The sequence below is a fragment of the Globicephala melas genome, chromosome 13 (assembly GCF_963455315.2).
Source record: "Globicephala melas chromosome 13, mGloMel1.2, whole genome shotgun sequence".
NCBI lineage: Eukaryota > Metazoa > Chordata > Mammalia > Artiodactyla > Delphinidae > Globicephala > Globicephala melas.
This window is the reverse complement of record NC_083326.1, coordinates 17,817,195-18,105,552: the sequence shown is the minus strand read 5'-3', so window position 1 is coordinate 18,105,552 and position 288,358 is coordinate 17,817,195. Positions and strand designations below refer to the sequence as shown.

The 288,358-nt window shown below is 41.0% G+C and overlaps 4 protein-coding genes across 4 annotated transcripts; 1 reads left to right on the top strand and 3 right to left on the bottom strand.

The window, feature by feature from the left end:
• Positions 1–93,542: 93,542 nt before the first annotated feature.
• On the bottom strand, positions 93,543–143,681 carry LOC132598345 (uncharacterized). Its single transcript, XM_070047075.1, has 16 exons — positions 143,657–143,681; positions 140,140–140,221; positions 137,834–137,902; positions 136,999–137,136; positions 135,017–135,134; positions 130,793–130,935; positions 127,870–128,025; positions 125,497–125,781; positions 113,393–113,577; positions 112,768–113,145; positions 107,918–108,095; positions 106,504–106,641; positions 104,201–104,318; positions 102,088–102,230; positions 99,973–100,125; positions 93,543–98,362 (listed from the first exon to the last, which is right to left on the bottom strand). Exons 3-16 carry the CDS (start codon positions 137,834–137,836, stop codon positions 97,958–97,960), a joined length of 2,541 nt encoding a protein of 846 aa, XP_069903176.1. The 5' UTR covers positions 137,837–137,902; positions 140,140–140,221; positions 143,657–143,681; the 3' UTR covers positions 93,543–97,957.
• Positions 114,501–220,750, top strand: SERPINB3 (serpin family B member 3). The gene is made up of 13 exons (XM_030868128.2): positions 114,501–114,607; positions 149,717–149,882; positions 153,448–153,539; positions 175,810–175,900; positions 176,002–176,094; positions 213,155–213,338; positions 214,083–214,272; positions 214,886–214,945; positions 216,325–216,453; positions 216,768–216,885; positions 217,998–218,140; positions 218,443–218,598; positions 220,169–220,750. The coding sequence occupies exons 6-13, from the start codon at positions 213,238–213,240 to the stop codon at positions 220,577–220,579; spliced, it is 1,308 nt and encodes a 435-aa protein (XP_030723988.2). The 5' UTR covers positions 114,501–114,607; positions 149,717–149,882; positions 153,448–153,539; positions 175,810–175,900; positions 176,002–176,094; positions 213,155–213,237; the 3' UTR covers positions 220,580–220,750.
• Positions 148,206–158,284, bottom strand: LOC115859211 (plasminogen activator inhibitor 2-like). The gene is made up of 7 exons (XM_030867825.3): positions 158,114–158,284; positions 154,573–154,692; positions 153,124–153,252; positions 152,497–152,614; positions 149,761–149,903; positions 149,112–149,276; positions 148,206–148,795 (listed from the first exon to the last, which is right to left on the bottom strand). Exons 1-7 carry the CDS (start codon positions 158,282–158,284, stop codon positions 148,391–148,393), a joined length of 1,251 nt encoding a protein of 416 aa, XP_030723685.2. The 3' UTR covers positions 148,206–148,390.
• Positions 220,751–239,468: 18,718 nt separating the features above from the next.
• On the bottom strand, positions 239,469–263,759 carry SERPINB5 (serpin family B member 5). The gene is made up of 7 exons (XM_030868126.3): positions 263,670–263,759; positions 257,450–257,624; positions 254,526–254,663; positions 251,659–251,776; positions 249,237–249,379; positions 244,461–244,628; positions 239,469–241,161 (listed from the first exon to the last, which is right to left on the bottom strand). The coding sequence occupies exons 2-7, from the start codon at positions 257,615–257,617 to the stop codon at positions 240,769–240,771; spliced, it is 1,128 nt and encodes a 375-aa protein (XP_030723986.2). The 5' UTR covers positions 257,618–257,624; positions 263,670–263,759; the 3' UTR covers positions 239,469–240,768.
• Positions 263,760–288,358: the final 24,599 nt, after the last annotated feature.

Genomic DNA, 288,358 nt, shown 5'->3' with positions numbered 1-288,358 from the left:
TTTTTAGCTAGGTCAACTTTAGGGATATACAAATCTCAGAGGAGGACTCTTGAGTAAAGTACATGGACAATTAAATGTGTTTTCAGTATTTATTCCCACCCATTTCATCTTTAACAGTAAGAAACTTTAGTCCTGAATTTAGAAGCATAAAGATCTAAGTCTGGAGGCATCCAGGAGAACACGGTAAACCACAGCAGTGACCCCGCAGCTCATGGTACCCAAAGCACTAAGCCCAGTAGAACACAGAGCATACTTCATTTATGTATAATTTTTTACCACCTACCCCCCCAAAAAAAAATTTTTTTGATGCAGCTACTAATGTGAAATCGTATTAAAATAAATAAAAATGTTAAATTAATAAATCATTTAGGAGGAAAGAGAGATGTACCAAATAGCTTGTAAAATTTTATTGTTCAATTGAGTATTATTTTTAATTCTGGAATTCCTAAAAGACAAAGCAAAAAGAAAACTATACTATAATGTAGTCCTTCTGTTAGATTAAAAGAAACAAGAGATTTCCTGAGAAGCAAATTACATTCCCAGAAAAAAGGTGCTCCCAAAGAAATTAAGAAATTTATCACATGAATCCTATAATGAGAGACAATAGACTCATCATAGATCCTACCTTCCACTGCAGTTTCGTAAAAGCTCCAAAGAATCCTATAAAAGGAGTATTTCTTGAATTGATCTTGTATGAGAGCCAGCCCACTCAAGTTCTCCACTTCTCATTTCAGGGGCAATATTTAAAATATTTAACAACAGAATGGTACAGGCCTTGGTATTGGTACAGAGCCTGAGAAGAGTCCTGCTGTGTCAGGGAATATTATTTCCTTTATTTGTTGGATTGTGGGCAAGTCCAGGGGTCCTGAGGGAAGGTCTTTGATTGGAGGGACTTTGCTCAGGGGGCTGAGTACAGTGATTATTTATCAATTGGTAGAGAAGTATTTTAATACTGAAAACAGTTATGCTCTTGCTCACCTGTCTCTTAACCAAAAAGATGTAAACCAAGCTCTCAAGGATGATGTTCAAAGCCAAACTAGCAATTCCTTAAGCAAAAATGAGAAATGAAACCACCACGTGGCTGATTGGATCAGGAAACTTGAAGAGATCACTGGCTGATTCACTGGCTGATTGGATCAGCCAATCATGTTTATTAATATAATTAAGGGATCAATATTTCAGAGTATGATTTAAGATGGCGGTGATACTCTTTAGGTGCTTGTTTTTAATTGTGAAAGAAAAACCAACATCTATTTAGTAGACTTGAGACTGAAATGTGGGTGAATAATTAGGATGAGAGGAAAAGATATTGAGGTATTTGTGGCAGGAGATGCCTAAGGAGTAAAGAGGCCACCGAGAAGCTGAGCGGCCCAGGCAGAGTGAAGGAGGAACAAGCTTTCACGAGGTGTCCTCAGCTGGGAAGCCATGAAGGGGTGGACACAGATATGGAGACAGAAGAGTAATTTCATGGAAGGCGGGAAAGAAATAGTTTAGCGTGCGGACAACGGTTGCAGGTCTTAGAGGATTTCTCTAAGAAAGTTATTTACAAGCTTTTGATTGAAAATATTCTACAGAGAAATAGGGTCAAAGCCTGAGTATCAGTGGTTAATAGAAAGGACAGGCGGTTGGGAAAGGAAAACAATGCATATATATCATAGGTTCATTAGATCAAAACATGTTTTCATCAAAAATGAATTCAGAGCAAGAGAGCATTGGATTTGGGGTCAGACTGCCCAGGATAGAAGTGTGGCCACGCCACAGACGAGGTGCCTGAACTCAGACAATCTACTTAATCTCTCAGTTCTCACCTACAAGTCAGGAAAAATAATAGAACCACTACACAGGGGTAGATATGAGGATTAAATAAGTACATTTGAAGCATTGAATACAGGCCAGGCATACAGTGAATGCTGTACAATTGTTTGGTAGTATCATTGTCATCATTATTACCATCATCATCGTTACTGCTATTATTAAATGATTAATAGTAAGATTTCATTAGAGAACAACTGCTCCAGTTTCATTCAACAAATGTTTTTCTAGCACTTTATGGATGCAATTAGTATAAACAGTTATGGGAAGATGGATAAAATTGGTCTTTGGCCTCAATTCATTTTTTTTGTAATTCAGTCAGTTCACCAGCGAACTTTTATTGAATGTCTGTGTGTGCCAGCCGTTCTACGTGGCAGAGCATGGAAATCATAGCAAAGTGTGATTCAAGCACAGTGTGGTTAGAGCCATGATAGAGATACACACAGGTGCTATGGGACCACAGAGGAGGGTTGTGTTAGTCAGAAAGATGTTTGAACTCTTCCTAAAAGACTCAGGGAAACCAATCAAGAGATCCTAAGGGCTGTAGGCTAACCATTCAACCAGAACATATTGGATGTTTATAACCAGTTAGGTTCTGATCAGTGGGTAGAAGCTGTGCAGAAGGTAAATATTGTGAATGCCATTCCTGGAGAAGTATAATCTCAAGGCTAATAGTGTGTGTGTGTGTGTGTGTGTGTGTCTGTGTGTGTCTGTGTGTGTCTGTGTGTATGTGTCTGTGTGTGTGAGATGGGTAGCATTTATATGGACCTTTGATGATAAGACATTAACATACAGGAATGTGAAAACAAATGAGCCAAAGGATAGGGTTAAGGCTGGGGGAGACCAGAATACATGTCAAGGTGCAGCTAGTGTGCAGATTTACTAGCAGAGAAAGGGGTAGAGTGTGATACAAAGACTGGGCGTTTTGAGAGGAGCTAGGGTACAGGACGTACATGTGTGGTCTGAGTAGTCTGACTTGTGTTGCAATTTGTGAACCTTGAAGATCATTTTAGGAAGACAATTCTAAGTTCATTTGGAAGGAGCTAGTAGAAGGAGAGGGTCCTATCAGGCTATAGCTACAGTCCAGGAGAAAAATGATGATGGGATAACCTAGGGCAGGTGCTTAGGGAGACGTTGAAAGGGTGATCAGCAGTTTCATGGTGAATGTTTAGTGATTTGTAGTGTTTACGATGATGGCACATGGCTATCAAAGTTATCTTGTGAGCAACATGAATGTTATATGTACCATACTTAAACTGTAGGGGAATGTATGAATCATTGCCTTAAAGTCTATTACTCTCTTTACATAATATGCTTTTTAAAATTTTAATAGACTATCTTTTAGAGCAGTTTTAGGTTGACAGCAAAATTGAGCAGAAGATACAGAGATTTCCCATGTACCGCTGTCCCCAACATGCACGGCCTCCCTATCAATATTCCGCATCAGAGTGGTACACTTGTTAAAATCAGTGAACCTGCATTGATACGTGGTAATTGCCCAGAGTCTATAGTTTACAATAAGATTCACTCTTGGTGTTGTACGTTCTATGGGTTTTGGCAAATGTATAGTGACACATATCCACTATTATAATATCATAAAGAGCAGTTTCACTGCCCTAAATATAATATACAGACAGTCCCCAACTTACAATTGTTCGACTTACAACTTTTCAACTTTATAATGGCATGAAGGCGATACACATTCGGTAGAAACCATACGTTGAATTATGAATTGTGATCTTTTCTTGGGCTAGTGATATGTGGTATGATCCTCTCTTGTGACAGTGGGCAGCCAGCCACAGCTCTCAGTCATGAGGGTAAACAACTAGTACACTTGGGACCATTCTGTACCCAGACAACTATTCTGTTTTTCTCTTTCAGTGCAGTATTCAGTAAGTTACATGAGCTGTTGAACATTATATTATAAAATAGTCTGTGTATTAGATGATTTTGCCCAACTATAGGCTAATGGAAGTGTTCTGAACACGTTTAAGGTAGGCTGGGTTAAGCCTATGATGTTTGGTAGGGTAGATGTATTAAATGTATTTTTGACATAACATGGTTTATCAGGATGTAACCCAATACACTTGAGGAAGACCTGTACTTTTTTTTTTTTTAACATCTTTATTGGAGTATAATTGCTTTACAATGGTGTGTTAGTTTCTGCTTTACAGCAAAATGAATCAGTTATATATATATATACATATGTTCCCATATCTCTTCCCTCTTATGTCTCCCTCCCTCCCACCCTCCCTATCCCACCCCTCCAGGTGGTCACAAAGCACCAAGGTGATCTCCCTGCGCTAGGCGGCTGCTTCCCACTAGCTATCTACCTTACGTTTGGTACTGTATATATGTCCATGCCACTCTCTCGCTTTGTCACAGCTTACCCTTCCCCCTCCCCATATCCTCAAGTCCATTCTCTAGTAGGTCTGTGTCTTTATTCCTGTCTTACCCCTAGGTTCTTCATGACATTTTTTTTTCTTAAATTCCATATATATGTGTTAGTATACGGTATTTGTCTCTCTCTTTCTGACTTACTTCACTCTGTATGACAGACTCTGGGTCTATCTACCTCATTACAAATAGCTCAATTTTGTTTCTTTTTATGGCTGAATAATATTCTATTGTATATATGTGCCACATCTTCTTTATCCATTCATCTGTTGATGGACACTTAGGTTGTTTCCATCTCCGGGCTATTGTAAATAGAGCTGCAATGAACAATTTGGTACATGACTCTTTTTGAATTATGGTTTTCTCAGGGTATATGCCCAGTAGTGGGATTGCTGGGTCGTATGGTAGTTCTATTTTTAGTTTTTTAAGGAACCTCCATACTGTTCTCCACAGTGGCTGTATCAATTTACATTCCCACCAACAGTGCAAGAGGGTTCCCTTTTCTCCACACCCTCTCCAGCATTTATTGTTTCTAGGTTTTTTGATGATGGCCATTCTGACTGGTGTGAGATGATATCTCATTGTAGTTTTGATTTGCGTTTCTCTAATGATTAGTGATGTTGAGCATTCTTTCACGTGTTTGTTGGCAGTCTGTATATCTTCTTTGGAGAAATGTCTATTTAGGTCTTCTGCCCATTTTTGGATTGGGTTGTTTGTTTTTTTTTTATTAAGCTGCATGAGCTGCTTATAAATTTTGGAGATTAATCCTTTGTCAGTTGCTTCATTTGCAAATATTTTCTCCCATTCTGAGGGTTGTCTTTTGGCCTTGTTTATGGTTTCCTTTGCTGTGCAAAAGCTTTGAAGTTTCATTAGGTCCCATTTGTTTATTTTTGTTTTTATTTCCATTTCTCTAGGAGGTGGAAGACCTGTACTTTTAAAGCAGAATATATTTTTCTAATTTACTAAAATTTCGGGCATACATCTATGAGTGATTTTAAAGTCTAACACACTCCTAGCAATTTCCAAGAAAGTTTCTGTGGAAACACGTTTTCCAGTAGTCTATAATTGTCTACAGTCTGCTTTGTATCATGCACAGAAATATTTAAGTGTGTTGATGATATTCATTTTCACTTGCAATCTGGTTTAACTGGCAACTGGCAAAACCAGTTAAAATTAAGAAGATAGATATTTTGAGCTAAACTACAAACAGTTCTGCTGGAAATAGAACATGATAACTAAATTGCTGTCATTCATGCCTTGGTCTCTAGAAGCTGAATAATGGAGGATTAAAGAGGCTACAACTTCCCTACGTAGAACAAAACAAAACTATATATTGGTTCTCCTTGAGCATCTGAAATGTACCCCAGACATCTCACAGATGCACAAAGAAAGTCAGTGCTAAAACAAATATTCTCAATCATCTCAGCCCTTAATATGTTATGCAGGAATTTTTCTAAACTGTACCAGAGCCTAAGAGAGTATCTTAAAGTGCACATTTAACTTATCGCTGTGTGCATTTCACACAGGAGTACTAGATCATTCATCTGAACCAGCTGTAGCAGTTAATAGAAAGATTTGGTGTGTGTGTCTCTAAATTTAACTTTCACTCAGATTTTAGAATCTCTTTAAACTAACAAAAAATATCAAAGCCATCTTAGAAGATAGAGGAGGAGTATCTGTTCTACACAACGTCCCATCACAATTGGCTTGGTTTCTCTGCTAATTACGCTCCACATCGGGTCTGAGCCTTTAACAGCTGTGCTCTCATTGCTCACGCTCCTGGTCTCTTCATAGAAAGGCGGCACCCCCCGCCACCTGGGCTTCCCTGGTGGCGCAGTGGTTGAGAGTCCGCCTGCCGATGCAGGGGACACGGGTTCGTGCCCCGGTCCGGGAAGATCCCACATGCCGTGGAGCGGCTGGGCCCGTGAGCCATGGCCGCTGAGCCTGCGCGTCCGGAGCCTGTGCTCTGCAACGGGAGAGACCACAACAGTGAGAGGCCCGCGTACCGCAAAAAAAAAGGTGCCCCCCTCCAGTGGTCATAAATCTATGTTTAAAGAAAACTAATTAGGTATAACTGCTTCTCAAAAAATGAGGGGAGGAGGGTACAAAAAAAAATCAAGACGCAAAGCTTATTTTTCATGCAGCTTTTTGTTATGATGGCTGTTCTTTCTTTCCATACTTTTAGCTATTTTTATTCACATAGAAGAGAATCATTACTGTCAATTTTAGTATCTACCTGACAGACTTCATTTTTAGCATCTATCAGACAGACTACGTAAGTACACCCAAAAGCAAAAGCAAAATTGTGTCCCAAGACAGTAATAAGATGTAAAAAACAGCCATGGAGAAAAGATGATGTGAGTAATAGATCAGTCTTTGAGGTAGAATAATCCAGAAGATTTTCAGTTTCTTGCTTACTATCAGTGAGGTTCAAGAAAACCCATCTCACCACTGCAGGAGGAGACACAGAAAAAGTATGTTGGCAAAAGCTCATGGGAGAGGTACTTATCCCATTCATTCACTATGAGGAATCATGTCATAGTAATTTTCAATCAAAACAGAAATGTGAAAAAGTATTGTTGATGAATTTTTGTCAATAGGCAGAATGTCTATAACAACTGGACTCCTAGAAGTTCTTACCGTATCTTGTGCAGTAAAAGCACCTGTATCCATTTCATCTCCTATTTTTAATCCCTTTAATATTTAGCCCAGTAAAAGTCAACACATAATTAATTGTATATAATTATTAATTGCAGTGAATCAGTAAATTGGTTTAAAAGTATGCTAAATGAAAAATCAAGCCCTTTTCTAATCTGAAGTTCATGAAACTCTTGGAATTTCTATCTAACCACTTCCTAAATGATGTCCTACTGTCCAGACCAGCTCCAGTCCTTACTCAGTCGGTTCACCTGCCTAGAATGATCTCTCTCTTCTCCCTCTTAGTTTCACTCAAGGATTACTGAAAATCCCTTCTCCTCTCGGAATTCTTTAACCTCAGGAAGCTACATCTCTCTCTTCATTCCATCGGAATATATATACCTTTGCTTTTGTCACTTAGCTATTAATTGCCTGACAAAAAGTCTTATCTCCTTAGCTAAATCATGCATTCTTGAAGATCAAGACCTATGATTCATATTTTTCTACACTTGCACAAAAGTGATATTCATTAAATATATGCTGTACATAGCGATATTAATTATATGAAGAAAATCAAATAAACCAATTTCAAACAACACATAGTCATTAAGCCCCTACCTGATACAGAGTATAGTCCTGTGTATGAAGGAAGATATAAAAAATACGTACATAAAGCAGGGACCCTATCAAGTAGTTTTATTTTATAGTTGGGGAAATAAGAGCTAGACTGGTGAAAGATAACCAATAATGCAAATAAGTATAAAGTGAGCAGTGCAAAAACTATGAGTTAACAAGTGTCTGGTATAATGGTTGAGTAGAAATATCAAATAAAACCAAACCTGGACTTAGGTAAGGAGAGATTTTATTTGAGAAAACTATTGCAATAGGAGGGGGAAGGCCATCGTTGTAGGGGAGGGGGTCTATCCCAATACGGTGAGGGGACCAATTCAAGCAGGGGGAGGGAGACTGTGACAGTAGGAAGAAGAGCCCCTATTGTGAGATTCTGCAAGTGTCTCGAAGGTCAGGCAGAAACCTTCCCTTTACAGACACAGGTAAACAAAGTTATCAAGAAGTGGAGTTGGTGGAGGGAGGAAAGATGTGTTGATGTTGAGTTGAGATCTGATCGATTGGGGGAATTGTTTTCGTCAAAGTCAGCTGATTCTCAGGAGAGGTTGTTAATGAAGGGCTCTTCCTCCTTACAATGCTCAAGGGTGGGCAACGTTCCAGGTCTGGGGAGGAGATCAAGCATGGGAATTTCTACACTTAGCCTAACTGACTTCAGTTTCATAATATCACAGAATCATGCATTTTCTTTATCTGTAAAATAAGAGCATTAGAGGAGGTGATGGCTGAGGTTCCTTTAAGCTCATTCTATTTATGCAAAATAAATACCAGAGGCACCCCGGACTAGAATAAAATACGTCCTAGCTGTTCACACTGAGTAATTACTTTTATATAATGCATTCAGTCCGGAGGCTCAAGGCTTTCTGAGTTTTCCTCCACCTAATCATTAGAAAAGATAGGTATTATTCTCACCACTCTTTAAGAGACAAAACAAAGCCTTAGAGAAATGACGCTGCTTATTTACCAAAGGGCAAAGAAGAGAGAAACAGGCAGAGCCGGGAATGAGCCTGACACCGTAGATGGTTTCATTTGCTCTACCCTACAAGCTTCTCAAGAAGGGCTTGACTTTAAATATCACTTTTCTGGGTTTAGAGGGAAAAAAAAGTCATGGAAACATGGAGAGAAGGGCTGTATCTGCCTGTTGGAGAAACCAAGAGCTGCCCTCTAGCTGAACTTGTGATTTGTACCACTTAGATACCGATGATGCGCTTTTAAAAACTATCCTAAGTGGTGACCCAGTGGAATAAAGAGTTGCTAAATCACCTGGAAAAAAAAGACCTGTTTCTACTATTTTGTTTTGCTTTGTTTCAATAAAGGTATCGAGTTTGTGGGTTTTCGCACCGTACCACAGAAGAGGCCCTCTCCACGCCTCAGGAATCATTTCTGTTGAAGCCTGTGGAAAATCTAAAGCAGTTGGTGAGTTTAGCCCTTTCTGTTTGTAAGAAAGAAAACCAAGCATTTTCACCCAACTATCAAAGCAGAAACTGCACCAAACGCAGTTAAGCAGGTGGAGAGCCTTTAAGCCTTTATTGGAGGCTATTGTAGGACGGGAGAGAGGGCAGCACTTAACTCCCGAACTTGACTGAAACAAAGCGCCAAAGGGTTGACACGGTGGGATTTTAGGGCATCTGTGTTCACTAGCTGGCCTTTATAACTTGGAGCAAGTGAGGCTCCTGCCCTCCCACAGAAACTGGGAAATAAGTGTGCTGTCTTCCTTGGCCATGACATTTCAAAGGGATGACTCCCAGGTCCTTGAGAAAGACAGTCCTGAGTTGTAAGCCAGCCAGAGGCTTTTAGCAAGATTTGCATCTCAAAAAGGTAGAGAAAAGAATTTCTACTTGCAAGTTTTCTGGAGTAAAGCCTCCAAGTGAAGGAAGGTCAGGGGTCTAGAAGCAGGAAGACCCTATTGAAAGTTTAGTCCAGCTGAAGAGAACATTAGGGCCATCTAGACCCTACTCGTAAGGCAATTTCATAAAGAAACCTGGGATCCACTTCCCTTTAATATCCTACAATGTTTTAATACAGAGAGTGTGTCTTTAGGCTCTCCTTCCACTGTCTCATCTGACACCTCCACATTTCCCTCCTCACTTATCCCCACAGACAGGCCATATACACACCCCAAAAAAATCACCTACAGGTCACTCCTACCTCACCTTCCTCCTTCCTGGCAAAACCCTTGAGCTGGAAAGCCTCCTACTTTCTCAGTGGGATGCCTGATAGCTTGATCTCTGCTTATACCCTAATTGATGGTTGGTGGTAGATTAATGTCACTGAGGTTACCTGCATATGCACAGTGGACATCTGGGGACACAAAATCCTGCACACTAGACAGACCCTCTAGAACAAAACTGATACTTGTGAAATGTGGATAAGGCAGATGATTTGGGTTGAAGGTAAGGTGGGGAGAGTGTGGTTTTCACAGCTTCGCCTAAATTTCAGCACACGGCTTTCCCTGGCTGACAGAGCACCTTGTTCTCTCAAAACCACCTAAAGGGACTGACTGCAAATTGGTGCATCGCCCTAGTGCTGCTTGGGGGCAGTTGGTTGGAGATGGGAGAAGAAGGACATTTTGAAATGCTTGGAAGTTTTCCAGATGTTTTTCCTTATGTGCGTCACCACCACGCCCGCTAGCTTCTCACACAGACTCATTAAAAAACACAAAACAATAAACATTCTTAGGAATAAGCACCAAAGGAGATATCAGAAAGTTCCAGTATAGACTTAGGGTATAAACTGTCATGAACTGAAGCAGAATCACCCTGGTTCATAACACACGGTGAACTTACATTTTGTTCATTCAGCCATCCTCTGCAGAAGAGTTTGGGATAACAAAACGAGATGCCCCTTTGCTTTCCCAGAGTGGGATTCAGAAAACATCACTGAAGATACTGGCAGGGAGAACCCTTTTGGAAATGCTCATTTTAGGACCCTGAAATTTATATTTTCTCCCATTTTTATGTGCTTCTCATAAATATCATAAATATCTACTCCAGACTTGATTAATAGTTATTTGTGAATATATCAATAGAAATTCACATTTGAGAGGATTTCAAATGTTTGTATGTTCTAGAAAGTCTAAAGAGTCTCCAAAGACACCTCGTGGAAAACAGCAGCATCTTCTTATGGCTGCGTGGGCTTCCAGAAGCAGTGGTCAAGGTCGAGATTACCTATCTCTTCTTCACACATCTGCCATACATATATCGGGCTCACATACACTGAGGTTGAGTGTCACCGGCCATCTTGTTTCTGCTGGCAGAACAGGGGCTCCAGAATGATGCGACCCAAATGCTTACCAGCACTTACACTTCTCTCTGGGGCTGAGGGGAAAGCAGAAAGTGTGAGTCTTATCACTCTCACATGCAGTGTAACCAGCACAGGGGTCTAAACGTGCAGGTCCTCTAAGCAACCTATAAGTATTTGTTTTCCATTGGCCTGGGGGTGATGGAGGGAGTGGGGAGTAGAAATTTTGAGCTTTAAAGAAATAGTCAGATCAAAGAACATAATTCATGACTCTCTTCCGGGATGAATGTGCACACTACACTTGGGGTCGTAGTTATAGTAATCTCATTCTCTGGCTGTCACTAATAACTAGGCATCGTGCTACATTACCTACAAGGTTTTCATTCTAAATTGGTAAGCTGACTCTCATTTTAACTGGAAACTAAGTAAATTGCTAAGGCAGTAAGTGGTAGAGTGAATAAGTGGTTCTAGGGTACGTCTGGCTACACAGCCCATGCTTATGCTGTCTCTAACTGTGCTGTTAGAGGATCAGCCAGATAAGGGCGGAATTGACCATGTTACCCTGGGCAAGTGGAAGGACCAGGAGCTTGAGTGTCAGAATGAAATGGTTTTGAATGTTGACTCTGCAATATGCTCGATCGGTAGAATTTAGACAAGGGCTTCCCTGGTGGCGCAGCGGTTGAGAGTCCGCCTGCCGATGCAGGGGACACGGGTTCGTGCCCCGGTCCGGGAAGATCCCACGTGCCGCGGAGCGGCTGGGCCCGTGAGCCGTGGCCGCTGAGCCTGCGCGTCTGGAGCCTGTGCTCTGCAACGGGAGAGGCCGCAACAGCGAGAGGCCCGCGTACCGCCAAAAAAAAAAAAAAAAACAACAAAAAAACTTAGACAAGTTTTTCAGTACCTCTTAATGTCAGTTTTCCATTGTCATAAGAGCTCAGTAGAATGCCCCAAGTGTAATAATAGGCTCACAGTGACTGTTAAGTATTAGATGCCTTCTTTTCCTTCCTGGAGTATAGGGAGAAAAAAGAAACAGAAAACAGAAAACAAAAACCTGTTGTTTTCTTAATCAGGAGTTGAGAAAAACAAGTAAAATTGCTGACATCTCAGAGGACAATAGTGTATCCAAATATGAAGCTAACACCATTGATTGGTAAATAAAGAGAAATCAATGATCGGAGAAAAGACACCAGTGTTAGAGAAGGCTGGAGAGAAGCAGGATTTGTGAATGAACATTTATAAAACAGTGGAGAAAGAGAAAAAAATGAAAGAACGAATATCCTCTCTGATGAAGTACTGGCCAGTCGTTAAGTACAGAATCTTGCTCATCAAAGATAAATGAAATTATACCATTAAATTCTACTACATTAATATCCTCGCTTCTCAATAAAAATAACACCAGAAATGCTGTTTCTCTCTGAGAAAAATGCACACACTAACCTTAAGTCAAGCCGCATCATTTATTCCAGTGGACGTATTAGTATGTGGCAAACTGACTTAACATTCTGTGATAAATGTTCCCATTGTTCTTCAGGAACAAACAAGTTTGGATCTTTTTTTTTTTTAAGTAATGTGCAAAAAGGAACCGTTTGAAAAATAATTCCTTAAATAGCTTGTGTAGCTGCTAATGGGCTATGACAAGCTATTTTTCCAGCCTTCCATTTTCAATCCATATTTCTGAATAGCTTTGTGAGATTTTGCATTAGTTTCACAGATCCCCCCAAATGATTATGCCGCAGTAATAGAATAAGGAGCATCTGCGGCAGACTGATTGTATCACAGTGTTTACTGACAATGAAGGACTGTCACAGGCGGGCTGATTGGAGAAATAAGCTTGAAGATTACTATTATTAAACAACCAACTGTTGAAAGACTCACACAACATATTAAGGGGAAATAACAGAATAAGTTGGTTTTGTTGCTTACGCCAGATATTTTGGAATTCATCCACATTGCGCTCTCACTTTTTCTCACCATGGTGCTTGATTTTGTGATAAGTTTGCATACATTATTCTTCCCTGAGGTACATTTAGTTTAATTAAATTTTACTATTAAAAAGTATCAAAACCTGCTTCTCATAATCCTTAGGAAGCCTGGCATGGAAACACATTGCCTCCGTAGCACTTCCCTGAAGGAGCTTAGACTGCTTTCTTTTTTTTTTTTATTATTTGTGGTATGCGGGCCTCTCACTGTTGTGGCCTCTCCCGTTGCGGAGCACAGGCTCCGGACGCGCAGGCCCAGCGGCCATGGCTCACGGGCCCAGCCGCTCCGCGGCATGCGGGATCCTCCCGGACCGGGGCACGAACCCGTGTCCCCTGCATCGGCAGGTGGACTCCCAACCACTGCGCCACCAGGGAAGCCCTAGACTGCTTTATGCAGGCAGTTTTGGAGACCAGACAGACATGCAGACAGGACAGAGAAAGGGGCAACACTGCAGTCTTCTCCCCAGACTCACTTCTCCAGGCAGGATCACATGGTAAAAGGGTTCAAGTTTAGGGCACTGGTCTTCTACTTTTTAGTCAACCAGCTGACCTCAGTCCTTTCATATTCTGTTTTACAATATTACAATTATTTATTTTCTTTACTATTCTAGAGACAAGAATTCACATTTCAAACATAGAAATGAAGTAGTGGTGTCAAGGAGCTTCTTTGGCATCTGAGCCTGAGTGAGCTCAGAGGCTGGTCATCTCCTTGCTCTCTCATCCAGCGCTGAGAGCCTGCTGTGTGCCAGGTACCAGGCTGGGATCTGGGCGGAGGAGTGAGTAAGGCCAAATCCTGTCTGCCAAGGAATTTGCAGTCTTGTAAGGAACACTCCCTGCCTTCTTTCCTATCCCACATTGACGGCTGGTCTTGAAGGAAGGGGAGCTAGAAGCTCTGTTAATCATTCTTTAAAGAATTGAAATGGAAAAACATGAGTTGTCATAACAAGGAAATCATCCTGACGAACGAAATGTCAAAGGACTGAAACTATATATCTGAAGGGAGTTTGTAGTACTTTTTCCCCACATGGTCTTTCCTCTGACAGGTTCATTTGATCTGCAGTTGCCAATCATCCGTACCCACAGTATTTAACAAAACGGAGCCCCACTCTGTTCTCAGAAAGCACCACACAGAGGTGCTCAGGCACTACTCAGGATGTAGAAAAACACCCCAGTCACCCTGCATTGGAAACCAAGAAATGATTTTGGAGCCATATTTCATGCTGGGAGGTCATTAGCAGTGCATCCATCCACAGCAAGGTGTTTTGCCACAGGTAGCGATGGCCACAGTTATTCCTAATATTTTCAAGTATAGCATGAATGAATGAGCTGTGCTTGTGTCAGACCACAGCAAAGGGTCCTTTGTGGTGGTTGTGTATTTTATTCTGTATTCCATACTTGGCAGCGGGGACCTCTGTAAACTTGTGAACAACTCATGAGAGGAAGAACCTAAAATATAGACACAGATACAAGGTCCTAGACAAGAAAACTAAGTCATTTCCAAGCAGGTTCCCAAGTGTTTTGTGTTGGTAACTTTATATGTCACCACAAAAAAAACACAAGCATTTCTTCTTCAAAATCTGTTTCATTTATACCCCCAAAGACTTTCCCCTTTGCTTTTCTAAGCTACCATTCCTCTACAGTGCTGTTGGTCTAGTAGATCCCAGTTAGCTGGTTAACTTACCCAAACTATTTTACTACCATCAGGTTTTGAAGGCAAAAACAGACACATTCATACTCCAGCTCAATGACCTAACGTGCAATATCAAGAAAGCCTTCTTATTTCTTGAGGCCTTAGTTTTCTCATCTGTAAAATGTAACTCATAGTAGGTATAGTTTGTAGAAAAAGGAGAGTCTAGGTGATGCTGTGATAACAAACAGTCCCACACAGTGGTTTTAAATATAGTAATAGTATAAATAAATATAGTAATGTTATAGTAATACATACAGTAATGTTATTTCCTATTCATGCAAAGTCCCCTGTGAGACCAGAAGATATCTCAGGGATCCAAGCCACCTAATTATTTGACCCTGCCATCTTAACACAAAGTGTCCCCCTGGATTTCCGTAACAAGGTAGAGCAGAGTCTCCCACTGGCAGTTGAGTGTTGGGCCTGACAGTGGCACACACCAGTTCCCCTCTTTGTCCATTGGCTAGTAATAAGCACATAGCCACGCCCAGCCAGGGGGAGGACAGGAAGGGCAGCCCTCTCTGTGCTCAGGAAGAAAGCATAAAAACAGGTATGATGAACGTCAGTAATATTTTTATCTACCAGAATTGTTGTTAGGATTAGTGAGGTCACAGATGGAAACGTTCCCAACATACTTCCAAAAACAGTAGAAGCTAAATAAAAATGGAAGCCATGGTGGTACTGATGGGGATGCTGACAGTGTCAGTAAGAAGACAGCTCAATATAGAAGTCAGTTATGAGTCCTTCATCTGATTACTCAAATATACCCATGGCTATCACACGAAACATGACTTTGTTGTCAATTCCTATTTTAATCCCTATTTCTACCACCGAAGAGACACAGCCTCTGACCAAAGCTGTTTTGATCAATAAAAAATCAGGTCCTTCCCATTGAATTTCTCTAACCTTTCACCCTGTCTTGCATTATAGGCAATTCCTAACATGCCAAGCTATAATACTCTTTCCCTCTCTTGAACTGGTCTATTTCCCATGCACCAACCCCAAGTAAACAACATTGTGTTGGTCTGGGTTGCAGGACTCGCTGTCAGCCTACTGGCTGTTCTTCTCTTAGTTTACTCATCAGAGCACCTACCCTGAGATTGAATCTATTTTTCTCAAATCCTTAGTAAAACTAACACTCTTCTAGAAACCCATTTCACACCACTACACATGTAAAATAGTAATTTTTCTAATGGAGTGATGGTATAACATGTCCTAGCTAATTTTTCAGCAGGGCTTTCTCCCTCAATGCACATATGGGGAAAGAACAAAATTTGTTTTTAATCCCCTGAATGGGAAGAAACGCTAGATTTTGTTATATCTTTTCCTTCTTCTCCCTGTTCCATCCTCCACTGCATAAAGACTTCGTAGTCCTTGCCAAGGCTCTACCCTATATGTTTATTCACTGACAGATGGGTAGGAAATATATAAACAAATTATTTATTTGGACACTTATTTGGGTCTGGTCCCAGAGTGAAAGCACCTACCACACACCAAACACTACTGTTTGTGGGTGTGACTCTGGACTTCCTTTCTAAGAGCTGTGTATGTGAGCCCGGTGAAGTCGTTATTCCTCGCTCTTATTTGTCTCAGCCTTTGTTTTCTCACAAACACACACACGTCAATCCTGGCTCTAATTCTTCAGTCTTGAGGGGGGGAGGGCAACTCTAATCAGCCTCTGTGAGCAAGGAGTGGGACTCTAGTGTCCTTAGCCCCCAAAGAGCAGCAGCAGTTTGTGAGGGTTAGATTTAACTAGCAGAGTCCCTGAATTCTCTGACGAGTTTTCAGCTTCCCTGATTTCTCTCCATCCACCTGAGAGAAGAGAAAGGACCAGAATCAACTTGTCATACGAACTCATAACATTCATGGGGTTCACTTCTTCTTCCATGAGTCCCCTGTCCCTCATTCCCCAGGCACTCCAAACCATCCTTTGCTTCCCCCATAGAATCAAGCAGGTTCTTACCATGCTGGGGATTTTAACAGAAAAATCCCGCCCTCCCTACAACCATAACAGAAGTGAATATGTCTGCTTCCTCAAGTCCTAGAGTTTCACCATCATCCAGAAATCAGAAATCCCCATTTTTTTAAGGATAGTAGTTTTCCAACCTGGGTGTAAGACACTGCTCCAAAGAACAGAAAGCTGGGTGTATTATTCTGTGTCTTTACCTTAATCATACCATACAGACTGTAGACTTTTAGACGTCGTTTGTCTGCCTGGTCCCAGCAATCCTGCTTGTGTTGGTCCCTGAGGCATCTGGAGAGCCCTGTGCCTCGAGGTGTGGGGCAAGCCTGTCATCACTCCAGGGCCTCATTATCATGACAGGTCTCAGTCATGGGGCCTCACTGACCTTCACTCTGCCCCCCAGGTCTGACTCTGCAGTATAGTTCTCTACCCTCAGAGATGCATCAGCCACATCCCTCTCTCCTCCCTACAAATTAATACTAATAACATAAGGAACCAAGGTCCCTTTGTATCTCCAATGACACTGAGTCTGCAATGTATTTCTGTACCTGGGGAAACCTGTTTTCCATTCTCTGGACATTCACCATAGTCCGCCTTTGAACACAAGTGCAGAGGACTTTTCTCAATTCCTTTTCATTAGTCACAAACGTGGGATGCATGAGCCACTGCTTCCTGCATTCCGTCTCTCTCGGTGCCTGCAGAAGGTCAGCCACCACCACTCCGGCACCTGAATCTTTAAGGACTTCAGAGATCTTCTGTCAGTCTTTCTCTTTCCTCTACACTCTACAGATCCACCAGTATTTACCGTCTCTATGAGGAGTACCTGCCGCAGGTCAAATCCTCCCCGTTAGTCCTTGGCACTCTCACCTCAGACATCCCCAGTGCTTGCTCGGGCATGACACCTACTAAAGCATTCGACCACTCGTCTCTTTGTCCCAGAGCATGTGCCCAGAAATTGGAGGAGATTAGGCACCTCCAATCAACCCAAACCCTTCTGCCATGAACCTCCCTTCTCCTGCACCAAGGACTCTGTTATTTTTAGTGTGACTCAGGGATCTGGGTTCTTTTCACCACGTGGCTCCACCATCTTGGATTCCTTCTCTTTGAATCACGCAAGAGAGTAAGAGCAAAAAAAGGATTACGAAAAATATTTTAGAGGCCTGGCCTGAGGTGCAAATTAATTCCACTCCACTTCTTAGCCACGATGTCACTCTCTGTATACAGTAGCTTGCTCACTAGTTTCCAGGAGTTTTCCTCATGTGGCACTCTCTGAGATAATTTATGAAGCTTAGTTTCTTCTGTAAGCGAATAAAACTGCAGGTGGCCAGTTTGCTGCTTAAACCACCAATCCAAACGGGAAGAATGAAACAAGGCCGTGTTTCTGTTTTGTCTTTTCTTATCTACTTGCTAGCCTAATCCCAGTTCTTCCTGAGCCCTTTGTCTCCACCTTGACTCCATGGAAGCCCCACAGCTGTACCTGAGTCCGTGCGTTCTTCACTCCACAAGCAAACACACTTGACATGCTAGCCCATGGGCTCATCATCAGAACACTGGCAGAGAAGCATTGGTTTAAATGACAAATCGGTGTTATTTCTTCACATTTCAGGGGCAGTAAAGCATTATGCAGGTACCATGATAGGACCCAGAAACTCTATAGGACAGTATAGCAACTGGAGATAAATGGCAGAAACAGGATGGCACAGGGAATGGGTGCCTCAGAGCATTTGTAATTGGAGCCTCAAGCCTCTAAGTGGTGAAAAGATCTAAGTTTGCAGAGGTAGAAAAAAGTAAAGCAGTCAGATGGAGTGTGAAGTAAAGACGCCATTGCCTGAAAAGCCAGAAGATAGGTGCTGTCTCAGCCAGCCTGTCATGCCTCTGGGCCAAACACGTGCCCAAACTTACGGAAACTCGCCGAGAGAAGCCAACCTCAAGAGCAAGGGGATTAGAGGGCTAAGCAGAGGTAAGTCATGGATCACTGGATAAAACATGTAGAAAATCCTGAACTGAAGGGTTAACCTGAAAACGCTGAAGTTCTTTAGCATTAAATAAACCTTCTAAAGTTCAGGTACCAGTCAGAGCTTCGGTTTGTAAAAGCAGAAATCTCAAAGGCTAACTCTGTTGACAAATTGCTCGCATTTCCTTCCCTGGGTTAGGCCAGAATGTCACTGGAAACAATGTCATGTGCATGACTACAAACCGTAACGTCCGGCCATGGCCAATTGCAGGGTATGAACAAGCACAGGGAGCAAAGTCTCTTTAATTATATTTCTCCAGTGTCACTCAGAATTGCTATTTTCCCCTAATCTGGTTCGCGTGAAAATAACCGCAAGCTATTGAAAATTGTGCTGCGTCTCTCATCTGCCAACCCGGATCCTCCCATGGAATACGTAATACTTACTGTACTATTGACACCATCGGAAGTGTCTGTGGCCTCTTTGAAAAAATGAACTGAACAATGGCATGCCTTGAAATTCCATTTTACTGCAGATTTGGGGGAATGAGAACGTCTCTGTCATCATATACCAGTAAGCAAGGAGCACCTTGTAGGAAATGTATATGTATACTTCATGTTTATACAATTTTAGTGGGCTTTTTTCCTTAATTTTTTGATCATAGATTTCACCAGGTAACATTTTTTAAATACCAAATTGTAACAGCTTCTCAATCTCTTCTTCTGAGTTGAAGCAACCATAAAAAGGGGGGTACTGAATACAAACTCACAATGAGCCTCAAATTAGATTGCAGATAAATAGTACTTTGCAACAGCAGAGATCGAGTTACTCAGAGCATCTGCGAAGATGTCCAGCTTCGTGCTCCTGATGATGAAACGATCATTCCAAACATTTGGAATTTTCACAGAGGACATTTGCAGAGGACTTTGGGAAGGATCTCTGGAAAGCAAGCACCTTGCTCCTCTCCATAAAATAGATGGGGATACAAGCACACTCTGTCTCCAACAAAATAATCACGACACTCTCATCAGCAACCCGCCATGGGACATTTATTCATCGCTCTCCTACTCAGAAGCAGGCAACTGCCTGATATAATAAAACAGGAAGCCATATATGGGCACATATGTGCACAGATCTCTCAAGTGCTCATTTTAAAATGCAGTAAATCCCTGGAGAAATGCGTAAGTTATAAATGCATAGGAGGTAATTTGTCAGGTAAAAAGAGAACATTTATTTTTGATTTCAGATAAAAAGAGAAAATCAATTTATCCTAAGACTTTATGAGTTGTTTCAGTTATTGGCACTACTTTGCTTTAGGATACCGGTAAAGGTAGGTTCGATTGAGTTTCCACTAATGACCAGTGACCTAGAGGGACCGATTTCACAATCCTTGACCTAATTCCAGGCTGTTGTAGGAAAGCCCCTGAAAAGGAGCACAGTCTGGCCCAGGGACGGTACTGAACTCATGTTGAAGAAACACGGGCCCTCGTGTGATGCTTCTTCACACTTCCAAGAAGCGTCATATAGTGAAGAGCCCAAATTTACCTTCTGTGCATTTAATGAATTGAAATACGAGGGCTGGGTAGCTTTGTGGGGTATTGAAGAGTCACACAGAGCAAACTCTAGTTTGGTACACAGCTTATTACTTTATATATTACACAGGGCTTTCCACAAGGCCAGAGAATCCTGTCATAACCGTCCTCCATCAAAAAAAAAAATCTAAAACTTGGAGTTAGCAAGCCAACTCTCTTATAAGAAGAATTAGATATTAAGTCTATTAAGTCTTCCTTTAAAAACATTAGAATTGTCAAAGTAGGGTTGCATTATAAACAGAGACTGCCACTAATTCAGAGTCCAAATGTGCAGCTGGTTTTCTCTTTATATGAATGCCCAGAGCAGCATAGAGCATCCTACAGCTGAGTACAACTTGAACTTATTTGTTAGTTCCTAAATAATTTCCTAAAATGCTGCAGGTATGTTAACAAGGAACCACACAATGCTATTTGACTTGTGGACTTAGTCATGTAGAACATATCAGGAAAGCATTCAGAAAAGTGCAACTAACAGCATGGAAGGATGTAGACATCACAAAATCAATCAATTGCAATTAGAAATAAGGATCCCGGTACCTAATGAAACCAAGAGACTGCTGCTGACCGAAAACCCAGTTTCAAACTGAGAGAAGAATTCCTCCCGTTACATGTTAAATCCTCTCTGAAATCCTGTGACAGCAAAGAGAAAAGTAAGTCAAGTGAATTCAGGTGATATGGTAGCAAGAGTTTTGCTTTCCCGAGAGGGATCATTTTAAAGCTTAGGGTCAACTCTGTAACCACAGATCACTCTTCCCCATCCATACCTGATCCTGTCTCCATGGCTTCCTGTATCTAATCACTGAACTTTGGACCTAGTTCTTGGCAGATTTTAAATGTATGTTGACATGCCTGACTCCTCTGTGAGGCTGTGAGCTTCTGGGACTGTGTGTCATTCATCTTTACATCCATCACACATCACCCAAAATTTGGCATGAGGTCAGGGCTTGATAAATGGTGCTTTTAAATAACTGTTTTAAGTCACAGACTTAAAGAGCATGCATACTTGAAATGTGGTCATATTTAGGGATCAGAGATACCCATGAAAATATGCAAACAATAAAATAAATGTCTCCCGGTAGACTGTATATAAAATACAATTATAAGAATGCTTTGCAACTCATTCTATGAGGCCACCATCACTCTGATACCAAAACCAGACAAAGATGTCACAAAAAAAGAAAACTACAGGCCAATATATCTGATGAACATAGATGCAAAAATCCTCAACAAAATACTAGCAAACAGAATCCCACAGCACATTAAAAGGGTCATGCACCATGATCAAGTGGGGTTTATCCCAGGAATGCAAGGATTCTTCAACATATGAAAATCAATCAATGCAATACACCACATTAACAAATTGAAGGATAAAAACCATGTGATAATCTCAATAGATGCAGAAAAAGCTTTTGACAAAATTCAACACCCATTTATGATAAAAACTCTCCAGAAAGTAGGCACAGAGGGAAACTACCTCAACATAACAAAGGTCATATTTGACAAACACACAGCAAACATCATTCTCATTGATGAAAAACTGAAACCATTTCCTCTAAGATCAGGAACAAGACAAGGTTGCCCACTCTCACCACTGTTATTCAACATAGTTTTGGAAGTTTTAGCCACAGCAATCAGAGAAGAAAAACAAATAAAAGGAATCCAAATCAGAAAAGAAGTAAAGCTGTCACTGTTTGCAGATGACATGATACTACACATAGAGAACCCTAAAGATGCTACCAGAAAACTACTAGAACTAATCAATGAATTTGGTAGAGTAGAAGGATACAAAATTAATGCACAGAAAATCTCTTGCATTCCTATACACTAAAGATGAAAACTCTGAAAGAGAAATTAAGGAAACACTCCCACTTACCACTGCAACAAAAAGAATAAAATACCTAAGAATAAATGTACCTAAGGAGACAAAAGACCTGTATGCAGAAAACTATAAAACACTGATGAAGGAAATTAAAGATGATACAAATAGATGGATAGATATACTATGTTCTTGGACTGGAAGAATCAACATTGTGAAAATGACTACTATCCAAAGCAATCTACAAATTCAATGCAATCCCTATCAAAATACCAATGGCATTTGTCACAGAACTAAAACAAATAATTGCACAATTTGTATGGAAACACAAAAGACCCCGAGTAGCCAAAGCAATCTTGAGAAAGAAAAATGGAGCTAGAGGAATCAGGCTTATGGACATCAAACTATACTACGAAGCTACAGTAATCAAGACAGTATGGTACTGGCACTAAAACAGAAATATAGATCAATGGAACAGGATAGAAAGCCCAGAGATAAACCCACGCACCTATGGTCACCTTATCTTTGATAAAGGAGGCAAGAGTATACAATCGAGAAAAGACAGCCCCTTGAATAAGTGGTGCTGGGAAAACTGGACAGCTATGTGTAAAAGAATGAAATTAGAACACTCCCTAACACCATACACAAAAATAAACTCAAAATGGAGTAAAGACCTAAATGTAAGGCCAGACACTATCAAACTCTTAGAGGAAAACATAGGCAGAACACTCTATGACATAAATCACAGCAAGATCCTTTTTGACCCACCTCCTAGAGAAATGGAAATAAAAACAAAAGTAAACAAATAGGACCTAATGAAACTTAAACCTTTTGCACAGCAAAGGAGACCATAAACAAGAAGAAAAGACAACCCTCAGAATGGGAGAAAATATTTGCAAACAAAGCAACTGACAAAGGATTAATCTCCAAAATATACAAGCAGCTCATGCAGCTCAATATCAAAAAAACAAACAACCCAATCCAAAAATGGGCAGAAGATCTAAATAGACATTTCTCCAAAGAAGATGTACAGATTGCCAACAAACACATGAAAAGATGTTCAACATCACTAATCATTAGAGAAATGCAAATCAAAACTACAATGAGGTATCACCTCATACTGTTCAGAATGGCCATCATCAAAAAATCTACAAACAGTAAATGCTGGAGAGAGTGTGAAGAAAAGGGAATCCTCTTGCACTGTTGGTGGGAGTGTAAATTGATACAGCTACTATGGAGAAGAGTATGGAGGTTGCTAAAAAAACTAAAACTAGAACTACCGTACCACCCAGCAATCCCACTACTGGGCATATACCCTGAGAAAACCATAATTCAAAAGGAGTCATGTACCACAATGTTCATTGCAGCTCTATTTACAATAGCCAGGACATGGAAGCAACCTAAGTGTCCATCGACAGATGAGTGGATAAAGAAAATGTGGCACCTGTATACAATGGAATATTACTCAGCCATAAAAAGAAACGAAATTGAGTTATTTGTAGTAAGGTGGATGGACCTAGAGTCTGTCATGCAGAGTGAAGTAAGTCAGAAAGAGAAAAACAAATACCGTATGCTAACACATATATATGAAAAAAAATTTTTTAATGGTTCTGAAGAACATAGTGGCAGGACAGAAATAAAGATGCAGACGTAGAGAATGGACTTGAGGACATGGGGAGGGGGAAGGGTAAGCTGGGACGAAGTGAGAGAGTGGCATGGACATATATACACTACCAAATGTGAAATAGATAGCTAGTGGGAAGCAGCTGCATAGCACAGGGACATCAGTTCGGTGCTTTGCGACCGCCTAGAGAGGTGGGATAAGGAGGGTGGGAGGGAGACGCAAGAGGGAGGGGATGTGGGGATATACGTATGCATATAGCTGATGCACTTTGTTATACAGCAGAAACTAACACAACACTGTAAAGCAATTATACTCCAATAAAGATGTTAAAAAAAAAAAGAATGCTTTGCTCCTCTTCTTAGGACAGTTTCATCTCTTAAAACAGTGAAAGTAAATGGTTGATTACTGATAAGAAGGAGAAGGTAAAGAATGAAATAAAGAAAGAGAATATCTTTTCCTCCTATCGATGTGAATAACAGCCCTCCATTTTCTCTCTGCTTAAAAACCCCAGCTTCCTTTCTTTCTCCCTTACTTGATAAGAACCTTCAATTCTTCTTGCCACCTTAGCGCCTAGACCCTACCAGACGTTTTTTGTCAAATTAAATCAGCAACACACATAAATTCAAAAAAGACTTAGAACAATCTAAGCCAGGCTGCATACAAATAATAGGACACATCTAAGTTTGTTCGGGTCCAGGCTTCATGCCAGTTTAGCACTGATCCACACCAAAGAAGAGGAGAAGCGTAAACTCCCCAATTATTCACTTTTTTTGGTTTTACAGTAGTCACTGAAATGAACAATTCATTGTCTTTTTTCACTCATAGGATGGAAGACATCTGGTCCCACCCCCTGGGTATGATCAACCATCCTATATTTGAAAAACGTTGAGTAACAATTTCAAATTCTCTCTTCAAGGTAACTAACTTAAGAATTCACCTTATTTGCGGAATTTTGTCATGATTTCTTTTCCAAATTTGTTACTTATGGCTCTGGTGTAAACCCACTTCAAATTTTTTACTTCTCCCTCCAGATATAGAGCCAAGAGTTGAATGCAGAACTTGGCGTTCATCAGCACTAATTTTAAAAGGATTATCTTTAATATTACATCCTGAGCTCTGGGTTATACTTCTCACTATCATATGTTTATCATAATAACAAAACTCTCTTCTGGTTCTTGGTTTGCTATAGTTTACTATCACACCTCCAACATGGTTAGGTTTATGAAGACTTCACACATTACTGGGAACTAGAACGCTAGTTTTACATTTTGAGTGTTGATATAGAAAAAAAATCTTTAATTAGATTGATGTATTTCACCTTTTATATTTATAGCATTATCCTTAATAAACTATTTTGAACAGAGAACTTTGCCCCTGTATTTTTCTTAAATAACATATAGTAAATCTTTCATTATTCAGTGGTCAGTTTTTCATGACTTCTTGCTGTGCACCGTCTCATCCCTTGGCTCATTTACCAACTACACGCAAGAGAAAAAGATAAAGCAATACAGATACGCACCTCCATCAGCCAGACTTCTTATCTATCAGCAACACTTACATAGTCAGATGTGCAAATAATATGAAGACAGTTGTTAGAATGAGACATGAAATTCTCTTAACAGTGAAGGTAAGTTCAATATTTCATCAAATTATAAGACAAAACAGATTTTTAAGCTATCATCGAGATATTTCTTTGGCTACGTATTTTTTCATTAGCAGTGGATATGTGGATTTGAAATAATACTATACTTCTGATAAGAGTGCATAGATTTTTGCTTTTTTTTTTTCTTTTTGTTATCTATAAGCTCCCTCTTCTGACCAAGTTGAGTAATTCTTCACACATCTTCTACATTTTAAAAGTTCTTGTAAATCATCATAAGAACAAGCAAATCTGATATTAAATATGAAATACAGCTCATGTTCAAACCTTGACCTGAAAACAGAGAAACTGTAAGTTTTAAGTTAAGGTTTTTTTCTCCAAAGTTATAGTAAGTAGTGTTTCTGAGAAAATCAGAATTCCTTGTCTTAAGTAGAAATTATAAGCAGCTTTTGCTACAAATATTGTGCTACGGAATTAACAGTTGTGAGGCAAACTCGTTGGTTTTCAGAAAAATAGCATAAATTTTGAAAATATACAATATTATTTAATAAATAATCTGTATTTCTCCTATTGGTTTTACTATAAATTGAATTATATCCTACAAACTTCTGCATTTTGGGGTTTAATTCACAGCACATTAATTTAGCTGTTAGGGCCTTTGAAAATACATCTTTCATGGTTACTAATACCATCTTTCATGGTATTCTATGATAAGCATGTACCATAGTTTTCTTAAATAATAGTGTAACGGTGCCTAATTAGATTTTTCTAGTTTCCACCATTAAAATTAATGGTGAAATTATTTATTTTAAACAAATATTTCAGATTATTTTCTTAAGGAACCAACGGAAAATGGAATTTCTGGGCCAAAACTTATAAATATTTCTAAAACCATTGTCACTAGCACATCTTTCTAAATTCCCTTCCAGAAGTATACAAATTTACAATTTCATCAGCAGTGTTTAAGAGTTCTCTACATGTCCTCAACAATTCTCAGTATTTTAAATATGCACTAAGTCCATGAATGAAAAATAATGATATTTAAAAATTACATTTTATTAGAATCATATAAAAGTAGTTCCCCTCTAATTTTTGACCACTATTATTATTACTTCTTTGTAAATCAACTTTAGATGTCCTTTAAAATTTTTTCTAATAAGGTATTAAAACTTTTCTTATGGATTTCAGTAGTTCTTCATATGTTGATTAAATATTTTCTTTCTGTGTTCTTGGCTCTACTAATTGTTTTATAATATAAAAAAAATTTTAATGTGTCATGTAATCAAATTGACATTCATGTGTGGATATGCTTATCCCCATGTTATGTTCATTATTTTATGGTATTAATGTTTATAGTTAGGTTTCTAATTAATCTAGAATTAATTTTGTGGCATAGTATAAAGAAAGAAATAACATTTTACTTTCCTAATAGTAAACATTCTCAATATTATTTAATAAATAATCTATTTTTCCTATTGATTTTACTATAAATTGAATTATATCCTACAAACTTCTGCATTTTTCCCTATTTCTTGTTTTTCTGTTTTTATTTATTGACTTCACTATCTAGTCAGCTATGTTATTCATTATAACACTGTAATAGAAAAATCACTCTCTGTTATTCCTCTTTTTCAAAATATTTTTGTTCTTTTATGGACACCGATAATTCCACATCACAGAATAATCTTGCCAAGTTCCAAAAAATTCTTGTTGAGATACTAATTGGAATTGCATTAAATTGGGGGCAAATTGATATCTGTGCATTACTGAATCTTTTCATCTAAGAGTAGGAACTAATTCTCAACTTTTTCTAGCTTGCATTCACATCACTCATTCAAATTTTATAGTATTATGCATAAAACTTCTTCTGTATATAGACACTTCCTTCTTAGGCTTATTTCTAGCTATTTATTATTATTGTTATTATTATCATTATTATTATTAATTATATCTTTAACCCTTATCTTTAATAAATTGTTTTGGTTAGTATATAGAAAAGTTACTAATTTTTAATATTTTTTTGATCAGCACCCTTAAAAGCTCTTATTCTTCTAGTATTCTTTACATTTTACTGTAGAAATACCAAGTGTTCATGGCGAGAAAATTTAAATTTTTCTCTCTTTTCATAACATTTTCCATGTTTCATAACTTTTTCCAGGTACTCCTTGAGTTCTTTTTATATGAAGGTTTAAGTTTTTATTCAGCTCAGAAAATTACTAATTTTATATGTTTAAATGATTCTATTTGTTTTAGTCTTTGGTTCAGAAACATCAAATAAGCATATATAGGAACTCCAAGTCTGTTCAATCCACTACCTCTCTCATCAATACTGTTTTTCTGTTCATTTCATTGTATTCCGTTAGCCGCTTCAAGCGTGTTTTCTATCTACGAATTAAAATTTCTGCAGTATTGGTTCTGTTACTTTATGACTTCTAATTACAGTTTTAAATTCCACTATTGCATTTTTAATTTTCTCGAATTATTTTACTTCCTTTCATTTTCTTTTTGACTTTCAGATAGCTCGTGTTTCACCTCGGTCTTTTACAGTTCCGTGTCATCTTTCACTTCTTATATAAAAGCCCCTCTTGTCTTTTATTTTACTGAGATCATAAAGAAGGTATTGCCCAAATATAATTTATTTCCTGTAGTAAATCTTCAAAACCAGCTCTCTTCCTGGAGATTGAGTACTGCGTCCCTCTCCTTATTTTGAGCTGTAAAATCTTTTTGCCAGCCTCCTATTGGCTGTTTTCTGTTTACACATCCTAGAGAGAGGAGAGGTCTCTTCTAGCATGTTTGCACATAAATAGAGTAGGAGGATGCTCCTGGTCTCACTGTCCATCTGCTTGCTGTTAGAAGTCTCCTCTAAAACTTTAAGCTCAAGCAGTTTTTGTTTGTTTTTAAGTCAGCTTTGCCAGTTCAGTGAAACCAGCAGCCTAAAAGAAACAAGAAGAAAATCAGAACTGTGGGCAATCAAGGCCAGCTCTGTTAGGTTTCTCTCTGTGTGGTCAGGGGTCAGCTCTCCATATCTGACTCTGCACTTATCTTGGTCTCTATGACAGGCACACAGATACAGGCTTCTCCTGAGAAGGCTGCTGGTTCAGGAAGAAGTTCTACTTTATCAGGGGAAGGGCCACTGCCTAGAGGAAAGCTTTACCCTACTACACACTCTGCTCAGTGTAGCAGCTTCACTGGAAACTCTGGACGTTCACAAGTGTCTGCTTTGGATTGCTCCTTAATTCCCAGGAGAGCAGTGGAAGTGATCCTAATGACAGTGCATCCCGTGTCTGCCTACAGCCTGCCCTCACCACCCCAAATTAAGGAATATCCATGGAGCTCTCCCAAGATTTGCTTTCTTTTATTTCCAAGCTTGCACCAACTTCTCAGAAGGGGACGTTGTGAAACAACCTCCAGTGTTCCTTCAATTTGGCGCCTGTAGCTCTCTATCCAGCAGAAACTATTTGCAATTTTCTCTCAAGGGATTTGTTCTTTTCCCCAGTTTTTGGTAATAACAACATTGTCTCCCTTTGCTTTATATCATTTTGGTCATTTCAAAGGAGATCTAGGAGAACGAAATCCCTTGACAGAATCAAATCCCTTCCTACCAAAATACCATTCATTTAATTTTTCTCCTCCAGCTCCCCAGCTGTATTAAGGGATTTACACTCACCTTGCCCCAGATCCTTTCAGCTGGAAATTATTTCTCCCTCCTCACCATTGAGAGTACTTTATTTTTATTTCTCATCTTTTACAGGCACTTCTCTTTCCAATTAGATTGTAAGTTCTTTGGGGGAAAATAAGGGAATCAACTCCTGGTTCGCCCAGATTTAAGACCCAGGAAACCCCGCAAGCCTAGCTCAGGTGGTTCCCCTCATCAAGGTCAATGCTGGCTTTCTCTTTAAACCCCTCCCCTGCACCCATCATCTAAAACTGTCTTGCCCAAAACAGACGAAACAATGTACATGTTGAATGAGTCATTTTTCCCTGGCCCTAGGACCACGTCAGCACATATTTGTAGGATTAGGATCACAGTCTAGGCCCGAGAAATGAAGTAAATTAACTAGCTCATCACGTGGTGGAATTGTGGACTTTTCGTAATAAATAACATAACCTGGTACATGACCTCTAGATACTTGCAAATTAAAAGAAATCCTCATCACAGGAGAAGTTTCAGGCATAAATACAAAGAGTACAGTAAGGATAGAATGATGCCTCTAAGACTAATATTTTCAGAAACTAGCTATTATGCTGTTCAGTTTAGTAGATACGCAAAATCTGTTTCCAAAAGCACTGGTGCCTCAGGCTCCCTTCACAACCATTGAAAATATTATAATTAATTACTTACTGGATGTGTAATAATATACCAAATGTGCTTCAAGATATGTTCTCTGTCCTGAGGATTTTGTCCAGAACGAGTGGTGGAGAGCGGTGACTGTTTACGTTTCCCTGTGACCAACTCGAAATCACCCCAAGTACACCCCTAATAAAATCTGTTCTGAGCAGTTTCTCATGTCTTAAAATTATTGTAAATAACTTTCTCTCTTTATATAGAAAGAACATGTTTTGCTTGCCGCATTATCACTGCATGCAAGCCTCAGAGAATTTCACAAAGAGGAGAAAATCTCCTTGGGTCCTTGATGGAGATCCAGCCAAGCATTGCCCACGTCTCACGTCTGTTAGGACTTTGGAAACTTCAAAGTGCAAGGAAAAGTGAAAAAAAATCTCCCATGCTTAATTTGAAGAATCAGGTAAGTCAACAAAATCTTTCCAAACCACAACAATGTGGTAGAGGGAAAATCATAAAAGCTATAGCAGCCATGCAATTGATGTTGAAAAAAAACTAGAAACCAGAAAATACTTCTGATAAAAACAAACAAGCAATTAGGGAAGACAAAATTGGTGAAGAAACGGCAAAGGAGGTGGAATTGGTGAAACTTTCCTAAGGGGATTTTAACTCTTCAAAGTATTCAAGTTTCCCAAGGGCAAAGATGGTTCCTAATGAACGAATCCATTTTTACTCTCATACCTCAATGCATAGGAAGTAGTTTTGTGTGGAAAGGAAAGAGATTGAATTTAGATAAGTACAACTCCCAGAGCAGATGTTCTCTACTTGGATAAAGGAATGAAGCATAGGGAGAAAAAGTCATTTGGAAATTAAAATTAAAAATCATGTATTGATTGTGGAGTGACTAATCATTGGACCAAGCTACCGACAACTGTGCCATCTGTCTTCAGAGATCTCCAAATATAGCAGCTGGAGAGCTGAGTGTGCCTAAACCAAGGCAGGAGATCCTATGGGGAGCACGTGGCTCTGGAGTCTAATGGCCTCATTCAAGTTCCAGCTCCGTCACTTCCCAGGTGAGTGACCTTGAAAGTTACTTGACTTCTCTAAACCTCAACTTCCTGACTTTTAAAATAGGGGCAAGAGTAATACCTCTCTCATATGGTTGTTATGTAGAATAATAAAAGCCTCTCTAGAATGAGGTTGTGAGAGATGACATCACGACTTTCTATTATTTGATTCTGAGGATCGGAGTCTGTGCTTGGCAACTGCCCTAATTTACCTCTAACGTATGATGGGTCCATGGTATCTTTATATGCTACTGAAGAGTGCACTTAATGCTTTCCGTTTCCAAATATTTAGTGATGTTATATAAAAACTCTTCCACCTACACGTAAAGATATCCCCAGATTGGCCTCACTCTATTAACTGAACGTGTGTCCCTGTTATTCCCAAGTACGTGTTTATATGTCGTTCCCAACCTGAATAGCATCTTTAGTTTACCTACTCCCCACATGCAATACGGTTCCACTGTGTCTTAGACCCCGCTCTTTGTCCCCTGAAGCATCTTTCCCTGTGCCAGTTTTGTGCATGTTTCCCTGAAAAAAATCCATTCCCTGCCCTTCCCCTACTCCTCACTTCTGCAAATGATATCACTCAGGCTACGTTGACAGCTGGCTTCCCCTTGGGTCCGGCCGGTGGGGCGACCAGAGAGCAGCGTATGAAGAGAAGCCAGCACCTGCCTGTGCACTGTTCCCCAGCTCTGGTACTAGCTCTGTCTCCTCCGTGTCTCTGCTCTGACCAGAGAGCCCCTCCTTCTGGGGCCCTAGCTCACCACAGGCAGCCCAGTCTCCCTAGCTCTGGCCACACAATCTTCCCTTTGTCCTCCTAGCCCCAAAGCTGGTTCCCTTTCTCTTGATATCAACTTCTGGGTTGAGTTCCTGTCCCCTTTTTGCCTCAGAATTTTTTTTATTGTGGTAAAATACACATAACATAAAATTTACTACCTTAAACATTTTTAAGTGACAATTCAGTGACAGTAAGTACATTTGTATTATGCAGCTACCACCACGATCTGTCTCCAGAACTCTCTTCATCTTGGAAAACTGAAATGTTGTACCCAACAATCACTCCCCTTTTTGTCTGTTTAGCCTTTCTAAGACTTTTTCCGCTAGTTCTCCCCTAAATATCCTCTCTTGATGTGGCTGGCATAGGCTCTGTTTTCCTGATTGGGTCCCCCCACCTTCAACATACAAGATTTCTGAAATTCTTTAACAGGTAGTTAGTATTGAGTATCTGATGGGCGTGGTACTGATGATGCAGAAATGAATAAGACACAGTGCAGCTGCTGTTCTCAAAGAATAGTTTCCCAGGAGACAGGCAAATCCCTGGTGATTACAATACGGTATTTTGGATTAAGTACGTAGGCTTTGAAGCAAAGCACATGGATGTGTGTCCTGGCTCCACCACTTACTGGCTCTGTGAACAAGGGCAAGTTAGGCGCCCGTCGAGAATAACCTTATACATTTGGCTAAGGAGCTAGATTGAGTGGTGCTCTTTGTACAGTGGAGTTATTTAGGAAGACCACCCAAGCAGGGGCTTTTAGGATGCATTAGGAATGTCTGACTGAGTGCACGGCTACCATTTAGAAATATGCTGCCATATTCGGGCTGGTGGCCTTATGGATGGGGTGAAGGCAGAAAAATTACTTGGCCAGTAGAATCATGTGGAATTATTGGTAAACTAGGGGGGAAAGGGAAGAGTTGAGAACTAAATAACAAACTTTCCAGCCATTTATAAAGCCTTCCATGAGTGTTCCAGGCGAGGCTGACCTTTTCTCTCTGAATTCCTGTTGAGCAATAGTTAGTACCAAACAATATTCCATTTCATCATCTCTAATTCTCTAAGGTGTTACTGCTTGCCCTCCTCCCATCCAGATTGAGTGATGGATCCTTAAAGAAAAAAAGTAATAATGTAATATTTTTCTGTCCCCCAGAGTGTTCCTTATAATATTTCATATAAGGGTATTTAATAGATTTCTTTGAAGAATCTAATTTTTTTTAATGTTCTTTTAAAAAGGGTATATTACCACAAGCCAAATTAAGTAATAATTCAAGAATTTAATAAGATAATTCTAAATTTTTAGCTTTCCAAAATATCAACTTACTAAATATTAATTATCAAATAAAAGTGTGATCTTACTTTCAAAAGTTTGATCTTCTACAGTTTCAGTTTAATCTTACTAACCATCTTTAGTAATAAAGAGCTAGTAAGGGCTTGGTGATTTGAATTCAGAGACCCAATGTGCTTGGGTTTTCTGATTAAGTGGACTAATGTTAACTTTGCAATATGATGCATAATAATATATCAAACCCCATTTTGGGGTTCTCTGTTAATGGAGGGCTTACTGCATGATTAGAAAATGAAAAATGCAGTTTTTTCAGGATTCATTTACTGTAAATTGACTGAAATTGAGTGGAAAAAAACCTAAGCCTACTTGCCTTATTGATGCTATTTCCATGTATATAATAATTATTTCATAACATTGATCTGAGAAACTGTAATTTGTTTTCACATTTAATCAATGGAGAGCAATATATGGATCAGAATCCTTCCCGAGTAATGTCGTAACTACCACATTATTGAGACTGCTCTTTCCTTTCTCTTGCCGGCGATTTTAGGTTTTCTTCTAAACTGTTTAGCCTGTTTGGAATTCATGCGACATTTTACATGGAAAGAAGCGTGAAATGCCACTTTCCATACTGCTACCTTATAAATTATTCATCCCTGCTGTTTATCAGGCAGCTTCTGCTTAGAGTAAGAAGTCACTTCTTGTTTGCCGCACACATCATAGGAGCCTAAACAATCAAAAGTGGCATGTTGCCTGCGAGGAGAGCAAGGAGAAAATCCAAGCGAGTTCCGTCTGGGATGAGCCTCTCCCATACAGAAACCAGCCACACCAGTCATACTTGACGTGAAATGATAGTATTTAGCTTTATGAAGTGTACAGTTGGGAGCAAGATGCACACTCTCAATAGGGAACAGGGAATAGAGTGTAAATGTCCTCCGTCTTGATTGAGTAGCTTTATTGAATCAGAAACCAAATGAGAAACCATCTTCACCCTTAAAAGCAGCCTTACACAATTGCCAAAGCTATAACTCTCAAGAGACTCTCTAATTTTTTTTCAATTTTTGAAACTCTGACCTCATCCCTATCTACATTACCTCATCATCCACACTCCTTTCCCTTTAACCTTCTAGTGCCCCACCCACACCATGGTCAGGTTTTGACCTCTCCTATATTTTGATCTGGAAAATGCACTTTTCATCAATTTAGGATAACGAATTCCTTGATTAAAAACATAATGCATCTTTAAATGCTTGAGAATTTGGTGGATTACAATTTGGCTATAAGAGAAATGACTAAGTTGATTATCACTTTAAGTGATTAGTGCTGATAAGAAACTGTTGAACTAACTACACCATTTCTGGGTCAGCTGAGTTTTACCCGCTGAGTAGCTTTCTTCACTGCACTGGATTCAATTCTACCTTCGCATACAGTACAAGATTAGAATTTTCTTGGCCTCACATACCTCATCGTGCATGTAAAATAGATGTTTTATCAATTAATGAAAAGCATATGTTAAAAACCCGCCCTGTACCTAACAGTGTGCTAAACGAGACTATGGTGAACTGAAGAGAAACCTAAGATCTACAACGAAATGCCATCTGCTAGTAGGTACCATCTGTTCTAGCCCCGCAGTTTAGTGATGGCAAAGCACAAACACAAACTAAGGCAGCTTCCTTAACTAGGTAGTGGCACAATCAGCCTCAAAGTTCAACTTCCAGTCTCCAAAGCTATACTTTTTCCCACTTCTTTAAGGAGCCTGCATTCTGTCTGGACAATTAAGAATTACACATACATAAACTCACGCATATATGGTCAGTTAATCTATGACAAAGGAGGCAAGAATATAAAATGAGAAAAAGACCAAAAAAAAAAAAAAAAACAAGGAGTACACAAACACATAGAGATCAGAACAAAACTGATATAGATTATAATTACATTTTTTAATATATTTTTATTATTTTTTTAATTTTTAATTTTTTTTTCATGGAAAGGCATTTTATTTTAAAAATAGCAGGGCTACCTAAATAGACATTTCTCCAAAGAAGATATACAGATCGCCAACAAACACATGAAAGAATGTTCAACATCATTAATCATTAGAGAAATGCAAATCAAAACTACAATGAGATGTCATCTCACCCCGGTCAGAATGGCCATCATCAAAAAACCTACAAACAATAAATGCTGGAGAGGGTGTGGAGAAAAGGGAACCCTCTTGCACTGTTGGTGGGAATGTAAGTTGATACAGCCACTATGGAGAACAGTATGGAGGTTCCTTAAAAAACTAAAACTAGAACTACCATACCACCCAGCAATCCCAGTACTGGGCATATACCCTGAGAAAACCATAATTCAAAAAGAGTCATGTACCACAATGTTCATTGCAGCTCTGTTTACAGTAGCCAGGACATGAAAGCAACCTAAGTGTCCATCAACAGATGAATGGATAAAGAAGATGTGGCACCTATATACAATGGAATATTACTCAGCCATAAAAAGAAACGAAATTGAGTTATTTGTAGTGAGGTGGATAGACCTAGAGTCTGTCATACAGAGTGAAGTAAGTCAGAAAGAGAAAAACAAGTACCATGTGCTAACACATATATATGGAATTAAAAAAAAAAAAAGAAATGGTCATGAAGAACCTAAGGGCAAGATGGGAATAAAGACGCAGACCTACTAGAGAATGGACTTAAGTATATGGGAAGGGGGAAGTGTAAGCTGGGACAAAGTGAGAGAGTGGCATGGACATACATACACTACCAAATGTAAAATAGATAGCTAGTGGGAAGCAGCCGCATAGCACAGGGCGATCAGCTCGGTGCTTTCTGACCACCTAGAGGGGTGGGATAGGGAAGGTGAGAGGGAGGGAGACACAAGAGGGAAGAGATATGGGGATATATGTATACGTAAAACTGATTCACTTTGTTATAAAGCAGAAACTAACACACCATTGTAAAGCAATTATACTCCAATAAAGATGTTAAAAAAAAAATAGCAGGGCTTCTCTGGTGGCGCAGTGGTTAAGAATCCGTCTACCAATGCAGGGGACACGGGTTCAAGCACTGGTCCGGGAAGATCCCACATGCTGCGGAGCAACTAAGCCCGTGCGCCGCAACTACTGAGCCTGTGCTCTAGAGCCCGCGAGCCACAACTACTGAAGCCTGCATGCCTAGACCCCATGCTCCACAACAAGAGAAGCCCACGCACTACAAGGAAGAGTAGCCCCCGCTTGCCCCAACTAGAGAAAGCCCGCGCACCAACGAGACCCAACGCAGCCAAAAATTAATTAATTTTTTTTTTTTAAAAAAAGCTACTCTAAACAGATTCCTCCAGACATTACAATGAGAGCCAGGAATTTAGAACCAGCATCTGGAAGATGCTCTTATGCTCCACTGGAATAGAAGTGAAATCAGCTTGGAGAGAAGGTCATTAGAAGCAGACCCATATCCCTACTCCCCAAGTACCCATTTGCAGCTCAGCATCACTTCGTTCCTTATCAAGGACAAGCCTTGCCAGAAAGGACTCTTGCCTGAAGTGTCTCATCTCTGGTGTGACTGCCAGCACTGCCACATAGTAGTTTTCTCTTGGCCGTTTGTCTCGAATTTAGTAGCATGTACAACAGACAATAGATTTGAAATGCATATTGCTTAGGTAAAGTCCAGACACTATGAAAATTTAGGAAGAAACACTATTCCAGGAAATCAGAAGTGTCAGGCCCACAAATAGAATTTGTGGAAAACTGGGGGACTAACTGAGGTGTTTGAAGAGCCATCCTTAAGCGGACCAAGACCTCGGTTAGGAGGAGCTGAGGGGAAGCTGCAGACACAGTGGTGAGAAGGAGAAAGCCGGCCTATAATAGCTCCTGTCTGTGGTAAGGAACGTCTAGTTACCACCACTTCTCTGGCTAAATGTCCTCTAGGTCATTTTAGAATTATTTATAGAGAGAGAGAGAGAGAGGAGAAAGGGAAAAGAAAAGAAAATTAAAGTAGGATGTTAAAGGGAAGGTGGATGGCTAAATGGAGATTAAAGGTAAAATTTAAGCACAAGGTAAGAGAAAATTAAATGGAATAAAAAGGTTAATACAAACAATAATATTACAAAGTTAAATTTTAAGAATTGAATCCAACTTGACTGAGGAATTTGCAGATTTTTATATGGAGTTAAAATAGATTTTTTTCCAAATGTATTAAAAACAAGAATTTTAAAAGAAAAATTAAAAAGAGAATGAAGCAAGAAGCCTAAAAAATGAACAGATGAGGTTAAGTAAAGTAGAAGTGGAAAATAAATGTAAGATAATCAGCATATAGCAAGGCAATGGAAAGTTCTACAACTATCCTGAGAAACTAATGAAACAGATTAGAGCTGGAAAGAAACAAGAAAATACAGTCAATGTGGGGATGAAAGAGGAAACAAAACTGGAAAAGCAGGCAAGGACCAGGTACAGAATTCACACCATAAGCAGGTCAGTGATACGGATTCTTGGCTAGGCTTTGTGGAGTACATTTTCTGTCTATGCTATTCACAGACATACCCTTTCAAATCTCAGGACCAAGAAATAAAGGAGGCCCCCTTTTCTCTCAGGCTTCAGCATGGCCATACTGGCTTTTTTTCCAATTTGCCCAAAGAATAGGCTCACCAAGCCATGCATCCTAGGGGTCATATCTCTCCAGAGAGGGCACATTTCTGTGTACAAAGGTGCTATGTGGGTTAACTGTAGCCCCAGATGTTTCTCTTAAATTGACAGTCTCACATAATATTTTCACAGCATGAGCGTCTCAAAATTTAACTTCTCAAATACCTAACTCTTTGGACTCTTTTAACCTAACATATACATGATTCAGTTTTAAAATACACAGGGATGAAATTCAAACAAGTATGTTGAGCAAAATCCACTTAAGTTTAAAGAAGAATAACTGTTTTTATCGGCAGCAAATAAACCTAGGGAATTACTAGTGTTGTTACGTTTTGAGAAATATTTTTTCTTTGTGACTCTTGGTTTATGCAAATAGCTATCTCGTAAGAGCTCACACCCAGACATTGCAACTTCGTGCCTGAGGATTCAGTAGTCATCTTGTTGTCTTCCCTTTTAATTTTTTCCAGGCTGACCTGGTACTTGTATAGTTTAATCTTTGCATTAATATTTTTTGTTTGTTTTGTTTTTATAAATTTATTTAGCTTATTTATTTATTTTTGGCTGTATTGGGTCTTCATTGCTGCATGTGGGCTTTCTCTAGTTGCGGCGAGCGGGGGCTACTCTTCGTTGCAGTGCTTGGGCTTCTCATTGCGGTGGCTTCTCTTGTTGCGGAGTACGGGCTCTAGGCACGTGGGCTTCAGTAGTTGTGGCGTGCAGGCTCAGTAGTTGTGGCTCGCAGGCTCTAGAGCATAGGCTCAGTAGTGGTGGCGCACGGGCTTAGTTACTCTGTGGTATGTGGGATCTTCCTGGACCAGGGCTCAAACCCATGTCCCCTGCATTGGCAGGCAGATTCTTAACCACTGTGCCACCAGGGAAGTCCCATAATCTTTGCATTAATATTTTAACGTAGGTTTGATTTGGGTTGAAATCAGCAAGATTCACCAAGACCTATCTAAAAAGATTGCTTATGTGATTTCACTTTGCTGCATTAGTATCCTGTGATAGATACATTCTATTAGCAGGTTATATCTATCTCTGAATCAAGTGTCTTCTCACAAGACAATTTGACAGCTAAGTTTGAGGTTCATAAAAAATAGCTATTTGGTTCACAAAAAATAAAACAACTCTCAACTTTTCAGTTAAATCAAACCTGCTTTTCTTTCCAGATGGATTATATTGGATATACTTCTTTATCCCCACCTTCAATATGCATGCATGCACACACACACACACACACACACACACACACACACACACACAATTTGTATCTTGAGACCAATTTTTTCATCAGTATAATAAACTGGACTAAATTTTTTTAACTAAAATAATTTTTTCCTTTAAAAATAATTGTTATGTAAGGAGGGAATAGTTTTAAAAGAGGATCATCCTTCTCCCACCGATAATAAATAATTACTTTAATATCTTCATATTTCCTCTTATAGACATGTTATGTATATGTGTAAATACACATATAACCATATATTTTAAATGGTCTTATGCTGTATATTCTATTTCATACCATCTTCCACTTATCATTGTATTATCTCTGTCAAGGAGATTACCTTTAAATTTGATGAACTGTAAATTATATAACCTAGCTCTAATCTATGAATTTAAGACTATTTTATATTTTTAACTTCATGAATGATTCTGTGATGATCATCTTTGTATAGATATTTCTGAACATCTTTTCAATTATTTTCAGAGTAATTTCTTGCAAGTAGGATTTCTATTTCAAAAAGTATGCATATTCTAAATTCTAGTATGTATGAATTTTTAATCATTTAATCAAGAGTTTTTAAATCCTTTGGGTTTTTAATTGGGATCTCGTTGAATTTGTAGAGTAGATTAATGAGCATCCATTCATTCACTCTTTCACAAAATATGAACTAAACTCCCACTTCGGGCCAAATATTAATACAACAATGGAAAAATCAAAGAGCCTTCCTTACGGCACACATATACATAAGAGTCGAAACCAATAAGCAAACTGATACATAACATGGAGTCAGGGAGTGATAAATGCTCTGAAGAAAGGATAAAGCAAAGTAAGGAGACAAAGATTTATAGGAGGTGATCTTATATATAAGATGATTAGAAAGGTTTCTTAAACCTGTATTGATCAGAGACCTGAAGACACAGGGAGGAAGCTCCATGGTTATCAGAGGGGAGAATCAAGAAGACAGGGGAGCAGTGGAGCATCATCAAGGAATAGAGCCCAAGAGGAAGAGATTTAAAAAGGGGCAGACGGGCTTCCCTGGTGGCGCAGTGGTTGAGAGTCCGCCTGCCGATGCAGGGGACACGGGTTCGTGCCCCGGTCCCGGAAGATCCCACGTGCCGCGGAGCGGCTGCGCCCGTGAGCCATGGCCGCTGAGCCTGCGCGTCTGGAGCCTGTGCTCCGCAACGGGAGAGGCCACAACAGTGAGAGGCCCGCGTACCACAAAAAAAAGGGGCAGACGTCTCACCATGAAGAATCTTTGGATAAATGGCAGGGACTTTGGATGTTATTTTGAGTGTGATTAGAAATCCATTAAAAGATTTTGTGCAGGGGAGTTACAAAACACTTTTAAAATACTCCATCTTTGCTTCCTGAAGTAAGGAATGCCCGCCATTTATTTTTCTTCTTTAATATCTTCCAGCTGAAGGTTTTAGTTGTAGTACACTCTTTTTAAATGTTTTATTAAATATTTGTTTCCCTTCATTGCTCGTCTAAATAAGAATTTACTTCCATTATTTTCATAATTAGTATTTTAGCTAAACAAATCTTATAGGCCCCTTCAATATTTAACTCCAGAGTTCTATGGACTTGGTGCTAGGCCAATGATTCATGTCTCTGCAGAGCCATACAAGAACATATACTTCTTGGGAGCTGTAAAGAATGGCCCAGGGTTGCTTCCCCTCCACTCACCTCAGAGATACAGGGATAGAATCAAGTACATTAAAATCAAAGCAGTACTTTCTAGGACAACCACGCCTCCATCCATCAACCTCTTACAGCTCTCTGGCTCCCGTGAAATTTGGCTCCCAGGCCCTTAGATCTTTCCTGAATTAAATTTCCTAGAGCATTGTTTCCCCCAGAAGTGTATATCAGAATCACCTGGGAAGCTTGAAAAAATAACTTCCTAGACCCCATTCCTGGTGATTCTGATCCCAAAGGTCTGGTTTCTAATATGCAACAGAATTTGGGAAAGGTTATTCAAGACCAACAATAGACTTGTCACCCTCTTACAGATCCAGGATTTCCCATCACCAGTCTAACAATACTTGGGACAGGCCTTGGAAAGCAAGTAATATGAGTGGAGTTGCTCAACATTAAATTGTCATACAGTTAAGTCCTTGATTGTAAAAAAACAACTGGGGAGGAATTCAACATCTGAGTTTTATCTAGGTCCTCATCCATGTTAAAAACACACACACACACACACATATTTTTGACTAACAATTATCTTTGTATCTTTACAATGTTCTAGAAAATACTCTAGGTAAAATTTAGAATGTGTTGTAGATGGAACCACAGTAATAGCATACTGGAAAGGCTATGCCATGAAGTGATAATCCAAAGGATAAGACCTTCCCAAGAGGTGGGAAGTAGCCTGGTTTAGTGGAATGAGAGTGCCTTAGGATGTCAGAGGACCTGGGTGCAAATCTTGAGTCACTTAACTTGATAAAGTGTCAGTATGCTCACTGTAAAGCCCTCTGGCTTGCAGAGTTTCTGCTGAAAGATCAGCTGTTAACCTTACAGGGATTCCCTTGTGTGTTATTGGTTGTTTTTCCCTTGCTGCTTTTAATATTTTTTCTTTGTGTTTAATTTTTGATAGTTTGATTAATATGTGTCTTGGCATGTTTCTCCTTGGATTTATCCTGTATGGGACTCACTGACTACTGCTCCCATGTAAAAATAACTTGAAAAAAAATAAGAAAAGTTAAAATAAAAAGACATCAGGAATATCCAGTTGCCTTTTTCATAGTTGGATAGGACTCCAGGGATATTTGCAATCTGTGACATGAATCCACAAGTCTTGTAACACTTGCCAAGGACCACGGAGAAGGTACTGAGAACGGATGAAACACAAACCCAACGTTATTATTTATTCACCTGCTAGTTATCAAGCTGATCACATACTCTGTGTAACATACTATGTTTGACACTGCAGGAGATATGGAGAAGCATTAACCATCAAAGAGCTTGCAACTGGGGTGGAAAAAGCAAGACATACACCTGTGAACACTTAAGGGTTAAAATGACAGATTAAACAGCAACAACACCAGAGGATATCAAAACAGAAGCAACAATGAATATGATTTAATATCCAGCAAGGACAGAAAGATACCACTCTGGCTTCTTAAAGACATGACATTTGAGTGTCACATTTGAGAATGACATTTGAAAAGGATAGTTTTCAAAAATAGGGTAAAATCATGATTCATATAGATATAAAATGAGTATGAGTTAAAGATTTTATTTAACTCACTATTAATAAGGGAAAGGATAAAGTATTACAACCAATTTAAAAGAGAAGTAAAAGAAGCACAAACTTATATGCAGTGAAGAAATGTTGAAATAGATTTACAAATAGAGAGGAAACTGACTTTTTCCATGGAGGGAGGAAAGTCAGTTGATCCACCAGACAGAATTTTTTCACGTGTCTGTAGGCAAGAATCCTTTTGCATTGTTATCAGTAATCTATAACTTTCACAGTTGTAAAATATATTCAAGGCAGTGAAAGGCCCAGAGCCCCCATAAATCAAGATTAGGATAACCCAAAAGTCTGTGCTCAAAACATGCTTAGTTTCCCCAATGAAACACAAAGTTTTTTCTACAGGGCTCAATCTAAATCTATCATTTTCTACATTTGGTTCCCAAAAGTAACCTTTGTTATGAAGACATCACTAGCATGAGAAGACTTATTAAGGTTTATTACATATTAGTACCATACAAAATAATTTAAATGACTTTAATTCATAAATAAAAGCAATATATTTGTATCTCAGTATGATATAACCTATATTAATTGAAATTACATATCACCTATGCAATTAAACATAAAATATTAATTTACTACCTATAAAAAGTTGAAACATCTGTAAAATAAAGTTCTCACACCTGTGAGAGGCTCTCAAAAGAATCAGAATGGTGGCTTCAATAAAATGTCTCTCAAGATCAATCAAATCAGCCCATATCATATATATTATTTTCAAATTAATACAAGAGAAAATAGATCACTTCAGAAAATTCTCTTTTGGCTGCTTTAACGAGCTTCTCTTTAAATTATGTTTTCTGGCAAAATATATTATGCCATTGATCTTATGCTCATCCCTAAAATAAACATGTCTTTTTTTTTTTTTTTTTTTTTTTTTGCGGTACGCGGACTTCTCACTGTTGTGGCCTCTCCCGGTGCAGAGCACAGGCTCCAGACACACAGGCTTACGGGCCCAGCCGCTCCATGGCATGTGGGATCTTCCCAGACCGGGGCACGAACCCGTGTCCCCTATTATCGGCAGGCGAACTCTCAACCACTGCGCTACCAGGGAAACCCATAAACATGTCTTGATCCCTAAAGAAACCAATGGTGGGAACTTATATTAATTCAAATCAATTTTTTTCCTCCCAAAATAGCAAAGATATGACATTCCCAAAGTAGAGAGTGTGTGTCCTGCTGAATCATACTTCTAGCTAGTCACCTGTCTCCTGCTTCTCCTTTTGTCATTTAATTACAAGTCTAGAATCTACTAAATATAGCTTTTGGCTGCTTTTACCTCCTCTAGGGGCTATAGGTGGTTTATAGAATGACACTGACACTGGCTGGCTGAATCACAGGTTCCCAGCTTTCAGATTAATGCACAGACCCTTCTCTGGGCTCTGAGCTCTAAAACTTAGTAGGACTGAATGCTTTTATGTACCACTGTTATGAGTTCCAAAATAATTTTGCCTCTTAATTTCCCCTAGATTTATAACTGTATTCTAAGGAGGCATTAAATCACAAATTTAATCACAAATGTATGAAGGTTGTGGAAGTGCTGCCCCCTTCAAAGACTAAGTAATAGAACAGAGTCTAAAAATATATCATCACAGGAATTCCCTGGTGGTCCAGTGATCGGGACTCCACGCTCTCATTGCCAAGGGCCCGGGTTCAATCCCTGGTTGAGGAACGAAAATCTCACAAGACACACGGCGTGGCCAAAATAAAATAAAATAAGAACATATCATCGCTGCCTTCATGCTTCCCTCCCACACATCTCACCAACCCTATTCCTGTAGAAATGGGTAGCTCCTAATAGAACCTGAAACAAAACAGACACGAACTTCATTTTCTTCAAAACTTGACACCAGGGACAGGGCTTATTTCTACAAAATACTAGGAATATGCAACATTGGAAATGTATCGGTGCCTCTCCCTATAAATAATGAAAAAAGGTGGGAAAGATCACGTCTAGTGAACTGCATAACCTCTGTTTCATGAAGTGGCTGTGTGTGCATGGCAATGGAGTAACACACAGCCATGTGGCAGACGGGACATAGGTGGGCATGGGAGTCAAGCTGGATTTCTACCACTCACTATCCCTTGAGCCTCAATTTGCTCATTTGTGAAACTGGAAATAAGCATAACTACTTTACAGTGCATTGTTACAAAGGATAAAAATATAAGTGCATTTACTAAGTTTTAATAATTGTTTGTTTTTACTTTTCTCCAGTAAATGGAAATTTTAAGTACAAAACATAGGCAAAGCATTTTGCCAGTGGGCTCTCACAACACCAGTTCTTCATCTAAAGTAGGTTTGTGGGTCAGAGAGGAAAAAGGAGTTCATCATGTTTAGTTCAGGCACTTGCCCTACAGACCCACTGGTTTTTGTTGACCTATAGGCTACAGCCCCTTTTCCCTTCCCATCATTCTCAGGAGTGGCTACTACTTACATTGAAATATCCAGTCATGATGAGGAAGAGAAACAGCAGCCCAGGTTCATGTCTGATATAGTGGAAATAGCACACCCTTGGGAGTCAGCAAGACCCAGCTTCAAATTCCGGCTCCTTTACTGTCTTTGTGATCACTTTGAGGCTTTGTTTCTTTTATCCTACAAATAAAAATAATATCTTTCTTTAAGGACTGTTTTAAAGATTAAATAACATATATGTGCCAGAAGTATATTGGGCTCTGCTTATGTGTTAATCCCCTTTCTCTCCTGTCAGACCCTGCCTATTGTTTCCTAACTACTGCCAAACGTCACTTCAACAATAGGTCCATTTCTAGACATTGTCATACTGAGTGAAGTAAGTCAGACAGAGAAAGACAAATATGACATTGCTTACATGCAGAATCTAAAAGAATGGTAAAGGGCTTCCCTGATGGTGCAGTGATTGAGAGTCCGCCTGCCGATGCAGGGGACACGGGTTCGTGCCCCAGTCCGGGAAGATCCCACATGCAGTAGAGCGGCTGGGCCTGTGAGCCATGGCCGCTGGGCCTGCGCGTCCGGAGCCTGTGCTCCGCAACGGGAGAGGCCACAACAGTGAGAGGCCCGCGTACCGCAAAAAAATAAAATAAAAAATAAAATAAATAAAAATAAAATAATGGTACGAATGAACCTATTTACAAAACAGAAATAGAGTCACAGACATAGAAAACAAACTTATGGTTACCCGGGGGAAGGGGGAGGAGGGATAAATTGGGAGATTGGGATTGACATATACACACTACTATATTAGCACAGGGAACTCTACTCAATACTCTGTAATGACCTATATGGGAATAGAATCTAAAAGAAGAGTGGATATATGTATATGTATAACCAATTCACTTTGCTATACAGCAGAAACTAACACAACATTGTAGTCAACTATACTCCAATAAAAATAAACTTAAAAATTAAAAAAATATAAGTCAATTTCAAAAAACAAATCTAGTTCTATGAAGAAATGATGATGCAGCTTCTGTTTTATTATATTCATTTGTTTTATTTTTTAGATTCCACATATAAATGAAAAGTACAGTATTTGGCCTTGTCTGACTTAATTCACTAAGTATAATATCCTTCAAGTCCATCCATGTTGTTACAGACAGCAAAATTTCATAAAACAAATGAATGAATATAACAAAACAGACTCACAGATACAGAAAACAAACAAGTGGTTACCAGTGGGGAGAGGGGGAGGGGGGGATAGGGGATTAAGAGGTACAAACTACTAGGCATAAAATAAATAAGATACGAGGATGTAATATATAACTCACGGAATATAGCCAATATTTTATAATAACTTTCAATGGAGCATAATCTATAAAAATATTTAATCACTATGCTGTACACCTGAAACTAATATAATAATGTAAATCAACTATACTTCAATTTTTTCAAAAAGGAAAAAAACGAAATAATGAGGCAGAGGAGAAACAATAGGCCAGATGAAGAAAAGCAGCCTGATGTTTCTTGTGCAGGGAAGAATTAACCTTACCCAAAGGGAAGTCTGGCCTTTGTCCATGGTTCCTGGGAGGTGATCTCCCAGCCCTGGGAATATCCTGCCTGATAGGAGTGTCTTTGTTTTCCTGGGGACTTTGGCCACCAGTCAGTCTAACAATGTGATTTATGGTGGGGATGTGACCCATGCCATATCAATTCCAACCTTCAGAGGAACTGATGACTAAAGGTATTAGCTGGACATCCAGGTAAACTTCAGCCACACAGGATGTGATTGATCCCAAATAAAACTCTGGACACAGTAAGCTTGGATGAGCTTCCAAGTTGGCAGTACTCTGTGTGTGTTACCACACATCATGGCTGGGAGTAGGTAATGTCACCCAGGACTCCACGGAAGAGGATGAGCAGAGCCCCACGTCTGTACCCTTCCTGGACTCTGTCCTGTGCCTCTCCCCTTGGCTGACTCTATTCTGCATCCTTTTGCTGTAATAAACCATAACCATGAGTATAACAATTCTCAGTGAGTTCTGTGAATCCTTCTAGTGAATTAGCAAACCTGAAGGGGATTTTGGAACCCTTCAAAATTGCAGTTGGTATCAGAAGTGACAGTCTTGTGGGGACTTCTAACTTGAAGTTTGTCCCAAATTCCTCAACTTTTCTTTTTATTTACATATAGTTGATTTACAGTGCTGTGCCAATCTCTGCTGTACAGCAAAGTGATTCATTTTACATATATATATACATTCTTTTTTAAAATATTCTTTTCCATTATGGTTTATCCCAGGAGATTGGATATAGTTCCCTGTGCTCTAGAGAAGGACCTTGTTGTTTATCCATTCTAAATCCTCACACTTCTAAAGAGAGGGAAAAAGTCAACAGGGAAGATTTTGCCCCATCCAGGGAGCACACAGCTGGCATTCTGATTCGACCTTTTGTGAACGAGCAATCCCTGTAGGACCAGTCTGTGTAATTAAGTACTGTGTGTCTTTACTGATCAAAACCTCTTCCTACCATCACCAGCACAGATAGAAAACAAGCACCCAAAGTTTGTGGGTGTTCCAAACCCAGCAACATAAAGTATGTGTTTAGATATTTTTAATCTTATGTTTCTTTTTTGAGCATATCAGTTCTTTTCATAAGAATTTCTGCAACTAACACCACTTCTGTGATGCAGACCTTTTCAGGTCTACAGGCTCCGTACACCTCTGACGCTGAGTCTGAGGACCCACATTGCTGAGGCATATTTATAAGAAATGCTGTCAGCAGGGCACACGGTCCCAGGCTTGCGTAGATATTCAGGGGCAGCCCCTTAGTTAGCTGACTCGCCACCAGAGTCCATACTTCTCATTCGTTAAATAAAATCGAACACTTTACAAGTAGCTCTTCACAGAGAAAGTGACTTAACGAGTGGAAATTTATTAGTGAATATAGATATTTTTCCAATAAATTATCGACTTAAACAAAAAACTCAGAGAAAAGAGGCAAAGATTTTTGTCTTCTGATATTTTTGAGCCCTTTTCCTCCTTACTGTTCTTAGTAACAGAGTGGTCTTCTGGATGGCCACAGTCCTTTAACCAAGTATCATTCATTGAACAAACGTCTACTGAATATCTACCCTGCTTCAAGTCACCACTGGGAACTATGACAGATACAAAGTTGTTTAATTCATGGAACTCCCCTGCCTTCAAGGAGCAGAGAAAAAAGTTTGCATAACTGCATAATAGCAGCACAAATTGTCACTGGAACTCTGGGAAGGAAAAGGTCACCTGTCTGGACAATCATGGAAATTTGTGATACATTGGCTGGGCTTGAAAGGCTGGTGGTATTGGGGTAAATGAACATGGCTGAGGGGATTTTTAAGGGGATGCATGGTAATAGAAAAACAAAGCCTGTAAGGGAAGGAAAAATAAATTAATTTTCCTAAAGAAAAGGTATGTGAGCTGTAGTAATGGACAGCAAGACAGCAAGGTTGAAGTATTTTAGAACAGTGCTGGGCCAGACACAGATGAATCTACTGGCAAACTTTGTAAAAATAAAGACTCTATGATCACACCTCCAGAGATTCTGATTCACGAGGTTTAGAATCAAGGCTCAAGGAATCTGTCATTTTTAAAGCACCCTGGTGATCCTGCTGTGCAGCTACGTTTGGGAACGACTAATGTATGGGCAAACTATAGAGGACTTTAAATGCCAAGCTAAAGTGAATGAACGTTTTTTTCTAAGTGTCTGTCCCATAGGTCCTTTCTCTTAAGCTCTCTATTTTCTTTTAACAACTAACAGAGTTCTTTATTAAAAATTCATTTATGATTTCAAAGTATGCCACACTTAACAATGCAGGAAGAGGGTCCTTCAATATGAGATCACTTGAGGAGGCGTAGAAGGTATACTTCAAGCTCTTCCAAGCAGTGCCTCTCCTGATACCTGTCTCATCATGATGATCCTTCTTTCTAGACAGGTCATCTCCACAATACAAGTGTAGTTGCTCAGAATCAGAGAGCAGGGCAACTCTACACAGTGTGGCAAAGGGGATGGTTTGATCAATTATCCATTTCAGTGGGATCCCTCCTGTGGGTCCCCCCAATATCTAAGTACTCAGTGGTCTCATCTCACCAACAAACTACTCAGTCTCCCAGCACTGTAATGCCTTCCCTGTGCTTCAAAATTGCACTTTACAGCCTAGAGGGAGTCCCAGTTTTAAAGAAAAGATGCAATTAACCCTTTACAATTAACCCTTGTAAACCCGAATTTGTATGATTTCAGAAGTAGTATAAGAATTAATGGATTTTAGGCAAAGGTAATATTTGGGGTCTTTGGCCACTTTTTAACACTCCATAAAGTGTACAAACTCCTCCCACTGTGTAAAGTGCATGGATAAGGAACAAGAGGCTTAGAGCAGAGCTTAGCAAACTTTTTCTATAAAGGGCCAAATAATAAATATTTGGGGGGGGAGTGCTCTCTGGACCACTAACAGTCTCTATCACAACTGCTAAACTCTGCCATTACAGAATGAAAGCAGCTACAAATAAATGAGTGAGGCTGTGTTCCAATAAAACTTTATTTACAAAAACAGGTGGCCGGCTAGATTTGGCAATAAGGCCATAATTGACTGATGTCTGGTTGAGAGAAATGTGGAAGATAGAAAAGTTTGAGAAAATCAGTAGAAAAACTGTTAGGATTAATAAGAGATTTTGACAAGCCTGCCAGATACCAAATCAGTTACAAGAATAATAGCACTTCTGTACACTAGCTATAACTTTATAGAATGAGATTAAAAATAAGAAACCATTTACAATAGTAACAAAAATTATAGAGAATCTAGGAATTAACCAAGAAATACACACTCTTCTATGAAGAAAGATATTTATAGAGAACAAAGTGACTATCTCTATAAAAAGAGTTGTAGGACTCCTCAAATTCTCCCCAAATTTATCTGTAAATACAATGCAATTCTGTGGTAGGTAGAATAATGGCTTCCCAAAAATGTCTGTGTCCTAATCCCCAAGATCTGTGAATATGTTACCTTACAAGACAAAAAGAATTTGCAGATGAGTTTAAGGTTATCAGCCTTGAGATGGGAAGATTACCCTGGATTATCCAGGTGGGGTGATATAATCACAAGAGGCATCAAAAGTGGAGGATCTTTCCCAGTTGTGGTCAGAGAGAAGTGTGACAAATGTCCATAAAAAATTCAGCTTTGAAAAAAAAAATAAAAGAATGAAGAGGAAGAGTTGTACATTACCCAGTACTGACATACTGCAAAACCATAATAATAAAAACTGTATGGGATGTATGTAAGAAGAGACAAAGAGACCAATAGAACAGACTAGAGAGCTCAGAAATACACTCATGTGTGTGTGTATGTGTGTATGCAATATCTGATAAAGGATTTCACAAAAAACGGGGAAAGTATGAGTTATTTAAAAGAACATACTGAAAGACAAACCTATCTTGGGGGAAGAAACTAAATCCTTCCCTTACAACACATACAATATGGATCAAATCAAAGATCAATGTGAGAGACAGAAAGCTGTAAAGTTAATAGAAATCTAGGATGTATACACACACACACGTATATTTACATACCTTTGGAAGACTTCTTAAAATTTCAAAAATAAAAATTATAAGGCATATCTATACCTGATAAGTTTGGTTGTATCAGCATGAAAGATTTCTATTCAAAGTCGTATACCATGGACAGATTTAACAGATGAAAAAATGAAAGGGGATACTCGCATGTCCTAAACAAGCAAGGGAATAATATTTAGAAAATATCACACGACCCTTATAAATTGACAGGAAACTGACAGCAACCACAATAGGGAAATGGACAGAGTACGTGAATAGGAAACCCAGAAGTTATCAAGTGTATGAATGTATGAAGAGATGCTCAAACTTATTAGAAATGAGAGATGTGCAAATTAAAACAAACAGATATCACTTTACACCTATTACACTAGCAAAAATTAGAAAGCTGGGTAATTGATGGGACTGTGGAGATATAGGGGCCCCCAAGCACTGGTGGTGGAATTGTAAATTGCAGCAGCCCCTGTGGAGAGCATCTGGTACCTTCAGTTAAATTTTATATAGGCCTGCCCGTGTGATCCAGCAAACCACTCCTGGGTTTATATCCTGATGAATTTCTCACACAGACTCCTAAGGGGATGTGTATAAGGATATTTACTGCAGCATTATTTGAAGAAGTGTGGAGTTGGAGGCAAGACTGGGGGAGTTAGTTGCTGGAGGAGTGGATAAAGGTTGATGGATGCCCTTCATGGAGTACTATGGAGCAGAAAGGAGCAACAGAGTAGATGCACATTTAACAACATTGATGGATCTCATAAACATAATGCCTAGTAACAGTATTGTTTTTAAAAAAAAAACAGAATTTGATATATGACCCAATAGTTTTTATGTAAGTTGAAAATGCATGAACACAAAATTTCAAATCTTTTCAAAAGCATATACAAACAAAAAGACATTAGAATAATTGCTTATCTTGGGAAAGGGGAATAAAAATGGGTGATAATGATAAATGGAATGAAAAACTTATTGCATGTAAATAATTAAAAGAATGGAGGGAATTTCCTGGGCAAATGATGATACTGTGCCATGAACTCACCTTCTGCATTTGACTGGAAAAAAATAAAAACATAAAATTTGAATGGAAAAAGAAGGGATTGAGTAATCTCTGTCTCCCAAATTTAGGTCATGTGGTTTGAGGTGTAAATGAGGAGTGAGAGGGGAGTGTTTTTGCAGTGCTTTTATTCATAATTTTGAATTATGTTGTTCTTAAATGACTTCTTAAATATATGATCATATTTTAGCAAAAACAATAGTAATGTCTTCATACTCATAGCAATCCAGTCTACAAAGGCAAAGAAACAAAAAAGCAAGACCTTAAGCACTTGTATGCAAATCCATTTCTTTTTTAAAATTTAATTTAATTAATTTATTTGTTTGTTTGTTTTATTGGAGTATAGTTGGTTTACAATATTGTGTTAGTTTCAGGTGTACAGCAAAGTGATTCGGTTATACACATACATATATTCATTCTTTTTCAGATTTTTTACCCATATAGGTTATTACAGAATATTGAGTAGAGTTCCCTGTGCTATACAGTAGGTCGTTGTTGGTTACCTATTTTATATCTAGTAGTGCAAATTCATTTCTAATCTCAGTTTGTTTTCTAAACTAGTCTTGTCTTTTGAATGAATACTGCCCTTCTATGACATTAATTGCTATAGGAGAATACTGAATTTTCTCACAATACATAAATAAATAGGAAATTATCATTAGTCTTAGATATTTTCACAGAATTTTGACCAATTTGTTACATCATTTTTATATAAATTCACTTCCTACACAAGTTTGTGCATTGGAACACATCATTTTCAATAACAGAATAATTGTGGAAATTCTGCATATTTAAGGCCACTGATCCTATCTGGTTTACTTTTTTATTTCTTGAAGCAGATACCCTAGTGTCTTCCATATTGTAACTATTCAAGCAATATATAATGAGTTGATCTGAGTGAACTTTAGTCATGATAAATAATTTGTTTTAAATAAGTCTTCTGGAAACACACTGCTTTATTCAGAAATAATAAAAATATTTTACTTAAAGTATTGTTTCTCAAATAAGTCATACTTCTTGATTAATTTCTGAGGTATTTATCTAATTTTTTTTCTAAGGTTTAATGCTATTTTTTTCACTCGAGTTACTTTCGGTCAGAAAGATGAAATGCCACAGGGGTTCACCAAAAGGAAAAGGAATGAGATCTATCAAGGACAGAGAACAGTCCTGTCCATTGAAATGAGAGTTACTGGTTTTACAAGGGAAGATTACTTTATCCCTTAAACATGATTATTGTTATTACTGAGATTTAGGCCTTAGGCCATAGGGAAAAACATTTATCAATGAGTTTTCAAACCTTTATAGTTCTGTTTTCTTCTATGAATATCTTGGCAGAATCCTCTGGGACCAAAACATCTGAAAGTATAGATTCTATGAGAATGACAAATTCTCACAGTTACATACATGAAGTCTAACAAACTAATCAAAGAAAGAAGAAAGAAATACACTTTCTGCCAAGCTACTGTTCAGAATCTGTCCTCCATTATGATGGAGGAGAGCGATGTTTAATCAAGTTTGGTAATGAAACAGTTGTTTCTAGATGAAGTATAAAAATGTATAAAATGTTAGAATGCAAAATTTGAACGGTATATCAAATATGCATTGCCTGATTATATAATGAGATATTTCTTCAATACCCCCCCTCTCTTTTCCTTTCTAATACATGTAGAATGATATCTGTATCTGTTGGGCTGCTATAAAAATTACTAGAGACTGGGTGGCTTATAAACAACAGAAGTTTATTTTTCTGATTTCTGGAGGCTGGGAACCAGCGGATGAGGTAATTACTGGAGACCCACTTCCTGGTTCATAGATGGCAGTCTTCTTGCTATATCCTCAAAGGGCAGAAAGAGCAAAGGAGCTCCCTGAGGTTTCTTTCATAAAAGCACTAATCCCTCCCAAAGGCCCCGTCTCCTAATACCATTGCATGGGAGGTTAGGTTTCAACATATGAATGGGGGGTCAGGGGAGGGGGACCCAAACATTCAGCCTATGGCAAATGGTATATGGGAAAAGACCAAAATCGAACCCTTAGACGAGCCTTAATATATAGTGCATAATATACAACTCTGAGAGCATGATCATGAATGAGAACTTGGGAAACACCTCGTAGGAATCCTCATAGATGCTAGGGAAGAAACCTTAAAAATGGGCCAGACTTGGTACAGGTACATGAGATATAACAGGCTGTCCAACTTTCACTTACACAGTAAGGCAACCTCGTTTACTCTCTTACAATCAGAGAAGGACTGTAGGAATTCAGGTTAAAATGGAAAACATTAAACCCAAAGGCTGCGTATAGTAGTAGGTCCTTAATAATAAACGTTTGTTCTCTTTCCCTTGAAAGACAAGACCTTAAAAGTAAGACATCCTTGAAGCAGATCTCTCAACTCACTTTCATTAGCATCCTCTGGATACAGCACTCTGATTACCTTCAAAAAGAATTCTTCATGTGAAGAGTCTGTAATTAGGATACCAGGGAGAGCTGAGCACCTGAAAAGGACAGCGGTGCCTGCTTATTGTCTCGGCTGCTTCTAATATCTCTAGGCCTGAGATATGAATACAAAGTACAGATGCAAACACCGGACCAGTCTCAAACTTTGTTCATTTCCCATTAGAAATACTGGATGTGCATTTTTCTTGAAATCGGAACTTCAGAAGAGCATCTCCAATAATTAGTGCATGATTTTCTTTTCACTTGAATATTTTCTGTTTCTCTGTCACTATTTGAGCAACTGGGTATTGAAGAAAGAAAAAAATCATGTCTCAAAACGTGGTTCATTTTTCAAAGCAGGGGGCAGAATCCAGTTTCTTGATGAAAGCGTCAACCTTTTAATTCCAATGAAGTGAAGCTAAATTTATTTTGTTGGAGAATTTGAACTGGTCGGCAAGGCACATTGTTCAACAGTTCAGGCTTCCTGTAATTAACTGTCAAAGAAAGAATCCGAAACTAAGCAGTGAACTGCAAGTGGGTCAACCTCAGAAGGGTTTAAATTCTGAGGAAATTTTAAAAGAATGGCCTTTCATGGAAACATTCATCCCAGTCAGTAGTTCACTGTATAAACAACAGCAAGTGTAGGTGGTTCTCAAAAACGAAGCTTGAACTCCCGTTTGGTTCCCGCTGCCCTTTCTGATTATCACTGATGCTCCATCACTAGAAACACTGTTGCACTGGAGCTTCTATGCACAAACAGAGCAAGACTTTGAGAATGCGAAGGTTTGAGGGTCTTACAAAGAACTCTTCTGTTGCTATTATGCATTAAGTTGCAGAGGGCATCTCCCCTGCCTCACTACTTGACCGACAGAATGTTATTCCCACATATGCACCAATGGGTTTCTGAATTCCATCACAAACTCCCTAATTGACAAAGGGTTCACAGGCAGAGCGGGTGAATAGAAGGTTCAGTTTCACGTAGATTATCATCAGAATCTGAGCAAAACAGAAATGCTTGTCCTTTGACTCAGAAATTAAAATATTTTCCATGACAACAGAAAGCTTTTCAGCTCTACAATGACCAGGAGCAAAGTGTGTGATCTCTTTGACCAGGAGCAAAGTCTCTGATCTCTTGACTTTTATAATCACAGAGCATAGTATAGTAGGCAAGCAATTTGTCTGCCCAGAACCTGAATTTCAATGGAATTCTCCAAATTCTGCATAAAAAATGGAGAAAGTTTAGATTTTTTCACACGTCCTTTTTGCAGTCTAGTGATAAATAAAGTTAGAAATAAGTACGAATTACTGGAATGAACAAGAAAACCAATTGGTGAATAATAAATTTATTTCCAATTAAATTTTAAAGGCCTAGAGAAAAGAAGTCTTCTCCTCAGAAAGTCTTAGCTAAGGCACAATTTCACCCCTTGGTGGCTCCCATAAATGCCTCATTCCCTTGGTTAATGATCACATTTTATTATTTCATGGCTACCATCTTGTTACCTGCCAGCTTTTCTCTCACTAGATTTTCAAGTCCCTCCTACATACTAGGAATAAAATGCTGTAAGTGTTCTATATTATGGGAACTTACGCCTTAGTACAATAAATTGCTTTCTTTAAAAAAGTAATTTCCAGAAACTACAGTGATGACCACAGGTCACTGAAAACTATACAAATTAAACCAGCTACTTGTGGAAGAGGTAGTTCAGTAAAAGTGGGCAAAGGTTGAAATACATTAATGTAATGTTAAAGTAAATCTTCTTATAACACATATGTACTCAGTACATCTGTATAAGTTTGTGTTTTAAAAAATTTGAAAAGCAATGAATTCTTCCACCTCATCTCTTTGTGTATAGTTAAACTAAAGAAGGTACTGTTCATTTGGGATTTATTAGTTCAGTACAGATTTATTGTGACTTTCTTTTTTTAAAAAATGTTAGCAGCTTTACTGAAGAATCACTGACAGTTCACATATACAGAGAGAAGTCAGTCTGATAAATTTGGACATATGTGTGCATCATGAAATGGCCATTACCATCAAGATAATGCACGTAATAGCCCCCCCAAAATATCCTCATATCCCTTTTTAAGTCTCCGTTTTGTCCCTCCTCCCATCCTCACGCAGCTTCATTTCAGTCAAGATGTGTACCTGTTATCTTAGGCCTCAAATTATTTTTACAAACAAATTTGCAAATAAAATGTGGAGTTCATAATCAAAGATAAGCAGGCGGGCTTCCCTGGTGGCGCAGTGGTTGAGAGTCTGCCTGCCGATGCAGGGGACACGGGTTCGTGCCCCGGTCCGGGAAGATCCCACGTGCCGCGGAGCGGCTGGGCCCGTGAGCCGTGGCCGCTGAGCCTGCGCGTCCGGAGCCTGTGCTCCACAATGGGAGAGGCCACAACAGTGAGAGGCCCGCGTACCGCAAAAAGAAAAAAAAGATAAGCAGGCTAATCAGGAGACCTGATGATCTGAAGGGGAATCAGAAAGTACCAAACACGCTAGGGTCCCAGAGAGTTTAGCACTAGCTTTATATTATTGTGACTATTATATTCAAGGAGATCAGACAAGTCTAAGTATTTTGGCAGAGGACTGGAACATAGCTTTTGAAAGGACAAAGCTGATCTTGAGAAGAAGAACAAAAGAGAAATTCTAAAACTGAAAAATAAATAATACTAAGAGCTCAGTAGATATATTTGAAAGTGCACATCTTAGTAACAACTAAAGAAAAATAAGTTAGTGAATGGGATAAACACCAGGAAAAAAATCCAGAATAAAATCCAAAGAAACAACATTTTAAGGAAAAATGAGAGAGCCTGAATTTGAGACAATGGCAATACAAAAAAAAAGTTCTTAGATGAACTTAATTAGAATCACAAAAGGAAAAGACGAATTTCAGAAGGAGTATCTGAAAGGAAAATGGCCAGAATTTTTCAAAACTGGTGAATAACCACTATACAGAGTTAATAAGCCCAGTGGATCACCAGAATGACAAAGAAATTCACACCTAAATGATTACAATATAATTGAAAAAAATAAGAAAAGGAAAAAAAGAGAATGAGAGGGATGAGGGAGGAAGAGGGAGGGGAGAGAGGGAGGAAGAGAGGGAAAGATAGAGGAGAAAGAAAACAAAAAGGAAGGAAAGAAGGAAGGAAGAAAGTATATACTTCTTTTGTGTTAAAGATATAAAAACTTTGTGACCTTTCAATTCCAGTTCTAAGTAGGTTTCATAAAGAAAAGAGTACACACATGCTACAAGATTTATGTACAAGAGTGTTCACAGCAACATTATTTGTAATAGCACAAAGACGAAACAGCCCACGTGTCTATCAGTAGTGTGGACAAATAGATGATGACATATTCATTTAACGGAATACTTCACAGTAATTAAAAGTAACGCATTCCACTTATATGTAACAATGTGATTTGATCTCACAAACATGATAGTGGACAAAAGAAGCCAGGCTAAAATAATATTTGCTTTTTATTTCCATTTAAATAGATTATTTATTTCCATTTAAATAGATTTCTAGCATCTCAAAGCTAGATCAAATTTAAGTAGTGTTTAGGAATACACATTTAAGTAGTAAAAGTATAAAGAAAAGGTCTGGAGAAAAGCAAGGAAGTGATTAGCAAGTCAAGACAATGGTTAAGTTTGACATAAAGGGTTAACTTGGATAGGAAAGGGCATGCTGGGGCTCAAGGCACTGTCAACACTACAAATCCTCATACGAATTGTGCACGCATGGGTCTGTCAAAGAAAAATTGTACTGGATGGAGTTAAACAGTCAAAGAAGACTTTATTCAAGGCTATTTTGCAATATGGGAGAGAGGTTGAACTCAACTCCACTGAAACAAAAGGCAAGAGTATTTTTAAACACTAGGGTGAGTTCATGAAAAAGTACTCGAGGACATTAATGGGGACGCTGGTCGCTGTGATTAAGGCCATCTGTGTTTGCTGATTGACACTGAATAGAAGTTAGGCTCCTACCTGCCACGGAGCCTGGGAGATGGAGCCCTGTCTCTCCCGATGATCACATTTCAAAGGACAGCTCTCAGGTCCTTCCTGAATTGACTTTCCTGGGTTATAGATGATTTCCATCTCAAAGGAGCAGAGAAAGAATTTACAGTTGCAAGTTTTCTAAAGTAAATGCTCTAAGAAAAGAGAAGTCAGGGATCTAAAGTCAGGAAGAAACCTGTCTAAAGTTTAGTGAAGCTGAGGGGAATGTAAAGGCCAGCTCAGTCAGATATGAGCTTCACTATAATTCATTTATTTGTATATTTATTTTTATGCAGTTTCCTATACACCTTAAAAAAACAGTTTAGCACAAAATTCACATAACTTCCAATTTGTTTTAAAAGAGATAAATATATTGATAGTCGTGAAGAAGAAAAATTCTGTTAAAAACAGGTACTAAATATAAATGATTTTTCATGAATAATAGGATATTCAGCGATTTAAGTTAATTTTTTATTTTTGCTCATGCTTTTACTTTTTCTACCCTAGTCTTGTACAGCTCTGATTATATAAAATGATAACAAAGAGAAAAATGTTTTCCCACGTGAAATACACCTACCTACATTCTGCTTGTATGAAAGCTAGTTGGTTTTATAATTAACAGTGTTTAAATATAATTTCCCCCTAGGAATCTTAGGTTCTCTTTTGTTTGTTTAGAAACCAAAATATGAAATAATATGGTTAACTGTACTTATCCTACCCCTCTCTTCCTTCTCTCTCTTCCTTTTCTATGACAAGTATGAAGAAGCAATGTGGGATTGAACAAAAACAACTGGATTTTCCCAGAGTATGGCCTATTCTCTGCAAATATTTTAGGTCCTATGGGGGAAAAAATGCATTAACTCATTGAGGGACCATCCTCTGTTTTTTAAGTGGAAATTTTCAGACATTATGTGCCTTGAAGAGCAACCTATGTGCCTAATATCCTCCTGGAGAGTAATTTAAATAGAGGGAAAACCAGAGAGTCCCTTTATTAAGTCACTGAGTCCCCATGAATTTGGAATACACGAGGTTGAACTGACTTTGTGAAAAGTACCTGAGCCAACTCTTAGTGCCTGCAACAAAATTCAACCTAATAATGCCTGAGAATATTTACATCTTTATCGGGTTTATAATGTCTTTGTTTTCCCCAGCCTTTATTATTACTGATGTATACTTCTCTATTCAATACTTACCAAACCCTGAGGCAACCTAGTAGTAGTGTAATGTTCTTCACTTCAGTCAATGAACTTTAACAGAAACCAATGCATTTTAACTAAATTTTTGTTTATCTCAAGGAGCACATTTTAATGAAATCAATACATTCTTGCTGAAAGCCACATGAATCCTTTGGAAAGAATACATTGTTACCGAAACCAGTATACAGTTTTATAATGTTGGTATGTTTTAAGTATAAGCATAGCCATACGTTTTAGCTGTAACCAATATATTTCTCCAGGGCTGTTACTGAGAAGCCTTATTTCAGGGCAAAGTCAATTCATTCTTACAGAAACTAATACTGCATTCCATATTCCTCAGCCAGCAGTGTCAGGCTAAATAAAGACTATGATTTATATTGCTGAAAAATGTAAATATTTCCAGAAATGACATTAAAAAAAGATAGTTTTGAAAGTGTATATTTTAATATCTTCATTAAGTTTAAAAAAAGAAGTCAGAGAGAAGTTTTTGAATTGAAAAGTTAAGGGCCTTGCTTATAATTTGTGATTTGATTAAACACGCAAATGTATTTATTACTATAGTCATATCTTAGTCACTGAATTTTTTAAAATTTGTGTTTATTTCATTAGATGCCCACAAAAAGTGGATATCCTTTGGGAGAGATCAGAGGTTAAAAATTTAGAAATTTCCAGTCCTAGAAAAGCACATCTTCTCCCATCTAACCTAAGAATGACCAAACTCGTAAGATTCTCTCTCTAAATCCCTTGCCCTAAAAAAATATTAATATTAATGGAGTCATTATAGTCAAAAACTAATGGAGGAACATAGAAGGAAATAAATTCAAACAATGACTCAACAATAAAACAAATAAAAATATTTTAAAAGTTAAAGCAGAGACTTCCCTGGTGGCACAGTGGTTAAGAATCCGCCTGCCAATGCAGGGGACACTGGTTCAAGCCCTGGTCCAGGAAGATCCCACATGCTGTGGAGCAGCTAACTAAGCCCGTGCACCACAATTACTGAGCTTGCGCTCTAGAGCCCACAAGCCACAACTACTGAGCTCTCATGTGGCAACTACTGAAGCCCACGCGCCTAGAGCCTGTGCTCCACAACAAGAGAAGCCACCGCAATGGGAAGCCCGCGCACCACAAGGAAGAGTAGCCACCGCTCGCTGCAACTAGAGAAAGTCCACACGCAGCAGCAAAGACCCAATGCAGCCAAAAATAAATAAATAAATTTATTTTTTTAAAAAAGTTAAAGCGAATTTTTACATACGTAAGCATGCATGTATGTATCTTTGTAGTTACGATTGCAAAAGTCTCTTGACCTACGTTATAGTATTTTCCACACCCAGGTTAGCCAAGTACGCTTTATGTACTTAGCCCAGAGATTCAAAATGCATCACTTTTTATTAAGCTAACATTTTAAAATTCAGACGTGCTTGTGTTTAGAAAGTGACTGGTTATCTCCCAAGATATTATCTAATTGGGAGAGTAACCTTGTTGTATAATTTATCCAGAGGAAAAGCAAGGGCAGCTTACCTCCCTAGACATCTTCATTTGCCTTTTTAGTTTTCTCTGCTAATGACATTTCCAGAAGATGAATAAAATGAAGGGAAGAATTATCCTACAGTAAATGTAATAAACCCAAAGTCAATTTTTTTTAAAAAAAGCACCTTTCAGGAAAATATGCATCCTAGTTAAGATTAAAATGTTATATTTAATATTCATACAAACAATAAGAAATCAATAAGCAATCAGAAAATTCTCAAATCATTTAGTTGACTTCTCTAATTAGGAAAAGTAGACAAAACATCGACAGTTTAAAGGAAGGGCAATATTCTTGTTAAATGAATAAGTAAGTAAATAAATAAACAAGTAAAAAGAAAAAATGGGGCAGATGCTAAACCAAAAAGTAGCACCAGAAACTTTTTCTTTTATTAAAGCAACCCTTTAAGTCATTCAAATTTCTTTGTAAACTCCTCCTATGGATATATCTCTGTCCTACGAAGATCCCAACTCCTAAATAGCTACTTTTACCTGGGGTTTATTTTTCTCAGTGAGGCCCAACTCAGATGCAGCTCTCCATTTTATAGATTGGTCTTTACAGTAAATCTCTTTAACATTCTTGTTTAAGTGTTAGGATGCCATAAACGTAAGTAGCTAGTGGATCTCAAAATGCACATTTAATACAACCAAAAACTTCACAGGAGTGCCGTGTTCTCTCATTTCCCTTTAATAGGCTGCTAGCTTTTTCCCAACGGTTCACATGCTAAAGCTCAATTTAATGCTTTTAACCTACGATTAATGCACAGCGCCCATAACCTTGTCTGCTTCATGGATGGTGGCCCCAATGAGCCATTTCTAGCCTCACTTTACTGGGCTCATAACGGTTAAACCGGGCAGCTCACCTCCTCCCCACCCCCCGGGGCCCGTGCTGTTCCCCACCCAGCCTGGTCTCTTAAGCTCCAGCTTCTACTTCAGTTTCTACTCTCTCACTCGCCCTGAAAGTAGCTCCCACCATTTTAAATCATTGTGCATCTGCAAATCATTTAAATCCCTTAAGGCTGAGTCTAAGTATCACCTCCTCCACAAAACCTTCCCATGACGTACTGTCTGCTTTTAACAACTTCTAGGCACTTATTGTTTCCTCCCTTGCACTCACACATGCCCTTCTCACCCAGCAAGGCCCCCTTCCCATTTCCAAGCCCACCCCAGAACTGGCCTCCCCGCCTCCCCCTTCACTTTGTCAAGGCAAGCCATCAAACAATCCCTAAGCCGTAGCAACAGTGGCTGGCAGGTGGCCACCACACTTCATAAATGCAGCCAGGAAGGAGACGATGAGTACCAGATGAACTTAGACAGCTTGTAACCCCTGGCACAGCAGGCCTGGGTTTCATGTTTACATTGGTTTCCCTTGTCCCCCAAGTTCCACGGGGGCAATGCCGTGGAGGATGCTGCACACGTAATAGGCGTGCGTCACGGCTGAGGAACTCCTAGATAAGGACATCCTGATCTTATACAGGGCCCGCTGGCACACCTGCCACTCCACAGAGAGGTCACCTTTATTCCCTAGAACACCTCTAGTGAGGGGAAGGAGGCCCCCAGGGAGAGAAAGCACTCAGTGTCGCAGGGGGAAACCACTGTCTCTATCTTCCCCAAAGCTGTGTAATAGGCAAACGTCTTTTTTTTTTTTTTCTTTTGGCCATGCCAGCTGGCATGTGGGATCTTCATTCCCTGACCAGGAATCAAACCCGTGACCCCTGCGGTGGAAGCATGGAGTCCTAACCACTGGACCACCAGGGAAGACCCTAGGCAAACATCCTTGAGCAAAACTGTCAACCTCCTTTGCTCAGAAGATGTGCAGGAACGCTGGATCATGGAGAATTATCTCCCAATATGCTTCCGTATCCAGCCTAGACCCCAAGGTTTATCATATCAACACTTTTCCTGCTAGCAACTTCAGCTTCCTCTACACCGGGTCCTGCGAGACACACCTCACCAGTCATCCGCACCAATCGTCAAACAATTTGACTATTCACTCTTTAACTGGGTTTTTTAGGCAATGTTAGAAGGAAAGCCTCACGATAGTGTAGACTGATGTCATTTCAAGTTAGTTATCTCAGGTTCAACTGGGCCCTCAAAACTCCTCAGCAAGCCCCTTCCTGTCTTTAACCTTTCCCCACAATGGCTATGTCAAACCCTCAGAGCTCCTATAAGCCTCCACCACTCCCTGCAAGTCAACCTGCCTCTGTAGATAGAGAAAAACTATCTACACTATAGGCCTAATTGCTCAAGTCCTCTGTTTTAGACAAAGTTTCTTCTTGGTCTGGCTCAGGTTTATGATTTAAATCTCACTCCTTTCCAAGACTTGATCCATCAGTATTTCCTGTCTGTTCTGCTTCTTCAGCTTCTCCTTTATTCCTTACTTTCCCTGAAATCCAAGCTTGCTAAATTTCATCTTAAAAATAACTAATCACTCTCAGTTATGTCTCCCACATTCTTTATTCATCACCTCACCATTTGCCTTTCTTTCCTAGATAAATTCCATGATAAAGTGGTATAAACTATGTGAATCACTCCACATTTACTTCTCTGCCTGCTGCCCTCACCACCATACTCTCTCTAGAAGCTTCTCTCTCTAGAGCAGTGAATTATGTAATGGCCAAATTGAATATAACTTCCAGTACATCTTCTACTTCACCTTCCTGTAGGATTAGATGCTTTGGACCTCCGCTTTTTGAAATCACTTCTCCCCCATTGATATACCATACGCTCCTCGCGTACACAAACTACATCTCCATCTTCACGTATCCACTCGCCAAGACAATATAAGCATTTTAAGAAGAGCTAAATAGGGCTTCCCTGGTGGCGCAGTGGTTGAGAGTCCGCCTGCCGATGCCAGGGGACACGGGTTCGTGCCCCGGTCCGGGAAGATCCCACATGCCGCGGAGCGGCTGGGCCCGTGAGCCATGGCCGCTGAGCCTGCGCGTCCGGAGCCTGTGCTCTGCAACGGGAGAGGCCACAACAGTGAGAGGCCCATGCGCAAAAAAAAAAAAAAAAGAGCTAAATAAGTGGTCTTTTGTATTGAGCACCCCCCCCCAGGTCCTCCATCCTTCACCTCTCCTCTAAAAGTTGAGGACTACTGATTACATCTATTATTCTTAGTATTCATTCACTCTGAAGCCAGTGACTAAGTCACCTCTATATTGCCTATAATGCCACGAATATTTTTCTCCTTTGCAGGCATCCATGGATTTCTGATCATTACTGGACTTATTAATATATATGTACCATAATGTATCATAGCACCTGAAATTCAGCATGGTTAAAACTGAACTCATTATACCTACCTGCCTTTAAACTTTCCTCCATTTCCAGTGTTCCCAAACTTGTCACTCAAACCACAACCATGGGGCACATGCTCCCACAGGGGTATTTTCATTGGGTTTCTTTTGATTTAACCCACTGACCATTTCTCTGGCCTGTTCCATTTCTACTGCACGTGACTGTTTTAGTTGCGTCCCTAATTATTTCTTACCTAGAATACTTCAACTCCTCTCCCTGTTCTTTTTTTTTTCACATGTAATTCTTCTTTTTTTTTTGCCGTACATGGGCCTCTCACTGTTGTGGCCTCTCCCGTTGCAGAGCACAGGCTCCAGACTCGCAGGCTCAGCGGCCATGGCTCACGGGCCCAGCCGCTCCGCGGCATGTGGGATCTTCCCAGACCGGGGCACAAACCCGTGTACCCTTCATCGGCAGGCGGACTCTCAACCACTGCGCCACCAGGGGAACCCCTCTCCCTGCTCTTATCCATTCTCTACCCAGCTGCTAAGGTAGGTCATTTGACAAGACAAACTTAATTGGGTCAATACTCAGCTTTAATTTCCCCCCACTGCTCACAGAATAAAGTGCAAACTCTTCAGCCAGGCGCTTCTGATCCTTCCCGTGTTCTCAGCCGCTTTCCTCTAGCATAGTTCCCTGTCAATTCTACACATTCACTCTGTGCAAAGGCTCACCAAGCCATGTGCACTTTCCCTCTTGCCATGACACTCTGCTCTTCCTATTCTCTTGAACTGCACACCTTCCTGTCTTTGATTGTACAGCGAACTCTTATCCATCCTCCAACTCAAAATGGACACCATCAGCTGTTCTGCAAATGAGCCCCATGAGACAGGTAAGAGCTCCCTTCTCCCTAATGCGTATTATGTTTAGATTTGCCTGCATCATACCAATTATTCCATTGTTTTTTAACTCTTTATATATCTGCATCCCCTTGATGACCTGTGATCTCTGAAGGAAAGCAGAGTTGTCTTCTATGTCTTTGTGTGGGAAGTCGTATTATAAAGTGGAATACCTTTGGAGCTGAACAGATCGGAGTTTAGTTTCCTGCTCTGTAAATAGATCTCAACAAGTGTATTAGAGACTTAATTTGTCTAATTCTCTGTCCTGTAACTTAGAAATGGGGATAATGCAAGACAGAGAAAGCTTGATAAATGCTGGCACATAAAAGCTCCCACTAAATGGTAGTTGCTATTATTAACTAGTATTATCATTATTGTTATTTTTGATTCCTTGGCCTTCTTCTCAATGTCCAAAACCTTTTAGGTACCCAGCAAATGGTTTACAAATGAAAAATGTATAGTTATTATGTATAAATATATGTATGATTACTTCAAATGGCTGTCTTATTGACAATAACTCTATTATTTATTGTTGCTTTTTCCAACAACTTCTAAAGTGATCTTCTCAAGTAGGTATTCATTAAATGTTTACTCATTGAATTTCTTAGTAGTCTTTCAATCCTTTGGGAAAAGAAAGAATAATTACTTCTTATTTTTTAGTTTTATTTATTTAGTTAGTTTCTTAACCACTGGCATTCACAATTATAGAGAGTAATATATTTATTAAAAGTGTAAATTTGGATTCAGCTAAAATTTTCTTGCCGTTTAAGAGACTTTCAAGAGGAAATTAAAGCTTGGACTTTTGAAAATAAGCCTAGTTTAATATACTTAAACCTCAAGACCAGTTTTAAGAGCACGTGAGAAGCAACTTGAAAATATCACATACTATCACAGCCTAAGGTTAAAGCCCCAGTGTTTCATTCTTGAACTTTTCTGAATTATAAAATATTCAAGATTTATTGACCAAAAGTAATGGCATGTTTGTAGATTTAGTTAATTAAGAAAAAGATGACAGTAAACCTTCGTGTGATAACATTGCTTTGTGTTTTGTAGATATAATAAAGTCACTGTAATGCTATCAAGGTCATTAGAAGTGGCATATCCGCATCTCCTGTGGTCCTCGTGTCATTTTCTGCCATGGTGAGAGGCCAGTGGGGGGTTGGTACCTGCTGTAGCTGCTGTGGGTGATGATGATAATCTCATGAATGAGGGTCAATAGACTCAAACACCAAATTGTTAGACATTCTGCAAAGTTCCCTTTCTAAACAGGCTACAAATGCCCACTTTTGATCAGGAAGCATCAAGGTAAACTCAACCAAAGAATGTTAAGAGAGCTCCATTCACTTCAACAAAACCACCACACACTTCAATGCCTAAAAAACTTGAGACCGGCAGTTTCAAAACCCACCCTTTTTTCCTTTTGCTTGTATAAAACTCACTCTTTTAAAGGGCAACTTTGAAAGGTTGCGTATCCTTCTAACCCACAGGATGCCATCACAGTAATGAGCAAAGAGTTAAAAAACCCAAAGGGAACTGACTCTGCTTCACCAAAAAGGATGTTCAACAATTAGTGGAATGTGGCTGTTAGACATATTTATAAAGCATACAGCTATGACTCTAAAGATACAGATACTTTCTTTATTTTGCAATACATAAAGAAAATACCCTTTATCTTTATGGCTACTTTTTATCATATTTCCTCATTGAAATATAACCCAAAAGACTCTTAAAAAGGAAACTTGCCTGTGACAGTACTGCCAGTCCTGTGAAAGGGAAAAGTTTGGCTTCTATTCACTCTGCCACTCATTGAACTGTTTTGCATTTTTATATCCCATGACCTATATTTTCACCCCTTCATCTACACAATGGACAGTGCCCATAGTTTCCTAATTTCAAAGGTATATTGAGTGAGCCTTTACAGACTTTGAGTGCTTTAGAAAGAAGATAGAAGATTGCCATTGTCAGGGCATCTATCTCACTCTGCAGCTAGAGCTGAGATCCCGTGTGCGGTGGAGTCCTTGAGTTTAAACCATGGGGGAAAAAAGTTTGCAATGGTGACCTCTGGTGGTAATTTTTATTTTACTCTTTTTTGCTTACTTGGTTTTTTCTAAATTTTATACTGATTACCTTCATAATAACAAACACAGGAAATTTTTTTTTTTTTTTTTTTTTTTGCGGTACACGGGCCTCTCACTGTTGTGGCCTCTCCCGTTGCGGAGCACAGGCTCCGGACGCGCAGGCTCAGTGGCCATGGCTCACGGGCCCAGCCGCTCCGCGGCATGTGGGATCTACCCGGACCGGGGCACGAACCCGTGTCCCTTGCATCGGCAGGCGGACTCTCAACCACTGCGCCACCAGGGAAGCCCAGGAAATATTTTTAAAGTCTGTTTGAATACCAGCTAGGACTTTTCAACTGCACCCATGAAACTGGGACCGATAAGGTATCCAAATTACTGGAATTTGCTCCTACTTACCTTCTAGTCACCCATTAACTTAAAAGTACTTTTACTCTCTCTTATCTCTAATTGCTACAAAAAAAGACTGGAAGAGTGGATTCTGATTTCAGCCCAGAGTAGCCCTTCTAAAGCATGTCACATAACCATTTAAAAGCAATTCGTTCATATCTATTTACCAATCCGCAGCTAGAGTATCATCAGTGAAATGTGTCAGTTATTTTCCCTCCCATTCTTCTCTGCAAATTTCTAACACAAAATTGTGCTTGCTGGTAAAATCCGGTGAGCACAGAGTCAATGGTTGTATTTTGTTTCGGCATGCCTTTTGGAAAATGCAGCCCCAGTTGTCATATTCCTTTTATGCTTGCGTTAGTCATCTAGTCTATGTCCCATGCTTTTCGGAATATGAAAAATAGGATGACGTCTGAAGCTCCACCACCCATGTCTAAGAATGACTTGTTGACCCTGGTAGCAGGCAGCTACATTAGAACATTTTCACTCGGTACACCTAGAAGTGGGTCTCTCTTATATTAAAGAAATAGAATAGGGTCACTGTATCTGAATGTGATCTTAAAACAAAACAAAACAAAACACGGGACTTCTGGGTTCTAATTTCTGAATAATTTTGGGCAGGTCACTAAACCTTTGTAAGTCTTGGGGGTAAAGATATACAGAGTTCCTGAAGGTGAAGAGAGGTGTGCTGTAGGCAGGAGCAGGAACTGGAGCAGGAACTATCTCTCTGATATTTGAGCAGAGACCAGAATGATGAATGGAACACAACCATGGGAAGATCTAAGGGAGAGCAAGCAGGAAGGCACGAGACAGGATGAGCTAATCTATTAGGGGACCAGCAGGTCAGTGGACCTGGAGAACAGGCATGGGAGTGGTCAGGCAGCACATTGACGTAGGCAGAAATCAGGACATGTAAGTTTCTGTAGGCCATGCAAGGAGGTAGGATTTTATTCTGAATTTTAAATGGAAACCATTGGAGCGTTTGATTCAAGGGAATCATGTGATCAGATTTCTAAAATTTCTATTCTGGGAACAGGATGGATGGTCAGAAGACTATTGCTGCTGAGAGATGAAGATGGCTTCGTCTTAGCTGCCATGGTATAATTAATAATTAAATATGGGGTGGGTGCGCAATTAATAACCAAATTTGAAAAGTATTTTCAAATGAATTATTGCATGCTGATAACAGTCCCAAACTAAACTTACCATTTTATTCCCATTTTTCAAACGACTAATTCGAAACAGATATTAAGTGATTTATCCAATGTCACACGACCATTTGGTTGCCGATTCAGAATGCAAACTTAGGGCTTATATCTCCATATCTACTATACCCGTTATTATATAATAACATTGATTTAACATTGGGCCATTGACCACTTTTAATAATCACAGAATTTTTGAGTTGGTAGAAACTTGCAAGATTATCTCCTACAACACTCTGACTTTACAAAGAAACCAAGGTCTTTTTCAAGTTCACTGACTTTCTAAAGCTTGCTCAACAAGTAGCCAGCACAGACGGCAACAAGTTCAAGTATCTTGACTCAGGCCACTATTCCTTCTACAATTATATGGTGCTTTTTATGACAGGAAATAAATAGGTGTTTTGAGATCATAGGGACAATTTCACCTACTTCACAGGTTTATATCTAAATTTTTCTAATTCATTTATCAAGTATCTATTGAACATCTATTCTCAAGCACTGTAATAGATTATAGAAATTTAGAAATGAATGTTTCAGTCCTAGCCTCCCAGAAGATTACAATAAAAAGGGAAAGTCATAAATAATGCAAAAATATATTTCAGTGTAACATGGCAAAGGCCAAAACACAAAAAGAGGCAGAGTATTAATAACTGTGCATAGAAGAATGAGGAAAGATTAAAAAGTGAAATTTCTTTGAACGTTCGCCAACGAGCTAGGTGACAACGTTAGGAAAGGTATTCTAGGTGGAAGAGAAAGCATGTGCAAGTCTTAGATTAATGAAAGCAACTGTCATGCCCAAAGTACAGTGAGACCATCAGTGTGGACCTGACCCGGGGTACACGGGTGAGAATGAAAAGACATTTGTGCAGACTTTGCAGTTTTCTGTAACTAAGCTATTGGCTTTGATCACACCCTGTGGGCAATGGATGCTGGACAAACAAGAATAATTCCCTCTCTCTGCATGTTCTCAAAATATATTAAAAAAAAAAAAAGATATGTTTCCCCAAAATTGATGGAGTGAAGAAGTGGAGCTTCTCTGAAAGCCTCTTCTAAGCAATCATCAGGAGGTGGTCATGACAGCAACAGTCTCAGCTGTGTGATGGTAGCTCATTCTAGATATTTTTAAATGTGTTATGTCGGTTTAAGTAGTGATTTAAGAATTGTGCTTTACATCCCCAAAGCTGTGTCATTCCACAGTCAGTAGATGCTTTGATTCTATTGGTGGAAACTAAACAACCCAAAAGTATATATGGATCAGTGAACTCCTACTATTGTTTACTGTTGTTTGGTTCTGTTTTCTCCTTTTACTTCCTGTCCCAGGCTAAACTCACCCTTTCTCATCATTCCAACCACAACCTGCACTGCTAAATCTCAAGTTGTATCTCCAGGTAGACTTACCAGCAGGAAGTCAATTTCTATTTGAAGTGGTGTTGAAGAGTGTCTTTTCCCTTTGACTGCAATTTACAGAGCAAATATGGAGAACTGGTACAGAAAAAGCTAGAGACTGAATCAGAATGTTCAAAATCAAAGATCAGGCCAAACTAACAAAGAAAATAAGTTATTAAACCCAAAACAGAAAGCACTGATTACCTCCATTTTTATATTTCGCTATACCTTATACTGTCTTCTAATATAGCATCAGTGAAGCATTATTACATTTTCTATTTTACATGTGTCTCTTCCTTTTTATACTTTAGCTCACTGAAGGGAAGAAATCTTACTCATCTTATATCCCTGATGCTTAGACCAGGGCTTGGTTCACAGATGCACTAAAAAAAAAAAAACCTTAAATGAATGAGTAAGTGAATTAAAAATGCAGCCTGAGGTGTTTGGCTCTCCACAATAGCCATTAAATCTTAGCAGATTCATAGCGTCTCTGAGGCACAGAGTCTTAGCACTGAGTTTATAAAGGTCTTCAGGTGCAACCCCACCTAACAAAGGACCTTCTTCTCCCCGTGCCATCTAAAGACTTAGGATGACAGAAGACGCACTGTCTTCTGAAGCCCTTTGTTCATTCTTTGAGCAGCTTAAATTGTTAGAAAGTTGTTTCTTTTATGGCGCTGACATCTCTGGTTTCCTCCCGCACATTCTCGTTGTGCCCTTCGGGCTTTCAGTGAATAGATATAATCTCTTAGAAGATTCTGTGCCATTGATTTGAGAGCCACGTCTAGGCCATATTTGATTTCAGACTGAACTTATTCCTTGACTTCGGCTTTTCATTCACAAACCCTAATAAAAGATTATTAGAAACCCAATTGACATTGCTCAGCGCAGCAATATCAAAGTGATGGCTTCTTTCTTACGGTCTTAACCTCGTTTAATCAAGGGAGAAAAGAACTGTAAGTTGTTTCATACCAACATTGTGTCAGCTAGTGTCCACACATTTCTTACTTCAGCTAAGTTAACTTATCATATTACAGTACAAATAGTATCTTTATTCTCATCTTTAAGATAAGCTAATGAAGCCAAATCCGGACTCTGTACCCCAACACCGAATTAAATCTCAGAGACAGAGTCTTGGGTGAAGTAGAAAAGAATAGCTTTATTGCTTTGCCGGGCAAAGGGGGCCACAGCGGGCTAGTGCCCTCAAAACTGTGTGTCCCGACCTGGAGTGGGTAGTGAGGCATCTTAGAGTGTTCAAGGAGCAGGGCGTGGTCAGCTCATGGACATTGTTCTGATTGGTTGGTGGTGAGGTAATAGGGAGTCAGCATCATCAACCTTCTGGTTTCAGCCAGTCTGGGGTCTACGTGCTGGTGGGCAGCAGTCAGTTAACTTCTCCCACCTGGTTGGGGTTTCAGTATCTGCAAAAGATACTGCAAAACAGCTCAAAAATATTGTTGTGTGCATCCCATGAGGGGGAACCTGGACCCTGCCGCAAGGCTGTCCTGTTGTTTCTTTTGACTGTTCCTCCCTGGTCTCCACATCCCCTCCCCTCCCTAATTAGCGACTGTTTGAACCTGCTCCTTGGAACTCAGGGAGGGTCATGGAAGGTGAATGAAGCCTATTTCCCGTAATCAAGGAATGGGGGACACAGGAAGGTTTTTGAGCCCAGGAGCCCCACAGGGCCCTGCACGGTATCACTTTTAATAAGCATTGTAAAGGGAGCCACTCATCCCTGGTTCAAAAATATAACGATCTGTATTTGATTTTAGATAGATTTGGCTAAAGGATTGTCGTAAATTAATGCGTGAATTTTAAAATGTCATAAGTTAATGCATCATTGGCAGAGATATTGTCTTCCTCTAGGTAGTCACCATGGACTTTGGAATCAAAGCAATCTCGGCTCTGTTTCCTAGTTCTGCCTCTTCATGGTTAAGTCACCTAGACCAAGTCATGTCACTTTTCTGGGAGACAGTGTCCTCTTCTGTGAGGTGATGGCACCAACGTAGACTTGGTAAGCCTGAAGTGAGGATAAAATGGGATCATGGCTGTAAAGGTTGAGTACAGTGCCCAGGACATGACAGTGATGATAATGAGAAAGAGGACGTTGAGATTCAGCTGAAAGACTCATAAGATTTCAGAGCCAGTAGGCACTTCAGCAATCACTTAGCCAAATCTTAAATATATGTATTGTAATTTAATATAATAAATAAAACCTGAGAGGATACAGGTTTTATTCAAGGTCATAGAGCAAGTCAACATTGGCTGTCTATTCATTAGGTCTGTGCTCTTCCCTGCAGTCCACAGAGTACCCAGGCTGGCCGTGTCCTCCTGTCCTCACACAGCTTAGGACAAGTCAGCAGGCCAAGCAGCCCCAGGCACCCAGCTTCTCCTCCAGCCTGCATACGGGGTGCATGAGACAGAAAGTTCAGCCTTGTTCTTTTTTTGTTTTAACATCTTTATTGGAGTATAATTGCTTTACAATGGTGTGTTAGCTTCTGCTGTATAACAAAGTGAATCAGCTATACGTATACATATATCCCCATATCCCCTCCCTCTTGCGTCTCCCTCCCACCCTCCCTATCCCACCCCCTAGGTGGGCGCAAAGCACCGAGGTGATCTCCCTGTGCCATGCAGCTGTTCCCCAACATCTATCCTTTTTACATTTGGTAGTGTATATATATCCATGCCACTCTCTCACTTCATCCCAGGTTACCCTCCCCCCCCCACCCCGTGTCCTCAAGTCCATTCTCTACATCTGCGTCTTTATTCCTGTCCTGCCACTAGGTTCTTCAGAACCTTTTTTTTTTTTTAGATCCCATATATATGTGTTAGCATATGGTATTTATTTCTCTCTTTCTGACTTACTTCACTCTGTGTGACAGTCTCTAGGTCCATCCACCTCACTACAAATAACTCAATTTCATTTCTTTTTATGGCTGAGTAATATTCCATTGTACATATGTGCCACATCTTTATCCATTCATCTGTCGATGGACACTTAGGCTGCTTCCATGTCCTGGCTATTGTAAATAGAGCTGCAGTGAATATTGTGGTACATGACTCTTTGAATTATGGTTTTCTCAGGGTATATGCCCAGTAGTGGGATTGCTGGATCATATGGTAGTTCCATTGTTAGTTTTTTAAGGAACCTCCATACTGTTCTCCATAGTGGCTGTATCAATTTACGTTCCCACTGACAGTGCAAGAGGGTTCCCTTTTCTCCACACCCTCTCCAGCATCTCTTGTTTGTACATTCTTTGAGGTTGGCCATTCTGACCCGTGTGAGGTGATACCTCATTGTACTTTTGACTTGCATTTCTCTAATGATTAGTGATGTTGAGCATCCTTTCACGTGTTTGTCGGCCATCTGTATGTCTTCTTTGGAGAAATGTCTACTTAGGTCTTCTGCCCATTTTTGGATTGGGTTGCTTGTGGTTTTGATATTGAGCTGCATGAGCAGCTTGTGTATTTTAGAGATTAATCCTTTGTCAGTTGCTTCGTTGGCAAATAATTTCTCCCATTCTGAGGGCTGTCTTTTTGTCTTATTCATGGTTTCCTTTGCTGTGCAAAAGCTTTTAAGTTTCATTAGGTCCCATTTGTTTATTTTTGTTTTTATTTCCATTTCTCTAGGAGGTGGGTCAAAAAGGATCTTGCTGTGATTTATGTCATAGAGTGTTCTGCCTATGTTTTCCTCTAAGAGTTTGATAGTGTCTGGCCTTACATTTAGATCTTTAATCCATTTTGAGTCTATTTTTGTGTATGGTGTTAGGGAGTGTTCAAATTTCATTATTTTACATGTAGCTGTCTAGTTGTTCCAGCATCACTTATTGAAGAGGCTGTCTTTTCTCCATTGTATATTCTTGCCTCCTTTATCAAAGATAAGGTGACCACATGTGCGTGAGTTTATCTCTGGGCTTTCTATCCTGTCCCATGGATCTATATTTCTGTTTTTGTTCCAGTACCATACTGTCTTGATTACTGTAGCTTTGTAGTATAGTCTGAAGTCAGGGAGACTGATTCCTCCAGCTCCGTTTTGCTTTCTCAAGATTGCTTTGGTTATTCAGGGTCTTCTGTGTTTCCATAAAAATTGTGAAATTTTTTGTTCTAGTTCTGTGACAAATGCCATTGGTATTTTGATAGGGATTGCGTTGAATCTGTAGATTGCTTTGGGTAGTACAGTCATTTTCACAGTGTTTATTTTTCTAGTCCAAGAGCATGGTATATCCCTTCATCTGTTTGTATCATCTTTAATTTCTTTCATCAGTGTCTTATACTTTTCTGCATACAAGTCTTTTGTCTCCTTAGTTAGGTTTATTCCTCGGTATTTTATTCTTTTTGTTGCAATGGTAAATGGGAGTGTTTCCTTCATTTCACTTTCAGATTTTTCATCATTAGTGTATAGGAATGCAGGAGTTTCTGTGCATTAATTTTGTATCCTGCTACTTTACCAAATTCATTGATTAGCTCTAGTAGTTTTCTGGTAGCATCTTTAGCATTCTCTCTATATAGTATCATGTCATCTGCAAACAGTGACAGCTTTACTTCTACTTTTCCGATTTGGATTCCTTTTATTTCTTTTTCTTCTCTGAGTGCTGTGGCTAAAACATCCAAAACTATGTTGAATAAGAGTGGTGAGAGTGGGCCACCTTGTCTTGTTCCTGATCTTAGTGGAAATAGTTTCAGTTTTTCACCATTAAGGAGGATGTTGGCTGTGGGTTTGTCATATATGACATTTGTTATGTTGAGGTAAGTTCCCTCTATGCCTACTTTCTGGAAGGTTTTTATCATAAATGGGTGTTGAATTTTGTTAAAAGCTTTTTCTGCATCTATTGAGATGATCATATGGTTTTTCTCCTTCAGTATGTTAATATGGTTTATCACATTGATTGATTTGCATATATTGAAGAATCCTTGCGTTCCTGGGATAAACCCCACTTGATCATGGTGTATGACACTTTTAATGTGCTGTTGGATTCTGTTTGCTAATATTTTGTTGAGGATTTTTGCATCTATGTTCATCAGAGATATTGGCCTGTAGTTTTCTTTGTTTGTGACATCTTTGCCTGGTTTTGGTATCAGGGTGATGGTGGCTTTGTAAAATGAGTTTGGGAGTGCTATATTTTGGGAGTGCTCTGCTATATTTTGGAAGAGTCTGAGAAGGATAGGTGTTAGCTCTTCTCTAAATGTTTGATAGAATTCGCCTGTGAAGCCATCTGGTCCTGGGCTTTGGTTTGTTGGAAGATTTTTAATCACAGTTTCAATTTCAGTGCTTTTGATTAGTCTGTTTATTTTTTCTATTTCTTCTTGGTTCAGTCTCAGAAAGTTGTGCTTTTCTAAGAATTTGTCCATTTCTTCCAGGCTGTACATTTTATTGGCATAGAGTTTCTTGTAATAATCCCTCATGATCCTTTGTATTTCTGCAGTGTCAGTTGTTACTTCTCCTTTTTCATTTCTAATTCTATTGATATGAGTCTTCTCCTTTATTTTCTTGGTGAGTCTGCCTAATGGTTTATCAATTTTGTTCATCTTCTCAAAGAACCAGCTTTTAGTTTTATTGATCTTTGCTATTGTTTCCTTTATTTCTTTTTCATTTATTTCTGATCTGATCTTTATGATTTCTTTCCTTATGCTAACTTTGGAGGGGTTTGTTCTTATTTCTCTAATTGCTTTACATATAGGGTTAGGTTTTTTATTTGAGATTTTTCTTGTTTCTTGAGGTAGGGCTGTACTGCTATAAACTTCCCTCTTAGAACTGCATTTGATGCATCCCATAGGTTTTTTGTTACGGTGTTTTCATTGTCACTTGTTTCTAGGTATTTTTTAATTTCCTCTTTGATTTCTTCAATAATCTCTTGGTTATTTAGTAGTGTATTGTTTAGTCTCCATGTGTTTGTATTTATTACAGATTTCTTCCTGTAATTTCTGTCTAGTCTCATAGAGTTGTGGTCAGAAAAGATACTTGATACAATTTCAATTTTCTTAAATTTACCAAGGCTTGATTTGTGACCCTTGATATGATCTATCCTGGAGAATGCTCCATGAGCACTTAAGAAGAAAGTGTATTCTGTTGTTTTTGGATGGAATGTCCTATAAATATCAGTTAAGTTCATCTTGTTTAGTGTATCATTTAAAGCTTGTGTTTCCTTATTTATTTTCATTTTGGATGATCTGTCCATTGGTGAAAGTGGGGTGTTAAAATCCCCTTCTATTATTGTGTTACTGTTGCTTTCCCCTTTTATGGCTGTTAGCATTTGCCTTATGTATTGAGGTGCTCCTATACCGGATGCATAAATATTTACAATTGTTATATCTTCTTCTTGGATTGATCCCTTGATCATTATGTAGTGTCCTTCTTTGTCTCTTGTAATAGTCTTTATTTTAAAGTCTATTTTTTCTGATATGAGAGTTGCTACTCCAGCTTTCTTTTAATTTTCATTTGCATGGAATATCTTTTTCCATCCCCTCCCTTTCAGTCTGTATGTGTCCCTAGGTCTGAAGTGGGTCTCTTGTAGACAGCATATATATGGGTCTTGTTTTTGTATCCATTCAGCCAGTCTATGTCTTTTGGTTGGAGCATTTAATCCATTTACATTTAATCCATTTACATTTACTTTTCAATGTATATGTTCCTATTTCCATTTTCTTAATTGTTTTGGGTTTGTTATGTAGGTCTGTTCCTTCTCTTGTGTTTCCTGCCTAGAGAACTTCCTTTAGCATTTGTTGTAAAGATGGTTTGGTGATGCTGAATTCTCTTAGCTTTTGCTTGTCTGTAAAGGTTTTAATTTCTCCATCGAATCTGACTGAGATCCTTGCTGGGTGGAGTAATCTTGGTTGTAGATATTTCATCACTTTAAATATGTCCTGCCCCACCCTTCTGGCTTGCAGTGTTTCTGCTGAAAGTTCAGCTGTTAATCTTATGGGGATTCCTTTGTATGCTATTTGTTGCTTTTCCCTTAATATTTTTTCTTTGTATTTAATTTTTGATAGTTTGATTAATATGTGTCTTGGTGTGTTTCTCCTTGGATTTATCCTGTTTGAGACTCTGCACTTCCTGAACTTGATTGACTATTTTCTTTCCCATATTAGGGAAGTTTTCAAATATAATCTCTTCAAATATTTTCTCAGACCCTTTCTTTTTCTCTTCTGGGACCGCTATAATTCAAATATTGGTGTGTTTAATGTAGTCCCAGATGTCTCTGAGACTGTCCTCAATTCTTTTCATTCTTTTTTCTTTATTCTGCTCTGCTGTAATTATTTCCACTATTTTATCTTCCAGGTCACTTATCTGTTCTTCTGCCTCAGTTATTCTGCTATTGATTCCTTCTAGAAAATTTTTTATTTCATTTATTGTGTTGCTTATCATTGTTTGTCTGCTCTTTGGTTCTTCTAGGTTTTTGCTAAACCTTTCTTGTATTTTCTGCATTCTGTTTCCAAGATTTTGGATCATCTTTACTATCATTACTCTGAATTCTTTTTCAGGTTGACTGCCTATTTCCTCTTCATTTGTTTGGTCTGGTGGGTTTTCACCTTGCTCCTTCATCTGCTGTGTATTTCTGTCTTCTCATTTTGCTTAACTTACTGTGTTTAGGGTCTCCTTTCCACAGGCCGCAGGTTTGTAGTTCCCGTTGTTTTTGGTGTCTGCCCCCAGTGGGTAAGATTGGTTCAGTGGGTTTTGTCGGCTTCCTGGTGGAGGGGACTGGTACCCGTATTCTGGTGGTTGAGGCTGTATCTTGTCTTTCTGGTGTGCGGGACCGTGTCTGGTGGTGTGTTTTGGGGTGTCTGTGACCTTATTATGATTTTAGGCAGCCTCTCTGCTAATGGGTGGGGTTGTGTTCCTGTCTTTCTAGTTGTTTGGCATAAGGTGTCCAGCACTGGAACTTGCTCTTCATTGAGTGGAGCTGGGTCTCAGTGTTGAGATGGAGATCTCTGGGAGAGCTCTTGCAGATTGATACTACGTGGAGCTGGGAGGTCTCTGGTGGACCAATGTCCTGAACTCTGGTCTCTCACCTCAGAGGCTCAGGCCTGACATCGAGCTGGAGCATCAAGACCTTGTCAGCCACACAGCTCAGAAGAAAAGGGAGAAAAAAGAAAGAAAGAAAGATAAAAGAAAATAGAATAAAATAAAATAGTTATTAAAATTAAAAAAGTAGTAAAAGAAAGAAGAGAGCACCCAAACCAATAAACAAATCCACCAATGATAACAAGTGCTAAAAACTATAGTTAAAAAAAAAAGACAGACAGAACCCTAGGACAAATGGTAAAAGCAAACCTATACAGACAAAATCGCACACAGAAGTATACACATACACACTCACAAAAAGAGAAAAAGGAAATATATATATATATTTTTTTTTAAAAAAGGAAGAGAGCAACCAAGTCAATAAACAAATCTACCAATGATAATAAACTCTAAGTACTAAACTAAGATAAACATAAAACCAGAAACAAATTAGATGCAGAAAGGAAACCCCACGTCTACAGCTGCTCCCAAAGTCCGCTGCCTCAATTTGGGATGATTCCTTGTGTATTCAGGTGTTCCACAGATGCAGGTACATCATGTTGATTGTGGAGATTTAATCCGCTGCTTCTGAGGCTGCTGGGAGAGATTTCCCTTTCTCTTCTTTGTTCTCACAGCTCACAGGTGCTCAGCTTTGGATTTGGCCCCGCCTCTGCGTGTAGGTCGCCGGAGGGCGTCTGTTTTTCGCTCAGACAGGACGGGGTTAAAGGAGCCGCTGATTCGGGAGCTCCGGCTCACTCAGGCTAGGGGGAGGGAGGGGCACGGAGTGCGGGGCGGGCCTGCGGCGGCAGAGGCCGTCGTGACGTTGCACCAGCCTGAGGCGCGCCGTGCGTTCTTCCGGGGGAGTTGTCCCTGGATTCCGGGACCCCGGCAGTGGCGGGCTGCACAGGGTCCCCGGAAGCGGGGTGTGGATAGTGACCTGTGCTCGTGCACAAGCTTCTTGGCGGTGGCGGCAGCAGCCTTAGCGTCTCATGCCCGTCTCTGGGGTCCGCGCTTTTAGCCGCGGCTCGCGCCCCTCTCTGGAGCTCCTTTAAGCAGCGCTCTTAATCCCCTCTCCTCGCACACCAGGAAACAAAGAGGTAAGAAAAAGTCTCTTGCCTCTTCGGCAGCTCCAGACTTTTCCCCGGACTCCCTCCCGGCTAGCCGTGGTGCACTAACGCCCTGCAGGCTGTGTTCACGCCGCCAACCCCAGTCCTCTCCCTGCGCTCCGACCGAAGCCCGAGCCTCAGCTCGGCGGGTGGGCAGACAAGCCTCTCGGGCTGGTGAGTGCTGGTCGGCACCGACCCTCTGTGCGGGAATCTCTCCGCTTTGCCCTCCGCACCCCTGTTGCTCTGCTCTCCTCTGCGGCCCCGAAGCTTCCCCCTCCGCCACCCGCAGTCTCCGCCCGCGAAGGGGCTCCTAGTGTGTGGACACCTTTCCTCCTTCACAGCTCCCTCCCACTGGTGCAGGTCCCGTCCCTATCCTTTTGTCTCTGTTTATTCTTTTTACTTTTGCCCTACCCAGGTACGTGGGGGGTTTCTTGCCTTTTGGGAGGTCTGAGGTCTTCTGCCAGCCTTCAGTAGGTGTTCTGTAAGAGTTGTTCCACGTGTAGAGGTATTTCTGGTATATCTGTTGGGAGGAAGGTGATCTCCGCGTCTTACTCTTCCGCCATCTTGAAGGTCGCCCCCAGCCTCGTTCTACCCTCATGGTTTTCTCTGGTGTTTCCTTCCTGCTTAATCGCTAAAGACAATCACACGAAAAATGAATTTCTGTTTCTGAGGGTCCATCTGCTCCCCCCGGTCACCTACACGTGAGAGACGTCTGCTCATGACTGCATCTCAATTTCAAATGAACAGTCAAATAAAATGCTCCATCAAGGCTGCCTCACAGGGGATAAAAGCCACAACGACAGGGCTCCTCCAGAGGCAACAAGCTCATCTTGCTTCCCTGGCACTGCAGCCACGCTCCTGTGCGTGAGCAGGGTAAGAGGGGCCTGTAGAAGCTGCTTCCCCGGGATGCAGGGCCCTCAGGCAGACAGATGTGCTGTGTGAAGACAAGTTGTCCAAAGCCTCCCTCGCGCCCAGCCGGGGGCATAGCAAACAGCGCTGGGACCGTCACTGCCAGCCACGGGGCTCCAAGGCTGCTGCCCCAATTACTGATTTTCACTTCACCTTCTTACTCTCCCCCGCTACAGTTAGTTTTATGGTTTTTGGTTTTTCATTTGGGCACATTTGTAAGATGATTTTTCCTGGATCTTCCCTATCACACCGATGTGCTGCAGGAATAGAGAATAAAAAAGGTAAGCTTCTGTCTAATCATGCCTGAGTGATAAAGGCAGAGATTGACAGGGAAGGGCTGGAAAGGGATGAATCTGTTTCTTAGTGGCTCTCACTTTTCTTTACACCATTGTCCAATGTGCCCGGTCTAAACAGCAGAGTAATGGGTGGAAATCATCTCTACAGTACTCTGAACTTTCTATGGGAAACCGCACCTCCTCCATTTCCAATCCATCTTCAATGCTAGGGTGGGCAAGTGACTCATGTCTGACTCATCGGAGCAGAGGACTCACCCATCCATATTGATGAACGTAGGCATGGCTGTGTGATCCAGTCCTGGTCTATCAGCTTCATAAGGCTTTTTCTTACTAATGGAAAAGAATTATGCTCTTGCATCTGCTGACTTTAATTCTGAACATTCATGAGCCCAGAAATGTTGGGGGCCACCACGTGAAATCAGAGAGTAAAGGCTATGCAGTAGAAGGCAGAGCCCAGTAATGGAGAAAAACTGAACTCTCATGAAATCGGTCAAGAGCCTAAGTCTAGCAGTGGTTGATTCTGTAAGTTTTCCTTTTTGCCAGTTTCTGAATTCTGTTATTAGTGAGTAAAAGAAAAGCAACTGGTACAATTTCATTCGATCATCTGCATTAATAAAGATTTTGGTAAGGCAGATTCAGTGTGAAGTTACGTGAACTTGCTAGCACAAAACATTGAAATAGAAACCTCATGGGTTATTTCATAACATAATTTGGTTCATAACATAATGTGGTTTCTTTGGCTAGCACCACACAAGAAGAAAAATGTCAGGGATAAAGTTATTTTAGTGATTTGGTTACTGCTATGTCTTGAGCAATACCGGAAGGTACCCACCTGTTTACTACTCTGGTTAAATTTTTTCTGAACTCCAATTCCCACTTTGTGGCAGTGTCTTCCTTTCTTTCCTAGACAGCAAGCACTTACCTGGGTTCCTTCAAATCCAAAGGGTCAGTTGGACTGGTGTCCCTCCAAGGAAAAAGAATTAAAAGCATGCTCAATGCCAGAAGGTCATGTGCTCTTCAGTGATAGCCACTGCCAACCTGGTAGTTTGGGGGCTATAGTGACTGAAGAACTCACTACCATTTCCAGCCTAGAAACAGGTTCTCTAGATACCAGAGGGTGAGAATGGTCCTTCTTCCGCAGTGTGATGTTCAGCTATTGTCACAGCATGCCAACACAGGCATGACCTTCCAAAGCCAAAGCGTTCTAGAGGCTTGATTTACACACAGAGCCATTCCTTGAGGCATGCCCAAACTACCAGGGTGACTGGACTATATAGAGTCTGGCCATGAGCAACATACTGTGTCCAGAGATAACAATACGGGGGTGGGGGGAGGGAGAGAGCAAGCCTTTATTTAACCAGAGCAGGATATATTTTCTATGAAGAGTCAGCTCTCTACTACATTGAAAACTAGTTTCCATCAGAAACTAGAGTCCTCTGCATCTTATGCGACTTCATGCTTCGTCACAATAGTGCTTCCCTATTTTAGAACAACATTAACATCCAGCCTGTGCCTGAGAGTCCCTAACCCACTTCCCACCTGGTGGTATCTATGGAAATAACACATCTGACAACCACTCTAAGGTATAAATAGCAATCCAAAAAACATCCCTGTATGCCACCCTAGGCATGCTGTTTACCATCAAACAGGTATTCAAACTTCCACAGACCACACAGCCCTTCCCCACTGTCAAGGAAGGACTGGCCTCACCATGAATTGCTCTGATTCTGTATGAGAAGCACTTGGACTCAAAGGACCAAGTCCTACCAGCAGTCAACCTTGATGAGAATAAGGCCCTAGAAAGAGGGCAATGAGAGCCACCTCCTGTGCACCAAAGACTTCTGAGATCCCAGATGAAATGCTTCTGATATGACATAAATGACTGTAACATTTCACCCAGGATTTCTCATTCCACAGTTTGGAAACCATTTGAGAATGAGAACCTGAAAGCCAGGCAGTAACCAGCCATCAGTGTCAGACCATCATAGACCATGCAATCCTGAAGGACCGCAGTGCACTGAAAAGGGTGAGGAGAATGAAAAGAAAACACCGCAGAGCTGGACACAGACACAGGAAATTAAGGAAGGAGGCAGAGAGTTTGCAAGGAAATCTGTTAGAAGGTCTGGCCAGCCTCCACCCGGTGGCTTCAGCTCTCCACAGAAGTGGCAAAATGGCAAGAGTAGACCAACAGGTGACACCTGGGGGGACAGACACCCTCAATCTAGATGACCTCACGCTGAATGTCCCATGTGCCTCAGGACTCTGTGACTAAAAGTGTCCTTGGGACTGTGCCAACCTAAAGAACCGGGATTTGAAGGGGGTGGGGGTCAGAGGTGATGTAGTAGCTGGAAAAGGAGAAGGGGTGTGTTTACATAACATCCAAGCGTTGATCCTTGAGCAGTGCTGAGTGAATGACAGAGAAGGCATAAGGGCGTCACAGGCTCCCTCTGTGGCTAATTGAACACATTGATGTGCACCCCCTGGGAAGAAGAAAACACGATGGTCCAAAACGCAGGAAAGAAGCGTGAGACCCGGCCCATCTGTCTCGCCTTGTACTCTGTGAAGGAAAGTAGTAAGTGTTGTATTTGTTTGTTTTGTTTTGAGTGTGGGGCTTTTTGTTTGTTTGTTTTTAGTGAAACTGTCAATTCTGAGAGTAGCTGTGAGGGAAGCAGAATCTGCTGCTCTAGATGGAAAGGCTGGACCCCGCGCCTGGCAGCCGGGCTGGGGGGTGCATAACACGAGGGAAAAGGACTTGGGGATTGGTGGCAGGGGGAGTGGGGAAGAGGCAGGATGGGCAGAGAGGGCAGGCTGGTGCTGGAAAGCGCTAATGCACATAGAAATCCGGGCGGACCTGGGTGTTCTGGCAAAAGCACTGGGTGAGACCCACGTTTAACTTGCAGCCAAAAGGGGACTGAAGCTGGGACCCCCAAGAGGGAGGGAGTCTTGTCCAGTGATGCAGAGCAATCAGCCTAGACTTGAAATTGGAAGCTGGAAGGTTAGCAGGATGGAGAGTGGCCCCAGCCTCCTAAGTCTTAGCTGATGAGAGGTAGAAATTAACACGGGAAAAGGATTCTCTGCGTTTTGCAATTGTGTTAGTTTTCTGTTTTTGAACTTTGACGCCATTTTTTAGCACTATCATAAAACCTTATTAATTACACCTGCACTTATTGGGATTCTGCAAACTATTACTTCAGATATGAAAGGTAGACTTATGTATTCAGACCCTGACCCCTTCAGTGTGCAGCTATAAGAGAAGAGAAAATAAAAGCACAATTTTGCAGATATCTATTAAATTCAAAATATTTACAATTTTTCCATATTTAAATGCATTTTGGTTGCAAATATTGAAATGGAGATAAAAGTTATAGATGAAAAAAGTTAAAATATGAAAGACTAGAAACTTTCCATCCAGACAAAAACTTGCCTGAGTAACCTTTAAAGAATTAAAATGTAAGTATTTACGACCAAGTTTTCTAAGGTGAGTGGAGAGAAAGACTTCTAGTATAGATACTGGGGTAAACCACCTTGGTTTGCTTCGTAGTAAAATATGTCTAAAAAAAAGCTGAGTGGGTTATAAGCTTCAGTCGCTAAACCTGTTTAATGCTTTATTTAGCAGGATGTAGATGTAATGTTACTACATAACTTTTAATGAAGAAAAAAATCTTTATTCTCAAAATGCCCAAATTTTAGTTATTATGGATTATGCTAAATACACACAAAGGATTTTTCAGCTGTTTCCAAAGCCAAAGGCAACATATACTGGAATAATTTAAATCCTGTAATAAACGAAGGATATAAGATATAATAACTCTAAAGCAGCAGGGAAAATTAACTCATTTTAAAATCTGTCTTTAGCAGGTGTAATGAAGAAGATAAATTTCAACAATTAGGAACTAATGAAGACTTTGTAAAAATTGCTATTTACAAAGAATAAGTGAGAAAATGCTTGGGAAACATGACATATATTAAGCGGTAGGTTTGAATGACGAATGCCCTGGGCTATTAAGGAAATTAGTCAAGAAACTTAATTGACTTACAATGATTTTTCAAAACTCATAGTTGGTTGAATACTGGCAACATGGTACCCATTATCTGAAAAAGATTAGAAAGAATGAGCTCAGAAATTATCAGGTGGTAATTTTTCCACTAATCATATTATTAGTAAAACCGTAAGATTAGAATTCAGTGCATAACAAAAAGATCAGGGCACTAGAATCATAATAACCATGAGCATATTTTTAAAATTAACCACACAAAACTAAACAACCTGTATTATTTTCCACTCAATATCACTGAAATACAGAGGGAAGGAAAATAAAACTTACATTGACTACTGAGTATGTATTTTTTAATAATTTTGGAATGTGAGAAATCTAACATCCGCTTGCCAGATTACTTTTAATTGACTTGTTTAGAAAGTGAGCTCTGGAAATTGAAACTTGTCCTTGGCAAGGGAAGACCCATAGTTATCTTCACACAGAAAAAGTCTCTAAGTGAAGGGTCACAATAGTTGACCAGAGGGCTAATTTTCCATTAGTCTGTACCCTATGCTAATGAAGTCAATACTGAACATTGTGACATTTGGTTAAGTCTGAATAGTGAAAGTTTAGGATTTAAACTTTCATTGCACAGGGAATTTGTGGTTAGCATTGGTATGGGAAGGAAAAGAGTGTATCTAAAACCTCAAAGCCAGGGGGGGAAAATAGCTTTAAATGGGAAAATTGGAGACAAGTTATTGAGAGGAAACAAAGTCTTTAATGAAGATAAATGGGTGGATAAAAGCAAGTAATCAGTGGAAGAAGGATGTTCCCCAGCTGGTGGCAGTCCCAATGAATTATTCACTAGAACCATGGCCAGCGCCTGCTGAGAGCTGTCCTCTCCTTGCTCTGCAGCTACTGGCAAAACAATGGCTGTGTCCGAACTGGACTTCGTGTACTCTGGCCTAGCCTGGAGGGGAGTCAGACTGCGGCAGGTTTGGGGGGAATTCATAGAGTTGAGATAGATAGTGAACTGTGTCCACATTAGACACAGATGGCATGGAGAGGTAAATTCAGTGCCACCTTCCATAATATTAAATCACATTCTTCTAAGGTTGTTTTCTGTTTTAAAACTGATAGTAACTTTCTTCCCACCTTCAAACAATTAAAAGATTTCTCTACAAAAAAAATCTAACATGATGTTAACTCAGTCTCTAATCTTGGACAAATTTCTTAGTTTCATTGTCTTTGTTTTCTGTTTTTCAGCTGTAAAATAGAAATGATTTTTTGTTTTTGCAGTACGCGGGCCTCTCACTGCTGTGGCCTCTCCCGTTGCGGAGCACAGGCTCCGGACGCGCAGGCTCAGCGGCCATAGCTCACGGGCCCAGGCGCTCCGCGGCATGTGGGATCTTCCCGGACCAGGGCACGAACCCGCGTCCCCTGAATCGGCAGGCGGACTCTCAACCACTGCGCCACCAGGGAAGCCCCTAGAAATGATTTTTTAAAAGACCCTCTTAACAAGGTGAGCATGAAGCTTAATGAAGTGAGATGTCACATGGGAAAACTATTCACAGATTTTCAGGGGTTATACGCATTAGTTATTATTTTTGCCATTCTGGTTAGATTATATTTGTCCTTGGCAGAGGAGCTGACTTCGAGAGAAGAGATAAGAGTTTGCAGTAGAATCACTACTGATTAGTTGGGATGGAAATCAGAAGGTCTTCTGCAGTCTGGATTGCGTTTTATATTGTCTCTGCAACTTATTTAGTACATCAGCATATTTTGCAACTTCCCCTCACCACCACCTCAGTCCCTTCAGTAACATCTTTTGCTTGAATGAGCAGTAAAGAACAAGGAGAACTAGGGAAAATTAACTGTTATTGTAGCCCTATGACTAATGAAAATTCGTACATGGCACTTTTGGGGAAAATGCCCTTATTAACATGCCTGTCGGGGTAGGTTAATGTTGCTATTTTAACTTTGCTTGGGAAAAACTGACGTCAAATAACTTACCCAAGGTTATCCAGCCATCTGTGGCAGTGAGAATTACGCAGGCAGAGCTCCTCCCAGCAATGGCCCCAAGCTACCTGCTGAAGGAAGTCCAGGGTCCCTGCAGCATCCTCTAGCCACACCCCAGACTCTAAACACAGGATCCATGTCTGTGTCGTGAGACTCCTTAGCAAGATAACTAAAAATGTATGTATTGGGTTTCCCTGGTGGCGCAGCGGTTGAGAGTCCGCCTGCCGAAGCAGGGGACACGGGTTCGTGCCCCAGTCCGGGAAGATCCCACATGCCGCGGAGCGGCTGGGCCCGTGAGCCATGGCCGCTGAGCCTGCGCGTCCGGAGCCTGTGCTCCGCAACGGGAGGGGCCACAACAGTGAGAGGCCCGCGTACCGGAAAAAAAAAAGTATGTATTAACCAGTAAGTCTTTGTACTATTCCCAACACCTTCCACATGCACTCACACATTCAGTTAATCATTCTTTCTGAGGATTTGTGAACCCAGTAAAAACTTCAGGACCCCAAAAAGAAAGTTTTAATGGTGATGTGACAATTGGAGGGATTGCCATGCAAGTTCATTAGTCACCAAATCACACTGTCACTGATTTCTTCATTGACTGGGTAGTGTGGTGTTGCTGTAGCACAAATCTTAACAGAGGACTGTGTTATTAGACCCTGAGGATTCTCTTTACGACATAAAAGGGAGTATTTCATTGCGTAGTTAATGGTTGGCTACTGGAAAACTCTGAGCAGGGGTGAGACTCGATTAGATTTTTCTGACTGGTTTTGGCAACAGTCTGGCAGAATAGAGGACAAACCGGAACTAGGAAATAGCCCTTTTCCGAGAGTGATGACAGGAACTTGAACTAGATCTTTAGCCATGGGTATGGGGAGATGAAGGCAGACTGAGAGACATCATAGGACAAACAGGAAGACAGGAGTGGCTGCAGGTAGGAGGCAAGAAAAAGGGAAAGCTTAGGATGACTTCTAGTTTCTGGCTTGGAGACGGAGTGGACGATGGTACTGTTCAGTGAGACTGGAATCACAGGAGGCACAGTAGGTGGGGGCTGTGTAGGGAGCAGGGGATGCAGAATGGGAAATGTCTTTCCTTTGAGAGATGTTGAGTTTGAAATGCCTGCAGGCATCTGGACAATTTCCAAGAAGCAGTTTGCTATACAGTGTTAGACCTCAAGGAGAAATCCATACTAACATAAAGATTTGACAGTCATGGTATAGCGGACACTCATGCACCTTGGCTGGCCTTGATTCATCACCCAGCCAGTGTTTGATCCTGAAAGAAGGTTATAACCATAGAAATGAAAAACTGGAGATGGTCGTTTACTTTCTCTTTGCCTTTGTTTTTAATTTTGTTGTTCTTTAAGCCATGAAAGTATATGATGAGCTTAGCTAGTCTTAGGGAAGATATGCAGTCAAATATCAAGGTGTGTCTAATAAATTCTGATAGACTTTTATAAATCCATTATAATAGGGAGTACAACTCAAAAATGTTTCCCTGTCTTTCTTTTGTTTCTCATGGTTTCCCTGAATATTTTTGACATTCATCCTTGGCCTCATGGGAGACATTAAGATAAAGTGCTTTGTAAGGTGCAAAACATCAAAACAAAAGTAAAGGATTAAAACAGTCATAATGATGAAGATGGTTAGACTTTATACATGTAAAGCACTTAACACAATGTCTTTACACCATAATTATTCGATCAATATTATTTTACTTACCCACTTCAATGGACCCAGATGCTTACAACATCTTCAGCACAAGAAAACTAGAACGGTACTAATAATCAAATCACTAGTTGTAAGAAGTCAATTCTAAATGTTCCAATTTACTTTGTATTGATTGGCCCTTGGCAACATTTTCAGAGTTTCCTTCAGGTCCTGTTATTTCTGTTCAGTGCACCAAGATGATGGATGCAATAACTGAGGCTTTTTATTTTTAATTAGAGAAGATTTATTTGTTCAGAAGTATGTCTACTGAAATAAACCCAAAGTCGACCACTGTTAATTTTTGAAAAGTAAAATTAAAAAGCAAAAATTTTATTTGAATTCTAATATACCTATCCCAATTTATCCCGAAAGGATTTCTTTAAAATGAACAGGTTATTTGCCTAGAATAAATGAAATCATGGTTGAGGCAACTACATACAGACTAGTAGCGACACCAAGTGGTAGCATATTGGAAATGGTTTTAGTCTGTTTTATAAACGACTAAATAAATTTCTTTAAAAGAGAAATTACAACCCGGGAAAATGGTTATTGTGATCAGCATAATCTGTAATCTGCCTCTAAATGTTTTTAAGTATAATTACAAGCAGTGCTTCTGTAATAAAAGTTTTATTTCCAGACCAGAGTCAGAGTCAAATAAGAAATTCCGTACGGACAACCATGATTTGTATATAAATGAGCATAAGTAAATTTTGCTTATCTTTTTGGAAAGAAAGAGGAGTCAGGTGTTGTGCAGAGCGACCGTCAGCCTTCTACAGGGGTAGCTGCTGCCCCCTAATGGTGGGAGGTACTGATAGGAAGGTTCAACCAAGGTTCAAATCCGTCTTTGCTGCTTGTTGGGTATATATCTGTAGACCATTATTTTAAATCTCTCATTAGTAAGTTTTTCCCCCATCTCTAACGTGGGGACAGCTACACTCATTGGTATGAGGGGAGGTTAGTTATAGAAGGATTTGGACCTGACAGTGAGTCTGTTATCAGTTTCAGATAGCTCGGTTCCTCTTGTCTCACCTTTACCTGGGAACAATCTGAGAAGGTCTCTGGGTTGCAAGGTATAAGATGGGCAGATCCAGTGGGCAGATATGGGATGGCAAGAAGCAGGGAAGAAGCATCCAATTTGGGGAAGATACGAACCAACATGGAATATAAATCAAACTACCAAGTTCACTACAGCTGAAGTATTATATGCAAGCAAAAAAAACATGGGAAACAATGAGAATAAGGACTTAGTGAGGGGGCAGATCATAACAGGCGTGTCACTTGAACAAGTTTGGATTTTATCATGAAGGCATTGAAAAATGGAGACTGGTATAAATATATTTACTTTTTCAGAAGTATGACCCTAATAACAGGTTAAAGATTAGATTCAGGAGGAAGTGGATAAGACTGGAGCAGAAGAACTAGTGAAGGGTTGTCAGGATGGTAGAAGCATGTGGAGTTAAGAAACAGGCAGGGTTTTTAATGAATCAGATCTTAATTAATTGGGGTACCAGAGACGTAGTAATGAAGAATGACACCTAGGTTTCTCTTGTTTTCCTATAGATGATATTCTTTAAATGTAGAAGGGAGGGCACAAACAGCTCTCTAATCACTGCTTCTGGTGGTGAAAGTCTTAGGACTTAGAACGAGGTTCAGAACAGGCCATGGAAAAGAAGGAATTTCAAAGTCAAGGACTCTTGAGTAGAGTTCTAGTGATTCCCATTCTTCTCCTTCCATGTCCATAATTCAGGACTGTCACCAAGATTCGTGTTACTGGACACTTAATCCAAAAATATTTAATCAACTTATGTAACGTGTGAGGCAATGTTCTGGGTGATGGACAAGCCATACTAACTCTCTGGGTCTTAGACTCCTTAAAATAAGGGTGGCATTTAGATTATTCCTAAAATCCCTCCCTATTCAAATACTGAATCTCTGTGACTTTCCAGTAAACCCCTTCTTATTCAGTTATCACCTTTAGCAATAATAAAACTTATTTATCCCTTCCATTCATCACTGTTAATATTTCTCTCTGATGTCTACCTGAAGGTAAGGAGATCATCCTCACTTCAGCCTCCCTTGAAAACAGAAGTCTTAGAGATTCTGAGTTTTCTAGAACAAATCTGATTTCAGATCAGAAAAAAATCTAATGTCAAACCAGAACAAACCTGATTTCAACCAGAAAAAAAAAACAAAACTGTTTTCCAACGTGTTGTCTCTGAAAACAGAAGTCTCGGAGATTCTGGGTTTTCTAGAACAAATCTGATTTCAGATCAGAACAAATCTAATTTCAAACCAGAACAAACCTGATTTCAACCAGAAAAAAAAAAAATCTGATTTCCAACCTGTTGTCTCTGAAAACACATTTGCATTGTGCCTTGATTTAGGATTTATGGGGAAACCGGTCTCAGTAGAGACAACTAGAAAGCTTTGTTTAAGTACCTTCTGTAAAGCTTTGTGACCCATTGGAAACACAAGGCCTCTCCCAGCTGAAGGACTTTCTGGCCAGCTTCAGTCACCAGCTGTGCTTCTCAGGAAGGATAACCAGGTCAGCTGGCCCCAAACCCAGGACTCCCAGGCCTTACCTGGAAGAGGCTTAGAGGGTCTGTGAGTATAAATAATGTTACTTCAAAACAGCAGCCCTAAAGCAACGTGAGCCACTGAGCCCTGCGGCAGCTTTTTCCTCCAAATCTTGGTCCTCTAATCGAATGTCTCTCTCTTTATGAGGAAGAGAAGAGATTGCCTGGAGACCTTGGCTAACCCTTAGCAGGCGTGCCTAAAGCCCTGTCTCTGACACAGTCAGCAGCCCTGAAGAACCATTAGCAAAAGCCTTCATTCTGATGAGAGAAACTTCAAAGGCCCCAGATGAGGGAAGAAGTGATCCTGGGAAATGTTGAAACGACAAATAGCAATATTGCCGCTGACAAAAGATGAAGATGAAACAAATGTTAGAACACAAAACATGGTTTTATTTTGCCGGGCTCTCACTGGAAACTATCATCAAAGTCTTTAACTGAAATGAAAAAAGTGTCGATATAACAAGCCCACTAGAGCCAACTCGGATTTCTAACAACAAAAGTCATCTCTGAAATAACAGAAGCTTACAAATTAATGAAAAATCTCAATGCAGAAAGTCAGGCGTATGGCCCCAAACAGCCTTGTGCTGCACATTCGTTAGACAACATTAGGGCTGGAGGCCACTTAGGGATCAGCTGGGTAAACCCCTTCATGTTACAAAAGAGGAGACTCGGAGCACAAAAGAAGCGAAGTACCTTGTTCGAGGTCTTAGAACTAGTTAGTGACTTCTGAATTGTTCGCAACTGCCTTCTCTACATCCGTGAGACCAATCGCTTCTCCCTTCAAATCCAACTTTGCCCAGTTATTGAGGCAACCCTAATCAGGGCTGAAGTTCAAGTTCAGCAGCTGCTGGGGCCTAGTATTTGTCCTCCTGTCTTAGGTCCATTCTGTGTTACGCTCAGTAAGCCATAGACTTGCTGGGACCCGCCTCCCTACCACCCCACAGCTGCTGAGCCAGAGGTCCATGTGCAGACCTATGCCCTCTGCAGTCAGGTCTGTCTGACGTATGACATGGACCACAGGGACCATGACTGTAAATTCTGAAAAAATATTGGGCAAAAAGGATGGAGGGCTGGCGAAGGCATGGTGCATCCTGGAAATTGAAGCCCACAGAGTTAAATATTAGGGATAAGGGAAAAGATAGAAAACCCAAAAGATGAAATAAATGATTTTTTTTCAAACACTGCTTAGTATGAGAGGTCCTGAGGATCAGTCAATAGGTGAGACATTCAAACAATTCAGTCTTTTAGAATCTGCAAAAGATTTGCAGCTGTGTAGCTTAATCTGCCTTTCAGATATACAGACAGCACATTTTTCAAGAATAAGTAAACTTTTAAAAAGTATATATATAGTAAAAGTCATGGAGCCTGTAGAGATGAACCTTCAGATCAAAAGGGAAAAAGCAGCATGGAAAATACTCAGAGAACGACAATCTAAGAACAATCTCTTATAGAATCTAAAGATAATGTATGGAATCTGTTTGACACATGCAATAGAAATCAAGTCAATGTGTTGCTTATGAAATGTGATTCTTCGCTCACTATCCAGGAGAGAAGAGTCTGGTATGAAAAGTGAGAGAGTTGGCATAAGGAAGGATTGCTGAAAGGACTCTCAACCCACACTCTCTGCTCAGGTCCTCTGAGTCCCCAGCCACTTCTCTGACCTTTCATTCATCTGACACTCTCTTCTGAGCTCCACACCCAGCTGTGAAGCTACCTTCTTGAAATAATGTACACTTTGCCCTCTGTATCCATGGGTTCCAAATCCATGGATTCAACCAACCACGGATTGAATTCCAGGAATACGGAGGGCAAACTGTAAGTATATGTTGCAAGAATCTCAGTGCTAACCAGTTCAAAGTGGGACCCTTGGTTCCCATCACACCTAAAACTCCCAACCCCTGCTCCCCCTTCAGCTTTTCCCCATTGCAGGAAAAGCACCTCCTTCCATTCCTTTGTTCATCCCAAACTCTTCAGTAACTTAACTTGCCCTCACCACTCCCACACATACCCTGGTACATTCGGTACATTCTGTTTAACAGTGAGACCCGTGGTTCCTTTTTAAAATGTGTCTCTAACGCATTCCCTTTCCTAAGCATATTCCTCTACTACTGTAGTGTCATCAGCCCTCATCTCTTGCCAAGACTATTAAAATAATCCTCGTATTGGACGTCTTGTTTCTACTTTTGCTCTATTTTATTTTTCTCCATACAGCAGTCCAATTAATCTTTGGAAACTGCACATTTAAGTGCTTCCTTCTTCAACTTAAAGCCCTTTAATAGGTGCCAACAGCATTAATAGTTAAATGTAAATTTTTTGTGTGACACACGCACCCTTCATGACTGACCTTGCCTCTCTTCAGCCTCCTTTGCACATCCCTGCCCGGCTCACAACTTCCCTCCCACACTCGTACCGTTTCAGTTCTCCTTCAATAAGCATCTTTTAATATCAGGAGTTTGTATGTGCTGTTTCTTCGTCCTGGTACACCTTCCTCATTAACAGCCTGGTTACTCCCACTCAAATTTAGATCTTAAATGGTACTTCTTCAGAGAGGTCGTCCCTCATTGCCAATCTAAGTACGTCTCCCAGGTGACTCCCTCATGGCAGCCTTTATTTTGCTTCTTTTCCTAATACTTAGGATAGTTCATCATTGTATTGTTTTGCATCCTTTTGGCTCACCTTTATGAGCTTCACTCCACAAGGTGTAATGGCACAAGAAGACTGTCCACAAATAGCAATCTTCTGGCATATGGTAAACATGGAACATGTGTTGCCTGCTTTCCCCCTAAATATCCTATTTTGATGACTGTATAGAAGGGGAAAAAAGAAATATACCAATGAAAATAAGAAGGATGAGAGGGAGTTCAATGGTGGGCACAAGGTTCTGGTTGATTTCTGGAAGTCATAATGTATGTGGCAGGATATCAATGGATGAATCAAAGTGAAGGAACAAGCAGCTTGGCACACGTAAAGGAGAATGCTCGGGTACTGGTGGGCATCAGAATTCCCAGACAGGCTCGGGATTCTGAGTCAGCAGACCCTGAGGGAGAGAGGGCAGAAGGGAGATGGAACTCCAGTGGCTCCCACTGGCTCCATGCCTCCCATCTATCTCCCTGTTGGCAGAGTGATGGGCAATCCAGAATTGCTCCCTAGGGAAAAATAAAACTGTGAACTTTTTTGGTAAAGAAAATTTAAAAATCTGGCCAGAGAGAGAAGGTGCTTTTAATATGGAGACTAGAACCTGAGAGTAGAATTTATCCTACTCTGAAATTTGAAAGTTAAAGAAGGAGGAAAGGGAGTGGAGGCAGGTGGGGAAAGAGGTAGGCACGCCAGGCTTTTCTACCTGCACGCCCTCTGGTACAGAATGCAGGTTACACACCGCTCCATTAAAAGCAGGCTTCTCAGCTAAGCATACTTTTTGACAGAGAGGCCTATTGAATAAAGAGCCCTACCTATACACATAGACAACAGTAGAGGCAACATAGACGAGCTGCCTACATCAATCCTCAAAATTATTCATTACTGGGTAGGAGTCGACAATCAAAATGCACAAGGAACCTTGAAGAACATCTTTGGTTTACTATAGAGGGAACGATACTGACACTCAGAAGAGCTGATCTGGAAGAAACAATTTAGACAAGAACGTGAACAATTCCCATTTGGTATTTTTAGCTAATTCAAGAGCTTATTACACACGCTCACACAGACACAGACACACAGACCGATACGACAGAAAGGAATAAACAAAAGGCAAGAAAATATGTTTCTGAAATTTAAAACATTATTGCCAAAACAGTCAATAGAAGGACTTGGAGAAAAAAAATCGGGAAATAGCTCAGGATTTGAAAATAGAGAAAAGTTGAGCTGTAGATGATCAATTCAGAGGGTCTAACACTTGATGGCCATGCATTTTGGACAGTAAGATAGGAAGGGAAGAAATAATCAAATAAATTGTACCACATGTCATCAATTCTAAAATGACCCCCCTCTGAAATGCATTATTATTTCATGTATTGCTAAGGAAATAAAAGCTGTGCCAATTGAATTATGAGACAATACTTTGTTTCACTTGAATTTTTATTTATAAATATGTAAAGAGTTCCTTTAGGTGTGTTTAGATATATATTGTCTTCTTCATATGTAAAATGCAGTATTTTCAAAATAAATTGCAAAATAACTTAAAACCATATTCAGAATCTGATTCTTTTAAATGTTTATGGGGCTTAAAACCATAGATGTTCATTTTTTCATCACAGTATTCTTTATTCTGCCAGCAAGAACTTTGGTATGTGGGCATTACCAAACGTGAGCAAACATAGCCCTATTGTCTGGGATTTTCTTCCAAGCTACTGATGCTCTTTCTGCAAGTTTTGATGTTAGCGTATAATAGGGAACCTATAACACAGGGTTATAGGGTTGTCCTTTCTTAGGTCCTATAAATTATGGATTATGGTCATTGCTTTGCAAGAAAATTGGGAATTTCACTCATTCTTCCAAATCTAGATATTCACTTCTCTAATATCAAATTCCACATCACCGTTTCACTTCAGTAATTTTTGGCATTTACAGTAATTTTTTAAGGCCAGATAATAATATAATGTTTAAAAATTAATGGCAACTATACTCGACACACATAGCATCAACAATAACCTGAAGTGAAAAAAATAAAGACACCTATGACTAAAAACAAACATATATGGACAATGAAAATTACATCTAGACATATCTTTCAGAGGTGTGAAGATGTACAAAAATGGGTCTTATTATGAAGTACAGTATACTGGTGATATTTTTTATCAGATTTCTATTATTTTTTCTATGTTCATCTGTCCAGTATTGAAAGGCATGTTGAAATTTTAATTTTATCTTCATTATGAATCATACCCTTTCTATATCAAAAGACAGCATTTCTCCATTTTAATTCACTTCCTTAAAGTCCACCTTTTCTGCTATTAATAGTTTGACTCCTGCTGTCCCTTTATTTAAATTTCCCTGATAGATCTTTGCTCACTTGATGTCACTTTGTTTGAGGTATGCTAATTGAAAACCACATTTGACCAAACACCGTTTTTCATTTTCAATCTAAAAGATTTTTATCTTTTAATAAGGAAGTCACTTTTAGTTCCACTATTAAATTTACAATAGTTAGTCTTATTTCTCTTAGCTGGTTTTAGTCCTCATTGCATCACATTATACTATGATTTCTCCATTCTTTTGTTAAATTATTTTTATTGTGAAATGTATCACTGATACAACACAATGGATATACATATATGTATATTTAAAGATTAATAGTAAGTTGAAGAAGCATCTAATATCCACTATCCAACTTAAGAAACAGAGTATCAGGAATAATTTTGAAGCTTCCTGTTGATCTGATTACATTCTTTCCCTGCCCTGGATTTCGTACTATCCTGTATTTTGTGTTAGCAATTCCTTTGCTTTTTCTCTATAGTTTTCTCTATAACTACATAGATGTAGCTCTAAACAACATAATGACCAGTTTGCTTATTATTTAACTTTGTGCAAATGCAGTTGACACTTGTTATGTTTACTCTGCATTGTTTTACGCTGACAGCTGTGATTAATTCATTTTCCCTAATATATGGTGTTCTGTACAAATTTGTACAACCTTGTACATTGTGTTCTGTATGAAAGGTGCTGACAGTGTGAATGGTGCCCCAGAGCTGAGTAAGGTGATAGCCCTGATTCCTTGGTATGAATACAACATGATTTATTCATTTTAATAATTCAGCATTTTTTCCTAGGGTTTCTTTTAGCATTTTTTCTTGCTGTGATGACATAGTATTGCTGTGAGCATTATTTTCCATGTCTCTTGAACATACAGTTTCTCTAGGGTTTCTAACTAGGAGTGGAATATCTGGTAGTAGTGTATACAAATACATGCAGTAATAAACTGTCTTTCTCTTGCTAATCTTTTTGTTAAAGAGCCTCAGCTGAAAACCTAAGGTGGTGGCTAGAAGTAAAGTTTCCCTTCCCTACAAAAGCATAAGATGGACTGGACCACCATCGCTGACTTTGAAACTGGAAGAAAGCCACCAAAAAAGGCCCCCAGCTGACAGGCAACAAGAAAGCAGGGACCTCATTCCTACTACCACGTGGAGCTCAGTGCTGCCAGTAACCTGAATGTCTCTGGAAATGGATTCTCCCTCAAAACCCCCAAAGGAGGCAGCCCTGCCGACACCCTGACTTTGACACTATAAGACCGGGGTAAGCCACTGACCTACAGAATTGCGAGACGAAGATCCTTTACCCAAGCCACTGGGATGGTGGTTAAGTGTCAGCAGTAAAAACCAACACAGTGGATGAGCTTGGCTTCTGATAGTTCTGTTGATCCAAATGCTTTTAAATAACCTGATCAATGTTATTTTAAATTGTTTTCTCTAGTTGTGTTAGTCTTTAACTGGCAGGAGGAGGCCATGAACTGAGACGTATCACAGCTCAGTTATGGCCAAAACAGGTTTGGTGGAACGCAGACACGTGATCAGTCTTCCAAGCAACGTATTATAGTAACTGTCCCTAGTTCATCTCTGTGTTTCCTAGCTGCTTTGCCCTTGTTGTTTATTCTAGGATGGACAGCTATGGAACAAAATTTGGCCAACCTAAGACTATGGTTTTAGGGTTGAGGGGTGGAGCTCTGCTTCAAGTGCTGTGGGGAAAGAAGGAAGCTGACACACTGAGAAACAATAAAACCAGAGATGAAGAAAGAGCCTAAGGCACTTGGGTCCATAGTTCTAGTTATTCCTCAAGCAGTTTTCTTAACTTGATACTGGATGATAAATTGCTTTTTTCTAAGTTAGAAAGAAATGTGTTTCTGTCATTTGCCAATGGCAAGAATCAGTGTTGAATGCTGTATTCATTTCCTGTTGATGCTGTAACAAACTGTTATAAACTTAGTGACCTAAAACACCACAGATTCACCATCTCAAAGCTCTGCTAGTCAGAAGTCTAACGCAAGTCTCTGGGCTAAAACCAAGGTGCCTGCAGGGCTGCATCCCTCTCTCAGGGCTCTGTGGCAGAATCCATTTCCGTGTCCTTTCCAGCTTCTCCATCCACGTCCCTTGACGGGGCCCCTTTCCTCCATCCTCAAAAGCCAGCAACAGTGAATCTGTCTGTGCTCTCCCTCGATGGCCACATCCCCCTCTGACCTCTAATTTCTATTTTAGTTTGCTTTCTTTTATGAATGAGATTGAGCATCTTGTCATGTGTTTACTGACCTTTTCTGTTTCCTCTTTTGTGAAGTATCCATTTCATGTCAATTTTTCTACTGGATTGTTTGCCGTTTTCTTACAGATTCTTTCATGGCAATATTTAACCACTAAAGGATTTATCCTTTAGTGGTTAAATTTGTTAAACTATCATCTCCTGGTTTGTGCTTATATTTTTATAATTTGTATGGTGTATTTTAAACTTAAAGTACCTGTATTTTAATGTAGTTGATTTTGTCCATTGTTTACCTTAACTGTTATGCTTTTTATATATTGATTAAGAAATCCTTCTTTGGGAATTCCCTGGTGGTCCAGTGGTTAGGAATCCATGCTTTCACTGACAAGGGCGTGGGTTCAATCCCTGGTCGGGGAACTAAGATCCTGCAAGCCTTGCAGCATGGCCAAAAAAAAAATCCTTCCTTTCCCTAAAGTCATACAATATTCTGCTATATTTTCTTGTAAAGCATATAAAATTTTCATTTCTCGTTAAGTGTTTACTATCTCAATAATTGTTTTCTTCTTTTAAATAAGGAATGTTTCCCGGCATACTGTATTGGGCTGTCGTTTTCCTATTGACCTCTAATACCAATTCTTTTCTATTTCACATTTCATGTATGAATAAGTATGCTTCTGGGCTCTTCTGTACTATTAATCTGTTTGTCTATCCCTGTGTAAACACCACACTGTATTACCAGGGCTTTATGACAAGCTTCAATATCTAGTAGAGCAGAGCTCTGCAACTTGATCTTTTTCTTTAGAAATGTGTTATAAATTTTGGCCTTTTGCTTATTCATATAAATTTTTAAATAAACTTGTCAGGTTCCATAGAAGCATTGCTAGAATTTGGATTAGAATTACATCAATAGGACAAGTGGGGGAGAACTGACAATTTTTTAACTCAAGGTCTATTCGTGATATGAAATATGTCCATTTATTTTGGTCATCGTTAATGACTGTCAATAGCACTTTATAATTTTCAACGTAACAGTCTTATCTTTTGTTAATTATCATTCCTAAGAACATTATATTTTTAGTGCAAAATTAATTACATTTTCTAACTATTGCATTTTAGATGCATAAAAATGCAATTGACTCTTGTCTAATAATGATATTGTGTACAGCTATAGCAGTATTGCTCTAACCTCTTTATCAACCTATTAAATCCTCTCAACAACTCTGTGAGGGGGTCCTGTTACCATAATTACACTTTATTTTGGCATTCAAACCACCGCATCAATTTGGTCACAGGGAATTTGAAGTAAGGCAGGGTAGGCAGAGTGACGTACGACGACTGCAGCTCTTTATGGAGAAGAGAACTTGCCGCAGAACAAAATGCTGTTGGTTTCATGGTGCCTGATGAAGAAAAGGAAGGGGTGGTCTGCACAAAATCTTGGCTCAGTTCTGCTGCACAGGGAGTTCCTGACCACCGCGGTGGCCGCAGCTGCCTCCGTGCCCTCCTCGTTGACCTCTACAAAGCACTTGTGCACGACCTTGGACATGGGCACATTCTTCTTGGCTGACATTCCAGAAAAGTCGGCCTTGGCTTCCTCAAAAGCATCAGTCATTCCTAAACTTCGAAGAAAAGCCTCCAAGTCATAACTCTCCTCCAGCTTTAATCTGGGAAGAAAAACTTGAACTTTATCCTTAGTCAGCTTTTCTGGATTTGTCCAGGCTCTGAACTTCTCATATGTAAGTGCCTTTTCCAACTGAAATAATGAAGAGTTAAATCTTAAAAGCTAGATGACACGAGCCTGGTACCCACCCATCCCCCCACTCATTAACACCTCCACACACACGCATGACCTGCAGTTAGATGGTGAGATCTAGTCCAAGACAATCTAAGGGATATTTCCTCTTATAAACACACCTGGATTTCCCCTCAAATTCTTGCATTTTCCTTGTTTTATGGCCACAAGAGAAGAACAGTTAGAAAACACCTGAGACAAAGATAGGGTTTTATTTTTAACTATCTGTAGCAAATTCATTTCAAGCATTTTTTTAATTTAGAAAATTCTCATAACCAATTGATTGTATTCATGCGGAACACTTTACCATGAGTTTGAGAACTTGTTCGACAAAAGGGAGACAAAGCATGGCTCAGAACTCTGATGGATGAAAAATGGGGAAATCGGGGATCATCTGAACGGGAAGGAAGATGTGGATTCTGGGGAGGGGAGAGCAGCAATGGGGAATTCCACAGGACGATTGCTTCTGGCATCCTTGTTTGCCCTCTGCCTGCCCTGGAGTTTCAAAACCTACAAGACCCAGAACTCATTCTGTTTATCCACAGGGAAGAAATAAAGGAGGAAGAGGGGGCTTCCACTTGCGTCCCCACTTCCCTTCACCACCTGGAGTCCAGGTGAGTTCTCCTCTCCCGTGACAGCTGGGTTTGGATGTCAGCTCTATTCCTAGACTCTCCTAATTTTCTTCTCAAGTCGCCGTGACAGAGCTCATCCTTGACTTATGCCAGGACCTTCCTGATTCCATGGAGAAGCCAGGGAGATCAGGCAGGCCCTAGCGTCACAGCGGTGTGCTGGTGTGCAGGCGGTGGGCTGGAGCTGGCTTGGATCTCCGGTGAGAGTCAATTGTTAAACCCTCGGGAGCCTAACTTCAGCCATGGTGGGGGTATTTACACCACAGGAATCACTAAATATCATAATGCTTCCCCTCCACCCCAGAGAGCCAGATAACGAGCATACTATCACTCCTGTGCCTCCCACCCTACAAAGTTACTTGCCCCCATCCTGAACCCCCACTTTCCGTCACGGGAAGATGTGTTCCTCGTGTCTGAGATAAATTCCTCACCTGTACTTTAGACGCTTGCTCCTCAAGTTGGTCTATGACCAACGGCATCTGCATCACTTGGAATCTTGTTAGAAATGCAAAATCTCAGGCCATAACTCCCCCCAAATAAAAGTCTGCATTTTAACAAGATCCCATTAGGTTAATATGCACATTAATGTTTGAGGAACACGGCCCAGACCCATTCTTATCCTTTTCCTGTCCTTTTGTTCAGTAATTATTGGGCTCTCAGCTAGACCCTCCCTTCAAAATAAATAATAATGTTCTTATATTTTTGGAAGTCTCTCTTCTAAGCTTCATCAAAATTTGTCAATACCAGCAATTCCACTCCTAGTGGTACCCTCAACAGGAAATGCATACACATGTTCACCCAAAGACATGCAGTGGTGTTCATTTAGCACTCCTTAAAATAATCCTAAATTGGAAATTCCTCAAATGCTATCTGGTGGATGGACTTTTAAAAATGAGCTTAGCCTGGATCCATGGACACTCAGACTCATTGCCAAGGGCTTACCACAGCGAGATCTGTGTTGTCATCAGGCAGTAAAATGAGCATACTCAGCACCCCCTCCACGTAGGGCAGCTCCAGGACCTGGGCGTGCACCTCCTCCACATACCCCATTTTAAATTTAGCTTGCTTAAACATCATCTGCACTGTCTTCTTCTCCTAATAAGAATACAACATTAAAATCAAATTACTGAAAAATGAGCGCAGTGCACTAAAAGATATGTCTGATTCACAGAATCCCTAGGTACATATAATTATTATTTCTATGCACTTATGCTGATTGATGTAAAGTCGTCATTATTACATATTAGTGTTGAGTATAACATTCTGTTGCCCCAGCAGATCAAGTGTTATGAGGCAGGAGAGAATCAATTGATGAATATAGAGAGACACAAAACTATATTATTCTCAGAAGAAATTGTGTTTTTTTTTTCTCTTTTGAGAAGATGGGTAGAGAAGCACTCCCAGGGACCTTTTAATTAAATTATTTCTCGGGCTTCCCTGGTGGCGCAGTGGTTGAGAATCTGCCTGCCAATGCAGGGGACACGGGTTCGAGCCCTGGTCTGGGAAAATCCCACATGCCGCGGAACAACTAAGCCCGCGCACTACAGCTACTGAGCCTGCGCGTCTGGAGCCCGTGCTCTGCAACAAGAGAGGCCACGACAGTGAGACGCCCACGCACCGCGATGAAGAGTGGCCCCACTCACCGCAGCTAGAGAAAGCCCTCGCACAGAAACGAAGACCCGACACAGCCAAAAATAAATTCATTAAAAATATATATATATCTAAAAAAATAAAATTATTTCTCCAAGTTAAGGGGAAATTTAACTAATATTCAGGTCTTTAGGCAGAAAGATCTGGTTGGAAAAGGTATATAGGCCAGAGGGAGTTATACTTTTTTTTTTCCCCAATAAATTTATTTATTTATTTTTGGCTGCGTTGGGTCTTCGTTGCTGCGCGCGGGGGCTACTACTCTTTGTTGTGGTGCGCGGGCTTCTCGTTGCGGTGGCTTCTCTTGTTGCGGAGCACGGGCTCTGGGCACGCGGGCTCAGTAGTTGTGGCTCACGGGCTTCGTTGCTCTGCGGCATGTGGGATCTTCCTGGACCAGGGCTCGAACCCATGTCCGCTGCATTGGCAGGCAGATTCTTAACCACTGCGCCACCAGGGAAGCCCCGGGAGTTATACTTCTATTCTGAAAACTTGCTCAATTATATAATTGGCTTTATGGCCTTGCTTTTCTTGAAGGGGGAACCTTGATCAGATGTCTAGGGTCCACCATTTTTAAAGCTTGCATCAAATATATTCTAGATTTATAAATTTTTGTGTAATACACTGTTATCAAGCGGATGGAGGTCAAATTCCAAGCTAACAGTTACTGACCCCAGCCGTTATCATATTCAAAAGTGGAGAAAAGTGTTTTAAAGTTAGGTATGTAATTCTAGAAATCAAATATACAACATGATGCTATAGTTAATAATACCGTATCAAATACTGGAAATTTGCTAAGAGGGTAGATTTCGGTGCTGTCATCACAGAAAATATATGGTGACTATGTGAGGGAAAGATATTTTAATTAGCTTGACTGCGGTAATCATTTCACTATGTATATGTTTATCAAACCCTCACCTTGTACACCTTAAATACGTATAATTTTTATTTCTTAAGAAGTTCCAAGAATAAATAAAAACAAAGCTGGCCTGAACATTTGCTAACACTTTTTTTCTTGTATTAGGAATTGTACAGCCATGAATTCTAAGGCAATAAATAGTCACAGTTGTCACTGACTGTTGCAAGAAAGTGTCTAAATACAACAGTGATAGTAAAATACAAACATAATTCCAAGGCTTAGAAGACAGTTTCTTTCAATCCAAATAACATGACCAGAGAGAGAAGATCGATTTGACCAAGGATCCAAAAACAAAATGATCAGTGTAACAATTATTTTCGTTTTTCTCTTTCCCATTCCAGTAAGAGATATATAGGGGGCATGAAATTCCTTCAGAAATAATAAATTAAGAATCAAGACAGTGTGAAATAAATTATGTTTTTCCATTCACTCACAACCTTTCCCAGAGTAGTACTTTAGAAAGTAGCTGTATATCTGCAAAAATATGTCCCTACCTTGTTGGTTTTAAAGGTCATTCCCCTTGTGTGCTTTCTGTCAAATTGCTCATTCCACTTTCCTTTGAAATAGGTTGCATTCACGAGGACCAGCTTAGTCAGAGGACCGATTGCCCCAGCCCCCAGTATCTCTGAAATCTTTCCTGTAAAGAGTATGAGAGAAAGTTATTGCTATTGGGGGAGAATAAACATTCTTTTACAAAAGCTCTCTTGACACTGAAAGCCGAGGCTTGGTGGAGGAAAGGCTGGATCCTGTAGTTCCGGCTGCCTGAGGAATCGGGGTGATGGTGTTTCATTCTGTGCACACGTACAGCGTAGTGTTTGTCCTTAAACAAGAATCTTGAAGCAGGCAGGTCAACGACCATTTTGCCCTCAATTTATAGATGTAGAAATTCAGGTTCAGAGTATTTGCCTGACTTTTTGCCAAGGTCACATAGGCGACCAAGTGGTTGAGCTGAGAAAATAACCCAAGAGTCTCGATTCCAACTGTAAGCTTCTCGACCTTGGCACCGTCATTTCTCAGCCACGCCACTACTGGCATTTTAGGCCACATAATTCTTTGTTTGGGGGATGGTCCTGTGTGTTTAGGATGTTTAGCCAGTATCACTTCCCCCAACTATGACAACTGAAAATGTCTTCAGTTATGGCCAGATATCCCCTAGAGGTTGATTCTGATTAAGAATCGTTGCTCTGTGCCCACCTTCAAGTCTCATTTAGGTGAGAAGAGGCTTCCAAAGGATGGGGATACAGATCTGTAAATGGGAGAAGGCAGCTTCCTGGAGGGAGGGAATGGGGCAAAAGAATTAGGGGGATGCAATAAAGGGGCCCAAATTGAGTTTTCCAATGAGAGCGGAGACAAGGTGATGCCCAACCCCCCCTCCAGCTCTGCTATTCCGGGAAATCTTGGGTGGTCAACCTGTTGGAAGGAAGGGTGTGAGCAGCCGTGGAGGGGGAAGTGGGTGGTGGAGGGAGGGTGAGGTGTGGAGAAGCTTCTGGCTTCCCTAGGTGACTCAGTGCTGCTAGATCCACTGGAGAGCCAGAGACCACTACACACGTGACGTACGAAAATATCAACGTGAAAGGCTCTTCCCTTCCGATGGTCGTTGGCTGCCTGCGTGATCACGGGTATTGTGGCTGCCTGACGCGCAGTGGATGCGCCATAAGCTGGAACGGATGGAATAATGAGTGCCAGGTGGGCATGTGAACAAACGAGTGACGTAACCTCCCCGCCTGCTGACGTCTCTAAATTACGTGCTGAGTACTTAGAGTTCTGAAAAGCACGTCCTTTTTCTCTGCACTCTAATTGAGAACTGGCAGAAATGTTTCTGCTGAGACAGAATGTGTCTGGACAGGGCACCCTGTATGCTCCACAGTAGCTGCACTTCCAGAATCTGGAGCAAATTCAGAAAAGCAAACTTAGCCACAGCCAAGTTCAGAGGGCAGGAGAGGGCTGTGGATGAAACTAGAGCGGCTCACATCACCACTGGGAGGTGACATGAAACGTTGTCCCACCTCAGCTATAACCTAAATGGAATGTCCTGCCCTTAGAGCACGGCAGTGTCCTCGCAGGTAGAAGTTAAATGGGGCAACCAAAGAGGAAGCATTTTTCGGGGATGTTCCATTACCTTCCAGAGGGGAGGGCATCTGAGAGACTAACATTAGGTTTAAGCATTTTTCAGAAATCACCACTTCATAAGCCCAAGAAAAATATCAGAATTGCATCAATGGCCTGAAAGCCCAGCAAACACACATAAACAGGCCACTGGTTACAGGGTCACAGTGGCCACCCGTGGAGGTCACATCCCAGGTTACAGGGTCACAGTGGCCACCCATGGAGGTCACATCCCAGGTTACAGGGTCTCAGTGGCCACCCGTGGAGGTCACATCCCAGGTTACAGGGTCACAGTGGCCACCCGTGGAGGTCACATCCCAGGTTACAGGGTCACAGTGGCCACCCGTGGAGGTCACATCCCAGGTTACAGGGTCACAGTGGCCACCCGTGGAGGTCACATCCCAGGTTAGGGTCACAGTGGCCACCCGTGGAGGTCACATCCGGCAATCTCAGCTCTGTGTCCCTCATAACACCACATCTCCTGAAATGAAAATTTCTCACCTTCAGTCTTCTCCGTCACCCAGTCATTTACGTGTTTCCTGCATTCTTCAGTGTCTTTAGAAAAGTTCAGTTCCTCCAGGTCTGCCTGATAGAACTTCTGGCAGGACTCCTTAAAAGCCTACAAATGCAAAATACCTAGTTTGGCCACATTCCACTTGTCAAAGTTTCCTAAAAGTGTGAAAACATTTCTTTCTTAACGTGTTTCTAGCACAAATGCTTGCACAGGGCACCCTGTACTTTAAGACTCATTTATGCAATTAATCAAAATGTATAGACTGCTGGCTTTGTGCCTGGTACAGTGCCAGGTGCTGGACACCAGGGTGAAGACATGACCTTGGACCTGAGGTGGCTCACAGTCTGCTGAGGGAGAAACATATACACACGATAATTACAATTTTATTTATTTATTTTTTTTGCAGTACGTGGGCCTCTCACTGCTGTGGCCTCTCGCGTTGCGGAGCGCAGGCTCCGGATGCGCAGGCTCAGCGGCCATGGCTCACGGGCCCAGCCGCTCCGCGGCATGTGGGATCTTCCCGGACCGGGGCCCAAACCCGTGTCCCCTGCATCGGCAGGTGGACTCTCAGCCACTGCGCCACCAGGGAAGCCCCTACAATATGTTTTGAGAATACAGACGGCGGCAGCCATGCACAAAACAGCCCGTGAACATTCCTGTCAAACGCTTAAACTCCATATTGACTTTCTGTTTGATTTTGTCTCCCCTACTAGGTGGTCTAACCCTGTTTCACTCATTTTTGTATCATCAGCACCAACCACAGTGTCTGAAATATCCTTAGGGAATGATTGGGAGGCTCCACAGTAGAACTACATTATCAACAAATCTTACAGGTTCAATGTGTGTGTGTGTGTGTGTGTGTGTGTGTGTAGGGTATTAGGGAAAACAGTGACAAGGGATGAGCCATGGAATATAAGTTGGGATAAAATCAAGAAGGTTGTTATATGCAATACATTAAAACCCAAGGATAACTCACCTCATGAAAACTTGTTTTCTGATATAATGTGCCTGGCAATGGGCTCCCATCCTCCGCCCATCTCCTGTTCTCAAACATTTTAGCTTCTATAGAAGAAAGAAGATGTAGAGAGAAGAAGGACCCAAGCAACCAAGAGAAGTGGAGAATGGTTCCCTGTGTCCCCAGTATTCCCCAATTACAGTATTCCAAGGTCAGTCTGATATTCAAAAATGAATATCAATTAACCAGGAGATTCCTGGAATCACGAGTGCTTATCCTAGAAAACCTAACTAGCTGAGGGATCCAGAATCATCTCCAATAATATTTAAGCCCAGAGCAGGCGACCTCCACAGGGCAGCACCCAACAGCAGCTAGAACACGATTGTATCTGAGTCTAACAAAATAACCCTTGGAACTGCTGGCCAATGAGATGGCCAGACTTGTCCTGATCATTTCATTAATCTTAAGATAGCATCACTCTGCATATTATGTGGCATAATTTTTTGGACTTCACTTATTGAACAATGGCAGGCTTTTACTGGACTAGGGAGCTTTGGAATTATATGTTGCAGCAAATAGGAACTACCCAGGTTCAAAACCTTATTTTTTATGAACAGATTTTAATTTTAGAAAGATTATTCTGTCAGTAGTGTGAAAAGACTAGGCTGAGTTTGGAGAGATCCATTAGGAAACAATTAAAGTAACAGTGTAGAAGATGTGAGAGTCTGGACCCGGCAATGGCGGTGGTGATTCAGAAGACGGGACAAATCTAAGAGACTTTGCGAGGCCAGCTCCACAGAAACAGCCCAACAATCAGAGATGAGATCAGGGGATGGCGAGAGTGATGTGGTCACTGAGAAGGGGATCAAGGGAGAGAGGCAGGTCTGGGTGCAGGAAGATGGGCAAATTGAAATTGATATCTGGGAAGATGTATCAGAGACAATACTTTTTCAAAGGACAGAATTCAGAAGGAATCATAAAATTCAAAATTACAATTACAAAATATAATTCTAAGCACATTTTTTTTTTTTTTTTTTTTTGCGGTACGCGGGCCTCTCACCGTTGTGGCCTCTCCCGTTGCGGAGCACAGGCTCCGGACGCGCAGGCCCAGCGGCCATGGCTTACGGGCCCAGCCGCTCCGCGGCATGTGGGATCTTCCCGGACCGGGGCACGAACCCGCGTCCCCTGCATCGGCAAGCGGACTCTCAACCACTGCGCCACCAGGGAAGCCCAAAGCACATTTTTAAGGCAGCAGAGCTACACTTTATCTCTGCTCTTCTGTAGTTTCTGTATTATTTTCAATTTCTTTTTCATCAGTGTGCGAGCAATACTTACTGGCAGGAAATCACATGTCTTTTCCCCGAAGAGTCTGTTGGCAGTTCTGAGCAAGTACTGAGGGCCAGATTTGTTCAATTCCATGAGAAGTGACTGGAATCCTTGGTGAATATCTCCACCTTTGTTCAAACAAAGTGCCTGGTAATAGAAGACGAGAACGGCAACTTTTGACATGCCATTTCTCCCCCAAAGAGCTATTTCCAAACAAATTTCTACACTGAAAATCACCGAGAATCCTATTTTAAAATGAGTTTTGTTTAACCGTCTAGCACAGGGTTCCTCAACCTGGCAGTATAGACTTTTGGGGCCACATACTTTGTTGGGAGGCTAGCCTGCACATCCTAGGATTTTTAGCTGCATTTTTGGCCTCTGCTCACTAGATGTCAGTAGCACCTCTTTGTTATGACCACCAACTCTGTCCAGACTTAGTCAACTGTTCCAGGGAGGAAAAATCGCCCCCAGGTGGAAAGCCCTGCTCTAGCAGATTTATCTATGCCAGGAAGACAGCACGTAATAACTCAGGAGGGAGACAGAACAGAACAAACAGGTAGCGGGAATGACCCACAGAAGACAAGATGAGCAGAAATGTTTCATTAGCAATTCCACAGAAGTCCTCCAGACCAGACTGTGACTTAAATGTCAGGTCAGAGTGAGAATCAAGGCTGTTCCCTTATCTCCCAACAACCCCAGTCCAAAGCCTCATTCCTCCAGGGAGCTGGAAAAAAAAGAGCCACCAGGGATTCAACTGTGGCCGTGGACACACTTCTGGGGGGTGTCTGCGCACCCCGCTATTAGTGGGAACATGATGTGTATATGACAGTTTTCTGGGATACATTCACCAGACAGTCAAAGCAACTAAGACATAAATAGGGGACGGTCTACTTTCCTAAAGTAATATCCACTACTTCATTGGTAGCTAAGCGCACATATAACCCATTTCAGATCAATCAGATAATATATTCCCTCTAAAAAACTCCAGAAGATGTAAGTCCTCATTTGTGTTGCATTCGTCTTCCACTTATGCATAATTGTACACTAGAAACAACCGATTTAACAAAAAGGTTCATTTACACAGTTGCATTTCAATTTGAAATACAATGTTAGCAAAAGTTTAAAACAGAACAAAGTGGAAATTCTTGGCCTTTTTGTGGAAGAGAATTTTAGTTCACCTTTCTTATCAAAGATGCAGAAAATAACATAGTGACTTGATTTCTCCCATGAAAACTAGCAGGAGATTCCGTCTTACACAATTCACCTTTCCACCCATGTCCGCTTTCTCTCCCTCACCACGGTGCCCCTCCCACCTCCCAGCCTCACTGGCTTCCATCAGCTGGAGTGAAGGATGAACAGACCAGCTCTATGAAAGCACAGAGGAAGCCCGCCCTTGGTCTTCCTTTGTGGTGGGCACGCATACCTGGGACATCTGCGCCGCAGTGTTTCCTTTGGCCCCCATTAAGACCATGGTCAGGGCAGAGGAGAGGCTCAGGGGAGAGAAGAACACATTTCGCAGGTTGTCCTTTTCACCCAGCAGTTTTAATAAGTTGATGGCAAAAGTGCCATTTGCTTCACAGAGATCATCCATCAGTGAAGGTCTGTACCCAAAGCACAACACAGAAGCACGTTAGCCATGCCCTCCACTAGCCACTGCGCACTAGTCACTAGTCACACCTCCAGCCCTGTCTGTGGACACTGGGTATAGGCAGCAGAATAACTGCATCCCCAGACATCCGTGTTGAACCTCCAAAACCTGTGGCAATGTTATCTTACACGGCAATAAGGACTGGGCGGATGTGACTGGACTAAGGACCTTGAGATGGAGTCACCTGCATCATCAGGTGGGTTCAGTGTAATCACAGGCTTCTTAAAGAGGAAGGCAAGAGGGTCAGAGCCAGAGAAGGAGAAGTGAGGATGGACGCAACGGTCAGGACGGTGTGGAGACACAGAACGCAGGCAGCCTCTGGGAGCTGCAAAAGGCAAGAGAACGGACTCTGCCCTAGAGCCTCCAGACTTAAAATGTAGCTCTGCCAATATCTTACGGACTTCTGACCTCCAGAACTGTAAGATAAATCCCCCTATGACTAATAGTTCTTCAGTTTGCTGTCTCTGGCATAATTTATAAGCAATGTTCTATGAATTATAATATACTATAAATAAAAATGACATTTCTGTCACGATGTCACATGAAAACAGCCGGATGGATTTCAACAGATTTTGGAGGGTTTTTCTGGGATGGTCTGCCCTAAAATGTGGGCTCCTGGGAAGACACGAAATTTACTTTAAATCCGAAGGACTCGAAAACAATACACCATTTTCCACCGGAGCTGTTGAAACTGGGCTGGGAGCTGTGAAGGGAGCCCCTGGGCACGGAGGTAGAACATGAAGCCCAAATCTCCAGTCATCAGACGCACACTTTGAATCAGGCACTAATTCTGGATCCAGGCTTCACTTTCCCCCCAAGCTTGACTAAACTTTAGACAAGCTTCTTCCTGCCTCTGGTGCCTGACCTCTCTTTCCTTAGAGCACTTACTTTAGGCAATTTGTCATTGTAAGTTCTTCCTCTGCTCCTTTGAGAGGTAAACATTTTGAAAAGCCTCTTTCCTATTTTACAGCCCAAGACAATCCTTCTCAAGTCCCTAGCAGCCATCCCTTTAAAATGTAATTGTCAAGGAAGATCGTCTCCGTGGGATGGTGGGAGCACAGTCGCAGCAGGCACCTTGCTGCAAGTTGTGAAAAGCTTTCGCAGCATATTAATTTTTATACTTTTAGAAAAATTTTATAAATGCTGCATTTATTTCTATTAAACCTTCTAGAAACCTGGGCTGCTAGTCAGTAAATTACTAAAGTTCATCAGCTCATCTTGTTTTCCCTGAATCTCTCTGTTGTTACAGTTGAAGACATTTTGGAACATAAAAGGACAAATCGTCACCCATAATCCCATGATGCTATAAGCTATATTTTCTATTATGCTATCTTTTTTCAATTGGTATGTATATTTGTAACTCAAAAATTGTAAAGCTACACAAGAAAAATATGTTCCAATTTGGAAAATTAGCAAACAAGAAAAGTACTGGAAACTCCACCTAGAGATAAGGGTCATCATGCATGCGCTCATTTTTATAAACAGATGGTCCATTCCCTGGTCCTTCTTTCAGTTCCCCAGTGGACTAGAAGGGCCTCCTGCAGCAGTCTTGAAAGTATATTTCATTTAGACTTGGAGGGGGTGGGTCTTCTGGGCCTCAAGGGCAGGAGGGGAAAGTGGGTGGGGAACACAACTGTTTTAACTGGAGCCTCTTCACTGTTGAATGATTCCTTTGAAGCTTCATCCTAAGATATTTTTTTCAAGAGGAGATGTCTCTGGTTTAAAAGAAAAAAAAAGGGTGGTGGGAAAAAAAAAAAAAAAGAAACGGTGTGAAGTTCACACTCTAAATATAAAACAACAGCCCAAACCAGTGCACATTCTTTAAAGTTTGAAAAAAATGTATTAAAACGTCAACCAGGGGCTTCCCTGGTGGCGCAGTGGTTGGGAGTCCGCCTGCCGATGCAGGTGACGCGGGTTTGTGCCCCGGTCCGGGAAGATCCCACATGCCGCGGAGCGGCTGGGCCCGTGAGCCATGGCCGCTGAGCCTGCGCGTCCGGAGCCTGTGCTCCACAACGGGAGAGGCCACAACAGTGAAAGCCCCGCATACCGAAAAAAAAAAAAGTCAACCAAGAAAATACAACAATGGCACAATTTGAAAACAGTGCTCTATACTTAACAGGTCATTTAATAGAGGACACAGTGTTAAGTTCCTCACTGCCCTCACTTCAGTAAGTCCCTCCAGAGCCGTCAGCTGCAGGGCTTGAACCCGAGGGCTGCAAGGCTGATGTGTCTGCAGTGGGCAAGTCCCACCACAGAGCCTGCCTCCAGGCCACTTCTCACCCCACATTTCCTTACTTTACACTTGAGGATGTTTCGGAAAATAAAAACCTAGGAGCCAGGAGGGATATTCAAACTTGATAGCACTGCGCCTACCAGAAGGTGGCACCAAAGAGACTCAAAGAAGGAAAGAATTAGGTAAACTGGAGATGAAAGACAGGAATAAATTTGGATTTGATCTTACATGAGCATAAGAGTTTTGACCTGTGGACTGAAATAAAAAATGCACAACGTGAGATTAAGTCGTGAGCTAAGTTTTATTCGGTGGTCTTACTGAGGACTGTAGGCTGGGAGCCAGCCTCTCAGAGAGCTCTGAGGAGGTAGGGGGAGAAGCATGATTTTAGGGAATGCACGCAGGCAGACATACATATCAGTAAAGGGTTACTGCTAGTCACGAGGACCAGATATCTCAGTTAGTGATTTTAATGCTTTCCTACGTAGGAGAAGTGCAAGAATCTGGGTTCATTAAAATTTTTTCCTGCGATACCTCTCTCTAAGGAGGCTGTTTTCCCAAAGCACAGAGTGCCTCATCCTGTTTTTCATCCTGAATTCCTTTCAGCGTGCACTGTAGGTCAGTGACTGCAATGGCTAATGACTTGATCCTTGTAGAACTGGATGGCGGGCAACTTTCTTTGTTTTACAGGAACCAAGGTGAAGCAGACATAAGCTTGGGCTGATGAGTGAGTGTGTGTGTGTGTGTGTAGTTGTCCAATCTGAAAAGGCAAAGGAATGAACTGGAATATCACATCAATTTCCTCTTTACATTGTAACTGCTCTTAATTGTAAATGTCTATTTCTGGTTTCTTCCATATTGCCTCTTTCTTCATCTCATTTCCTCACCTCCATTCCTTTCCAACATCCAGGTGCTGGTCAGCAGCAGAGTACTTCCCATCAGCATCTCACCCCCAGCACTGACACACCATCGCACACACACACCAGTGCACCTCTCAGATGTGCCCCAGCTCACACCAGTGAAAAGATTTTATTTCCAGCTAGTAAAATGGATTGGCATTAAACTCGTTTTCCTTTCACAGGTGAACAAACAAGGTCAGAACAATTAAATACTGTACTCAGGTCTCAGAAAAAACTGACAGATTCAGCCACAAAAGCAAGCCTTCTGCTTCCAAGTAGTTGTCCCTCGGTATCCATGGGGGATGGGTTTCAGGACCCCCGTGGATACCAAAATCCAAGGATGCTCAAGTCCCTTATATAAAATGGTATAGTATTTGCTCATAACCTACACACATCCTCTTGTATACCTTAAATCAGCCCTAGATTACTTACAATCCCTAATACAATGTAAATGCTACGTAAATAGTTGCCAGAGGGCGCAAATTCAAGTTTTCCTTTTAGGAACTTTCTAGACCTTTTTTCAAATACTTTCCATCTGCTGTTGGTTGAATGTGCAAGTGCAGAACCAGTGATAGAGGGGAGGGCTGACTGTACTCAGCATCATTCTCTCCTGGGGGCCTTGAATGCCTGTCATCTCCCTGCTCCACTCCCCCATCCCATACTCACATCCCAAAGTGAATCTGTTCAAAGAGCACTTATGTCCAATTGTCCTTATATGATTTTGAAGAAAAAAATTAAAAAACAAATGCCATAATTCCTGACTGGGAGCTCCCACCCTTGGGGAGATACACATGCATGAATGCATGGTTTCAAGCTGGCTGTGCACTCCGTACCAAGAAAACCGACAAAGTGCTAAGGAAGCCCACAGTAAAGCAGAATGAATTCTCTTTAGGAGTTCAGGAGAAGGGAAACAGGACTGGGCAGGAGCTCCTGAAAGTGGTGAAAGAGGGAGGTGAATGTTCGGGCTGTGGCTGCGGGATAGGCAGGTACAAAGAATGTAGAGGAAGGCCATGGTTTGTGCGGGGACCCAGGGCCCTGGGTGGGTGTGTCTCCTGTGAGAGAACTGATGCGTGAGGCAGGAGGGGCCCCTCACGCCAGGTTTGAAGGTTTGGACTTGAGCTATGGTCTGGAAAGCCAGGAACGGTTTTCAAACAAATGCTATACCTAAGTTTTAGAAAAATATTGCGTCTCACCATTTGGTGGGTAAAAAGGCTGTGGACCCTGCCGGTAGACCACTGCAATAGACCAGGGACTGCCTAATACAGAGGAAATTTCTGCACTAAAGACTAGAAGATGGAACTGTCAGGCTGGGTGACTGGGAGGTAGGGGAGGGGAGGGAGGGAGGGGAGGGGAGGGAGGGAGGGAGAAGAAGAAAAAGAAGAATGAGAAGTTGCAGGAAGTGGAGGAGAACAAGAGGAGGGGAGGGGAGGTACGCGCAATAAGCTGGATCGCAGAGGGGACAGGGACTTGTGCTGTAGGTGGCATTGACCCAGCACCTCTGCGAACTTGCCCAAGGCTCCATGCAAACTCCGGGCGAGGAGGCAGTGGACGCCACAGTCTTCCTGTTGACCCTGCGGTCCTCCCACTCACTCTCTCCAAAGCTCCCGCCCATCCTTGTCCGGGAACCGCCGCCCAGGCTCGGGTTCCCGGCCACGCCCTCACTGCCAGCAAATCGCAGCGCAGCGGCGGCGGCAGGCCGCTTGGCCCTTCTACTCCGGAGGCCACCCTCTGACCCAGGGCGGGTCTGCGCACCGCGCACCTGCGCTCGGGTCTCGGAGCCCGGTTCTTGGAGACTCACTTTCGAGCCCCAGACCAAGCGGGCCGGGGGCCCAGGGTACGGCGGGGGCCAGGGCGACCCCAGCCCCGCAGCTCTCCTGCCCGGATACCTCCTGCCGTCGTTCCCCTAGTCCTCTCCTCCTCCTTTCCCAACCCCTGCGTCTGCCTCTGGCCTCCCTTCCTCGCCTCCTCGCCCCCTTCCTCCCTTCCTCTCTCCGCAGGAACTCTAGGCTAGAGGCGGCCGCCGTGGGAACCTGAGGGCTCGGGAGTCCTCCCCGCCCTGGTACCTGGGAGATTCCAGCTGTTGCTGCGGCCGCTGCTATTCCAGCTTGGTGGATGCTTCACGTCCGCTTTGCTTTCGGGCCGGCTTCCGGCGGTGACTCAGAGCACCGGCAGATGGCGCTGCCCTGTGCAATCTCTGACTCTGCACTCCCAGGCTGGACTTCCGGGCGGAGGCTGAGGCTCGCGCGCACCCTCCTGCCGCGGCCTGAGAGCAGACGGCGTGGCGGGGGAGGCAAGTAACCCGTCCCCTGAGGGTGTTTGGGGAAGACTTAGCCAATTGGGGCATTGGCTTGTTTTCCTGGGTTAGTACGCGTGTATGCAAGAGCAGCTTCAGAATCGGAACTCCACTTTGAAAATTAAGTAAAAGCAAAACCAGAGGTTAAAGCTTCCTAAAGCCAGTGGTTTCCAAACTGTTTTGGTAGGACGTCCCATCAAAACAATTTTTAAGCATGCGTCTCCACTATCGAATTTACATGTGCTTTATGCTAAATACTAATATATTACGCACGCTATAAAACACGTAAACAAAAAATTTTAAGATAAGAAAAACACTTTTATTAGAAGTACATTTTTGTGCTTACCAAAATTATTTTAAAATTTAATGAGATCAATGTAATTGAATATATGTTTGCCTGTTTTAATCTTAGTTTAAAGCTTTGAAATACAGTAATTTGAAGACCTGGTTTAAGTTCAGTTTATTTCTAAACTTGGATTGATAGCTATAAGAAAAGGCTTCTCAGGAAATGGGTTGATTTAAAAATGGAATAAAGCCATCATTAGTTGTACTTACTAAACACTGACATTTGATTTTCATCCACATACTAATTATGCAAAGATTTCTGGTTAAAATCTAACTGGTAAAAATCTCTTTATCCTCTTGAAAATCATTTGTTCTTGCAAACCAAAATTTTTAAACTATCATATTTTAAATATTTTTGACAGTTTGAAGCCCACCAAATCTTTTCTCTTTCTAAGATTTTAATGAAGTTTAGAAAATTATGTTTCCAAGTTTTTAAGTGCCCAAATATGAAATTGTTAATATCTTTTTAGCAATAAAATCATATAATGGAAAATATCCATATAGATGATCTCAAAATAATCAGTCTACACTCTTTCAAAAGCAGTTGATTTCTCATTCATAGGTAAGATGTACCTTTACCTAAAGGCAATCGACTATTTATTTTGAAGAATACTTGCTAGATTTTCTACTAGTAATTAGCCACTTAGGATCACAGAAAAGTTCACCACATTTGGAGCACCAGACTTTAAAAAAAATATGTAAGTAATTAACCTCTTTTTTAAAGTACTTTGGTATGAAATAATAAGCAAGCCTCATTGTTTTTCAAAAGCTATCGATGGTTGCTACACTGCTTATTTAAAAATATTGTAAAAGTTCTACTTTTTAATGTTCTAGGTTGTTGTTTTTAATCACAGTAATACCAACTGGTAGCATGCATCCTTTGCAATACCTTGCCCAGGGCAGACACATGAGGACGCAACTCTCAAGCCTCTGCATTATGAAACAGTGGGTCTAGTGCCTGTGCACAGGTTCAAAGAGCCAAGTTGAAGTTCAAATCCAAGTAACTATCCCTGACCCAAAAGTCTGTGCAGTTCAGCTTCTAGAGGGGAACTGAGAAGGCTAATTAGGAGTCAGAGATAAATGGAGACCCTCCAGTCTAGAGCATCACAGAACAATTCTGACGAGTATCCTTGCCATCTCAGGTTTACACTGGGTCAGAGAGTTCCTACTCTGGAAAAGCTTAAAGGAACCACAGCCCTGACACATCATTAACTAAACGTGAATGGGATAAAGATCATATAGGGATTAGTTCTCCTGGTCTCTGACAGATAGTGGCAAAGGGAATATCTTTCCTCTTTACTCCCAGTAATGGAGGGGTGGCCCGTGGTCCCCTTCACTGGACCTACCATATCTCTACCCCTTCTGTTTCAAGGAAAGTAGACTTCTTTCTTCTCTAGGACATGGTTCCATTAGTCATCTCCTGTAACTTTATCTCTTTTACTTCTTTGGAGTCTTTTTATCTCATAAATATACTCAGTCTCTCCCATATTAACACAAACAAATAAACACAACGCCCCACAACTTCCTTGCTTCTATACTCTGTAGCTACTGCCCTGCTTTTCCATCCTTCCATTCACAGTCAAGTTTTTTTTGATAGTTTTGTTTTTCCTGGCAACAAAGGAGATTAACAGACCATGATTATTATTCTTTTTTACATCTTTATTGGAGTATAATTGCTTTACAATGGTGTGTTAGTTTCTGCTTTATAACAAAGTGAATCAGTTATACATACACATATGTTCCCATATCTCTTCCCTCTTGCGTCTCCCTCCCTCCTACCCTCCCTATCCCACCCCTCCAGGCGGTCACAAAGCACCGAGCTGATCTCCCTGTGCTATGCGGCTGCTTCCCACTAGCTATCTACCTTACGTTTGGTAGTGTATATATGTCCATGCCTCTCTCTCGCTTTGTTACAGCTTACCCTTCCCCCTCCCCATATCCTCAAGTCCATTCTCTAGTAGGTCTGTGTCTTTATTCCTGTCTTACCCCTAGGTTCTTCATGACATTTTTTTTCTTAAATTCCATATATATGTGTTAGCATACGGTATTTGTCTTTCTCTTTCTGACTTACTTCACTCTGTATGACAGACTCTAGGTCTACCCACCTCATTACAAATAGCTCAATTTCGTTTCTTTTTATGGCTGAGTAATATTCCATTGTATATATGTGCCACATCTTCTTTATCCATTCATCCGATGATGGACACTTAGGATGTTTCCATCTCCTGGCTATTGTAAACAGAGCTGCAATGAACATTTTGGTACATGACAATTTTTGAATTATGGTTTTCTCAGGGTATATGCCCAGTAGTGGGATTGCTGGGTCATATGGTAGTTCTATTTGTAGTTTTTTAAAGAACCTCCATACTGTTCTCCAACAGCGGCTGTATCAATTTATATTCCCAACAACAGTGCAAGAGGGTTCCCTTTTCTCCACACCCTCTCCAGCATTTACTGTTTCTAGATTTTTTGATGATGGCCATTCTGACTGGGGTGAGAGGATATCTCATTGTAGTTTTGACTTGCATTTCTCTAATGATTAATGATGTTGAGCATTCTTTCATGTGTTTGTTGGCAGTCTGTATATCTTCTTTGGAGAAATGTCTATTTAGGTCTTCTGCCCATTTCTGGATTGGGTTGTTTGTTTTTTTGTTATTTAGCTGCATGAGCTGCTTGTAAATTTTGGAGATTAATCCTTTTTCAGTTGCTTCATTTGCAAATATTTTCTCCCATTCTGAGGGTTGTCTTTTGGTCCTGTTTATGGTTTCCTTTGCTGTGCAAAAGCATTGAAGTTTCATTAGGTCCCATTTGTTTATTTTTGTTTTTATTTCCATTTCTCTAGGAGGTGGGTCAAAAAGGATCTTGCTGTGATTTATGTCACAGAGTGTTCTGCCTATGTTTTCCTCTAAGAGTTTGATAGTTTCTGGCCTTACATTTAGGTCTTTAATCCATTTTGAGCCTATTTTTGTGTATGGTGTTAGGGAGTGATCTAATCTTATACTTTTACATGTACCTGTCCAGTTTTCCCAGCACCACTTATTGAAGAGGCTGTCCTTTCTCCACTGTACATTCCTGCCTCCTTTATCAAAGATAAGGTGACCATATGTGCGTGGGTTTATCTCTGGGCTTTCTATCCTGTTCCATTGATCTATATTTCTGTTTTTGGGCCAGTACCATACTGTCTTGATTACTGTAGCTTTGTAGTATAGTCTGAAGTCAGGGAGCCTGATTCCTCCAGCTCCATTTTTCATTCTCAATATTGCTTTGGCTATACGGGGGCTTTTGTGTTTCCATACAAATTGTGAAATTTTTTGTTCTAGTTCTGTGAAAAATGACAGTGGTAGTTTGATAGGGATTGCATTGAATCTGTAGATTGCCTTGGGTAGTAGAGTCATTTTCACAATGTTGATTCTTTCAATCCAAGAACATGGTATATCTCTCCATCTATTTGTATCATCTTTAATTTCTTTCATCAGTGTCTTATAATTTTCTGCATACAGGTCTTTTGTCTCCTTAGGTAGGTTTATTCCTAGATATTTTATTCTTTTTGTTGCAATGGTAAATGGGAGTGTTTCCTTCATTTCACTTTCAGATTTTTCATCATTAGTGTATAGGAATGCCAGAGAGTTCTGTGCATTAATTTTGTATCCTGCTACTTTACCAGATTCACTGATTAGCTCTAGGAGTTTTCTGGTAGCATCTTTAGGATTGTCTATGTATAGTATCATGTCATCTGCAAACAGTGACAGCTTTACTTCTTCTTTTCCGATTTGGATTCCTTTTATTTCCTTTTCTTCTCTGATTGCTGTGGCTAAAACTTCCAAAACTATGTTGAATAAGAGTGGTGAGAGTGGGCAACCTTGTCTGTTTCCTGATCTTAGTGGAAATGCTTTCAGTTTTTCACCATTGAGGACGATGTTAGCTGTGGGTTTGTCATATATGGCCTTTATTATGTTGAGGAAAGTTCCCTCTATGCCTACTTTCTGGAAGGTTTTTATCATAAATGGGTGTTGAATTTTGTCAAAAGCTTTCTCTGCATCTATTGAGATGATCATATGGCTTTTCTCCTTCAATTTGTTAATATGGTGTATCACGTTGATTGATTTGCGTATATTGAAGAATCCTTGCATTCCTGGAATAAACCCCACTTGATCATGGTGTATGATCCATTTAATGTGCTGTTGGATTCTGTTTGCTAATATTTTGTTGAGGATTTTTGCATCTATGTTCATCAGTGATATTGGCCTGTAGTTTTCTTTCTTTGTGACATCCTTGTCTGGTTTTGGTATCAGGGTGATGGTGGCCTCGTAGAATGAGTTTGGGAGTGTTCCTCCCTCTGCTATATTTTGGAAGAGTTTGAGAAGGATAGGTGTTAGCTCTTCTCTAAATGTTTGGTAGAATTCACCTGTGAAGCCATCTGGTCCTGGGCTTTTGTTTGTTGGAAGATTTTTAATCACAGTTTCAATTTCAGTGCTTGTGATTGGTCTGTTCATATTTTCTATTTCTTCCTGATTCAGTCTTGGCAAGTTGTGCATATCTAAGAATTTGTCCATTTCTTCCAGGTTGTCCATTTTATTGGTATAGAGTTGCTTGAAGTAATCTTTCATAATCTTTTTTTATTTCTGCAGTGTCAGTTGTTACTTCTCCTTTTTCATTTCTAATTCTATTGATTTGAGTCTTCTCCCTTTTTTTCTTGATGAGCTGGCTAATGGTTTATCAGTTTTGTTTATCTCTCAAAGAACCAGCTTTTAGTCTTATTGATCTTTGCTATCATTTCCTTCATTTCTTTTTCATTTATTTCTGATCTGATTTTTATGATTTCTTTCCTTCTGCTAACTTTGGGGTTTTTTTGTTCTTCCTCTAATTGCTTTAGGTGTAAGGTTAGGTTGTTTATTTGAGATGTTTCCTGTTTGTTAAGGTAGGATTGTATTGCTATAAACTTCCCTCTTAGAACTGCTTTTGCTGCATCCCATAGATTTTGGGTCGTCGTGTCTCCATTGTCATTTGTTTCTAGGTATTTTTTGATTTCCTCTTTGATTTCTTCAGTGATCACTTCGTTATTAAGTAGTGTGTTGTTTAGCCTCCATGTGTTTGTAGTTTTTACAGATCTTTTCCTGTAATTGATATCTAGTCTCATAGCGTTTTGGTCGGAAAAGATACTTGATACAATTTCAATTTTCTCAAATTTACCAAGGCTTGATTTGTGACCCAAGATATGATCTATCCTGGAGACTGTTCCATGAGCACTTGAGAAGAATGTGTATTCTGTTGTTTTTGGATGGAATGTCCTATAAATATCAGTTAAGTCCATCTTATTTAATGTATCATTTAAAGCTTGTGTTTCCTTATTTATTTTCATTTTGGATGATCTGTCCATTGGTGAAAGTGGGGTGTTAAAGTCCCATACTATGAATGTGTTACTGTCGATTTCCCCTTTTATGGCTGTTAGTATTTGCCTTATGTATTGAGGTGCTTCCTGTGTTGGGTGCATAAATATTTGCAATTGTTATATCTTCTTCTTGGATTGATCCCTTGATCATTATGTAGTGTCCTTCTTTGTCTCTTCTAATAGTCTTTATTTTAAAGTCTGTTTTGTCTGATATGAGAATTGCTACTCCAGCTTTCTTTTGGTTTCCATTAGCATGAAATATCTTTTTCCATCCCCTTACTTTCAGTCTGTATGTGTCTCTAGGTCTGAAGCGGGTCTCTTGTAGACAGCAAATATATGGGTCTTGTTTTTGTATCCATTCAGCCAATCTGTGTCTTTTGGTGGGAGCATTTAGTCCATTTACATTTAAGGTAATTATCGATATGTATGTTCCTATTCCCATTTTCTTAATTGTTTTGGGTTCGTTATTGTAGGTCTTTTCCTTCTCTTGTGTTTCTTGCCTAGAGAAGTTCCTTTAGCAGTTGTTGTAAAGCTGGTTTGGTGGTGCTGAACTCTCTCAGCTTTTGCTTGTCTGTAAAGGTTTTAATTTCTCCATCAAATCTGAATGAGATCCTTGCTGGGTAGAGTAATCTTGGTTGCAGGTTTTTCTCCTTCATCACTTTAAATATGTCCTGCCACTCCCTTCTGGCTTGCAGAGTTTCTACTGAAAGATCAGCAGTTAACCTTATGGGGATTCCCTTGTGTGTTATTTGTTGTTTTTCCCTTGCTGCTTTTAATATGTTTTCTTTGTATTTAATTTTTGACAGTTGGATTAATATGTATCTTGGCGTATTTCTCCTTGGATTTATCCTGTATGGGACTCTCTGTGCTTCCTGGACTTGATTAACTATTTCCTTTCCCATATTAGGGAAGTTTTCAACTATAATCTCTTCAAATCTCTTCAAATCTCTCAGTCCCTTTCTTTTTCTCTTCTTCTTCTGGGACCCCTATAATTCGAATGTTGGTGCGTTTAGTGTTGTCCCAGAGGTCTCTGAGACTGTCCTCAGTTCTTTTCATTCTTTTTTCTTTATTCTGCTCTGCAGTGGTTATTTCCACTATTTTATCTTCCAGGTCACTTATCCGTTCTTCTGCCTCAGTTATTCTGCTATTGATCCCATCTAGGGTATTTTTAATTTCATTTATTGTGTTGTTCATCATTGTTTGTTTCATCTTTAGTTCTTCTAGGTCCTTGTTAAATGTTTCTTGCATTTTGTCTATTCTATTTCCAAGATTTTGGATCATCTTTACTATCATTCTTCTGAATTCTTTTTAAGGTAGACTGCCTATTTCCTCTTCATTTGTTAGGTCTGGTGGGTTTTTATCTTGCTCCTTCATCTGCTGTGTGTTTTTCTGTCTTCTCATTTTGCTTATCTTACTGTGTTTGGGGTCTCCTTTTTGCAGGCTGCAGGTTCGTAATTCCCATTGTTTTTGGTGTCTGTCCCCAGTGGCTAAGGTTGGTTCAGTGGGTTGTGTAGGCTTCCTGGTGGAGGGGACTAGTGCCTGTGTTCTGGTGGATGAGGCTGGATCTTGTCTTTCTGGTGGGAAGGTCCACGTCTGGTGGTGTGTTTTGGGGTGTCTGTGGACTTATTATGATTTTAGGCAGCCTCTCTGCTAATGGGTGTGGTTGTGTTCCTGTCTTGCTAGTTGTTTGGCATAGGATGTCCAGCACTGTAGCTTGCTGGTCGTTGAGTGAAGCTGGGTGCTGGTGTTGAGATGGAGATCTCTGGGAGATTTTCGCCGTTTGATATTATGTGGAGCTGGGAGGTCTCTTGTGGACCAGTGTCCTGAAGTTGGCTCTCCCACCTCAGAGGCACAGCACTGACTCCTGGCTGCAGCTCCAAGAGCCTTTCAGCCACATGGCTCAGAATAAAAGGGAGAAAAAGTAGAAAGAAAGAATTAGTAGAAGTAGAAAGAAAGAAAGAAGGGAGGGAGGGAGGAAGGAAGGAAGGAGGGAAGGAAAAAAGAAAGAAAGAAGATAAAGTAAAATAAAGTAAGATAAAATATAATAAAGTTATTAAAATAAAAAAATAATTATTAAGAGGAAAAGAAAAAAAAAACAACGGACTGATAGAACCCTAGGACAAATGGTGGAAGCAAAGCTATACAGACAAAATCTCACACAGAAGCATACACATACACACTCACAAAAAGAGGAAAAGGGGAAAAAATCATAGATCTTGCTCCCAAAGTCCACCTCCTCAATTTGCGATGATTCGTTGTCTAGTCATGTATTCCACAGATGCAGGTACATCAAGTTGATTGTGGAGCTTTAATCCGCTGCTCCTGAGGCTGCTGGGAGAGATTTCCCTTTCTCTTCTTTGTTCTCACAGCTCACAGGTGCTCAGCTTTGGATTTGGCCCCGCCTCTGCGTGTAGGTTGCCTGAGGGCGTCTGTTCTTCGCTCAGCCAGGACGGCGTTAAAGGAGCCGCTGATTCGGGGGCTCTGGCTCACTCAGGCCGCGGGGAGGGAGGGGCACGGCGTGCGGGGCGGGCCTGCGGCGGTAGAGGCCGGCGTGACGTTGCAGCAGACTGAGGCGCGCCGTGCGTTCTCCCGGGGAAGTTGTCCCTGGATTCCGGGAACCCGGCAGTGGCGGGCTGCACAGGCTTCCGGGAAGGGGCTGTGGATAGTGACCTGTGCTCCCACACAGGCTTCTTGGCGGCGGCAGCAGCAGCCTTAGCGTCTCATGCCCGTCTCTGGGGTCCGCGCTTTTAGCCGCGGCTCGCGCCCCTCTCTGGAGCTCCTTTAAGCAGCGCTCTTAATCCCCTCTCCTCGCACACCAGGAAACAAAGAGGTAAGAAAAAGTCTCTTGCCTCTTCGGCAGCTCCAGACTTTTCCCCGGACTCCCTCCCGGCTAGCCGTGGTGCACTAACGCCCTGCAGGCTGTGTTCACGGCGCCAACCCCAGTCCTCTACCGGAGCTCCGACCTAAGCCCAAGCCTCAGTTCCCAGCCCCGCCCGCCCCGGCGGGTGAGCAGACAAGCCTCTCGGCCTGGTGAGTGCCGGTCGGCCCTGATCCTCTGTGCGGGAATCTCTCCGCTTTTCCCTCCGCATCCCTGTAACTGTGCTCTCCTCTGCGGCTCCGAAGCTCCCCACTCCGCCACCCGCAGTCTCCACCCGCGAAGGGGCTCCTAGTGTGTGGAAACGGCTCCCTCCCACTGGTGCAGGTCCCGTCCCTATCCTTTTGTCTCTGTTTATTCTTTTTTCTTTTGCCCTACCCAGGTACGTGGGGGGTTTCTTGCCTTTTGGGAGGTCTGAGGTCTTCTGCCAGCGTTCAGTAGGTGTTCTGTAGGAGTTGTTCCACGTGTAGATGTATTTCTGGTGTATCTGTGGGGAGGAAGGTGATCTCCGCGTCTTACTCTTCCGCCATCTTCCCGGAAGCTCTCAACAGACCGTGATTATTATCTATTGTTCTAAGGTCTATTAATCTTCTAAAAAGATAGGCTATATACATTTGCACTAAGGGAGGAAAACAAATATCATCAGCAAATACGTTAAGCCTCATTATTGAAAAAGCCTGATACTCATGTGCACACACAGGTACATGTGTCTCCAAGATGACTGCAGTTTGTTTTGCAATCATTCCTTGCACTAACATCCACTTTGAGTCCGTTTCTCCCACCAGTTTGTAAGCTCCATGACTCCAAGAGACTGGAGACCAGGGTCTGTTTTTGTTCAGAAGTGTAGTCTTCCAGTAACAATAATTCTCACAAAGAAACAAAGAGCACCAGTAAGAGTAGCTACGTAGGTAAATATGTATAAAAGACAGCATAAGTTTATCCTTGTTAGTAACTTTTCCTTCTATGTGATTTAAAAGATAGCTGCATAAAGCAATAATTATGAAACTGTTCATGGGCTTATAATTCATAAAGGTGCATACTTGTAGGACAATAATAACATGAGGAAAAGGAGTGATACTGAAATAGAAAAAAAATTGGAGAAAATAAAATACAATAAATCCTTGGAAAAAAAAAAGTGTAGTCTTCATGCCCCGAATATCAACTGATACAGTGTAGATGCTCAGCAAACATTTTTTAAATGAATGACTGCCTGAATGCATCTTACTAACCTGCAGTTTCTAGTATCATCCTTTTTTCCTCTTTTGTTTGTTTGAAAAATACTGTGTTTAATATTTTCTGATTGTCAGCCTCTGACACACAGTTACTCTGGTCTTCCTTTATCTTGGCTTGGTTTCCATGCTCCCCGTTCACTTGTTACCTACTTTTCTTATGAGTCCACATGATACATAACACTTAAGGACTTTTAATTTAGTAGAACACAGACACAGGGGATTTCTTTCATTGTTACTTAATGTGAGGTATTATGGATAGAGGCAAAATGTTTTATAATGATATGGTAAATTGTTATATATATTACAATTTCCTATCTTTGGAGCTAAAGCATAGAATCATTTTTTTTTATTCTATGATACCAAACCAAGATTTGATGCAGAAAATACATTTTCTTATACTAGTTTATACACCATTTATGTTGGATCCATATCAGATCATATCTTTCACTTAGTAGATTAAAATGGAAAAAGCAGCCTAGAATGATAGACTCAATCTCTAAAATTAGAATAACAGTTGATGAGACTACCAATGAGCCATTGCGTAAGAGCATTTTTAATAGAAATTAGAAAAACACAGCCAATTTTATGGAGATAAAGTTTTACTAAGGATATCTTCCTATAACTGACAATACACATTTATATAAATTGGAAATCTAGTCTTCTAGCTTATGATTTTTAAAAGCAAGGATGTTAATGTGACAACTTTCACACGTAATAATTCTTTCCAATAAAATTTTTATTTTGGAATAATTTTAAATTCACAGGAAAGTTACAAAGATAAAACAGGGAATTCCCATATACTTCTGACACAGTTTCCTGTAATGCTAACTTCTAATATTACAGTGGAACATTTTTTTAAAACTAAGAAGCCAACATTGGTACATTACTATTAACTAAACTCCAGATTTCATTGGATTTCACTAGTTCTTCCATTAATGTCAACATAAGTATTTTTAAAATAGCAGAAAAGGGGGATTTAATTTTACAGTGGTAATTTATGAACCATCAGAGTAATAGTCTTGAGAAAATTCTTGTTTATCAATATATCACCTCTATAAAGATTTTTTTCTTCACTAAATGATGCATGTGAAAATAAGTGACAATGAAAATAGTGACCAGGTAGTTCAAGCATTTTAAGGCATTCAGTTGAACAACCGAATTTCTGAAATGTAAATAAAAGTCACATTAAGATAAAATGTGTTAAACCTAAATGTCCATAGACAGATGAATGAATAAAGAAGATGTGGCATATGTATACAATGGAATATTACTCAGCCATAAAAAGGAACAAAATTGAATTATTTGTAATGAGGTGGATGGACCTAGTATCTGTCATACAGAGTGAAGTAAGTCGGAAAGAGAAAAATACCGTATGCTAACACATATATATGGAATCTAAAAGACGTACTGATGAACCTAGTGACAGGGCAGGAATAAAGACGCAAACGTACAAAACGGACTTGAGGACACAGGTGGGGAAAGGGAAGCTGGGACGAAGTGAGGGAGTAGCATTTACATACATACACTACCAAATGTAAAATGGATAGCTAGTGGGAAGCAGCCGCATAGCACAGGGAGCTCAGCTCAATGCTTTGTGACAACCTAGAGGGGTGGGAGGGAGACGCAAGAGGGAGGGGATATGGGGTTATATGTATACATATAGCTGATTCACTTTGTTATACAGCAGAAACTAACACAACACTGTAAAGCATTAATACTCCAATAAAGATGTAAAAAATAATAAAACTGAATGTCAGCAAAAAAAAAAAGTTAAAAAAGTTAAATTTGCCATTCTCTCTAGCTATATAGGCATGATAGGATAACTAGAATATATTATTTCAAGATAATTTTGCTAATATTTATATGTTAAAAAGAGGCTATAAACTGGTTTTTATTATAATTGTGTTTTTCCATCATATGTGTATTTTTCACACTGTAAGATGCTCTTGTTTGATGAGAGAGATGCAGGGTTTAAGGGGAGCAGAATCTCCCGTAAAATAGAATGCTATTGGTTTTGTTGTGCCTGATGAAGAAGAGGAATGGGTGGTCTGCATTGAATTCAACGGAGGGGAGTTTAATTCGAAAACTCACCTCACTCCCAGTACCAGCTGCGGCCTCTGTACCTTGTTCATTTATTTCCACAAAAGACTTATGGAAAACATTGGACAGAAATAGGTTTTTCTCCGTAGACATTCCTGAGAAATCTGCTTTGCTCTGGCTAAAGGCATCGCTCATCCCCATACTGCTCAGGGTTGACTTGAGATCATAAGTCTCTTCCAGCTTGAACTTGGGAAGATGCAGCTGCACGTCACACACCTCCATCATGTCAGCGCTAGTCCACTCACTCAACTTCTCATAGGTGATGGCTTTTTCCAGCTACAGTTTGGAGCCAAGGAAGAAAGAGTCAGTAATTTCAGAGTGGAGTGAGAACTATTCGTTGAGTGAGACCTTTAGATATTATATAAATGAATTATAGTCACTCCTATTACCAAAGGTAACAAAACACACACATTTGGAAATTCTTTGTTTATAATGAGATCCTCCACACATCCTTGACATAATCATTTTGCAGATTAATAGTTCTCAGGATATAGGTTTTCTAGATTAGACCTTGATCCGAAATGGAAGTACTTCTATGATAATATGCAAGACATCAACTACACATGCAAATACATCAATATAAATATACACTTAGGTGTTGTCAACACAAAAGCATATACTCTAGGACATGTTGTATGCCAGGGCACAAAAAAAACTTTAGTTTTATTAACATAGTAAACAATTCCTTGAAAACAAAATCTGAGGTAAAATGTCTATATAATCACGCCAATATGAAACTAGTAACTATAAACTACGAAAAAATAAGGAAAGAAAAGCAAAGAAAGGAAAATCCTCCAATCTTAAGAGTAATGACTTTTTTTTTTTCTTAATCTTTTGGCCTCGCTGCTTGGCATGTGGGATCTTAGCTCCCCAATCAGGGATCAAACCCATGCTGTCTGCACTGGAAGTGCAGAGTCTTAACCACTGGACCACCAGGGAAGTCCCAAGAGTAATGATATTTTAAATAGTTGTTTTGAGGGTGCTTTTTCTCTTCTTTATATTTAAAATTTTTTAAATAATAAATATATATTATATACACATATGCGTACATATATATGATAAACAATGTTTGATTTTTTAAATAACATGTTTGTTTCAAAGCACATGCTTTTGCTACTTTAAGAATTTTCTAGATCCAAGTATTGCTATCAGTGACATATTTGTAAATTATGTGCAGTAAGTGACAATATCTTCAGGTCAGGAACCTGCACTTTTAAAAAGAAAGGCTTATCTTTTAAGGGTGTAACTCTAATGGTTTAGTATTCACACTTGGTCTTATTTCTACTATCCTCTCCAGTTTCACAAATTTTATGACACTATTTAGAAATCTTTCTACACACTAGTAGGGTGGTGGAAACCTAAAGAATCTGGCACACAAGAAATTAGGCACAGTGTAAAGAACGACAGAACACTTATTGCATGAGAAGCTAGTGTTCAGTTTAGACATGCAAATTGCTCAGAAATGTGGTCAGACCAAAGTCAGGCTTAAGAGAAGTTTAACAGATGAACAACTTAAATAATACTTGAAGATGCACTGATACAGACTATATCTCCTGAAGAGTGTTAACTTGATAAAAAATGTTTTTTAAAAATGTTTTAGGGGCTTCCCTGGTGGCGCAGTGGTTGAGAGTCCGCCTGCCGATGCAGGGGATGCGGATTCGTGCCCCAGTCCGGGAAAATCCCACATGCCGCGGAGCGGCTGGGCCCGTGAGCCATGGCCGCTGAGCCTGCGCGTCCGGAGCCTGTGCTCCGCAACGGGAGAGGCCACAACAGTGAGAGGCCCGCGTACCGCAAAAAAAAAAAAAAAAATGTAATCCATTTAATGTTTTTAAACATATGTCTAAGGCTAGATTAATGCAAGTGATTAAAAAATTAATTAGGTAAGTCCTGTCGGAAGGAGAAGAAAGACCTATATTGACTGAAAGGTTGTCATGATCAATCCACACAGCTTTGTGGCTGACAATAAACATCTCTATCTGTTGTTTGTGTGGTTGTTTGTGTGACTCCCCTATGCTAAAGATGTCTATAGATTACTTAACCTTCCTGAGGGATAGTAATATCAACCTGACAAAGTTTTGTAAAGCTTAAATGATGTAAAAATACAGTACCTAGGCCTCAAGGTACGTTGGTTGCCTTCCTCTGCAGAAATTAAAGAACTGGGAGATCATGTCTTTATGTTTTTCCCCGGAGGGATAAACACTAGAACCCTCTTCGTGTCAGACAGACTGATGTCTTTTTTTAAAGTTTTTCTCCATACAAATAAACGTATATGCAAAACAGACACAGACTCACAGATATAGGAAATAAACTTGTTACCAAAGGGGAGAGGAAAGAAGGTAGGGATGAATAGCCTGATCCCTTTACCTGGTCCAGCCCACTGATGTCTTCCGGCAGTAATACGAGTAGGCTGAGGTCACGGTTCTCATAGAAGAGTTGAAGGCCTATGGCTTGTGGCTTTTCTATGTAAAATACTTGAAGTTTTTCTTTCATGGACATCATTTGCACTGGTTTGCTTGTAGTCTGTAGAATATACGTAGCAAAATCAGTGGGGAGGTGTTCCACCAAATCCTTAATTCTTTAGCATCATTGGTTCCCAGTAGTCTGGGACACTGGCAAAGCTAGTGATCCTCCGCTAAATGCTGAATAAAATTATTCAAACCTTGTTTTCTGGAAATATGTGTTCTACTGGAGAACATCATCGATAAATGATGTGGGAGTTTCTTCCTCTGACATTGTTACGGCATCCTCTATAAGTCATGGCAAGCTGGATTCTACCAAACACTTAAAAGAGTCTTGTGCAAACTCTGTAAATGCCAATGATTCCGAAACTGAGTAAGGTGCATTTCACACACAAACATTTGTGGTTTTTGTTTTTGTGTGAGGGTATTTTAGTATCATAAAACCAAAATTCACTAAGAGAATGAAAAGACAAGCAATAAACTAGGAGATGAGAGTTTCAAAACACATAATTGATAAAGGACTGGTATCCAAAATTTGAAAAGAACTCTTAAAACTCAACAATTATAAGGCAAAGAACCCAATTTTAAAAACAGGCGAAAGATCTGAACTGATACCTCACCAAAGGCAGACCTACAGCATATGAAAAGATGTTCAATCTTATGTCCTTAGGGAATTGCAAATTAAAACAGTGAAGATACCACTACTACAGATCTAATAGAATGGCTAAATGTTCAAAACACTGATAACATAAACTTCTAGCGAGGGTGGAACTGACATTCTCTGCCAGTGAGAATGCAAAGTGGAAGCCATATTGGATGACAGTACGGTGGTTTCTTACAAAGCTACATACAGTCTTACCATGTGATCCAGCAACTGTGCTCCTGGGTAATTACCAAAATGAGTTAAAAACGTGTCCACACAAAATCTTGCATGCAAATGTTTATAGCAGCTTTAATCATAATTGCTAAAAACTGGAAGCAACCAAAATGCCCGTCAGTAAGGTGAATGGATAAACAAACTGCTACATCCATACAATGGCATAGTATTCTGCAACAAAGTGAAATGATCTATCAAGCCATAAAAAAGGCATGGAGGAACTTTAAATACGTATCGCTAAGTGGAAGAAGACGGTCTGAAAAGGCTACATACTATGCAATTCTGATTCTATGGCATTCTGAAAAGGGCAAAACCCTAGAGACCGTAAAGAGATCCGTGGTTGCCAGGGATTTAGAGGGAGGGATGAATGTTTGGAGCACAGGGCATTTTTAGGACAATGAAAGTATTCCGTGTGATACTGTAATGGTAGATACATGACATTATGAATTTTTAGTAAAGCCAATGGTGAAACAAAAGCAAAACCCTGCAATTCAGACATTGTAGACATATGTTATTTATCCACTCTATGTGGAGCTAAATGTCCATCACAAGATCCTACTGTTCTGCTAAGGTCGTGGCCATGTGAGCAGGGCTGTTCGTTCAGGATACTCTGTGATACAGTGATTGTCTCAGCGATAAGCATGTGAATGGCACCAGCCGGAGTCCTCTTTGGGAGCTTTCTGTCAGAGCTAGCAGCCAGGACTTCGTCTATGTAGTAGGGTTGTGAAGCTAGAATATGGGGCTGTCATATTCCCTGGTCATATGGATAAATTCTATCTTTAGAATTAGAGAATGAAGGCAAAAAGGAGGGGTCAGGGGTGGGGCAGAGAAAATGGATTATGTTTGAGATTCAAAGATCCCACTCCCAGACTTCCCAGTTCCTCTTAGTTGCATAAGCTAATGCTAACACAATGCCCATTTTACTGGAGCTAGTTTGGAATGCTTTTCTATCACTTGCATCTGAAAATTCCTGGTGAATATATTAAGCCAAGTAACTATCCAGCGCATTTCCAGTTAGCCTATTGCATTATATGTTCAGTTCCTTCCCCATCTTTACCCCACTGAAAACCTCCTATTGCACATAACCATATGGTTACAGCAGTAGGTCCTCAGCAGCACTGTTTATGTGAGGTGATCCACCCCAGGACCTAAATATGTTAACAATCTTTGGCCAATCTGTTCCTTTCCTAGGAATTTGGAATGAGACCTATCAGACTGGTCTGTAGAATGGAGGAGATGTGGGTAGCCATGTTCTGCCTTTGTGGACTGGGCCGCAGAGGAAGTTAGACTTCAGTCTGAGAGAAGAATAATGGGAGAAACAGAGTTGGAAAGATAGAGAATGAATCCTGACAACATTTGAATCCTTATTTCCACTCAAGTCCCAAGACCCAGCCACATCCAGCCCTTAGGTGTATCTGTCAGCTTCCATTAGTCTCCCTTGTTGCTGAAATAATCAAAAACAAGTGTGCTGTGTCCTAACACAGAAGGAAATGTTAACGAAAGAAATAAGATTTTAAAATTTTATTTCTTTTTCTTATGGAAGGGTAAGAGTTTGGTACACGGTGGTACTGCCTTAATAGAACAAGAATAGAACTAGTAAGCGAAGAGTTTGGGGTTATGGTCCTGGAAGCCTTCAACTTAAGCATGGCTCTACTCACTTAACCATGCTGCATTTCTGACCTGGGAAATAAATGTAATAACTACCTTACCTACTCTACCACAGTTGCAGCAAGGACTGAGTAATAAAATATGTGAGTAGTCTATTTTCAGAGAAAAAATAATGAAAGGGGAATTTCCAGGTAGGATGGAACTGGGGTTTTTAGCACGGTCATCCCTGCCCTAGTAAGAGCCATAGTTTACAGGAGCATATAGTCAGAGAGAATAAATTTAAAATAGAATTCCCTTTGCAATGCCATGTAAAAATTCATACTGGTTATTAACAGGTTCCTACCTTGTTTATTCTGAAAGGCTTTTCTGTGGTATTTTGGACCAAGAATTGATGTTCCCAAATTCTTTTAAAGTAAAGGGCATTTACCAGAACCATTCTGGTTGCAGAATCCACAGCATTATCAGGTAGGAGATTCAGGATTTTTCCTAAAAGAGCCAAAGGACAGATTTCAAATGATATAGTTACATCCTGGTAAAACACCATACGTAAAAATGATGATTATGAAATACCGTTAAATGATAACATCTTGTGTCCACCAATGATCCAAGCCAGGAAGTTAGTATTAATAGAATATTATTAACAGATCCTATTTAAATTTCATCTGTTGTTCCAATAAAGTCCTTTTTTTCCTGGACCAGAAATCAATCCAAGAGCTCAAGTTGCATTTAGTTGTCATTTCCTTTTGGTCCCCTTTAGTCTTTTTCTTTCATTCCTCATTCATTCTTTGTCTTTCATGTTCCTCATTCATTCTTTGTCTTTCATGACCTTGATACTTTTGAAAAATATTTGTAGAATGCTCAATTCTCAGTTCAAGTTTGTCTGATGCTTCCTCAAGATAATATTTAGGTTATAAATTTTTTTGAGAATATTACTTTTGTGGGCTGAATTGTGTCATCCAAAAAGATATGTTAAATCCTAACCTCCAGTCCCTGTGAATGTGATCTTATTTTGAAACAGAGTCTGCAGATGCAGTCAAGTTCAAATGAAGTCATAGTGGATTAGGGTGGGCTCTAATTCAATGACTGGTATTCTTATAAGAGGAGAGAAATTCGGACACACACACACAGAGTGTGAAAACATGGAGACATAGGAGAGACAAAGAAGAAAGTTATGTATCAACAGAGGCAGAGATTGGAGAGATGTGTCTACAAGCCAAGGATTGCCAATAACCATCAGCAACTAGGAGACAGGCGTTGAGCGGTTTCTTCCCTGAAACTTTCCAAGGGAGCAAGGCCCTGCTAACACCTTAACTTCAGACTTGCAGCTTCCAGAACTATGAGAGAATATATTTCTATTGGTTTAAACCACACAGTTGGTGGTAATTTGTTATGGCAACCCTAGGATTTATGGCATATTTCTATCATCACAGGAAGATCCAGACAGCTCTGTAATCTAGAGCAGCAGTCCCCAGAGTTTTTGGCACCAAGGACCGGTTTTGTGGAAGACAATTTTTCCACGGACCAGGGCTGGGGGTCGGGGTGTGGGGATGGGCGGGCGGGGACGGCTCAGGCGGTGATGCGAGCGACGGGGAGCGACGGGCAGTGGCAGATGAAGCTTCGCTTACCTGCCCGCCGCTCACCTCCTGCTGTGCGTGCCGGTTCCTAACAGGCCCAGGCCCGGGGGTTGGGGACCCCTGAGAGATGGATCCTGTCATGCTCCTTCAGTGTGTCAGCCTGTGCGGGGGAAGCACGGCAAGGATCCTTTTGCAAACCGAGCTTACGCCGTGTCAGACAATGACTCTCCACTCAGCTCAGAAAGGGGCGAAAGATAGCAGATGAGTTGCTCCCCGCCTTCCTGTCTGTAGGGTCCCCACCTGTCTTCCAGAGAACAGAGTGGGCACTGGGTAGGAATTTGAGAGCTGAGATTTAGTTCAGCTCCAGCACTATTTTTTTTTTTTTTTTTTTGCGGTATGTGGGCCTCTTACTGTTGTGACCTCTCCCGTTGTGGAGCACAGGCTCCGGACGCACAGGCTCAGCGGCCATGGTTCACGGGCCCAGCCGCTCCGCGGCATGTGGAATCTTCCCGGACCGGGGCACGAACCCGCATCCCCTGCATCGGCAGGCAGACTCTCAACCACTGCGCTACCAGGGAAGCCCTCCAGCACTATTCTTGCCCCTACTTCTACTACATTGAATTTGTGTTATATATTACAATGTGCTTTTGTTTATAGAATCACATTTGGTCCTCATGTGAACTGGAACAGTGCAAGTAATTCCTTTTTGTAAATGCTAGCTAATCTGTAGTTCTCAAAACAGACTTACTTTTAGATGAATCCAAATCAGGAATAAGTTAAGGATAATGGTCACTCTTGCCTCACCATGGCTTCTGAGTCACTAGTCCAGTGAAAAAGGAACTGAGAATTTAGGGCTGCCAACTTCCTCAATTCACTTCAATAAACATTGCTCTGAATAGCTACCATGAGCAGGGCTGTTATCTGTTAGTGATTCAAAGCAGAAACTCAAATAAGGTAGTATTACTGCCCTTGGTGTTCTTGAGTTTAGTGGGAGAGGCAGGGACTTCAACAGTTAATTTCAATAACAACGTGGTAAGTCAAGGTAAATGTTCCCACAGGGTTTTGGAGCAACGAAAAAGGCTCTCAGCTCAGCCTGGGAGCCAGGGGAGGACATTATGCCTGAGCGAACCTCTGAGATGTTATCCAGTGGCCATGAAGGGGCTGGGAGTGGCAGGGGAGGGGACCGTGTTTCGAACTGAAGGGACACATGAGCAAATGCATGGGGTTGTGAGGTAGCACAGGGAGTTCCAGGGACTCTGTGCCACTTAGAATTCCTGAGTATCAACTTTGAGTCAGAGAATGACAAGAGTTGAAGTGGAGAGACAGACAAGACTTCACGGTCCTGTTGGACCTTCTATGTCAGTTTAGGCAGCTTGAATTCATCCTGTAGGATGTGGGGCACCATGATGGATTTTGAGTACGTGGTCCACTTGGTCGAATTCACATTTTAGGGAGGTCATTCTGATGGCTGAATGGAGGTTGCATTTGAGGGGAGCAAGATGAGAAACAGATTATTGCATTAACACAGATAAATGATGACAAAGCCGAGAGCAGAGGAGGAAGAGATTGGAAAGGAAAGATGAACTCAGAAACACGCAGGAGGAGGCAAAGGAAAAGGGAGAATTTAGAGTATCTCTCGGACTTCTGATCTGGGCAGGTGTGTGGTAGCCACCCATCCGCCGGGATGGAGAATGAGTGCAGGGAGAGGACAAGGTGTGGATAAGCTGTTCTGAATATGACTTCAGTATGTCGAGTTTAAAGTATGTGGGACCCTCTGCAAGCATATCTGGCAGGAATATACAAATGAACTCTGAAGTCTGGGGGGAGGGGGATTACCTAAACATTCCATGTTCGTTGCTGCAAAGCAAAGGCTTAATCATTAATATTCATTAGCGATTACGCCTTTGGTATTTCTTTGTGAGATATAATGGACCATCAACAGACATATCAATTGAAAAGGAAGCGTGGAATATTGAAATGAGTTCAGACTTCAGAGCTAAACTGACTCAGATTTCAGTCCTATTTCTGAAGCTTTAAACTATCTGATCTTGGTAACAGTTTCTCTAAAGCCTCAGCTTCCTCATTTCTAAAATAAGAATCATAATAAAAAACTGCTAAATCGCCTCTGAGAATCCCTCTACTATTCCCTTTTTAGAAATAGAATGCTTAACTTTTAGGTAGCATGTGGCTACCCAGCTAAAAACTACATTTTAAAGACCTTTATTACAAACTAGGACAAGTTGGTCACCAGAGCATAAAATGGGCCATGTATCCAAATTTGGGATATGAGTAGAACTGGTGTGTGAAAGTTTCAGGGCATCCCCTTAAAAGCAAAGAGGCTTTATTTTCCCTATTTCCTGCTGACTGTAAAACTGACAAATGTAAGAATCACCTTAGACAAATATAAAAGCCATGTCTCGAGGATGGCTGAGCTAACCCACTAGTCTGGGTCTCTGGATGCCTTCATGGAACAGAATGCTTATCTACCTTGTGACTATTAGGTCAGAGATAAACTTCTATCTTATTAAGATATTGTATTTTGGGTCTCTTTGTTACAAGAGCTCAGCCCATACTCTAAGCTAATATATGACCTATTTTGGAAATTACTTAAGGTTATGTAGTACATTTACTGCCACATTTTCATTGTTCATCAGCAGCTATTTTTCTTTAGAAACCACAAGTGCAGCAGTATTCCAAAATTCCTTTTTTGCATTTTTCTGCCTTTTATCCCTGGAGTCCTCCTTGGAATTAGTGGAATCTGATCATTTTCTTGTCTACTTGGTAAAATGGTTGTCTTACCTGTTTTAGATAAGACTTATTGCAAAAGCTATAAATCAAAAATTATGGGCATGAATAAAACAAATGTTTTGAATATTTAGAATGTGTCCACAGTTCTATTTAAGAAATGCCTATACTTATACATAACACAAATTCAAAATAATAAAGCGATACTTGGAGAAAGTGCACCGCTGAGTACCTTGGAGAAGGCTTACCTTCAGTCTGGCTTTCAACCCAAGAGTTGATCTCCTTTCTGATTTGGTCAGAAGCTTCCATAAAGTTCACAGACTGTGGCTCTGAGCCAAAGTATGTTTTCATGTCTTGTAAATATTTCTGGAAGATACAGGTAAAATCTCCTTTTGTAGAATTTTTCCAGAATCAATAAACAAGTCTATTTTGATTATCCAAAAAAAAAAAAAAACCCAGCTAGATGGACAATTGCAAACTGCCACCCCATTGCTCCCCTCAATCTTTCCACACTCCAGCTTTGGTTAAAAACGAAACACCGCCCTGTGTCAACTTAGCTGGGCACGGACTAGCCATGCAGAGCCGCAGGTATGGAAGGAAGGCCCGTCTCCCACAGCTCTGGAGCCTCCATATCTTCGTCTGTTTTTATTCGTCCTTGGGAAATGGGGCTGGGATGAAAAGGAGGACCATTCTAGGAATCCCAGGAGCGACTCCAGCCGAGGAGTACTGGGCTTTCTGTGGTAGAGATGGAGCCAGATTGAGAACCCTGGGTCTGGCAGCTGCCGTCTATGGACTCTAAACTCCCAAGAGCCTGGGGAGGGCTTCTGAGGGAAGCTGTGGCCTGCCATGGAAACCGATTTCCAAGACCGTTCAAAGGTTTCATCAGGTATTCTAAGGGCAAAAGCAGGCTTCTTCCTTCGGGCTGTCGATGCTGCCCTCAGTGGCCATCATCCTAAGTGGGCTATAACCAAGGTTGCTGCTTAGGGGGGCACCTGCCTTGAAACATAATTTATTCCCCAGGACAGCTGTGGCATTCCTTCAATTTATTACCTTATAGAGGAATTGTGTGCAGTTAAAAAGTGTTGAGTTAATTCAGCTTCCAGGCAGTGGTTTGGAGATGATGAAGTCTACGTTCTGTACAATTTATAATCCAGTAAAAAGAAAACGTAAACATTGTCGAGGTACCTATTCCTTGTCTTGACTCGTGGGTTCTGATCAACCTCTCTGTGCACAGCTAGGGCTTGTGGATATTTTAAAAGACATACCATTTTGTATCTCTGTGTGCTTCTTTTTACCAAGTGCCCACCCAGCTCAATCATCTCTCCTACTTACGAATCCAACCTGAGTGCATGAGACTACCAGTAATAAAAATGTCTTTAAGACTTCACTTGGCTGCTTTTTTGCCTTTAGTAATGGCAAAGCCCAAGTTCTGAGCTCCCCGGAATTCACTGGGTATGGGCAGGGATAACACTGCTTGAAATCACAAGATAGGTTGACTTTTCCTGTTGCTATCCCTCTCCCTATTCAATTTCCTTACTCCTTACCCACTGGGCACCTGGGTCCTCTGGCTTTCTTCTGAAGTGTGCCAAAGGATGTGATGGACAAACATGAAAGAAGTAAATGCTTGGCTTGGTTTGGAGTTGAGTCCTCTGAGGAGCCCTTGCATCTGAACTGAAGATGAACTCATGGTCTGCACTGTGGGTGTCTCAACCATCAGAGCAGAAGAGAAGTTAATTCAATTCCATGTTAAGTATCTTTCTTAAAGTGTCTGAAGTCAAGATGTGAAGTGACTTACCTGATCGCAAAGTCAACTTTGCTCTTGAGGACACAGTCTCCTGCCACACTCCTATGACCACACCACCCTCTGCTCCTTCAAACTCACCATATTGAGTTATTCTATATCTTTTGCTCTGTTTCCCATGAAACAAATGTTGGCCCAGGGATTATATAAACCACATTTCTACGAGTCTTCATGGGTTGTTCCTGGGGTGTACCCCTTTATTCTGGGCATAAAGATCTGATCACCAGATTTGGTTTGAAATATGTTATTGGTTTCCTTTACAACTTGACACATTGGTCAGGCTAAACGATTGTTTATCAGAAATGCTGACCACATACTCCATCTACATTAAGATTGTCCCTGGGATCCCTGGAGAAAAGTACAAAGAGTTTATTGATAGATCTCATGTGACTCTTCCCCATCAGCTTGAAATAAGATGTTTGCACTTACATTGTGAAATGGATACGTTTTCTCCCCATAGATCCTGTTGGCTGTTTTAAGTATGCAAGCATTGCTGGGATTGTTGATTTCTGAGATAAGTGTCTGGAAATTAGAGCGTATTTCTTCAGCCTTGCCTACGTCGAATTCCTTTAAAAGAAAGTAAATTGGTTAAATAAAAATGTTGAACAAGAACTAAGTGTATATGAACAACTTATAGTAAATGAAATAATTTAAAGTTTACGAACAAAGGCCAAAATCGATTGTATGGTAGATAAAAAAACCTTCTCTTTAGTATTATTAGTGCAGGAATGTAATAGCTGCTGGGACATGATTTTCTTCACACTTAGTTTGCAGAAGTAAGAACAATGTTGAAAGAGTTTGCAGAAGTAAGAACAATGTTGAAAGTAGAGTAGTTTTGAAAGGGAGGGAAACGAAGAGATAAGGGAAAAGAATATTACCCTTCCAAAAAGTGTAGACATTCTGCACTCTAAAAAATTTCCCAGGCTTCCCTGGTGGCGCAGTGGTTGAGAGTCCGCCTGCCGATGCAGGGGACGTGGGTTCGTGCCCCAGTCCGGGAAAATCCCACATGCCGCGGAGCGGCTGGGCCAGTGAGCCATGGCCGCTGAGCCTGTGCGTCCGGAGCCTGTGCTCCACAACGGAAGAGGCCACAACAGTGAAAGGCCCGCGTACCACAAAAAAAAAAAAAAAAAAAAAAAAAGTCCCATAATTTTAACATATATTTTAAAGAAAAGTTACCTATTAAAGGTTGCTTAATTTAGCCACTAACATGTGCCAAAGTGCTTTCTCCTTAATTATCAAATAGATATTGAAATATAAGACATACCATTTTCCTTTTCTTTTCAAAACTGTCAGGACAAGATTTGCTGTCCTGGTCTCTGCTAAACTGAAGAACCTGTAATTTCAATAAAAAGGCAATATGTGAATGCACTTTGCAGAGATGTAATCATATGAAATACACATCAGCAACTACAAGCCATTTGTTCCTATAGATACAAAACATATAATTAATGAACCAAGGGAGCGCTGATTTGACTTAAATGGTGTGTTACCTGACCTAGTAAGAGTAAGTCAAGAGCTGCTTTTAAATAAATTTTTAAGTTGAATTTAAATTGCTAGTCTCTTTATTTTAATGCTTTTTATGGGACGTTGAGGATAATGTTGGGAATAGCCTTAGAGGTAAAATTCTCATGTTTTCCGAGTTTCATTTTTATCTATGATTGGTTTGAAAAGAAGCCTAGGTATTCAACTGAGACCGTCACTTAGATAATTTAAGCAAATGCCATCATGGCCCCAGTTATCTGGAAAATTCAGGAATTTTAGTTACTTTTTCTACTTAAGTGCTTCAGTTTTCACTGCCTACCACCATCTGACATATGGAGATAGAGTCTTTGTCTTCACCCCAGCAATTCATGTGACAGGTCACAGGAAGGATGTGGACATTGTGTTTCCCCTGAGAAAACAAAGTGATAATTCCATCTCCTGCATGCATCCTGGACCCAGCTTACAGAAAGGAATAAAGTCTACTTTACCAAAGTTTGTGCTGACACATGGCGACAGACAGGAACCACTTGCCATAGGGAAAAAAAAGGGGAGGTGCCTAAGCAACTCATTAGTCTCAATTGCAAACTGAAGCTGTTAATATTTCAGTGACATTGAAATAAAACAAGGGTAAGCAACACCCAGCAATATATTTATATGGAGTGGAAGCAAATTGACATTTATCTAAGATTAAGTCTATCACATTCATAGTTAAACTTTTTAATAATGAGCCAATTATTAACTAGCTGTGAACCAGGATTTTTCTGTGAACCAAAATTTTGTTGTTGCTATTTTTAAACCACACAATACCTTGTAAATTATGAGCATAAGGGGGATATCCTAGACCCAAACTGACACAATATGTATTCTGCCTGTCTCATTCAGAACTGCTGGCTCTGCCCATTTCCATACTTGTCACAGAGGCCAGCTTCTTGGTGGAAATTTTGTCACTTAGCCTTTCAATCGTTGTATGATTTAGAGCTGAATTTACTCTCTTCTATTTTTATTTTTACTTAAAACACACACATATTTATATGTTTATACAAGCATAGATACAGATACACATATATATGGCTGTTTGATATGTTTTGCTACGTAAGGCTACACACGTACACATACACTCGCTATGATTTGAGTATGCTTACATCAAATTGATAATTGCTTATACAATAATTCTGTTTTGCTATTTTAATGCCCTTAATGGGCTCTTTAGATTCATCTAGACAACCAGGGACCAAACAAAGTAACAACCACACAAAGCATGAGGAACAGGATTCACTTGATTTTTCTATTTTTTTCTTCAAGAAAATGCTTCTGAGATTAGAAAGATGATGACTAATTCTATTATTTAAAGTATGAGCCATTACTTTCTTGAAATATTTTAATAATCAAAATAAAATTGTTTTTGGTGTTGAACCAAACTCGCTAACCTCTCCATGTACCATTTTGTATCTCTGTGTGCTTCTTTTTACCAAGTGCCCACCCAGCTCAATCATCTCTCCTACTTACGAATCCAACCTGAGTGCATGAGACTACCGGTAATAAAAATGTCCTTAAGACTTCAGTTGGCTGCTTTTTTGCCTTTAGTAATGGCAAAGCCCAAGTTCTGAGCTCCCCGGAATTCACTGGGTATGGGCAGGGATAACACTGCTTGAAATCACAAGATAGGTTGACTTTTCCTGTTGCTATCCCTCTCCCTATTCAATTTCCTTACTCCTTACCCACTGGGCACCTGGGTAAGGGAACATCATCTCTCCATTTGATTTTGCCAGAGAACACTGATTCTTAAACGGTATTCCTAGAAAGAGTTTTCAAATTGATTCACTTTCTCAGATTTCTTTTTATGGTCTAGAAAATTTATTTAAAGTGTGTCTTTTATTTTGGAGGACGTGGTTGTAAAACGTGGGCTATTTGGATTTCAGGAGAGAAGTGAACAAAAGACAAGAAAAGCATTTCATTTTAAGGCAACAGAGGATGGTTGACCTTTCTCACTCACCCGGGACATTTGGGCTGCCGTGGTGCCTTTGGTGCCCAAATACACCATGGCCAAGGAGGTTGAGATGCCCCAGGGAGAAAAAAAGATATTTTTACCCTCGGCAGATTCAGCTAGCTTCTTGCTAAGCTCCAGAGCAAATTGGTTGACGGATTTTGCTAGAGAGTCCATTGGGAAAATCTAAGAAAAATAAAGTTAGAGAACATGTTAATAATCCTTTCCATTTATTTAACTTTTGTAAATGGATTTGTTGGCTTGCATAATTATCTTTTTTAATTACCCTTCATTGAAATGACAAAAGAATGTATTATCCAATCTGATTATATATATATCTGATTTTATATATATATATACTATGTATATATACACTCATAAGAGCTGAATAAACTTTAGAAAAATTCCACTCCAACATGATTTTAAATATTTTAAAAATGAAGTCCAGAGAGTTTAAGAGAATTGGCTCAAATTTCAGAGTTAATTCACATGAGAGAACAATTGGATTCTGGTCAGTTAGCGGCTCCCTGTTGAAAATGCCAGGATATAAATGGCAGAGGAATCAGCCCAGTGCCTCTTACCAACACACCACATGCCTACTGACTTTACCCAGTAAATGAGGAATAATTATACCCCTTTTCAACTTTGTACTTTTTCTCAATTATCTTTCATCCATATTTTTATACTTTTAACCTTTTTTATTCCTTCACACCCTGATGTATGATATCCTGGTTCCTTTATCCTTTATTCTCTTGAAATCCAACTCTGCTCCGGTTCTTCTTTCCCTCTGGAAGCCTTTTCTGAACTTTGGGGTTCACAGGAGCACGTCTTCCACCAAAGACCCATAAAATAGCTTTTGCTGCCTGCTTGGAGCTTATCATACTGCTAGTTCTGTTTGCATAGATTTATATCTTTTCAACTCTAGGATAATTTCCTTGAGAGCAAAATTTTCTTACTCAGCTTTGCACATCCAGTAACACCCACCTCAGGACTTTGCACAAAATGAAAACTTACAAATACTTGTTTATTTCTCTTTTAGAGTGTTTATAGTTTGGGCTCTAGCCACCATTTTTTATCTATTTAAACTTGAAATCTTTCACAGTTTAGTGGAAATGCTCATAGAGAAGTAGAGACCTCAAGACCTGCTTGCCTTTATCCTCACTCACGTGAGACCCTCTGAAACCAATCTTAACAAACAAAGGAACTCAAACTTTCTCATTTTTAAAAATATTATATTCACCTTCTAAATTTCACGTCTAATTACCCTGATATTTTCATTTAAGTCTTTTTAGACTGGGTCTCTCTCAAAGAAATAGTGAGTTCAATCTATTGTCATTTTATAGCCAAATAATTTCTCAAGCTGATTAAATGATTAAAAATAAACCAAATTCCTAAGCCTAGAAACTCCCATTGGTGCCAATGTCGTATAGAACTTGGTCCTGCACTGATATCACCTGGCCCTCAGAGAAACCTAGAATGAGAACTTTAGAAAGGTCAGAAGATCTCTCTAGTTCAATGGTTGAATGAAGGGAGAGGCATGTGTAGGCAAAGTTTTGGTTTCATCATGACTTGGATTAACAGTGATACTGTTGAAATCCCTCCTAGTCATAGGCTTACACTTAACCAAACAGCTTCCCAGCCTCTAAATCATCCCTAGTCATAGCTTCCACCTATTTCAGAAGCTGATGATAATCCTAGGCTAACATTATCTTATTAAAGAAGAAAAGCAAGAACCTCTACTCTTGTAGCAATTCTACGCCCTCATAAAACGTTCGAAACTTGTGTATCAGTATTTCCCTTGACAGATCCAATGCTGTATTGTAAATAACCTCCCTGTTTTCCTTACAGCTATATTCATGCAAATGATGCTTTGCTTACTGCCTGTATATGAAGCTTTATCTTTTAAGAACTCGTGAATTCTTTCATATGGAAAATGCTTGGCTCCGTGGCCAAAGCATAATCACTATGAAGGGAGGAGAGGAGAAACTACCATTTTAAGGCTGAGGATTTTTATCTTGCTACTTATTATTTATGGTTATTCTAAAGTTTAGTTACTTGTAACAAATCCCTGAAAACAATAACTCTAATGAAAAAGCTAATTTCTTGTGGAAAGTTAATATCCAGGTATCTTCAACTTCATTAATTCTCTCATTAATATCATTAATATATCAGGTGTAGCCCAGACCATACAAGAAAAATAATTCCTGCCTTTAAAAAAAAAGTATAGAAGCGCTAAGCCAGCCAGTGCTGGATAAAATTATCCCGGCAGTGAAAAGTGCTTTCTGAAAGATGCAGAATTTGGGGATGAGATTCTACATGAGATAATTTATCCATACAAGGGTTCGACAGTGATCTTTTCAGAAAAGACTATAAATGTCTAGATCAGAAGCCAACTTTGCCCTTTTCAGAATAAATAGCTCTTTTGCAATTTTCGGAAGGTATATGGATATATCAGTTTACATACATATAAATATACACACATACGTCAAATATGTAAAATCTCTATCTGTAAAGGGGCTTAACTAAAGAAATAAGAAAATAAGAAAAGGAGAGTATCACTCGCCAATATGTCTCATCAAAGATACACATACTCTTCACAAATCAGGGTTGGAAAGAACCTTGGAATCCCTCTAATCAAATTGCTTCATTTTATCTGCTAGGAAACTGAGGCCCAGAGAGGTTAGATGTGCTGACGAACATGCACAGCTAACTAACAGCAGAGCTACCGTTGCAGTCCCATTCTCTGGACTCTAAATACAAATGCTTTTGTCATTATATCTGACTGTCTTTAAGGTTTTACGGTGAAAGGGAGGGATTGGGTGACGAAAGAGGATGAACAGGAGGAGGAAGAAAGAGAGATGATGATGAGCTGGAGGAGGGAGCGGGAAGGACTCTCTTCCCCTTTTCCATTAGAGGACATCCAAGGCCTCCTGACTTTCCGATGATACTGATGATATTGTCTACTTGGTGGAGTTGTGCATATCAGAAAATGACCCCCCAAATCCGCAGCACTTCAATATTTACCTAAAGCCACTTCTGAGGGAATTAATAGTCTGGGAGGATTTATGATGAGCATGGAGTGTAAGCTTAGGGACTTAGGTTATTCCACGAAAGAGAAGAAAGCTACTGGCCCATGGAATGGTAGCCAAGACATGAAGGTGTGCGTGGGCGGGAGGGTAGAGAGTCAAATCATTAGTTCCCTACATTAGTGACTAAGCTCAAATTCATGTTGCCAAGTCCGCTCTTCTGAAGGGTTAGAAGGGTTTTGGTTCAATACTTCTGAGAATACCCTATTTCTTTTTACCTGTGTTGACAGATGCAAAGGTAGCAAATCCAAAAATGTGACTGGAGAAAACTCCATTCATAGTTTCACAATTCACGGCAAAACTACCTTTCTGACGTCTTCGGAAGTGAATGCTCTCTCCCGCTTAGCCCGCTTTCTAGTACCAACTTTGAATCAGCTCAGGGTTCAATCTCTCAGACCTGCACAGAATTCCTGGAGGCTGGCCTTCATCTATTATTTCTGTTTTGTGGGAGTCTCGATAAATTGTTCTTTAGCTAGGTACCTCAACAAAGAAAGAAAACATAAAACATTTTAAAACAAAGAACTATTTACAATACCTTGTTTTCTTACACGGGAGCAGAATTGGCAACTGGTTCCTTTAGCAAGAGACCGTGGCTGAGTTAAGTGACCTTTAACTGTAGAAATACTTTTTAAAACTTCTAGCACCACCCTTTCCTTAACCCCACCCTCTGATTCACTTTCACAAGCCCATACACTCTTCCTTTCAACTTCATCTTGGCCAGAAGCTCAAATAAAAAGACAGAGGGATAGACAGAGTTTTGCTTGAATTACTTAATTACCCACATTTTCCATGTCTGTCTGCATGTACAGACTGGAATTCTAACAAATTGTAACTCACACTTTCCTGGCTTATGTCCTCTTGAGTCTGCCAACTGGCAGCAATTCGTGGTTTTCCCCGGTAGATTTATTTTTTCAACAACAGAAAGTTTTAAATTAGTTTAAATTAGTGGAATAACAATGGGCAAGGAAATGGAGAATATTATTGGTGAACTGTTTACTGTTAAAGTTGCTCATAAGGTACTAGGTGAAGCATCCAGGAAATGTTTCTGTTCTTCTCATTCGGGTGTTGGTGTAGAACCCCGAGCACAACCCCAACTTGTCCCATGTCCACTGTCCCCACCCCAGAGACATGGGGTCTGGATCGACGTTTTAGACACAGTTACTGGGTGAAATGTTACTTCATCACTTTCTGCTTCTCTTCCGTTTCTCCCTGTGAATGTTCCTCCTTATTTATTAAGAAGGGAAAACTGTCTATAACAGGATGCAGGGCATGGAGGAATGGTGAAGGGGGTGAAGAGAGAGAGACGGGAATGGAGCACAGTCCAGAAGGGACTGAGGGAAAGGAGAATTATCTTTGTTAATAGCGTATGTGTGTGTTTTTTCTTCACGCAGTTTCTGTTTTTCTCTTCATGGGGCACATGTGGTAAAGTGGCTCAGAGTTTAATAGTTGAATGTTGATGTGGAACCCAGAGCAGAATGTTGCTTTGAATTTCACTGGGGGATGCAACTTGTGGCTGCAGATTCCATGGTGCCTGCCTGACATGTGCTGAACAGATGTTATTATCCACAGGATGGCTGCAGACTATTATTAGCTGGAAGTATCATATGGAGGCTCTAGATAGAGGGGCTGTCCATCTTGACTGCCAGTGGTCCAGAGAGTGACTTGGGCTGCATCACCGCACAGCTCTAGTTATTTATGTTACATTTAATGCATCGATATAGATTCTGGGAAACCAGCCAAGAAATTGTTTCATCTTCTCTAAAGACACAGACTTAAGTTTTATTCATGCTTTCCCACAAACCTTCTTCAGATTGCTTTCCACTTACCTCTTGTTTAAAATCTTTATATATTGATATATTGTTATGTTGATAAAATTTTGGTTTTGCTTTTTTTTTTTTTTTTTGCGGTACGCGGGCCTCTCACTGCTGGGGCCCCTCCCGTCGTGGAGCACAGGCTCCGGACGCGCAGGCTCAGCGGCCTTGGCTCACGGGCACAGCCGCTCCACGGCATGTGGGATCTACCCGGACCGGGGCACGAACCCGTGTCCCCTGCATCGGCAGGCGGACTCTCAACCACTGCACCACCAGGGAAGCCCGGTTTTGCATTATTTTGATGCCTGTTTGGAGGGGGCAGGGAAAGAGAAAGGAGTAATTGTATCCTAAGTTAACAATATAATAATCTCAGCATAATTTTGCTTGCTTGTTGTTGTTAGTTATGGCCTGCCCTATGAATATTTAGCAATATGTACAGATATTACTAATGGGGATGGGGGAGTAGGAACTATATGAATGGGCAACGGGGGTGGGAGGGAGAGTTTTTGCTCTAGTCTTTTCATGTTTGATGTTGAGATTGCATGAATTTATTAGGTATTCAAAATCTTTTAGAACCGATAAAAGAACTCTAGGTACATCAATATTATTCAAATAGGAATCCAGAAGAAGAGAGTAGATAGGGTGGGGCTGAGAGAGTTGAGTGTATAATGGTTTTCTTATTCAGTCTGGGTTGACATAACAGAGCACTGCTGACTGGGCGGCTTAAACAACAAGCATTCATTTTTCACAGTCCTGGAGGCTGCGGGTCTGTGATCGAGTTCTTGCTGAGGGCTGTCTTCCTGGTTCACAGATGGTTGCCTACTTGTCTTTACTTGGTTGAGAGCTTTTGTTTTTTCATTTCCCTATAAGAACACTAATTACATCCCGGGGACTTACCCTCATGACTAATTCTAATACTAATTACCTCCCCAAGGCCCCACCTACAAAGACCATCACATTGGGGATTAGGTGTTCGACATATGTGTTGGGGGAACAAACATTCGGGCCATAGCAGCGGCTGAGAGTTTCCCAGCAATGAACCAAGGTACAAGTTTCCAGATGGAAAACATCTCCTGATGAACAAGATAAAATTTTTAAACCGTTTAAAAATACTCTTAATGCAATGAAATATCAAGAACATCATCAAAAACAAAAATAAAATAATTAAAACTACAAGAAGCAAGAATTATCTTGACATCAACTTTCCCATCCACAACTTTGGTGCTGGGAGATGATAAAATTGTGCCCTTAAAGTGCTGAAGAATGCTTTGAACCTAGAATTCTATACTCGTGCTCTAATTCAATAATCATGGTGAAATATGAATATCTTAAGACTCACAACAATTCAGAAAGTTACTACTTATCGCATTGCTGAGTGAATTATTAAAGTACATTTAAAATATGAATCTAAAAGTAAGTAGGAGAATGCAAGGAAGAACCCCTAATTTTCAAGAACGTCTGATTTAGAGGAAACAAACCACAATTCAAGCCTTAAAGAATTATAAGAATAATTTTCTGGGACTCTATGTTTGACCAGCTGACAGTGAGACAGTTTTATTACTGACAAAGAAAATAATCGTTATCACTAGTGTGTATTAAGTACTGTACATGCTAAGCATTCTTTTAATTGCTTGTTCTGTATGAATTCATTTTACCATCACAGCAACCTTATGAGAAAAGCATTGTTTTCCCTAGTTTACACTGAAAGAAAACTGAAGCATGAAGAAGCATCATTTCCCGGCTTGTGGTTAAATAACTCCTAAGTGTTAGAACTGGGATTTGGATGCAGTTAAGTCAATGTCCTGAGGTTACCTTTTTAGCCACCATGCTCCAGTAGGTCACCCATCCCTGGCTTTCATCGTAGGGACGGTGACACCGGCATACATTTCCAGGATCCAGCCACACTTCTGTAGCCAGTATCTGCAGCCAGCTCAGCTCCCTTAAACCTCAGGTCTTCCTACGTTCTTTTTTTTTTTTTTTTTCTGCGGTACACGGGCCTCTCACTGCTGTGGCCCCTCCCGCCGCGGAGCACAGGCTCCGGACGCGCAGGCTCAGCGGCCATGGCTCATGGGCCCAGCCGCTCCGTGGCATGTGGGATCTTCCCGGACCAGGGCACGCACCCGCGTCCTCTGCATCGGCAGGCGGACCCTCAACCACTGCGCCACCAGGGAAGCCCTTCCTTTGTTCTTAGGACTTAAATTATGTTCTTCTCTGATCCGCTCAAAAGCATTCAGTGCTATTTGAGAAAAACACACTTAGGCAATATTTCCCATTGTATGTTGCCCTTCTGCTCTTGAGCCACGTTCATCTCTACCCCTCTGAGCGCTCACCTCAATCAATGATTATGACCTTGATTCTATGTCTGGACCACTAGACTTGGTGTTTATTCCTGATGTCCTTGAGGTTTGAACACAGGTGTCCCCAAAGGGCTCTGACCCAAGCTATTCCTTTGAATTGCTATACCTTTTGCTGCTGTGAGAAGACAGCTCTAATCCATTTTTCCCACAACTCCATCCCCCCCGCCAACATTGGAGCTCCTTGCAAGACGGTCGCTTATTCCTTTGGCTCCTTTTTTTGTCATTTTTTTTTATTGGAGTATAATTGCTTTACAAGGTTGTGTTAGTTTCTGCTGTAGAACAAAGTGAATCATCTCTATGTGTACATGTATCCCCATATCCCCTCCCTCTCGCGCCTCCCTCCCCGCCACTCCCATCCCGCCCCTCTAGGTCATCACAGAGCACTGAGCTGAGCTCCCTGTGCTATACAGCCGCCTCTCCTTTGGCTCCTTTATTCTGTTTATTTTTTCTTGGTTCTCACAAATGAGCCATGATACCTGATTCCTGAGAATCAAGGTAAACAGGTCTTATGACCTAAAGACCCAACAGAATGACAACAAACAAATAGTTGTGTGGAAACATGTCTATTTTTAATATATTCACAACCTTCCATAAGTTACAGACACATCTATGTGATACATAATGCTAGAAATGCACACCACTCATATTTTCCTGTTGTTCAATGCTTTCTTCTAGGTTTTTATCACAGAAGGGCATGGAAGGACACCTGCTCGTCCTTCATTATAAGAACAAATAAGTGCATTTCCTTAGAAAGAAAAATAAGTGATGACATGCTTCTGTAACTGTATCAGCTACACTAGACAGTGAACAACAATAAAAAGCCATTATATAAAATAATAAATAATACAGTAAAAGGTAATGCAATAAAATAAGAGTAAGGAAGAACTAAGTGACATATCATCCCATTTTAGGAGACCAAAGGATTAATAGGGTGGTAATGTTATGACTGACAGATGTCAAGCTACTTCTGTATTTATATTCACTGTGTAATAGAATTTGTTCAGAAAAACAAATATGTACAAAAGGTTGCTAAAGTTTCGGCCCTTAGAGCAATTCTGAGGCTTATACCTCACATTACAACATCCTGTGCAGAAACGGAAACTAGGGTGAGGCAAATCTGCCAAAAAAGAGGATACTCTTGGTTATCTTGTGCATGATAAAGAAGAGAAAAGGATGGTCCGCCACAAACCGTGGGCCTCCATGGCCAGTTCTCCCCGACATAATGACCCCAGTGCCAGCAGCTGCTTCAGTGCCCTGCTCGTTCACGTCCACAGAGGCTTGATGGAACACTTCAGACAGAAACAGGTCATTCTTTTCAGACATGCCTAAGAAATTGGCTTGGCCCTGGCTGAAGGCATCAGCCATGCCCATGCTCATGAGAATGGGCTTGAGTTCATAATGCTCTTCTAATTTGAACCGGGGGACATACACCTCCACATCATCCTCAACCATGGTGTCTTCGCTGAGCCACTTGTTGAGTTTGTCATAAGTGATTTCACTTTCCAGCTACAAGTCCAAAAGCAAAACCAATGAGTGCTTAGCAGAGAAGGAAAACAACTTCTGATGTTAACAATCAGTGACTTTAACTTCACTGTAGCGTGGGTGATATTAAAATTTACTAGTTTGGTAAAAATTTTGCAAGAAAGTAGCATGTATGACATAAGTTTAAGCCTTTGAGTGAAAGTGTGAGACCTGGCACTGTTCCTCTCAACCAATTCACATATTTCCATGAGAAACTGCACACCATTTCCCAAGTTGTAGACATATGCCAAGGTAAGTTTAGCCCCAGAAGTTTAAAACAATGGAAGTTGGAATGCCTTACCAACTCCAAGCCAGTAGAACATTCAGCAATTTCATCTGGAAGCAACAGGAACATACTGACATATCCAGCATAGGGCAGTTCTAGAATCTGGACCTTTAGGTCTTCTATGTGTCCAATGTTCAGCTTTTCATGCAAGAACATCATCTGTACTTCTTTGCGCTGAGTCTAAAATTATTAAAAAGTAAAATATGAAAGTAGATACTAAGATGTCAAAAGATTTACAATCAGACGTAAAAGAGAATGGGTTCTGCTTTCGTTCTGAAGAACTATGTTTCTAAAAATCAACAAAATAAATTATTTGTATACCCTGACAGTGGCTCTGATCTATTTAGCTTTTTCAAAATTATACCCATTAGTAATAAGATGGACAATTATAATAATACTGAAACACTTGTTGAGTACCTACTAGGGGCCAAGAACTCTGCAAAATCTCGTTGAATCCTTACAACAATAATTTGAGTTGGATATTATTATTAATCTAGTTTGACAGGTCAAAAAATGGAATAGAGTCAATCAACTATCCAATGTGCATAACTTATAACTGGCAAATTATGTGCAAGTATCAGTGAGTGGTCCCTAACTTTTCTTTCTCTATTTTGTCAAAGGCCCTAAAATATACGTTAAGAAAATCTGTCTCATTGTCTCGTACCAAGTTCACACGGAAAGGATAAAGCCTGTTTAATTTCTTCTGAAATGGAGTTTTCCAATTTCCTTTGAAGTAGACAGCATTCACCAGGACCATCTTGGTCTCTGCATCTATAGAACCTTCAGGTAACAAGTTTGGGATTTTGCCTACAGAAAATATGATATATGTTTAGGTTTCATGATTAAGAACTGTAAAGTTATCATGATTTCTTGAATCTTTTGAGTCACCATCAAACTCAGCATCCACATTTATCAAACTCTGCAGAGATGTTGACCTTCAAGCTTAAGTTTTTCTCTCGATTTACCTAAATCATAAGTAAAACTGAGACCAGATTTCTGAGGTTTGCAAAATCCAAGAGAAAATGAAGAAGTAATGCAATTAAGGTTTAGAATTACTATCAGACTTGGAAAAAAATTTTAAGTTCCTTTTATACTCTTTCTCAAAGTTTTGTAGTTGTATGAAGTTAGTTAATTCGGATGGGAGTGAAAAAGAATCACTTAAGGAACATAATAGTGCCTTTCCACAGTACATATGTCACTAGGGCTCCTTCAAGATCTGGTCTAGACAGTCTATGCCTGTGACCCATTCATTGACCCAAAAACAGTTTTTTGGAAGTTGGGCTAGACCTACACCAGGAGTAGCACAGATTCATGAAGTGAGAAAGGAAGACTTGTCCTGGTGGGACTGAGAATATTGGAAGAGAGATTCTAAATCAGTCAGGAAACAATGTGTGATAAGTTCTATAAGAGAGCTAAATAATACAGAGAACTATGACATCACAGAGAAGGGAGTAAACAAGTGAGGAGTCAGAGAAGGTTCTCAGAAATGATAACATCTGAACGTGATTTTTTTTTTTATAGTTGGTTTAAGAGACAGGCCACTTATAGTGAATACCTGCTCTGCAATATTTCAACCACTAAATACATTATTTAATCCTCACAACTACTCTAGTAGGTATTATTATTGTCATTTTATACAAATGAACATCATAGTAAGAGAGATTAGCAACCCTCCCAAGGTCACAATGCTTGTCAGCTGGTCAGAATTCCACCGTCTTCCATTCCTACTGACAGACATAGGACACGAACAAAAAGGTCACTGTAGTCTGACCAGCTTCAGTATAGTCATTCAGTATTTCTATTCAATATATCCCTCAGGGAATTAAAATTCTTGGTTACCACAGAAATCTACTAGGACTTTATTTAACTCTGTAATGCATATGGAAAAACTAGTATTTGATCCTAACAAATAAAACAGAAATTGTCTCAAATTATTATAAAATTTTCTAAAACAATGAGCCCAAATGACTACTTGGCATTTTGGCAATTCCACTGATTGATTTACAGCCATTCAACACAAATGCTTAAAGAGAAGAGAAATTCTTGCTGTTCTCAAAAAAGCAAGACTTTCATGAGTCTCTTTAATTTTGCAATACCTTTTTACTTTCACTTCTGTTAATCTTCACTTTCCCTGCTTCATTTTTGTCAGTGGTGTGTCAATATTTTACAGCAGTAATTTAAAAATCTAGAAATGAAGAACTAAAGTAGATCAACTATTTTCAGAGAAACAAAACATTTTTTAAAAATTCTATAGAACTTAGTTCATGTGTTTTTTCCACTGTGGTAACGAAGAAACCAAGACCCCACACTATGGCTTGAAACAATGTTTTAAACACAGGAGGTAAATGAAAATCCATTTTTTGCATTAAGTTAGCAAACACTTTAAACATCCAATTGAAGAATTCCAGAATTAGACTAAGGCTCAGAAGAAGAGGGAACCCCAGCTTCACTACTAACAGGTAGTGGGATTTTGGATGGGAATCTAAGGAAAAAAAAAAAAGGTCATGAAGAACCTAGGGGCAAGATGGGAATAAAGACACAGACCTACTAGAGAATGGACCTGATGATATGGGGAGGGGGAAGGGTAAGCTGTGACAAAGTGAGAGAGTGGCATGGACATATATACACTACCAAACGTAAAATAGACAGCTAGTGGGAAGCAGCCGCATAGCACAGGGAGATCAGCTCGGTGCTTTGTGACCACCTAGAGGGGTGGGATAGGGAGGGTGGGAGGGAGACGCAAGAGAGAAGAGATATGGGGATGTATGTATATGTATAACTGATTCACTTTGTTATAAAGCAGAAACTAACACACCATTGTAAAGTAGTTATACTCCAATAAAGATGTTAAAAAAATAAAATAAATTTTTAAAAATTAAAAAACAACAAAGAATTAAGGACATGCATTACAAAGGTAGAAGTAGCTTAGACAATCCAGGAGAGATGGAGCAGGGACCAAAAGAACTTGACAACATACTGACTCTGAATGGTGAAACAGAAGAGTTAAAATTTTATGATCCCTCCTTTTTCCATTGCTAGTATTCTCACACCAATTACTCATTTGAAGGTCACGCCTTTTTTCTTTGTTTTTGTCCACAGTAGACACAGAGTCACAATTATTCCAATACTGGTATGTCCTGTTAGAAAAGAGCTGTCTCCTCTTATATTCTATTCTAAGGTAATATCCAAAATCAGATTATTTAAGTACTGAATATATGTCTTCTATTAGTAGACCTCAATTATTTTTTTCTCACTTAAAACACCACGTGGCTCAACAAGAATCAGGTTACATTAATCAGAATAACTAAGGTTGGGAGTAAGGGCTAAGGATGGTTTTCTAAAAACTACATAAGTGCTTTCTAAGTGGAAAGAAGAGCAGAAACTACTTCCTTGGTTTTACCTTTGGTTTGAGTCTTGACCCAGGAATTAATCTTTTTTCTGGCATCTTCTGCACGTTCTAGGAAGTCAACTGCCTGGGGTTCTGTAGAGTAATATTTCTTGGAGAGCTGCATGTATCTCTTTAAAGCAAAAAAAAAAAAAAAGACAAAGTTTACATAGAATATATACTGAACAAGCCTTGGTGTAATTATAAATTACAGGCTTCCTGTCAAGACTGGGGAGCCTGAGGTAGGGGTAGGGGTGGAGGTTGGCTAGGGGGGCTGATTATATGTGTTCTCTTGACCTCCACCCCCAACTCCAGTCCCAATTCTATTTGCTGTCCTGCACGCTTTGCATTATGACCACTGGGTACAAGGGGAGACGTCGGGTGTGGGGATAGAGGCTCTGGACATCAGCTGTGCTCTTCCTGACTTACGACTCACAGGTGGGAATTTTGCAGCAGGGAGAGAAAGCACCCACAGAGGGAGCATAGGGATAGCTGCGTTGGATAGTGTCCAATGGCCTTAGGGAGTCTAAGGGAACCCATGTGGAATTCTGACTCCCTCAGCATGAATAAGAGAGAACAACTTTAAAACTGACCTCCCTGTAAGTTTGGGGCCCTGCCATTTAAATCGCACGTTTCACTTACTTCCCTGAATCTTGCAGACTTATCGCCAAACAGCTTATTGGCACTTTCCAATAAATACTCCCCTGTGGACGTTTTCATGGCGGAGCTGAGAGAACGGAAGGATGAATGGATTGTGTCTGCAGCTTGTGCCTTAAACAGAAAGGAGAGACTCTCTTTATGTAACTCAAGACTCCTAAACAAGATATTTCTTAAGCAATGGTATTTTTTCCAGTACATCAATAAAATGCTGTATTAAAGTATACTTTTTTCTGGCACGTTAGAGGAATCTCTGAGGAAACATTGTTGATATGGATAATATCAGCTAATTTTTTTTATTTGTTTCAGATTTTACTGTGCCTATGGACTGGATTGAACCATGAAGTAACAAAGATCCTAGAAGAAAGGCTCCTTTTACAGTCTCCTGAACTACAAAGTCTGTAAGCAATTTTTATTATATTAAAATGTTGCCTTAGAAGTGTTCTTTAAAAAGTTCATAGAACTTCTGCAAGTACCGTTTTATAATTAAGGGGTAGTCTGTGAAGTGGAAAATCTGGGTTTTAGAAAGCAGGAAATTGAGGGAAATTCCAATCCCCAACCTGAAGTTTGTAAGCACGATGACACAAACAGGGCTTAGTCACCGCAGCGCCTGGGTGAAGCAGAGGTCAGAGCCCTGCAGCTGGACTGCTGTCCATTCAGACCTGGCAGCATCTCCATACTGAACGGGCCTCTTCCCCTCCTAAGTCCATAACTCCCCGGCTGACAGGCAGATGGAGCATCAGCATTCCCAAGGAGAAAGCTATGTGGGGTATCTCCCCATAACCTAACTTAGGAGTGTGATCGTGGAAGTTGTTTACCCATAGGAGCGCATCTCCTACAATGTAGCTGGATAGCTGGTGTTTAAGGAAATGGAGTATTGGGGAAAGAAATGACTACGTGAGATAGATTAGCTGAAGAGATTAGATAGATAGATAGATAGATAGATGATACATAGTAGGTAGATAGATAGATGATAGATAGGTGATAGATAGATAGATAGATCATAGGAGATAGAAGGGGAGGACATAAAGGATATTTGAGGGTCAGTGACCTTTCATGAAGTCACCAAGCCGGGCCTTCTCCATTCCTCAATTACTTGTCACCCCTTACTCTGGAAATCTGCATCTATGCATGTGTATTCTAGGAGTCTCCACAATGGCATTAGAATAAATTATACATCCCCAACTAATGGCAGAGTGGGGTGATGGAATTTAGAAGTAGTCTTGGCCTGGAAGGCGTGAAGTCTGGATTCTACCCTGGCTCTGCCCTTACTTATCAGAGTAGGATATTTACTCAAGGACTGTGAGCCTTAGTTGTCTTTCTATGAAGGAGGGAAGTTGTACTAGGTTCCTTCCCTGTCTAATACTGTGATTTTAAGACAAGAATATTCTGGAAATAAAATACAAAAGAAATAGAAATGGATGAGTCAGATACCTTCAGAATAGCATCAGGATAAGTGCCCCTCTGGATCTTCTGTGTGAATTCACAACCGGTGAAGATCTCTTGGGTGTCTGGGGCGACTTTGTGGTCTCCACCTTTGTTAAACTGAAGCACCTACAATTGGAATTCCAGAGAATTGGGTGCATTTTCCTGCTGCATTACGTAACTTTTAAACCAATGGCTCTCAAGCTCCTCTTAGTGGTCCTACTCTCGTTTCCTGTCTTTGTGTATGGTAACAAGCATAGATGCTCTTCATATGTAACATGTGTCAGCCAGCGGAAGTGTCCTTCACAGGACTCAGCACGAACTATTTTATGCTAATTCATAGGCTGGCCATTCTGACGGCAAATTGTTATGATGAGATGATTTATAACCTCTAAATTATAACCCAACCCATAAGTTGCCTTGAAAACATGCCAGTATTCTGAAGGAAGCAATAAGGTTAACTCCCAATCTTGTATCTCTCTATTCAGTGGCCTTATATATTACACACTTCTAACCTGTCAAAAACTACAAGCCACAGCTAGCTTAAACATAAAAGCAGGTCACTCAATATTACAGGGATCACCTAAAATATTTGCACATCCCTTATTTACACATAAAGAAATCCCACACGTCTGTCCATGTGGGGGGCAAATGGCAGAGGTAAGATGACAATATGAATCTCTTTATGTTGTCAGTGGCAGATCAGGATAGCAGTGAAGCTGGTAGGTGCACACTGGCCCCGGGAGGGCCCTCAGGAGGCCTTCCCCAAACTGGAGCCTTCCCAGCCTGGCTCAGCCAGTCTCAGCACCCCCGAGCCTGGCCCTGCTACCCACCCACTCCCACCTCCAACATCCTTTGGGTCCCATCCCCGTGGGGTCCCAGGAGAGGTAGACGTTCTGCTAAGGAAGGAAAGGCAGGCTTGTCCAGCAGGTGGTGAATCTCCAGGCTGGAAGGAGAGGTGTTAGGATTTGTGGGGTCTCTCTCTGCTCTTCAGATCACACATTATGAGTCTTACCTAATACTCTTTGAAAAGAAGTGGTCTGACTCTGCCGCCACGTAAGGGAAGAATATTTCATGTAACAGCTTCTCCGGTTGTCCTCCCTTTTAAGGAGACTGATGGGGTCTTGGAGCTAGCACTAAAGGCCTCCCGAGTCACTGCGAGAGTCGCTGCAGGAGGGGGGATGTGAGGTGACCCGGGCCACGCTGAGGGATGCACCCTGCCCAGAGAGGCGGCTCGGCCTGGGCAGGTCCGTGGCCTTACCCTAAAGAGAAGAGCTGGTAACAGTACAACTGCTGCTCTCACATCGCTTGTGCTCTGTAAGAGTTTATCCCTTCCACGCATTCCTTTATTCCATTACAACTATGTCACCTTTACCAGCTGTATCAATTCCCAACTGTGTGGCCTCTTCTTGCCCTAAATTTCTCATTTCTATGAAAGGACTATGGTAATCAGAGCACCTACCTCACAGGATTTTGTATTCTGTGGGTAAACTATAAAACGTTCTTAGAAAGGTGCCTGGCCAGGGCACTATAAGTGTCAGCTATGATAACTTTTAGTTCTAACACGTGCTTCTCCTATTCTTTCTAATCTTCACACCCATCTTGCCGGTTATGCATTTTCATTCTCCTTTTAAAAATATGAAAACTGGGCATCCCTGGTGGCGCAGTGGTTGAGAGTCCGCCTGCTGATGCAGGGGACACGGGTTCGTGCCCTGGTCCGGGAAGATCCCACGTGCCACGGAGCGGCTGGGCCCGTGAGCCATGGCCGCTGAGCCTGCGCGTCCGGAGCCTGTGCTCCACAACGGGAGAGGCCGCGACAGTGAGAGGCCCGCGTACCACAAGAAAAAAGAAAGAAAACTGAGGCTCAGAGAGTTGAAATGCCTTCCCTCACACACCTGGTAAATGGCAAAGTTACCACCCAAACACAGGCAGGTCTGTCCCCAAAATCCCTGCTTCCTCCTCCAACCAAAGAGCTTCTCCTCGTTTTTTAGTAGGGAATTAACCAAATTTGTCTTTGAATTTTAAAATCTGCCCATGCAGCACAGTTACAAGAAAACTATATAAACCCCTTGTCCCATGTGCTGAAAGCACTTGCCAGACACAGAAAAGCTGTGTTGTGTCGAGTGACCAATAAGTTAATTTTCCTTTTGCATCAAAATCCCATTTTTTACTTACGTACCTAGAGCACTTCATTTGGCATTTGTCCTCAAAGAAATATTGCTTCTGATGCCTTTACATCTAAAAAATGAAGACCCTGATGTTCTCTAAAGTTTTTAATAGAGTTCACTGCACTTATTCTTTTCAAGGCAAAGAAAATAGAGGGAAGGAGTTTTGCAAAATGTTGCTGCTCTCAGATGTGAGCAACTGGGTTTTGTTGTAAGTCTTGATGTTTAAACTGCCACAAACGCAGGGAGTGACACTTCCATCCCTTTTCCTGCTGCAGTGAGATAGGCCAACGCTCTCTGTGGGCCACTCCAAACAAGACCCATCTTAAGTGGGTCACCGTGTACCTGGAAGGAGATATCCATCTATCTATGTGCACACACTCAGGTGCGGTTCTCCTGGGAAACTCAAAAGTAGCCGGCAGCATTTTGGCGTGGCTGAAAACAGAATCCGTGTTGGTGAGAAACCAGAGCCTGTACTTAAAGCATTCAATTTTAATGTTTGTACACATGGGAATAGGAAAGAATTTTAATTATATATTACTTTGTCTGGTCACTGACCCGGGAAATATAGGATCATGTGAATTTTAATGGTGCTGAATTCATCCCATAGGACCATTGCCATGTACAGTTGAAGTAGTTCAATATATTTCCATGGCCCCAGACTTAGTGAAAGGGTCCCCTGACTGAGCTGGTGTCAGCTTCCTTCACCAAGGAAGGAAGCCAGTGGCCTTAACAGAAATAGCTCACAATGCTGTCCCACACCCTGTCCTTGACTTTGAGGACTGGCCATCACGTCAGCCCCATTTTGTTGACATGAACTCATGGGGTTGAGAATGTTGGCTGAGGTCCTCTGAAGTCACACTGCTCTCTGTGCATCTCCCAGAGTGCGGAGATCATGGGTCTGGGATATCTTTTCCCTTGGTGACACTCTCTTAAAACCACTGGAAGGAATTCTTTACATGAATGGAAGGAACCTGAGCTAGGAGGGTGGAAACCAGAAGAAGCCCTGGGAAAAGTGCTTCATTCCCACTGCCACTCTCCCCACTGTGTTAAATGACACTTGTCTTAAAACCAATAGAGATAAAGCTTGCAAATACTTTGAAAAATATAAGCATTTATACTATCAAATATAAGACGTTGTCACTATTAACCCTTTCTAACCTTGCAGGGTAAGAAATTCTGGTACGATTTCTGCTGTCTACCACTGAGGGTGTTTGTGGTTTGGCTGTTTTATAGATTTGAATCTAAGGAACTTGTGTTGTAATGGCTTGTGATGATTGCTGACCTTGTTAGAGTCAAGTTGTCTCAGGCATGTAATCAGAGCAATTCTACAATTCAGTTCAGGAATCATTCTGTTCTAATTTGGAACTTTAACAGAAACTTACTTTGGCCATCTGGTCTGCAGTGTTGCCCCTGGCACCCAGGTAGATCATGGCCATGGTGGAGGAGATGCTCCATGGAGAGAAGAAGAGATTCTGGGTGGCAGCACTTGTATTTGCCAGATGGCTGAAGAAACTGAGGGCAAAGATTGTGTTCGCCTTGCAAAGTTCTTCCATTGTTTCAATCTAGAAGGAAAGTGAGGGGAAAAAAATAAACAGCTCTAAAAGATGACTCAACATTTTGAGTGATGTCAGCAGAGCAGTACAGGCTGTACCCTGCACGGGGCAGGGGTTCCCTCTCTGTTCTCCTTTCATCCAAGAGCATGAGGTAGAGCAGGGACAGCATCATCGTGATCCTGGGACCTGTGCAGCCACAAAGGGTCCCACACTCGGTACAATGCACTGCTCCCACAACCTTGCAATTCTTAATAATTTTAAACAAAGGGCCCTGCATTTTCCTTTGCACTGGCTACTGCAAATTATGTAGCCAATCCTGAGATAGAGGGAGCAGTCATGCGATGAGTAGTGACACTCCACATCATAATAGTGATAATAACAGCAATAACAATAAATAGCCTTTATCGAAACCTTACTGTACAACAGATGCTGTTTTAAACATCTCACCTGTAGTAACCAGTTAATCTTTATGGAAACCCTCTGAGGAAGGCATTGCTATTCCTGTTTTACAAAGGAAGAAACTACTGCCCAGAGAGAAGAAAAGTGACGAGTGTCACTCGACTATAAGGGGAAGGACTGGAAATTGAAGGTGGTAGGTGGGTAGCCAGCCTCCAGGGTCATGTTCTCAGCCTCTGTGTTGTACCCACAGATACACACCACACACACACACCCCACAGGCAAATACATGCATATTCACATGTATGCCACGTGCATATACACTCTGATTGGCGCCAATGGAGATGGTCAAACTTCTTTCAAATTCCTTGCTTCTAGAAGTGACCTAGACTCACCGTTTGAGAGTGGGCATTTTTACACAGCCCTACCTCGCATACCTGCACCCCTCCACTCACACACACCATAGCCTTTCTACCAAAGCAACCCCTGAGCTGAGCAGTTCATTACTGGGAGAGGTGGAAAGGCCCCCTCCTCCCACCATCCCTAGTAGGGAAGTCAATGCCAGGTCCCATTGCAGGGGTGGTCCTGGGGCTATAGAACACACACACACACACACACACACACACACACACACACACACACACACACACACACACACACACCCCATCCACCATCTGAAGATAAATAACAGACACGCCCTCCATGACCTAAGGCTCTGCATGCAGCCAAACGAACGCTTGGACACACCTGTTGATTCTGGCCGACAAACTGTATCTTATGCTTTCGTAGCGGCTTAAAACACACCCTACAATTACCAAAATCTATAAATACACCAAGCGACGCAGACACTCATCACCTACAGGAAACCATCTGTGACAGTGGCTGGGGAGCTGCCCCATGCCCCGTGAGGCACGTCCTGCAGCTCTTCAGGCTTGGACTCACTCAGCAGGGCCTCCCAGGCTCACATCACCCTAATCCATGGGTGTTTTATGTGAACACTTGGTTCACCAACATTTCTTTTGAAGAAAGTGATTGCAATTTGCGTCAAAATTTCTTATGGGAAATACCACTCAAAGAGTGGTATTTGAGGTATACTACCTCAAAGAGGAGATAAAAAGAGGAAGGAAGCAAGTTTGTAATACTCCTAGAAGGCTTATTAAGTTAAAAAACTAAAATCGCTATTTTTTTCTCTTGCTTCATCACTGAGATTAGATTACCTTGGGTGGCTCAGAAATTTGTTTTCTCTTCCTTCTACAATTTAAAATCATCTTTATGATGAATTAGTCCTGGGTAGACCTTTTTTTGTAAATTATCTCAGTAACATTTCAGAAACAAACTGAGAATAATATAAATAAATATTTCTCTATTGTGTGAAAAAATAAATAAGGGATCAGAGCCAGAAAAATCAATGGAGGCCTCTCCTATACCTAATTCTTTAAAACGACCTCCATAGTCTGTCACTTTGACACTAACAACCTTTAAGTGTCAAGACAAACTATCAGAGAGGGTTTTAATGCCACGTTAGGATTTCAGTTGACTGTATAAAGAAATAAAAAATGAATTAGGACAGAATTGGATCATCCCAGATGCATGTACTTCTTTTAAAAGTAGTCTAAATTTTATCTTTAAGATCAGGTACAGTTAACTGCATTTATCATAAAAAATAATATGTGTTGTCTATATTGCAGTTACCAAATTCCTTCGGCCTCACTGCCTTATTTAACTTGCATAATTACTTGCCCACTAAACCTAGTAATTCCTATTATAGCAATGAAAATATGAAGATGTTGATTGCACAGCTGGTTTCAAAGCCTAGATTGAATCTCAGCCTTCTGATTCCAACTCTAGTGCTTTTCCTACAGACCTTTCAAATAAGGTTTGAGAAGTTTATATTTATATATATTTATATATATATATATATATATATATAGTGTCTTCTGATTCTCTAACAAATCCACACCTTACATTTAGGTGAGAGTCTGCCTAAGAAGACCATGTAAAACTGAATCACTGAGTGACATCAGATAGCATAACCTCTTAGGTAGCACCTGTTGTGAATTTCTTAACACCAGAGTTACACAACTTTATCAGCTTCCGGAGGTTATATTCCTAATCAACATTGAATATTCTCTTTAGAAGAACAAACGGATGAAAAGCATATGTGGGGCTGGGCTCCATGATGTCTGTGTCCGTTCCTGTAAAACAAGTTGACAGATGTGCCACTGAAACTTGGCACAGGTGACAAAGAACTTGGGAGGTGCTGCCAGAGCCACTACAACAGTTGCTGTGCTCGTTGGCGTCGCAGGTTAGATTTCAGTTTGCTGTAGCATTTTAAATAATTTTTTTTGCAACGACACGGTGCAGATATTCTGAAATTGACCACAAAAATTAATGAGAACACAGAGAAAACAATAACTTCAAGGAAATTTCCCTTTCAAATTACCAAATTCTCCCTCCACAAAAGTAAAGACATTTTCTGATATTTGATGACTTTCATCATGAGTAATTGTTTGTCTATGGGGTATTAAATGATTTATTACTATTACTGAACTATTACTTCAGTCAATCCAGCAACTAATTTGGCTGATTTTTTCCCCTCTCACTAGATTGACTGATTATTGAACTAAATTCAATAAAGGTATTTTGGTACTGAACTGACCCAACCCAACTTCCTGCTTAATTTCTGATTGTTTTAGATTAAAACCTGAGTCATCTTTTTTGCCTTTATTATATGTATACACAATTTATAGATTACTTTCAGTTGCTAAATTAATACATTTTAATTGGTCTAGCTATTCTCATCAAGTTCAGTGCCAAACACTAACTAGTAAAGAATATACACATTCTAAGCTGTTTGGTAAAATTGACATCACAACCTAAATGTACCTTTTGGTTTGATGAATGTTACACAGGCCTTTGCTGGCCTCTGAGATTTAAGATGAGGTCTTGCTATAAATTTAATTCAAATCTAGAACTAAAATATTCTCAAACAAACAACAAAACAAGAAAACACCAGTAAATTTTCACCCGTCTTCTAAAAACATCCCACATTTTAATTTTCATTATATTAATAATACCAGTGTGCAAAATAAAACCATATTTCATAGAGATAGACATGGACATGACTGAAATACCTGGTTATTCTCTGTCTGACAAGAAACGGTCCTCTGAGAGTTGTTAAGAGTTCAGGCATGGCGACGACCGGTTTTATAAAGCTCTGTCCCTCCCACAGAGCATTTTCTTCTCTCTCCTTCTAATCTGTATCCTTTGAGTGAGTCAACATTTTACTCAGAAACACATCGTTAGGATAGAATTGCTTGTTTGCTAAGGCATCATTTAAGAAATTTGTTGGGAGGATGATGTCATTCAGAAACTTAAGAATTTGGCAATATCTACACATGCCTGTAAAAACTAGCTAAAACCTGTCAGCTTCTGTTTGTTCTTGTTCTCAGTACGAAATTGTTGTTTGGTACTTGTTCTCATAGTACCAAATTCTGCAACATCCCTTCTGTCTTTTGACAAGGGTGGCCTGGGAGCTCTTTGCAATACTTAAAAGCAATGGAATCCTTTCTCTTCTGAATCTAAGCCGCCCCCAAGCAATGCTTTGGGAATGGAAAGAAAAAAAATACCACTTTTCTTCCTTATAAATTCTCTATTTTATACCGTCTTACATTTTCTCAAGCTATAATTTCCTGTGTAATTCTGGGTTCCACCCTAATATCCTGTCACAAACCACACCCAAAGATCTTCTCATTTGCCCTTCTTTAGAACATAGATCTTATGTTTAAACAATGAAAATCCACTGTGTACTTTAAGTTGATTTTTAACTCTATAAATTATAGGTGTTAAGTGGAATTTGTGATGTCGAAAACATGATTCAGAAAATTCACTAGATTTTTAGATACAACCAAAGGAACTTGAGGAGTAAAAATAGATAAAAGATGGGCATAATGAAATAGAATCTGAGTCTGAAAATGTTCATATTGTTAGAGCTTATTGAAAAGTGTTTGCAACACATTGTAAAGATGGCTTCTCTACACTTTACTTTTTTTTTAATTGAAGTATAGTTGATTTACAATGTTCTGCCAGTCTCTGCTGTACAGCAAAATGACTCAGTTTTACACATACACACAATTCTTTTTTTTTTTTTTTTTTTTTTTTTTTTTTTTGCGGTACGCGGGCCTCTCACTGTTGCAGCCTCTCCCGTTGCGGAGCACAGGCTCCAGACGCGCAGGCTCAGCGGCCACGGCTCACGTGCCCGCAGCATGTGGGATCTTCCCGGACTGGGGCACGAACGCGTGTCCCCTGCATCGGCAGGCGGACTCTCAACCAGTGCGCCACCAGGGAAGCCCACACACATTCTTTTTTTAATATTCTTTGCCATTATGGTTTATCCCAGGAGATTGGATATAGTTCCCTGTGCTATAGAGTAGGACCTTGTTGTTTATCCATTCTCAGTGTAATAGTTTGCATCTACCAACCCCAAATTCCCAGTCCATCCCTCTCCCTCCCCACTTCCCCTTAGCAACCACAAGTCTGTTCTGTTTGTCTGTGAGTCTGTTTCTCTTTCATAGGATAGGTTCATTTGTGCCATATTTTAGGTTCCACCTATAAGTGATATCATATGGTATTTGTCTTTCTCTTTCGGACTTACTTCACTTAGTATGATAATCTCTAGTTGCACGCTTTACTTTTATGCATAGCAAATCCTCACAGGGATAGGGATGAAAAGAAGTAAAGGCACCATGCTGCTTCTCGGCTGGTGTGGCGAGCTCCATGTCTGTGCTTGAAGAGCTGAGTTGACAATCTGGAGTGTCTGCAGAACCAAGCCTGTGGGGCTTCCCTGGTGGCGCAGTGGTTGAGAGTCCTCCTGCCGAGGTTCGTGCCCCGGTCCGGGAAGATCTCACATGCCGCGGAGCGGCTGGGCCCGTGAGCCATGGCCGCTGAGCCTGCGCGTCTGGAGCCTGTGCTCCGCAACGGGAGAGCCCACAACAGTGAGAGGCCCGCGTACCGCAAAAAAAAAAAAAACAAACCAAGCCTGTGGGTCTGAGCCCTGTGTGGGCATCTTAGCTTGACCCTGGACCATGAGCCAGATTTTATCCTTACCTCGTCTTGCTAACGTGAGTCTCTGGTCAAAAAGGACTGAGTTGACTTACCCCAAACCCCTCATTATTATTAAAGGGAAAATGAGATAGGTGCATTCTTCAGAACATGTATGTGGCAGTCAAAAGCCAAATTATTCGATTTATTCATTTCTGGAAGGTCTCAGGTCACAAAAAGAACTGGAATTCCACCTCAACAGTGACCTTTCAACTCCCAGCTTCCTCCGTTAGACTGAAGAAACCTTGCAGGGAGCCACTGACCCTTTTATAAGTTTTCACATCCCTTGGCACTCAGCCAGTTCTCTGTCTCAGTGAGTTCAGTAGATGCTATTGCTTTGTGGTCTAGGTCTCTCTCCCTTTTCGGTCTCAGTCCGCTGGAGGGCCCCCTCTGGCAATGTAACCAATTTGTTCAACCATTTTTTAACCACACAGAGGCAGCACAGCAGTCTGCTAAGCCAATAGTGAACATACCTAGAACTTTAGCCACCCTTATCCCCACTGATCCAGGTCTGTGAGGTTTGATTCACACCCCACAGCATCCATGAAATCCAGTCTGACTTCTACAAACCTCAGTGAACTCCTGCTACATAGAACCGCACCACTTAGACTTGAACTTGCAACGTAATAATGATTATTAATTAGTTAATAAATTGTATGTGTTCTAGCTGTTTCATCCAGGTTGGGCTTCTATCACTAACTAGATGATACTGTACACTTAATTCCCTTTTAGCAGCAAGAACAGTGCTGAGCATCAAGTGGGTACTAAATACTTTTTGATGAATAAGATTCGAAAACTCTCTAGAAAGACTTTAAAGTGTGGTGAGCAAAGATGTGGATTCTGAGAGGCTCAGAAAGATCTGATTTGAAACCTCTTTCTGCCATTTAGTAGTTGCATAATCTTGCACAAATTCCTCGGCTTCTCTGAACTTTAATTTCCTAATACGCTGTGTGGCTGGTACTGTTGGTTGCCTGTGCAAGAGCAATCCATTTTTGCTGTCCTTCTTCCTGATTTTTAGTATTATTCAGAGATTTCTTGATCTTGGGAAGAAGGACCTCGTTGCTGGTCTAGGGGGTGGATAGATAGCCCAGTTCTGGTCAATGAGATGTGGGAGAAGTCTGCCGGGAAATGTTTGGGGAAATTTTTCCTTCCTGATAAGAGGAGATATGCAAAGAGAACTTCCTATCCTACACCCCCTCCTCCTACCCGACTTTGAGCAGGGCTGTGTGAGGATGTGATGCCAGGAAATGCTACAGCCACATCACACCCATGCGGAAAGCCGAAAAGACTTGTGGAGATGCCAAAGCAGAGCCCGGACATCAGAGAGTTGCTAAGCCAACGCTGGAAACCACCTACCTCCAATTTTTGTTCCTGTTGTTATAATTACATTAGATAATAAATAAGTCTGTATTGTTTAGGCATTGTTAGACAGATTGGGTCCTCTGTCATTTGCAGCCAAAAACATTCCTAAACGACACAGACTTTTGTGAAGAATGGATGGGATAATGTCTGCCAAGTACTTAGCATATTATCCTTCATAGGGCAAGTGCTCCATAGTGTTAGCTGTTGTAACAGAGCGCCCAGGTGTGGGAGTTGCTGCCCTGCCTCAAGTAGAGCAATTTTATGAGCTCAGCATCCGAAGAAAAGACATTCACATATCAAACAATTAGAGAAAGCTGTAAAAGGCAATAAATGATTCAGAGCTAGATTGAATGGTGCCAAAGGTAGGAAGTGTCATAGGGAGGAGGGGAAAGGATTGAAAAGGTGTGTTAGGACCTCAAGGAAAGGGTTGAGATAAATGAAAAATTGACGATTGAAAAGGGAAGGCACTAAAATTACGAAGTGGGAAGCACATTGGCTGGCTGGCTGAGATCTGCCTGGAGCAGTCGGTGTCTAGGGGACGGAGAGAGGAAAGATGATAGCATTTTGCAGAGGGGTCTCTAATTCCAGACTGAGTTGAGAGCTAATCTAAAGGCAGCTTACTGCAAACCCTTGAGAAGGGAAGTGGCTTATAAAAAGTGGTGTTTTAAGAAGAAAAATATGGGAAATCTGGACGAGAAAAAACCCAGAGGATGAGACACCTCCTAGGATACCAATTAGAAAAGCACAGCTCCTACAAAGTGTTCCTAACTATTATAAAATATATAAGATTAGGTCTTATCATAAGACTAGTTACCCTGAAATAGTATATGCGACAGTTGTAGGGCAGATCACTTCTATGGAAGTAAAGAATAATGAAACGGAATGTCTTTCACCTTCTCATTTTCTTATCTTCTAGGAAATGTGTATGAGATAATCTTAAGTGGAAAAAAGAAGGCTATAAAATTATATATACAGGATGACATGAACTGTATGCATTAAGTATGTGCAGAAATTCGACTTGGAAATATGTTAAAATGTAAACAGTGATGTCTCTGGGTCATAACTGTATAGATGTTGGTCATTTTTTCTCTTACTTTAAAAATTTTTTACATGTACTATAATAGGTATGCATTAATTTTAAAATCAGAAATACATTATCAAAGTATCTATATCAAGGTGTTCATTTTCTTTCTTTTTTTTTAGAAGCCATAAAAGAAAACTTTTGACTGTATATCATTTAGAAATGTTTGAAGTGTAATGAGTGTTAGAAACAACCTAACAAAATTTTAAGAAAGAAACAGATGCTTACCAAATGTCAACTCCCCAAACAATTTATGAATCTATGAATTTAGGGCTAAATTTTAAATAATATGAATAAGTTAACAAGGGGTGTGATAGTTGATTTGATTAAGGTGCTCATTTTCTTCCCAGTAGCACTGCACTGAATTAGGTATAAAGAAGAAATAATGCCCAAAATAAGAAAACAACCTTATGAATAAAGTTCTAATATTCTACTATGGAGATAACCTCCACTGTACTTTTTTTTGAAACACACATCCAACCGTGATTGAATAGCCCATGCAGTGAACTATTCAGTGTCTATCTCCCTGCTAGATGGTAAACACCGTGAGTGCCACAACCATGATAATCTTTCCCAGTGACTAGGATAGACACTGGGCTGATTGTTTTGCATTATGCTTGCTAAATGACTTATTAACGCTCAGCGCGTTGTAATGTCTTTCTATTCTCCTCTCCACTTTGAATGAGCAAACACTAACACTTCCATAATTACCCTTTCTATGTGATTTGCTGGTAGATGGGAAATATACAAATTAGAAAGATGTATCATATCTACCTCAGTAGTAATGTCATCACTGAAGTTATCCAAAGCATAATGTAATTGTAGTAAAAAAAGAAAGTCCCATTTTGACACAAAACTCCATATAATGGGACTTCCCTGGCGGTCCAGTGGTTAGGACTCCGCACTTCCACTGCAGGGGGCACAGGTTTGATCCCTGGTCGGGGAACTAAAATCCTGCATGCTGTGCGGCGCGGCCAGAAAAAAAAAAAAAAAGGCCCTGAAAGATAAGACATCATGCAGAGAGAGAAAAGACGTGGAGGAGAACTCCCCAACTTGAACACCCGCTGAACTCAGACACGAGAATGACTCCACCAAGTATCACCGGAACAAAAAGCACCCAGACAACCCACAATATCATAAGAAGAATAAATTGTTAAAAAAGAAACAACGCCATATAGTAATCTTATTTTATTAATGACTTTCAGTTAAATATATTGCAACACTGTTTTTATAACAAAAATCATTAATACAAATTAGTCAGTGTTTAGACAGCATGATTCACTCTAGAAACTTGAGTAGTTGTTGTGGGAGCAGGACCAAATGTATGTAAAGGTAGCCACCTCTGCAGTGTGAATTTGGGGTCACCTTGACTAAAACATCCTCCAACATATATTCCTTGAAATATCGTTCTCAGAGAATAAATATCTCCTTTTATAAGTATCAATAAAAATATAGCATGTTAATGCCTCTTGGAGAAATAATACATGTTTTGAAATTCCTGCAGAGAGGCTTATGGTGGAGTGGATGGAGAAGTGGTCAGGGAAGGAGTTTCGGTGTGTGTGAAGAGGATAAGCAAAAGAATGAGGTGTTGAATGAGATTGGGCCTAGGCCACACAGAGGGCCAGTCCCGGTATCCAAGACAACAGAAAGCAAACCTCACCTATTTTAAGATGTTACCCTGGGCCAGCTATGAGTGTGAGAAAGTTTGTATATGAAACAAGCTTTGTTAGGGAGTGTAACACCTCGTCAGAGTATTTATCTTGTTACCAAGTGATAAACCCAACATGGATGCCACGGTTGGTAGAACGTGGGAGCAAGTATCCAGTGTTCCATGATTCAGCTATTTGAGAAGGTCAGTCACCTTCCTAAGACTTGTCATGACAAAAGCATGCAAAGAGAGACTGCATTTTCAGAACAGACTCAGAATGCATCGTGAATCGTGAATTCACTCACCTTGCACACCAGGTGAAACTCTACTCTTACAAAGACGCACTTCCTTCAAGAATCTAATGATATAACATTGCGTGCATGTGGCCACAAGTGCATGCATCATTCAACTCTGTATTATCCTTGTGGATTAGTTATGGATAAATGGATTAGTATATTGCTTAACAAGCCTTAATTTAGTCTCTCTCTTATCTAGCATGTTCCTACTACATCTCGGTCACTGATGTATGCCTAGTAAAAGTAACACGTTTCAGTGTTAACCTTCATAAAACATACATAGAAGATAAATAACCACATCATCATTTAAGGCATTCCAAATCCAGGTGTCAATTACATTTGTTTTACACGTTTATGAATTTCTGTATTTTTTTTCATTGAGTAGATAAAAGACCACAGACTGACTGACACTTACTATTAAAATATGTACATGATACACAGATACTTCAGATTTGGTCTCATATAAAATGACTAGGGGGATCCTTTAATTTCTAGGAAGGAAATGGCAAAGAAAAATTAGATGAATTGTGAGACAGTGATGTGTTTTATCACACGATTGAACCAGAGAATTTACATTGTCTTCGAATTATGATAGCCTTATTTAGACTTATGTAAAATGAGGAGGGAGAGGAAATTATTGCTCAGTTCTTCCCCATTCATTAGTCACAATACATGGAATGTGTGGACAGGAATATGGATGGGGATGTAAATGGGATGTGTGGGTGATTGGAGAGGAGGAGGGAAAGGAGACAGCAAAGGCTCCTGCAGCTCTGTCTCCAGGCTTGACCTCTCCCAGACCTTGAGACTGCCAAACCCAACCTCCTATGGACATCACCACTTGACTGACCGTGGCCACTCAGGTTTCAGCGTGTCCAAAACTGGACACATCATCTCCCCATCATTCTCCCAGACCTGTTTCTCCTCATCTACTTCCCATCTGTCTACTAGTCAATCAGGCCAAAATCAAAGCAACATCCTTGACTCCTTCCTTTTTATCCATTTTCACATCTATCATTTAACATATCTCACTAATTTTAGTTTTGAGATATTTTTTGTGTTGACATGCTTCTCTTTTTTTCTCTAAACTATTGCCCTGGCTCTGATCTTTATCATCTCTGGCCTGATATCTCTGTCTCTAATGCCTTGTCCTTTAAGCCATAGCTTGATGTATTTACAATGTAAATACGACCCAGCCATGACTCTTAAAATTCTTCAATGAGTCCCCATTAAATACAGGATAAAACCCTAACTGGGTTCACATGTGTCCAAGACCATCTCTTATCTGGTCTCTGCCTTCCTCTCCACCCACATTAAAGACTCTAGACTTTATCATAATAGCCAGACTTTATCATAATATCATAATAGCCATAATTTTGAGTAAGTACTCAAAATTAATGATTACTAGCACTTTTACCTCTACTATGTGCTTAGAAATTGTATTAAAGTGCTATCTTTACATATTTGTTTCCCCAATAAGGTTCTTGGGAGCAGAAATTGGGTATCTCATTTTTTAAACTTGGTATAATATGTGCTCATTGGCGATGCCTACTTAATGTTTTTTCAACTAAACTGAAAATAAACTTTTCAGTTTAATGTTTCAGTTATAGGCGATGCCTACTTAATGTTTTTTTAACTAAACTGAAAATAAACTTTTGTATCGCAATTGTAGCACCACTGAACGACTCAAAGTGTGGGTTTCCTTCTCTTCCCTTTCACTATGATAATAGAAAACTTTATCTTCCAGGACAGAGAGTAGTTAAGAGTGAGTCCCATGAACTGGATAGGAGGTGAATGTTGGGATCCTGGGTCTAGGAGCTCAGGGAACTTCAGGGGCAGGTAGGCGAAGGAACAGACACCTTGATCTTGTGCAATAGGCATGGAGGGGATCAGGCCTGTGGCAGGGGAAATATCTCCTCTACTCCAGAATTTGAGTGAATCTGGGACCCCAAGAGTTCTAAGCAGTGACGAAGTATCAAGTGCAAAGGAAGGAGGCAAAGAGCTAAAAGAAGATGATATGGGTCAAGGCCACAGAAAGTGGACTTACAAGGGAAAAGGCTACTCCATCTGCCTCAGTTTTCCAAGTTTTATATTGGGCACTTGACTCCAAACAGAAATGAGTAAAACTTTTAATGGAAAAAAGAATTTTTGAAGATGCTGCTAAACACCACAATTCAGGTTATAGGTTCCATGGGATTGGCAAGACTATTGGCTTCATGGAAAGAAATAAATGATTGATGTATTGGACACTGAAGAGAATAAGCTAGTGAGCTCATACAAAGATCGGACATCTCAGACTTCCATCAGGTCTGGACTTGTGATGACTTTTTTTTTTTTTTCCTGACATTTGGTTCTAGTTACTTAATCTATCCCTTTGGAGCACTTGCTCATCTGAAGTCAAAGGAATGAATATCTCCCAAAGGATACTATGTCTCAGTGATTTTTAAAAAATTTTTTTCTTATCACACTTCCAACACTATTTTAATCATATTTCTTGGTAATTTCAAAGCTTGCACCCACACGCTTGCTGCCTTAATGTGAAAGTTCTGCTTTGTCTTTTCACACACTAACAGGACATGCCATTGAGTAGAATAATTTAACTTTTCTATAGTAGTTATAAACTCTTATTTCATAACCAATTCCTGTTTGCCTCGACACAGGCACATAAGGCCCGTTACAAAAATTTTTTGGAGAACTCCAAGATCAAGGAAGAATGTTTGCTCATCACACTTTCCTGATAAGGAGTCATGACATCTTAGCCTGTATCTGTGACTCATATTGAAAGTATGTTTCATGACTTTCTAATATGGCGTCATAATCTTGAAGTAGGATCCTCTTCCTTTTTATCACATCATTGTGGAAAGTTGCACACATATCCTGCATTTCCAATGTCTGATACAGGCAATTAAAATATAATAATACTCATGAGTTTCAACAGCTCTGAAATTCCACGATGATTTGCCTTGGGGTGGGCTTACTTTTATCCATTTTCCTGGTATTCAGTAGGCCCTTGGAACCTGGAAGCTTATGTCATTCGATCCTGAGAAATTCTCTTGGATTACTTCTTTTTGTCTTTTTCATTTGCTATATTTCTAATATAATATTTAATACATAGATGGGAATATTGCCATTAGCTTTCATTCACTATGGCTTCCTCCCCCTCCCATTCTTTGCCTTTCCATCCTACCTGAAGAAAACACTATTCTGAATTTATAGTCATCACTCCCTTGTTTTAGTTTTATGCCTTTATCACATAAAAGTCCAACCAAATAATAGGGTGTGGGGTTTAGATTATGTGTGAGCTTTATACAAATTTGGCATTATCTTGTATATACTCTAGAGTGGGGGTCTGTCACTGAGTCCAAGCTCGCTCTGCCTACCGCACAACAGGCCAATAAATCAGAGATGAGGTGTTGAGGCAGGGAATACAACTTTGAAACCAGCAGACTGAGAAGATGGGAGACTAATGTCTCCAAAAAACCATCTTATGGGGTTTGGATGCCAGTTTCTTTTATAGAACAGAGAGGGGGAGGAGATGAGGAAGTACAGTAAGAAGGCCATAAGATTTGCCAGTGTCCCCAGAAATGGCCATTAATTTCTTCTTTCTTGCAGCCATCCACAGGTGGGCAGGGTCAGAATGTACAAAGGCACCTTGGTTTAACATTCAGGCAGAGGGGCAGTGTTCCCCGAGGCAAGCCATTGTGTATAGACAGTTAAGTATGTTTTTAGTGAACAAAAGCAGCAGAAAGCAGCGGTTAAAGTAAAAGAAACAGACCCAACATGTAGTCAGATTTGGCTCTTCCCTGTTACAGGTCAGCAAACTCATGAAAGAGCTGGAGAGTCTCTAAATATTTTAGTCTCTGAGCCTGTGGTCTCTGTCACCACTACTCTGCTGTTGTGGTGGGAGAGCAGAGATAAACAAGTGGGCTCACCCATGTTCAAATACGATTTAACTTAAAAAACAGGCGATGGGGCTCCCCTGGTGGCGCAGCGGTTGAGAGTCTGCCTGCCAATGCAGGGGACACGGGTTCGTGCCCCGGTCTGGGAAGATCCCACATGCCGCGGAGCAGCTGGGCCCGTGAGCCATGGCCGCTGAGCCTGCGTGTCTGGAGCCTGTGCTCCACAGCGGGAGAGGCCACAACAGTGAGAGGCCCACGTACCACACAAAAAAAAAAAAAACAGGTGATGAGCCATGTACTATAGTTTGCTGACTCCTGCTCTAGAGAAACTCTTCACATGTACACGGGAAATGCAAGAGTTTCTCTATGGTGTGTACAAAACAACACCAAATAAGTTACAAAAATGTTACATATTCTATCCAGTCTTCTGGATCTTGGTTGTTGCATTTTATATTATTCATTCAGGTTGTTTCTCACAGGGGTTGTCCACTTTTTCATTGCTACTCCACTGAGTGAATTAAAGTATCACAAATTATCCATTCTCCTGTCAAAACATATTTAATTTGTTTCTAGTGTTTGTTTTCTGGTGTGATTTTCTAAGATATATTCTCACCAACACTATACAAAGACATCTCTAAGACATACCTCCCCAGCACTTGATATTGTCAGATTTCTCAATTTTTGAATATCTAGCTTATTAAAAAATGGTAGGTCATAACTTGCATTTCCCTGATGGCTGAAGAGGTTGAACATTTTTTCATAATATTATGATGATGTAGATTTCCTGTCTTGTGAAATGCTTATATGAAAATTTTTTGTGGGGCAGAATTTAGGGTGGCACTTTTTTCTGTTTTTATTTGTCTTTCTTTTATTGACTTATCGGAGTTCTTTATACACATTTTCAGTTCTATATGTTGCAAAAATGTTCTAATTTGCCTTTTAAAAAAATTTTGTTTAAGATGTCTTAGCACTATTAAATCTATCTCTACTTTCTTACATACTTAGTGTTTTGTGTGTTTTTAAGGAAAACTTTCTATCTCAAAGTCAGAAAGATATTCTCCTATAGTAACTTCTAAAAATTTTGCCTCTAAAGAGGACTAGGGCTACTTAAAAAAATAATTAATTCCATATCTGGGGCAGGAAATATACAAGATGAATCTAGAACGTAATTGTCATACCAGAAAGCAAAGAGGGCATTAAAGACTACTAGGGTCATGTGAAAAGGACCAAGAAGCCAGCGTGAAAAAGCTCCCACTGGTCAAAAATAAGGCAATTTGAGTATGAAAAAAAAGTAATAATGGCATTTCAAATACATTAAAATCCATGAGTTAAAAGGATGCTTAAAGGAAGTAGCACGAACGAATGCAATCAGCAAAACTATTGAATTTCATGGGGGAATATGTGTACAAATCACTAATTTCCTTCAAAAAGTATATTTCAAGGACAAAAACAGAGAAATCTAGATTGAAAGGGAGAAGAGATATATCTTAATGCAATTTGTGGGCCGTATTTGAATTCCGATTTAAATTATCTAACTACAAAAGGAGAAAAGTAGGAGTCAATTAGAGAAATTTAAGCAAAACTGGTTTTTTGGATGCTATGAAGAAATGATTATTTTTTCATTATGATAAAGGATCTTATGTTATGAATCTAGAGCCCTTACCTTTAGTGAGAGGTACTGAAATATTTGTGGATAAAACAACATGATGCCTAGAATTTGCTTCAAAGTAATCAAAGCTGAGGGAGAAAGTGGAGGTTTCAGGGAAACAAGAGAGGCCATAGGGTGATAATAATTGAAGCTAGTTGATGAGTATACAGAGGTTCATTAAACTGTTATCTCTACTTTTGTATATATTTGAATTTTTTCATAATAGAAATAAAATAAAATTCAATACCCAAATCCAATAATAATTTTTTCAACTACTCCATCGTCCCATGTGAATCAGTGGGTAGAGGGTGAATGGTCTGCTCTTTGCGGTCATTCCCAGACCCAGATGTAATATCTTGTGTTACCTAGAAAATAGCCTAAGGCAAAGCTTACAGATTAAGGGTTATCACAAGATGCAATTCCAGGGCATCAAGAAGGAATGAGGAAGGACGGAGATACATAGAAAGATGGAAAGCTATTACCAAATGGCTCATTACCTGGTTGGCCACAGCTTGAAAACCCAGCCAGGTAGTCATTCATACAGGACATCTCAGGGAAGCTGTATGGAAATAGCACACCTAGGAACAGTCTTTCAAAATGAAAGAGAGGGATTTATCAATACGCTTATTCTAGTCTCCTGTCTCTCTCTGATCTAGGTTTCTTCCATGGAACATTAACTCTTTCAGCTTCTGGGTTGTGTTTCCCAGCCCCTCAGGACAGGTGCCGGGAGAAGCGTCTCTAACATGGAAGACACTTTGCCATTTGACATTGTTCTCTTAGTTTAAATGCTTTCCTGAAATCTTTGTGGATCCTTGCCAGTCTACTCCTATTTTAGAATGGGGCATCAAAAAGCTAACTGCAAGCTCTGCTTAGAAGGGAACCTGGGAAAAAGGGAGAAAAGTGTAGAAAGTGGGATCATCTAGCTGGGCTATTCTTTGGGATATCCCCAATACTATCTCTGGATGCCTGCAGGATAATGGCTACCAGATTTCTGGTGCTCGGGGGAGTCTGAATAATTCAGAATTTAAACTTTCACTTGCTTGCCCTTTTTCATTATGTCAACCCTGATCTTATCTATGTCTGTTGCACCGCAATCTGGCGGTCACCCTCTGTTTCACTGTCTCTAGAGAATCAAGTCCGGGTCACCTACCTTCCTACCGGGTTGGGGAGCGGCAGTGTGCAGGCTGTGTAGAGTGTGGGAGAGGATTTGAATTTCAAACTGCTCTTCAACAGACTACCAGTCTTTCTGTTTGTCTGTTTTTCGCTCAACCCTCAATTTCTAAGGTACCCGGTGCTGCCAATTCCTGAGAGACATTCTGTGGGTACCAGCCTTCCCCATCGCTCACTTTCTAGGATTCAACTTTTTGGGTTCTGCTAAGTCAATTATCACTCATAATAACCCGTCTACTTTTTAATCTCAAAAAAGTTATTGCTGCTATATTCCCTTTAATTCTCTTTATCTCCCTAGCTTAATGCTTTAAAACAACAACAGCAACAATAAGAAAACTTTATGATTTTCTTGTGTGATTTTAGGAAAGACCTGAGATTAAATAAGCATGTATAATCTTTACCATCTTTAACCAAATATCTCCCAAAATTTCCTCCCTCACCGTGTCTGTGTTAGTTGACTGACTCCATCGTGACTCTCATGGCAGACATTTTCAATGCTGAGGAAAAGATATTTTTGTACTGTTGGGGGCCTTTTGGTGATCACTGTATTTCACCCCAGAGGTTTCTCCTCATGCACGAGTTGTGCTGTGACTCCTTAATAATGCAAAGCTGAGTCAAGTGATTTACCTGAAAATTTTTAAACGCCTTTAAAATTTTAAAAGCTTAAATTGTGGGGTCAGCTCTAAATCTTGCCTTATTTTATATTGTGCTCTTTCCTATGTCTTCACCCAAGCCCTTCCTCCTCAGCCTTTCTCCTTACCCCTCCATCCCTTGATGTCCAAAAAGATATGGGTTCCAGGTAAAGCAATGGAGACTGCAGAGTCTGGAAATTTGGAACCAGCAAGCCTGGCATGATCGAGTACAGAGTAGGGAAGTGGACGCTGCCCTGCTTTCAACAAGGACTGCATTCTCTTTCCTGTGATTTCAGCTGCCAGGCCAGGGGATCTTCAGACTGAGAACTTTCCAAGTCCACCATGTTGCAGCTCTGGTCTCGGTGCTTATTCCTGCCAGTTTAGGAGGTCGGTAAATCATTTTTTTGAACACTCTGGGGTCGAGTCAGAAATTAATATGAATACAAATTTCCTGGAACTCTTCTAATATTCAGATTCTGTTTAGCTAGGTCTTCCATGAGACCTGAGATTCCACATTTCCAACAAACTCCTTGGTGATGGATCCCCCATAGACCAGATGCTGCTGTTCTGAGGACCACACCGTGAGTAACAAGACTCTGGGTGCTCTTTCCTTCTTTATGTCCTGTCTACAACCTCTGGCACTGGTGGGGTGTAGTGCGCACTGTTGGTGCCTTGCCTACATACTAGCCCGCAGCTCTGTCTGCTCTGCTGCTAATGGCTTACATCTGCAACATTCAGAGAATTTCCATTGGGTTCTTGAGCCATGTCTCTAGTACTGAGAGCTGGGAGTAGTGAGAGTTTTACACCTCCCACAGAAGGCCCATAGCCAATAGCTGCCTGACGTGAGCATACAAAAGCCCAACTCCTTTCCTTTGTTCTGATGTGGTACAAACTCTGAAGTCTTACCCCCCAGAGCTCCTCAGGTAATCAGACTGAGTCTGGGACTTCACCCGAAATCCCAGACTCATTTGGCTTGCTCTCCTCCCTCCCCTGTACCCTTTCTGGTTTCCTCTGGGGGCCCTTCCTTAAATAATTCACTTCTACAAAAATCCTAGGCTTAAAGTCCGCTTCTGAGAGAACCCAACCTAAAACAAGTGGCCTTCGCCAAAATAGCTCTTAGGTTCTAACGGAATCTAAGAAGAGAGGGATTATAGCAGGAAAATCCCACATTAAGAGACAGTGCAGGGCTTCCCTGGTGGCGCAGTGGTTGAGAGTCCACCTGCCGAGGCAGGGGACACGGGTTCGTGCCCCGGTCCGGGAGGATCCCACACGCCGCGGAGCGGCTGGGCCCGTGAGCCATGGCCGCTGAGCCTGCGCATCCGGAGCCTGTGCTCCGCAACGGGAGAGGCCACAACAGTGAGAGGCCCGCGTACCGCAAAAAAAAAGAGACAGTGCACTGCTATTTCCTAGCACAGCGCCTGACACATAGTAAGTGCTTCATTAATTTGAGCTCAATAAAGTTTATTCCTATATCAGGACCCATAACATGGAGGCTGACCCAGTGCCCAGCCCACGTCACTAACCTAAACCTAAGTCAGCCTGCATTTAGGGGCGATACCTATCAGGGAAAATTACCATACACCAGGCAGCATCCTTCAGCTCAGCCTTAGCTGGGTCATCTTACCCTGGGAAATAGGACCAGCTGCCTTATAAGGAAACCCCCGACCTCCTCACCAGTAATGCCCTGTTTTCACGTTGCCTCTTCGATTTACTGGATGATTGAATCAAATTTCTTGATAGTGTTGATGGAAAAACCTTATCTGATTTTTTGATCACGTGATCAGGGCCCTCATCATACCTGAACACCTGCCTAGGCAGGGCCAGTCCCCTAGCCACTCACTTCTAAACCACCCAAATGCTGTTTGGGGATCTCTGGGAGGTACAGACGCTCAGCACCATATGTCCCCAGACCACTCCTTTAACATAGATCTGAAGTGCTGAAGTCTTAGTTGTTGGCACTCGCATGCCTTTGCTTCCACTCTCCACCCCTGCTCCAGGAAAGAGCACCAGAGCATCTAGTCATTGCCACATTGACCCCAAGCTGCTGACCCAGCACTCCTCCCTAATGATATATTTCTAATCATGAGGAAAGACAGGAAGACTGTTCTACACGCAAAGCCCACTTCCTGCATATTTGTAATGGCAGCACATCACGCAGCTGCTGTGTCGTGTGCAACCCAGCTGTGCACGTATTCTTGCAACATTTTTGGAATGCAGGCCCAGCAAATGCACACGTGGTATGAAGCATCCTCACTCTAAGGACAGTTAAGTGACGTGGAGCATTTTTGTTTTTGAGTTTTATTTATTTTTTTATACAGCAGGCTCTTATTAGTCATCCATTTATCCACATCAATGTATACATGTCAATCCCAATCTCCCAGTTCATCCCACCTCCCACCCCCACCACCCCGCCACTTTCCCCCTTGGTGTCCATACATTTGTTCTCTACATGTGTGTCTCTATTTCTGCCTTGCAAATCGGTTCGTCTGTACCATTTTTCTAGGTTCCACATATATGCGTTAATACACGATATTTGTTTTTCTCTTTCTGACTTACTTCACTCTGTATGACAGTCTCTATGACGTGGAGCATTTTGAAGAAAATGTCCACACAATCTTGTTTTTTATGCTTTCAATGACTGCATAGCATAACAAGAACTGGAAGTGAAGATGAATGGTATCATAGCCCATGTGGACACAATATAATGGAATTATAGATGCAGCTGACAATAGAAACACACAAACATCAAAAAGTAAAACAAATGTTTGGCTTAGGTAACAGTTTGCATCCCTGAGGAGAGGTTTGTGAAGGACAAAGCTAGTTACAGACACTACAGATTAGTAACAGTTAAAATAAAACTAGGATTGATTAACTCTTTCAGTCCAGTTTGTTTCTTCTCCAGCCCATTCATTGTTCCCTTTATTTTCCTTGTTATCAGGAGAGGAAAAAACCTCATTTCTATTTATGTTGTAACAAATTCCCCACTGCTAGTTCATTCCCTCTATATCAATGGAGGAAGGGAAATGGACATCATTCTTGTCTGGCTGAGGACAAAACTTCAGTTTTGCTCCACTTGACAAACACCAGCTGTGCAGCCCAGGGGACCATCTACCTTCTACTTCAGTTTCTGGTTTCATATCCCAGTTTTCATAATTATTTTTGGCCTTCTTTGGCTTTGGCAATTCTTACATTTCCCTTTTTGCTTTTTTTTTTTGGATAAAGACTTTCCCACATAACGTGTAGTTCTTCCTGCTCCTTGTTTTTTTCTGTTGTTGTTGTTGTTGTTTTGCAGTACGCGGGCCTCTCACTGTTGTGGCCTGTCCCGTTGCGGAGCACAGGCTCCGGACGCACAGGCTCCGGACGTGCAGGCTCAGCGGCCATGGCTCACGGGCCCAGCCGCTCCACCGCATGTGGGATCTTCCCGGACTGGGGCACGAACTCGCATCCCCTGCATCAGCAGGTGGACTCTCAACCACTGCGCCACCAGGGGAGCCCCTGCTCCTTGTTTTTGATGTTACCATTTCCTGGGATGAGAAAGTCCCTTAACCCCTACCACACACACCTAGATTCTTCACCCCAAATTCAAATAGGTAGTGGTTTACATGTCTGTCTTGTTCTCGAGGCAATGACCTTATACAGTAAATCAGATTTATCTTTGCTTTGAGTAAAGCAGACATTCAGTGAATGTTGAGTGAATTCAATTCCATTGAGTTATTTTTCAATATACTGAATCAAACCCTCCAACTACCCAATGCTATCCTCCATATCTTTTTTTTTGAGTTAATTAACTTGAAAGTTTATTTTATTTTTAAATTTTTATTTTATTTATTTTTTAATACAGCAATTTCTTATTAGTTATCTATTATATACATATTAGTGTATATATGCCAATCCTAATCTCCAAATTCATTCCACCACCACCACCCCACCCCCGCTTTCCCACCTTGGTGTCCATTGTTTGTTCTCTACATCTGTGTCTCTATTTCTGCTGTGCAAACCTGTTCATCTGTACCATTTTTCTAGATTCCACATATATGCATTAATATACGATATTCATTTTTCTCTTTCTGACTTACTTCACTCTGTATGACAGTCTCTAGGTCCATCCACATCTCTATAAATGACCCAATTTCTTTTTATTTCTTTTTATGGCTAAGTAATATTCCTTTGTATATATGTACCACATCTTCTTTATCCATTCATCTGTCGATGGGCATTTAGGTTGCTTCCATGACCTGGCTATTGTAAATAGTGCTGCAATGAACATTGAAGTGCATGTGTCTTTTTGAATTATGGTTTTCTCTGGGTATATGCCTAGTAGTGGAATTGCTGGGTCATATGATAATTCTATGTTTAGTTTTTTAAGGAACCTCCATACTTTTCTCCATAGTGGCTGTATCACTTTACATTCCCACCAACAGTGCAAGAGGGTTCCCTTTTCTCCACACCCTCTCCAGCATTTGTTTTTTCTAGATTTTCTGATGGATACCCATTCTAACCGGTATGAGGTGATACCTCATTGTAGTTTTGATTTATATTTCTCTAATAATTAGTGATGTTGATCAGCTTACATGTGCCTCTTGGCCATCTGTATGTCTTCTTTGGAGAAATGTCTATTTGGGTCTTCTGCCCATTTCTTAATTGGGTTGTTTGTTTTTTTAATATTGAGCTGCATGAACTGTTTATATATTTTGGAGATTAATCCGTTGTCTGTTGACTCATTTGCAAATATTTTCTCCCATTCTGAGGGTTGTCTTTATGTCTTGTTTATAGTTTCCTTTGCTGTGCAGAAGATTTAAGTTTCGTTAGGTCCCATTTGTTTATTTTTGTTTTTATTTCCATTACTCTAGGAGGTGGGTCAAAAAGATCTTGCTGTGATTTATGTCAAAGAGCGTTCTTCCTATGTTTTCCTGTAATAGTTTTATAGTGTCCAGTTTTACATTTAGGGCTTTAATCCATTTTGAGTTTATTTTTGTGTATGGTGTTAGGGAGTGTTCTAATTTCATTCTTTTGCATCTAGCTGTCCAGTTTTCCCAGCACCACTCATTGAAGAGACTGTCTTTTCTCCACTGTATATCCTTGCCTCCTTTGTCATAGATTAGTTGACCATAGGTGCGTGGGTTTATCTCTGGGCTTTCTATCCTTTTCCATTGATCTATCTTTCTATTTTTGTGCCAGTACCATATTGTCTTGATTACTGTAGCTTTGTAGTTTAGTCTGAAGTCAGGGAGTCTGATTCCTCCAGCTCCATTTTTTTCCCTCAAGATTGCTTTGGCTATTCAGGGTCTTTTGTGTCTCCATACAAATTTTAAGATTTTTTGTTCTAGTTCTGTAAAAAATGCCATTGGTAATTTGATAGAGATTGCATTGAATCTGTAGATTGCTTTGGGTAGTATAGTCATTTTCACAATATTGATTCTTCCAATCCAAGAAAATGGTGTATCTCTCCATCTGTTTGTGTCATCTGTGATTTCTTTCATCAGTGTCTTATAGTTTTCTGAGTACAGGTCTTTTGCATCCTTAGGTAGGTTTATTCCTAGGTAATTTATTCTTTTTGTTACAGTGGTAAATGGGATTGTCTCCTTAATTTCTCTTTCTGATCTTTTGTTGTTAGTGTATAGGAATGCCAGAGATTTCTGTGCATTAATTTTGTATCCAGCAACTTTACCAAATTCATTAATTAGTTCTAGTAGTTTTCTGGTGGCATCTTTTGGATTATCTATGTATAGTATCATGTCATCTGCAAACAGTGACAGTCTTACTTCTTCTTTTCCAATTTGTATTCCTTTCTTCTCTGATTGCTGTGGCTAAGACTTCCAAAACTCTGTTGAATAATAGTGACGAGAGTGGACATCTTGTCTTGTTCCTGATCTTAGAGGAAATGCTTTCAGTTTTTCACCATTGAGAATGATGTTTGCTGTGGGTTTGTTATATATGGCCTTTATTATGTTGAGGTAGGTTTCCTTTATGCCCACTTTCTGGAGAGTTTTAATCATAAATGGGTGTTGAATTTTGTTGAAAGCTTTTTCTGAATCTATTGAGATGATCATATGGTTTTTCTTCTTTAATTTGTTAATATGGTGTATCACAGTGATTGATTTGCATACATTGAAGAATCCTTGCATCCCTGGGATAAATCCCACTTGATCATGGTGTATGATACTTTTAATGTGTTGTTGGATTCTGTTTGCTAGTATTTTGTTGAGAATTTTTGCATCTATATTCATCAGTGATATTGGTCTGTAATTTTCTTTTTTTGTAGTATATTTGTCTGGTTTTGGTATGAGGGTGATGGTGGCCTCGTAGAATGAGTTTGGGAGTGTTCCTTCCTCTGCAATTTTTTGGAAGAGTTTGAGAAGGATAAGTGTTAACTCTTCTCCAAATATTTGATAGAATTCACCTGGAATGTCCTATAAATATCAATTAAATCTCTCTGGTCTATTGTGTCATTTAAAGCTTCTGTTTCCTTATTAATTTTCTGTCTGAATGATCTGTCCATTGGTGTAAGGAGGTGTTAAAGTCCCCCACTATTATTGTGTTACTGTCAATTTCCTTTTTTATAGCTGTTAGCAGTTGCCTTATGTATTGAGGTGCTCCTGTGTTGGGTGCATATACATTTATAATTGTTATATCTTCTTCTTGTATTGATCCTTTGATCATTATGTAGTGTCTTTCCTTGCCTCTTGTAACAGTCTTTATTTTAAAGTCTATTTTATCTGATGTGAGTATTGCTACTCCAGCTTTCTTTTGATTTCCATTTGCTTGGAATATTGTTTTCCATCCCCTCACTTTCAGTCTGTATGTGTCTCTAGGTCTGAAGCGGGTCTCTGGTAGACAGCATATATTGGTCTTGTTTTTGTATCCATTCAGCGAGCCTGTGTCTTTTGGTTGGAGCATTTAATCCATTCACATTCAAGGTAAATATCTATATGTATGTTCCTGTTACCATTTTCTTAATTGTTTTGGCTTTGTTTTTTGTAGGTTCTTTTCTTCTCTTGTGTTTCCCACTTAGAGAACTTCCTTTAGCATTTATTGTAGAGCTGGTTTGGTGGTGCTGAATTCTCTTAGCTTTTTCTTGTCTGTAAAGCTTTTGATTTCTCCATTGAATTTGAATGAGATCCTTGCTGGGTAGAGTAATCTTGAATGTAGGTTCTTCCCTTTCATCACTTTAAATATATCGTGTCAATCCCTTCTGACTTATAGAGTTTCTGGTGAGAAATCAGCTGTTAACCTTATGGGAGTTCCCTTGTGTGTTATTTTGTCATTTTTCCCTTGTTGCTTTTAATAATTTTTCTTTGTCTTTAATTTTTGTCAGTTTGATTACTATGTGTCTCAGCATGTTTCTCCTTGGGTTTATCCTGCCTGGGACTCTGCACTTCCTGGATTTGGGTGGCTATTTCCTTTCCCATGTTAGGGAATTTTTCAACTCTAATCCCTTCAAATATTTCCTCTGTTCCTTTCTCTCCCTCTTCTCCTGCTGGGACCCCTATATTGCGAATGTTGGTACATTTAATGTTGTCCCAGGGGTCTCTTAGGCTATCTTCATTTCTTTTCATTCTTTTTTCTTTATTCTGTTCTATGGCAGTGAATTCCACCATTCTGTCTTCCAGGTCACTTATCCGTTCTTCTGCCTCAGTTATTCTGCTACTGATTCCTTCTAGTGTATTTTTCATTTCAGTTACTGTATTGTTCATCTCTGTTTGTTCTTTAATTCTTCTAGGTCTTTGTTAAACATTTCTTGCATCTTCTCAATCTTTGCCTCCATTCTTTATCTGAGGTCCTGGATCATCTCCACAATCGTTATTCTGAATTCTTTTTATGGAAGGTTTATCCCTCACATCTTTTGTACCTCCATTCCAGCACCTTCTCTGTGAACCCTCCATTTCATTTCTTCCTTTCTCCTCCCCATACCCCACTCCCTCTTCCATCAATGCTGGGCCAACATAACCACCTCATATGTGCTCCCCTAATTTTGTACTTATATACAGACAGTAATTTTTTTCTAGTGAAAAGAGCACAAGCTTTGATTCAATTAACTACAATAAACCATAGTGATGAATAACAGTTTTTGAGTATCTACCATGTGTGTTCACTGTACAAAGCAATTTGCATGTACTATCTAATTTAATGTATACAGTAACCTTATGCATTAGTACTGCTATTAGTCCATTTCATAGAAGAGAAACCTGAAGCTTAAAGACATTAACGCATTTGCTCAGTGCTACACACTTAGCCAGGGTCAGAACTGGGCCCAGAGTTAAAGATATTTAGGTCCCCGGCTTTGTGCTTTAGAGTAGCAGGTATTAAGAGACACCCCCACTGGGGCGGAGGGGCCGGGATTGGCATGGGATGTGCCTCCATGCCCCGAGAGCAAGCACATTGTGCAACACATCACCTAGGTTCATGGTGCTCTGTTTTGCTGACTCCACCACCTTTATTTAAGTCTCTTTAAGCAATTTCAACCTTGTCCTGGCTGTGTCTCAGAGTATTAAAAGGTATAGGATGTTTGGCAACCAAGAATTGTCTTTTCTCACCAACCGTGGAGAAACCAAGTTTCATTTTCATAAGGAAGGAGGATATTTTCATATTTGATCCTCATAGAGCATTTCTTGGTTTTCTCAACTGGATTATCTAGTTCTACTCCCCTTGTCTGAAGCCTTAAAATATTCTATTATTTCTCTTGAGACATTTATTATACTGTTCTTAGCATTAGTTTTTGGGGTGGTGTTTTCTTTATTTCCCTCACTGGATTTTATTCTATGCAAGAACTGGGACCACAATATTTTTCCTCTTTTAGTTTCCTGCAGCCTCTCACTATTCTCAGCTGAGGTCAATAAAGGAAATCCTGCATATTTGTACAGAGCAGGATTTCCCAACCTCAGCACTGTTAGCATCTGGGAGGGAGAATTCTTTGCTGTGGAGACTGTCCTGTCCACTGTAGGCTGGTAAGCAACATTTCCGGCCTCTACTCCCTAGCAGTCCTCCCCGCAAATCTGAAAAAAATGTCCCCAGACGTTGCCAAGTATCACCTATGAGGCAAAGTCACTCCTAGTTGAGGACCACTGGTAAAGAATATTAGCATTCAAAGGATTTCACAGAAAAGATTAAAAGTTAAGTGAAAAAGATGAACAAAGGAGTGAGAAATAAAATATGGCTTAAATTAGTTGAATTGTGAAATTTTCAATATTTATTTGGGAAATTTAAAACAAGTCTCAAAATAAATGGAAGAAAGGGAACTAACATTTATATATTATATCTACTAGTATTAGGCACTTAACTCCTAGTGACTCATTTAACGACCCACAAAATGTAATGAAGTAAGTTATTAGTAGGACTCAGGGAAGATCCTGTTTTCTCAGATGTTCTCCACTGAAGACTCACCATCAATATAAAAATAAAAGAACAGCAGAATAGTTAAACCCATGGGCTATAGAGGCAGATAGTGGATTCCAAGCCTGGTTTTGCCACTTACTAGCTATGTGACTTGGAGCAGTAACTTAAACTCTCTGAGCTGCAATTTACTCACCCATGAAGATGGGTTTAATTAGAGCAACTGTTTCAAAGGGTTTTGTGAGGATTAAATGAAACAATGCCTGCAAAGTGCTTAGAACACTGCAAAAACTTGGTGCTCAAGAAATATTAGCTTCTAAAAGTACTAACAGTACATATAAAGGCGCACATGAGTTGCTAGCTCATCAATTATAAGATATAATCCAATTTCTGAAGCATTACTATATATATTTATCATGTCCCTGAGAACTATTGATGTTCATCATCTTTTCCTGTCCTTATTGGCCATTTGAATCTTTTCTTTTGTGAAGCGTCTACTGTTTTTTAAAAATTGAGTGTTTGCAAATGAACTTTTATGAAACAGAAACAAACTCATAGACACAGAGAACAGACTCGTGGTTGCCAAGGGGTAGCGGGTAGGGAGGGATGGAGTGCGAGTTTAGGATTAGCAGATGCAAACTATTATATACAGAACGGATAAACAACAAGGTCATACTGTATAGCACAGGGAACAATATTCAATATTCTGTGATAAACGATAATGGAAAAGAATATTTTAAAAAACACACATGTATATGTATAACTGAATCACTTTGCTGTATAACAGAAATTAACACAACATTGTAAATCAACTATATCTCAATTTTAAAACATTGATTGTTTGTCTTTGAGTTAATTGTCATTTCATATACAAGTCCTTTACGTAATATATGTGTACAAATATTTTCTCCCCATTTGTGACTTGCCTTTTTGTTTTCCTAGCAGCTTCTTTCAAAGAGCAAATGTTTTTAATGCTGATCAAGTCCAATTATATTTTTTTTAATTTATCATCTGTTCAGTTGGTCTTCTAAGAAACCTTTGCCTACCCTAAGATAACAAAAATTTTCTCCCACGTCTTCCTCTGGATGTTTTAACTTTCACACGGAGGTCTATGATCCACCTCAAGTTAAACAAAATGTGGTATATCTGTACAGTGGAATAGTACTCAGCATTGAAAGGGACAAGTCACTGACACACACAACTTTAGATGAATCTCAAAATCATTAGTTTGAGTAAAAGAACGCAGATACAAAAGAGTGGAGATTATCTCATCGCATTTATAAAAAATATTCTAGAAGATGCGAACTCACTTATAGGGACAAGTCAGTGGTTGTCTGACAATAGGAATAGAGGCAGGGTGGACTGCAAAACGGAGTGAGGAAACTTAGAGAGGATGGAAATCTTTAGTATCTGGGATATGCTGGTGTGTATGCACAACTGTCAAACTGATCAAATGGCTCATTTTAAATGTGTGCAGCTTATTATAATTATGTCAATAGAGTCAAAAAATATACATTTGAAATCAAGGAGATATGGAATTTTGTGCAAGCCACTTGGCGCAGAATTAAGATTTTATATTCACACCGTGCCAACCCCAGCATTTGTCTGACCCCTTATGGAGTGCTCACCTGAGCACTCCATAACTAACTCTCTAGTATTGAGAGTTGGCATTGGCTCTTGATCGGCATTGGTGCTTTGTTTACATGCAACACCTGTCCTCTAGGGGTCAGGCTTGTCCCAGAAAAATAATTCAAGCTGGTAAATTCACTGGCTCACCCTCACTCTGGAAGGTAGCCTTAAGATGTATTGGAGGGAATCTGTGCATGTACGTATGTGCGTGTGTGCGTGTGTGTATTTAATTTGCATCAAAACAAAAACTGGTGTGCTTTAATATGAGAGGCCGCTGCCCAGCCACTCTCAAAAAATAGCATTCCCCTAGAGTAAGGATGGTGACAGCCAACATTTGATGGGAGACCCTTTTAGAAATGTCTCAAAGTGATCTTAAATCAGTAACCCCGGTTCCGTGCAGATTTTAAGCCACCAGTACTTTGGAAAAAGCAGGCACACCTAGCGATTCAGATTATTTTCTGCCAGAATGGAATGTTGGAACAATTTAGTGAAGAGCAATCCTTTACTGAGGGTGTGTTATGTACCTGGAACTGTACTAGATGCATAATATGTGCTATCCCATTAACCCTTGCGGCAGTTCTCCGACTAGCTGGTGCTATAGTCTTCCTATTTTTACTGGAGAAGAAGCAGAGGGCTGGAGAGGCAAACTAAGTTTCCAAATTCCCATGGCATTTTCACTTTAACAAAGTTTCTCAGGCCTTAACCCAGAATTACAGTTCATTAATAGAAGCAATTTTTGGCCATGGCTGAAGTTTTTGACCAGAGAGGTTTTCATAGCTACTCCTGTCACACTGAAGGACAAACAGAGGCACTGGATATGTCATCTAATGACTTCATCGAAGGCATTGATGACAAGCTATTTAAATTTGTAGATAACAAGAATCTAAGAGGAAAAGTTTGGATAATACATTCAGGAAATATCACCTCCAAAAATATAAAATTTAATAGGGATAGATTTTTTATTATTTTTAGATTTTATTTTATTTATTTTTGGCCGTGCCCCATGGCATGTGGGATCTTAGTTCCCCGACCAGGGATCAAACCCATGCCCCCTGCAGTGGGAGCTCGGAGTCTTAACCACTGGACCGCCAGGGAAGCCCCAGGATAGATTTTTTAAAAACCTTGCAGAGCTTTGCAAGAGTGATTTAGAGAGAGGATTCAAACATCTGAAAATGGGGTGATAGTCTTAAGAGTATGAGTCTGTGACTCCTGCAACGTAAAGGAGACTGCTGGCCCGGACTGGAAAGGGGTTACCCATCGCTCCCATTCAGGCTTTTTGGAGGAAGCAGGGTAAGGGGTAATTCAAAGCAAAAATTCTCTGTGATTCCCATCCTAAAGAGATTAGAACAGCCAGGAGAAGGATGGAATTTGGAACCAATAGAGACCCCTGATACGATCCAGATCTTTGAAGGGGGCATGCCTATCGGGAGTGACATCCCAACCAAGCCTCTAAAATCCTGATTCCTGAGTTGAGGGCCTTGCTCTCAATGATATCCATCTCTTTTTTCTCTTTTTAAAAAAATCCCCAAACTTGGTAGTACTTCCATTCCTTCTTCTGTGAAGCAAAGATGGTATTGTGGTTAACTAAAAATTTAGGAACAAAGGTCAAGGATTCTGATTATCTTAAGGCTGGCCCAATACATGGTTTAGGATTTAGGGGCTAACACTTATATTCCAAGGCACCTAGGAAATGTCCACCAAAAAGTTTGAAATTCAAATTTAGGAGTTTCTACAGCAAAGACTAATATGCAGTTGGGCGTGACCCCATTTTCTCTACGCCACAGTCCCTCAGTGTGTGTTGAGACTATCTGATGCATTGTGGCATAAAAAACGTTTAAAACAGCTATTTTAGATTTTCAGTGACTTGCCAAGCTTAATTCTGGTTTGAAGTTAGCGGGCAAAGTGTCTATTGAGAGTTTAAAATAAGTGATCGAATGAAACAAAAAGAGGTGAAGAGAGGGGATATTCAACCTGATGAATTAAATTGTTTAATGGCTTTTGCCATCGGGCATCAACCCATCAGAATGACTGTGGATGTAGAGTTGGGGCAGGATCCCAGAGGCCCGCCTGCTGTAAGAGACAGTAAAGTTGCTGGATGACTAAGTGACTGGGAGTCACTCATTTCACGTGTACGCTGATGGGGATTAGCCAAACTGATGCCCACTGGGAAGGTAATTAATGTAGATCAAATGTAAGGCACAGCAGCAAACAGCTGGGCCTGGCTCACTGGCTATCTTGATGATGAAATGATATTTTCAGGGCATACTCATTCTACAGTTGTTTTTTTATTTTAATATTATTGTATTTGAAAACTGCATAGCAATTGATGAGACTGCACAGTAACAAATTAAACAGTCCTGGGCACTTTGGAAAACACCATTAAATACACCCAACTGAAAAATTCTAGTAATGACTCAGTTTTTTAATCAGAAAATTAGACATTTATACTTAGAAAGTATTTGTAAGAATTCCTTTCTACTGCACGTATAGGTAGACCGGTGGTTCTCAGCCAGGGGTGATTTTGCCCCCAGGGGTGTTAGCAATGACATTTTGGACAGTCAGATCTTGTGAGGAAGTACTGCCATTCATATCTAGCAGGTAAGTGGCAATAGATACTGCTATATAGCTTTACATCTTTCAGTGCACTGCAGAGCTCACCATAGCAAAGAATCATCTGGCACACGGCGTGGGCAGTGTTGAGGCAGAGAAAACCTGAGCCTTGAGCAGCAACCCCTTTATGAGTAACCATTTGGAAGCTACAGAAGCATCAAAGAAAACACCAGGGGTCAGTAAGAACTCATGAAATGTCACCTCCTAAGTTAAAAAGAGTTCCCAATTGATTCTCAAGCATTTTTTTGTACGTATTGTAGGAAGCAAATACATATATTGATGTTTTTGAGAAACAGGTCTTTTCACTGTGGGAGAAGGGATTTACAAATAGGAAATGGGGCAAGGTGAGGAAAACACCCGCGGGGCTGGATTTCACTTGTTAATATCTGTGTGAATACATGAATGTATCATATTTATTATATTATATATCATATCATATTAATTTTCTATGTCTACTTACTGAAAAGTCTTAGAAATGAAGATATCCATAAAGGCAGGAGCACTCCCAAATCTTGTTTTCTAAATACATTCTCTGCTAAAAGGAACTAGAGCTTCTCTAAGAACTGGCCGATTCCAGGAATGGGACAAGGAAAGCACAGGAAAGCCTGGGATATCTTGTGGGGCGTCGGAGCGTGATGAGGCCATGTGCAAAGGACATGGGATCTGGCTTGAGGGAGCTTCCAATGGCCAGATTTCGAGCAATTTGTACATGATAAAGAATAACAAGCTGAGCTTCCCTGGTGGCGCAGTGGTTGAGAGTCCGCCTGCCGATGCAGGGGATACGGGTTCGTGCCCCGGTCCGGGAAGGTCCCACGTGCCGCGGAGCGGCTGGGCCCGTGAGCCATGGCCGCTGAGCCTGAGCGTCCGGAGCCTGTGCGCTGCAACGGGAGAGGCCACAACAGTGAAAGGCCCGCGTACCGCAAAAAAAAAAAAAAAAAAAAGAATAACAAGCTAATGGATGTAATATCTTGAACTAATTTTAAAAAGATATAAATTAATGAGAGAGAAAATACTGTTTTTAGAAGAATGCTAGCTAAATAAACATAGAAGGAAGGGTGGAATTTTAATATATGGTTTTATGATCTTTAATCCCAAATGAAGTTGTTGTTTCCAGGAAGGATCTTCAACGAATGTTAAAACCACTAGATGTTGGGGAAGAGTGCACTCACTGTCTCAAAGTATTGCCCCGTGGGTTATTTATAAAATAAGGTAGAGAGATCTGTCAATCCCTCCTTCACGTGGTGATCAAATTAGCTCCACAGAGCAGACAACCAGACATCACGTGCCCCCAGTGTTACACATCACCCGTGTAATAATCTCGCCAAAATGTTTACCCTGAATCTACCATGAGGAAACAATTTAAAAAACCAAGATGTGGGACTTTATACAAGACCTCTGCTCTAGACCCTTCAAAAAAAAGTCAAGGTCACGAAAAAAACCAACAAAACAAAACAAAACATCAGGAACAGATCCAGATTAAAGAGATTAATGAGACACCACCAAATACAATGTGAAAACCTTGAGAAAATGGAAACATTACCATATATTATGTAATACATTTCATTAAAACTAATTTTCTCAGTGTGTTAATGCTGTTCTGGTCTGAAAGGAAATGTCCTTATTCTCAGGCATATTAAAGGATTTAGAGAAAAGTGTCATGGTGTCTGCAACTTACAATCAAATAGTTCAGGAAACATGTAGATACATAGATGATAGATAGGTAGATAGATAGATAGATAGGTGGATAGATATAAAGGATATGCAACAAAATGTTAACTTTGGTGAATATGGACAAAGAATGTGCAGATGTTCATTATACAGTTTTGAAACTTATCAAAAATAAAAAAAGGAAGATTTTATTACAGTCAATGGCAGTTGGAAAAAAAAAATGAAAGTTTTTACCTTTTGTTACAACCATTACTGGTAAAATATTTTTTCTTCAGCTCTATATGTTTTGAAGGACTCCAATGTACAGACAAATGCCTTTTTAACATAGAGGATAGTGCTTTGGATGTCCTTTCTGCTATAGATGGTTTGTCTTAAGTTTCAAAATATAAAATGAGATGTTCAAACCCCTGACTAAGAAGCAACTTTCGAGGGCTCCATTTGAGACACACAGCTTTCCCAGTCACATTGGTTGGGCTGCAGTGACTTACCCAAAGGAAGGATAATGGACATGATATGATATCATTTACGGTATATACACACATACACACACACACACACACACATATATAATACAGTCATATACATAGATATGGTATATATATGCATATATGTATACACACACGTATATAAATATAAGATTTTTTTCTAGATTGTATGATGTATTAAAAATAGGTGATGTTCCACAAAGATTATCATAACGTTCAGGTGCTCTACCACTTTGATAGGCTGGAGAACCACCAATACAAAAGTATATCGACGTGTATATCAGCGCTTCTCAGCCTGGGATCTATGAACAATTTAAAGAAGCCTGGGAAATTGCATGTAGAGTTTTGTGTGGATGTGCATGTGTGTCGTTTTTTATGGAAAAGTTTGATAGCTTTCATCAGATTCTAAAAGAAATATATGACTTTAAAAAGCCCACTAAAATAGAAGGCATCCCACTAACATACAGTGTATTTATCGTAGATTTATGCTAAGCGTGTGTTCTCTCAAGCACTCTGCTTCGTCACTGTATGGCATGCCATGCTTAACTCATGCACGCTCTTGAAACAAACACACTGCTTTTCATTAAAATTAAATCATTGTGTCAACCAAAAAGGAATAAATTTGAATTTTATCTTGTTTTCATATTTCCGCCCACCATCCTACAGTTGGGTGTTTTCTAATGATTTGATAACTTTGAAGAATCCTCAGGTTCAAGTTCACTGAAGAATTCCCTCAGGAGGACATTTTTGTTGTCCAGGGTTTCCGCCTACTTATTCTTTGAGCCTAACTCTATTTTTAAAAAACTTTTTAAACTTCTACATCTTTGCATCTAGCAGTTTCCAGCTATGAAGTAGAGAAAACTCAGTTTTTATTCAATAGAATTGCTGTGATTAACAGAAGCAAAGTAATAACACAGTATGAAGAATTTTTGTTTTATTTTTTACACATAAAATGAAAGTATGTGCACATTCTGTCTTAAATCAGCAAGATTCCTTTTGATACCCTTTCAATTCTGTATGTTGGCGTGGAATGAGCAACGAGGAAGAGGGGGCTCCCTGACAAGATACTTTACCCAGAAGCACTTTTCTCTTATTCTTACCCAGAGGCTATGACAATGCTTCATTAAAGTGAAATCCAGTCTTTATGCAGCGGTGTCATCCATTGTTCCTAATCCTCCCTAATCTTGTCTGATTCTATATTTTGTCAATGGGTAGCCGTGCCCACTTTATGCTACTGGATGATAGGTATTTAAAAAGTATGATTAAAAATAAGACATTTAGGGCCTGAATAAATCATGTACTTGAAAATTCTCTTTCCCATCCCAATCCCTATATTCTATAAAAATACCGTATAAATTGTAACTGAAATGAACTTTTACCCTGAAAAATGATATGGCCTCACCTAAAGTGGACGTGATCGTCAGTATTACTAGGGAATAAACTGCCTTAGTACAGTCTTGATGAAAGAGTGCTTTGAGAAAAAAATTTGACTGAGTTTTCCCACCGCTTCTTCTTGTCTATACGCCTAAGTAGTCCTACCCAATTCCCTAGCTTGGCAAAGTATATGACAATAATAATATAATACACATAATAAATAGTGACCTTGTAATATATTATAACAATATATAATAATATAACAAGACTGAGTATATAGATTCTTATTTACAGATTCTACTAGAGCCTGTTGCAAAAAAAAGAACTACATGAAAAACAAATTCTCTGAATTATCTCTACAATCTGTATGCTAAAGGAGAAATTTATATAGTTTCAAACATCCTTTCTCACTTTAACTAGTACTTTATTAACTCACATACAGCGGTAATATAAGAAAACGAACATTATAACTGAAGTAGGGATCGCTGGAAATCAAATTCATATGCTGTCACTGTTTGTTTAAAATGGTCAGAGACAGGGGCTTCCCTGGTGGCGCAGTGGTTGAGAGTCTGCCTGCTGATGCAGGGGACACGGGTTCGTGCCCCGGTCCGGGAGGATCCCACATGCCGCGGAGCGGCTGGGCCCGTGAGCCATGGCCGCTGAGCCTGCACGTCCGGAGCCTGTGCTCTGCAACAGGAGGGGCCACAACGGTGAGAGGCCTGTGTACCACACACAAAAAAAAAAAAAAAAAAAAAAAAGGTCAGAGCCAGACAGAGACTCAGAGAGAGACAGATAGAGATAGAGAGACAGACCATGAAATGAAGGCTGAGGTCAGGGCAGGAAGTGTTCTCAACTCCTCAGGGGAGCTGCATAAATCCAAGGTATTTGCCTCATTTTGTCCTTCTTCTTTTATTTCTTCTGTGTTTCTTCATAGATCAGAAGTCCTAACCAATTTTAGAAATACCAGTGTCAGCTTCTGACCTAAGCACTCATGACCGAGATAAAATTATTAATTAAAATTGGAAGCAAATAAATGTCATGTCTCTTACTTGTGTCTTAATCATTGTTCTCCTTATTGCTTACTCTTGTAGTTTCATTGCCTATACAGGTATATACCTCAGAGATATTTCGGGTTCAGTTCCAGACCTCCGCAATAAATCGAATGTCACGACAAAACGGGTCACAGGAATGTTTGGATTTCCCAGTGCATATGAGTTATGTTAATGCTACACAGCAGTCTATTAAGTGTGAAATAACATTATGTCTAAAAAAACCAAAATATACGTATCATAATTAAAAAATACTTTATTGCTAAAAAGTGCTAACCATCATCGGAGTCTTCGGTCAGTCGTAATCCTTTTTCTGGTGGACGGTCTTGCCTCCTCGTCGACGGCTGCTGACTGAGCAGGGTGTTGGATGCTGAAGGCTGGGGTGGCCATGGCAACTTCTTAAAATACGACAACAGTGAAGTTTGCCACAGCGTTTGACCCTTCCTTTCATGAACAAGTTCTCTGTAGAACGCACTGCTGTTTGATAGCATTTTACCCACAGTAGAATTTCTTTCAAAACTGGATTCAGTCCTCTCAAACTCTGCTGATGCCTTATCAACTAAGCTGACATCATATTCTAAATCCTTTGTTGTCATTTCAACAGTCTTCACAGCATCTTTTCCAGGAGTTGTTGTGCTTTCACCACATTTGGTGCGTCCACTCCCCAGTGACAGACACCCAATGGCCTCCCTGTCCACACCATCACAAACACTGCTAAGGGGCGTAGTCTCATACACACTCCCTTACCCACCTGTGTGGAAATTTCTTTGTAAAGGAAATGACTGTATCACAGGGCTCACATCTATGCCAATCACCATACATACATTACTCAGAATCTGCCTTGCGGAATGGCTGACGTTACCCTAGTTTTGCAGATGAGGCAATGAGGGCTTGGGGATTCATACAATACAATTGGGGGAGCCATCATGTAAATATGGGTCCATCTCTTCTGAAGCCTAGGCTCTTCCCACGTGCCACCATACACTATTCATATAAGCTTTTATTTGAGAGAAAATGATCTTATTTTTATTGTACTATGATTATTATCCCTATTTTATAATGATAGCATCTTACCAGAATAATTAAGAAATTTGTCCAAAATATAAAGGATTAATAGGCATAATCAGATATTTGGCGGTTAATAAATACAGTATTATTTGCCTCACTTCACAGTTAGATCTTATAGCTTTTCAAGCATTTAGATCACAGAACCAAGAAGGAAAACTCTAGGCTCAGGTTTTTCTTTAAAAAATATTAGAAATACATAATTAGAATCAATTCATGAACTTTGTTATTTGACACGTTTATTTGCAAGACAGTTTCAACTATCATTAACCTAGCACTTGAGAACTCTACTTTCTTCATTTATTTTCCAAAATTCCACCTTCCTGTTAGAGGAGTTTTTCCACAACAGTCTCTGTATTATTCTTATATTCAACTGATTTTATGCAGTAACCTTAATTGACAATTTCCTCAACCTGGGTGACTGTCTGTGTGTACACAGGTGTGTGTAGATGAATTTACAGAATTCTTGTTTGTTGACTATTCTAGTTTTCATTACTAGATTTAACATTCCTTGGGAGCAAGGAAAATTTACCTGTGAAATTATCAGTGTTTGCAAAATCACCCAGGAATCAATATGTATTAGCAACAGTGACATTCTAAATATTTCACTATTTCTGGTCTAATTAATATTATCCAGTCAGTTTCAGGAAATAGGAACCCATAGAACACAGAAGCCCCAAGGCACATGGGATCCCACCAAAGATGCTTGGAACCCAGGGCAGCCTTCACCCAGTCAGTGGGGGCAAGTTAGAAGTGTCCTTAGACATAGAAGGACTTCACATTGAGTCTCAAAGAGGAAGAATTGCAGAAATGTTCCTTTAATGTACCTTTCCGCCTGCTTTTAAGGTAGAAAAATCCCTCCCAAGCAAAAGAGATGTGTCATCTGGAAGCTGTCATGGGAGAAAAAAAAGAGGAAAAAAAGGATGCCCAAGGCTCCAACTCTTCTAGGTTGAGAAGGGGGATTTTTGTTCAGGAAACAGGAGGAGAGATCATGTCTTAGAAGGGGATACTGACAACTAAAGGATTGCAAGAAGACACAGGGCCTGGGTCTGTCCTTTTGGGAGAAGTACATCTCCAAGGGTGGCTAAGACACCAGGTTCTTACAACCTGGCACAGAGCCTGTGTAGGTTCTTAACCATTTCACAAGAATTAACTTTTCTAGTGCCTCCTTCCCCTTCCCTAAACCAGGGCTAATCTTTTACTCTCATGCTCCGTCCTTCAAACTTCATTTCATAATATGCTCATTGATCCTAGAAGTAGTAGGAACTTCAGAACGGTCACCCCATCACACAAACATAAACCACGAGACTTTACATGCATTTACAGAATTCACCCATTCTTAAGAGACTAATTTTAAAGCCATAAGAAGCTGAGACCCAGGAAAGTAAAGGAATTCTTCCCAACACATAAAGTTATTAATAAGGCCAGTCCAGTGGAGTGAAGGTCCTCTAAGAAGTGCTTCGTCACACAGAGGCTTCAACCCTACGTGACCAGCTCTGTTTTGAATGAGTTACTAGGGAGTAAGTAGAAAATAGCAACAGAGTTCTGTTTTGCTAAACAAATCAGGGATTTGAAGTCAATTTAGCCTGCCTCAAGGATTTTAAAATGCACACTATCAGTGATATTCAGATATGTTTAATGTAAGTATATATTAACAAAAAGCCCCCCTCAGTTCAAGAATAAGCTGCCCCCTCGTTTTGGCTCATTGCAGACCTGTCCCAATGCCATATTTTACCGCTTTTATCTGTTCCCCTTTGACAAGAAACGAGCTGCAATTATAAAGCACAGCTACTTCTCTTTACCTTTGTTGCTTTTCGGTGGTGAGGAGGACAGTCTGGCAGGAGAGATGGCAGCCGCGTCTCTGAAGAGGAAATATAAAGCCTTTGCTTTCTGCCTCTCCCTTTCCATTTGCGTCCTTAGTGATTCAAGTCTACACCTGCTGGGCAGAAAGTACGGCTCTGAGGAGGAAGTCCTTTAAAAGCCACCCGGAGCTGCGTTCAGGAGGCTCTCAGGATGGCCAGTGCTTTGTGGAGAAGCACTGAGTCCCTAACCTTCAGCTTTGCTAGGGGAAGCATTGTCGAGCCTATCCTCTGTTCAAGAAAATAAGCTGTCTTTCTCAAAAGAATCACTTGAACTCATGCAAGCTGTCAGTGCCACGCTCAGCGTTCGAAGGGTCGCCTGGGTCACGTGCATGGCACAGAGCTACTCGGCAGGAACGACTCCCGCATGACCCACGCTGCCTGGTCCGAGGCGCTTCATCCCGAGATCTTCCGAGCTCTCTTGCGGAAGCTTCAGCACTGCGGAGCTTCAGCCGTCTGCTGGCAGGTGATTCCTGTCCCATAGAAAGAACCCAGGAGTGAGCTCAAGCAGGAGTTATTCTGTGGTTTTCGTTTAAAAGCTTGCTAAGAGCCACAAGCCACCCCATCTCAAGTGAGTTAGGAGGTATGATTCAGTACCAGGTAAGAGAGGCTAGAGATGGGGGGCGGGGGTAGGGATGAAAGCTAGAGACAAAAAAATGTTTGGGGTTCCCAGTAGCCAGAATCAGCTCTGTGAATCAAGCGCAGCTCCCCAGGGCTCCTCCTGTCTGTGTAACACACAGCCCACTTGGCCGTGTAACATCCCAGGTTGATACCACTGTCCAAACTTAAACAGTAAAGGCAGACTGCACTGCACTTAACGACATGAGAAAGCCCTTCACAGCCAGGGATTTTTCTCTTCATCCTCGGCCTGCGACATGTCCTCTCTTAGTCAAAATTAAACCGATCTGCAAGACACAGACTAGAAAAATTAGGTTTAAAATTATGGCCCTGCTATCCACTGTGCCCATAAGATTCTCATAAAAATACTTGTATTCAACCAACAGCACAGAACTAAAAAGAGTCCCAAATCTGCCCCGTCTCTCTCTGCTCAGAGCAAGTGTTTTCTGATGTGAATCCATTCCAGTTGGGGGTTTCTGTCATTTGGAATCATCCTATCCCTGGTTAGGGCTGATTCTCCACCTCTTCATCTTGTTCTCAACTCTTTTTTTGTTGTTGAAGTATAGTTGATTTACAATGTTGTGGTAGTTTCAGGTGTACAGCATAGTGACTCAGGTATAAATATGTGTATATAGATATATACACATATATGTGTATGTGTAGACATTCTTTTTCAGATTATTTTCCATTATAGGTTATTACAAGATATTGAGTAAAGTTCCCTGTGCTATACAGTAGGTCCTTATTCTCTTCTATTTTGAGATCCGAGAAGAAAATGATGATTTTCTTAGCTTTCTTGTTATCTGAGAATTGGGCTGATCAGAGAAGGTCTTCTTCATCCTTGGTCTAGATTGTCCCTCTGTCATTTTCCCAATTGGAGGGGCCGTTCTTTCACTCCTTTTGAGCTTTCCTTCCAGATGGAAGGACGTCCATTAGCATAACCTTCTGTGATTCTCTTTACTCTTTCCCTCAGTTCTCCAAGTCTTGCATGCATGTAGTCTATTTGGGAAATTATCTCAGGGAATAGAAGCAGAAGAGAAGGGGGAGTGAAGCAGGGAAAGAGGAAGCTAATACAATGGTTGTTATAAGCAGGCCACTGGTACATGACCCCATGGACCTTTGGAGGAATCTTATAACATGTATCTCAGAACTGTCCACCCAGAGGAAAAATGAAGGAAGCACTTATCTACTGGCTTTCCTCCCCATTGGTCAAGGATGGTCCCATGGGAGTTCCCTCAGGTTGCTCTTGAGTGTTCAGCAAACATGCGCATCCCACACCAAAGCATCGGAAAAGCCCTGGAGCTAGAAGCAAAGGGAGAGGAGGTGCTGTCAGGGTGCCATGCACAAAGTTACTTAAAGCCTGTGCAGAACTGGTAGCTCACTAGCGTCTAGATTCAGAGGTGGGGAGACAGAATTTGAAGTAGCTCACAAGAGGGGTCCAACACGTCTAACCCATGACACAGCCTGCTGGTGGGTTTGGGAGAAGAGCTGCCCTCCAGTTTCCTTACGTGGGCACTAGCTGTTCGAATGAAGCCCATATTCTAGTGTATTCCTCCTGGCCTAGGTTTTCCTGGGGCAGCACCCCACACTGAGAGTGCAGCAACCCTTGTGATTAGGTTGTACATCTCTGTCTCATTCTCAGGACCAGGATCGGAAAACCCATTGTTGGCTCATACTTAATCCTGGCTTTCATCCAATCTTTATCTGCCATACGTATTTGGTTCTCCATCTGCCTGAATCCTTCTACTTTCTCTCAATATTTTTTGGGCCTCGGGTGAGGTGAGAGGGTGGGCCTCCTAGCCTCGGACACGGAGCATGGGCTGGAGAGCAGAGCACAGGCGGGATTTCTACCTCTCCCTCTCCCTCACCTTGGGCAGGTACCCACTAGTGTCCCCCGTACCTGATAGCCTTCTTCAGCAGTTCAAGGAGGAGAATTTCAAGAAGGAACCTGGAGGTAATTAGGAGGGCATAAGTGATCTTAGTAAAGTGTGCTTGAATGGTGTTCCAAGCGAAGGATCTAGGACGCAAAGCACTGCAGAACAAATTCAACAAGAACCCTCCCTTGACGTAAAGTTGTGACATTTGACAACGCTGGAGGAAGCAAAGCTGAAGAGGTTTTATATCTGCAACTTTAGCCGATTCAGACAGGGGAAAAAACACAATGAATGGTATGTATCCACAGCCTTCCTGCCCCCCTGTCTTCCCAGAGGAAGGAGATCAGAAGAGCAGTTGAGACAGGACCACCTCTGTGGCTTCAACAGGGACAATGGGTACGAAACAGAGAAGCAAAAGAGTTACTGTGGAACTGAGAGCCTCTGATGGGATGAAACCAAAAGAAGAATGGATTTGGACAAACAGGAGGCTACTTAGACTGACTTAGTTTTTCCTGGGCACTTAGATGGGAGCACCTGCTCTACGTGCGGGAAATGGCAAGGGGCCAAGAAGGTTGATTTGGAGGAGTTTTCATTTGCCTTGTGAATGTCATCCCCATTTTTAGGCTTGTAAACTTTAGCAATTAAAAATACAGGACGCCCGGTTAAATTTGAAATTCAGGTAAACAGTGAATAATTTTCTAGTATAAATATATCCTAAATATTGTATGGGAAATATTTATACTATGTCGAATTCATATTTACACTAAAAACTGTTTTCATTGTTTATCTGAAATTCAAATTTCACTGGGTGTTCTGTGTTTTATCTGGCAACCCCACCTCTCTGACTTTTTCTTGAGAGACTGTGGTAAACACATTAACTTACTGACATTTATTTGAACTAGACACAGAACTAAGAAAGGTCCGCAAAGCAGCCTGATGTGACTCAGGGTACTAAATTTATGTACTAAAGGGAAGAAAAAAATGGACAAGTGGCTAGCCGCCCCTGCCCCAACACAAGAGTGGAGTAGAGAGGATGGTTACATATTTAAATAAATTTGCACATAGAAGGATTAAAAGTTTTGTCGAGATTGTTCATGCCTTGTGGTCAGGGACTATGTCTTTTGCTAAATGCCTGACATTTAGTAAGCATGCAATAACCATTTGAGAAACTAAACTGTTCATCTTTTTATTGAGTGGAGGGGAAAGGGATGCACTTTAGATTTGGATGAGGCAAGAGATGAAGGTTTGCAAGGGCTAGTTTGGAAAACTGAAGAAAATCCTGACCAAGAACATACACAAGGCTTCTTCACCAACCGTCAGTTGAGGTTGGAACCCCACGTGATTCGTAACATAAAGGGAGAATAATATTGCAACAAGTACATTTTGCTGTGATTCATAATTTCCCACCTCCCAGGCTTCCCAAATCCTTCGAATGTAATCCCCACAACCAACATCCATTTTTTGCCAAAGTTTCAGTCTTCTTTCGGGACATTTTTAAAAAGACAGGACTCTTTCAATGAAACACTAAACACTTACTTTCCCATCCATAAAGCAACTCTTTCAAAAGAATCCACATCGCTTGACAATCAAGAGCTTTCAAACAACACCTACAGCGCTTTCCACTTAGTCAGAATAGCTCTTGACAAAGACCCGGTGGCAACAAAATGGGAAGAGTGTGAAGCACAGACCCAAGAAAAATAATTGAGAATGCTTCTGTCTTATATTCCAGGATGCACAGAAAGAGCCTCTCAACAACAAGAAGCAACTCTCAGTACCAGAAGGTGGATATTTCAAGTCTTGGATAGGCCTCGATACTTTAGTCTGTACACTTACAATAAGTCAAGAGGAATTCACTACTTGAAACGTAAACTAAGAGAGAATAGGTTTTTTTTAAATTGTTTTTAAAAATTGTATGTCTCATCAAAAGCACTATTAAGAAACTGGGCAAACCACAGGTTGGAGGGAAATATTCACAAGGCACATACCTGGAAAGGTGTTTGTATATAGAATACACAAAGAACTACAACCCAAAAAGTTAAGGATGAATCAAATGGCCAAAGTATTTGTACAAGCACTTCACTGAAGGATACGTATGAATGGCCAAAAAGTATATAACAAAGTGTTCAGCATCATTAATCATCAGAGAAATGCAAATTAAAACACAAAGACATACCACTTCACAGCCATTAGAATGAGTAAATAAAAAAGAGTGACTACACGAAATATCGACGAGGCTGTCTCCTAGGCTGCTGGCGGGAATGTCAAGTGGCACAAGCACTCTGGGAAAAGTGCTGGATTCTTAAAAAGTTAAACAGGTATCTCGGCTAGGATCTAACAATTCCTCTCCAAGGTATTTATCCAAGGGAAATGAAAACATATGTCCACAATAAGCCTTGTACCGGAATGTTGATGGCAGCTTTAAACATAAGAGCTAAGCACTCGAAGTCCATCGAGAGGAGAAAGTGTAAACAAACTATGGTGCATCTATACACTGGAACAGCATTCAAAAGGAACAAACTACTGGTGGTACACACATCGCTGGATCAATCTGAAAAGGATTATGCTCAGTGAAAGAAGCCAGACCAAAACAGAAAACAAAAACTAATATATAGGCAAGAGCATATGGTAACAAAAAACAGTGGTTGTACCTCTAGGGGGAGGTTGACTGGGAAGGGGCGTGAAGAAGCTTTTTGGAGCCATAGAAATGCTTCATTTCTTGATAGGGGTATCGGTTGCATATGTGCATGCACTGATCAAAACTGATTAAACTGACTGATTTGAGCATTTCACTATACATCAGTAATAGTGTTGTATTTTTTAAATTAATTTTTATTGGAGTATAGTTCCTTTATAATGTTGTGTTAGTTTCTGCTGTACAGCAAAGTGAATCAGTTATACATATACATATATCCACTCTTTTTTAGATTCTGTTCCCATATAGATCGTTACAGAGTATTGAGTAGAGTTCCCTGTGCTATACAGTAGGTTCTTAGTCGTTATCTATTTTATATATAGTTGTGTGTATATGTCAATCCCAATCTCCCAATTAACCGTTTTTATTTTGAGATAATTGTAGGTTCACTCACATGCCGTGGTAAGAAATAACATAGATTCTGTGTATCCTTTACCCAGTTTCTTGAAATGATAACATCCTGCAAAACTCTAGTACAATGTCACAACCAGGATGTTAACCTTAACAAAGTCAAGGTACAGAATATTTCCACCACCACAAGGATTCCTCATGCTGCCCCTTTAAAATCATACTCACTCCACCCCAGTCTCATCCGTAAACGCTGGTAACCACTAATCTGTTCTCCACTTCTGTAGTTCTGTCATTTCAATCATGTCATATAAATGGGATCATACAGCATATAAATCTTTGGGAATTGCCATTTTTCACTGGAGTTTCATCCAGGTTGTTGCATTTATCAATAGTTCAGTCCCTTTTATTCCTGAGTAATACCCATCATATGGGTGTACCACAGTATGTTTAACCACTCACTGGTTGAAGGACATCTGGGTTGCTTACAGTTGGTAGATATTACGAATAAAGCTGCTATAAATATTTATGCACGAGTTTTTAGGCGAACATAAGTTTTCATTTCTCTGGGATAAATGCCAATTTCTGGGTCACATGGCAAGTTCATGTTTAGTTTAGGGTTTATTTTTTTTTTTCTAAGAGACTGCCAAACTGGTTTTCAAGAGTGGCTGTACCATTTTGCATTCCACCGGCAATGTATAAATGATCTAGCTCTCCACATCCTTACCAGTATTTGGTGTTGTTCCTACTTTTATTTCAGGCGTCCTGATAGGTGTGTAGTGATATCTGTTTGCAGTCTTTGTTTACATTTCCCTAACTGTTAATGATATGGAACATCATTTCATGTGCTTATTTGCTCTTTGCATATGCTTTTCCTTGAAATGTCCTTTCATGTCTTTGCCCATTTTCTAATTGGGTTGTTTTTTAATGTTGAGCTTTGAGAGGTGTTAATATATTCTAGAAACTACTGAATTGGATACCTGGTCTTTTCATCTCCTTCATATGGACTTTCACAGAGCAAAAGTTTTAAATTCTGATGAGGTTCAGTTTTTTTTCCTTTTTTGGATTATGCTTTTGATGTCAAGTCTGAGAAATTTTTGCCTAGCCCTACATCCCAAATGTTTTCTTTTTTCTAAAAGTTCTATAGTTTTATATCTACATTTAAGACTATAATCCATTTTCAGTTAATTTTTATATGAGGTTTAAGTCAAGATTCTTTCCTTTATTTTTGAGAGGTGTGTCCTACGGATGTCCAATTTCCCCATCATCATTTGTTGAAAACACTATCCTTTTTCCATGGAATTGCTTTTAAACCTTTGTCGAAAATCTACTTTGTCAGAAATACCACATGGTCATGATTACTCTACCTATACAATGTCTTACAATAGAGTAGACTGGTCTTTCATATTTTATTCTTCCTCTTCAAAATACTTAGTTTAAAATACATCTCCAAAGGGTGTTAGGCTTAAGTTTAATTTTTAAAAAAATAATACTCTTTCAGGCAGAATTTACAAACCTGGAAAAAGTTACTAAATCTTAGTGGCCCTGACACAGTCAAGAAGCACCTGGAAAATATATTGCAAATCCTAGTTTCTTGCACCCGGAGAGGATTTGGGCATTGGCATTAGGACCTCAACCACAAAGCTTCCCTCTGCCCACGGTAGAAATTGACTTGAAATATTTCTTGTAGGGCTTCACCAGTTCCACGCAAGTTAGGGCATGAAGGGAAGAAGGCTCTTGTGGTTCCCTAGTAGTTCATGTGTATAAATTACTTCTCCAATGTTGTGATTTCTTACACTGGTGGCCCCCAGTAAACCTCTTGATATTCATACCTTCTGTAGTCTCTTCCCCTGTGGCTTGCTTTAAACGTTAGAATGTATCAAGAATGATGTTTTGTACTATATATATACTGAAGTCAATTCTTTCTTTCCTATATATTAGCAAGGAGCAATTGGAATGAACCCTAATGCAAACTATGGAGTTTATTTGATAATATGTCAATACCGATTCGTTGAATGTCACAAACATACCACAATAATACCAGATGTTAATAATAGGGGAAACTGTGTGAGGAGGAGACAAGGGTATATGGGAACCCTCTGCTAATTATCCTTTATCCTAAGAAATAACTCTTTTGCCATCTACAGCCCCTAACTTTCATTCAGCTGCCTTTCACTAGAGTGGTGGGAGATTGGGTCTGAAATGAAATGGGACATCCGTGGTGCTAAAACTACATATATCTGATGCATCTGTGGAACCACATTAAACCCTCCTCTGATAAGCTCCAGCCCTGAATTTTAGAACATACCTGTTGGTTTGACTTACCAGGGCTGATCTGCTTCCTGAGTTTCTCGGTCTCTCAACAAATCCCCTCCACCCTAGCCTGGCACCGCCCTCTCCATTTCCATATTCCTTAGAGACTGCAGTCCACAGTGTTTGTGTTAGTGGGGTTGGGAGGCAAAGTTCAGCTTCTCAAAGAAAGTCTTCCCCAGGAAATACACAACTAGACACGTGGGAGTTATGTACAGGTGCGCTGTTAGTTTTAGGTTTTCAACCTGTGTACTGAGTGATGCTGACAGCAGGAAATAGTGAACATGATGTGCTCCTATTATCAGAGGTTTGTGTATACAATAGAGTTTTATTTGGAGAGTTTAAAAGTAAAGGAACATTTCCAGGGCTAAGATCCAAAAGGGAGCATCTGGGGCAGGAAGGGAAAAAGGTTCTTTTTAGGGGATGTGTTGGGTGGAGGTTGGTATTCAGATCACAGAGGAAATGCACGATCACTAAGCAGTTTAATTACTGTACTCTTTTTTAGAGAGATAAATATAAAATGTTTAACATATCCACTTGTAAAATGAAAAAAGATTCAGAACAGAATACTTGATTTAATAAGCATAAGGATACTAAAAATTTCTACAGTACAACCAGGCAATAAAAAAAAGGGTAGAAGGAGCAGGAAGTCAATGTGGAGGGATTTAAACAGAGAGATAAGGGGGAGGGGAGAGGAGGGAGAAGATGCGAGAGCTGGAGGAATAGAGGAAAGGAACAGTGGAGCTACAGGCTCCAGAAAGGTTTGGGGAAGAAAGGACCACGTCCCTGGTGTCCCTCTGATTGAGGTCACGTGACTAGTCCCATTTCCTGGGCAATCTTGAGAAAATCCTCTGGGCCTCATCTTCTTGGGTTGCAAATCAGACAGTTGGAGCAAATGATTTTCTTGAGTGCCTTCCCCATGCTGCTGTCGTCCCATCTCTGAGACCTGAAGCTGGCCCCATGCAGTGGCCACAGCGCAGCAGACCTACTAAAGAACTGGTGCCGTTTGTTTTGCTGAATGTTTAATTTGCTTGTAGACTTTTCAGCCTTTAAGTATATTCTGTAATTTATTTTATTCTTGCTGCTGATTTAGCTTCTAAGGGCCTTTTCAGTTCCAAGACTCTATGATTCTGGAGCCAGTGGTTATCTGAGTACCTGCTTCTCTGAGGTTATGGCACCAGCTATTTTTAATGCTATGAACCAGGCAAGAAGATCTGTATATTGTTGAATCCTGAGATTCTCTAACCATCCCAGGTGAGGATGTCAGAAGATTGCTCTGTTGCCTAACTGGTTGCTTCACAGGATGAGGCAAACTAGGGTTCCACTCAAATGTGGAATCTAATTTTTAAAAAATGGTACAAATGTACTTATTTACAAAACAGAAACAGACTTACAGACATCGAAGACAAACTTATGGTTACCAAAGGGGATACCTGGCAGAGGGGGAGAGATAAATCGGGAGCTTGGGATAAACATACACACACTACTATATATAAGATAGATAACCAACGAGGACCTACTGTAGAGCACAGGGAACTCTACTCAATACTCTGTGATAACCTGTATGAGAAAAGAATCTGAAAAAGAATGAATATTTAAATAAATCAATAAGTTAAAATATTAGGAAAAAATGTCCCTGCTTCTAGCACTCTGTTAGAGACCCATTACTTAACCCACTACTAAGTCATAGAAAGTAACTAAGAACCCACTGCAGGGAGAATGGATCACTGAAAAAGCCTACAGATATGATGGTCAAACATACTACGTAAACATCCCTTAATTCAAATTGAATCTTCAAGAAGCATTCATCCAAATATAAGCAGCCCACAACCCATTATTCCTGTTTACTGCTAGCCTTGGTGCACAGGGACAAATCTCTCTGTGTTCCAAAGATACACTTATTCTACTGAAGCGTTAAGAGAGCCCCATAACAGAAGAGATAGGAGGAAATGTCATTTTACTGATAAGATGGGAAGTTACAGAGTAAAATTTTAACTAAGGGATTTAATAAGACCTTTGTTAATATAAAATATCAATCAACCCAAATGTTAAGTATCAATTACAATTAATTGGAGGGAAGATCTGTATGAATGGCACTAGAGCTGGGAGATGGGAGAGAGGATGGCACACAGAGCTGGGTGCGAAGGAAGGGACAGGTCATAAGCTGAGAGAAATGCACTAGGGATCTCCCAGACTGAAGTTACTGCTGTGGATGGATGAGCCGGTAGGATATAGAGAGAGTGTCTGTGGTCGATCCCTAGGAAAAGCTGAAGCCTGCCCTTAAGGGTGGCCATGTTACCCAGAAAGTCAGAGCTGGGGAGGAGAGCTGAAGATAGGATTTCAAGGAAGAGGAGTCAACAACTGACAAATCATTCAGCAAATTCACTGTAAAGACTGAAAAGGGGGCCATCAGGAAGCTCTTAGGAAATCACTGTTGGGCTTTAGCAGGAAACTTTAAGTGTCATGGGGTTAGACTAGAGTGGATACGGAAACAGATGAAGAATCTGCCCTCATCTGGGTAAACCTCAGCCTGAAAGACCAAGCACAGACATTGTCAGTGTGTCTCAGGGTTTCTATAGACAAACGACACATGGAGCAGATGGCTCTCGAAGCTAATCGTCTATCACAAATAGGTGTTACGTAACACCCAGCACCATTTCTACATTTCTCCAGCACGCATGTCCCCTGCATTCCCAGGATAGCATTTCAATGATCAGTCTCCCGTCTTTCCCATCCACAATGCACAAATGTTAACTAGTCTTCCTTTGCCAACGGACGTTTTTCTCCTCCAGATATTATGTTTGAGGACCTACCCTTTCTGATACTTGAATATCTGGCTCATTTATGTTCACTGCTGTAGGATAGTTCATTGTACAAAATTAGGGTATTTGTTTCCCTTATTATTCTATTAATAAATGTCTAAGCTGTTTCTCCTTCTTGCCCCTGCCAACAGTACTGCAATTAACCCAAAATACATGTTTCCTTGAGCACAGCCTGTGAGTATATACAGGGTACATGTTTAAATAGAGAATTGCTGAATCTTAACCACATTCTGCCTAGTATTACCAAGTTACTTGTACTAAGAAATATTTGCATCAGCATTTTATCAGTAATTCTCTTCTACATCACACCAATCCTTAGTTTTTAAGAACTGTCGGCATTTCTGCTGTTAATCTCACTGTGTTGTATTAATTGCATTTTCCTGACCTAGAAAGATTAAGCATCTTACTACCGTAAACATATACATGTCTTTTAGGACTTATTTGTCAAGATCCATGGAAACTGTTTCTCAGATTTCTGCCGAATGACTTCCCCACGCCCATCATAACGAAGCAGCTGATCCCACAACTTGTCACAATAGCTACTAAGCACCACAGCCTCCGACGTCCCAACACCCGTCTTACACCTGCACTCCACGTCTTGCCTCCATCCCTGATAATTTGGTGCTACATGTGCCTTACACCAGTGCCCCATCTCCTCTCAGCACACTTCTTCTCAATATGGGACCAACCTGATCCCAAAAATTCCATCCCAAGATGTTTTTCCCAAAGCCATTTACTTACCGTGATAGTCAAGGCTCTAGCAGAAAACAAATGACACAGTCCAATTGGGTAATTCAGGAAAGTTTCACCAAGGGACTATACAAAGTATGGTCAGGGCTAAGAGAAACCAAGAAAGGATGGTGAAGCACCCCAGGGCTAGCAAGAGTGGGGGGACATTGCCACCCCTAGACGCACATGGCAAGGGCAGGAATGGTGACCAAAACCCAGAGAAGGTAGCCATAGCTGCAGAAAAGCCGCCCGATAAGATCTGCGGCCTTTGGTAAAGAAATGCAGCCTCCTCTTGGCAACCTCGCTGAGAGGAAGCCGGGTGACCGAGCGCCCTGCGCTCACCCTGCTGCGGGTCTGCTCCTGCTTCCTCCCACAGGCCACATGCAAGGTTCCCTAGAGGAGAAGGACCTGGATTATGTCTCCCTACATCTCTGCCTCCTAGGGCCAGGGGAGGTTGAGCCAGTGAAGCGTGAAACTGGAGAAGCAAAATAAAATCCCCAGCACACCATATCCCATGTAATCAAATTCCTTCTTCCCTCTAGAACTTTCTGTCTCCACTGGTACTCTAGAGACAGGCATCAGCAACACTTAGTATTGCTTTATATATAGAACATCTTCAAATAGAAATTAAACATCATGGATCTAATTTTTTTAAGGGTCAAAAAATTTTTGTTTTTTTTTTCACAAAGGAGGAGATTCAACTAGAAGAGAGGTGTAAAATGAAACAAGAATAAATTCAATTGTTGCCAATAAAATGAAAGTTTTCCAGTCGCCCAACACTGGGAGCAGTTGAGATGAAGTGGAAAACCTAAAAGGTGGAGAGGCAACAGATTACTTAGTGGATATTAAGGGGTAACATACAAGTTGGTAGGTGGGCACAAGGTGAATCACCTGGAGGGCCAGGAACTTAAACTAAGGCTTTGGGACAGGGAAAGGACAACGGCTAGTAAAGCCAGTGGGAATCAAAGAAAGAGAAGACCATGTTTCCTGGCGTCATGGTATGGAGATAGGGTAGTAAGGAGCTGTCCCTGAGAAAAGGTCACGGAACAGGAAGTCATGGGGAAAATTCATATTTCAGGTAAAGCAAGAAGGAACAGGGACAGTCCTACAAAAAAGGAGTGCCTGAACTCGTTTTTCTGGGTAGCAGAACAGGAGTGCCAAGATGAAACAGGGTGACGATTTGTAAGAGCTCAACAAGGAACAGCCTTGGATTTGATCGAAAGCATGGATTAGGATGACTGTCTTGGATGGAACTGGAAACGTGGGAATGGGGGGGAGGGGGGAGGTTTTATGAATTTGTCTCCGTCTGCCTTGATAAACCCACGTATGAGACCAATTCCCTAACTAACATCTTGTTATATCTCACTGCAGTTGGTTCTCCTCTGAGAAAATTAAAGCCAAGTTTATTAACCCTATTCAGATGTTATTCAATGTGTACATATCTATGTCCGTATCTGTAGAGAATATGGTAATTGGCAGATATGCTATTGTTGGATGCTTGAAGGATCCTCTCACCTAATCAGTTTGCCTGCAGACAGGCACATACTTGGTAAGGAAGAAGAAATAAAATGCTCCCTAGGATTTGCAACTTAATAATGCTGACAAGTCTTCACGCCCTTCACAAGGAAGTAAGGTTTAGGAAAACAGAGAAACTAGTTCTTAATGAACAGATAAAGGTATTAGAAATAGCAAGATGTTTTCTGAAGGTGTGCTTGCCTCTTGAATTTTAATAGCTTCCTGGATTCCTGGAACCAATGATGTTGGTGTATATTTAGAAAATTCCCAAAGACATAAGTTAGAAATTACTGACCTGCAAAATCTTCTGATAATTGCTGAGGCTTCTGCGACACTGAATGACATCAGGGTGTCATAACCGTGTCTATTACATGCCAGGAGCACTTTTCAAAGACGGGGGAAAGAGTATGATATGGTTTCTATTTGAACCAGCCCAAGATCTCTGTAAATTTAACCAAACTCCTGGCCCTTGGCAGTTAGTGTCTCTTCCTCAAAGCCAAACTCTACATGAAAAATCTTGAAAGTTTATTCTCGGAATTTAGTCCTAGTTGAAAGTTCCCTTGAAGACCAATTTATCCTACTTTGTCTCCCTATTTCTTCCTCCAGGCCCAGGCTGAGCTTCTTGCTTCTGTCTATGGGGGTCAGATCCCTTTCTCTTTTAGCCCAAAGAAACCCATCCTGTTCCTGCTCCAGGGACCTCCACTCTCTCTGGGACAGTGGTCTGTGATGCAACCTTGACTAGAAGTTCCTATTCCTCGTGTTTGTCATTTTTCATCCTGGATCTTTTCTCTTCCCGTTTCCTTCTATTTCTGGACTTCACTCCTATGTCCTCACTCAGCCCCACCCGGTCTCAGCTCGGGGATCTTTGACCTACAGTATCACTCAGGGGTCACTGCACACATATCGACAGCGGAGCCCTAAGAGCAGCAGTGCTGGGGGCTGGGGGATCAGGCAGAATCATCTTTCAGGTTGAGAAACACAGATCTCCTCTTCCCTTCACCTCGTGTCTCCATCTACTGTGCTTCTGGGACCTTGTTGCAGGTGAATCTTCCTGTGAATGAGCGACGTGCTGAGACTACAGACTCTGTTCCTGGCAGGTGTTAAAAAGGACCAAGGACAGTAACAAGTGCTGGAGACGTGCAGAGAATCAGAACTGCATACACACGTGCTGCCAACATAGTCTGGTGGGAATATAAATGGTGCAGCTTCTGGGGAAGGCAGTCTGGCAGTTCTTCTAAATCAAACATAGACTTGCCATTGACCCAGGGTTTCACACGTAGGTAAATGCCTGATAAATTAAAACACACGTCCACACTGAAATTTCTGCATGAGAGTTCACGTCGGCATTATTCACAATAGTACACCAAACCCAAATGTACATCCACCCATGAATGGATTTTTTTAAAAGTGATATTTCATACAATGGTGCATAATATAGTCATATAAAGAAATGCGCCATTTTATACTACAACATGGATGAACCTTGAGAATATTATACTGAGTGAAAGGAGCCTGATAGAAAAGGCCACATTCTGTGCAATCCCATTTATATGAAATACACAGAATAAACAAATCCATAGAAACAAGAAGTAGATTTTAGTGGTTTCCAAACACCGGGGGGAAGAAAGAACTATGTAGGGAGCTTCCCTGGGGAGAAATGAAATTATTCTGGAAAAGATCATGGTGATGGTTGCGCAACTTTGTCACTGGCCTAAAAACCAATGACTTATACATTTTTAAAAGATGAAACTTACACTACAGACATTTCTTGGGATCTACGGGGGACTGATTCAAGGACACCCCAAGGATTCCCACATACAGGAATGCTCAAGTACCTTATATAAAATGGCACATAACCTACATACATTCTCTCTACACTTTAAATCATCTCTCGATTTCTTATAATACCTAGTACAATGTTGAGGCTACGTAAAGAGTCGTAGATACAAAGTAAAATAGTTGCTGGTGTGGGGCAAATTTAAGGAGTGTTTTTTGGAACTTTCTGGAATCTTTTCCAAATATTTTCCATCTGGTTGACTGACTCTGTGGGTGCAGAACCCATGGATGTGGAGGGCTGACTGTATGTGAGTGATATCTCTGTCGGAACGTTGGTCCACAGTACAAACATCCCACACCGGTGGTAGGGGAGATATTGGGCTAGATACCCTGGAAATGCATCTCCCCCCTGACAGCCATGCCACAGGGAACAGTGTCCTCTGGAGAAAAACACTTTCTTTTCTCCATCTTCTTTTCCCCTCTCAAAGTGATTCATTTCTACTAAATTCCAGCTGGATAGAGCAGTGTGAGGGAATGGAAGGTGAGCACAATTTGACACTCTCTCAGTCACACCCACAGAGGAAAACACCCCAATCCCATTCCCCACTCAAAGCTCCTGGTGGTCTCTGGATGGAGCCCTAAAAGAGTGTCTGAACCCTAGCCTTCCCTCCTAGTGACTGAGGGGCCCACACAGGAGCATTTGGGGGACCCATTCCCACCACCTCACATTTTGTGGGAGGACATTATCTCTTTTGAAAGTTCAGAAGAAACAGGTTCTTTTCATTTAAACACAAGGAGTTATGTCACTAAAAGAACAGAGTCTGTCCACAGACTACCCTGTGGGGAGTGGATACACACACAGCTTCCTGAACCAGCTACCTGCCTGGATACCTCACCTGTGCAGTTCACTAACTTAGAAACCTGGGCTTCTGTTCAGCCACTCTGTGCCCCATTTCTGTCATCGGTGAAATGGGGAAAACAAAGGGATCTGCCTGAATAAGGTGTTAAAGAGGGAAATGAGTGAATACATACCCCCCTCAGTAAAAGTCAACAGTTTTTAATATTATTCTGCTATGAGAATGCCATGCCCCTGAAGAGAGTACAGCTCCAGTGATAAGAGACTTAACCATGGCATTCAAAAGAACTCTTTTTCCTGCTTTTTTCTCACAGGCATTTGACACTGTTTTCAAGACCACGAATTTGAAGATGGCATAACGAATAGCAGGCTAACCAAGAAATGTCATAATTCTAGAGTTCAAACAGTTTATTTTTCTGATACATCTTTGTACAAAAAATTGGAATACTGCCACCAAAATGGCCCCTGTTTGGATCCATTGTCCTTCTCACTGAGAGCTGATTACACTGCAGGGAAATGAGCTTCCCACTGACCTTAGAAGTCACTGGCCATCTGGGATTGGCTGCAAGGGGCATGGGGGTCACAGGGGGGACCACAGCCAAGGTCCAGCCTTTAAGGGAAGGCAAATGATGCCTGTTCTGCACCTACTGCTGAGACACTTCACCAGTATCTCTTAAGCTGAGAATTGGAACTATTTTCCTGGTTATATAGAATAATTCTTAAGGAAATGGTCGGGTTGGAGAAGCCCTTTCAGAACATAAACTAGAAAATGTCAGCTTTTTAATTGTTGGTGTTAGAAGTGGTCTTAAAGACAATTCAACATGTAAGACAAGAAAGATATTCTAAGGGTTATTTCTGGTGGGGCGCAGTAGCTCAGGGCACGTGAAGAAGTTAGAATTTAACTTTATTCTCCTTGGCGCTAGAAAGGCACCTACATGCATTTCATATGAGCCAGTGATCGCAGATCACAATTTCTTCTGCAGGTGAAAAGGACGCACGAGAATAAAACAATAATCTTACGTTTACTCATAGAGGCTTCGTGCTCATGAAGCTGATGAGTAGCCTGGTGAAGAAATCAGAAGCTGCTTTACTTGAAATACCAGCTGCTGTGAAGGATGGGAGGCAGCAAGAGAGAGGTATATAGTCCAGACCTGACGATTCGCGGCACATCAGCTCACAGTCTGTCTGCCCACCTCTGCTTCCTTCAGGCTCACAGGTAAGTGCTTCCAGCAGCTCTGCTTTTCACTACGTGAATCCTTCCTGAAAATAATGACAATGATGTGTGTTACATCATTTATCTAATTTGTTTTGTCTGATTGTATTTTATTCTTTAGCCAGGACAAAAGTAAAACAATTTTTCATTTCCTTTAATCTTTAGGTAATTTATTTATTTCCAAAAACCAAATGCTCCCTTAGGAGGAAGTGTGTTTGGGAGGGTAGGATGTCCAGTACCCACAGATCCCTCAAGAAAAAGGCATAGAGGTGCCTCATGAGAGATGGTGGGATGTTACACATCAATCTTTGTCTTTGATCTGTTATAATGCATTTTCTACCCAGTCTTAGTACAGCCAGTAAGGAAGAAAAGATAAAGATATTCTATTAGTTTTCACAAAAGTTTTCTTTTCCTATTTTTTTTTTTTTTTGCCACACCACACGGCATGTGGGATCTTAGTTCCTTGACCAGGGATCGAACCTGCGCCATCCTGCATGGGAAGTGCACAGTCTTAACCACACTGCCAGGGAAGTCCCCACAAAAGTTTTCTTTAAATACTATTTCGATAGTCTTCTAATTATGAAGTGTATACATGTACATTGAAAAAACCTTTAAAAGTAAAAGGAAGGAAGCTATAGATTTCAGAATCCCACAACCCACATATAAGGCATTTTTTATGAAAATTTTATTACAGACTAACCTCCCTTTCAGTAAACTCATTATAAAATAAATTTGATGCTTCTGCAGGAGTTCCAGACTACATCAAGCCACCATGAGTTCACTCGGGGAAGGAATCATCCACTTTGCAGTCGACCTGTTCCAACAGATCAGACAATTAGAGAAGGAAAATATCTTCTATTCCCCTTTGAGTATCATGTCTGCCTTAGCCATGACTTCCTTGGGGGCCCGAGGAGACACCGCATCAGAAATCCAGAAGGTAGGTTTACATTTACATTTACCAGTTTGTCCTGGTTTCCCTGTTGGCTTCTGTGCAGATGATCACAGACCTGGCTGTCCCCAGGGGTAGCACAGGAAGCTGCAAACCTCCCCCGGACTGGGCGGGCACAGAGCTGTGGGAGCATATGCTCTCCCCCAGCTCTCCGCCCCATCTCTTCCCTGTGCCTAGACTTCCTTTGGGAGCTGGGATGAACCCTACAACTGCCCAGTGACCACAGGTGAGGCTTTAAATGGTAGAGTTCAGGTCGAAGTGGTGCCTTGACTAAAATCCATGGGAGACATCTTTACATGTTTGCTCAGCAATGAATGAAAAATGAATCAGGATTCTTTGAACTGGCTGGTGATCAACGAGCTTTGTGTTTTTCACACGCAGGTTGTGTTTTTCAAGGAGCCAGTGCTTGCACGGAACATTTCTTTTTCTTTTTCTTTCTTTCTTTTTGGGTTTTTCTTTTTTTTGAATTGGCATTTTGTTTTGATTCTGTCTTTCCTTCCTTCTTTCTTTCTTCCTTCCTTCCTTCTTTTCTTTCTTTTCTATTTACTCTGGGCTACATAGATCTCTAAAGTCTCCTTGTCTCACTCCCCGTCTCCTCCAGGTCCTGCACGCGAATGCAATCGCAGAGAACACAGAAGGAGGAGGAGCTGCAAAAGATCCCGTGAGTCACAGAGCATTGGATCTAGGACATCACATATCCAAGAGGGTCGGAGTTTAAACTGGGACTTTCAGATAAACAGGGAAAAGCCAGTTTTTAGGGGACATCTTAAGCAAAATAGATTGGACAGAGTTGTTTCTCATATCATCTTATGTACTTATTTATCTTATATATTTGTTTTCTTGAAAGAAGAGTAGCATGTTCTTAAGAGCAGGGGTTCTGAAACCCAAAGGAGCTTCAAGCTGAAGAATGTTTTTTTTGCCATGCCATGCAGCTGGCAGGATCTCACTTCCCCAGCCAGGGCTTGAACACAGGCCACGGGAATGAAAGCCTGGAATCCTAACCACTAGGCCACCAGGGAACTCAGGAGCTTCAAATTGTGCTCTTCTGTTCAGGAATGGAGAACGTGGCAAAATACAACTGCTCTGAGCCACAATTTGACGTCATACAAATTAACTAGGAGCAATAAAATGTCTGCTACAAGACATGCAACTACATGTAAAACAGGACAAGAGTGCCTGGATGACAGAAACCCCCATAAACGTTATGTATTATTATTATTATAGAATAATAATAACTATAGTAATCACAATATGTTGCTAAAATTATATGATTTTAATTAACCCCTAAATTAGATTAAGAGCAATAAGCATATGATCAACTATATTTTGGAAAATGATGGAGTGAGAATTATGGTTGGTAGCCTAAATAGTCCAAAACTCTTAGTTAGCAAGTGGAAGGTTCTGGTTGAGATAAGCGTGAGTTGAAAAATTGGCTCTGTCTCCTTGGAGAAGTTTCTTAGTTCTCTGAACTCTCTTGTTTTCGTGTCAGTTGAACTAAAGACTTAGAGATGCTGATGTGCAGCTGTTGGCAGCGTACCAGAGACACACTGCTCCTACTTCAGAGTGACTGGCATAGCGAACAGCCAAAGAGCACAGTCAAGGGGTCTTAGAAAGTAATCCCTCCAAGGAGTAAAACAGGGCTCCATGTCATAACATAGGGCAATATACAAATTTCATGTTCTCATACAGTTGATGACTGTTAGAGATGCACTATGGCTCTGGCTCTCAAGGAGTTTAAGTTTTAGCTGGTCCCTAAACATTTGAGACAATTAAAACACAATCCAATAGTGGAATGGTGCTGCATCTCTAGTTCGAAAGAGAAAAGGCTGGAGTGTGTTAGAGCAGGAGGAAGAATTACCTGGAAGATTGAATGTAAGGATTGTGAAGGGTATTTCTGGTAAAATACACCATATATGGGGAGATAGCAACAAATGTCATCCCTGGGGATACCAAACTCTAGGAACAGAGCTCACAGACCTATGGGGGTGTAGTGTTTACATACAATGAGAGTCTAATGAGCTCACTTTCTGGTGTTTGAAGGTTGAAAGGCCAGGAAATATTCATCATCAATTTCAAAAGCTTCTGACGGAGTTTAAGAAACCCACTGATGCCTATGAGCTGAACGTAGCCAACAGGCTCTATGGAGAAAAGACTGTTCTGTTTCTTCAGGTAAGTTTCATGACCTGTCACACCTTTGGTCTGCATCCTGGGTCCACTGATCCCATCTCCTAATGGGGGAGGGGGAGGCAGAGGAGCCTGGCTGACCCACATGGGGAGCATTTGCCCTGGGGGCATTCAGCTCCTGCCCCGCGACACCCCCCACTAGAGTGTCCCAGAGCCTGACAACCCACCGGGGAAGTGGGCGTAAGGATTGTTTCAGGTACTCTGTTTGGTCATTACTGAACACAGTTTAATCTGGGAAAACCTACATAGTTACTGATAAATTACTCTTAATCCCTCCTTTCTTCCTGCCCATGTCATAGGCATACATGGATAATGTTGAGAAATTTTACCTAGCCAGTGTGGAATCTGCTGATTTTGTCAATGCTGCAGAAGAAAGTCGGAAGATGATTAATTCCTGGGTGGAAAGCCAAACTAATAGTAGGTTATGGGAGAGTCGCTCCTTCAAAATCACTGTAGATTCCCCGCTGTGTGTGAGCGCTGTGCTGGACACTGCATGGGGTGCCAGGAGCCGGGGTGAGATGAGATTGCAGGGGATGGAGGCGGGCACTGCAGAGGGTGGAATGGTCCACGTCAGTGTGGAGAGAAACAAGGGGAGCCCGGGAGGGATCCCAGGACCAGCTACCTGGAAACTCAGCTGAGTCTGTGGATGACAGTATCTCTATGGATCCCAACTCTCTGCTCAAACTTCAGGTTGATTCGCATTTTTTCTTTAAATTAGAGGCTTAACGTCTGGATTATGATCCCTAAGAGATAATATTAAAAGGGTTCCCTTATCCTTTGTTAACTGGGAGACGAGCCACTCTCCTGCCAACCACCCTTCTTGCCACCTGCAGCAGGAGCTGCCTGACCACTTCCCCATCCCCGCATCCTGCAGGGATGGCCACAGTCGTCCTCCCCAACCACGGAAGGCGGCTGGATGATGTCTCCATTCTATGAATAATATCCTACCTCCCGTCCTAAATACAGGCCAAACCTACAGCAACTCAACATGGCAAATGAAGACAAAGACACCCTGGGACATGGTGTCTGAGTCCATGTTTTCGATTCTAGCGTTCATGTCATTTGTCCTAAAGAACATTCAGGCCCATTCCCTCTGAGTGGTGAGTTCAAGTTTCAAAAAATAGAAAGCAAAGAAGAAAGTGAAGAAGAAAAGAAGAATAGAAGGAAGGATGGAGGTAACAGGGGAGGGTGGTAGTAATTGAGGGGACAGAGAGGGTGGTAGGGAGGGAGGGAGAAAACTGACCAGTGGAAAGATCAGCTGAAATCAGTCCATCAGAATTCAGTGTGAGATGACTGATGTCACCCCAGAGACCAAACACGTTCCCAGTCAGAAGAAGGGGTGTCTGCATGAGGGTGACTCCATCAGGCTGGCGCCGTGAGGAAAGCTTCACCTTGTGAACAATCGGGCACAGAGTCCCTAATGTGGTGATTTGTGTGAATATTTAATCGTCACTTGTAACTTTCAAAGCATCTTCCAGACAAACCACTTGTGCCTTTCATGACAAACCTTTGATTTTCTTTCTTTGCAGAAAAAATCAAGGATCTCTTTCCCGGAGGCTCTGTTAATAGATGGACCGTTCTGGTTCTGGTGAACGCAGTCTATTTCAAAGGGCAGTGGCACAAGGAATTTAAGAAAGAAAATACTGGGGAGGAAAAATTTTGGCTGAGCAAGGTATTGTCTATAAATTATGTATATAACATAACATAGCTACACATTCAGTGTGAAATGTAAATATCTAGTGATTAATATAGAGCTGCTGTGGGTAGAAGATAGAATTTGTCAAGGCTTATTTTCTTGTCTTTTTTTTTTTTAACATTATTTAGTTGGGATTCCTTGAAGAAACTCTTGTCTCTAATTCACAGATTTCCGAGATCATCTCTTAGAAGGAGGATGTATTTGGTATTACAATAATATTACCTTTCTTTTTGACTTATGCTCACTTCGCATTTTCTTGCCACATGACTTTATTGCAGGATACAAGCAAACCTGTGCAGATGATGAAACAAACCGACCTTTTCAATTTCACGTCACTGGAGGACATGCAAGTCAAGATCCTGGAAATACCGTACAAAGGCCAAGAGCTAAGCATGTTTCTGCTGCTGCCCAATGACGTGGATGGTCTGCAGCAGGTAAAAGCTGGCACCCCCAATGCTGCCTACTCTTGCTTAAATTCCTAGTGAGACACTGCTCTGTGGGCTGCTCACAGACTGGTGCTAGTGGCTGGCAGATCAACCACACAACAAAACAATAAAACCGATACCTTAGGTGTCACGGTATGACACGAATAGTGTTTCTGTACATCACAGGTCACGTTAATATTCTGATGAAACTATGGAATGTCAGTTCACAAAACATATATACCTAGATACACACATAACTATTTTGCAACCATACGAACCTCTGATATATTCCAGTCCACTCATTTGAAGACAAGGAGATTAACACGCATACATAGGGGACGCATAGAAATATTTGCAAGTTCACTCACAAGTAAAATAAGGAAATTAAAAAAAAAAGCGGTTACATATTGCCCACTAATTCCCAGTGCTTTTGTAGACGGTAGACAAATAGCTTTATCTTGATGCCCACTTTTAAATTTTGAAGTATTTGGTCCCTAAGTGCTCAGAATGGACCAAAGGCTCATTCAGAGCCTCATTGCTAAGATTTCAAAAAAGGGGGGGATTAGAGAATTTTCCTGTTAGCATAGTTATAATAAAGTTAATATGTAAAAATACCAATAACAATATCTGGCATAAAAGGCCATAAGCCGTTACTATAATAGTCGATGATGATGCGGAAGCGGCAGTAAACTCGCCACACTCAAAATACATATCTCGTAACACTGGAAACTGGAAATCCTTAGGGAAAGCAATACGGCAATAAATGTGAAGAGTCATCAGAATATTTCTGCTTCAGCTCTAAATTCCCCATTATCAATGACATTGGGAATCTCAGTCCTAGGATTTTATCCTATAACAACAAGTCTAAACAAGGGAAAAGCTGTTGGACAGACGTGGCTCAAAATAATGAAAAATTTTAAATGAGGAAAAATACATGTTAGTATTACCTTAGGTTAGGTTAGGGACTGACATGCAGTGAATGCTTAAAAGATATTAAGTAAAGATGTATATACTGAATATCAATTTAATGGTAGTATTATGTAACAATGTAAATTTGATTAGAGAAACATATATCTATACAGGAAAAGTTTACGAATAAATGAAGCAAGAAAAAGGAATAAAAGTAGGCTATACGCTGTAAATGCACTATGTAAAAATTTATGGACGAAAGAACATTGACAAGAGGTTATTTGAAAGTGAAGCACGAAATAGAGAACGAGCCTAAGAAGTAGATAGCTCATCTTCTACAAATAATTTTATTTAACCATTCTGTTTCATATATGTGTGCATATATGTATATATCCATTTGTATAGATATTTATACATATGCATATATTAGTAATGTGTACATATATACATAAAAATAGCAAAGCCATGAAAATATAAGAACATTTATTTGATTATATAATATATATTCAGGACTCTGTTATTTTTACCTCCTCAGATAAAACCCTATCAACTGAATCTCCTGTATTTATGTTTTTACTGTTAAAGGATTTCCACGTTTCAATCCAACGTTAAGGGGGGGCTCCGTGCCCTCTGACAATCTTGCCAGTTGTTCCCTTTTTCATTGTTATAGCTTGAAGATCAGCTCACTGCTGAGAAGTTAATAGAGTGGACGAGCCCACAGAATATGAAAGAGCGTGCAATGGAGTTATACCTACCTCGGTTCAAAGTGGAGGAGACCTATGACCTCAAGCCCATGCTGAGAGCCCTGGGGATGGTGGACGCCTTCACTGAGGGGAAAGCCGACTTCTCAGGCATGAGCAGTGAACAAGAGCTGGTGGTGTCGGAAGTCTTCCACAAGTCCTTCGTGGAGGTGAATGAGGAGGGTACAGAGGCTGCAGGTGGGACTGGAATAGTAGTGGTTCGAAAACTAGCAATAGAGGCAGACAGTTTCCACTGTGACCACCCTTTCCTGTTCCTCATCAAGCACAACAAGACCAACAGCCTCCTCTTCTATGGCAGAGTCTCTTCCCCTGAGATGTGATTAGCCAGCGGCTACACTCGGGGCACATTCACAGAGCTGTTCCTGAGCCTTGATTGCTGGAAGTAACAGGTTGTCTTTGATTCATTTTCCTTTCCAAACTCATAATCATCACTAAGCATGTACACTAAACCTACTGTATCTCCCCATGGTAACTCCCATGTGGACAAAATGTTCAAGATATAATAAAAGGATATTTCAACACTCTATCTTCACCTGAATTTGAAATAACATAGCTGCTGTTTCGAACATCGTATCTACTATTCAAACCTACTCACCTAGACACCCACATTTATTTGAATTTAAGTGATCTGTGGAACGCTTACATGCCAAAAAGTTTTCCTCTTATAAAACACATTATCAATAATACAGTACTTACTCATACTACTTGTTGCTTTTCCTGTTTTGCTTTCTTTCTTTTCAACAAAGTGCAAGTGGCCTGCCACACATAGGAGAGATAATTCGGAAATATAATAATTTATAAAAAGAAAAATTCAAAACAAGTGTAGAGCATGATGAGGCTGAAGAGGTAGACTGGTACCAGAGCATGAAAGGCTTTGAGTCCATGTTAGGAACTTTGTGTTTTATCTCTAAAGAAATGAAAAGACATTGTAGGTTTGTAACGAAAGTGGGGCCCGGCTGCTCACTGCTCAAAATCCAATAAAGAGGCCAGGTTGGTGGAAAGGAAAGTTTGCTTCAATTTGGACGCTGGCAACCAGGGGGGGAGGGCAGACCCCTGTCCAAAGGCCGACTCCCGCCCTGACAATCAGGGGGCAAGAGCTTTTATACCCAGAGGGAGGGGCTCCATGCAGAAACAGCTCTGATGACAGGCAGCTCTGACAGTCACCGTGAAACTGGTCATGAGGTGGTCTGACCTGTGTCATCTTGATTGTTTTAAGTACAGTTAGTCTTCAGTTCCAGGGTTGGTTTTTTCCCATTTCCTTGAGGTTCTCAGAATTGTGGCAGCTCATGTCATGGCTACAGTCCGGTCACCATGTAGTTAACTTCTTCCACCCGGTGTGGGTTTCAGTATCTATAATACAGCTCACAGGATACGGCTCAGAATATTTTCTACAGCCCTTGAGAAGGAAATAAAAGTCCTTGACTTTGCTTAATGACTAAATTACTATCATTGGATCTCCTTTGTTTTCCTTTGTTTCTGCATGTTCTCACTTCTCTAATTAAACTTATTCTTTGCCTAAAGTTATTTCCACAGACAAAAAGCAGGCTGAGGACATGGGGGGAAGGACCATAGGGTCCTGCTTCATTTCAGGTTCTGTTTGTTTTCCAAAGGGGGATAGAGATCATATCTGCCACTTTAAAATATGTATCTGGTTATTATGATGTAAATGGGTGAGAGGAAAGAACAGCATGGATATAGTGAAATTACTAGTAAACCATTAGAATGTCAAGAGTGGAACTGAGATAAATATTTGCGGAGTAAAATTTGCCACTCCAAAATGTATCCTTTTGGCGTGAGGATTAATTTAGGCTAATAATTTTTAAGAAACAGAGGACCCAGGAAGACCCAGGAAGTCTTTCTTTTTATCTCCCACTTAGCTGCCTAAAGAGTTTAGATCAAGGGCCTGTTCCCACAACAGAGCTATCACCAGAGATACCTGCAGAGAATATGGGCGAGAGGTGGTGGGGAAGCTCGGCAGGGCCTGGAGATCAGTCCCCTCTGTGCCCATAGTCTCCGCCTGGCCCAGCAAACATGTTACTAAACATTTGCTTTTCCATCTCCATGTCAGCTGCATTTTTGAAGTCCCAAACCACTACACCCAACATCCTCTTTTGTCTTCTCTGAAGATGGTCTTTAAGGTGAGGTTTGGGGCCATTTTGTCAAGTTTCTCAGTCTTCCTGGGTCTCTCCCGTGTGCGGTGGAATAAAGTTTCTTCCTCCCTCACAGATAGTTACGTGTGATAATTGCTTAGGAACTAAAATTCATAGAATTTTGGTAGCACATTATATATGACAGAAATGAGAGATAGAACCCGAGACCTATGATGAAGTTTCTGGCCTAACCAACTGGTTGGATGGAAGAAGATTTCGTTTTGGAGAGAAGAGATGATCCTTGGCTTGAGTTTGCACTTTGTAAAATTCCTTTTGAGACATCCAAATGGAGTTGTCTAGTAAGCACTTGAATCCATGAGTCTTGAGCTCATCTGCAGGACACGATCTGGAGCTTGAAATTTGTTATGCTTGTTGGGGAAGGAAAATACTTTCTTCTACACTCTATGTTCTTCTGACTGTTCTAAGAATTAAGTTGACAGAGACAGCTTAGCAGGAGAAAATCCAATATAATTACATACTTATGGGGACCCCATAGGAAAAATGAGACTCGAGGACAAATTAGTCAATTGAGGCTTATATGGCATCTGAGAGAAGGAAAAGCATGTAGGGGGCTGGGACTTCAAAGGGGAGGGAAAGATTTACAGGAAGATAGGGAAAAACAAATGCTTGGTAAACAAAAGTTTGCCATGCTATGCACAGACAATGGGACACAGAGAAGGCTTTGATCAAAAGGGCCTTGCTAAAAGGGAACCCTCTTGCACTGTTGGTGGGAATGTAAATTGATACAGCCACTGTGGAGAACAGTATGGCGGTTCCTTAAAAAACTACAAATAGAACTACCATATGACCCAGCAATCCCACTACTGGGCATATACCCTGAGAAAACCATAATTCAAAAAGAGTCATGTACCAAAATGTTCATTGCAGCTCTATTTACAATAACCAGGAGATGGAAACAACCTAAGTGTCCATCATCGGATGAATGGATAAAGAAGATGTGGCACATATATACAATGGAATATTACTCAGCCATAAAAAGAAACGAAATTGAGCTATTTGTAATGAGGTGGATAGACCTAGAGTCTGTCATACAGAGTGAAGTAAGTCAGAAAGAGAAAGACAAATACCGTATGCTAACACATATATATGGAATTTAAGAAAAAAAAATGTCATGAAGAACCTAGGGGTAAGACGGGAATAAAGACACAGACCTACTAGAGAATGGACTTGAGAATATGGGGAGGGGAAAGGGTAAACTGGGACGAAGTGAGAGAGTGGCATGGACATATATACACTACCAATTGTCAAATAGATAGCTAGTGGGAAGCAGCCACATAGCACAGGGAGATCAGCTCGGTGCTTTGTGACCACCTAGAGGGGTGGGATAGGGAGGGTGGGAGGGCGGGGACATGGGGATATATGTATACATATAGCTGATTCACTTTGTTATACAGCAGAAACTAACCCACCATTGTAAAGCAATTATACTCCAATAAAGATGTAAAAAAAAAAAAAAAAAAAAAGGGCCTTCTTTCCCCTCATGTCCCACCCCTGTCTACCATACCTGACTCATATTCATTGTACTTGACTCTCACTATAGCTCTCTTCCTGGGATTGGCCCCCTATCTAAATGCTTTTGGCAGTTAAGGGGGAGGATGTAAAGCTCTTCCTGAGACTTTTGTTGCTTAAAAAAAAAATAATAAAATAATTTGTTCTTCCCTACATGCTCAACAGAAAATTTCCCAGTCCCAGGGGGACTTCCCTGGTGGTCCAGTGGTTAGGACTCCGTGCTTCCACTGCAGGGGGAATGGGTTTGATCCCTGGTCAGGGAAATAAGACCCTGCATGCCACGCAGCCACAAATAAAAAATGAAAAAAAGAAAACAAAAGTTTACTATATTTATTCAGTAACCCTAAAATTCTGTTTTGTTTTTTTTTAAACGGGTAGCTAAAGGCAGGAATGAGACCCTAGGGAGAGGGTGTCAAGTGATAAGAAAGGAGGGCCAAGAACTGACCTTGAAGTACATCAATATATAAAGGTCAGGTATGGACAATTTTTATTTTCTAAACATAGCTTTTCTTAGGGGACTGTACCCATTCCAAATCCTTCCCAGTCAGTACTTCATCCCAGCTGATTTCATAAACCATGAATTTTGGAAGATGTGAGCAAAGTTAAAATTTTCCTCAGCCAAACTTAGCAACCCAGGAACACAGAAGAGGAAGTAGATGTTTCACCATTAAGTGTGAGACGTGGTCAAGGGAATTGACAGACTGGCCAGAGAGTGGGTCACATGAGTATGCGGTGCAGTGAACGGTGGGAAGGGAAGGCAGGGCAGGGGGCCGTTGCCTTGATGAACAGGGAAGCATTGGGGCACTTAATGAGGTTGAAGCAAAGGAATGATGGGAATGAGTTTCTGAGAAATATGAGAGGATCAAAATTTGGCCCAGGACCTGGGATTTTTCCTGTACATTAAAATGGAAAATTGTAGGTAATAAATAAGATCAGAGTGCCATCACATGTCTGAATTAATTTCTAATGATTCAATGAACTTGAAACTGGTATAGAGTTGTTTGGATTTTTTTGGAGGGGGGGCGTTTGCAGAATTGTTGGTTAGAATGCCTTTAGACCACACCTTTCAACTACTTGTAATTTTAGTTGGGTTTTCCAAAGGAACTTTATAAATGCAAGCAAGTAAGACAAAGGCTCATAGGCATTTGAATCATATCAGGTAGAGGGCATGGTAGACATCTATCTATGAGATCTGAAAAGCTTTGCCTATATTCTAGGCCAACTAGAAGGCAGAGAACCTACTGCCTTGCCTAGTGGCCACATGTAAGAGAAATTGAAGGGAAATTCAACACCTGTATCTTTCTTTCTTTCTTTCTTTATTTTTTGCGGTACGCGGGCCTCTCACTGTTGTGGCCTCTCCCGTTGCGGAGCACAGGCTCCGGACGTGCAGGCTCAGTGGCCATGGCTCACGGGCCCAGCCGCTCCGCGGCATGTGGGATCCTCCCGGACCGGGGCACGAACCCGCGTCCCCTGCATCGGCAGGCGGACCCTCAACCACTGCGCCACCAGGGAAGCCCCTGTATCTTTATTTTTAAAGTAATAGATTATAGTGCATTGAATTAAACAGAATACAACGAGGCCATACTGATACAAAATAAATAGATGACTAAATTAAAAGTTTTATACTGAATGGATGTTTACCTGCTATCAAAGTTCCTCCCCACAGGGTACCATTTCACATCTATTAAAGTAGAGAACTGGCCATATCAAATTTTGGAGAGAATGTGAAGCAACGAAAACTCTCATACACTGCTGGTGAGAATACAAGAAGGTGTAACCACTTCTGAAATCAGTTTGGTAATTTCTTATAAAAATTAAACGTTTACTCAACATATGGTACAGCAGTGCCACTCCTTGATATCCACCCAAGAGAACTGAAAACAGGTGTTTACAAAAGTACTTGTGTACCAATGTTCAAAGCAGTCTTATTAATAATGGCCCCAAACTGGAAAAAACTCAAATTGGCATCAGCAAGTAAATGGATAAACAATGAAACAGGACTCAGCCATAAAAAGGAAGAAAATACTGATTCTTGCAGAGCCACAGATGAAACTTCTCAACACTGTGCTGTGGGAGAGAAGCTGGACAGAAAGAGTCCCCATTGGATAATTCTACATGTATGCCAGGAGTCCCACCTGACAGAGAGCTGATTAGTGCTTTCCCAGGGCTGGAATCAGGGAGGAAATTGATTGCAAAAGAGTCCAAGGGAAACTTCTAGTTGAGATGAACGCTCTATAATCTGACTGAGTGGTGGCTACATGGGTGATTACATTTGTGAAGAGTCACTGATGTGTACACTCCCAACGTGTCACTTTTGTTTTATATCAATTCTGCCTCATCAAGTAGACAGAGAAGGAGGGAGAAGAAGAGAATTATACAAAACACGCATGGTTATTGTTGCCTCTAGAAGTATTTGAGTGAAAAACAGCTCTTAATTAAATATGTTTTTAAGAACAACCCCCTTCTTACCAGCTCCATTTATTCACATATATTTAACCACATTTAATTATATGCCAGTATTCCTATCATATAGATGAAGAAGCGGCGGTTAAATAAGTGCTCAGAGGTCTTGGGACCTTCTGCTGACACCCAGATAGGGGCATAAAAAGACAGCTTGGACATATATCAATTTTAGAACTGGTTATTCTGCCAACACCTGCTGTAGGGAGAGGCTTTGGGTGTGGCAATGAGATAAAAACTGCTTGGAGATGCAGAATGCGTCACAAATAATGGATCACATGTGAATATTGTCAAAACCCAAGGGATTTATCCATGTAAGCTTCACGAGCCAGCACTTTTGAACACCCTCCATGGGTTTAATGCACACGTTGCTGTCCCGGATCACTCACCTGCAAATACTGACTTGGAGATACAAATCAAGCAGAGAGAGGAACGCGTCTCTGCCTGAAATCCACTGATGTCTTAGGACTGATCAACGACAGCGCAGGTTCTAATATGGTTGCTATGATTTGGTTTCTAAGCAAAGTTAGAGGATGCTGCTGTTGATGATGATGATGATGGTGGTGGTGATGGTGGTCATGCTGATGTCAAAGATGAAGAAAAGAGCAGCAAATATCAGTTGGAGTTGGAGGCATACCGTGTTCCAGATCCTTTAATAAGCGCGGAGTCTGTTTATCCTCAAACAACTCAATACAATAGAAACTCTTCTAAAACCCATTTTTTAAAATGAAGAAACTGAAGGCTAGAGAGATGAACAAAACTACCCAAGGCCCCATAGCTCTTCCCAAAGCCCAGATTTTTATTCAGTTTGTCTGACCCTAAAGTTGCCACATAGGAGGAGGATTTAGAAATGGACATGAACAAAATTTGTTTTTATTGCTAAAGTGGTTGACCTTAATTCCCTGGATTAATTATTTTCCACGTAATTAGATAGTGGATCATTTCATTAGAAGTACTCACCAAATATAATGTTAGAAGTGATATTAGAGATCATTTATACAATGCTCTTCATTTAAGCAATAAAAAACCCCAAATTCCAAAGAAATTAACTGCCTTCCCTGAGGTCACAGGTCAGGGCGGAGCTGGGATAGAAACTCTAACTTCCTGACTCCCGGCCTGGTGTTCTTCATTTACTTTCTTTCCTTTCTCTATTTGATCAATTCAATTTTACACGTGATGTTGCCCACTGATCTGTTATCCTCCAAAAGCACTGAGTGCACAGGTCTGGGTGTATCCATTCCCCTATCCACTCACGTTTGGTCATCATCAACAGGCCCAGGGCTGATCGCCCTGTGGTTCATACCTAACAGATTACATGGGAGTTAAACACTTCCATTTTCTTTAGGGCAATTGTATTCTTTTTTTTTTTAATAGATCTTTATTGGAGCATAATTGCTTCACCATACCATGATAGTTTCTCTTGCACCACAAAGAGAATTCAGCCATAGGCATACACATGTCCCCATATCCCCTCCCTCTTGAGCCTCTCTCCCACCCTCCCTATCCCAGCCCTCTAGGTCATCGCAAATCACCGAGCTGATCTCCCTGTGCTATGGGCTGCTTCCCACCAGCCAACTATTTTACATTCGGTAATGTATATATGTCGATGCTACTAAGTTTCCATTGGGTGCTGTCTCCTTGCTCCTCCAATAAATTGGTAGCTAGAACATTGGATATAAGATGTGCAGGGACCAGGAACTGACCAGGTTCTTGAGCACTTGTATTCCCAGACATTGATCTACATGCTGAGCGTGCAAAGATGAGTCCGGTTAGTGGTGGAGACTCATTTGAACAGAAAATATCGATACGATAGACTTAACAGTACGGAAAAGCTTCACCAGGCACTCTGGGAGGACTGGATTGTGTGGGATAGTTAGGGAGGGGCAGGAAAACAATGCTTCCAGGAGGAGAGCCGCACTTGACACAAATCCAGAAGTGTCTGATTTACATATTTCATATCCAGAATGTCAATGTATTCATATATGGAGGGAAACGTACTATAAGTTTATGGCTAGTTATTCCTGGAAACTTCTTCCGTTGCTTAAGTTCACAGCTCAAGTTGTAAATGAGAAACTTGCTGGGCCAATGCAGAAACAGAAAAAATTAAAATGAGATTTCCAGCATAAAAAATGGCTCTGTATATGAGTATCTTTTCTCTTCTCTTTTGCAGATGGTAGTAAGCAAAAGTTAATTAATCTAAGGTAGTTCTGTAGATTCCTTTTTCAATAAAGTCGGGTAAAATGTGGGGACTCATAATTCATGTAAAGGCTGCCAAAAGTGAAAGCACCTGGAGTTGAGCAGGACGCCCTGGAGGAAATAAGAGAAAAATCAAGAAGAGGGAAGAGAGGGCTTAGCAACCTTCCAGCTTCTGCAGTGATGGAGAAAGCTGGAAAGAGAGCCGCTCCTCTAACGGGAGAGTCTGGATAACACACAAATGCTTGAACTCATCAGAAAGCCACAGGTGCAAGACAACTACCCAGCCTGAAATCTAAGGAAAAAACAAGTGCAGTGAGTCCCCTACATAGGAACCTTCAAGTCGAGAACTTTCAAAGATGCAACCGTGCGTTCAGGCGTGAGGGAAATGGCAGCTTGCCTTCCGTCTCCTACTGCTGACGATGCTTCAGCTCTACCGTCTCCCACCTCCTCTCCCTCCTCCAGGCAGTAACTCTTCCTGCCTGTTCACTCGATGCCAGCCCCTGGATGCCAGCTGCTGTACTGTACTACTGTACTCTTCAAGGTACTGTATCATAAGATTTAAAACATTTTCTTTATTTTATGCGTTTTTTAAATGTATTATTTGTGTGAAAAGTATTATAAACCTATTATAGTACAGTGCTACATAGCTGACTGTGTTAGTTGGGTACCTAGGCTAACGTCGTTGGACTTACAAATTGGACTTAACGAATGCGCTCTCAAACGGAACTCGTTCATACGTAGAGGACTTACTGTGCCCCCAAGGAGAGACAGATGCAAACGCTGACATGCCTGGGGCAGACATGGGGGAAGGCAGGGCCCCAGACAAGCGTGACGGTACAGACCCTCAGAGCCACAGCCACGCAGGGAGTTTATACCCACTGAGTCTTCTCCCCAGAGGCTCACTGGGTGTTCAAGGGAAGGATTGGGTACAGGGCACACTCAGTGGAGAAGGAAGGGGCTGCCACTGCAAGAAGGCCAAAAGCCCCACTTGATTCTTCTCCCCCAAGAAACAGAAGTCGTTAACCTCTGAGACAGGGCAGCAAGCCTTGTCACTCCCATAGCAGCGGTGCAGACCCCCAGAGAAACCTTCCAGCAGTCAGGCCTCCGCCCCAAACACAGTGTAACCCCACAGGAATTGAAAGCCAGGGCAGCACTGAAGGCAACCATCGTAACAACAAAATCCAGACTCAGCTCAGATCCTATCTAGAATGACTCCATACCCCATGCTAATTACATGGCAAAAGAAGAGTCATTCTAAGCATAAAGGCTATCTCCCTCTTTCTCTGCTGTACCACACCCAAAATTTGATATGCAATAATAATCTGTGAGACACACACACTCACAAACATACACAAAGAAGAAAAGGACCCACTGTGCAGAGAGACAAAGCAATCAACAGAACCAGACTCCAGGATGATACAGATGTATGTAGGAACTATCACAGACCCAATTTAAAATAACTAAGATTAAAGATATTAAAGGATCTAGTGTGACCTTACTATGGCTTTTAGAGCAGTATCACAATTTGCATTCATAGACTTATCCATGGCTAGGAACACAGAGTACAACATAAACCGCTGCTGTGGGAATAAACCGTGACTCATATTAAACAAAGCAGAATGCTCTGCAAGTATCCTATTGTCCACAAAGGCTCACTGTTTTCCATACTCTGTAGTTCTAATAAGTGTTTTTGGTGACTAGTATTTCCAAACATCTGGGAGTACTCGCTCAAGACAGTAAAAACAATGGGAAGGAAAACAGTGCAATGGGTTTAAAGAGAGACGTGAAAGTATATTAACGACCATATTATCTTACATAAATTTTTGAGTGAGATATGACAGCTGTGATAATCAGATTGTGGGTAAGTGCCTTAACATTAAATGAAAAAACACAAGGTCATCGTAGCAATTGTAAGGACAAATAGAAATTAAAAATAAGAGGCTTAATTCTTCCCGTTGAAAATGAAAGAAGAGATTCCCCTCCCCTCCTTTTCCTCGCAGCATTTACTTTAGGAAATTTGTAATTCTAAGCACTTTCTCCTCTTTGAAATATATATATATATATCTATATATATCTATATATATATATATATATATCTCCTTTTGAAGACTAAATAAGCCTTTTGTTAGCTTTATGGGAGAGGAATGTCTTTTTCCATGTTTGAAATGGAAATTTCAGGGGAGATAGCAACCCTACCTCCCAGCTTCTGTTGAAGGGTAGGCACTGAAATCAAAGGGCCAAGCTGCAAAACTACCTCCCATCCTAAAGATACGAGAAGTTTAATTTTCCCCTGGATAAAAGCAATTAGCTAACCCAGATGGTCACCCTAATTACCAGGTGAATCTAGGATGAACTCTGTGTGACAAATGGCGCCGTGAAGTCTCTTACCTGAAAACTTGTTACTGTTTATTGTTTGAGAATATGTATGTAATGTGCTGTATCTGTTTGGTTGTATAACAGTATCTGCCTTTGCAATTTCTTACCGAATTGCCTGGTTTAATGCTTACTTAATAATAAAAGTGTTTTCTCTTTGTGGAAAGAATTTCTGGGTTGGAGGAGGATTATATTTTTAATTATATTTCCCCAACACATTCCACCATGATGGAGACTATGCTTTGTCCCACCAGAAGCCTGCCATGGGAGCTAAAAAATGTGTGCAGTAATTATAACTTGGAAGTTAAACCGAGTAGAATTGTGTGGAGCTCTCCTGGGCACAAAAGCCTTTCTTTCCGTGTCTTATTTGCAGGCAAAAGACTTCAGCCTCCTAGACCTTCCTGAATACCAAAGGGCAGATTCAAACAGTTGTAAATCAGGGAAGTGAGGGAATGCAGAAACAAAGGAGGAACAATTAAGAAACTATGGGGCTTCCCTGGTGGCGCAGTGGTTGAGAGTCCGCCTGCCGATGCAGGGGACACGGGTTCGTGCCCCGGTCCGGGAGGATCCCACATGCCGCGGAGCGGCTGGGCCCGAGAGCCATGGCCGCTGGGCCTGCGCGTCCGGAGCCTGTGCTCCGCAACGGGAGAGGCCACAACAGGGAGAGGCCCGCGTACCTCACTCGTGGCCCTTACACTGGGGTGAGAAGTAGACACCTGTAAATAAACAAAATATTTACATACATTTCTTTACAAATATCTCTTCATACAAGAATATATATGTATACATAGATGCATATGTGATATGTATGTATATATCACATATGTAATATCTATATATGACTGCAGTATGAACGAATGGAGGAAAAGAAAAACAGGAGGCCATTTAAGAGTCTGTTTCTATTATTCAGAGGAGAAACGTGGAGTTTGGATCAGGATAGTAGCAGCAGAGAGGTAGGTGAATTTGAGACATATCAGAATGTAGCGATTGGTTGTGTGAGGTGAAGGCGGGAAACTCTTGTGGAAAATCATATGAGTCCAGTTTGGACCGCTGGGTGGATGGTGTGGCCACATACGAAGAAAGAGAACAGGAAAAGAGAAGGTGAATTCAGCGTGGGTCCTTAACTTGCTGTGTCTGTGTCACCTGTAGGTGTCCACGGGGCAGCTGGATATGTGGCTGGAACCCAGCAGGGAAACCTAGCAACTGATGCCAGGGAATTGTATCAAAAACAAAATGGGGGAAAAAAAAATGGGGCTCCACAATAAAGCTCTAAGGATTTTTAACATTTAAGGGGCAGGCAGAGGGAAAGTTGCAGAGGGCTGTGTCTTCGAGGCAAGGGGAAGCAAGCACTTCAAGAACGTCCCCAGAAAAGCAGGGGCAGAAGGTCTCAGACACTGCCTGAGTGGACGTGTCTTAAAAGCTACTACAACTGATAAGTTTGAGATCCTGAGCGGCACCGTTAGAGTGCGACAAACGGCGCCATCTAGTGGAAGATAAGAGGAACAGACGAGAGAAGACCGATTTTCTTGTCTGTTGGAGTTGGAAGGAACTTTAGAAACAATATTGTACAGAGGAATCATAGGCCACAAGGGCTAAGTTTGATTTCCCCAAAATTTACACCAGCTCTCCAGTGAGAGAGCTAGGACTAGTATGTGGCTTGTCAGATCCCAAGCCAGTAGCCTCTTTACACTGAACTGCCTCCAAAGTGTTTGCAGATGACAGAAAGCACTCGGACTCGGACTAACCAGGACCAAGGAGACCCGGACTAACCAGGACCAAGGAGTCCTGGTGTCTCTCAGCTCCTTAAGACCTGCACAAGTTTTGGATCAAATCCGGGTTCCCTGCCCTGCGAAATGTCCAATGCCTTCCCAAGGCGTATATGATTCTCAGACACCTCCGGTTCCAGAATCTTCCTCCAGTGAATTCTTATCCTCAACTCTACGTCATAGGGCTGTTCCTTTCCCTCAGCCTTGGCATCAATCCAGACATGGAAACAAACCCTTTCCATGGGGCCAGGTTTGAGATAACAACCAGAAACAACCTCACTCAGCAAAAATGAAAAACACCTCACCCAAGGCCAATGCGGAGATGAAGAACTGGGCATTAGAAAGCTTTTTCTTGACAGTATTTTGACTATTCCATCACATTACATGGATTCTCCTTATCTTTTCTGTCTTTGTTGACACTTTCAGAGCAGACAATTGTTTTCATACTGTCTTTTATAGAAAGTGTGACCATATAGTTAATCTTCCAAACCAGACACTTCTGAAAGTGAAAAGGACACCAAAACCAATTAAAATACAGACATACATACGCATATATGAAATATTTACTTGACAAACTGATTTTATTTTATTGGTGGGCTTTGCAAGATTTCTGTACAAAAACTATTTTCAAAAATAAAATGTTATTTTAAAGCAACATGTGTCTGTGCACACAAGCAAAATAGGAGAAAGAAAAAACTTCCTAGAATCGATTATCTGAGCGTTAAAAAAATAATATAAACATAAGCAGAATCATTATTGTCGTGTAGTTTAAACGTTGTCTTAATTATATTGGTCTCTAAATCGGTCACTAGTATTTCTCTGAAGATTGCAGTTTTTCAGTATGATGTATTTTTAACTCTTTCATAAAATTGCCAGAAATTATCTTCAAAGTTGCATTTGATGATTAACAAAATTTAAATTCTTGAGAAAATAGTCTCTCTCTAGGTGCTGAAGTACCTGTTAAGCTCAGAGCAAATTCTGCTACATGAGGAATAGTCTGAATTCAGACTTTATCGCAACGCTTAAATAATCCAGCTCCAGTATTGTCACAGGGACAGTCTCTGTGTCTCTCTTCAGAGAACATTTGTTCTACAAGCCAAAATGTGTCAAATAAGTTATCTCAGTTTATGAGTCTCTTGAATGTTTCATCAGATTTAGATTATGCAAAATTGACAGCTTCCATTTTATTCTATTTGATAAGAAATATAAATGTATCCAATGTAAGAAAGAAAAAAAACAAGTTCTATCGAAAGATACTTTCCACAGGTGCAGTTACAGAATTTCAGAATTAAATCTTGTACACATTTGAGCACCTCTTGTTCTTAAACTTGCTCAGTTCCCCCTTTCTTTTTCAGGAATTAATTTAAATGTCTTCCTGTCAGCAAGTTTTGTGTTCAGTAATTACAATTAGCCCAAATCACCAAAAGCTGAGGTTTGTGGGGAGGTCTGTTCCTTATACGCTTTGATTAGGGACTTCCCCCCAAAGTGAACCTAATGCAACCAAAAGGTAAAGGATTCATTTTCCAAAACAAGAACAAAACTTTTAGACTATTGCAGGACGTGAGTTGGTTTACAGCATAGTTCTTCAAAGATTCAAGTGTTTCTAAAATCCAACTGATGGTGGATTTACAAACAAATTCTGTAGTTACTGGCAGGAAGAGGAATCTCAGAGATCATTGAGATAAACGCCTTTCCTCATATTCGAATGGAACCCCAGCCCTCGAAAGGGTGAGTGGCTTGGAGCCGGAATCCAGGCTTCCTGCCCACAGGGCAACTTGACAAACCGAGGTTTCCTCCTCAAGCTGATATTGGTAAATTTACCTTCCCCAGAACTTCCTCCACAAAACAAAATTCCTCCAAGGTGCAGTATGACCAGCAGGTTCAGAGGTCCTATAAATTTAAGAAACCAGTCTTCACGCCTCCCCCGGAGAGTCACAAGGCACATTGACTGACTTCTCAAAAGCTGAGAAAGGACTGCAGACCCTGGTTAACTCTGTTCAACCCAAACTTTTCAAGACTTTTTAACCATGGACTCCGATTTTCATATCAGGTTCTCATCTCCACAGAACGACTGTTCTTCCAGGCTCACTTTCAGAAATACTGAGTGATTTTTTTTAAGAGAGCAAAGAAGCCTTTGTCAGGTCTAAGAGACAGCCACGGCGACTCAAACCCATGGAGGACCTGCCCAAGCAGATGCTTTTTTCCCATCAATCAAAAGCATGTATTGCTATTTATCCTTTGTGGGAGGCACAAGAGAGCCTGTGGTAGAGTCAGGGAGGGCTCAGTCCATGAGCTCAGGGTCTGGCCTGAGCTACATGGGTCTGGCCAGGCTTCTGGAAGGCGAGGAGAAGTTCCAGGGGCACATCAGGATCTATCCCATCTCTAGAGGAGAATAACGCCATCTACACTCTTCGTGGCAGGACCTGGGGGTCAGAAATAGTCATTTACTGTTAGTGAAAACACTTTGATCCCCTCTTGAAAGCCCTCACAAACGAGCAGCTATTATTGTTGGGGTGGATGATGGTGACCCGGACAGAAGCCATTGAACAGGGGAATGCCCATCTCCTAAATCTTCCCACCATAGCGGGTGGAATTGAGGGCAAGGATGTTGTAGAAGCAGTTTCAGGTCTAAGAGCAAAAATTTAAAAAGAGAAGGCTTACAAATGTGGTGTTAAATAGCAAATGGCATGCAGTTGACTGAATACGACCCCTAAGGAAAAAGCTCAGAATTTTCAAAAAGTGTATTAGCTAACCAGGAATGTTTGAAAAGTAAACATTCCTAGAAGCCTTGCTTATTATGTAAATATGTAGCTAAGGTTTCTCCTTATCTACATTCATTTGTCTTATATTTAACATAATATTTCATTTTAATGTAAACAGAAGAAAATCTGCCCTTGAAGGTAACGGTTTAATTCACCAAGTGAAAAAAAGTTTTTAATTGTTATTGAAGTATAGTTGATTTACAATGTTGTGTTAGTTTCAGGGGTACAGCAAAGTGCTTCAGTGCCATATATATATATATAATATATATATATGTATATACACATATATATATTCTTTTTCAGATTAGTTTCCATTATTAGGTTATTACAAGATATTGAGTCTAGTTTTCTGTGCTTTTCTTGTTGGTTATCTATTTTATATAGAGTGGTGTGTATATGTTACTCCCAAACTCCTAATTTATCCCCCCACCCTCCCCTTTGATAACCGTAAGTTTGTTTTCTATGTCTGGGATTCTATTTCTGTTTTGTAAATAAGTTCATTTGTATTATATTTTTAGATTCCACACATAAGCGGTATCAGATGATACCAAGTGAAAATTTTTTAATGCAACCAAACGCATAGAGATTATAAACATGGGCTCTGGAGTCAGAGAGCTGAGGTTTCAATCCTAACAACGCAACTTACTAGCCTCATGTGCTCAGCGAGTTTCCTCATGTCTCTGATCCTCGGTTCCTTTCACCTAAAACAGATCCTCACAGGATTGTTGTGGAAGCTGAATTATAATATATGTCATATGTAGCACAGTGCCCGGCTCATAATTACTCCAGGAATGGCAGTGGGGCTGTTAAGAGTCATAGGTGGAAAAAATAATCATTAACAGTAATGATGTAACAATAATAATAATAATAAAGAAAAACAGAGAGGCACTGGTAGAACACGTAGGAAAACCGTTCGGCAGTATCTCCCAAAGCTGAGTACTTGCATAACCTATGGCTCAGTAATGCCATCCCCAGGGATGTGTGTGTCTATGTGTGTGTGTAAATACATAGATGCGTTATTTTTATATACACCCACAACAAGGCAGCTCTGGTGTCCACACCACAGCCCTGGGCACTGCTGTCAGCAGGCCTTCGGGACACCAGTGCCCCGGCACCGTCGCAGTTTCAATCTGGGCTCCTACCTTTCCCCTCAGGTTCCACAACCACGCTGAGCCCTCCCACAGATCTCCTCATTGTTTCTTCCATAGCCAACGGGCACACGCATCTCCTCTGTGAGACCCCTGCCTCTGCCCTGTCTTTCCACGTCTGGACTGAGGCTCCAGGCCCTTCTAAAATCCCACTTCCTTCTCGATGCTATCTGGGTGCAGCCACCTCAGGCAGAATATGCTAACCTGCCAGCCAACACCAGGTAACCTGAGCGCTTCCCCAGGGCGGGAGGGCGGTCCTGCTGCTCCTGGGGTCCTAGCGGGGACTTGCACAGGGGCTGGTCTAGAGTGTTGGTTTGGTGCTCCTGAAGGAGAGGGACAGACTGATGGCTTTGGCAACACTGGGTGGTCAGAGGTCCCATGGGATGCATCAATCACAGTAAAGCCAGAGAGAGCCTTCCCCAGTCATGGTCCAGAGGCCCTGAGTCACAGCGGAAGAAGTGTGGGCTGTGCGATCAGACAGAGCTCAGCCCAACCCTGATATTTACCAATTTGGAGGCTTTACCCACTTCCTTTGATCCCACGTTTCCTGGTGAAATAGACAGGCATAGCCCCCATCTCTAGGGTTATTGTGAGAATAAGCAACTGGAATAACATCCATAAGGCATCTTCACATACAATACATGGCCCATCAAAAATGGACCTAATTGGGCCGGTTACATCCAGGGATGTTGACAAGAAAAGGACTGCCGAGATAAGAGAAATATTTGGAAACTCCAAAATGGAGGTGGTATAGAGGAGAGAGGAGTTCTTCTGGGTGCATCCGGTGGCCGTTTGTCAAGGGTTGGTACCAGCTGGAAGATGGTGGCATTGAGTACAGATGTTAGGCCCCCTCGTTCTGGTCCCCGTCTGCATGAGTTCACATCCAGCCATTGGCTTTCATTAACTCTGTGACCTTGAGCCGATTATATATCTAGTCTGTGTCTCTCAGTGTCCTTATTTATGAGATGAGATTGTGGTTTTCCTCCTCATCTGTTTGTTTTGATGATTGAATGAGATAATACAGCTACAACTGGTTTAATGGTGAACTAGACCCGGCAGGTGCTAGGAACGTGCAGCTTAATTCTTTCTTTCCAATGCCTTCAAGCCCACTCTGCTGGGCGAGACTGGGCTTGAAGGTATCCTCACCATCCCCTAGACCAAACCCCCTAAACTGGAGGCCCTAGACTAACACTTCTCCAGTCACTGTCTTGTATTAATACACACAATTTCAGAAGTGAAAAAGCCACCAGAATTCTTCTAGATCAGAACCCCAATCTGTCTTTTGATTAAAAGCTTCTCCATCCATCACAGCTGGGGTCCGGTTTGGGTGCACTAACCACAGAGGAAAGGAAGCAGGGGGGGGCTTGACCATCACTTACCTACCTGGCTCTTCTGCCCCTCCCTACAGCACCTGACTCGTGGGGGCGAAGGAAGGAGGGAGAGGTAAGGAAGTAAGGACCTAACTTGACAGGTGAAGACGTAATCCAGGATCTCGCAGGAGAAGTGTCCGATAGTAACTTTCTCTCACAGGGTGCTCTGCTGGGCTCTTATAGACCCCACACCTTCCCTGGGCCAACCGTCTGAGCAAAGTCTCGAAATAATCAAGCCTGGCTACCTCCACATCTCACTGTAACTGACAGCAAGCAGGCTCCACTCCCCCTGGAGACCTTTGCCCTTGCTCTGACTCAGGGATCCCTCCAGCCAGCATCTGTGCTTTAGGTAGAGTCCCAGGTTTCTGAACCTCGGTGCTATCGGCTCGTTCGAGTGCCATTTGCTATGGGGCTCCGTTCTGGGTATTGTAGGGTGTTTAGCCGCATTCCCGGGTCTATCCACTAGATGCCAGCAGCACCCCTCCCTCTAGCTGGGACAACAAAAATGTTCTCGGACATTGCCGAATAACCTCTAGGGGGCAGAATTGCTCCTGGTTGAAAACCACTGGCTGGGACTATCCCAGGCAAGAGTTAAGTCCAAATTTCAGCGCTCTGAAAAATTCCAGGAGACACCTTAAGTTCCCTGAACGCTTACTTGGTTTAAAGCGGCACTAATCTCTCCTCTCCTCGAAACACTCGCTAAGCTTTTGCACAGTCATCCCACACCTTCTATTTCACAGCCTCGAGAAGGGGGATAACGAGCCAACAGTGGTAAAACCTGGCTTCGGCCACCCCCAGAAATCCCACACAAATGGTCTTTTCTTTTTAGAATGCGCAGGCATTTGTCACTTTTTGTGCTCAACATTTATTGCGGGGGGGGGGGGGGCGGGGAACAATCTATCTGAGCACTCTGCAGAGACAGGGAAAGGGCTGTGTTGAATATTAGGTTCACAGATACCATAATTGATTTAAAACAAATGTACATGACATTGACCAAAAAAAAAAAAAAAGTACTTAATAAGAAAAGAAAACATTTTAGGCATATACAGCTTAACTTGATAAAATTACATTTTGAGGTAGGGCCCAAAGTGGGAAAGGCTGGAGAAAAGTTCCATGGCCTCCTACAAGGCCTCTGCTTTCATGATACACTTTTATGTCACTGGGAGTCATTCTGCCACTTCCCTGGTCCTTCCCTCCCCAGGATGAAAGGGGCTGGAAGGAGGAAGCAAGAGCTGGTGGGCAGGAAGGAAGACCAGGAAATAGGGGCAGTCATTATTCTTATTCCTTTTCATTCGACATCAATCCCCGTCCCCAAAGCATTTTGTCAATGGAGGGCTTGGTTCTATTTCAAACTGGTGAACCTAACTTCATGGAAAAAAGCAAGTCATGTAATTCAATAATATTTTATTGTCAACAGCATAAAAGAAATTCAATATTGAACCTTCGGAGTAAGAAGAAAGTTGAACCTATTTACAACAAAGCCAGAGGAGAAAGAGGGGGGTGCTGTCACCAGATCCCAATCTTCCACGCCGTCCTGTTTCTGTAGTGAATTAACACGTGAACTGGTGACATAAATAACTTCTCAGAAACATCTTTAAAAACTGCAATTGTTGTAGGTTCCCAGCTAGCTGTCTACAGTAACGAAACCCATAGGCTTTGGAAAAATACAAGTCACAGCAGTGCGAGCATATCAATAGCTTTAGTCACGTTTCCTAGCAGCGTGAAGTTCCTCCCCCTTTCCCACTATCACAGTACACAGAGAGACGAGTCCCTTCAACACTCGTAAAATTCTTTTATTGTCTGCTGTGAAAGTCCCTGTGCATTTAAGCCCCGGTGGTCAGACATCCACCAGCCTGTGAGTCAGTTAGAATTCCCTGCCGGTGGTCTCTCACCAACCCAACAACCAGGTAGGGGTTCTAGCAACAGTGAAAGTGAATCCTTAATAAGATCTGAGCTTCCCCTTGAGGTGCTGTCCTTTGGTTACTACAGGTCCAACACTCCAAAATTTCAAAAAGTTCTGAAAAGAAAGTTTTTTCATAAGTAGGTGGCACACTGATTGGGCAGCAAAACCTGATACTTATGGGCTACCTGGAGTCTTTATTTTGTGCGGACAGTCTACATTTTGTGGCAGAAATATTAAGGTGTTGATATATAGGGTTCTGCTCCAGCCTCTATCAATGGAGATCCGTAACATACAGTATGTGCCACACATTATCTTTCTAAAATCTCCAAAAATCAGAATTTGAAGGAAATATTTGTCCCACAGGGTTTAATGTAAGGCGCTGTGGACATACAGTAGCCTGAACGTATGTCCAAGTTTCATTGGCTCCAGGAAAGTTTTGCAAAGCCCATGTACCAGTTTCTTCAGTCTTTCAGGGAAAAGCAAATGTCTAGAACATTCTGTATCCCAGTGATGGAAGGCTAAGCTTTGGTAATAAAATCCTCTCCAGATCCCCCTTATAGGAATTTTCTTTGTGAAAGACTGTATTCCTGCCAAAAACTCTAGATAGTTTGACAAATGATGAATACATATTTTTTCTCTAAGGTGATTCCTTTTCATTAAAAGTATTGTCTTTTAACGGGGTGGGAGGGAAAGAACAACAACAAAAAAAAAAATTGGAAGAAAGGCCTATTAGTGTGAATATGAGCAACTTCCTGATCCAGCAATATTAACAATTTATTGTATTTAGAAAATGATTCTCGGTTGCAGGGTTTACAGAGAAGTCGGGTGGGACTTAACCTGGGCTCTGCCACTTAAGGAGAACAGAACTTGCCAAAGAAAATGATGTTTCGAGTTTTGTTGTGCCTGATGATGTAAATAAAGGGGTGGTCGGCATTGAATTCATCCTTGTGTTGCAGGATTCGTGATCCTGGCACCTCTATGGAATCCCCGCCTTCTTCAGTTATTTCTAAGCACACTCTGTGAATGACATTTGAGAGGGCCACTCCCTTGGTCTCTGACATTCCAGAGAAATCAGATGCATTCTCATTAAAGATGTTTTTCAGCCCTAGGTTTTCCAGACTAGCCTTGGGATCAATCATCTTTTCCATCTTAAATTTTGGAATGGAGACTTTGACTTTAGCATTGGCCATGGCACTGGGATTGGTCCACTGCAATAGCGTCTCTGAGTTGAGTTGTTTTTCAACCTGAAGGACAAAAAGGAGAGGAAATTGTTTTTCTTTATTTGCAATTGTAAAAGATCCTCCTTGATTAAAAACATAAAATGTCACGGTGAGCCCTATTTGGAAGCAGTACAGATGGTTCATCAAAGATGGAATCAGCCCTGCAGTTTTGGTGTGTGACTAGGTTCTCTTAAAAATGGTCCACCCACCCAGAGCTACCATATGACCCAACAATCCCACTCCTAGGCATATATCCAGAGAAAACCATAAGTCAAAAAAGATACATGCACCCCAATGTTCATAGCAGCACTATTGGCAATAGCCAGAACATGGAAGCAACCTAAATGTCCATCAGTAGAAGACTGGATAAAGAAGATGTGGTACATATATACAACAGAATATTACTCAGCCATAAAAAAGAATGAAATAATGCCACTTGCAGCAACATGGATGGACGTGGAGATTGACATACTGAGTAAAGTAAGTCAGACAGAGAAAGATAAATATCATATGGTATCACTTATATGTGGCATCTAAAAAAAATGTACAAATGAACTTATTTACAAAACAGAAATAGAGTCACAGATGTAGAAAACAAACTTACGGTTGCCAAGGGGGAAAACAGAGAATCAGGGAGAGGGATAAATTGGGAGATTGGGATCGACATACACACACTACTATATATATAATAGATAACTAATAAGAACCTACTGTATAGCACAGGGAACTCTACTCAATACTCTGTAATGACCTATATGGGAAAAGAATCTAAAAAAGAGTGGGTATATCTATATGTATAACTGATTCAATTTGTTGTACAGCAGAAGTGAACAAAACATTGTAAATCAACTATACTCCAATAAAAATTAATTAAAAATAAAAATGGTCTACCCAGCTACCTAGCATTGTTCTCCTCCACTCACTCCACGACAATGGTCCCTTTGTTCTGAAATTTATGAGGGCATTTCTTTTAACTATAGAGTAGCTCTATAGAAATGAATGCATGGATTATGATGTTGCATGGATAATAGTGAAATAAATGTAAAACTAGAAAAGTTTTTATGCATAATATTTATTGAATGCTTATCTTGATTTCTCTACTAGGAAATCTAGAATATTCGTGCCCTAGACATGGTATCAAACTTCATAACTCAAATTAAAGCTAAAGTTACTCTTTTCAAAATGAGAATTTGAACTGTCTAGGATCATCCTTTTAGATCATAGGTGAAGAATGCATCTATTTCAGTTGGCTATTTTTAAAATGAGAGATATGCAATGACTCATAAAATGATTTAGACATAAAATTCTTCACTGAGCAAATCTTAAATTGCTCCTTGCCTTTCCAGCCTCCCCACTGGCTAGAGGAGAAATACATGTGCAACAGAGAATGATGCTACCTTGACTATTACTACATGGGGCAATTCTGCACTGAAGTTACTCATGTGAAACCTATAAAAATCAGGGAGATGACAAGGTTACAAGCTGGTCACGAGTTTTTTTAATGGCAGAGGGAACCATTGGATTCTCTTGCTAAGTTCTGATAAGTATTTTTTCATGGACACTGTTTTATTTAAGACAAATTATTAAGACCAAAAGATTGTCATAGGTAACTAGAATTTTTGAGCCAAAAAGTATAGTCTCTTGGCCATTTACTACCTGAGAGTGAGAAGACAAGAGAAAATTCATCCATAAATCAAAAGTCATTAAGAAGAAAAAATAACCTTTTTCCTCCATTGTATGGGTCAAATTGTGTCTGCCCCCGCTCCCCGTCAAAATTCATGTATTGAAGTCCTAACCCACAGTGCCTTGGAATATGACTTCATTTGGAAATAGCGTCCTTGTAGGTGTAATTAATTACGGTGAGATCATTAGGCCCTAACCCAATATGACTGGTGTCCTTTTAATAAGAAAGGAAATTCCGGACACAGATACAGACACACTCACACAGGGAGATGCCTGGGAAGATGAAGGTAGAGACTGAAGTGATGTGTCTACAACCAAGGAAAGCCAAAGATTGCCAGCAGATCTCCAGAAGCGAGGATGGACAGATTCTCCCTCACAGCCCGCTGAAGAAACCAACCTGCAGATACCTTGATCTTGGACTTTTAGCTTCCAAAACTGTGAGACATTAAATTTCTGTTGTTTAAACCACCCACTTTGTGATACTTTGTTATGGCAGCCCTAGCAAACTGAGACGACCTGTATCCTTGAATATACCTTCTGAGACTCAAAAGATCATCTTCTTTCGTTCTGTACTTTAACAACAACAACAACAAAAAATGGTGTGAGGGTATTTTAAGGAAGTAAAGTGTGAGACAGCTGAATAACGGCTGCAAGAAAAAAATGAGACTAAGGCGTGAAGTGCAGTAAAAAAGAGAGAGATGAGTGAACAGAAGAATGAAGATGGGAATTATGATTCAGTTAATAAAGTGATGGATAAAACATAGAATCAAAGTAGCAGGTAGGATGGTGACCAAGTTAGACTGTCCCCTGGAAAGTCAGGGAGTAACTGAGGTGTGACCGGAAATAAAGCAGGTGAATCCCGGGCTGGTCAAAGAACCCCTCCTTCTTCCTGGTGGACGGTGGAGGCCCAGGTGGAGGGGAGCCAGGAAGCCCGGAGGGCAGGGCTGAGGGAGAACAACGGGTCTCGGGGCTGCAGGGGGCTGACAGAGCAGAGGGGAAGCTAGAAAGTCATTCCCAGGCAGGTGAAACCTCCACTGTCAGTTAAACCTTGTGTCTCTACCTGGATAAAAGCATAATAAAACCTTGTATACGTGTGTGCATTAAAAGAACTTTTCAGAAACCCATAGAACATGCAACACAAAGCGCAAGCCCCAAAGTCCACTGTGGACTTGAGTGAATGTGTCAATTGTGACACACGCACCACACTCACGCAAGATGCTACCAGGGGCTCTACGCTGGAGTTAAGAACACAGATTCCAACTTCCTGGGCTCACCTTCCGATTCTACATACCACCCACGAGTTCGTGACCCTGGGCCAGTTACCCACCCTCTGTGCCTCCGGCCCCTCGGTGGTAAACGTGAGTAGGGTAATATTATAGTTTCTCACTCCTGGGACTGCGATGAGAGTTAGATGAGCCAGTGCGCATGGGCAACTTACAGCTCCTGGCACGTTATAAGTACCAAATAAATATTAACTGTTCTAACATTGAGGAGAAAGGCCCCCAAAGAACAGTGAAACCCTTAGAGACCATTGAGCAAGTGAATCGTTAAGGCAAGGCTGCCGCAGCCCCACAAGCACCGCCCAAGCATCTCCTTGGCTCCGCTGCGCCTGCGGGCTGGACGCCCGCCTCCCTCCTCACCTGTTCCAGGCCCGTGGACCCGTGCTCCATATCCTTGGGGAGTAGGACGAGCATGCTGAGGTGCTTGTTTTGAAAGGGAAGCTCTATGAGCTTACAGTTGATACCGTCGACGTGGCCCATACAGAACGTGGCCTCCACGTTCATCATTTGCACTGGTTTGGTGTCCGTCTAAAAAAGGAGAAGAAATTTGCTCTGCTTGTTCTTCTCACACATGCCCACACACCCCTCTATACACACACAGCTATACACACACATACTCATAAATTCGTTCCTGATATAGTTTCACATCATTATGGCTTAAAGAGGCAGGCAGGTAATCTACACCATCAGAGACTGTCCCGTCAAGAGTTTACGACTTCCTTTGAAAAGTTATCCATGTGCTTTGTAATTACAGGATCTATCCATAATATAATACTGTATTTGCATATACAAAACATTAAAAATAAGACAGGATGACTGGAAATACAGGCAAATTTTAACTTAGCCTTTATAGATGCCTGTAATTACAAGATCTTTAAACCATTCCTGGTAGAGCTCACTTGAAAGTAAATTCCAGTGCAAACCCACCACATGTCCATTTATGTAGCTTTTCCTTATACAATGCCTAATATGGAAAAGTTAACGTATAGCAGAACAAAACTATGCTGTTTTGTTCTCCGTCTGCCTTCGGTTTTAGTCACCCCGCCCTCGGTCCCCTCTTCCTGCTCTGATCTGATTAGAGAGAAGAACCTTGGTTTTAGTCTCAAATGTGACATAAACATACGCTGTGACCTTCAGCACGTCACTTAACCTCTCTGGGCCTCAGTTTCCTTGTCAGTGGAATGAGGGAATCGGAAATAAGGTAAAATATAAAGATTTTACAAAGGTGGTTGTTGGTACATTGGTGTTTGTTATACTATTCTCTATAATTTTCTGTATGCTTGCAATATTTCATGATTTTAAAAATTAAGAATGATAACAAACAAAATTATCTCTAAGTCTCTTCCAGCTCCTATCACTCAGGCCTTTCTCTCCAGGCAGCATCCCAGGACTTTTCTTCTCCTCTGTGTCCCCATTAATATCTGACCTTGTATCTCTGCTACAGAGGTGACTCATTTTCTGAAGAAAAATTAATTCATACTAAGGAGTAAAAGACTGATAGTAATTTAGTGCAATTTATTGTCTTGGTTTATACCTCCCATGGGATATTTGCCTGTTAACCGAAACTCTTTGGAGGGAAATTTCAAACATTGTATCAGGTCTGCAGGAATAATATTACAGTAAAGCTTTTACGTGGGATCTTCGAATGGTAATAGTGTTACCCAACACTATTTTCAAGCAAAGCTAGACTTATTTTATTTTTTGTACATACCTCTATTTTAACACTTGTCACAATGTTAGAAAATGTATGTATGTGACACCCCCACCCCAACTAGACTACAGTCAAAGCAGAAACCATGTCTTATTATCTTGGTATGTCCCAGCACATAGTAATTGCTCAGTAAATATTTGGTTGATAAATAATTGAAGACTTTGACTCTATGTATAACCAGAAACAAAATTATGATTTTAAAATAAACATACTACTTTTGAAATTAACTGGTAATTCTTCCACGTATTTCCCTCAAAGAAGTATAGATTTGTCTAAAAATCTCCATCAGGTTAGAGTACTAATAGTTTCTGAATTCACAGAAGCTGTGACCACCAAAAACGGTCATCTATTTCATTTATCAGCACTGACTATGGATACAATAATCCCATTTTCTAAGACATAATTTAAGATGTATCTTCTGAAAACAGGACTAAGTAACGACCATCCCAGAAAATATCCAATACAGTGTGTGTGTGTGTTTGTGGGTGTGGGTGTGTGTGCATGCACGTGAGTGTGTGTGTCCACCTTTGTCAGGATAGGTACTGTACTAAACTTTTTTTTTTTAATTTATTTTATTTTTGGCCACGTTGGGTCTTTGTTGCTGTGAGCGGGCTTTCTCTAGTTGCGGCGAGCGGGGTCTACTCCTCATTGCGGTGTGTGGGCTTCTCACTGCGGTGGCTTCTCTTGTTGCAGAGCACGGGCTCTAGGCACACGGGCTTCAGTAGTTGTGGCTCGCACGCTCTAGAGCGCAGGCTCAGTAGTTGTGGAGCACAGGCTTAGTTGCTCCGCGGCATGTGGGATCTTCCCGGACCAGGGTTCGAACCCGTGTCCCCTGCATTGGCAGGCGGATTCGTAACCACTGCGCCACCAGGGAAGCCCTGTACTAAACTTTTAATAATATAACTTCATCAATTTAGTCTAACCCTTAAAAGAGACACCAAAGGACATGAGAAAAGATTTAGTAACATCACCCCAAAAGTTCAGGAGCTGACAAAAGCAATTCAAAGGAAACAAAGGAAAAGTAATAGCGCCTGCATTCAAAAGCAGGACATATCCCCACGCAGCCTTGAATAGTGTTTTATTTTTTGTTTGGTGAACCGCTGAGAGATCAATGGCATTTAAAATCCTTATTAATTCTCTTCTAGAGTCTGAGTCTCCAGGACGTGATATGACCTAGCTTTATGATTTAACAACAAGAATAAAGGAATTGCACACATTCTTCCTACCTTTATAAAAGACATCCATTAACATTTTCTTAAATGTAAAAGCCACAAATCTGAGGGTGGTCGGCACAAAAGTCCATGGTGAACTCACTCACTGTTACCTGGTTCTGATGATGTTCTGGGCTGGCCCTGCAGCCGGTATGAGAAGCACCATGTTTCAGGTTTCACTTAAACATTCTCAAGGCCCCTTTGCCAGCCCTTCCCAGGGAGGAGAGCCAACCCTAACCACTCTGGAGGGAACACTCCGTGTGAGGGTCACTGGGGCCAACACTTGGTCCCCGCTCACAGCAGAGGCTAGGTACAGTCAAGTTCAACTTTAGCTCCAAATAAAAGGCAACACTAAGAAAGTCAAAAAGCCGTGTTTAAAACTCAGGGAACCATATGTGAAAAATACAGAGTCTAAAGAAGTAATTGTTTGGTGCCTGGTCAGAGCCCTGTGTGCAGGGTCAGTCTGGGCCCTGGCAGGCAGTAATGAGAAGACCACTGTAATCTGGGAAGCCAAATGGAGGAACAGCAAGTAGAGGGGGACCTGGCTCCCTCCCTAGGACCACGGAGGTTTCGAGTAGGTAAGGAGCACACTCAGCGATGATCGTCCTCTCCCAGGGAAAACGGCCCATGCATCTTGCACAGGAACCCATGGCGGTCCCAAAAGCCAAAAAGGTTTTGTTTGCTATTGGCTATTTAATCAAACTGATCCTTACAGATCGGTCATTCATTCAACGAACATTTGCTGAGCACCTACTAATGTGTCAGGGACTGGGCCAGGAATTATAGAAACTGAGATGGGCAAAACATCCCTGCCCTTAAAAGTCCATGCACTAGTAAGAGATCCAGATAAGTAAATAAATAATTCGATTTCAGTGTGGAAAACACAGCTGGAGCAGGGGATTTGGGAGGGGAGGGTGTGGACTATGAATGCAAATGCTGTGAGTACAAATAAAAAGTCATGGAAACCAGTCCAGTTAATTCAGGTATAGACTGTATCTTGAAGGGCTTTTCTTCTTGGGTTCTAGCACTAAGAAAGTACAATGATAATATTTGGCAAAAACAAAAGTGATTAATGCTAAGTACTCTAGGTGCTGGGAGAGACCTGAAAATTAGAATTGATGCATAAGAGTTACAGGGTAAATAAGCTTCCTTCCGAGATTGTGCTGACTGACACACAGTTCTGAGTCTGCATTCTTGACACAAGCCAGATCTCATCAAATGAGACCAAACCACACCATCATATAGATACCTGGGGTATCCTAGGTCCTCTAACGAAATGGGTCAGTTTTCCAGTCTCAGCGCTTCGGTTTCATTTATAGAGGAGGCACTTTACCTATTTATATGACTTGTTTTTGGCATGGGATGTGGCTTCATTATTCACTCAGTAGTATTCATGAGACTTCCCTGCGATACAGGTTTCTATTGTAATTCTTCCCCATAATGAGTCCCAGCACTGCAGACGAGTAAGCTATGCTTTTTCCTTCACAGCCAATGAGTACCTCAAAGCATCTTTTATTTATTTATTTTGCGGTACGCGGGCCTCTCACTGTTGTGTCCTCTACCGTTGCGGAGCACAGGCTCTGGATGCGCAGGCTCAGCGGCCATAGCTCACGGGCCCAGCCGCTCCGCGGCATGTGGGATCTTCCCGGACCGGGGCACGAACCCGTGTCCCCTGCATCGGCAGGCGGACTCTCAACCAGTGCGCCACCAGGGAAGCCCTCTCAAAGCATCTTTTAAATTAAAATATCAGAACCATTTACTTCACTATTAACAGGTGAGAAATGAGATCACAGAGGAGCTCATTAACCTGGAACGAGATTCCCAAATGGTCAATGTTTCGTGATGATCCAAAGGCCTCTAATGTTGGGATTTGGTTTGTTTCTTTTCTTTTCCTTTCTTACTAATGGCCCCAAACATCTGTAGTTATTTTCCGGTTGGTGACTTAGCTTTACCCACTGTGTTAGAAGCTCTATAAACTCTCACTCAGATCAGACCCTGAGGACATTCTGGAAAAAGGGTGAGCGTCTCTCTCTTATGGTTCTTTTTCTACACTTAAACAGCCCCTGCCCCTCCCCGCTGTTGTCTAAGGAAAAGCCCACTGCCTCCTGTGCCTTAATTTTCCTCATTGGAGTGAATTCCTAGGGTCCCTTGTGTTGCTGTAATTTTTCAGATCTATACTTGGGATCCTTTGACTGCAACACGCAGCCCACATACCTTATTGATTCTGAAAGGACATTCTTTGGTTTCTGATTCAGGAAATTTCTTCATCCACTTCCCAACAAAGTAGGCAGCATTAACCACAAGGATTTGCGTCTGGTCTGTTACACTGTTGTCAGCTAAAATGTTCTCAAAGCGGCCTGCAAACAATGGTAGGAAACCAGAAAATTGCACGGGGTTATGCTTGCAAAGCACCCCTGATGTCCCCATGTGAATCCACTGACTGGGCATTTAACCCTGGCTAGAGCCGCGCCACGTACGGCCTGGTAGCCCAGACCATCTCATTTAAGAAGGACCCCTTTTTCTCCTTGCAACTTGCCTCAACCAGACTTTCCAAAGAGACCTGGGGAGGAGAGTGAGGGGGAGAAGGGAGGGGGGAAAAGACGCAAGAGGAGCAAGAAGAAATGCACAAGCTACCACTGTGGAGTGCCCATTCCGTCCGAGGCAATGTGCTAGCCATGCACAGGCACGGTATCGTGCATTGCTCCCCACTTTACAGACGAGGAAGCTGAGACTCCATGTTAAGTCCCTCGCCCAAGATGATGCACGAGCAAGGGTGAATTCAGAATTCAAAGCCAGGTCTTTTTGACTCCAGAGCCTGTGCTCGGGAAGGAAAATGCAAGAAAGCTTACTTTCCACCGGGCCCTGTGCTCCGAAGGGTCACGTGTCTTATCTCACTTCCCTATGATGATCCTGTAGGGCAAAGGTCATTATCCCCATCTCACAGTTGAGGACACTGAGACTCAGAGAGGCCAAGTGGCTTTCCTGGCTCCCTCAGCGGCCAAGCACGTCTGAAGCCAGGTCAGTGCTCCCCGCTTTGCCCCGCAGCTCACCGCCCCCTCCCCAAATCACACTGCTTTGTTTGCATCCTGGTCAGCTGTAATTACCACCATAAGCTCCATAACAATTGTAATGACCATAGTGTCGAATCCCCAACAGCCAAAACAGGTGGTGATAAGCCCTTAATAAAATGAAGTCCTCGCCTTTGAAGAGCATTGACTTTTTGGCCAAGGATATTTCATTTACCTAATCTCTCAGATCTTCACACCACTGCTCAGGCCCACTTCCTGGGCCTGTGACTAGGTGTGAAGGGCCCTGCACTGTTTCATGCTCTGCTGTCGCCATCTTAAAATTCTTAATGCGGTTTTTAATATAAAGGGCCCTGTGTTTTCATTTTGCACTGGGACCCACAAACGATGTAACCTGTCCTGCCAGCGCTATATGATGGGTCGAATATGTAATAGCATCATGGAAGAAGTGGGGAGCTAGTAAGTGCTGGTTAACTTCAACCTCGAGCTTCTGGTTTCAAATTCAGAGAAGTCTTTTCACAAACTACGTTCTCCAGTAAAAAACTCAAATTTATGAAGATTTTTAAACAGAGTGCCTTGGAGAGAAAATGCAATTCGTTAACAATTTTAAAAGCAAAACTGGGGGGCTTCCCCGGCAGTCCAGTGGTTAAGACTCCGAGCTTCCACTGCAGGGGGCACAGGTTCCATCCCTGGCCAGGGAAATAAGATCCCGCATGCCATGTGGGCGGCCAAAAAAAAAATTTAAAAAAAAGCAAAACCGTCACACAGCAATTTAAACGGGAGCTGCCTTTCACATATACATTTTAAAATTGCCTAACCTGGTATTAGTTAGACAAGATTTTTCTTTACATATGAAGCCAAAGAAAATTCATTTGTCCCAATAGCTACCTCCTTATACAAAAACTGTACAAATATGTCCCCTGGGAAGGGGGATGTGAACACTGATTTGCACCCGAGCTCATCTTAGCTCCAATTCCTTTCTAGCAAGGAGCACAACTCACAGAGAATTTTAATGGAGGGAGGAGTCAGGAAAGGGAGAGGCCTGAGGGAAGCCTGAGCAAGAGGCAGGACTAGGTGGAAGCTGCAGAAGAGACCCCGGGCCCCGGGGCTATCAGAGGGCCAAGGGTAAGGAGGGTTGTGAGACCTGGGGCAAGTTTCCACCATGGTTTGTTTTGTTCTGTTTTTTCTACCTGTGTATTTGATTATCTAAGACCTTTTGTCTTTTTTTCCTTGACAAATTTGTAGAATTTTTGAGCCAAAAGTGGCCTCAGGGATCATCAAGTTATAGTCCAAGCCCTTCACTTCCAGATTGAAAAACCAGCCTTGGAACTGGCCCAGAGCCTTACTTTGTTGGGGGCACGTCCAAGCCTCCAGAAGGGCATGTGGCAGCCCATTTTAGCAGACTAAACCTGAAGTACTCAGAATTTCTGCCAACTGATGATATCCAGAAATCCAAGTGGTTGAAATGGCTTGATGGACAAGAATTTAGCTTGTATACCAAAAACATTCAAGGAATCCTCCAGATGTTCAATCTTATACTTAGCAGATTCACGAGACGATATGGTCTGTTTACTTAGTGATTTATAGCAGAATAAGTAAAGGATACTTGCCATCTGTGAGTTCCTTAACTGAGTTGTTGATCTGACCTTTTGTTTCTTCCAATTTATCTTTGAAATCAACAGTCTCCATTTCATTTGCATAGGGTCTCTTGGTAGAGCTGATGAACTCCTGAAAAACATCCAGTTCATAAAATCACGAAGTCCTTAAAGTCTGTAGTTAAACCATTATGTTGGTACACAATTCTAGCACAAGGACTTTTAAATCTCTATTACGATGGTTACTCCTTCAAAATCTGTAACACTATATAAATTGAAACCTTATGTAAAAATCAATGAATTTTCTTTGTATTCTTTCATTTGTTCAATTCTAAGACAATATCAATTGTTAAATGCCTCCATCAATCTAGCATCAGTTTGGGGGGAGAAAAGAAACATTATGCTACATGCACACAACAATTATAATATGAATTCCAATTTCAGAAACATTAAAATGTACATACAGGTAAAATGTAAATTTATATATGTATGTCTTAGAATGGAAGAAATGTACAGAAAAGAGAACTCTATGAGAAGAAAAATCTTATCCACACTGAAATAAGTAAATATTCTAAAGATGCTTGCTACTCAAAGTGTGGTCCAAGAACCAAGACCTGCAGCATCACCTGGGACCTTGTTAAAATGCAGAATGTCAAGCCCCACCCCAGAATCAGAACCTGAATTTTTAACGAGATTCCCAGGTGATTCATCTGCATGTTAAAGTTTGAAACACAGTACTGTAAGGAACAGAGCAGTTCTTCTCATTATAATGCTTGTTAAAAATGCAAAACCCCGGGACTTCCCTGGTGGCACAGTGGTTAAGAATCTGCCTGCCAATGCGGAGGACACGGGTTCAAGCCCTGGTCCAGGAAGATCACACATGCCTCGGAGCAAATAAGCCTGTAAGCCACAACTACTGAGCTTGTGCTCAAGAGCCCGCGAGCCACAACTACTGAGCCTGCATGCCACAACTGCTGAAGCCTGCGTGCCTAGAGCCCGCGTTCCACAACAATAGAAGCCACCACAATGAGAAGCCCGCGCACCGCAACAAAAAGTAGCCCCCACTCGCCGCAACTAGAGAAAGCCCGTGCGCAGCAACGAAGACCCAACGCAACCAAAAGAAATACATTTAATAAATAAATTTAAAAAAAAAGAAAAGGCATAAAAAAAAAACGGAAAACCCTAAATCCAGTCCCTGGTGATCTTGATTCTAGTGAACCAAGGCCAGGAATTTGCACTTCTAACACCCAGGTAGTTCTGATACAGGTGGCCCTCCTCAGACCACACTTGTTTGTACTGTTACTAGTAAAATTATAGATGATATACAACCAACAGGAACAACGGAATCAGCCTTTTAAAAAATTCCTTGCAACTCTCGGTTTGAAATAATTCAAAATGTTCAGTGGAAGGTCAACCAAACTAAACACAGCTTATTAAATGTCACGTCACTTCACTTCCTAAGCACAGGACTCCTTGGATTTTTTTCAGAACAACTACAGGCTTGCCCAATTTGATTCTGTTCATTGCAACCCAACCTTGGGACTGAGTGTTACCATTTACTGACAGAGCTAAGAACATTCCAGAGACTCAGCAAGATGAAGGGCCTCCACTATCTTCACTGCCAGCAAAAAAAATGCGTTAAGCATCACTAAGGACCACCTAGGGAGTTTTAAAATTCTTTCCATGCCCAGGTCCCAACCCACATCTCAGTATTTCTTTAATTCCCCAGGTGATTGTTGGAAGAAGAGTGGCTGTGTATATGTACCTTTAAGCAGTAAGAATAAACTCACAACAACATCTAATGACCTATGTCCTCAAAAGATCCCCACCAGGAAAACAAATACCTATTGCAGAAAGTGGTAAAACTATGGCAAAATATTTAACTGGTAGTCTACCTTTTAGATTTCGAAAGCTTGAAATTCTGAGCATCCAAACACAAACTGAATCAAGTTGATGTTACTACAGTAGAGAATGACCACTATGCAGCCGAGGATGTTGGCTATGTGTTTCAAATACATATTTTTTAAAGCATTATGATATACTTTGGATCAAATTTAAGAATATATCTGTGTTCTTTATATGCTTCCTTCAAGAAATAGCTGAAATTACCACCTCTACCTTGTATAGATACCCACCTGAACAGCCTCATAAAACAAACAAAACCAGTTTATGACCGATGAAAACTTTTTTTTTTTTTTTTTGCGGTACGCGGGCCTCTCACTGTTGTGGCCTCTCCCGTTGCGGAGCACAGGCTCCGGACGCGCAGGCTCAGCGGCCATGGCTCACGGGCCCAGCCGCTCTGCGGCATGTGGGATCTTCCTGCACCGGGGCACGAACCCGTGTCCCCTGCATCGGCAGGCAGACTCTCAACCACTGCACCACCAGGGAAGCCCGATGAAAACTTTTAATTCATACCGTTATGATTTTTCTCACTGATTTTGAGAAACATCAGGAGAACATTGTGTGCATGAAAAAATAAGGTAAAGAACTTAAAATGTTGTCCCAGGCTCTATGCCCTGCTGTTTAAGAACAAAGATGTTTAAATCACGAGCTGTCTTGCATCTATAGAGACACATTTATTAGAGAGTAATAATCCCATTCTCCATTTCTCTCAGTGAGGAAGCTAAGAGGAAGGGTGGGATCTGTGGGTGTTTTAGAGGGAAAAGGAAACTCACAGCTTCTTTATATTTTAAGTTAAAATATGTGACTGCAATTGATTCCCTCTAGATTCAACCTCTCCATTAGGACTAATTTATTTTAAATAAATCGTAAATGAGCATCCTAGGAAGGATTTTCACTGACAAAAAGTTGTTGGTCTAACCATGAGAACGTGTCACCCCTGATAAACAGTTGAATCTTGCTAATTGCTCTGAACCACTTACCGTGGAAAGATTCAGAGATTTGTCTACGTAGAGCCGTTTGATTAGTTTCAGGGAATAAAAGGAACTAAGTTTGTTGACATCCGATGTTACTGTTTGAAATCCAAAGTGCACGTCTTTGACATTTTCAAAATGAAGGACCTGTGAAGAGAAAAAAATCTATTATCTGTGAAGCACTGCCTCTTCCCACTGCGGCGGACACATGGTCATGGTCAACCTCCTCGGGTTGGTCCTGAGTATCTCCTGGCTCTGTTTTTCCCAGAAGCAAGGCTTCTCAACCTTAGCACTGTTGACAGTTCAGACTGGATAATTCTATGTTCTGGGACCGGCGGGGGAGGGCGCTGTCCTGGGCATCACTGACCTACTAGGTGTCAGTAGCACTCCTTCTTCCATTTGTGACAACAAAAATGTATCCAGACATTGTCCAATGTCCGGGAGAGGGGTGAGGGAGGGGAGGGGCAAATTGTCCCCAGTTGAGAAACATTGCTATAAAGATACACTTCTCTTGATTTAACTATAAGGAAATTTCGCCCTTTCTTCAAAGTGATGCCTCCATGCTCTTTTCCAAACTTGGAAAAGAAGGAAGCTGGGTTATAATCTCTATCCAATTTTGAGATAAGAAGAGAGAAATTAATACCGAGAGACAATCATTAGGCAGGTATCAGATTCCAGGATAGAGGTGTCCTTAGCCAGAGCCCATCCAGTCCTTTTAGTTGCTCTAACAAGCGCCAAATGGGCTGATATGTCATTTATGGTAGGCAGCTACCATGCCATCGATGGGCTACAGTTAGGTAGCCTTTGAATCCCACCCTGTACCTACTAGAAATGTCATCTTGCCCAACTCTTCAGAACTGTACTTTCCCCTCTGTAAAATGAACTGAGAACACCTACTCTTCTGACGTGCTATGAGGATTACAGATATTATATGTTAAGACACCTAAAATATCGTATGGATTCAAAATGTTAATAAGTATTCTTATAGTAATATTCTAAGCCACTTAAAACTAGGATGCTATCTTCCATAAGACCTAAATCCCTTTATTTTTTTCCTAACTTTTCTTTTGTTTCAACCAATAGCTCAGCATCTCCTCTGCTCCATGGTGCCCAAAACATGATGTCAGGATAAGGTGATTTTCTCCTAACTCATAAGAACCATGCCCTGATGCCACACCTCAGGTGATCACTAAATGGGCACATTGCACCAACGAGTCACACAGCCTCCGTATTGCAGGGTCAAACTGGCTGGTCCGAGGCTGTACGTAACCCTCATGCCTAATGACAGGCAAAAAGACCAGAAAATTAAAGAACCCAAGTAACCACTGTGGGGAAACAATTGCATGTACTGAAAAGACCTTTATTACTATTACTGAGGAACAGACCCACTACCAGGAAGTCCTCTTTTCTATTTCTTCTCTAATGGGAGATGAGAAATGAGGAATGAGAGATGGGGTAGGGATTGTGGGGTGGAGTTGAAAGAGGAGGACGGACGAAAAGGTACAGCTCCTCTTCCCACAAAGGAAGTTTCCTTTTCAAGTTCCACTCAGTTTCAAGCGTAAATTTGCCATCCTGACACAAATAACATTTTGTGGGTCATATTTTCTGGGGATTTATAGATAAAAGATGTTCCCTTTTTAAATGCTTATGAGCTCATGAAAAGAGAGATTCTGTTGAACTAGAATGATCAATGGAAGAATAATAACGGAACGGAATTAGAAGGGTTTTCACTTATTATCTAAAGGTAAATGGCAAGTATTGGGGGGTAGGGGGTAAGAGGCTGAGCTGCTCGAAATGGGAAGGAGGTCAAAAGGTACAAAGTTCCAGTTATAAAATAAGTCATGGGGATATAATGTACAGCATAGTGACTATAATTAATAATCCTGTATATTTGAAAGTTGCTACGAGAGTAGATCTTAAAAGTTCTCATCATTAAAAAAAATGTTTTTTGTAACTGTGTATGGTGACAGACATTAAGTAGACTTACTGTGGTGATCATTTTGCAAAATATACAAATATTGATCATTATACTGTACACCTGAAACTAATATAATGTTACATGTCAATTATACCTCAATTTTTTTAAATAATAAAAGTAAATAAGGACTTAAAATGTAACAGTATAGAAAATCATCTCATTTGAAGGTCTAAGAACTTTACAGAGATACTCAGCTATAACCAAAAGGAAATTCTTAAAAGTTTTTTATTTATATGTGTACACACATATATATGCATACTCCTATATATGTGTGCATGCGCGTGTGTGTGTGTGTGTGTGTGCGTGTGTAAAACATCACCTTAGTCCATTCTTCTCAAATGGGATATTCAAATCCCAGGGAGTATTCTAAAACATAGGTAAGCACAACCCATCTTCTTATTTATCCACGTTACTTAAAGGTAGATAATCTCAAACATTATTTCTGTATTGAAATAAACACGGATATATTCTATCTATCCGATAGGGTAGAATATATTATAGAGCAGAATATAGTTCAGGCTGCATTTTAATATAAAGGATGATGCTGTAAATAAATTTTGTGCGTAAGACAGGAGGGTGTAGATTTACACTCTTTCTGGTCAGGATATCTGCAGTGGAACATTTAACAAACATCATCCTGCCTGATGCTTACAATATAACGGGTAGAAAGACGTCAGGTGACTCGCCAAAGGCCACTTGTTAGTGGAAAACTCGTGATTGCCTAGCAGATCCCTGCGTTCTCCACAACAACATAGTGCCTGTTCTAAACATGGGTTGCAGGACACATACATGAGCTTTCACATTTAAAAACAGATTAAGAGAGTGCTGGAAATGTCAAAACTCTCATTCCTGAGCAGTTCCGACCACAGAGCCTCATTCCTTTTTCCCCAGGCACCACCTGTGTGTTCTTAAAACTCTGCTTCCACTCAAAGCAGAAACAAGGCGTGGGGCTTACCCGTCCAATTTCGTTTGCTGTGTCACCTCTGGCACCCACTTGAGCAAGTGACAGAGAGGTGGAGAGACAGATTGGAGAGAAGAGGACATTGCCCGCTGGCTCCTTTTCACACAGTTGTTTGAACAGGTCAACGGCAAAAGCCGAATTTGCCAGTCTCAGGGCATCCATGGTGGGCCTAGAACAAAGAACAAGAGTGAGGTTATTTCTAAATCACCTTTAAAGTGTTCTCAGCTGCATTTTGCCAACGCAATAAGAATTCTACTCAAACAAAGTCGTGGTCTTGGGTAGAAGAGAGGAAGGAAGGAACTTCCAGTAAATGCAAATTTAAAAGCCAGGGGTAAAGAAACTCCTGCACAAACGTCCTAAAATCTGAGCACCCAACATATGAGGTCCTCTGTGTACAGCTCTGCCCGGAATCTCCAAATTCGAGCCCACTTGACTACGATGGCCTCTGCACATGGTCGGAACAATGGACAGCACTGATCAAAATCAGTTGGTTTTATTTATCCATATTGTTTCCATTAGGATTTAGGTTAAAGCATACAAAATTGGGTTTTTTGTAGATCAAAACTAGTCAAATCACAGCAGTTTTGTGTGATTCAAGTTAATATTTCATAAGTGTTATGGGCTGCATTGTGCCCCCCCACCACCCCACCCAAAAGGTAGGTTGAAGTCCCACCTCTGGGTAACTGTAAATGTGACCTTCTTTGGAAATAAGATCTTTGCAGATTGAATCAAGTAGAGGTCATCAGGGTGGCCCTAACCCAATAAGACTGGTGTCCGTTTAAGAACAGGGGAAAAGACACAAAGACAGACGTGCAGAGGGAAGATGACATGAGACACAAGGGAGAACACCCTACGGCGACAGAGGTAGAGATTATTGGAGCAATGCTTCTACAAGCCAAGCACACCGAGGTTCACTGGCAACACCAGAAGCAGGAGAAAGGCACAGAACAGATTCTCCCCTGGGGCTTGCCGAGAGAGCAAGGGCCTGACAGCACCTTAATTTCGGAATTCTGGTCTCCAGAACTGTGGGAATATAAATCTCCACTGTTTTAAGCCACGCAATCTGTGGTCCTTTGTTGCAGCAGCCCTACAAAATTAATAAAGTAAGTAATGCCTTAGTAGGGCACCCGGCACAGAGCAATATTTAATAAACAATAGCTATGATTGCTTTTGTTGTTAGTACATTATCTACTATGCGGAAGACACTACGAAAAGTATTACAAGGATCACCTGAGTACCCCCTCCCTTCCTCTGAGTTTTCCATCTCTTGGGGCAGATATGTATAAGCGGAATGCCATGCCATGTGAACAGTGGAACAAGTAACATGGGAGTTAAAGGAAAGAGAGGGCAGCTTCATCTAAAACTGCGGAGCCAGGTGAAGTGGAAATGGCAGCAGCGAGCCTCTGGTCTTGACTGAGAACTCTCGCTCTCATTACCCCTAGAAGACATGACACTGAAGGTCATCAGGCAGGATATGCTCCCCGGTGTCAGACAAAGCGTCACCACTCAAGACAGAGGGCTTCCCTCAATCGGGACTCAAGGATGTGTTAAAGTCAAATGCATGAATAGGATCTCAATTTCGCACCTTATACCTGAACAGAAATTCAAAATGCAAAGACGTGAGAATAAGATCAAGGAATGGGCCCTTGATCTTCAAACAGTTCTTTGGAATTCTCCCTTTTATGGGACATGTGGCTTGTGTGTAGGATGGAATCAAAAAGATTATACTATATCTTGGAATCTGTAAAAACAAGCTCATTAGCAAAAAAAAAAAAAAAAAAAAGTTTTGTTGACCTGTTCGTGGTCACTGGTCATCTCCAGTGACTGCTTCCTCCTTGGTCCAAAAAGTACAGCTAAGTGAACTCAGTGTTCTCATTATGCACCTACAGTAAGGTAACCTGAAGTCAGGGCAGGCATCTTACATTTCTTCAAGGCCTACTACCTTATGCTCTCTCATCTGGGGAGAGGTGGGGGCCATGAGATGAGAGTGAGCTCTCAGGGGAAGCAGACGAGCATGAGGAACACAGAGGGCAATGAGGCAGAAACAGAAGCATGTGTCCACCACAGGGAAATTAAAAGAAACTTCCTAAAACGTTTGGGGAATCCCAAACAGACTTTCAGGACAAGAAGTCTGGCTTTCTCCGGCAGCAAGTTTAACACTGATAATGCTGAGTTCATCTATGACTAAAATTCAACAGGAGTTATTTCTCTACCAAATAGAAAAGCCTAAATGAGGTATTTCTTCACCAAATAGAGAAACCTGTACCCAAACCCCTGCGAACTTCTCAAAGCTTCAACAACTCAAGGCCTAACCACACCAATGATAGTATGAAAACATACCAATTATGTTTTATCAAGCCCAAGTAGTTCTTCCCAGCCCATATTTCCAACCACCCAGGAGGAGAAATTAGAATAATTTTGCATCATTTATAACAAACTTTGAAGTTTGATGTCTTTTGTGTTTTCAAGGCCTTGGAGTAATCTGCTGAGGGAGTTTGACAGCAGACACCAAAAAGTGGATCCCAGAAGTGGATCAAAGTGTAAGGAAATGCCATTTTGTTCCGCTGAAGTATTATTCATTCATTCATTATAACATTTTGCAATTTGTTTCATCTAAATGGCTCTATGTGAATACAAGATCATGGTGGCTTTAAGTACAGTTAATTATACAATATAATTAACACTTTGTTGCAATTCAAGGCTTAGATTCAGTCCCTGTTGGAGAATGTAAATCAGGGCACACCCAACATCTGAGGTGTCTATGGAGGCAAATGATCACCAACTAAGTAATCAATCAAATACTGCCTGGTAAATCTAATCAGTTGCTTGGTGATTAGTGGCAAGTGACCTAAAAACACTGTAAAGCTGATTTGGTCTGAGATAGTTCAAGGGATGATTTTGGCCACAGCGAATTGCCACCTCACTGTGGTGCAAGATGAAGCATTTAAACAAATCTCACCAACTTTAGCAATACACACCCAGGAAAATGGGTCAGGTTCCTATGCAGACCATTTTGCACGAGCAAATGCTATAAAAATTATGGGTACAAGAGTAGAGATTAGCAATTCCTGCGTAGTAAATTTCATATCTAATGACCTGTTCAGGGTGTTAAAATCGCTGCAGATTCTTTTCATTGTATTATTCCATTGTTACAGAGATAACTTCTTTCATTTTCATGAAAACCTTCTAATGATTAGAACAAGTAAGGAGAATTTAATTTACAGCATCAACATAGAAAACACCACATCTTTTATTGATTTAAATGTTTAAAAGCCACTTTTTTTTTTTTTTTTTTTTGCGGTACGCGGGCCTCTCACTGTTGTGGCCTTTCCCGATGCAGAGCACAGGCTCCGGACGCGCAGGCTCAGCGGCCATGGCTCACGGGCCCAGCCGCTCCGCGGCATGTGGGATCTTCCCAGACCGGGGCACGAACCCGAGTCCCCTGCATCGGCAGGCGGACTCTCAACCACTGCGCCACCAGGGAAGCCCTAAAAGCCACTTTTAATCAGGGAAACGTGAAATGAAAGTTTAAGTAGTAATAAACAACAAAGAAATGCAACAAACAACAAGAAGTTGTAAAAGTTTAATTGTAAAGTTGCCTGTTTTGTTTTTATGGTTTGCAATACATCCTAAAGCCATACACCTTTAAAGGGGGACAAGACCTTGGATGGATTTAGTCTGGCCCCATCTCTTCAGTTTACAGATGTGGAAAGGGAGGCACACAGAGACGTAGTGATTCTCCCAGGCCATCCACGCGGGGAGTGAGAGTGGTCAAACCAGACCTGGCACTCACTCTTCTATGTTCCAGCCTGGTAGTTCCTGACCACACCTATCACCTTCCTTCTTGGTAATTGTGTCTTTGCTGACATTTGTTCTCTCAGGAGTCTTTATAGAGTTCCAAAAATCCTAAGGGTCCTGGATTACCCCTTTAGAGATACAAAGATACCTTACATGTTTTCTTCTTCTTTTTTCTTACATGTTTTCTTTTTTTTAAATCAACACAAAACTTTTTTTTTCCTGATTTTCCAACTGGCAGAAACTCATGTTCTCTTTCCACTCTTTGTGTTGCCAACTATCAATCTTATATTGCTTTAATTTAATAAGTATTAACTGAGTACCTAATAATGCATGTCAGGCACCTGATCTAGACATTAACAAATCAAAAGGGAACATAGCACGGTTCCCGCCTCCGAGGAGCTGTCACCTAGTGGCATGATATGTGCTGTAGGTGTGATGGGTGTTTTGATGGGGGCATAAGTTATCATGCAGCCCTTAGGGGAGACAGCGCACTCATAGCAGAAATCTCAGTGAGCTCTCCTCAGAGACAGTGACATCAAATAAGTCGCACTACGGGCGCATCCTAAAGAATAAGGAGGAGTTAGCCATGCAAAACTGAGTGCCAGAGAGAACTGCTAGTTCAGAGACAGCAGGCAGACCCCAGATGAATGCAGACATGTGCACTGGGGTGGGTGGAGGCGTAGGGAGGTCAATTCTCTCGACTCACAGGTGCTCACTGGTCCCTGCATCAAGATTTCTAACAGTTTTAATGCATCCAAGCCAATATTCCCCAAACTTTTCATCTGTAGACCATTTGGTGGAAACAATCGTTAGGCAATACCTTTGCCTATTACCACAACTACAATGCAATGTCTAAACACACAGTCTGTGCTGTTCACTTTCTCACCTCACAAGGAAAAATGTCAGAGGCAGATTAAGACAATAGGAGATCCTGCAGCTTCTGCCGTGTGAAAGAATAGCATGAGGATTAATGAGGTGATGAAATGAGTAAGTGTACATGAAAAGTGCTTTTTCAGCAGGAAAGGACAATGTGGCTCTTAGTAATAAGGTCAACTGCTTATTTTCCAATGGCAGGGGAGCCTCTGCTTTGCTCAGATATTCTGAGCCATCATACCTGCTCCCATCTGGTTAGAAGCCTGATCTTGACCGCTGAGCCATCCCACCGCTGCCTAAAACAGTAAATCAGGGCCAGACTCACCACGCCAGGACGACCAAGATTGCTGAGACTTCGTACCTTCAAAGTCAACCCACAACCCAGAGGGACTGAAGTGACAGAATTCAGGTGCTAAGAAGCAAAGATGTAAACCCACTGACTCACACGGAGAATCCTTTCTTCAGACAAGCTTCCATCTCTCCACCTACCCAGGAACCCATCAAACACCTGCGTATATGGGTGGGGACTGAGGTTTTGACGCACCCAATTCTATTCAAAACCTCTTCGGTAATGTAGGGGTGACGAAGCTGTTAAGAAAATTCATGGTGACCTGGAAAAGTCCAGGAGCCGTGAGTGTGAAGCCTTGGATTCCGCTTCATCCTGCCCCATGTAAGCCAGGGACCTTTGGACGCCACTTCTCCTCCGTGAGCCTCCCCCCATCTCCCACAAAATGGGGGGTGGGGGAGGTGGGAGCCGAAGGATGTGGAAGACCCCTCAGCCCTGGGAATCTGAGCCTCATCTGATCACGAGCCTGCAGATCAGCCTGGCCTGGTAAATTGCTCTTAGGTGTGACACGCTTAAAGAAAGCCATCAAAACAGTAGCTTCTATGAGGAAGAAACTATGGGCCAACCTATTCGAAAAGTCGTCCAGGAACACACATTTGAAATCTGTAATTTGCTTCAAGTATCCTGAAGCCTAGGAATAGGGAGGGAGAACACTTCCTGCCTGGAAGAACGCAGTTGCAAGTAAATGGACACCCACTGGATGCTTTAAAATGCCAAAAAGAACAGCAGTTCCGCAGACTGAACCTCAGCCCACAGTGCCAACAAGAAGGCGAGCCGGACATTCCTGTGCGTCTCCACTTTCTTCAGGTTTGGGGCACCACACCCTTTCTGAAACTAGCACCGCAAAACTCATTCTGAGTTCCAAGGTAGGGCTGGAAACGTCCTCGGAAATAATTTCTCCTCTGCGAGTCACTGTTGGGCCCTCCCAACACCAAAACCTCCCGGCCACGCTGTTTCTTCATGCTCTTACCTTGTACTTTTAAGTAATTTTGCTCCCTACACGGCATGCCTGGTTCCCAAAGGACTGGGCGCTGGAAATGCTGCCCATGTAGGGGGTGATAGCCGTACTGAAGCTGACAGCCTACTCTTGAAAATAAGCCATTCTGTCCACTGTGTTCACCATCTCAAAGAACTATTTTCTTTTAAGACTTGCCAGAAAGAGAGAAATCACCACCTTGCTACCTGCACTTTGCTTACCTGAAGTTACAGCGATCGCACGGCCAGGGAAAAGGAAAACCAGACGCGGTAGGACCTTGATGTGGGGCAGAAGCACGCTGCTTGCTCACTTGAATGCCGACCGGGGCCACGCCCACTGTGACCACGCCCAGCCTGCCCTCCCTCCGTCCCGCCCACTTCTGCCCTGGCCCTTAGGCAGCTTGTCCGTGATTGAGAAAAATGATTCACGCTGAAGTTGCTGTTGTCTGCACAGCTTCTAAAGGCCTGCAACATGCTCAGGCAGGACAGGGCTGTCGGCGGATCGTGCCTTAGGCTGAATACACGCATACATACAGAAGGGCAACCCTAGTAGCCCACTTGGGACCGGAAGGTGAAATATTATATAAAATAGAAGGAATATGTGATGGTTGTAATAATTCATACTTCTCAAGTATGGTGGTGCCGCAGAAAGCACCCTCACGTCCATGGCTCATTCTGCTAGATGCCAAAGAGGTAGCTAGCTACCTATTAAACAGAAAGGTGATCACGAAAGAAAGTAAAGAATATATAAATTAAATACATTAGACTTAGCAGAATATGTAATACCAAATTGATGGGAGAAATTGTTGATGGGGTTCCCAATAAAATATTGTGATTAGGATTACCCAGCTTTAGGGACTTCCCTGGAGGTCCAGCGGTTAAGACTTTGCCTTCCAATGCAGGGGGTGCAGGTTCTATCCCTGGTGGGAGAGCTAAGATCCCACATGCCTCTCGGCCAAAAAACCAAAACATAAAACAGAAGCAATATTCAATAAAGACTAAACAAATTTGTTATTAATAAATTAAAGGCTTTAAAAATGGTCCACATCAAAAAAAAAAAAAAAAGCCTTTTAAAAGAAAACGGATTATTTTGCCCTGGAATCTCTTTGCGGAGTCTGCTCTTTGCATATTCCAGAGTTTTCCTGCCTTCCTACAGCTCCTTCTTTCAGTGGGAACTCCTCCCTTCTGACTGAATCTGTTCTCCGAAAAAGGACCTGAAACTGAGCCAATTACTTATCTGCTGTGCTCATTTAATATTCCCTGTTGTTCGTTTACCACATTGTCTCATAATAATCTATTTTATTGTACGATCTCCTCTATCTCGCTACGAGAATCTTGAAGGTAAGGACCAAGCCTCACTCCTTTTTGTAACTATGCCAACACGGTCTTGATAGACAATGTGCAGTCAATTAATGCTTGTTGACTAAATGAAAGAGAGCCACTCATTTTGCTCAACTAAGAGTGACTAATAGCTTCCCTTCTCTCCATGCCCTGGGTGTTTTATTATGAACCAGGATCAAAGTCTAAACTAAATGAGTTGAACTCCTAAAGTAGAATTTTAGGCACCAGGGGAGCAAGTAGCGGTAAGAAGGTCATAACAGGGTGATGTGGGCAGGATACCACTCGAAAATGACACTATCCAGCTGTGGTGTGGAAACGTGGGTTTAAACGGGCCGAATCATAAATTTAGAAACTGACTCTACAACTCACTGCTTGAGAAATCCTAGGCAAAGTGATTAACCTCAGTAGCCTCAGTTTCTTCATCTGTAAAATGAAACACATATATACACGAAGAGACAATGCATATAAAGTGTCTGGCCTATAGCATGTAGTTATTATCAGTATTTTGCCTATTCTCCAGGCAGGCACAGGCTCAGGGAATAATCATAATGGCCAAAAGCCTGGTGCAGGATATTCACATTAATTCACTGCTATATTTTATCGAACACCTGGTACCTGCTTGCTACTGTGTCCCAGAGATTTAAAGAGACTTGCACTTAAATCAGAAATCTTTGTCCACTGTCTCTTTTGATGTCTGAATTCCCTTTACAACTGTCCTGTTCAGGGCTTGTCTAACCCGGGCAGAAACACTTCCAGAGACAGGAATTCAGCAATACCCAAGGAAGCCCGAACGTAACTCTGACTCTTGGAAATAAATGTTTCTTTAAAAATATTTAGTGGGAAATGATATAACTGTAGGAAGAAGCATTTGCTTTATAATTCCAGAACTAATCTATAACTGTCTTCTCTCTCTTTTATGTGCCACACACACAAAAGACAAAACATGTTATTGACTTTGTATTTAAAAGAGTAGATTTTGTGTGTGGGAGGGACGAAATACAGCTCAAAAGATGAATTTGCCATTCCTTCATCATACAACTTTATCAAGCAATAGTTTCCTGTAGTTCAACAACAGTAATCATCAGCTCAAGTATTTAATAACCTAGGAGACTGTTTTGTTTGTTCTTTTCCTTACCTGTAGGTTGAAATGTTCCAAATATTGTACCTTGATTGCTCAGAATCCTGGCGGCGGTGGCTTGGTACACCCAGCCACTCCCAGAATGACTCAGAGGGGTGTTGTTACAGCACGCTTAGAGTCGTTTTCTCCCTTTCTCTCTTCTCTTCCAAGAAGATGAATTTCAGCCGCAAATTCTTAAGCACCCTCCCCAAATACCTACAAATCATCAAGTGGATTTTTTTTCTCACTGATCAGTGTTATTCCCACCGACGCCTATGACAGCTCTCCCATACAACAGAGGAATAACCCGAATCTTACACGTTTTCAAAAAATTACAGAAATTGCACAATAAAGGCTCCCCTCTACTCACTGAGGACTATAATCTCCTTTCCGCACATGGAGAAACTGAGTCAGGAAAGATATGGCAACTTCATCTTAGAGTTTCTGAGATAGAAAAAAAGTTTCCAAAACCCAGATTTATAATCCTTAACCCTGACTATGTCCATTTCGAGAATCCAACAGCTTAACATGTTTTCATACTTCTTGTCTTATCATCATCTAGTGTTTGAGAAGCCTAAAATTCCAACTAGAAGAAATTTTATATTAAACAACAACCTTTTCTGGAAAATAATTTACATGAATTCCGATAATGTACGTGAATTTACATGAATTTTACTAAGATGCAAGCTTAAGGGGGAAAAAAACTAAGTGAAAAAAATAAAGATCAGTACTCCAGAGATAAACCACAGACAACCAGATGGCATAGGTGGCATAATTTGCCTTTAAAATCCTTAATACTCTGTGTAAAGGCATAAGCCAAGTAGAAAATTCACATCACTTAGATTTGGTTGATGGATGTAGAGAAAAGAGAGATGACAGTGTGGGAAAGAGAATTCATCTCGGAGTTGATTCTGAGCCACACTCCACTGCTCACTGGGTATTAATCATCGGCAAAATATTTAACTTCTCTGGACCTCGGAATCCTTCACAGTAAAAAGGAGGGAGGTGTTGGACCTGTTGTCCTTATGTTCCTTTTGGATGTAGATGTCAAAAAGTGAAAGCCTGCCTTTACCTAACCAAACAGAGCTCAATTACTCTTGAAAATGGACAGTATAAAATACATTTGGATGTGACATAAAAATGAAATAAAAATTAAACATATTAGTTCATTAATGACTGGGTTTTAATTCATTAGGTAACAGAGCTATATGATCTGGTGACTTCACATTCAGCTGTTCAAATATTTGCATATATACACTATGTTATCATTTTCTTTTCTTATATAATTCTTATAGGACAAAAGGAACAAATAGAAGAATCAAAATGCAACCTTTCCAAAGTATCCAGTAGAAATAAGAATTTCAATACAACTGGTAGGAATGTACATTGGTCAACTCTTCTGGGAAATAATTTAGCAATATGTTACCTTATTAGTAATCATCTCCTTCAACCCAATAATACAGCTTTTAGAAATCTTTCTTAAGGAAATAATTACAGATAAGGTCAGTGATTAACGTACAGAAATGTCCACGTTTGTATTATTTATAACAGAAAAGCTAGAAACTAGCTGAATGTCCATCAATAAGCAACCAACTAAAAAAATGTTTTCTAAGACTAATACTCACAAAATTAAGTTGTCTAAGAGTAGGTTAAATATTAAATACATATATGGAAACTTGTTTCATGCCGTAATGCACTTAAGGTTGTATGATTTATATTAAGAAATTACATGTGTGTGTGTACTCAGAAGGCAAAGAAAATGCATAAAATAATTTTAACAGTAGTTATTTCTGGCTAATGAAATTAAAGAGTATTTTTATTTTCTTTCTATAGTTTCCTGTATCTTCCAAATTTCCTACAGTCATCATTTGTCATTTCTTATGATTAAAAAGTTATGTTTCTTTTTTTTTGGAACTTTTGAATTTTATTTTATTTATTTTTTATACAGCAGGTTCTTATTAGTTTTCTATTGTATACATATTAGTGTATATATGTCAAAAGTTATGTTACTTGACAAGTTACTTTCCAAAAGCTGTCTGCCACCACTGGGCCTTGGCATCATAAATCTCCCATCAGCCAATTGCTACTGTGTTGTACAACAGATACCTTCTGTTTTAGTTGTTGATAAAGGGATACACAGGTTAAAAATAAATAATAAAGTTGTGCTTCTTAAGAAGTTAGTAATTCCAGAGTTTCCCTTGATGAGGTCTAGGACTGCTCAGTGGCCCAGCAGAAGCTGATGTCACACCCCAGACCAGCAAGCAGCCCCGACCCCTTCAAGATGAGCCAGGTCAGGGAAGACGGAGCCCGAGGGTCTGGGGCACAGGATCCCCCAGCAGGAAGGGAGCACAGGTGGGGCACACCTGGCCCTCTTTCTCCTCCTTCTTCCTCCTCTTCCACAGCACCAGCCCACGTGCTGACTCAGTTGCCACTGTGATCTCTGCCTCACTACCTGATGCAATAAAGCATTCAAGGAGAAGCAATGGTCAACTCTGAAGGAAACCTGGCTGTGACCAAGTCCAAATCCCTGTCTCACTCAAATGTCCATCAACTGATGAACAGATGGATAAAATATGATATATCCATACCATAGAATTTTTTCAGCCACAAAAAGAATGTTGCATGCTGCAAAGTAGATGAACTTTGGAAATACTATACTAAGTGAAAGAAGCATAATACGCTTTTAAAAGGAAACGTCCAGAATAGACAAAGCTATAGAGATACAAGGTAGATTAGTAGTTGCCTAGACTCGGGGTGGAGACTGGGGGAAAGAGGTAGTGCTGCTGAAGGGCATGAGGTTTCTTTCTGGGGTGACGAAAATGTTATACAAATTAATCATGGCAATGGTTACACAACTTCGTGAATATACTAAAAGTCACTAAACTGTACGCTTTAAATGGATGAATTGTACAGTATGTGAACTGTATCTCAATAAAGCTGTTACCAAAAAATAAATAGATAGATAGATAGATACATAAATAACCAAATCCCTCATCTGCACCTGGCGAAAACTAAGCCCACAGTGTCTTGTGTGCACATGTTTAAAAGCGATATGAGTAAGACCTTTAACTACATGACTTGTCATAACCATTTTACATAAGTTCTATTTTTATTCCATTTTATAACTGAAAAGGAAAAAACTACAGAGGCACAGGGCTGCTGAGTAACTTCCCCCAGGTCCCAACGTTAGTAAATGGTGGAACCAGATTTAAATCCAGGGAGTGCTCTTAATAAGCACACTTGTATTAAACACCATAGTCTTGTGTTTAATTTGAGATTAAATGTACCCATTTAATGAGGAGTGTGGGCTATATTACGTGGGATATAAGAAATACTCCTTCCTCTAATAAGCGTTAGTCCTATGTGATGACAGGACCGCTTAAATGAGGAGAGAATGTAAGAATTCACACATCTCAAAAACATGAAGCCAACTAGCTTCACATGGAACAGGAGGAAATTCTCAAGGAGGCTTCCAAGGAATTTGGGGGAAGAGGAAGAAATGTATGAATCAACCTACACTGTGTAGTATGTAAGGCCCCATGGCAGGCTCTTCAGATGAGAACTGTTAAGCCCTGGTCTCTACCTCCTAACATGGGATTTAAGGGTGATTCCTTCCATCCAGTGTCCTCTTGTTCCCACACCTGGAGGACTCTGTGATTTGCTTGTTGTAGCTCTAAATCCATTCAATGAAAAACTTGAGACCAGACATTTCTTCACTGTGCCCCGTTCTGTACTTGTACCCCTTCATACACACCCACTTCTTACGTGCATTGGAGCCTGGTCCCTCCCTAGACCCTAAGCCACATGCAGAGCAGGACCACATTTTATTTATCTATACATCCCTTAGAACTGACACAGTGCTTTGCACACTAAACATTAAATAAACATCTTAAATTTGTAAAAGGACACATGAGAGGATATCTAGTAGTAGAAAGCAATAAATTATTTGTAACAATGGTATGGTGCAGACAGTGATCATTATGAAAGGAAACGGTGTCCACTTCCAAGAAAGAAAGTTGCTGTTTGAATATTTAGGAACGTAAAGAATTAAAAATTATAGTAGGTAAATCAAAGTTTTCTTTTTTACCCAATTAGATCAAAATGTTAATGCTACTGGTTCTTCAACATCATCGTGCCTCAGAATCACATAGGGGTGGGGAGTGCGGAATCAGGAGAGGAAGTACAATCAGATTTCACATTCCCAGACCCAAATCCCTGGAGACCGTGATTCGATGCGTCTAGGCCCTGGAATCAGAAATCCTCCCAGTGGTTCAAAACTGATTGTTCACAGCTCATGCTTTCAAAATTACAGGCTTCTGGCATGTTACACACCGACAGAGGCCATCCAATAGCGTTGAGCCGTGCACAGCTTATGGGATCTTAGTTCCCTGACCAGAGATCAAACCCAAGCCCCCTGCAGTGGAAGTGCCAAGTCCTAAACACTGGACCATCAGGGAAGTCCCAGTAGTGTTGATTCTGACTTGAGACTGCCTGGATCCCAGCTCTGCCATTTACTGACTCCATGGCCTTGAGCAAACTACTAAATCTCCCTTTGCCTCAGTCTCCGCATCTGTAAAATGGGGGTGACATTAGCAACTCCTCATGAGAATTAAATGAGATAATACATGTAAAGTGCTTAGAATAGTGCCTGCCACCAATAAATGTCCAGTAAATATTAACTATCATGATTTCTACTCTCTAAAAACTGTAGAGAAGTTATAAATCTCAGAGAGATTATTTTTCCCATAGAGTAAACATAAGGAAAAAGGGGGTAGATTTATTTTAATTGGAAGAAAAATTGATAGTCTTAAAACTTGAGAGAAATTAAGAATTGACTGTATCACACACATACAAGCACACACACATAGGCACACGTACATACACAAACACAATTCATGTGCAATTTCCACTTTCTACATTTAGGTCTGGGTGTCTTGTAAACAGCAAAGAGCAATAGCAAAGGAACAAATATGAAAAACAAAAATAAAAGTGGAATTTACTAATAGTGAGAGAGGAGGATGAAGACCTGGAAGAGGGGACTCTGATATTTCATATTAAATAATGGACATTTTTCATCACTATCACTATGACAACTTATATTTTGATCTTTGCAGTTCATAGGTTTTTATTGCATACCCAGCCTTTTCCCCACAGAAATTGTATGTATATTATCTCTTTCAAAGTCAGTTATGGGCTATGATTCCAATTTTACAAGTGAGGAAAGTGATATTAGAAATTTAAATGTAAATGGATTAAATGCTCTAACCAAAAGACACAGACTGGCTGAATGGATACAAAAACAAGAAATTTAAATAACAAATAGTAGGAGATAGAGTCCAGCTCACATCCAGATCTCAGACTCAAAACACCAAGCCTGCTCAAATACCACACTGCCCTCTAATGCGTAAATAAGTTTTCTTTTAAATAAATATGGAGTCAAGAATGGAAGAAAATTAATGAAACAAAGAAAATACCTTCCACTTTTATTATCAGTTTTCTTTTCCAAGGAGATTTTGAAGGGGAAGTGACAACTCACCACAAGCTGCACCACCATCCTGTTCACTTGGTTAGAATCAAGCCCAGTCCTGCCGCTCTGTGCTCAGCGCCATTCATTGGCAGAGGGTCAAGGCTGCCCTCTGTGATAGTGACTCCCACACGTCCCTCTATTATGGAGCCGGATTCTTGCACACCCCTAAACTGAATTATATTGTCAGCTACACCACTTGTTAGTATTACAAAGATGCTGTATTCACTCTCCTTGTGTAACATAATGCGCCCTTGATATGTGTTTTACACCTATGTTTTTCAAGCTCTTAGTATTCCAGGATTTGATGAGCATACTGGTATTTACCTACTGTTACCAGTCATGGCTTCACAGGAAGAGACCATCAGCCAGAGAAGGAGGAGCCTGAGGAAAGTGGAGCGAGTCTTTGAGTAGGTTTGGAGTAGAAGGGGGTTGTGTGAGAATGGCAAGACCCATCCTCTTCACCTGCCCAAAAGATTACAAGGATGCCTGTAATAGCCGAGCAGCCATAACAGCAAGGCTAGCTTTCAGTTAGGAAAAAGAAAACCTAAAAAGGAATGCAGTTCCTTTACAAAAATTCAGTAAATAGGATTATTGGCACATGAGTCGAGAATTAAATAGAAAGAAGAAACACGAGGTACAAATTAAACTGAGATTTCTTACTCGATAAATCAAACCTAGCATTTGATTGCTGAATTTAAAATCTACACTACACAGAAGGTATTAGCAGGTCTTTTCAAGGAGGAGATAAATTACCAAGTCATTATAAAGATCATGAGATGGGGGCTTCCCTGGTGACACAGTGGTTAGGAATCTGCCTGCTAATGCGGGGGACACGGGTTTGAGCCCTGGTCTGGGAAGATTTCACATGCCACGGAGCAATTAAGCCTGTGCGCCACAACTACTGAGCCTGCGCTCTAGAGCCCGCGAGCCACAACTACTGAAGCCCGTGCGCCCTAGAGCCCGTGCTCTGCAACAAGAGAAGCCACTGCAATGAGAAGCCCGTGTACCGCAATGAAGAGTAGCCCCTGCTCGCCGCAACTAGAGAAAGCTTGCAAGCAGCAACAGAGACTAAACACAGACAAAAATAAATATTTATTAAAAAAAAAAAATCATCAGATGGGTTTTAGGTTAGGAGGTGTTTTTAGATGACTAATAAGACAAACCTAATGTCAGAAAGAGGCTTCTGGGTTTCTTCGTCTTGAAAAACACCTTATGTTGCTTTTCCCCTCACTCTCCCACCATAGACAGCAGTGTTTGTGCTAATGAGACAATCTTATCCAAGGTCTAAGCAATTATATAGGCTGTTGGGGCAATTAATCTGGGTGGAGAACACAAATTTTGTATGTTCCAGCTCCAAAGTGCTGGCATTATTTTTTATTTATTTATTTATTTTTTTGCGGTACGCAGGCCTCTCACTGTTGCGGCCTCTCCCGTTGCGGAGCACAGGCTCCGGACGCGCAGGCTCAGCGGCCATGGCTCACGGGCCCAGCCGCTCCGTGGCATGTGGGATCTTCCCAGACCAGGGCACGAACCCGTGTCCCCTGCATCGGCAGGCGGACTCTCAACCACTGAGCCACCAGGGAAGCCCTAGGTGTCAGTTTTGACAGAATCAGCAGGGTTGATTGTAAAATGAGGATTCCAGGGCGTGGTTCCACCCTGTGCCTACTGAGTCAGAATTTGTGGGAGGAGCCCCCTAATCTCCATCTTTAACAAGTTCCCCAGTTAACTAGAATGTATACTGAAATTCAAGACCGGAAGGGTTGGGGTGTAGCCAGTGTTTTCCAAATCTGGTTGAAAAAACAGTTCTCTGAGCCTCACCCCTAGAAAAGATGATTTTCTGTTGTATCTTTTCAAGTGTTCTGAGGTTTGGGGATAACTTATGTAGATTTTCACCACTTCCATCATTCAGATAGAAAGGACCAACTGAATGATACTTGATCCAAAATCTGTATTCAGGATGAGGACATTCCTAAACCAATTTAACGATCACATTTCAACATGAAAGACTAGGTGGGAGACAGAGCTGCCTATTCAGTTGGGAAGGAATGTGAGTTGATAATATGTTGGGATTCCCTACCTTCCCTCTCTTTTGAACGTCTTCCGCCTCTCCGGCTCAAGGAGAGAAAAGACACAAAAGTAATATATTTATTCAAAAAGAATATATTCACCAACATAGCCATTAGAATTACATCTACACGTATACACACACATATATACATGTACATACATATATATTCATATACATACATATATATCATACATATATATACTCATTGAATTTATTCAAGAATAATTATTAATTCCTTTAGTGAACTAATCCTGCAGTGAATTGGTTTTCAGGAAGTTGACCTGGAGCCCCTCTTCTGATCAAGGGGAATGCCCCATTCCCCAAATAAAACATTTATTTTCCTGCTTTTGTGCCATTTCCCTCAGTACACCAGGAAAATTTCATTTCCCCTTCCTCGCCAGTGAACACCTACTCATCTTTAAGGTCTAGCTCACGGGAGAAGTCTTCATTCTACAGTGCCTGGCCCAACAGTCTTCTTCCTTTCCCTCTCCCCACCAGAAGCAGAAGTCGTTACCCTCTGCACACCCTCGGCCAGCGTTCAGCAGAACATAACACAAGGAGTAATTGTTCTCCTGTGGTCAGCAGTCTATGTATTACCTTCAGGAAATGCTGGTTCAGTTTTTTACAAGCTACCCATGGGGGTGAGCTAGGCATTTACAAGGCACGCTTTCAGTTAACAAAATATTGTCTGATACATCTCCCAAAATACTGAGAGTAGACCTAGGGAATTACTAGAACCACAGAGCAAAAGCCCAGAAAGTTTTCAAAAATGAGTACGTGAACTTACTGATAATTGGACAGTTCTGACTACAGTGAAAATTTTAATTGGAAGCATTTTGCAGGGTCAGGGCCATTGGAGGGTGTAGGAAAGCAACCAGACATTCAAAAAAAAAAAAAACAAAAAACAAAAATCAAGAAAATTTAAAAAGGGTCAATAAACTCTAAGAAAAACAAGATGAGTTACAAGAAATATAATTATAGCATATATACTTGCTTCAGTTATGAACAATATTTGTATAGTTATAATAATGAAAGCAACAAGTGTAGATTTAACCAGGAATTGTGATATATTGGGAAGATGTGGACAGGGAAATAAGGTGAGGACATAAGAGATATAAAATTCTCATCTATTATAAAAGGAAGGCATTCAGCCTTGTGGGTTGAATTGTGTCCCCAAAAAAGGTATGTTGAAGTTCTAACCCCCAGTAATTAAATGTGAACTTATTGGGAAATAGCATCTTTGCAGATGTAATCAAGTTAAGATGACATCTTTAGAATGGGCCTTAATCCAATATGACTGGTATCCTTATAAGATGAGGGAAGTTTGGACACAGAAACATGTACAGAGGGAAGATGACGGGAAGATATTCCAGGATGTCAGCCATGTGACAATGGAGGCAAAAAGAGTTGAAAGTTGTTGCTTCTGTGTAGTAAGAACTTCCTTTAGTGAGTATGTGAATACAATTTGACTTTTTAAACTATGCCTGTATGTTATTTTGATAAAAATGAAAATTAAATTTCAAAAGTAAGCAATAAAATAGGTGGTCACGTTGTGGAGGTCACAGCTGCCATATGTATAAAGCAGATGAAAAAGCCCATCAGTCATGTGAACAGGTCCTTGGGCTTGGAGTCCAGCTACCACTTCAAAGTAATTCAGACAGACCCTGCATTTCAGACAGTCTGTGTGACTCGGGAAGTGGCTCTAGTGATGAAGAGGATGTCAGTGTAAAGATCTGTGCAGGAATTTGAATAAAATCCTTTGCAAAATGTGTTTGGAAAAATGCGATATTTCTAAATTAATATGTTGTTTTGCATAACATGTGATTTTAAATATATTTCAGTAATTAAATATAAATAGAAGAGAAAAAAAAACAGATAGACTGGACCAGCCACCACCTTCAAGTAGACAAAATTTTATTTTGCTTACTTTACAGATGAGGAAATTGAGATCCAAAGAAATCAAGCAGCTGTCCAAGTGCAGACAGCTCAACAATGGGGAGGGAGGCCTGGATCTGACTCTCTTGCATCCCAGTATTTGCAATTCACCATACGCATAGTACCCCTCATGTGAAGACTTATTAAGCTCAGGACTCTTCGAGACAAGGGAGAAGCAAATTTTAATCTTCATGTTAAGTCAATGAAAGAAAAGAAAACACATAGTGTTACCACTAAGGATAATAAGACCTGTATGTATGTAACACCTTTGCTGTGAGAAGGCCATGCTCTTAATCCACAATCCTCCCTCTTCATGAACCAGGCAGGCAGCAATTTGCCTCCCCATTTTACAGATGGGTTTACTGAGGCCAAGAGACTCTCTAGCCACAAATTTGATAACCTGGATGAAATAGACCAATTCCCAGAAAGATACCATCTGCCGAAACTCACACAAGAAGAAATAGACTATCTGAATACGTTTATACCTATTAAAGAAATTGAATCAATAACGAATAATCTTCCAAAACAGTATGCACCAAGCTCAAATGGACTCACTGATTAATTCTACCAAATATTTAAAAAAGAAATTATACCAAATTTCTACAATCTCTTCCAGAAGACAGAAGAAGAAGGAGTACTTGCTAACTCATTCTGTGAAGCAAACGTTACTCTAATACCAAAACCAGACAAAGATATTACAAGAAAAGAAAACTACAGACCAATTTCAGACAAAACTAAACACACTCTTACCATACAATCTAGCAATCATGCTTCTTGATATTCTTGGTAAGATACGTCCACACAAAAATCTGCATGCGAGGTTTATAGCGGCTTTGTTCACAATTGCCAAAACTTGGAAGCCACCAAGATGTTCTTCAGCAGGTGAATGGATAAATCAACTGTGGTACATCTGGACAATGGAATATTATTCAGGGCTAAAAAGAAATGAGCTATCAGGTCACAAAAAGACATGAAGGAAAGTAAATGCAGATTAATAGGTGAAAGAAGCCAATCTGAAAAGGCTACATACAGTATGATTCTAACTATGTGATATTCTGGGAAAGGCAAAACTGTGGGCACAGTAAGAGGATCAGTGGTTTCCAGGGGGTGTGGGGGTAGAGGACGAATGAAAGAATAGGCAGAGCATGGAGTATTTTTAGGACAGTGGGAATACCCTGTATGAGGTTATAATGATGGATACATGTCATTATACATTTGTCCAGACCCACAGAATGTACAGCACTAAGAGTGAACCCTAAGGTAAGACTCTGGACTTTGGGGGATTACGATGTGTCAAGGTAGGTTCATCAGGTATAACAAATGTCCCATTTCAGTGAAGGATGTTGATAACGAGGGAGGCTGTGCATGTGTGGGGACGGGGTGTGTGGGAAATCTCTGCACCTTCCTCTCAATTTTGCTGTGAAACGAAAACCATTCTAAAAAATATTTTTTTAAATGGGCCTGAGCAAGGGGTTAAAGTTAACATCAGCAGTAATGGGACAAACATGTACCACTTGGTGGGATGCACTGAGAAGAACACAGCATCACTTCTGTGATATTCCTGCCCAAAAAAAAAAGTCTGAATCCAATCATAAGGAAACATCAGACCAACCCAAGCTAAGAGACATTCCACCAAATAACTGGCTTGTCATCTTCAAAAGTGTCAAGGTCAGGAAAATTAAGGAGGACCAAGGACCGTTTACACAGTGCAGGAGACTAAAGAGATTCGAAAGCGAAATGTATGATGTGTCAGATTCACTGAAGGAAGAAGAAAATCTCAGGGAAGTGCTCCCCTTGGAAGCATGGGCTTCTGTTGAAATGCTTGCATTTCACATTTCCAGACTGACATCTATCACATTACATTCCTATGGATTTTTTTCCCTGAACTTGTCAAGTTTCCCTATTCTCCACAGATCCCACAAACTTTATTTTCAGTGGGACAATGTTTTTGTTGCATTATAAAAGATTTAGTGGAATTGCACACATATTAGAACAACTAAAAGAAAAAAATAGTGACAACATCAAATGCTGATGAGGATGGGAAAAAAGTAGATCTCTCATACACTGCTAACGGGAATGGAAAACGGTACAGCCACTCTGGAGAACAGTGTGGTAGTTTCTTCAAACACTAAAATTACCCTTATCATATGAGTCGGCACTCCTGATATCTGAGTCTGTTACCAATAGGGTATATCCTTACAGACCTTTGAATTCAAATTGTTCCATTGGAGAGGGGAACACCCCTCAAATGTCTTTTCAAAGACCTTAGAGCAGTTCTCATTTTGATTATTAGGCAATAATCACTTTAGTATTAGTAATAAGCCCAATAGCTCCATTGATTTTGACTTCACTAATTTGAAACTTATTCTCATGTAGATATGGTACTGTGATTATATTTGCTTAAAAGTTAAAAATAATTTTTTTATAGTTAGCATGTATTAATGTATGATGTAGGACTCCAAAAAGTCCATTTTTCATTTACTTGACTAACCATAGGTATTTTAGTTTGTTATACACAGTGTTTCAAAACATTAAAGTATGTTTCAAGTATTCCCTAATTCAGAATTTTCCCTAACCAAACTCAATTTTTTCTGGATAATTCTAAACCAGTGAGGATCTGCTCCTCTCTTTCTTCAAGTCTTCCTTCCTCTCTCTCACCTTGGTCAAATCCACCCCCTCTTCTGCTCCCATAAGATGTCTAGGAGACCTCATTCATTTCCTGGTAAGACAACATGTTTGGCTTTGGGATGCAAGTGTGATCGGGCAGCTTTTCTGCCCAGGGACTGGGCACAGTTCCCAGTGAGGTTTGTTCCAATAAAGGATCACCCCAGCAAGCCTCTACAAGAGAATCACCGGCTTCCAGTTTCTAGAAATGATGGCATTTCTGTTACACATTCGAAAAGAACGTTTCATCAGGGTGTGGGGCAAGCCGCTTTTTATTGAATCATGGCTCAACACAGTGAACTCACACTTTGAAGAAGGGCGGGGAAGGAATTTGGGGATACATTTAAAAAAAGATCACATTTCAGGTCCCCAGCCACCCCAGGAATGAGGGTGCTGAACTGCACCTTTGAGGAAGGAATGCTGAGTACACAGATCCATCAGGACATTTGCTCTACCTCAGGGATACATTTTTATGGGGTGATAAGAGAGAACGCATAGACGTATTCGTTTTTGGAGACATATTTACATCTCAAGGAACTAGAAGCAGAGCAACGTGTTTCCCTGGGGACTCGTTTTTCTAACTTCTGTCAGCCTCGATGACGGCCCCCATGAGTTCACTGCCAGTGAGTGACATCATCGCCACCTCAGTTAGACAGCTCATTTTGGAGAGACATTCCCTCAACTTGACCTGCTCAGACATACTGGGGGTGTGTGCACGTGTGTGTGTGTGTGTGTGTGTGTGTGTGTGTGTGTGTGTGTGTGTGAGAGAGAGAGAGAGAGAGAGAGAGAGAGAGAGAGAATATTTCTATAAGCCACCACATGCTTTTAATTTATTGCATTTTCAAGTGTCTAGGCATTTACTCAGGGTTAAAAGAAAGTAAATTTTAATGCCCAAGATATAATAAGCAATCCGTTTCCAACCACATCACTTTCTAAGTTAAATAAATGAAAAAGAAGAAGAAGAAATAAACTTTTAGAATCGTGGGACAAATGGTCCATAAACGTAGGTTAAGTTCTTTCCACTCTGAATTGTCCTACCACGATGCTTCTCTTGACTCAGTTCCAACACCTGCCATCGCTGAGGGTGCAGACTTCTGCCCCTATTTCTTCCCAGGCTGGCCTCTCTGTCCTGACTAGCTCTAGTGCTCCCCAAGACCCATGTCACCTGACCCACCACCACCCTACCACACAGGGCCACTTCAGAATCCCTACGCTTTGGTGAGCAGAGGAGGGGAGGGGGAGATTTGCGAGATGTCGTTGCATGTGGCTCCCACGTTCATGGGCATCTGTCATGTACACTCTCTGGCCCTCCCACCAGCCCCAGCACGGCCTGAACTAGAGAACAAAGAGGTTGAAAGGAGTAAGGCAGAAAGGATGTGAAAATAGAAATCATAGAGCAGACCCAGGTCCCTTAGGCCCTACCCCTACTCCAGTAAAATGAAGACCCTCTCATTTGGGGAGGAAGAAGGAGGGGGTCAGGAAAGGAAGCAAGCAGGTAACGTTCAGCCCGGGAACCCCACAAGCTCTCTAGCCCGCGGCAGGTCGTTTGGAGGTAGAGGGAGATAAAGCCTCCCTCGAAGTTTCAGAATCCAGGGCCAGGTAGGGCCGGGGCCTCAAACCCTGGAGGAGGCCCAGGGATACAGCAAGCCCCACAGAGCGGTTCTCGCTGGGGTTACCAGCTTGCGGCAGTCCTGCAGGGGAAACGGCAGTCCGACAGTGCGTGCAGGCACAGGAGGGCATCTGAAGCGCCGTGGTCACCCTCTTCCGGGGACCTTACACAGCTGCGATACAAAGCCGTCTCAGCCTAATATCTATCCTGGGGAACGGAAGAGTGCCCAGGATACTCCCTGCCTGTGCCTGAGTTTGTTCTGAGTGTGACAAAGTTTTAAATCAGTAATGTCCCCTCCAGATTACTGAATGTAGCTGAATTGACTTATAAGAAGCCAGAGTATTTTCTTTTCTCTATATTTAGAGCTAAATTCAGTTGTCAAAATAGTTACAATTTTAATGTCTGATTTTTGAAAATTCATCGCATCACATGCATAATTTATCCTGTATCTTCAAACATTTCCTCGTATGCCTGTTCTAGCTCCATACATTAAATTACTTGGAATTTGCCTTTTACCCACTGACACCACATCCCTTATAATCTTCTCTAGTGGAAGGTGAATTTCCCCTGTTCTCCCTCGTGGGAAGAGGAAAATGGAAAGAAACGGTGGGCGGGGCCGAAGTTTCACCACAAACCATACAAAACTTGGGTAACACGGACAAAACCGAAAAATAAATATAAAGAGGAAAAGCATTCGTTGCAACCTTCCTTTGAAAGCTGCATAATAGCCATTCTATGGAGATATATTGTTAAGTAATTGCCTATTGTTGAATAAGTTGTTTCCATTTTTCCCTAACAGCGTCCGTCAGGCGTGTTGAACAGCTTCACCCAGTAATCTCGGTGCATCTCTGACCACCTCCGCCGGAAAAGCCGTGCTCTGCCACTGGAATCCATGGCGCCTTCTAATCGGACCCACCAAAAATGCCCTTGAGCACAAAAACTTTCATAATCAATAGTAAATTTAATTAGTTTAATTATATACTTATTTTAATTAATTAAATTATATACATTATTTCATCAGTTTCATTTTATGTATGTATCTTCCTTTTCGCTAGCCCACCCAGCCTCAGACCCCACAAGAAGGGGGAAGGAAAGCCAGCCAAGAGGGTGACGGCAGGCAGTCTCAAGGCTATTCCTGCAGGTCATGGGTAGAGTTCTACCACTGAGGGCTGCAGCCATCCTGAGAGCCCACAGAGACGTGCCAGATGGAAAGACAAAGAGCCGTAACAACTGTCCAGCAGGAACTTAATACCCAGAGCCGGCTTGTGCTCACATTCCCCTGCTACCATTCCCACAGGTGTAAACCCTGGTCTGGAAATTCTGAATGTTTGAAAGCTCCGCATACATGATGTCAAACCACTATGCAGAGCCCTTTGTACCAAGTATCACCAACAACGATACAAAGAAAACATGAACCTTTAAGCTCTTGACAGCCAGTTTATTCATCTTTGACGTTCCTTTTCTAAACAGGTTTTGGACAGCTTGTGAGATGTCACCCTGAGCTATGAATTGTAAATTATGAAACAGCTAGTATCTTATCTCTTGAGTTCCTGTCCTTGCTATTGGAGTTTCCCTGGTCCCATGCGGTCTAATTAACAACCACTAGCCCCGTAGGGCTATGGAGCACCTGAAATGTGGCTAGTGCAAACTGGGATGTGCTACAGGTGGAAAGTACACCCCAAATTTCAAAGAATTAAGTGCAACAAAAGAATGCAAGATAGCTCATTAATTTTTTATATGGATTACAAGCTGAAGTGATAACATTTTGGGTATATTGGGTTAAATAAAAATACATAATTAAAATGAATTTTTTTTTAATTACTTTATTTATTTATTTATTTAATTTTGTTTGTGTTGGGTCTTCATTTCTGTGTGAGGGCTTTTTCTCTAGTTGTGGCAAGCGGGGGCCACTCTTCATCGCGGCTCGCAGGTCTCTCTTGTTGTGGAGCACAGGCTCCAGACGCGCAGGCTCAGTAGTTGTGGCTCACGGGCCCAGTTGCTCCGCGACATGTGGGATCTTCCCAGATCAGGGCTCGAACCCGTGTCCCCTGCATTGGCAGGCAGATTCTCAACCACTGCGCCACCAGGGAAGCCCTACTTCTTTTTTTAATGTGGTCACTAAGCAATTTAAAAATGAATACATGGCTCACACTTGTGTCTTTTGCAATATTTTCTACTGAAGAGAGTTATTCTATAGGGATGCATTTTTCATTTTCATTTTCATTTTTCAGAGAGCTGTAGGCCAAGATTTCCTTCACAGCGGGCTTCCTAATCAGTGCCTTTTCTTATTCCTGCCCTGAGGCTACTACCTCAGACAATTTTCGAGGAGGTTACAACAAAAGGTAAACTGCTTACTTTTGAATTCCTGTGTTACAGCTGCGTGGGTAGAGAGCTGTAGTTTCCGTGAGTAGCCAGTAGAGGGACCTCTTACCACACTTAGGACTGAAAAACTGGGAAATCTGTTTGGAGCATCAATTATTTTAACAGATTGTTAATTGATTAACAGATAGATTGGTTGAACTAAAAATAAATTAATTCATATTGAGTGGAAGAATTTCTTTAAAATTTGCAGATGGACCTGCCATTGGGGAACTGATTCCATAAACTCTTAGAATTACGATTTTTAAAATGATTTGCATTTCCCTTTCAGACCTCTGGATACTGAAGAGTAAAATTCTGAAATTTCCTGATGTAACTCCTTTATTTATAAAGGGGTGACCTGGTGGTCAATATTTAATGTCCTGCCACAGTTAATGTGCTTAATGGCAGTTACTCTTCTGAAGCTAATTGTCCCCGGATTCTGCTGCCCCTTGGAACCTTCTGGTAATGTTTGGGTAATAAATTAATTTGATATTGCTATTACTCAGAGTTCTTGCTTGCAAACAGGAAAAACTGACTTTGTCTAGTTTAAACAAAGGAGAGGGAATTAGGTGAAAAGATATAAGGACGATGACAGAACTGAAGCGAAGCCCAGAGAATTCAGCTCAGGAATTAAGCAGGAACCACAGGAGGCCAGAAACGCCCCCCCTCCCCCACCCCCCCCCACCCCCACCCCGTCACCCACCCGGGTATGACAGCTACACACAGGGCCATTCACTCCACAGCTGGCTGTCTATGGAGTCCGACCTCGCTGCTTTGGGCCACCTGCTTAGGATCCCAAACTCAAACAAGAAAGCCCAAGCTGAGTTTGTAAGTTCACATGCTCTGTCCACCAGGGAGACTGTGCCCCTACCCGTCAGCCACCTCCACGTGGAGGAGCACGGCCCTGCCCTCCTCTTCTGCTTGGACAACCTGCAGGCTGTTGGTTAAATTTTGTCCTCCCAAAATAGATGTGTTCAAGTCCTAACCTTCAGTACCCATGAAGGTGACCTTATTTGGAAATAGGGGCTTTACAAATGTAATCAGATTAAGATGAGGTACACAGAAAAAAAAAAGTTGTAACTATGTGTGGTGATAAATGTTAACCATACTTATTGTGATGATCATTTCACAATATACACAAATATTAAATCATCATGTTGTGTGCCAGAAACTAGTATAATGTTATATGTCAATAAATCTCAATTTTTTAAAAAATTAAGATGAAGTCTTAATGGATTAGGGTGGCCCCTAAATCCAAGATGGCTGGTCTTTATAAGAAAAGGAAAATTGGGGCACAGAGGTTCAGACATGAAGAGAACACCATGTGGGACTTCCCTGGTGGCGCAGTGGTTAAGAATCCGCCTGCCAATGCAGGGGACGTCGGTTCGATCCCTGGTCCGGGAAGATCCCACATGACGCGGAGCAACTAAGCCCATGAGCCACAACTACTGAACCCGCATGCCACAGCTACTTAAGCCCACGCACCTAGAGTCCGTGCTCCGCGACAAGAGAAGCCACCGCAATGAGGAGCCCGCGCACCACAAAGAAGAGCAGCCCCCTCTCGCCACAGCTAGAGAAAGCCCGCGTGCAGCAATGAAGACTCAACGCAGCCAAAAATAAGTAAATAAATAAATAAATATAAAATAAAAATAAAAAAAGAGAACACGATGTGACAGCAGAGTCAGAGACTGGAGTGATTCGTCTACCAACCAAGGAACGCCAAGGGTTACAGGCAACCACCAGAGACTAAGAGAGGCAAGAAAGCACCCTCCCCTGGAGCCTTCAGAGGCAGCAGGCCTCTGCCAACACTGACTGGGGACTTCCAGCCTCCAAAATGACGAGAGAATGAATTTCTTCTGCTTGAAGCCACCAAGTCTGGGCTACTTGATTACAGCAGCACCAGGACACTGAAACACTGGGAGCCCCTTAACGAGAACGAGTAGCTTGGGAGCTGCATCGCCAGAAGCCCCAGACACAATCTCCTGCTTTCTGTGCTCAGACATCAGACAAGGTTTCTTTAAAAGTATTTTGTAACGTCTTCCAATCCATCACAGGAATATTCCAGAAATAACGAACAGCCAGGAAATGTACAGATTTACTACATTTGGATTTATTCACATAAGTAGGAGAATTGATTAGTGAATACGTTCTTACATAAAATAAATACACTGTAGAGATAAGTATGCCCCAAACCCACCCGTCGCATATGTATATTTACGTGCAGCAGAGGGAGAGGCGGCAGCTCACAGATACCTAGGCGCTGCTCTCTCCCAGAAACGTGTTCCATCTGAAACGTGCCACTAACCCTTGATGTTGGCTGTAACTGTTGAAGAAATTGGACTTTACATGGACGTATCATCCAACCAAGTTCACATATCCAGTACATGACATCCACTTTTCTCCCCTGTGTTAGGCTAGGAAGAATGTCCACAGCAGAGATGAGCTTATGAACTGATTGCATAATAAGAATCTTCTGTGAAACTTCTGTGCACAAACCATGTGGTCGGCACCATCCTGCCTCCACGCCTGGCCCGGGGCCTCTCCTCTCCCGCTGCAAAGGACCAGCTCAAGAGTTCATGCATCTCAGTAGGCAGCCCGGTCCAGCCCAGAGCAATCTCTTCTCACGCCTGCAGCATCCGCTGCCTGTAACACTCAGCTCACACTTGTCTCTCGGGACTGTCTACTCCTAATCTCCCCATACTGCAATGGATTATAAACTCTGAGAACAGGGATCGTGCCTTATACAGGGGGTTGCCAGTGAAAGCATCAAAGCAAGTATGAATCAGTGCCTACTTATGAGAACCAACAAGAAGTCCCAGGTTCAAGAACAGAGAATGGCAGATGCTCAAAAGTGGAATAAGTTAATTCATTCAAAGTTGATTCCAGAATCGAGCGCTACTCTGTAAAACGTGAAGCGTTTCTCACTTTGCACCTTACAAGGATCACTATTGCTCCAAACACGATGAAGGGAAGTGGCGAGGTTGGCAGAAACCTGCCTGCTGTTCTGTGGTTGCCTGCGAGAAAGAGGAAGCATCCAACAGCATCCAGAGGTGGCTAAAATGTAGAAACACAGAGCAGTGGCGAAGCGACATGTCAGGAATGGTGGCAAAAAAATAGAAGCCTGAAAAGAATCATAAAGAAAAATGCCATGGTGAGAAGATTCATCCAGTCCACACTGTAGCCCTTTAAGTTAATTTGGGGCCTGCTGGAGCTAACTACCGGTGGAAACCATGGGCATTAAGTGTCAGAATTAACTCTAAGATCTGAGTAAAAGGTATTACAGAGGTAACATCCAATACCTTTGTAAAGTAATGGACTCTTACTGGAGTCCATTAGTAAGTTTTCCTAAAATTTCATATCTGATCACCATCTCCATTACAAAAGATAGTATTATGCTGTCTACCACAAAGCTCCCCTAGAAACTGTAGATTGTTATGAAGTCTATTTTATTTTCCCACAGGAATAATGCTACACTTTGGCATCAAGTGGTTCACGGAGGTGAAGATAAAAAACACCACCACTTATTGAATGTCCACAATGGGCCAGACATTGTAGTTCATTATCTCTTACCTTTGCAGAGACCTTGTAAAGTAGGAATTATTAGTCCAGTTTTAAAGATAAGAAAACTAGGTTTCAGAGCAGTTAAGTGCCTGTCCTTGGGTCTCACCTCAAAATCTCTAATACTTAATGTTATATCACAGTGCCTCAACAATCTGGCATAAAAGCAGAGATACATCTCTATGCGTCCACAGTAATTTCGAGTAATATAATTATGCTACACTTTGAAGGGTTGGTGCAAAGCAATAGGAGATTTTAGAGATGATCTAGCTCATCCTCGTCACAAACAAGCACACTAAAAACAACAGAAGCTAATAATGACTTTCCTAAGGTCAAAAAGCAAGGGAGTTGCAGAGCTGAGTATAGACCTGGGGTCTTCTGATTAAATCACACCGAGTTTCATCCAAACTCTTCTCTTAACTCTCTAAGAAAGTCCACGAAGCTGTTGAGTGGGAGAGTCAGGATTAGAACCTAGGACGTCAAGACTTCAAGCCCAGAGGGAGCTCTTTCTACCACACGACAATGTGCAGACACTACACAGTAAAATTACAACATCTCTGCGGGCATTTCTCAAACACATTTGCGTCATAATACCCATTACTTAGACAATCAATGCACAATGCTGGCCTTTTTCATTCGGAAAATTTAGAAGGAGCTTGGAGGGTTAGATGCCTTTCACATAATAGTCAACTCAATTTAGATTTGTTGATTGACATATTGTCCACTTGGATCAATTACATGATACTTTACACTCTGGGGTCTTTGAAGAGAGCCAGCTTCTAAATAAGTTAATGTCTTCATCTCTCTCCAAGGTATATATTTCCCCTGACCTGAATCTACTCCTTAGGGGCTCTTATAATATCCCTTTTCTGGAATTTCTCACTGGCACAATAAAACCACTTTCTTTGGGGGTATTCCTTGCCTTGATAGGGGTATATACTTTCTCTTTTAAGAGGGAACCTGAACTTTTTGCTCCTACAAAGTCCCACCATTTTAAAAACAGGTCCTAAAACAAGAAGAATGAAAGCTGAACTTTCCAGTCTTTTCACATCTTTATTTGTAATTTCCCCTAGCTTGACATCTCTCACTAGAGTGTTTTAGCAACCGGTAAATACCTGATCATAACAATATGTGGAAGGTACTTGGCATTAATGCTACGACTTGCTGCTTTCTCCTATAATTTTTATAGACCTAAGTTGTCCAATTGTAAAGTCTATTACAAAATTGCTTTTCAGATTGCTACTAGTTGTCACTCATGTGTTACTGAGTGTCTTTTAAATAACTGTTTGGCCCAGCGCTTTGTTTCACTAGATTGGGTAAGCCTAGGAACCCTCCAAGAGTACCAGGGGTGGAGGATGGAATTTTGCAATGAAAAACACAGCCATTTTGCAACTTCAAAAATATCATTGGCCAGGAGTTGCCCTTGGGAGTAGTTTGTCTGGCATAGAATAGCTTATTTTCCCAGCATGACCTTAGGATATAATTTGGTAATGAGATCATTTGGCAACCTTGAGCTTTAATACAGTGAAATTAAATAATTGAATTGGCTGTGGTTTTTAACCTATGCTTACTCTTCCAAGGTGGAATTTGGCCAAGATTGTGAATAAACACTTGAGCTTTCAAGACTTCCATTTTGTAATTATAATTTGAATAATGAGAAAGGACAACCCTCCTCAGTGGCACAGAGTGTTTTTTTAAATTTTTTTTTTTTTTTTTTTTCGGTACGCGGGCCTCTCACTGTTGTGACCTCTCCCGTTGCGGAGCACAGGCTCCGGACGCGCAGGCTCAGCGGCCATGGCTCACGGGCATAGCCGCTCCGCGGCACGTGGGATCCTCCCGGACCGGGGCACGAACCCGTGTCCCCTGCATCGGCAGGCGGACTTTCAACCACTGCGCCACCAGGGAAGCCCCACGGAGTGTTTTTTATGAGCAAATGTAAATTCCTCCATTGCTTCTAAAGTGCCCTCTCTAGGCACAATTCAGACCCAACCTTTTCTATGATCACAGCAGACAACATTTCTCACCACTTTTTTTTTCACTCATAAGGTCTACATTGTATTTAGTATTCATTTTGCCCAGTGAAGACGGCTTTCTGATTGTAACTGCTCTGATTTTCCAACTATATTAGAAGTCTTGCGGAGAAAGGGTCATGTTTGACTTCTCATTTGGATTCATTGAAACATCAGATTCAGGTCTGACTACTTAATAGGAACTCAATCAGTACCAGTTGGTTGAGTGATTGAAAAGTACTATTGGTTCAAACATAGGTACATCACCAATTCTATTGTTTCCTCTTAAAATCCTAGGGTTTACATTTATTTACACATATAAATCAGAATTCCATCCCACATACTTTAATTCCCAAGACCAACACAATTACAAATAGAATGGAAACAGGAGTATTAAATGTCTTATCTAGTTAAAATATTGACCTCAAGCTGCGTTGAAACAACAGCTGCCCATAAGACATTTTTTAGGTTTGGCAATTCTTGGTTTTTCATTTCACCATTGAAATGTATCCTTTTCAAATCTGTTTTTAATTACAGATAAATCACAAGGAAGAAAATTGCCAGCTTTTTTTTTTTTTTTTTTTTTTTGCGGTACGCGGGCCTCACTGTTGTGGCCTCTCCCGTTGCGGAGCACAGGCTCCGGACGTGCAGGCTCAGCGGCCATGGCTCACAGGCCCAGATGCTCTGCGGCATGTGGGATCCTCCCGGACCGGGACACGAAC

Coding starts and splice junctions, on each gene's coding strand:
- LOC132598345 (XM_070047075.1), bottom strand. Junction 125,782..127,869: donor ACATCAGTGGGCTGGACCAG/GTAAAGGGATCA, acceptor TCCAAACTGTAG/CTGGAAAAAGCCATCACCTA. Junction 113,578..125,496: donor CAGCTGGTACTGGGAGTGAG/GTGAGTTTTCGA, acceptor AAACACCCTCAG/GGGACGGGTTACTTGCCTCC.
- LOC115859211 (XM_030867825.3), bottom strand. CDS start 158,284: ATGGAAGAACTTTGCAAGGCGAACACAATCTTTGCCCTCAGTTTCTTC. Junction 149,904..152,496: donor GGTCAAGACTCAAACCAAAG/GTAAAACCAAGG, acceptor TATTTTCTGTAG/GCAAAATCCCAAACTTGTTA. Junction 149,277..149,760: donor ATCCTTTCCGTGTGAACTTG/GTACGAGACAAT, acceptor TAATAATTTTAG/ACTCAGCGCAAAGAAGTACA.
- SERPINB3 (XM_030868128.2), top strand. CDS start 213,238: ATGGGAGGCAGCAAGAGAGAGGTATATAGTCCAGACCTGACGATTCGC. Junction 213,339..214,082: donor TGCTTCCTTCAGGCTCACAG/GTAAGTGCTTCC, acceptor ATGCTTCTGCAG/GAGTTCCAGACTACATCAAG. Junction 216,886..217,997: donor GGTGGAAAGCCAAACTAATA/GTAGGTTATGGG, acceptor CTTTCTTTGCAG/AAAAAATCAAGGATCTCTTT.
- SERPINB5 (XM_030868126.3), bottom strand. CDS start 257,617: ATGGATGCCCTGAGACTGGCAAATTCGGCTTTTGCCGTTGACCTGTTC. Junction 249,380..251,658: donor AGTTAAGGAACTCACAGATG/GCAAGTATCCTT, acceptor CATTGTTTGCAG/GCCGCTTTGAGAACATTTTA. Junction 241,162..244,460: donor GGTCCACGGGCCTGGAACAG/GTGAGGAGGGAG, acceptor TTTGTCCTTCAG/GTTGAAAAACAACTCAACTC.